Source organism: Delphinapterus leucas, chromosome 13 (genome assembly GCF_059928025.1).
Source record: "Delphinapterus leucas isolate spDelLeu-1000000601 "Yukka" chromosome 13, BTC_Dleu_Yukka2, whole genome shotgun sequence".
In the NCBI taxonomy this organism is placed as follows: Eukaryota; Metazoa; Chordata; class Mammalia; order Artiodactyla; family Monodontidae; genus Delphinapterus; species Delphinapterus leucas.
The window spans coordinates 35,111,790-35,355,582 of NC_143141.1; the positions used below are offsets into that span (position 1 = coordinate 35,111,790).

The following is a 243,793-nucleotide window of genomic DNA, read 5'->3' on the forward strand; positions in this document are numbered from 1 at the left end:
CTGCAAATTTGATAAGCAAAATAGTGTTTCGTTGTTACTGCTTTATTTTTCTTTATTATTATTATTTTATCACTTGGACTTTTATTTTTTTATAGGCCAACTAGTCATTGGTAATTCTCTTGACAAATTGTTTGATTATGTACTTAGTTTTCAATTGGAATAGTCTTTTTTCGTTTTATTTGTGCAGTATTTTATTATTATTATTTAGTGTGGTTTATTCTTTTTGTCTTACTGATTGATAAGAGTACTTGATGAATAGTCAGTCTATTAACTCTTTGTCTTTTTTATATTACAAATATTTTATCCTAGATTGTCATTTGCCATTTAGTTTTGTTCACTATTTAAGCATTTGTAAAAGTGAAATGTCCATGCAATCGAGGTAGTCTGTCTAGGCTTTCCGAACGACTGGGCTGGAGTGGCCATGACTGGGAGCAGGGAGGCCCCATTGGTGGCCCCTGCACTGGTACCAAGGTGGCAAGACGAGGCCCACAGTCAGGGCCAGGCTGGAGAGGATGGAGCTGTGCAGTTCGAGACAGAGTAGAGGTGATCAAGATGTGGTGATCTTGAGTGGGGGAGTGAAGAAGGAGGGAGAGGAGTCTGGGGTGACTCACAGGGTGCTGACCTGTATGGCAGAGTGAGCAGGTGGAGGAAGAACCAGAATCGGGAATACAGGAAGAAAGGGGTTAGGGGTCAGGCGCAGAGACTGTTATAATTCCTCTAGGGATTGTTGTTGGAGTCTCCTGGTAGAGAGAACTCTTTGGTGTTTGAATCTGTAGGCCTGGCCTTGCTTCTGTCTTTGTGTCAAGCTCGGAGAGGCTTTCTCTGCTACAGAATTATAGATTTAAATAAATTCTCTTTTAATACTTTGTTTCATCTGTTTTTTTAGGATTTTTTTTTTTTTTTTTTTTTTTTGCAAACCAACACTGTTTTGTTGTCAACAGAACCTGCCTGGGGAAGTAGGGGGCCCACTCTGCCCCCGGAGGGGCTATGGACCTTGGTTGTCTGGGGCCCGTGGGAGAGATGGGTCTGTGCAGTGAGAAGAGCTCTGGCCACCACTGGCACCTGGGTGGTCAGAGACAGGGTCTGGGGGGCCAGCAGGAGGCATGGGAGCCCCCGGGGAGCTGGGTCTTGGCTCCCCCTGGCTCATCTGCAAGAGGCCAGTGAGGGCTATCAGCTCAGGCCCACTGAGCCAGGCGGTGGAGCAGCCAGAGGATGGGATGGGGAGGACCCAGGGGGACATTACTGGGGGTGGGAGCAGCAGTTTCAGAGAGCCCATCACCTGCTGAGGGGCCTGAGACAGGTGCAGGGGAGCATGCTGCCCACAGGACAGCGGAGGGTCAGAAAGAAAGAGGTCTTCACAGCGTGTCACTGGGAACCCTGCGTCCCTGTGTGCCTGCTCTCCACTCTGATGTCCTGCTAGCTGGGCCTGAGGCCTCTGCCTGAGGCTGCCTTGTACAGAGGCCAGAATGAGGGATGGCATGAGGTCCGGCCTGAGAAGGAGGTGCCTGACCCACAGCTGGGTCCCCACACCAGCCGAGGTCCCGCTTGAGCCTCCTAGTTGGGGTCCCAGGATGCCAGCAGCGTCATCTTTGACGGGGCCACCTCCCAGGTCGTCTGTGGGGAGCGGGGAACCGGGGCTCCCGGGGACCGCTCGGCAGCCAGGCCTGGGGGCGGCCAAGGCAGCAGCTGCTCCTTCCGGTCCAGGAAGGCCTTCGGGACCAGGGCTGGAGGCTGTCCTGTGGGGTGTTCTTGGTTCCCCCAGGGCTTCCTCTCCAGAGTCCCAGGCCTGGCACCTGGTCTTCACCCACACGCCACTGCCGGGAGGTCCAGGGCAACATGCCACATCCAGGGGGAGGGCAGGACAGGGCCCTGCGCCGCCCGGCCCGCCTGCCAGGCCCCTCCCGGCTCCCACTCGGGCCCAGCTTCCCTCAGCGGCCCGTGCTGGCCTGTGCGCCCCTGCGAGCCCAGGTTGCGGCCCACCTCACAGGCTTTACATTTAAATGTGGATGGAATTTGTCATATTTTGGTGATTGTGAGTTAAAGATTTAACTTTTTTTCCCCTAAGTGACTAATGATTAAAACATCTATCCTTGCTCTCGTGAGCTGAAATAACACCTGTGTCTTACAGCATATTTCCATGTATATACCTGAGTCTGCTCTAGAATTCTCTGGTGTGTTCCACTGAATTGTCTGCTCCTGCACCAGCGCCGTTCTGATCACATTTTCTTTAAATATATCTAATAGGTGCCAGGGTAAGGTGTACTTCACACTTTTTTTCCTCAGAATTTCCTTTGTTCTTTTAGGATGGACTGCAAAATCATTGTAAGCCCTGCTCCCTTGGACTGCACAGTGGGAGCTGGAAACACGGGTGACCCCACTGGGACCCTTTGTATTCATAAGCACCAAATATACCAGGAACTAGGTTTGGTGAGCCTGGACTTTCTTCTTGATACAGAAATCACATGGGGCCTCTTTAGGAAGAAGCCCCTCACTGCCATTGACTTGGGGCATTGCCCAGTCTCTGGCCCAAAGACAGTCCTGTGGACCCTCAGAGCCCCTATGTCCTTGCTGCTGTGGCTGTTACAGCACCCAGCCATATGCTCCCCACTGTAGCCAAGCCAGCCTATACTGGGGTTTTATTCTCCATCTTGCAGGGAATCCTGTCTCTAGCCTGTGCCCTCGGTGCGCTCTCCAAGCCTGCTGTCCTCTAATGATTTTCTGTAGGTTAGCTCTGAGGATCTTTTCTTTTCTTTTTTTTTTTTTTTTTCCAATATTTATTTATTTGGCTGCCCAGGGTCTTAGTTGTGGCACACAACTTCATTGTGGCATGCAGGATCTTTAGTTGCAGCCTGCAACTAAAGTTGCAGCATGCATGCGGGATCTAGTTCCCTGACCAGGGATCGAACCCGGGCCCCCTGCATCGGGAGCGCGGAGTCTTAACCACTGGAACACCAGGGAAGTCCCTGGGGATCTTTTCTTAATCTGTTCTTAAATGTGTTTCTTCTAGAGAATTCATAATTGGCAGCATTGTGATGGCTTCTTCCTAGTTTCTTCTGTGCATGTAAGTTTTTCCCTATTTCGCATTTGCTAGGCTTTTTCTTATTTAAGTGACTTTTTCAGGGTCTTTTTTATTGAGGAGTCATGAACATACCATAAAGTCACAAATCGTAAGCATACATCTCAGTGAGTTTTTATATATGTGTACACTGTGGATCCACCACCCTGATCAAGATAGGTGTTTTAGAGTTAAGAAGCTGTTGGTGGGAGGTTGGGTAGAGAGGGAAGTCATGAGTGTGTCCCCAAGTTGCCATCTTTTTCTAGAACTGCCTTTAAAGAGTGTTAAGGAGGGAGCCACATATCAAGTCTATACGGTATGTGGAGAGCAGAATGGTTAGGAGTGATGGGTCATGTTTTGGTCCTCCCCCTTCCTAGCCATGGGACTTTTGTGCCTCAGTTTCAACAGTTGTAAAATGGGAGTAGATGATAGCTCTTACCTCACAAGGTTGTCGTGAAGATTACACAAGGAATTACATGTAAGTGCACAAAAAATGTTAATTGTTGTTTTTGTTGTTATTAATAATGAGGAGGAGGAGGCAGTAGTTCTTAATGAAGGGCACACATAAGAATCACCTGGGGCACTTTTGCAAAATATACATTCTCAACCTGGCCAGATGTACTGAGTCAGAATCTAGATTTTAAACACCTCCCCAAGTCATTGTGTTGCTTATCTTGGTTAAGAACCACTGGGCTGGAGGTGGCCATGACAGGCTGCAGGAAGATCAGTGGGTGGCCCCTGCACTAGTGAGGGCTGGAGAGGATGGAGCTGTGCAGATTCAAGGCAGAGTGGAGAGGTGGCCGAGATGATGACCTTGGGTGGGGAGCAAGGAGGGAGGGGGAGGAGTCTGGGGTGACTCACAGGGCGCTGACCCGAATGGCGGCTTGAGTAGGTGGAGGATGAGCCAGAATTGAGACTATCGGAAGGGGGGGTGGGCAGCGGGCCAGAGACTGTTATAATTGTCCTTGGGACCATTGAGTGGAGGCTTCTGGTGGAAACACCAAGTTAGTATTTGGATCCGTAGGCCTGAGCCTTTGGTGATTTTCAGGGAGTCGTCACTGTGAAGGAGGGGGTAAAGCCATGGGCCTAGTTGTAGAGTGAGTGTAGAAGGCGGGAGAGGGCCAAGTTCACAAGCATGCACCTCTGGGAAGGCCTGCGTCCACTCCTTCCTCCCTCCTTAGAGACAGAGAAGCACTTATTTCTCATGTATTAATAGCCCCCTTGCTGAGGACTGTTGGGGAATAAAATCAGTCTTCTCACTTGAAGATGAATAATAAGTATGGGTCACTTCCTTTCCTCACAGGTCTCAAGGGTTTCCACATCTGCAGACGGAAGAGCTTAATCCTCCATCAGTATCCTCCGACAGCACATTCAGTTGGGGGCAGTGTCTTATCTTCCGACGTCCGTTCACCCTCACGCTTCACACATACTCCGCCGCTGATGGTTTCTTAGACTCTGGCTTTCTTCAGGTCCTTGATATCAACCAGTTACCCTTTGGTAAGAGATTAAGCCATTCCACTACTCTCCCAGAGGCATTTGCATTTAGAACTACAGGTATAATAGAAATAATGGAAGACGTTGCATTCCTGAGGGAAGGCGATCCTGGAATGAATTATTCATTTGCTCATTCTAGAACGTCCCATCCTTCTGCCCTGCCACCCCCTCTCTCTATTCCTGCTCGTGCCTTGGTAAACCCTACTTCCTCCAAGAAGACTTGCCCGACTCCTGTCCCTTCCAGGTGAGGCCAGTTTTAGGGCTCTGAACAGATTCCATTTGGCTTCCCAGTTGAGGGCGGAGGTGGCAGGGATGGATCTCAGGAAGATGTAGCTGCAGGATGGATGTGCATTAGGTCTCTGCATTTCAAACTTCCAGTGAAAAATATATCTTATGTCCCAACTACCGCACACACCTACATACAGATATATAAAACTGAAACAAAAGTTTTGTAAAAATAACACTCACTACGTGTGATGCATTTGGATATTTTCTGTTCTATTTATTTTTTAAAGGAAAATGCTGGTTATAACCCACTGAACTGATTTCACAACCCAGTAATGGGTCACAACCCACAGGGTGAGAAATGCAGAGTGAGATCGTCACCGCTCAGAACAACTCTGAACACAGCCAAGCGGCCCTGTGCAGATGTTGCCCTTCGGGTGCCTCGAAGAGCTTGCAGAGGATGGCACTGGCAGCGGTGTGGTCCGCCTGGTGGTGCTCTGCTTTCTCCGTGGAGTCTCCTTTCAGGGCCCCAGTTGGTTGTGCCGTAAAGTGGCCACAGATGCTTTCTCAGTGCTGTGGAAGGAGGTTGAAGTCTATAAAGCACTCCATACACCCCTCAGAAAGATGCTGGCTCAGTGTGAAGTGTCACAAGGCTGTATACCTCATCCCATTTGATGAGGCTCCTCATGGAGACAAAGCTTCCAGGCCCCATGGGGCTCACGGGTGCTGCTCACCTGGGAGGGCTAATGGATAACAAATAGAATAAAAGCAAAACAGGGAGCCCTTGCATGCAGCATAGCAGTGACAGAAACATCTTCCTGGTTAGAGGATGGATGATAAATATATGTAAGGAACATTCCAGGGGGGCAGTGAGTCTTGGAGCCGCATCTCCCTTTGGAACTGGAAGTTACTGAAAACCGAACCCACAGAAATAGCTACCTCAAAACCCCTGCATTTAAGCCAGGTGTTTTATCCCTCTGAGATCCTCAAAGCCTGTTGACATTTACTTAGTACGCTTTTCTAAGAAAAGTGGCTATCTGATGTCTCAACCCACTGCAGAAGAAAATTGCCTGGAAGGGTGGTGGTAGGTCTTTTCCAGAGAGAGACATGTAGATAACAGGAAAGTAAAAGCCATGGGGAAGGATAGAGAAACAGTAAGAAGGGGACACAATCATGTTATTATCTAGTTCCTTAGGGAATGTTCCTAATGACCACTTATGTGGGGAAAGGACATTTTTTAAAGCATTAGAGAGCAGTGGACCACATTTTAGCAAGATTTCACTTTAAAGTGGTTGGCCATTGAAGTTTCACTTTTCAGGAAAAGTATTCATGAGAACCTCAGTGATTCTGCATAAATTAGGTGCTGTTGAACTGCCCCTGATTAGGGCTAGTCATGGGTTTGAGGCATGCTGTAATCTCAGGTTCACGGGCAAGTCCTCCCCACCCAGCGCTAGTCAGCCTCATAGCCTGAAACCCCTCCATTACTGTTACTGTTGGGTTCCGTTGTTCACCTGTGTGAATTTGTGAATAAATTCTTTCCAATCTGAAAGCTTCTTGATAGTGGCTCCCGGATATTCTGAAGGTAGATGTAGAGAGAGAACTCTGATCTGGACCCCACCTGAGGATGGGGTGGCCTAAATGACCAGAGAGCAGGACAAAACCACTGGGATTTGGACTGTGGTGAGCTTTTAGGGAGCAGTGGGGGGCAGGCTTGGAAGCTGAGCTCCACCCTTTTCACTGCTTTCAGTACTTGAGAACAGCCCACTCACTGAGACAGAGCCAGGTCTCTGTTTCTTCCATAGCCTGTCCCCTCGCGGCTCACTGGCCACCTGATCCCCAGATCTGCTTCTGTGAGTTACCCTGAGTGACTGCAGGGGTGCTCCAATAAGTAAGGGGACCTCAAAGAAAAGCCAGCTGTTTCTGAGGCAAAGATCATTTATTCCATATCATCTGAGAAAGCAACCTTTAAGTAGAAGGCAGTGGGGTTGGTGGTGTGTCACACCACCAGGAGGTTTCTGTCTTAACAATAGATTGCTACATAGTATGCATGCATAATACATTACAATTCTAGTACTGATATTTACAAATGCCCTGTGACTACAAAATGATGAAATTTCTCCCAGTGGGGAGAATAACAACAATAAACTAAAGTAACAATACCAAAAGTCTTTGAAAAGATCTCAGGGGTTTGTGGGACTTCGGTGGTGGCGCAGTGGTTAAGAATCCGCCTGCCAGTGCAGGAGACATGGGTTTGGCCCCTGGTCTGGGAAGATCCCACGTTCCATGGAGCAAGTAAGCTCGTGCGCCACAACTACTGAGCCTGTGCTCTATAGCCCACGAGCCACAACTACTGAGCCTGCGCGCCTAGAGCCCGTGCTCCTCAAGAAGAGAAGCCACCGCAATGAGAAGCCAGTGCACCGCAACGAAGAGCAGCCCCCGCTCGCCACAACTAGAGAAAGCCCGTGCACAGCAACGAAGACCCGATGCATCCAAAAATAAAAATTAATTAATTAAAAAAAAAAGATTTCAGGGGCTTTGGCCAGAAATGAATTGGGGCTTGGTGTGGTGGTTCTGAGAAGCTGCCTAATGGAATTCTTTTTTTTTTTTTGGTAGGAATATAATGTGAAGGGTAGAGAAAAACCACTCAAGCTTAAGCACTCTAACTAGTGGAAATTAGATTCTGGTGATGAAATCACAAATGATTTTAACAGGGAGAAGAAAGGGCATCAGCAAAAGAAGACCAACGAGCTTAAATTTTCAGTGAACCTACTGTTTTCTCACATGTACACGAGATACCTGGTGTGTGATACACCCATGTCAGAACGTCCAGAAGGAGCAAAGTCCAGAAGTAGAAGAGATTGTAAAGGAATCCTAACCAGCACAAAGGTTGCTTGTCTGCTTCCTTATTGAAGTCAAGAGGAGGAACAAGGCAGACAGGCCTTCTGCTGGGGGGAAGCACAGACTATTCATGTCAGAGAGAAAAACAAGGTGCCCAATTCCCATTTGCTTCCAACTCTGCCTCCCTTGAGAATAGTCCCCAAACTGAGGAGAAAAAGTAACATCATATGGAATGAAATGAGGCTCCCGACAGTAGAGGAGATGTTAGTGGAACCCTCTTCCTGGGGGCAAAGACCGCTGTCACATTTCCCATCTAGGTTGACTCACGTCCCTGAATCTGTACTTCCAGGGAGAGGCGGTCTAACTAGAGACAGATCCATTTATTAGTCCTAGATTTCAACATAGATAAGGAAACTGAAACCTGTCCTTTTCAGCAATTTTTAAAATTTAAATCAATAAAGACCCACTAGGTAGGCTTCTCTAAGCTAAAGATGACGTAGCTCTGGGAGGGACAAGTAAAATGGCTTTGGGGTGACAAAGTCAGGATCTGAAACAGTCTTATCAGGGTGGAAAAAGAGGAAATTTTATAAGGGAAAATTTAATATATTTGGGTTCAACAAATTTAATCATCCAAGTGCGTAATGGGGGTGCCTGAGATGGGCTTATGGAGGGGCCTGAAGGGGCTGGTTTTCCACAGGCTCCTTGTGGACCAGGAGTGTGGGGCTCAAGAGAGCCCAGGCACACACCGGAGGTGCCAACCCAGAACAAAGGAGGGGGTGCAGCCCATTTCCACTCCCTGCTCCTTAGGACACGTGGATGTCCAGTGTGGGGTGCAGGCTTCTGGAGACTAACAAAGAAGGAAACATTCAGGGCAGGTCATCAGGTTGGAGAGGGTCTGGGGACAGAGCAGCAAGTGATGTGGCAAGGACCACCAGCTTTGGGAAGAGAGGTGAGTCCAAATACCTGAAGAGTCTCCTGAGAGTGAAAGGGGAAAATTCTGTATGTCCAGAGGGCGGCCCAAGTTAGAGGGAAGTAGGCCTAGGTTCTGCTTGAGGAAGATGCACTGTGTCTTCCCTGTCAATGGAGGGTTTGGATGGCCTTTGGATGGCCTCCCTGCCAGGGACATCTCAGAGGGGATGCCTAGCGAGGTGGCATGAGGATTCTAAAGTTCCTTCCCAAGATGCTCCGTCTGCCATGGACGAGGAGTCCGCAGAGAGCACCTTTGCCCAGGTACTTGGGAGTAAGTAGCTGTACAAGGGCAAACTGAGGCTCCAGGTTCAAGTCCTGCTTTGGTCGCTTTGTGTGTTACCTTTGACTAGTTGCTCTCTGCACCTTGGTCCCTTCATTAAAAATATGGATCATGGCAATAGTACACTCCTACCAGGACTTCTGTGAAGTTTAATTGAGTTAAAGAGAGGCATTTAGAACTATTCCACAACCTTGGTAAGGGCTGTGTACCAGATAGCTTCAGTGATGGTCATCCACTCATTGTCACCAGCACCACCACCTCCGCTGATTCATCACACAGTGCTGGAGGAGTAGAGATGAGCAGGTTGGCTCCCTGCCTTCAACAAGTCAAAGCCCAGTGTGGAAGGTGGAGGAGTGTCGCATGTGGGGATGGGGTTTGGGGGAGCCCAGGGCACGGCCACTTGCGGAAGGCTTGTGGGGCGGGGTGGCAGTCCAGGGCCTCCTTCCTCTGAGACCAGCTCCTGAAACCATGGCTTGGCTCCACAGCATTTCCAGGCATCCCAGGACTGCTGTCTCGTCAGTCCAGTGCTCTCCCTGGCTGTTTGCTCTGGGGGTGGCTATGCACGAGGTGCCCCTTCTGCACCCCATCAAGTGCTAGGACTGGCCAGGCTGGCTTGGCAGGTCCAAGGGTATAGGAGTGCCACAGGGTCCCCCGGCACAGCTGGGGCCCGCAGACCCTATTCCTGAGCTTTAGGGCCCCAAATGCTAAAGCTCCCTGTGTGCCTCCTCTGTGCCCGGCACTGTGCTGGGTGTCCTCCTGCAGAGTCATGGCACATCGTATGCTGGGAGACAGGTGGTATCAGTCATCCCCATTTTACAGCTAAGTAAACAGGCTGCGACATTAAGTGTCTTGTAAAGGGCAGGGCCAGGACTTGGACCGAAGATTTCCAAGGCCAAAATTGGGTGCCATTTGCATACCCCACCAGAGGTGACTCAGCCGAGAACCCAGCCCTCGGGAGGAGTTGGAGCCAGAGGTCTGATAGCTGACTACTCCAGCCCAGGGGAAGGGCCAGAAGGGCTCTGAGAGCCCTACCCTTCCAGGCCTGTCTCCTGCTCCCCGAATCCCTGCCTCCTCGTGAGATCCCCCTCACGAAGCCAACGCCCGCCTGGGAAGTGCTCAGGGGACCCCGTCTTGCAAATTGGTCCCTGCCTGCTCACTCTTCATGCAAACATCTCTCAACCAGTGGTCATTTTGAAAAAGGAAGGCAGTGGTTTAGGGAAAAAACATGTTTTTAAGTAGTGGTGGCCTTTTTTTTCCCCTAAAGACTTTTTTTTTTTGAAGAACGGTTTCAGGTTCACAACAAAATTAAGAGGAAGCGTTCCCATGTACCCCCCGCCTCCACACATACACAGCCTCCCCCAGCGTCAGCATCGCCCGCTGGATCCATGTGTTTGTTACAACTGATGAATCTATGTGGTGGCCTTTTTCCCAGAGTTTTATCTGAACTTGCTTGAAATTGAAAATACATATTCTGTGTGAAGAGAATGTGTGGGAACCTGTGCCGCCCTCCTGCCTCTTGACCCCCTTCTACCACCCCACCCAGATTCTGCAGAACCCGGATGTAGTTTATGACCCCTGCTCTGAGGTGGGGAGAGTTAGCCCTACTCTTTGTTAATGAGCTCTTCCCCAGATTGTGCCTCTAGAACCTAAGTTCCATGTGGCAGGTTTTTAAAAAAATTATGCTAAAAGATACACAACACAAAATTTACCATTTTAACCATTTTTGAGTGTACAATTCAGTGGCATTAAGTACATTCATATTGTTCTGCAACCATCACCACCATCCGTTTCCAGAACTTTTTTTGTTGTTTATTTTTTTTAACATCTTTATTGGAGTATAATTGCTTTACAATGGTGTGCCAGTTTCTGCTTTATAACAAAGTGAATCAGCTATACATATACATATGTTCCCATATCTCTTCCCTCTTGCATCTCCCTCCCTCCCACCCTCCCTATCCCACCCCTCTAGGTGGACACAAAACACCAAACTGATCTCCCTGGGCTATGTGGCTGCTTCCCGCTAGCTATCAATTTTACATTTGGTAGTGTATATATGTCCATGCCACTCTCTCACTTCATCCCAGCTTACCCTTCCCCCTCCCCGTGTCCTCAAGTCCATTCTCTACGTCTGCATCTTTATTCCTGTCCTGCCCCTAGGTTCTTCAGAACCATTTTTTTCCAGAAATTTTTTATTATCCCAAACTGAATCTCTCTACCCATTAAACAATAACTCCCCATCTTCTCTTCCCCCAGATTCTGGTAACCACCATCCTACTCTGTCTCTGTGAATTTGTCTATTCTAGGTAGACCTATTCTGGGTCTGTTCTCATAAGTGGAATCATACAATATTTGTCTTTTTGTCTTTTTGTGTTATTTCACTTAGCATATTGTCTTCAAGGTTCATCCATGTGGTAGCATGTGTCAGAATTTCCTTCCTTTTTAAGGTTGAGTGATATTCCATTGTAGGTATATGCCATGTAATTCTATGTTTAATTTTTTGAGGAACCGTCATACCATTTTCCACAAAGGATGCACGATCTTATATTCCCACCAGCAATGTACAAGGGTTCCAGTTTCTCTATGTTCTTGCCATCGTGGCAGGGGGTTTTTGTTTGTTTTGTTTGTTTGTTCTGTTTTTTCTGGCTGCACCGCCCGGCATGTGGGATCTTAGTTCCCCAACCAAGGATTGAACCCGTGCCCCCTGCATTGGGAGTGCAGAGTCTTAACCACTGGACCGCCAGGGAAGTTCCAGGGCTTTTTAATCTCTTGTTCATGGGACAGAGACTAGAACAATGCCCAGCACATAGTAGGTACTCAATAAATATTTGTTGGGTTAGGTGAATCGGTGGCTTTGGTCTCTAGGCAGCTGTACCAGGGAGCCCTTGTACCTGTCAGCAGAACCTTCCCCTTCTAGTCCCTGCTCGGCTCTAAGAGAATCACCCTTTTGATGGGGTAAGTCATCTACAGGTGCCCACTGGTGTCAAGAGAAATGGTAGTACTGTGGAGGTCAGGGAATCGAACATGCTGGCTAGCATAGGAGTGTTTTTAAACTGTGGGTCTCGACCCATTTGTGGCTCGTGAAACCAGTTTTTAGTGGTTAAAAGCATTTATTAAAAATGAAATCGAATAAAAATATTAGGGCATACTACATGGAAAAAGAGTAAGTATCATTCACCTATATCATTTGTGAAACTTGTTTTTTTGCCTAATGTTTGTGTACATGTGTAATAGATCACCAAGAGTTTGAAAAACACTTTTATTTAAGGTCTGTAGCCTCTGCCTGAAGAATTCTCATAGCAGGCAGCTTACTACCTCACAAGGAAGCCCTCACCATTTGGGGATCTGCTGTAATATTGGAACATTCCTCAATGAACAGAAACCTTTGCTTTGGAGCCCTACTCCGTGCTGGGACCTGTAATGGGCACTGTTAGCTAAACTGCCCCCACTACTACCTATCCCATGTGGGAAGCAGCCCAGCTCTGAGGTCCTACCTGCAGGGCAGAGCCTTCTGCACTGTGTCTTTTGACTGGGACTCATATTAGACACACTGTTTTTCTCCAGTGAAGGCATCTGCACATGGGGACATCTGTGTCCCATTTGACAGGCAGGCAGGCCTCCCTTGGTTCCTAGACAGATCTAGTCTAGGATGACTGCTTCCTTGTCTGAGGTGTCCTCTGGGCTCCCCACATCTAATTTACTGCATGCCCCATAGTCCACATTTTAAGCCTAGCCATCCCACACTTGCCCTCCAAGTCTGATGAAAAATCCACCCACCATTATTGTGCAATGCTGAGGCAGATAAGGAGAAACAAATGTACTTATAGATTTATATTTCTTATTTCTTCATCACTTCTAGGGTTATGTTACGAGCCACACCATGCCCAGGCCTGGGTTCCGTGTTCACCTCTCCTGCATCTCTCCTACCACAGCCTTGTGACACAAGTCTTGTTGCTTAATTTTCTTCTCCTACTAGTGGAGGAGGCTCTTATCTCTCAGAGGGCAGTAACTGTTGCATTCATCTTTCTGTCCTTGGACCTCGCACATGAAGTTTGTGCTCCATATGTATTTGTTGACTAGATGGATGTATGATTTTTACACTTCTTGAGAGTAGAGACTCAGCCATTCCCTTTCTTACTGAGTCCACATCTCAGTCCAGCCCAGGCCTGAGCCCATAATAAGGCTGATAGTTTGGCCAATTGATGGGAGTGCTGGAGAGTCAACAGGAAAAGTTTCCCAGGTCCAACTGGATTTTGATTCTCAAGGAAATAAAGAAACCCAGAGGCTAGATTCTCCCAAATACCTGGAGTGCCTGTCAGTGAGAGGCCAGACCCTATCACTTGCGAACCTTGATCCTGGGCAGTGAGAAGGTGATATGGTGAGGTGGGAAGAACTTGGATAATGAAACAAGAGAGGGGCTTTATGTGGACCAATGGTGATCAAGTGCCAGGAACTGAGGAGTTTGGTTAACTCAGCTCTCTGCCCCAAGGTCCAAGTCTAAAAGAGACAGAGAGGGAAGGAAGGAAGAAAGGAGAGCGAGAGAACAAGAGAGTGTGCCTAGACTTGGAAGCTAGATCAAACTGGACCTGAATCCCCTTTCCATCTCCTTTAATTATGGAACTGTAGACATGGTATTAATCCTCTGAGTCCTGGTTTCTGCTTCTATGGAAAGAGAGTTAGATAATACATGTGACAGGCCCCCTCACTGTTCCTGGCACATGGTAGATAATCAGTAAATAATGGGAATTTTTAGTACCATCGCATCATGTTTGGCATACCTTTTCAGTGTAGGTCCAGCTGATACAAGCCAAAATAGGTCATTTATTAGAAGAATCCTAGCTCACCACCTTGAAGAAAGGGTTGACCTTGAGGCCTCAGGAAGTCCAGGAAAATTGGACCTAGACTTTCAGGAACAGGAAGGCTGCCTTTGGACAGAGGTAGTGCCAGCCTCCTTGTGTGATCTCCAGACAGAGTCTCATTGGCAGGTTTGGATCCTGTGCTGACAGTCCCACTGGGAATTGAGGGAGATGGAGGTCTCCCTCAGAAAAGTGAGACGCTGTATCCAGAAGAAGGGAGGGGGAGATGGCTAGATGGGCAGAACTGTTGACCATGACACATGAGTTTCCCCTCCACTCCCACCTTCTACCCGAAACCTGGTGCTCAGGTAGCCCACTAGGTAAATTTTCAAGTATACTTTTTCGAAACTGAATCTTCTTTTTACTTTATACTTGGCCCCGTCCTGTGTTCTTAGGAAGGCTACCAGAGACCTTGGGTTTCCAACAGAACAAGTGGCTCAACTGAAACAGACTGAGGACACAAGTACTGAGATTGCCGAGCATCCTTAAGTGCCAAGTCCTCCACAGGGCTGTGGGGGGAAGGGTTTGGGGGAGGGACCCATCGCGAGCTTTGCCAGCCCTTTCTGTTCCTCTTCTCTCCCCTTTTCTGCTCCCGCTATTCTAGGCAGCAACATCATCCACTCAGTACATCTAAAAGGCCTCCAAGCCTGAGAGTTCACAGTAAGGGGCCTCAGGCCCGAGTAGGCTGAGAAGTGGACCTACCTCCTCAGGACCGGGAAGTCAGTGTATTTGCCTTGATGCCCTTGTCCTCCCTCCTTCCTCCAAGGTTCCTAGCGCCAGTGCCCTGGCACCCCACCAACACTTGTCCATCCCAGGAGGCACAGCTTGCTGTGAACCTTCCCCTTCCCTTTGCCCTTGGCAAGTTTCCTGTGTGGCCTTCCCTTTCAGCCAGTTGTATGTCGGGAGGCTCAGATCAGTTAATTCCCACACAGGTGTTACATTTAAAATCCCAGAAAACTTGTGTTTTCTATGGGAGATTTAAGAGAGAGTGTCAATTGCAAAGGGTAACTCTAAGGATGAGCTCCTCATTGTGGGGTCCCCTGGGCAGTGTAGCTCTAGTGCCCGAGGGAAGGAGGGAGGGAGGGAGGGATGGAGGGAGGGAAAGAAGGTGAAGGAAGGGAGGGAGGGAGGACTAACCGGTGGGAAGGAAGGAACCAACGAGGAGCGATTTCAGGTCACAGTCACCTTCCATCCACCCCGTAAACAGATGGCCGCCTCCTCTGCCTACAAAGGTCTGGCTTTGTGGCGGCAGCTGGACTCTACCAGCCTAGCATCTTTTAAAAGGAAAGAAAATAGGGCTTCCCTGGCGGCGCTAGTGGTTAAGAGTCCGCCTGTCGATGCAGGGGACATGAGTTCGTGGCCCGGTTCGGGAAGATCCCACATGCCACGGAGCGGCTGGTCTCGTGAGCCATGGCCGCTGAGCCTGTGCGTCCGGAGCCTGTGCTCCGCAACGGCAGAGGCCACAACAGTGAGAGGCCCACATACCACAAATAAATAAATAAATAAAAGTAAAGAAAATAAATTTTTAAAGGGAAATGATGAGAAGCAGTGAAATGTGGCATTTGGGTAGGGGAATTTTTTTCTTTCTCTTTTTTTTTTTTTTTAGATATGATAATCCACAAACCACAAACTTTACCCTTTAAAGTGTATAATTCAGTGGTTTTTAGTATATTCATAAGGTAGCGGAACCATCATTGCTATTTAATTCCAAAACGTTTTCATCACCCCAACCTGTTAGCAGTCACTCCCTACACCCTACTGGCAACCACTGATCTACTTTCTGTCTCTATGGATTTACTTATCCTGGACATTTCGTGTGAATAGAATCATACAATCAGTGTCATTTTGTGTCTGGTGCCTTTCACTTAACATAATGTTTTCAAGGTTCATCCATGTTATAGCACATGTCAGTACCTCATTCCTGATTATCGTTGAAAAATATTCCATTGGATGGATATACCACATTGCATTTGTCCTGGTGGATATGTGGATTGCTTTCATTTTTTTGGCTATTATAAATAATATTGCTGTGAACATTCACGTACAAGTTTTTTTTTTGCGGACATGCTTTCAATTCTCTTGAGTATACACCTCACAGTAGAGTTGTTGGGTCATATGGTAATTCTGTGTTTAAATTTTTGAGGAACTGCCATGGGTTGGGGATTTTTGATAGCTTCTTTCCTGATTCTAAACATCATATACGTTCATTGTAGAAAATTTATAATATGCATAAATGTATTAAGAAGAAACTTAGATTCACTCTAATTATATGACCCATTAATAACTACCTTCAATGTATTGGTGTATTTGCTTATGTACATCATTTAAAGAATTATATTGTGCTTAAAATATATACAGTTTTGTATCCTAATTCTTTCACTTTACCTTTATTGTAAGCATTTTCAGTGCCAATAAATATTATTATAGTGTGATTCTTTCTGACCACATTCTATCATCATTGGATGCACCATAACTTATAACAACTTATATATATATAAGTTATATATACCTTATTATAACGTATAACAACATGCTATTCTTGGACATACTCATTTCCACATTTCTATGATTATCACAAGTGGTTCAATATCTTTGTATGTAAATGTCCATCCATATCTCTGATAAGTTTTGAGATAAAATCTTAGAAGTGAAATTCTGGGTAAAAGAATGTGAGCATTTAAAAAAATAAAGCTTTCATTCTGAAATGATTTTAGATTTGCAGAAAAGTTGCAAAGATAGTACAGCGAGTTCCCATATACCCTTCACCCAGCTTCCTCTAATATCAATATCTTACCCGGCCAGATTATATTTGTCAAAGCTCATTGATTAACATTGGTGTGCTACTATTAACAAAACTCCAGATTTTATTTGGCTTTCACCAGTTTTCTTCCTAATGTTTTTTTTCCATTCCGTGGAAAATTCAAGATACCATGTTGTATTTAGGAAGTGAACACTTTTAAGACTTTTGAGTGTGTGTGTGTGTCAAAAAGGTGCATCAATTTATATTCTCATCAATAGTATAGGAGGAAAAAAACTTTGCCAACCTAATAGACATAACAGCAAAAACAGTAATGTGAATTTAACAGGCTTTTTTTTTTTGGCCATGCCGCACGGCTTGGAATCTTAGTTCCCCAACCAGGGACTGAACCCAGGCCCTCGGCAGTGAAAGCGCGGAGTCCTAACCACTGGACCACCAGGGAATTCCCCTAATAGGCATTTCTTAATTGCTACTGGGTTTACAGATTTTTTCATATTTGGTGGCCAGCTGTACTTTTGTTTTTGGTTTCCCAATCATCTATAGGGGTTTTTGTCCATGTCTAGGCCTTTAGCTTCCATCCAAGCTGACATACTACCAGTGTCAGGTGAGTTTCTAGAAAGCCATCACTGCATCCTGCAAAGTCACCAGGGTAGGGGCCCCGGGGAATGGTTGGCCTGCCCAGATGCTCCCTGCAGGATTTGTTTCTCCTACAGAGGCCTGCCCCAGGTCGTGGAACCCAGGTGACAGTGAGGTGTGTTGTCTGAGAGTGGGCTCAGCTGGCGGCCAGGAAGCCAGCTGTGTACAAAGAGCAGTACAGGGTGGGCGGTGACGTGTTGTCAAGAGCACTGTCTTGGAGTCAGAAGAATTGTGCTTTCGTCCCACTTCTCTTACTACTTATGTGAATTTGAGCAAATCCCTTCCATTTACTGAGCTCTAGTTTTTTCACCTGGTTAATGGGCGAAATCTCAGGGACCGAATGAACGGTTATGAAGGCACTTTGTCAAGCGCTGTACAAATGGGTGATGTGGTCAGAGGGAACCATGTTGTGAAGGGGACTGAGAAGTGCCTTGTGTAGACAGTATGAATCTCAGTCCACCACCCTCCTGAGATCAACTTAGTTCCAACCCTGAGCTCCCACCTGGTCTGACAGGGAGGAAATTCCATCTTGGTCACTATAGGCCCCTTCCCAGTAAGGGTCACCCCAGAATCCAGGAGGCTCATGGTGTTGCCTGGGAAAGGGGCCTTCTATGGGCTGTCCACTCACATGGGCCCTGGTGCCCTGTGAGGCTCTGACTCTGCTCCAGACCACAGTCAGGCTTCTGTGCCCAGGGTCACATTCCGTCTGGTCCTGAAGCTCAAAGAGGACAGATCTAAGACCTTGGAATGGGAAGGGAGAAGAAGAATGCAACCATCTAAACACAAGTTAGTATCTGAGAAAGTAACCTGGCCATGCCTAGAGGACATTGGAAGATATTTCCTCTTTTCCAAATACTGTCACAAACTCGCAGTGTGGCCTCTGGCACGTTACCCATTTTCTCTGAGATGGTTTCCTTAGCTGTGCAATGAGGGGTGGGTTTCATAACCTCTAGAGCAGCCATGGGTGCTCTCCATCCTAGAGTCTGCCAGTCCTGGGTGGGGGGACGAGGTTTTCTTTCATTTTGATGTGCCTGGCCTTTCCCAGTCACAATCACATGACCTGGCCAGGAGCCCTTTAGCAGCGTGACTGACAGAATGTTACCGAGGCCTGCTGCTTGTCTGACCTGTGAGGGGTCTGTAGCTCTGTGTAATCTTCACGGTAAGTATGAGCTAGCTCTGGGTTGCTAGCTCTCAGTGCATTATCTCATTTAATTTGCATTAATGCTTGTCGGGTTGGTCCTATTTTTCATTTTATACGAGAGGAAACAGAGACTAGGTAGCTTTCCCATAGCCAAATGGTGGGGGAGGGGCAGAACTGGCCTGGCCCTGACGCTGAGCTTTCTAGCTCACTGGGTTGTGTCCCCTCTGGGCCAGAGGGAACCTGAAGGCAAACGTCCTGGGATGCGTGTGTGACCATTCTGAGAACCAGTCTGGGAAAACCCTCCCCGAGGAGACTCCCAGGTTCTCACGTCCCCCAGAGTCCTGAGCAGTTGGGGAGAGGGTATTGGGAAGTGCATAGGAACTCCTGGGGATGAGGGTTCTCTGGGGGCAACAGTAAGCATCTCTCAGAGTTCTGGGGTCTCTGCCTGGACAGTAGGCCCAGGACCCTGCCTGCACGCCCATCCTGCAGAGGGCTGTCCTCCTTTCTCCACTCATGTTCCTGCACAGGTGGTCCAAGGTACCTCACCCGCTTCCTCCTTGGGCCGGGGTCGGGGTGACATCTGGGTTTGCATCCAGGCAATGGGTAGCCACATGCCATTATCACCATGCACCCCCCAAAGGCAGGGACCCACATCTGGGCCTTACCACCTAGAGACAGGTATGAGCCAGCCTGCAACGGTGCAGTGACACAAGCAAGCCTCCCCTTAGTGATTCTGTCACATAGGTCCCTCCACTGCCCCCACAGAGTTACTCCTACTAATTTCAACCTCTCTCCCCTTCACCCCATGGGCTGAAAAATTGGTTGTTGAAAAAGAGAGAATCTCTAAGACCTTATGATCCTCCAAAGATGCATTCTATCCAACTTTCCTGATGAACTTGTTGGGAAATGGTACCTTATTTATCCAAATCTTAAGTCAGGTTTGGGATCATATGGATACAAAAATCATGTTGGGCCATTTCTTGCCAGTTGTACTTACTAAGCTCTTCCTAGGCGGTACTGGGCCAGACACTGTGAGTACAAGAAAAGTTCTAAAGGCCAGCCTTCATTTAACAGATGGAAAGAGGACAGCTCAGAGATACTAAGGAGCTCGGCCAAGGTTATAGAGCTACTTAGGGGCCGTCGTGGGTTTGGAACTCAAGTTTCCTGCCTTTTGGCCCTGTGCTCTTTCGACAGCATCTTAGGCAACTTACACTATGGTTGAAGGAGCAGGAATGGCACCTCTGGAACAATTACAGAACTCTTAGAGGGGAGCAGAGTTCCCCTTGTTGGTGATTTCCCACCCACAGTGGGCTTGTTGCCAGTGTCTTTATGTTGTTTACTTATATATGCTTGTCTGGGGGGTTGTAATTTTCTTTTGAGACACTGGGAAATCCCGTAATTAAAAAAAAAAATCAGTGAAATTGAATTCCTATATTTTTGCCCAGTTTGTGCTTCTTCAGTGTGTGTGTGTGTGTGTGTGTGTGTGTGTGTGTGTGTGTGTGTTTCATATTCTAGCACTTTCTATCCTCAGACAATTTCACGTAGGTTGGTCTGGGGGAGGGCTCTCTGTCTATGTGTGTTTTACCTGGGGCACAGTGACAGAGACAGAGCAGAGCGGGAGTGAGGTGTGGGGAAGAGGCAACGGTCGCCCATGCGGAAAGGAGGCATCATGCCATCTTACTCTCTGGGAGCCTCTGAACCTGGAGGAGAAGGGGGTCTACAACGGTCGTGCACTGGTGGGGTGAGATGGTGTCTCTGGGAAAAAGGAAAGAGGCTGGTAAAGGGTTTTCTTAACCCAGAAATGTATAGGTTTTGAAGGTTCCTGACAGTGTCAATGTCATTCATTCATTCACTCAAATAACCCTGGAAAGAATGCAACAAATAATGATCTAAAATCACCTCTGGGGGCTTACCTGGTGGTGCAGTGGTTAAGAATCCGCCTGCCAATGCAGAGGACACGGGTTCGAGCCCTGGTCCGGGAAGATCCCACATGCCGCGGAGCAACTAAGCCTGTGACTACTGAGCCCACGTGCCTAGAGCCCATGCTCCGCAACAAGAGAAGCCACCGCAGTGAGAAGTCTGTGCACCACAATGAAGAGTAGCCCCCGCTCGCCATAACTAGAGAAAGCCCGCGCACAGCAACAAAGACCCAACGCAGCCAAAAAAAAAAAAGAATAAATAAAATCACCTCTGGGCAAAGGCCCTGTGTCAGGTTCCAGAAAAGATGTGTTTTATGTCTAAGGATGTGTCTTGGTTCTGGAGAATCAGCCTCCTCTGGTCCAACGGCCTGACTGAGGGCTTCCACTCAGCCTCCAGGGCCCCGGAGAGACTCCTGGCCGGGCTGGGCCTCCTGGGGCTGGGGTGTGGGAGAAGGCTGCCAGCCACACCGCTGCCTCACCAAGATCAGATGGGAGGGAGCGAGGTGCTGGGGAGCTGGGCCTGGCTTCCAAGGAAAAGTGCCACTGCACCTCCTCTGAGAAGCCATTGGGCCGAGAGCAGGGCTTGGAGGATTGTGGGTTTCCAACCCTCCCTGACTCAACACCCAACTTTTTGTCAGAGAAGATGAAAACAACCAGACCCACTATCAAGAAATGAAACCAGGTTTGGATCTCATGAGAGATCAGAAAAGAGTATAAAAACGGAAACCAGGGGGACCCTGGCACAGGCTGGGGCGCTGGCCTCAGGGGTCGCCGTCCTGGGTCGGGCCTCCCCGGGGCCACATCGTGGGGAGAGACGGGGCTGGGTGGGGCAGAGCCGAGGGTGGGTCACATTTCTCACTCCTTTCTCTTTGGAGCTGTGAGTCAGATTTTATCTTACTTGTTTTGACCTTCCATGAGGCAACAGCTGGAGGCGGGGCAGAGAGACAGAGCCACAAGTGTGCTGGTTCTTCTTTTGGCCCATTTAGCAACTTCCTGTAATCTTTGAGCAAGGACAGGTATAACCCCTTGTGCCCTGAGATGCGTAGTCTCCAGCATATGCTCTGACCGCAAGGTTGTCTGGCTCAGCCCAGTCAAAGGCAAATTCATTGACTGCAGGGAAACTGTGGACGTTAAATAGGCCCCCTTGGCTGGGCCCGACTGGTCGGTTATTCAGCAAATAAATTTGGGCGCCTACTTTGTGCCTCGCACAGCGAGGGGCCTCCAGGCTCACGTCTCCTTCGTGCTCCACTCCTTTCCCCTTTATCACTCAGCAAGACCCACATTTTACCAATGACAACATGGCACCACAGAGAGAAAACCACAGACTTGGCCTCTGTCTTTAAGTGAGTGAAGTGTATGGCAAATTCAAATGTATCTGCTACAGAGTCTTCCTCAAGCAATTCCGGGTGCTTTCCAAACTTAGCAATTCCCTAAAGAATGGGGGAGGAGGCAAGGGAGCTTTCCAGGGAGAGGAGCAGCATGTGCAAAGGCCCTGTGGTGAAAGGCCACAGGGACCTTCCAAAACCTGAGGGAAGGCAGTGTGACAGGGAAGGAAAGGTTGGGCTCCTGCTGGGAGCTGTGACTACTGAGCCCACGTGCCTAGAGCCCATGCTCCGCAACAAGAGAAGCCACCGCAGTGAGAAGTCTGTGCACCACAATGAAGAGTAGCCCCCGCTCGCCATAACTAGAGAAAGCCCGCGCACAGCAACAAAGACCCAACGCAGCCAAAAAAAAAAAAGAATAAATAAAATCACCTCTGGGCAAAGGCCCTGTGTCAGGTTCCAGAAAAGATGTGTTTTATGTCTAAGGATGTGTCTTGGTTCTGGAGAATCAGCCTCCTCTGGTCCAATGGCCTGCCTGAGGGCTTCCACTCAGCCTCTCTGTGAACCCCCTTTTGATCCCCCCACTTCACCTAGGACACCTCCTTTTTTCCTCAGATCTGAAATCTGGAAAGCCTTCCCTGAGTACCTGGAGGCAGTCAGGTCCTCTGTTAAATGCCCTCTTATACTTACCCTCTGGACCCTAGTGTCTCCTCAAAGGGAGCTCTGCCCTTCACCGACTGAGGCTGTTCAGCCTTCTGTGGCCTCTGGCTGGGGTGGACCCTCTTCTTCCCACCTGAGGGTCAAGCCTTAGCCTGGAAGTGTCCCAGAGGGGCATGGCCGGAGCTGCCAGGCGTGTGACCAGGGCCTGCTCTGTGCCCGAGGGTTAGCCCTGCCCCAGGAGCTCTGGGGGCTGTCAGGCTCAGGGTTGCAGGGCCACTGGCTGACAGGAGATGTGACAGGACTTTGCAGTCCTGTCCATGCCATCAGCCCATGACCCCATATCCTGGGAACAGCCTGGCCTCATGGCTCTGTGCCGTCCTCAGCCACCCAACATTGTCATTACCTAGAACTGTTCCACCTCTGCTCTAAAACAATTCTAGAATTCCCACTTTCTGGTCGCAGCCTTCTCCCTTACAGAGTTTTCATCCGTGACTCCCAACACTCCCATCCTCAACCTCACAGAGTTCCCCAGCACCTGCCCCAGCCCATCCTTACCTCCCGCTCCCGAAGGCCCAGACCCTTTCCATCATGTCAGACCCCTTTTCCCCAAACCCGCCACGCCCTGCTCGTCGGTCCTTCCACTGCCCATGGCTGGGCTAGACATCCTGGCTCTGGGTCAGACCAGCCTCCTGCTGCCCTCATCTCCGCCATGGGGGGACTGGGGCCACTAAAAACTGGAGGCCTCCAGCGTTAGTCTTCCTCTCCCCAGGATGGTTCCAAGCCTCCCCCGCAGCCCTCCACCCATCACCTCTCCACTCCACTCCTGGCGAACGGCCCCAATCCCACGTCTCGGAGAAATCTGAGGTCACCGGGTGCGGAGCCCCTGCTGTCGCGGAGGCATGCTGCTCGGTCCTCGGAGGGAAGCCGGGGGAGGGGGCGGTTGGGGGCAGCGGCCCCAGCCGCAGACAGTGCTGATTGTCGCAGGGCTGTGCGGGCCTCGCCACCGCTGCCCCGAGCGAGCGTGAGGTTCTGCGGGCGCATCGCCCCGCCCGCTCTCAGCCTTCTCCCCGGCCCCCCGCCCCCCGCCCCCGGCCCGCTCCTGTTCCAGTTCTCTCACAGTCATTGCTCCCCACTGAATCCCTTCGCTCCTAATGCCATTTTGCACCTGCTTCCCAGGGAATCTGGACGGACACACCACCTGCCTGGCTCGCCGTCTGCATGTTTCCCTGTCATGGCTCCGCCCTGCACACGTCCTGAGCGGCAGCTCCTCGTCCGCCCAAGGCTAACCCTTCCAGCGGGACGGTGGGCCCCCCTCCCTCCTTTGTCCCTCTCAGGCCCCACGTTCCTGGGAGCCAGCATCCCCTCTTCCCAACCTTCTCCTTCCCTCCACTGCCCTGCACTTGTCCTCACCAGCTGGCCTTCCTTCCCGCAAAGCCACCAGGGCCACCAAGTTGCTAAAATCCTCAGCTACATCTCCATCTTTCCCACTCATGGCCTGTGCTAAGCCCTCTCTCCTCCCTCAGCCGCCCCGGCTCTTGTCTCCCGGGACCCCACTCTGCTCTCGGCCTTCTGCCTCTCTCACCTCGTCTCCTGGCCTGCGGCTGAACCTTCAATGCCTGTGTCCCCAGGCCTGGGGTGGGACCCTCTTCTCTTCTCAGTCAGCTCCCCCCCTCCATGGGGAGATGGCTCCCAAATGCTGATTTGCTGACCACTCCCACATTGCATCTTTCAATCAGGACTTCTTCCTGAAGTCCAGATTCCACTATCGAAATGACAAGGGGATTTTTCCACTTGGTTGTACCATGTGTACCTCAAACCCAGCACGTCGCAGGACGAATTCATAGTCACCCCATAAAGCCATTCCTCTGGGATCTCCAGAGAATGCCACCACCATCCTCCAAGTCACCCAGGCCAGGAATCGGGGCAGCCCCGTCAGTCATCCCTTCCATGTAGTCAGCAGGTACTCCCGGTTCTACTCCTACACTCCCTCCCAGCCTGGCCTCTCCTCTCCTCAGCACTGCCACCGAACGCGGCCTTCACCATTTCTAACTGCACTGCCATTTCCATCACTTAACCCTGTACTCTGTATCTCTCCATTAATTTCTCGAAATGATCCTTCTGAAAGGCCTGTAATTCTGGACGGGGAAGACTTCCATGGCTCCCCATTGCCTTCACCACCATTTATCAGCATCACCATTTATCAAACTTTCTCCATGTGCCAATTAAAATCTCTCTGGATCTGGTCTGGCCTTCCTCTCTGGGCTTCTCTTGACCCTCGAGGGTAGCCAAACTGAATCACGTACAGCTCCCAACACATCCTGCATTCTCATGCCTTAGGGCCTTTGTACCTGCCCCCTTTTTTCTGGAGCGCTTTCCCCCGTTCCTCACCTGGCTAACTCCTACCCATCTGTCAAAGCTCAGATCAAGGGCTATAATCCCCAGGAGGCTTAGCAATGGCGTTCCTCTTCTGCTTTTCCCCAGCACCCTCTGTAGAGCTCTGTCTGCCAGCGAGCTGATTGCCGTAGTCCTGTTTCCCCTATAAGACTGAGTGCTTTCGGAGAGTCTGGCTCATTTTTGCGTCCCCAGCACCTAGCACAGAACTGGTACATAGCACTAAAGAAACATTAGTAATGAAGGAATGTGTGAGTGAACAAATGAATGAATTCTGCTTGGAGTAGGGGTGCTCACTACGGAGAAAATATTTGAGGTGTGTCCAAAAGAAGGAATAAGATTTTGTCAAACAGGAATCTGATTGGAGGAAGGCATTCCAGGGACAGGGAATGCATGTGAGGGGCATGGAGGTTTTGGGAGGGTGGGATGCCTTAGGGGAACTGCAGCTGGATGCAGCTGGAGCAGAGGTTGAATGTGCAGGACATGCCAGAGATGGATCTGGAGAGACAGGATGAGAGACGATGACTACTGTGCTCTGGGAAGCCTGACTTTGCCCAGTACAGAATAGGGCAGGACATAATGAGTGGTTTGATGCCATGAGGAAGGTGGGCAGTGCCAGGCCATTGGGGGTTCCGGGGAGGAGGTGATGGGACTGTGATCCCGAGCAAGCCAGAGAACAGAGAGCAGGGCCAGACTTGAGAGGGGTTTAGATGGCAGTGACCTGGTGCCAGAGGAGGTGTGAGGGTTGTGGGATCGTGATGAGGTGGGTTCCTGGGTGGATGGAGAAGCCCTTCACCAAGGTGGTAGCCCTGGAGGGGAGCAGGTTTGAGAGCAGGAAAATGGGCTCAGCTTTGCTTATAAGGTAGGACCTGAAATGTACACATCGGAAGGGGCCATCAGGCTGGGAGAACTTTTTGAAGGTCCCATTCAAGGCAGAGCGGGGTGGGGAGGGGGTCAGATCCAGGTGTGTTCAGATCAGACCAGCTCCTAAGAGCTGATTGTTAAATTTTCAGGAATTATGTGAGACAGAAAACCTAGCTACTATTAAACCTAGCTATTATTAAAAAAATTAGACTATAATAAAATTACAATTAAATAAATTATATTAAAAACAAAGATAAATACTCAAAATTCACCACTTCCTAAGAATTTTACAATGTTTTACTATTTATGCCTTTAAGATTCTTTACATCTCTTACTGTGGAAATACTATATAATGTTGTGTTACTATGTGATGTCTGTGGAAATACTATATAATGTTGTGTTACTACGTGATGTCTGTGGAAATACTATATAATGTTGTGTTACTACGTGATGTCTGTGGAAATACTATATAATGTTGTGTTACTACGTGATGTCTGTGGAAATACTATATAATGTTGTGTTACTACGTGATGTCTGTGGAAATACTATATAATGTTGTGTTACTACGTGATGTCTGTGGAAATACTATATAATGTTGTGTTACTTTTCTTTTCTGTGCTTTTCTTCCCAGCTCTGCATACAGTGACATCACATTGGTAGCTTGAAATCGGCCATGGTGGGAATATTTACACCATGGAAACTGGCAAACACCACAAATCAGGGCTTAGTTTATTGTTTTGTTGACTATCTAGACTTAAGAAATTTATAGAGGAAATGTTAACAAGGCACATTAAATTAAATCTAAATGTATGTTGTGCCAGTGGCCAGTACATTGTGAATGGCACAGAAAAATCGAGCAAATGTTCTTCCAGTATTCAAAAACCATTATCTGATTCAGTAAGGAAGTTGCTTACGCCATGGACAAATGAGTGAAATTCCAACATATATCTTTATTGTTTCACTTTTTCCTTGCTAGTTGGCACAAAAATATCAACCACCATTCATGTTGGAACTACATTCATTTTTCAATTATAATTATAGGTTGGCTATGGAATCAGTGGGTTGGTAAAAATCAATGAAAGCATTCTGTAAGGCTCGATTTGCTATATGCAATTGACAATAAAGAGTACTGTATATATGTTTTTAAATTAATTAATCTATTTATTTTTGGCTGTGTTGGGTCTTCGCTGCTGTGCACAGGCTTTCTCTAGTTGCAGCGCATGGCCTTCTTATTGCTGTGGCTTCTCTTGTTGCAGAGCACGGGCTCTAGGCGCGTGGGCTTCAATAGTTGCGGTGCAGGACCTTCAGTGGTTGTGGCTCACGGGCTCTAGAGCGCAGGCTCAGTAGTTGTGGCGCACGGGCTTAGTTGCTCCGCAACACGTGGGATCTTCCCAGACCAGGGCTTGAACCTGTGTCCCCTGCATTGGCAGGTGGATTCTTAACCACTGTGCCACCAGGGGAGTCCCAAGAGTACTGTATAGTTTATTATTATTTGTAAATTGCTAAACATCCTTTATGTCAATAACATTTATAATAAGCTCACATATATGTATGTATGCATACATTTTTTTCTCCAGCAGGTCTGTTATTTAACATTTGCACACCACAGGGCTGATTTCCTTAGGCTGAGGAGTGACCAGAGGCTTGACTCTTTGAAAGGATTCCCAGAAGAGGGAGGGAATTATCTGTGGAAAGAAGCTCCCATCAATGTAGAGAGGAGGGGTGGGTAAGTGAGACTCAGGTGGAGGGATTAGCCTGGATGGGTGAAGAGTCCCTGAGAAAGGAGTGGAAGTGGACAGAACCTGGGGCTCACTATTTTCTCTGCCATGTAGGATGCGACCCATCTTCTGAGAGCGTGAAGCAGAGACGAAGGGAGGAGCTGGGGCAGTTTGATCACGCTGGTCGCTGAGGGGCAGAGAAGGGACCTGTGAGGATGAGGCTGACTCAGAAAGAAAGGAGACCAGGACAGCAAAATCCTAACCATGAGCGCCAGAAGGGGGTGTGTCAACCAAGTTCCCCTCCTGGGCCCCACCCTGCAGGATGGATTGTTTTATTTATTTATTATTATTATTATTTATTTATTTTTGCTGTACGCGGGCTTCTCACTCCTGTGGCCTCTCCCGTTGCGGAGCACAGGCTCCGGACGCGCAGGCTCAGCGGCCATGGCTCATGGGCCCAGCCGCTCCGCGGCATGTGGGATCCTCCCGGACCGGGGCACGAACCTGCTTGAACCTGTGTCCCCTGCATCAGCAGGCGGACTCTCAACCACTGCGCCACCAGGGAAGCCCGGATGGATTGTTTTATTAATCTCCCAGGATGATCCTAAGAGGAAACGGAAGCTGGGAGAGATTAAGTCCTTTGTCCACGGCACACAGCTGGTTACTGGCTGAGTCAGGATTCGAACACAGGCAGGGCAGCTCCATCGATAAGGAGCCTGCCCAGCACTGCCTTTCCCCTTAGCAAAGCACCTCAGACTGTACAAACCGGAACTCCTCCAGGACAGAGGTTGGCAGTGCGGGTGTCGCACGTGCCAAGGGCTTGAAGGCTTCAAAAGGCCTGGCAAAGCCACCTCACGCCTCTGGCCCCGGTCTGGCGTCCATCTCCCAGCGTGCTCGTGACACCACTCCACAGTGTCTACGGAGGCTCATAATAACAAATACGGGCTTGCATTATTTTTTATATCTTTGTTATTTTCTTTTCTAATAATTCATCTTTATTGTATTTTTAAAAATAAAGCACATGACAGATTGGAAATGTACAAAACTTCAAACATTTGAGAAGCACTGCCTTAACCCACACTTCTTCTTCTTCTTCTTTTTAAAAATATTTATTTATTTAGGCTGTGTCTGGTTTTAGTTGTGGCACGTGGGATCTTCGTTGGGGCATGCAGGATCTTTTAGTTGCAGCGTGCAGACTCTTAGCTGCTGCATGCAAACTCTTAGTTGCGGCATGCATGTGGGATGTAGTTCCCTGACCAGGGATCGAACCCGGGCCCCTTGCATTGGGAGTGCTGGACTACCAAGGAAGTCTCCTAACCCACATTCCTAATCACATTGCTCCCCTGCTGGAAACCCTTAGTGATCCCCACTGGCTACAGCAGAGGTTTCAAATGGCGGGTGGGGACCAATTCATGGGTTGGGAGCTTAATTTACTGTGTCATTACCAGCGTTAAAAAAAGAGAAAAAAGCAGAGTAAAATAGAAAATATGAGTGTTTCACATGTGGTGAATGCACTTTGCTTTATACACACACACACACACACACACACACACACACACACGTATATACATATATACAGTATACACACATATGTATATATATATATATTTCATATAATGCATACGTGTGCTGGAGTATGATGAAAAATGTCTTTCTTCCTATGATCACCTTAAAAAAAAGTTTGAATACAGTGGTCTACCAGATGAAGACAGCACTGCCAGCCTGACGTGCAAAGCCACAGAGGAGAGGCAATTGCTGAGGGAGAGCAGGCTGTGCTTCCTGGGAAAAGGGTGAAGGTGAGCAGGGTTTAGAGGATAGATGAGCAGAGGGAATGACATAAACAAAGACCCCAAAAGACCACGACCTTCATGCCTAGGTTGTTGTGGTGCTCCAACTAGGAATGGGTCTGGTCCTGGCCTCCAGGACCTTGCAGGGGGCATGAGGACTGCAGTCCCTGTGATGTGAGCTTAGAGGAGGGAACCCTTAAGTCTGTCAGGGAAATCAAGGAAGACCTCCTGGAGGTGACAATACCTTAGCTGACTTCTGAGGAAAGAGCTGGAGTTCACCAGGGGAACAGGGGTGTGGGGAAGGCTTGCCTGGCCAAGTGAGTGACTTGTGAAAAGGCATGAAAAGCTCCTCATGCTTGGGGATACCAGTCATCTGATGTAGGTGGAGCGTGAGCTAGGGAGGGGCCTCATGTACCATGTTGAGAGTCAGGATTTTGTTTTGGCCTGAGGAGCCATGGAGGAATTTTGCGCAGAAGAATGCAATGAGTATACTTCCATCTCAGGACTCTGGCAGCCCTAGGAGAGTGGATTACCGGGGAGGGGACAGCAGGGAGGGGACTATTGCAGCGGTTGGGCCTGAGGTAGGGCAGTCGGGGTGCAGAGGGTGGGCAGGATGGGGGGACTCAGGAGGAGCCAGCAGAACAAGGCCACCCATCAGCTGACTGAATGGGCAGCGAGACGAGCAGGGAGGCGAGGATGACTCCAGCGTGGCTGACTTGGGAAACTGGCTGGTTGGTGGTACCTTTTGCTCAGATAACACAGGAGGCAGAGCAGGTCTAGGCAGGAGACAATGCATTTAGTGTGGAAAGTGGCACTTGTAGGTGGGTGTGGCATGTAGCAAGGGGGCTAGGTTAGGCCAGGGGTACAGGCTGGGGAGAGTGAGGGAGAAAGGGCCGTAGAGGGAGCCTCAGGGAGAAAGGTGCCATGAAAGACTGAGGGGAATGGTCTTTGAGGCACAAGGTCAAAAAACTTGGGTCCCAGGAGCCAATGGGGCAGAAAAGACCTAGGAAGAAAAGAAGCAAGGCAAACGCTTAGGAAAATCAGATATCCCCAGGGGGTCCTGCAATGCGGCCATTGGGAAGCCACTGACACCCTTGGCAAGGGCGTAGCTCAGGGTGGAGGGGCAGAAGGCAGCGGCTTGGGGAGTGAGTGGAACGGACACGGAGAGGCAGAGGGAAGCGGGGCTGCTCTAGACCACATGGCGCCTTTGTGCGAGTTGGAAGGGGCCCCTCCTTCCTCCAGGCAGATCTGGAGCACACTGGCTTGGTGGGGGAGGGACGTGGGTGGCCTTCAGCCCCATGTTCCCCGCAGTGGGGCATCTGCATGCCGTGGCCCTGCGAGTGTGGACCAGCCCTGCTAGAAACTGACTGGGCAGGAAGGAGAAAGATAGTCATTGACCAAGGGGAATGCTGGATCACGTGAGGGAGTATTTTTTAGGATGTGAGAGCCTAGCGCACGCTGGCTTGGATGAGGGAGGGGAGCCCATGAAGAAACAGAGTACAGGACCGGGGCCTGCAACAGGAAGCTAGGTGGGAGCCTGGGCAGGAGGAAGCAAGCCTGGTGTCCCTGCCGGGAGTCTGGGGAGCCGGTCGCTGAAGGGGAGCAGGGCTGTGCGCCTGGGGCGCGGTGTGCCGGCGGGTGCTGCAGGCAGCACTGAGCTGAGAACCTCGGCTCTGGGGCTTGGGAGAGGACGCCCAGCAGGGACACTGAGCTTACCTGTCCTGAGTGACCAGCGGCTCCGGTGACCGAGACCGGGCGACATGCAGACTGCCAGACAGCGGGCCTAGGACTGGCCAGGCTGCGGAGGGTCTTGGCACAGAGCTTTTGTATACTTAGTATTTTACTTTCTATGATGGAACATTTTCGAACACACCCAAAAGTTGTGGGAAACTCAGATGAACCCTCTTACACCTACCATTTAGTTTCAACAGTTATTACTATTGTCAGTGTTAGTTTATTACCCCTCCTTTAAGTGCCTTTTTAAAAATTAAAAAAACAAAATTATTAGACTTTATTTTTTAGAGCAGTTTTAGGTTCACAGCCAAATTGATCTGAAGGTACAGCGATTTCCCATCTACCCCTGCTTAAAATCTTTTTTTACTTGAAAATAATTTTAAACTTACAGAACTTGCAAGAAGCTTCTTTATTTTTAAATAGTGTTTTTCTTATTAGAGAATATATTCTCAGAATGGATACAGAAGAAAACTGAGATCTTCATGAGCCTACCACCCAGAAAAAAGTACTGTCATTGTTTTGTTGTCTTTCCTTCCAGTCTTTTTTCTATGCTTATATTTGTATTTTCAGTTGGACGGTTGTATCCAGAGACTAACTGGCTTCCTGTCTGGTGTGTCGATATGAGCTGGCTCAGTCCCAGGGCCTCCCCCCAGAGAGCCTGCTGAGAGCAACAACAAATCAATCTGAGTCTGTGATTTGTGGCTGCCCTCATTCCCCGGACTCCTCTCTGGCGCTCCTTTAATTTTGGTTTTTCTTGGATAATATTGGTTGGTTTCTGGTGGGATGAGGTGCTCATCTCTCTGGAATTGGGACGTCTGTGTCTGAGTCTTTCTCCCCCGCTCACCTGAGAACTCTGTGAGTGGAGGGCTCAGATCTGATTCATCGCTCAATGTGAAGCAGAGTTGGCCTCAAGAAATAAGTCTAGAATTGAATCGACCTGCTTCTTTGGCATGGCCCAAAGAACTGCAGACTCAGAGTGCCTTACACTAATTTACAGCCACCAGCACGGTGTCTGGCACAGAGCAGGTGCTCAATAAATGTGTTACTGCTGCTACCGATAACCTAGAGATTTCCATCCGGGTCAGGGTTCCGCTGCTTTTTCCTCCTTCCCTTTCCCACCTTCCCCTCCTTCCTCCGGATGGTAAAGAGACCATTCTGACATGCCAGAGGGAAGGTGCCACCCTTTGTCCCCCCATCGTCTGTAAGTTAGCAGCAAAGCTGAGCTGGCAATGGATCCAAAAGAAACAGCTCCTGTGCTGAGGCTATTTTATACGTTTGCGTGGCTCAAGATACCAGTTATCATTAGCAGCAATTAGAACTGTTTCAGGATCAGTTCAAAGCTGCCTTGGAGGTATTTTAAGTTGGACAAAAGTCCTCCACGTGTCTAGCTTTGAGCCAAGTTTCCTGGTGTCGTTAGAAGCCCCCTTGTATTTGGAGACTGCAGTCTATATATTTTGAATGCCTGAATATTTCATAAATTTCAAGGGTGTTTGTCCAAAGTGGGTTCACATCTCCAAAGCGGTTTGGATTACATTATGAGTCCCACTCCCAGCCTCAGTTAAGTGGAGGGGACCGTGGAGATGGGAGAGGAGGGGAATCTGCCTGGGGTCTTTCCTTAGAGCCAGTCCCTCTGGCCAGGCAGAACCCCTGGGCTTCTGTGGCCCAGAGGGAGGGTGGCAGAAGGGATAAGGGCATGACCTTCTAGGGTTGGGGCATCAGGAAATGGGAAGAAGGCGGGAACCCAGTTTGGAGGGCTGGGGTGTGAGGAGGGGTGTGGGGAGGCCTTCCGAACACCTTAAGAAGTCTTCGTATTTGACTGAAAGCTAAGAACAGGGTAAGAACCGGTTTTGGCATGTTGAACTTCTAGGGAGTTAGTCAGCAACTTGTTTTGACCAACTGTTGGTTGGCCCTGGTCTTGACCCTGGGCCTGGAGGACTGCAAGTGGCACTGGGGCCTCAGATCACTGTTCTCTAAACATCTCGGGGACCCTCCAGGGTGACGATGGGCACCAGGCATCTTGCTGCCTGCTGACAGAGTGGATTCAGCCGGTGGGCTGAGTGGAGCGGCTTCTGGGTGGAAGGCTTTTAAACCAGGTGGTAAAGGAGTTGGAGGGCGACCCAAATGGGAGGAAGAGGTTCTGGAACAGTGGAGAACTGGAGCAGGGAAGGCCGGGCAGGAATTCCTTGTCCCTGAGCTGTGCCCAGGGCCCAGGAGGGGGACCAGGCAAGGAAAAGCTGTCCTGCCCCGTACCCTCTGGCTACAGTTGGTGTGAGTGCTGGGCACTTCCCACTCAGCAACAGCGGGGCTGGGAGTTGAGGGTTTGTGGTTTGGAAATAAGGAACCCGCTGGTGCCTTGGGTTTCCCCACAGGCTTTGCTTTGGTCAGAGCCCACCCAGACTCCCTTGGGCTCTACTCTGAATCCCTAACTGGATTTTTATGCAGAATTCACCTCTTTGCCCCTCTTTGCTGCTTGAGGACCTGATGCCACGACCCACTGAAGGGAAACACTGGAAGCAGCTGGGGCCCCGCTCCCGGGAGCTGTGCCATCACCCCTCCCCAGCCCCGCACTCACGCCAACCCCGGGATGGGGCCTCGGGGGGGGGGGACGAGCCGGGGCGGGAGCTACTTGGAGTGGGGCAGGCCGAGGGGAGTTTGCTCGTGGTGGCAGAGCCGAGAGGTAGGAAGGATGGAGGGAGTCGTGTCCTTGGCTCCGCACGGTGGAGGAAGGGCAGAAGGCGGGACGACCCACTCTCAAAGTGGCATGGCCGTGACTGGGTCTGCTTCAGGGGGTCAGCCTGCATATACACGTCGGCCTTAAGCTCTTCGAAACTGGGCTGTTAAACATCTGTATGCTGGCTTCATCAGCTTGTAAGCCGTGGTGATGGGACCTGCCTGGTTCTCTGGGCCAGTAAGTGTGCCCAGAGGCTCATAAACATCAGGTGCCTCCAGTAAATACGGTATTAACACTCAGCGTAAATGTGATGCAAAGAAGTCTGTGAAGTGAAAGGTGGGAGCTGAATTCTGTATGCATGTTACGCAATTTTTTTTTTTTTTTTTTTTTTTGCGGTACGTGGGCCTCTCCCGTTGTGGAGCACAGGCTCCGGACGCGCAGGCTCAGCGGCCCTGGCTCACGGGCCCAGTCGCTCCGCGGCATGTGGGATCTTCCCGGACCGGGGCACGAACCCACGTCCCCTGCATTGGCAGGCGGACTCTCAACCACTGCGCCACCAGGGAAGCCTATGCAATTTCTTAGTGGTTTTGAACCGAGAATGGTAGTGTGACTGCGTGTTGGGGGTGGGTTTTACATGTGCAGGATGTGTGCACAGTGTGTGTGGGGAGTGCGTTTCTGTGGACATGTATGTGCGTGTGAGGTGGGGTAAGGAGGGCGTTTGTCTCTGTGTGTGTGTGTGTGTGTGTGTGTGTGTGTGTGTGTGTGTGTGAAGAGAAGTCCCAACAGATTGGATGGAGACAAAACCAGCTACATAATTTACAGGGCCTGGTGCAAAATGAGTGTTCGGCCTCTTGTTCCAAACTATTGGGAATTTCAAGACAGCAACAGCAGAGCCTCTGAACAAGCTCGGGCCTTGCTGAGTGCAGAGGCCCCGTGACTCCCCAGATCGAATGCCCATGAAGCAGTCCCGGTTAGAGCACCTTCTGTGTCCTCTCAGCCTTCTTTTGCTGCCTTGAACAATCCTTAAATCCCCGCCTGCTCACTCCCCATCCAGCTCCCAGGGTGACCTTGATCTTGGGAGTGTGAGGCACCCACCAGAGCCCGCGTGCCCAGCAAGGGCTGGTGGTGCCCTTCTTTTCCTCCTGGTGTTGCAGTCTGGGCCTCACGGGGGGCCCCAGACTCCATAAAGTGTCTCCAGGCTCTTTGCTCAAAATGATCTCCTGAGAACGTGCGGGTGCCCTCCCAGGCCCCCCTTGCACCCCCTGCACCCTGGGGCCCTGCCCACCACCCTGGGGACTTGAGGGCTCAGGCTCCTTCCCGGGCCCTCAGTGTGGCCCCAGCAGTTGTCAGGCAGCAGACACAGGGACGAGAAGGAGGCACGCAGTTTTTGGGGTGTCCTCAGTGCCCACCAAGCGCGTCAGCTGGCAAGCCACCTTGCCTCTTACTTCCCTCTGTCACATGCCAGCCTCTTCACTCCTTCCCACTTCCAGGGGACCAGGTGTTCGGGGTGACGAATACCGGGGAGCCACAGAGCCACTAGGTCAGTTCCCTGGGCCACAGAACAACACCCATCCCAGGGACTGGGAGCCTGTTGACAAACGTCCACTTGCAGAAGGGGCTTCCTGGTCTTGTGGGTGCAGGGCCATTCCTCTGGGTGCAGGTTTTGCGTTATGCAATCTTCTCGGAGACCCACCTGCCCTTGACACCTTCCCACTGACTCCACTTCCCCCTCCTCTGGGCTCCTGGAATGGCATGATGGCCCCACCTCAGCCAGGCAGCTGTGACGAGAGGTGTTGACCCAGCTGCCTCTGTGCTGGTTCACTGTGTCAGGTGGAAGAGACTGACACAGCCGCAGGGACTAAGGGTCTTTTGGCATGGTCAGGGACCCTGGGACCGTCCATAGGCAGGACTGGAGCCCGGGGCCTCTGGAATTCAGCCAGGCACTGGGTGATCGGTGGTACAGGCGGCTGGTGAGAAACAGGCCCTGGGCAAGGAAAAACAGCCCAGAGCCACAGGTGTGCCGCTGCTTCTCGCTCCTCTCCTGTGTTCATCTCTCCTGTTTGGTGATGGCACTCAGCCAGGCCTGGAGTCCAGCAGAGAGCACCTGCTGGCCCCAGAGTAAGTTTCTACGGGGCCTGGAGACAGACGTGCACGCGCATGAGACGGACTTGTGAACGGACCAGCACAGCCAACGCACAGCTCAACGGGGAGCAGGCACACAAGCGAGGGCCAGAGTAGAGGGCTCCATGGAGGGCGACATCTGAACGGGGTCATACATGTGGGCCCCCCAACAGCTCCGGTCACCCTGCACAGGCCCGAGTCAGGCTCCAGCCCTAGGATTCCCAGATCTGCCTTCTGGGCATCCATGGGGTGGCCCGGGGTGGCCCTCCACCTTCCCACCCCCTCCCCCTGCAAGAGGTCCCACAGCCAACCTCCTCCATCCAAAGCCTTCCAGACTCTCACCACTGGCTTTGCCAACATGGTGGACGTTTCCCCCTCTTGGAACACAAAGGAGTGGAATTCCCTGGCTGCTCTTTCCACGAATGACTGGGTGAGGGAATGGACTACAGCACCTGGGGAAGGGGCTCTTGGAAGGTTCCCGGAAGGTGAGAGAGGAGGAGCCCACGGTGGGGCCCACCCAGAGCTAGAGCAGGAGCCCGACTCCGGATTCTGGAACCCACTCCCATAAGTGCAAGATCCGCACCAGCCCACTGCAAGGCCCTAATGTGGGTGCGCGGGCCAAGGCTTAGCCCGCAAACATGCTGACTCTGATTTAGGTGTGATCAACGAGGGAAAGTTACTCTAACAATTGCGTTCATGGAAAATGTGTGTGTCCCCTCATTTGAAAATCGATTTATTTCTGGACATTCTTGATTCTGGGACTCTCTTCCATCTCCCTCTCCAGAGAATCTTACGGGATTCTCTACTTGGTTCAGAACGCACGAGAAACACCTAGCGCTCGCCACACGGAGCAGAAGCGCAATAAATGTAAGCTCCTTTCCCTTAACCACTCAAAGGTGTCACTCGAGGTTGATGCAAAGGGGCTTCTCCAGTATAGAAGCTGATGGGCCTCTGGTCCCTGCCTCCCCCTTCCTTCTCCAGCTGATGACAAACACCTGGATATCATAACATCCCCTGTTGTCCTCATCTGTTATTCTGGGACATAGGCTGGGGAGGGCACTGAGTAGGGCCCCTCTGACCCAGACTGGCCTTCCTTGCAATGTGGGCTGGCAGGTACCCGTCCCGATGACGAATGCAGGAGGGTGAGGTACTGATCCTGCTAGATGGACAGGATGCTGGCAGGAGGGTAGGAGGAGCAGGGCGGAGCTTCCAGAACAAAGGCAAATGGGGAGCCCTGGGGGCTCAGGCTAGGCATCAAAAAGGCTCTGCAGAGTGAGCAGGCTACAGCAGCTCTCCGTCTCTGCACCCAGCAGTCGGTCAGACAATCCTCACCTGGTCCCTTCTGCCTGCCCATGGCGAATACCGAGCAACACTTTGCTTAGAGAGGCCTCGTGTCCAGCGTGATTGCACCAACGCTGCTCTGTGGCTTTCTCTGCCTGGTGTGGGTTGCTGCTGCAGTTCCAGAGGAAAGCAGAGGGATGGCCGGGAGTACAGCCAGGAGCTGGGAGGGCCACCGGGAGCATGCCTTTGTCCTGGAGCCTTTTGATGGAGCCAATGTGGCCCCGCACCTTTGGCTGAACCGCTTTGAGGTCATCAGTGACCTCAGCCATTGGGACCACGCCACCAAGCTGAGGTTCCTGAAAGAGTCCCTCAGGGGAGACGCCCTGGAGGCCTACAGTGGACTCAGTCCTGAGGACCAGGGGGAATACGGGGCTGTGAAAGAGGCCCTCCTGAAGACCACTGGGGGACCCGGGGCGGCCCACAGCTACCAGCCCAAGGAGATCCTCTTTGCCAACAGCATGGGTAAGGGCTACTACCTCAAGGGGAAAATTGGCGACGTGCCCGTGAGTTTCCTGGTGGACTCTGGGGCCCAGGTCTCCGTGGTCCACCCGCGCTTGTGGAAGGAAGTCACCGATGGCGACCTGGATGCCCTGCGACCCTTTGAGAATGTGGTGAAAGTGGCCAACGGGGCTGAAATGAAGATCCTGGGTGTCTGGGATACAGTGATATCCCTGGGCAAGCTGAAGCTGAAGGCGGCTTTCCTAGTGGCCGACGCAAGTGCCGAAGACGCCATCATTGGGACCGACCTGCTCCAGGACCACAACGCCGTCCTGGACTTCGAGCATCGCACGTGCACACTGAAAGGGAAGAAGTTCCGCCTTCTGCCTGTAGGAGGGTCCCTGGAAGACGAGTTCGACCTGGAGTACATAGAGGAGGAGCTCTACTCAGAGGAGGGGCGGCAGCAGCTCTCCTATTGAGAAGCCCCCTTTGCCTCACCCCCCAGATACTGGCAGGAAGACCCACCACGGTGGAGGGGATGGGCACATATCCTCAGTGGTCACTCGGCTTGGCCAGCCCTCTTATACCAACCCTCGCCTTCCTGCTCCTCCTTTGCAGGGCTCTTAATCTGCCCCTGATGGGGGAGGCTTCCATGGGAAAAGGAACAGGTGAGGGAGAGCAGGCTGGCTTTCTTGGGGGGGGGGTGGCAGGTCCTCGTGGTTGTCAAGCTGCTGCTGGTGGCAAAAACTCGGAGGCTAGAAGAAGATTCCAAGAAGGCTAGAAATGATTATCTTTGGGAGAGGACTGGGGGACGCCTTCAGGTTCCCTGAGATGTGGCTCAATCACCTTTGGGCCCAGGTAGCCTGTCTCGGCTGCGCTGGGTCCTGGCTGCAGGGTCCTTACAAGCAAGACCCAGCCCTCATGGTGTGGGTCACAGCTGCCCTGGGGTTCTTCACTGTTGGGTCTTCCCACCTGCACAATGTGTGTTTCTTTCTGTGATTTGCTTCAAAACCCATTGAGCCTTGTGCCAATAATTCATTACTTCAAAAACCAATAAAGTTGGACTCATGGGAAAACCATGTAATGTGCTTATTGGGGATGAATGGAATGGATGTGAGAGGGTGGGGAAAACAGGCAGTGAATGGAGAACGGAAGGAAGGTTCAAGTATTTACGGAGGGTCTCGCTTGGAGATAGAAGAGAATACGTATACAGTGACGATATATCTTGGATTTTCCAAGACAGCCTCAATTTCAAATATCTTGACTTATTCCCTCCATAATTCTTTTCATTTCTAATCTAATCGTGATTCCTCTAATCATTACAAACTACAATATTTTAGTATCCAAACTGACTCTTATAGCCAAGAATGACCCTAAAGTTGTGGTCTTGATTGGGGGTTGGAAAATTATGGTTATTGTAAACAACTGAGAAAGTATCTGCCTGCGAAATAGGTTCTTACAGCCGCCTGGGATCCGGGACTTGGAGGCAGAAAGCAAGGCTGGGGGCCAGGTGTTAACCTGCATGGGGCGCCCAAGGGCATCTGGAGGGTAGAGGAGGCCGGGCGGCGGGAGGACATTCTAGATCCAGAAAATGGGGTCATCCCTCTTAAGGGCCTACCTCGTATTTGCTTCCAAGTTCCTGGCCCTCTCTCTAGAACTCAGCAAGGCTGGGAATCTGAAGACTCCCTGGTCCAAAGGGAGACGAAGTGTGCAAAGCTTCAAGACCTTTTGATGGGAGGCAGGAAGGGCATCTTCCCTTCATGAGGATGGAATGAGCTTCTCCTGGGAGTTTCCACCTGGACATCCCTAAGGGAGAGAGAAACAGCCTGAGTGGGAACCAGAGGTGGGGACGAGCCTTCTAAGAAGTCTCTGGGGACTTGACCTTGAACCTATCTGAGCTGAGAGTGGCTGCTTGTCCCTCAGATTCCAGCTATGATTCTCCTGGGAACTGAGGCAACTGCTCAGCCCCCAACCCCTTTGATTACTGAAGCCCCTTCCCTGGGCAGCCCAACATCTTAACTGGAATTAGCTCCATCAGTCCCAGGGCACGTGGGGCCACAGGCAGTCCTGGATCAGGAAAAAGTCTTTCCCCAGGAACGCGAGGACTGGAGAAGGGGCAGCCCAGCCAGAGGCCTTTGCTTGCAGGGGAGAAGGAGAAATGGAGAAGGGGGTGGTCTCGTGGCATCCAGGTCCCCCATTCCCCTTCTCAAATTTGGTTTTCAACCCCCTAACAAATGTAGCTTCTCTCCTAGGCCAAACCCTCCCCCCAGGGGACAACTTAGGTGGCACCTCCCTGTGACCTGGCTAGGTCCTTCAGATCCTAGCTTCCTGCTGGGCTGAAGGAGGGAGGGGAAAGAGTGGGTGGGGGTTGGACAGGGGAATGGGGAATTGGGTGCCAGGTCAGAGTTTCAGGGCAACACCCAAGTGGTCCCCTCCCTGCAATTCCCCACGCAGACAGGGTGCCGAGCCCTGTCCTGGGTGAACAGGAACAGGGTGACCTCTGTCCCAGCCACAGAGACCCTCCCTGCCCTGCTATGAGCGAGGAGAGTGCCTGATCACCAGGCTCTCAGCCAGCTCTCTCTCCTGGAGGAAAGTGAGCGCCTGGGGTGAGCCCAGCCAGACTGACACATCATGGCACGGGCCCCCGGGGAAGAAGGTACTAAGTGGTGGTTCTTACCTGGAGACCTGCTGCGTGTGTGTGTCGGGGGCCGGTTCCCAACGCAATTGTGTGCAGGGAACCTGAGGTGCAGGATGGGGACACTGCTCTCCTGGGAGCAGAGTGTCAAGGGGGAGGGGGAGGCTGGCAAGCAGCCAGGTAAAGTGGGTTTTGGCCACAAGTCACAGAGGGCTTGACCCTTGGGTGGGGAGTTGGCACCTGACTTGCACACAAGTGTCTGAACAGGGAAGGAGCATCGGAAGATTCACCTGGCTTCTGGGTAGAGGACAGAGTAAGGCAGCAGCGAAGAAGGCAGCTTGGAAGCCAGGGCAGTGTTCAGACTGAGGGTCTGAACTTGAGATGACAGATAGGAGGAGACAGATGCTGGCAAGGTCATCAAGGTCTAATCCTGCTGCCCATTAGAATCACCTGGGAAGATCAATTACCGATGCCTCTTCTGGTGGTCCTGAAGTGCAGCCAGGCTCCAGAACACCTGGTCTTAATCCCAGCTGTATCCACCCCCTTGTGACCCAAAGTGTGATCCCTGGACCAGCAGAAAGGCAGCGACAGCATCACCTGGGAGCTTGTCAGAAATGCAGGATCTCACCCCCACCCAGACACGCAGCAGGGCCTGTACTGAACAAAATCTCCAGGTGATTCTTATGCACACAAATGTTTGGAAATCCCTGGCCTAGAACATTCTGATACCTCTAGTTAAGGGGCAACTCATGGCCCCCACCAGACACACTCTTTAGTAATGACCACCTTACACTAAATGCCTACTAATTCCACCAACGGTGCTAGGTAATACTTCATGCTTTTATCCAGCAAACATTTATTTTATTTTTGAGCTTTTGTTTTGCTGTAACTCCAGACTTACTGAAAAGCTGCAAGAGTAGTACAAAGAATTTCCATATATGGTTCACCTACTTTCTCCAAATATTAACATTTTACCAATTAACTTTATCATTCTCTCTCACATTCTCCGTATCTAGATATGTATGAACTGTTTGAAAATTGCAAATATGATATACATGTACCTCTAAATACTTTAGTGTTTATTTCCTAATAAACAAGGAATTCTCTTATATAACCACAACACAAGGATCAAAATCAGGAAATTAACATTGACATAATATTACTATTATCTAATCTACAGACCTTATTATGTTTTCCCAATTGTATCAATAATGACTTTTATAGTGAAAGAAAACAATTGTTTTCTGATCCAGGATCCCATTCAGTCACATAGCATTTAGTGGTCATGTCTCTTTAGCAACCTCTAATCTGAACAAGTCCTCAGTCTGTCTGTGTTTTTCATAACCTTGACATTTATGAAGAGGCCTGGTCAGTTATTTTGTAGAATGAGAATCTACATTTGGGTGACTCTGATATTTTCTCAGGATTAGATTCAGGTTAAGTAAGCGTTTTGGGCAGGAATACCCAAAAGTGATATTGTGTCCTTCTCAGTGGACCACATCAGGAGGCATGGGATACCTATTTGTTCCCTTACTGGTGATGTTAACTTTAATTAGTTGGTCCAAGTGGTGTCTGCCAGGTTTCCCCCTGTAAACTGCATGTATTTTCCCTGTATAATTTTTTAATTAATTAATTTATTTATTTATTTTTGGCTGTGTTGGGTCTTCGTTGCCAAGCACTGGCTTTCTCTAGCTGTGGCGAGCGGGGGCTGCTCTTTGCTGTGGTACACGGGCTTCTCACTGCGGTGGCTTCTCTTGTTGTGGAGCTCAGGATCTAGGCGCGTGGGTGTCAGTAGTTGTGGTGCGCAGGCTTCAGTAGTTGTGGCGCACGGGCTTCAGTATTTGTGGCATGCGGGCTCAGTAGTTGTGTCTTGCGGGTTCTAGAGCGCAGGCTGGGTAGTCGTGGCGCACGGGCTTAGTTGCTCCGCGGCATGTGAGACCTTCCTGGACCAGGGCTCGAACCCATGTCCCCTGCATTGGCAGGCGGATTCTTAACCAGTGCGCCACCAGGGAAGTCCCCTTCCCTGTGTAATTAATGAGTGTCTTCTGGGTTGATGCTCTGAGACTATACAAGTAGCCTTTCTCATCAGTCACCCGCTAGATCTGTTGATGATCCTTGCCTGCCCGTGGTGATTTTCTAATTCTACCCTTCTACGTTTGTTAGCTGGCACTAAACTCTAAAGAAGAGTTTTCCCTTCCTGTTTGTTTATTATTTATTTATATAATTGTAGACTCACAGACGCTTGTTTTATTCAGTGAGTTATACTCTGTTACTACCACTATTTATTTTGATGCTCAAGTTGTTTTAAATTTGGCCTTGGGGAACTCTTCAAACTGGTTTCTGTCTTCTTGGCACATGTCCCCACCATCATCTGAACGCTTCTTTATTTTCTGTCACAAGATGTTCTAGGTTCATCTTGTACCTTCCCTGTACCACCCCTGAAATTGGCCGTTTCTCCAAGGAGCCCTGGTTCCTTTTGGTGGAGTCTGGTATTTAGAAACCAGGATCTGGGGGTTGGGTGTGCTTATTACTACTAGGGTGTCACTACTCCTAGATCCTCTCAGTGGTCAGAAAAAAATATAGTACATCTATGTATGTTTCTGTGTCTATCTCTCTGTATATATACTCTCTATATATATTTAAAATATGAGTTCATACTGAACCTCCAATTCCAATGCAGCATCACAGGGTTTATTCTAATCTTCCCCCTTTCCATATTTGCAACTTCTTTCTCCAATGAGAAACCTGACTCCAGGTTACTTATTTGCTCTACCCTAAATACCCATAAAGTAGTTTCAGCATTGCTAACCCATAGCCTATGAAAAACAAACCCAGAAGCAACCAGTTATTAATCACCTACTCACTGCCAGGTGTGGGTGGGCCTTGGCAGCAAATAAACTTCATAAACTATGAAATCAGACTGCAGTTATCATAAGGAGAGCTAAGGCTCCCTCCCAGGTATGCTTAGGTGCCAGTCTATGGCTATTACTTTACCTTGAGGACACAGTGTGTCCATCAGGAGGGCAGCTGAGGGAGTGGCCAGCCTCAACGTCCCCAGACAGGTGACCTGGCCTGCCCACCTGGTCCTCAGCCCCCCGAGGAGACACTGTCCTGGCCAGAGTCCCCTGTTGCCAAGCAACCCTGCATAATGAATGTGGCTTCCATGGCTGGGCCACAGAGGGTGAACCCTGGTCCGGCCACTCTAGCCACCCACTCCGCCCAGCTGTTGTTTCTCACTATGGGCTCATAACTCGGTTCTCAAGTTCTGACTGCTCAGATTCTGTGGGCCAGCCTCCCCCAAGCCTGGATGGGGGTGAATTCTCCACCTGTCGCCTGTGGGACTCGCCTGGGGCTGGCCTTGCCCTGCCCCTTCTCTCTGAGCTCCCGTCAGAGCGTCTTCCAGTCCTGGGAAGTGTGTGAAGTGAGCCCTGCCCTCTAGGGATTTACAGTCTGAAGAGGGAGGCCGCCAGGCAAAGGAACCCCGGATCTTAGAGTGGCCTGGTGTCGCGTCCCCTCCTCACTTCCATCCGTGCAGGGGCAGAGGGAGGGTCACGTGGTGGGGCTGAGGGCCAGGAAGCGTTCCACAGAGGAAGTCTTTAAGCTGAGTCTCAAAAGACAAGTGGTTGCTTTCCAAGACGATGCAGGGCAGAGGGAGAAATGTGAGGGGCGAGAGGGAGGCAAGCCGGGCTGGTGCCGGCTAACGAGGTGACTGCGGCAGCGGAGACAGAGGGCCAGGTGGGAGGGGCCTGCACGGCCTTTGAGGAAACTCCAGAAGGCCAGGGATAGCCAACGCCGGATTTCTTCACCTCTAAGAGGCAATCAGTTCAAAAGTGCATTATAAATTTAATACGTTTTGGAGAAAGAAAAAAATCAACCCTGTTAGCATTAATGTACGCACCCACGGTATATCCTGACTTAAAAAGCAGTAAAATGTGTTTGTGGCGGATGGGAGGGGGGTGGCTGTGGGTCCTTAAGTAGAGAAGACACGTGACTTCATCTCAAGTACCAACTCAGACCCATGCAGCTGTCTGATGGGAGGTGCTGCACAGTATCCTGGGACTGTGTTCAGACACGGCCAGAAAGGTGCCGTGATCGATTAGTGCTGTCTGTCCTGGGAGCAAGTATGGAGAATAAGCCCCTGCCTCCTCTGCTGTGTGCAGTCAGGGGCTCTTCAACCTTAGGTAATGGGAAGGCAGGGAAGTGACACGATGACGTCTGTATCTGTAACACACCTGAGCCTCTCCACAGATTCAGAGATGTGTGAGAAATGGGGACATTTCCTGCTCTGGATTGGCGGAAGGTCCCAGGAGCTTATGTGGCACTGAAGCATGGAGGGGCGGGAGGCTGCAAGTCATAGATACCCATGTCTCTGTCCACAGGATCCCTCTAGGCCGCGTGACTGTGCTGCTGTCTGTGCCACGCACGGTCGTACAAGGGGTCTGGGGTCCTGCCTTCCTAGGGACACCAGGCAGCCCCTCCCTGTGATGTCTTATCACTTCTCAGGATGAGGCTGCTGAGTGGAGTGTGGGTGTCTCTTCTCTCTAGGACTGACTACTGTCTGTCCCCTGTCCAGTTCGATCTGTCCTCTTTATCTCCTCTCACTCACCCTGAGGCCACCCCACACCTCCCGTCCTGGGCACTCCAACGAACACATCATCATCGTGGGTTTGGGCAGGTACAGAAGACAGGAGGGGAAAGTATCTTCCGTCTTACAGGCAACACTGGCTTTTGGCCCAGTGACATAAGAGAGCCCTAAAAGCCCTGGCTACTTGACTGAGATGGAAGAATCAGGAGCAAACCACACATTGGTATTTTCCTGTTCCACAGCCCACAGATAGGGCTCAGGGAATACGACAGGGTCAAGGGAGGTCGTCTGGTGGGGATTTTGTGCTGCTCGGGTGCTGGCTGGCGAGGCTAAGCAGGCTCAGTAGGGAAGGGGGCCGATTCCCAAGGTAACAAGGAGGAGGAACCAACAGGACTTGGGGACCTCAGTTATGGGGTGTGAGAGAGGGACAAGTCTAAGGCAGCAGTTCTCAGCTGGAGGCAGTTTTGCCCCCAGGGCACATCTGGCAATGTCTGAAGACCAGTTTGGCTGTTACAGCTTTGGGGGGTGGGGAGGTTGCTAATGGCATCCTCCAGGGATGCTGCAAAGCATCCTGCAGTGCACCTGACACCTCCCACCACACTCCCAACACAGAATTCCTCAGCCCCAGATGTCAGCAGTGCCGAGGCTGAGAGAGTGGGCCTGACGTGACTCATAGGTACTGACGTGACCACTTCTTTCTAAATTTCAGGAAACCCCTGCAGTGTAGGTTTTATCCCCATTTAACCGATGGGGAAGTTGAAATTGGGAAAAGTTAGTCTGCCCAGCGTTGCTGTAATGGTAAGTGATTGAACTGAGGTTGGTGTTGAAGCCTGCCTGACTTTAGAATGTTCAATTCAGTCCACCGGAGCGGTTTGGACAAACAAAGATTTGGCTAAAATGAATTTAGGTTGTTTGCATTTATTATAAATAGAGCAAGGCAAGACAAAGTGGGTGAAAATGAATTTGAACAGCTGAAATGACCAACAAAGAGGTTAACTAAACAAGTGTGTAAGGTATTTGCAAAACTCATGAACATGTTAACTGTGGTTGGAAACATTCATTGTTTTTATCACATTTTTTTATGAAAAAAAATTCACAAAAATCATCAAACAAGTAGAGGAGAAATATTGGCTGAAAATAAATTAGGAGGGGAAAAAAACCCCTAAAACCTTACCAAAATTCCACGACCATTTTTTGATTGTTGCTTATTATTGCTTGATGATTTTTTCATTGTTTAAATTCCTTTTAGTGTTTTTTTCTTCTTTCTTTTACAAAAGCAGTAGTGCTCATTATAGGAAAACCAGAAAATTAGGTCAATCCAAAAATATACAAAGAAACATCATGAAGAACCCTGCACCCACTCACCCTCCCTAGGTCAAATGTGGCATATTTTTCTAGATCTTTCTCTATAGACATTCATATGGATGTATTTTCCTTCATTCTTTTTCTTTCACTCTCTTTTCCTTTTCAAAAAGGAAATCTTCGTTTTTCCTTTTTAGCAAAAATAGGATTATGTGGTAATTTCTGTTTTGTAAATTCCCATACTTTATGTGGCCAATTCCCTATTTTTTCTTCTTCTTTTTTTTTTTTTTTGTTTTTTGTGGTATGCGGGCCTCTCACTGCTGTGGCCTCTGCCGTTGTGGAGCACAGGCTCCAGACGCGCAGGCTCAGCGGCCATGGCTCATGGGCCCAGCCGCTCCGCGGCATGTGGGATCTTCCCAGACCGGGGCACGAACCTGCGTCCCCTGCATCGGCAGGCGGACTCCCAACCACTGCGCCACCAGGGAAGCCCCAATTCCCTATTTTTGTAGATTCAGATTATTTCCAACATTTTGCTGTTACAAACTGCACACTAGAGTAATGAAAAGCAACGTACTGCAACCACACGACACACAAACCTCACAGCCATACTGTCGAGTGAAAGAAGCCAGACACAGACATGTACGCTGTGATTCCATTTATAAAATATTCTAAAACCAACAAGTAAAACTAAACTACAGTGGGTACAGATGTCTCCTCAGGAGGCAAAATTATAAAGACAAGAAAGAATGTGATTAGGGCAGGAACAGGGTTGTCCTGTCCCTTTGGGTTATGAGAGTTCTGTGTCAGGAAGGGCATTTAGGGGCGCCTGGGGGCTGGCAGCGTCCTGGTTCTTGACTGGGTGGTGTTTATAATAATTTACTATGCAGCACATTTATGTTTTATGTACTTTTATCTGTATGAGTGACATTTCACAATAAATTTTTTTTTCATTTTGATATGTTGGATTTTATTACCTTTTAAAATTGTACAAATAGTGCATGTGCGTGAGTTAAAAAAACACAAGGGAAATGTAGGGAGTTAAAAAAGAAAGACAAAAGAAATCCGAGACATGAAACAAAAAAATTCCATTCTGCAAGTCAAAATAAAAAGATATTTTGCATACTAAAAAAGTGTTATTCCAATATATTAAGAAGTCCTTTGATCAGGAACACAGCACAAGACTTTCTGCAACTACTCATTGACAGATCAGACTCAGTCTCACTGAATACAGGATGGATCATGACATTATCTTACCAGCCACAGGCAGGTGACTAAATGTGTGTGGAGATGGTACCGTGTCTGTGAGGTATTACAATCAATAAATTTTTTATTAGCCGTTCAGTAACGTCAGCCGTGGATGTCACCGTTTCAGCCTTCAGTAGGGAGACCCCCAGTTCCAGTCCTTTTTTCCCTCTGGTGACTTTCAGTGAAGGTTTTTCACATTTAACAAAAGTCTTACTCATAGTTCTAAAAGTGGTTTTCCACTGTCCTGCTTTTCTTCAGTTTCATTTTCAGATCCTGCTTCGGATCCAGGAGGAGAATAAAACTGACCATCAGAAAGACCACCAGGTATCAGTGCCGCCCTCTCCGAGGCATCCTGAGCTATCAGGAGTGTTTTCTTCTTCTCCCTCTTGAGGTAACACCTTGAAATCCAGGAACCACGTCTCGATCCAGGCAAAGATGAAGGAAATGATGGGCAGGACGTAGCCGAAAGCCCCTTGACAGAAAAGCTTTGAGAGGATCGCTTTTGCTAGTGAAGGGGCACTGGCCACTGCTGTCATCAACGCTATGGCCCACCAATGGTGCAGTCTGCATGCGGCATATGCAAGTATTAACACTTTAAATCGAAAAACTGCCAAAAGAAATATATCAAAATAAGAAGAGAAGTAGTCATACTGCACCACCTCTTTCTCTAACGTGTTCTCAATACCTCCATTCACATTTAACGCTATTATCCACAGTAACGTTACAAATAAGAGGTCAAAGGTGACAAACAAACAAAAAGTCCTCCTGACGTCAGATATGCCTTTCTTTTCCCTTCCTTCATAGGACTCAATCCTGGCCATGAGTTGCGTGGGGTTGATGGAATGGACGTCGCGCAGGGAAGCGTGCGAGCTCTGACTCCCCATGAGAGCGAGCGTTCTCCATGTCGTCTGGCAGGGGGTTCATCCTGCAGGAGGGTTAAAGGAGCCTCTCTCCAGCTCCACCATTCCTAGAGAGAAGAGATCTCATCAGGTGGTTCCGGGCCGGCCGCCCTAGGCTGCACAACAAATTTTTTTAAATGAACAGAATGAAAAGAAATAGCTAAAATATTAACTAGAAATTTAAAGCAGAGAGTAAAACTATTCTGAAATTTAAGCAAAATACTTGAAAAGGCACAAAAGAATGCACTCCACTTGCGTGCTACATCAAAATTCCAATGTTTGAAAAGTAAGGTGGAGTATATTTTTTTAGACCAAATTGTCCTTCGGGCTGAATTGTTTTCCTCTCACCTTGTTCTCAACCAAATTGTTTTCTTTCAGATTTTGTTTGTTTTTGACCAAGTCATCTGGATTATTCTAAAGCTCAGGCATTTTCCGTGACCCTCATTATGCTGCCTTCATACAACTCTGATGGTGATGAAGCCCTTCCTGTGTAGTAGAAACCTCACTCCCTGTGTCCCACCATCTGTCCTTGGGGCATATGACACTGGAGACTTGTCTGCCTCAGCTCTGAGCCAGAAGTTTGTCTCTTATTCATTTACTCACTCACCCATCCATCCATCCATCCGTGCTTCTATCCATCCAACCATAAATGTGGGTCACTGAGCGCCCACTGCATGCCAGACACTGGCCTTGGTGCTGGGGTAGAGCCACAGTGGAGAGTTCAGCCTCTGCTCTGGCACAGCTGCATTTGAATACCAAACAGACAAAAAGATGATTTGTCCTGTGGTGATAAAGAGAAATGAAGCAGGGTGAGGGGGATAGCGGATTGAAGTGATGGGGGATGTGCAATTTTATGCTGAGGGGGTCAGGGAGGCCTCGTGGATAAGGTGATGTTTGCGCAGAGACCTGAGTGAAGGGAGGTGGCCGGGGTGGCATTCCAGGCAGGAGTAGCGAGTGCAGAGGCCCAGCCCACAGGCCAGGGCGGGCGGAGCAGAGGGAGTGAGGGGTAGGGCGCTGGGACCTGAGCTCGGGCAGGGTAGCCAGGGCCAGATCAGGTGGGGACCCACCACTGACGAGACATAGACGTGCTGCTGAGCTTGATGGAGATCCACAGGAGGATTTGGGCCAGCGAGGAATGCTGAGACCCGATGTCTGTTTTAAAGGGGTCATGGATGGGGGTTTGGGGAGAGCCTGGGGTGGGGTGAGGGCAGCAGAGCCAGGGAGGAAGCTTTGCTGGGCCCAGTGCTGTCTGGGGCCCTGAGCCCCCATCCCGGGGCCCCTCCTTGCTCTGCTTTGCCCTACGGGCCTCTTCATATAACCTAGGGCCTTTGCTCTGTGGTGGCCCCTTCACTCTGGAGACTTGGCATCGAACCTGCCTGGCGACAGCCCCTCTGTGACAGGTGCATTCATGGCCGAGTACTGGAATCTGTACTCTCTTAAAATGCGTCTGTCCAAGATGCCCCTCACTTCAGCCTGTCAAGAACATTTGGATCCTGATTCTGTCAGGTGGTCTGGGTGTCATCCCAGACGTGGAGAACATGCCAGCCACACCTGACTCCAAGTTCCCGGGGTCCTGGTGAATGGGTCAGGGCTGAGGACAGTGTTCCATTCACACCACCTGTCGTTGTCTTGCTGGTCGACCCATGTCCACTCATTTAACCTTGGTGTGGCCACGAGTGATTTGTTAATAAAATACTGAAATTTGCAGGTGATTTACTTTTTAAAAATATGCACTAGAGCACATTCCACGCTAGTCCTGTAAGAACATTATTCTCATTTACTTTCAATCGAAGGAGCTTTCTTGAGTTGGGAAGAAAGGGCGGTGTTCCTTCTGCTTCTGACAGGTGACTCAGACCCACGTCGACTCTGCCGCTGCCTCTGTGGAAACCCCCAGAGGAGCTCCAGTTCCTCTAGACAAGGTGCGGGTTACCTTCTGCCCTGAGGCAACTCCCTTCTATACTTCGGCAAGTTTATTTCCGCTACTTAGAGGAAAACACACTCACCTTCCCTCTCTTCACTCTTGACCCTCATAACCTCACCCTTGCTTAGTCAACCTCACTTCCCCCTGCTTGCAAAAGAAAAGACCGGAACGTTTTTCATTATACACAGGCAGTGCTCTTTTTTTTTTTTTTTTTTTTGCCGTACACAGCCTCTTACTGTTGTGGCCTCTCCCGCTGCGGAGCACAGGCTCCGGATGCGCAGGCTTAGCGGCCATGGCTCATGCGCCCAGCCGCTCCGCGGCATGTGGGATCTTCCTGGACCAGGGCACGAACCTGTGTCCCCTGCATCGGCAGGCAGACTCTCAACCACTGCGCCACCAGGGAAGCCCAGGAAATTTTTAAAATAAAAATCAAGGTCAGAGAAAAGACTAGGGGGAATTTAGGACACCAATCTACAAATCACAGGGTCTCACATAATTTCTAAAGTGAGGTGTGCCTTTGGCTCTGAGCTTCCTGGCAGCCAGAGCAAGAAGAGAAAAATGATCAGTTTCATGATTCACCATTTCCCTGAGGAAACACACACCCTTCCTTCAGGGAAAGCAATGAGATTCTTGCACTGAGTTCTGAAAGTTTGTTTTGCCCAACATTAAAGGATCTAAGTATGGTGAAGAGAGAGCAGTGTCACCCAGGTCCTGCCCTGATCATCTGTTTCCATTGATGCCTCTTCCAGGTCCCATGCTGTTCCATGCCCTGTGCTAGTCTGCACCTGACCGGCAACTACTTTGACCCAAGCTTTGAACTCCAAAGTTGCAGAGAATGTCACCATCCCTGTAGTTGCTCAGAGTTCACACTTGAAGTGTGGCGTCTTCCTTGATTGTCTGGCTAGAGTGCTAGCTACCTTTGGTCTGAATTGGCTGTTAGAAAGATACATGCAAATGCTGGGACTTGAGGATCCTGCACTCTATTTTATTTTTTATTTTTTATTTTTTGGTACGCGGGCCTCTCACTGTTGTGGCCTCTCCCGTTGCGGAGCACAGGCTCCGGACGCGCGGGCTCAGCAGCCATGGCTCACAGGCCCAGCCGCTCCGCAGCATGTGGGATCTTCCCGGACCGGGGCACGAACCCGTGTCCCCTGCATCGGCAGGCGGACTCTCAACCACTGCACCACCAGGGAAGCCCATCCTGCACTCTTTTGATGAGTTCCTTGAAGATGTAGGCATTTTAGCAAGGCCCTCTCTCAGAGCCACCCCTGCACTGCCTGCTTTCTCTTTGAGAGCTACCCTGCAGGGCTGAGGGGCTTAGGGCTAGCTTTGCCCTTCTGAGTAGCAGCAAGGCGAGGGACCACCTGGAAAATGGCCCCTCCTCCACCCTGTCACCTTCAGTCCCTGAGTCATCCTTTCTCTGCTCCTCCTTTCAGTTTAACCACTTCCTGCCCACAATGTGTTGTCTAAATAGCACAGTCAGAATGACATACTTCCTTACCCTCTCATGTAATTTTCCCTTCCAGGCTGATTTCTTTCTGAAGTCAGAATTTTGTTTCCTGAAAATTTAAGTTACGTTCCCAGCACTCCTCCAGCTTCTCTCCTTGCTAGTGAAATAACCATAATTGCTCATAGGCATTAAATGCTTCCTGACCATCAGGCACTGGGCTTTCCATACTTCATCTCCTTTAATTCTCCCAAAGAGACCCAGGAAGTAAATACAGCCCACGACACTTGCCCCAGGTCACCCAGAGAGGAAAGGCTGGAGTTGGCTTTGGCCTGCAGATCCATCCCACCAGAGTGTGTGTGCTTGACATTCACCCTAGGGACACAGTGCTCCCCCTAAGGATCTCTCCTTCCTCCACTTGGCCAGCCCACTCGTCTTTGTTGATCAGAATTAGCTCCAGCGCTTCATGAAAACATCATCTCCTACCTTCCGTGCGATGTGAATATCAGCAAGGCCGGGCAGGAGTCGGTCAGACGCTCTGCTTGTAACTAAATGAACTTTCCAGCAGATGGATGTTGGGTCTCTTATCCCACTGGTCCCTGTGCAGGGCTGGGGACTGCCTCCAGGTGTGACCCAGCCTGGCATCTGGGTGGCCAACAGGGTTGGCTGGGCCGGTGTGTTTCTCGCTTTTCTCTGTCCCCTCGGCCCTCCAGGTGTCTTCTCTCCCGGGTCACGGTTTCCCTGAAGATAGACAGATCCCCGACACAGAGCTCCCTGCCTTGACTGTCCTCGTTCATCTCTGCCCCCGGGTGAGGCCAAGGGCATCCTATAAAAGGCGCCCCCTCCTCCTCCAGAGCCTCAGTGAAGCTCTCCAGCCCCCGAGACCCTCGGCTACCAGCTCTGTCGTGACTCTGGGGCCATACCCTTTGCTCCCGTGCTGGCTCTTGCCTCAGCTGCCCACTAAATCCAGAGCCTGTCTTCACCAGAGACACTGCCTTCACTCCCAAGGAGGGAGGCTCCCAGAAGCTCCAGCCAGGCGGAGCCTGCCCTCCTGTCTGCCTGAAAGGGGCTCCCCCTCTCTCTCCCAACCTGCAGCTTCCTTTGACTCTGGGCAACCTATTCACTCCTGATCAGCGGCCCCACCCACCTTATCTGGGTCCCACATGGGACAGAGGGGGAGCAGAGCTGATTTGACACCCGGCCAGTGCCAAGCCCTGCTTCCCATGGGGCCCTTGACCCCTGGAAGCTGAGTGTCCCAAACTGATGGGAAAGAAGACCTAGTGGGCAATGGGAACAGGGGCTGCTATTCCAGAGTCTCTGGGCAGGGAGCCTCGGTGTGTCCCTCCTTGTCTAGGTCACAGTGACACCTCAGCGGTGGACAAAGGGGCACTCGATGACAGGGACTTGGAGGCTAAGTAGGAGCTGTATTTAATAAATACTGGTTGAATCAATAGAGTGATGTCACGGGGTCTTCAGCCCAAAAAACGTGGTAGTGGAAGATCGCCTTCAACTCCTCTACAGGTCGTGCTCCCCCAGGAGCAGCCTGGGTTGCTGCCACAGGGCCTGCGTCAGGGTCAGGAATGGCTGGGTCAGGGCAGGCTCAGAGGGGAGTAGGGATCCGGCGGTGGGTGGGAGGTGGGAGGGAAATGACTTAGCAATGACAATCCACAATTGTCTTGTGCCTTCCGCGTTTCTGCCCCACTAACAGGAACCGAGGACCCCTCCGTGGAAAATAGGTAGCTGCATTTGAAGCCTTAAAAAAGAAAAGGTGCTCTGCATGGAAAATAGATTAGAATCGGACACAGTTGCAATTTGCAAAAATGGAGGCAAGGGAGTGTTGGGCTCTGGAGTCAGAGCTCACCGGCTCCGTGGACTTGAGGCAAGATGCCTCAGCTCTCTCTCTGCTTCCTCCCCTGTGACATGGGCACGACGAGGGCCTCAACCCCAGAGCCGTGAGAGTTCCCCAGGGCACGGAGCAGAGCGAGTTGACCGTGATTAAGACGTGGGTCCAAACAGCATTACAAAGGGCACTTTTCTTCAGGTTACTGTGAACCAACAAAGTCAGGAAACCTTGGAAATAAGATTTGTCATCTTGTAGGGGAGGCTATCTTTATGTGAGAGCTGTCTTCGTAGTTACCTGTGGTTCAGAGTCTCCTCTCCTCGGCCACAGTAAATGGGGATCCTGAGGCTGGGGCAGAATGTAGCTTTCTTCCATGCTGCTGGCAATGTAGTCTTTGGTGGGTTCAAATTGGAGCCTGACCACAGAGATGGGTTCTAGAATCACATGTCCTAGGAGGGTCCAGATGTGTCCCTCCTTTTTGGAGAAAGCAGAAGAGCTAGGCTACTTTCCCCAAGCAGAAATACCAGAAGGATCCTTTTTTTCGTAAGACCCCCAGGCCATCACAGTTTACATCTAGGGCATAATAAAAACCCTTCAAAAATTTTTGGTGGTATTTACGATAAGAAGTCACCGGTCAAGAAAGAGAAAGACACCTCTTTCCTTCCCCTTAACTCGGAACGAGCGCTCGGCTGAGGGAATGTGCTTCAGGATGATGTTCTTGACTCAGAAAACTTGCCTGGCCGAGGACTTGAACGCCAGTCGGTTGCACTAGAAAGGCAGCTCCAGAGGGCAGGGTTTTGTGTGTTTTGTTCATTGGTTTGTCTTCAGCGCTAAGATAGAGAGACTAGGCACTCAATCCCTGTTTGTCAAATGAATGAATAAATGTGAATTAACCAAGGGGTTAATACGTAAAAAAATGAATCTCCGAAATCAGGTGACTTTTCTCCTCTCAGTAACTTGTGCAACACAGGAGGTCCTTCCCTGTGTGGTGTCTCCACACCAGCTATCACACACCACGGGCTCCCAGCCACTTCCCAGTCCCAGGAGCTCTCCCTTCCCCATCACCTGCCTCGTTGCACTGGCTGTTCTCTTTCCCTGCAAGGCTTCTTTCCATCCAACACCCACACTTTCTCCAGGGCCCAACTCGAATGCCACCACCTCTGTGATTTCTCACAGCCCGTCCCTGTACGACTTTATTCCACCACCGACTATATTGCATCAAACTGTGAATGCATCTCCCTCTTTCCCACCAGACCACAGGCTGCCGGAAAGACGGGGCACTCTCGTTTGCTGTGCGGCCCCGAACGCAGCCTGCATGGTCAGATGGGTCGCAGGGAAGCCTACGGAAAGCTAGGTTTTCTGGGATGTTAACAGAGTGAGCGCATGAGCAGGAGAAACGGGAGGAGAGCAGCTGGGAAGCGCTTCAACCAGAGCCACACAATCAAAGCTCCCATCACAGAATCCAAGGGCTGAAAACTTTTGGCCAGCAAATTTTCCATGAAATCAAAAGGAAAAAGAAACCTGATTAACTCAGCTCTGTAAGTAAAAACCATGGAAGGCTAAACTGGGATACAAAACATCTGGAAGACCAAAATATCTTTAATAATGAAATAATTTATTATTTGTTAACAGTTGAACGATACAGAAGTTTACATATACACAGCAAAGATTCTCTGAAACATGAGTAGTTCTCAAAATGCACGTACTAACTGTAGTAAAAAGCACCATTCTCTATGTCTTGACACAGGATTTACATTGGCATCGTATTTACATAAAGAAATAAACATCTGGAAACAGAATTTCATACTCTCTCGTCTGCTGCTCCCTGTTTAGGCTGTGTTCACCGTTAGGAAGATGGCCCCCAACGCTGACGGTTCACAGCAACATTCCCAGAGCACCAATTCTAAGGACAAGGGGTCAAGGCAAGCTTGGTTCTCTGGTAAAAGCTAAAATGAAGAAAGCCCTCTCAATCCTCCGCACCCCCCCAGACAGAATAAGAAATCAAAATTTAAAATCTGGGTAAATCTTTGAATCTAGTGCTTTACTAATTCTCATTTTACGATTTTGCGAGAAGACAAAGATACTCAACTTCTCCAGCCATTCGACAGCTGACTCTAACGGTGCTGGGCAGATATTTCTCCTTTCAGAAGAACACAGGGTAAGAAAATCATCCATGTAATAAATATTAATGAAAAAATCAGGATAAATCACATATCGTACCCCCCCAGCCCCGGCCTCATCCCCAGGTATTTTTGAAAACAAAACATCCCACAGTCTACAGAGACCTGATAGTGTAGAACGAGAAAATCCACCTCACCTAAAGGGGTCTTTGGGTCGTCTTCTGCCAGGAAGGATTTTTAAAATCAGGAGTAGCCAGCAACCTAAACATACTGCATCCAAGAGTTAAACATAGAAAAATAATAGATTGACTTGTAGGAAATCGCCTTGCAGCCTTTGACTTTCTGGTGTTCAACACGTGGGGCTGGTAAAGGGGAAAGACAAAGAAACTTGGGGAAACAAGAAGAAAGAAAGGAGTGAGATTCGGGGGAATAAAGCACAATGAAAGTGGTATCCTTGCCAATACAGTATGATATAAAAACCTGAATCATGTGTATGTGTATACTTTTCAAAAATAAGTTTTTTCTTTAAAGGATGGGGGAGAGGCAAGAAGCCCACAAAATCCATTATCAAGCCCCAAGATATTGTTAGTTATTTTGAGCATCACAATCTTACCTAGTTTACACACCCCAGGATTTGCTTTTGGCCACTTCAGGGACTGAGAAGAGAGGCTCCTAGGAAACCCAGGTAAGGGCCCTTTGTTTCTTTTGAAAAAAGTAGAGGTTAAAGGAGAATGCCCACCTTCAAAAATAAACCCTCAAACCACTCAAGCGGCCGATTGCAGGGTCAGGGCCTTCTTAGTACTCAATTCTGAATCGACACTGAAATTATTTTCGTTTTGGGTGGACAGGAAGAAAAATGTAGGTCCTGCTCAAAAAGGTGACACTGAATCTCTAGCATTAGATCTGTGACTAGAGAAAGGAGCCACGGTCGCTATCAGCACCTTGAATCCCAGATCTCTGCTTAGCAAAAGAAAACAAATATACCCTGGGTGCCTGCCTGCCATTCTAAGCCAACAGGTATGGAAAGCTAGGTTTTCTGGGATGTTAACAGAAGCACACATGTATTTTCTCACTGCATGAAATTAAACTGCACTACATACTCTTTACTTTCGCATTTGCATTGCAATGGTATCAACAAGAGTGTAGACTTGATTTTAGTTTCTTAAAACCGGTTTTCACATAAAAATATGCATGTGCCTATATTTACACACATCTATATTTACGTACAATAGTCGAAGTCTTAAAGGCTGGGGCTTACATCTTTGCCCGTCCCCTCCCCCCAACAACCCTAATAGAAAGGTTTTTCGTTTTGCTTAAAAAAACAAAATAAAACAAAACAACAACAACAACAAAACAGAACCAAAAAGACTGTATAGCTCTTAACAGTTATGCTGGTGGATCAGTGAATGACACGACAGATTGGCGCATCAGGGCGGCTGATCAGCCACGTAGGGAAGGGGATTAGCTGCCTGGGGCTGAGTTTGCTGGTCCTGAAGGTTACAGTTTTGGTTAGAGAGAGGCCTGTCTAGCATTCGGTCTACCTCAAGATTTGAAAGTCGTGTCTAACCCTGGTGTCAGTTTATCACAAGCGCATTAAAAATATAGAGATCTATTAAGTTCCACATTTATATGCTATCAAATTGAAAAGGACCAGACAAACAGTGCAAAGGTCAAATAATTACTATTTTATATTGGGACAGTACATTTCATATTTCAACCAAAAGACAAAAATGCAGTTTAACTCAAAGGCACAACAATTAAAACACAGAAAATAATGGCATCTCTCAGATGCCTTATTTCTAAATTAAACAAACAAATACACAAGTTTTGTTCCCTTCCCTCCCCCAATGCAAGCCCACAAGCTTTTGCCAAAGTCTTGAGTTTTCGATGCCGTACAGGATCTAGCATCGTGGACTTGTGAGGCGCTTGAATGTAGCAATCAAAATGCTTGCGAGGTCTAGCGAATGGCATTCGAAAGGGACCTCAAAGTGCAGGTATATCTTTTTCAAACATGTTACAGGCTGAGCTGGCTCTTTGAACACTATCACTCTGCTTAAATTCAGGAAGCAGGCTTTAAAAATGCAAAAGGCATACAAGTTGTATTTCAGTGCAAATCTTCAGCTGGTAATTGGAAAAGATTCCAACAATTAAAAAAAAAAAATCCTTTGTGTCACCTGCCCCTCCCCCCACCCAAACCCGAAATGGAGAGAAAAACAGACCAAAACAAAAACAGAAGAATTACAGATGACTTTGGAATCATTTAGGAATCACTACTTCCAATTAAAAAATTTTAATACATTAAGAAATCAATAAAAAGAAAAAATAAACACAAAAGTAATCTTTGTTTCGACTGTTCTTCATGTCCAGAATGAGCTTCTGTGAGGAGTGCGTTTGAACTTTTAGTCGTGGGCAAGGAAGAGGCGCTGAGGAGGTGAGTCTGGGGCCGGGGAGACCACAGGCCAGCGGGGGGCACAGGCGCCGCCGCGACTGGTTCAGCCGGGGAGCCCTGAAGTTGCGGTGCGGCTGTGGATTTAGGAACATTCTCATCACTTTGTGACACACGCTCTGTCTCAGCGTCACAGGTTTTACAAATGGTTCGAATTCAATGAAAAAGATTCACCAGAGGCTGAAAGCATCGAGACCTCAAAACTATGAATGCAAAAGTATTAAGGGGAAGTGAACCAATTCTGTAGATACCTACATACAAAGTTTCTAGAACATCTATAAAAGCACAGTCATAAGAATTTATTTTCCATTACGTTAGTTTATATAAAATGAATAAATAGTATTTATAGATTTAATGTGTCTTATGTACATATACATGTGCTCTGTTTTAGCTTAAATAAAAATGCTACAAAGTGGGAGACCACTTAAGGGAGAAATCATAACCAAAAAGAAAAATCAGCCTTTTAAACTATTAACCCAAAAGCCTCCATAAAGAAGTTTCTGGGTGTGTCCAAAAATAATCAATAAGGAGAGGAATTGTAGTAACACTGTACCATCCCCTCCCGTTCACCTGCAACAGAGAGTAGAAGTGTAGACTTCTCCTTTCACTGATGATGGACGCTAGCTCAGCTAGTGCCAAAGCTCAGTTATTGCTGCAAGTTAAACAGCAAAATAGATTAGAATTGGACCAAGTGTCACTTATTTGGGGAAAAAAACAAAAAACAAAAACAAAACAAGAGAGGCATAATCAGTTTGTGTTAAGTGGGAAATGGAGATCTCATTTATCTCTTGAGGTAGGAAAAAAAAATGTTCCAGAGACAAGGAGCATAACTGACTTGGAGGGGAAATGTGCCTTGGGAGAGCAGGACACAGCACGGTCCCAAGGACAGTGCACAAAAACAGACTGTACCGTTCTGTTCGTGAGAACAAACGATGTTGGAACTTTTATAAGCTGTGCTACCCCAAAGATGTGCTTGCAAGGGGTCCGTTTGAGAGTGAGAAATACTGCGGCCATCCACACGTGGGTCGGGGGTGTTGGCGTGGGACGTGTGGGAAGGGTGTGTTTTCTGGAGGTATTCCTGCCTGCTCACAGGCGGTGAGGGCCATGGTTAAGCGCTCTTAAATCCCACTTTCAAAGCTTACTTTGGAGTTCTGTGATCAGGATCTCAACTTTAAAAGTTTGTTTCCTTCAGTTTCCTAAGCACAAGACACATTCGGACATTTCCGCTAGGCAAGTCACAGAGGAAGCCAGAAAACTTCAAGGAAGGTCTGGTAGACTACACGGGGGCAGTAAATAAGAGGGGAAAATTGCCGAGATGTGAGTAAGTGCTTATTCCGTCTAAGAATTCTTGGGTGCTTCAAAGTGATTGGAATGTACAGTCTGTCAGAGACGAATTTTTATGGAGAGAAAGAGAGAAGCTAGAGGATGCAGTCAGAAACCCACAATCCTGGTTGGCGTCCCCCAACTTCTTAGAGGGACGAGTGGCATTCGGCTACCCCAGACTGAGCAGTAACGGGTCTGTGACGCCCTCAGGTGTCCAGGCTGCACTGACTGGCTCAGCGTGTGCCTACCCTACGCCAGCAGGCACGGGGGCCCGCTCAACCCCATTCAAGATGGGGATCGTGGATAAAAGAAAAAGAAAAAGAAAAAAAAAAGAAACCCACACTCCTAAGCACTTCCTTGACAACTTTTGCACAGCTGCTTTTGGTGACGGTGGAACACGGAAGCTGACGTGCGAGGGAATTGTGGGCAGGTCCGATACGCTACCTAATCGGAGCCGACGGGCGGGACCATCCGGGCGGCAGCCGAAGCGACCACGCTCTCCTAGAGTCCAAGACGCGTCTTGTGACCGTCCTGGAGCTTTCTTCTCTTGATGCTGGAGCTGGAGTAGCCCTCATCACTGCCCAGGCTCTGCATGCTTCCCCGCTCGTCCGAGTCGCTCACGCTGCTGCTGCTCCAGTCCAGGTCGCCCGTGAGATCGTCTGTGCTTTCGACGTCCACGTCGATCTCTTCTGTGGGAAGGACGAGACAGAGCGTGGTGAAGGCCTGCTTCGGAAGGGCCAAGTGACTCGTCAGGGCCCCTCCTTGGCCGCGGTGCCTAACCGCTGCAGGAGAGGACGCCTGTCCCCGCGGGCCACGCCCCTCGACTTCTCCGAGTCACGGGGGTTCTCGGCTTCCCCTCGGCTCCGCCTCTGGCAGGCGGCAGGGGGCTGGGGAGGGGCCTGAGGATGCGGGCTCCGGGGGGGGGGGGGGCTCACCCCTGTCAGAGTCGGAGCGCTCCGAGGAGACCGTGGAGCCGGTGCTGTCCGTCCGTATCCTCTCGATGCCCAGCTGCTCCAGCTGCCTCTTCAGGTGTCGCTGCTCTCGCTGAAGCTGGTCTATTTGGTGAATGGCTTTTCTGTCACAGTCTTCAAGTTTCTGCAGGTCAAAGAGGGTAGTTGTTGAAGGGCACAGGAAGATTTCAAAATTGGTAATGACCCTGCACCTCCCTGCCTTGTGGGGAAATACGGCAGTTTTCCTCAGAAGCCATTTGCTGTGTCCCTTGTCAAGCTTCTTGCAGGGACAGGAAGCTGCCTGGCCGGTGACTCCTGTCTACATCTAACTTTTTCAGCATCGACAACACTTTGGAACCTGCACTGTTGCATGGCTTCCGGGGTGAGCTAACACTCTAGCGTCCAGCACCCCTCAACTGTGATAGTGGAAAGACTGTGGCAGGAACACCCAACCTGTTCTCCCTTGTCTGTTGTGACGCCCCAAACACCTACTCCCTGAGCTAGAGCACTGCGTGTGATGGGTGCTTAAGAAACAGACTTTCCTTTAGAAGTATGTTTATTCAAGTACGTGTCCCAATTACATAGGCGCTCTTTTTTTTGCGTCATGCCAAACCTCGTTTAACTTCTGTCTGTTGGCAGGAATAATATTCCCTTTTGAAGTCCTGATTCTAAATTGTCCAAATAAGAGCTTAGAAAACACATTTCCATAGATCATTTTGTTTTTACAAATCTGTTCTCTAGCTTCTCAGATAATTCTGAAGATTGTGTAACTGTGGTTGTTTTGCTCTAAACAGAGGTTCTTTTCCCTCCTACAACTGCCATGTATGCAAGGCTATCAACCATAATTCAAGTGACACGTGTCCAGCTATGACTCTGACTATAAAAACATGCTAAACAGTGATTTTGGCTGTGGCTCTCAGGAGTTACCCTTTGCTATTACAGCCATATACTGAGTGCTGACTCTGTTTCAGACCCTCCGGGAGGTGCTAGAAATACAAGGTGAACACAAAGATCTGGTCCCCTCCCTTGTACATACTCTAACAGCATGGATAGAGACAACCAAATAGCCACACAAGCCATGGTCAGGTGTCAACTGTGATAGGTGCTAAGAGAGAGAGATCCAGTAATAATAAGGACCATCTGTCACAGGAAGGAGGTGACCTAGTCAGGGAAGGTTTCCCCGCACGGTGATACCTGTGCTGAGGTCTGAAGGATGACAAGAAGTTAACTAGGTGAAGAAGGGAGGGGAAAGAGTACCAAGCAGAGGGAACAGCATGTACAAAGGCCCTGTGATGAGAGAGCCTGACAAGTGCAAGGGACTGAAAGAAGGGCTGAGGCAGAGAGGGGAGCCTCTGGCACAAGCTGCTGCTGCAAAGGCAGGGGAGGGCCGGGTCGGGCAGGCCTGGTCATACAGTGTGTCCTGAGCCACGGAAGACTTTTCTTTGTTTTTGCGGTACGCGGGCCTCTCACTGTTGTGGCCTCTCCCGTTGCGGAGCACAGGCTCCGGACGCGCAGGCTCAGCGGCCATGGCTCACGGGCCCAGCCGCTCCGCGGCATGTGGGATCTTCCCGGACCGGGGCACAAACCCGTGTCCCCTGCATCGGCAGGCGGACTCTCAACCACTGCGCCACCAGGGAAGCCCAACGGAAGACTTTTAAATGTGGTGACATGTTGATTTGAGCTCCGGCAGGATTGCTCTTGGGAAGCCTGGAGATTCGCTTGGAAGAGGCCTCTGAGGAGTTTACTACAGTACATGATGGACTTTATGGAGACACAGCAGCCGTGACATATGTAAGTCCTGGAGACACGTGGCTAAGGAGCAAGATGATCATCAGCAGCAAGGATGACCCTGAGTTTCTGGCCTGTACATGAGATGGACAGTTGGATGGACAATTTAACTTCTGGCGCACAGGGGTGAGAACTACTCAGTTGGGTTCTGGACATGTTGAGTCTGTGAGTCATCCAAGACATTGACTTGGTTGGAGTTGGAGGAGTTCAGAGGAGAGAACTGTCCTGGAGACAGACATCTGCTGTCCCTCATAACAACAAACAAACCCTCCCTGGGCAGGTAAAGACAAAAAGGCATCCCAGGATGCACTTACCTTTATGTGCAATTTGGCTTTTGTTAATAAACTCAGTGTAGTGTGTCGATTTGATTCTGGACCAAGCGGCACCAGCCCCTTCAACTTTTCCAGGCATAAGCGAAGGTGGGCCCGTCTACAAAAACAAGATCATAGTAGCATTGGAGACTTTCAAAGCCAGCCGGAAGTCACCCGGGAGAACAAGCTCAAACAGAATATGAAGTCGCCCAGCCCAGTGATGGCAAATGCCACCAGTGACTTCCAGCCAAGTGGACATCTTTTGAAATTATACAACTCTGGTAAAAACCAAGGAAAAGCAAAATCCATGGTTTTCTAAAGTTAAGTCTATAATATGTATGAAGGGGTAGAGACTCATATCTACTATTATTAAGCACATGAATCAGGTTATCTCCAGGTTTCTGGGTTATGATGTGACCTACAGAACATCCAAGTTCAGAAAGTAATGACATGCCAGTGAGAGAATCCTTTGAACCCATACTGTTCTTTCCCCTTCCAGGACCACTAAATCACTACAACTATATCTTGCTGTATATAATATTTACCCATGTGAATGACAAATGTATATGGTTATTCATTACAACTTTATTTGTAATAGCAAAGATTAAAACAACCCAACTCATCATCAATAGGGAACTGATCAAATCAAGTATGGTATATCCATACAGTGGAGTGCTCTGCAGCTATGAAAGAGGATGAAAATGTACTCTATGTACAATGAGGAAAGAACGTTCAGATATGCTGTTAAGTAAAGAAAAGCCAGATGCCAAACTGTGCATATAACATGCTACATCTTTGGGTAAAAGTGGAGGAAAAATAACTATCTAAAGGCATGTTTTCTTGTATAACATAAAGAAAGCTTGGAATGATACATAAGAAACTAGTAACAGTGGCTGGGCAGAAAGGAGTCAGGGGCTAGTCAAACAGGGACAAGGAAAGGGGGGGAGTTTTTACTGAATAATTTGTTACACTTTTTCGTCCTTCAACCATTCAAAAAGTTAGATGCATTTTTTAGAAACAAGGAAAATGCCCATCAGTGGTATTGCTATACTAACAAGCATGCTGACAGCTGGAGAGAACCACCAACAGGTCTTGCAGTGTGGCAGAATGTGGCAGAAGCACAAGAGTCCCTAAAATTTTGGAAATTAATACTTCACTGAAACCTTGGTTTAGGCTTTATCCTAGAGGCTAGCAGATTCCGTGAATGTGAGAAACAGCCAAGATTCAGAGTTTTTGCTTCAGCCCACCACCTCCTTCAAGTCTTCACAGGCCATTCCAGTCCACAGTGCTTCCTCCATTTTCTGAGTACGTATTAGTTTATCCTATTCATTGGGAAATTCACTGTTCTGCCTGCCTTTTTTGGTATTTGTGACTTAACCATTCATTGCCAGCTCCTTAGAAAGATGGGGCCGCAACTTAACCATTGCTGGGTTGCCTTGGTGCCTTCCCCTCCCATCGGCTTAATGCACGCTTGCCGCGTGGTTGGTGTTGTCTATTCCACTAGACTTCAAGCTTCTCGGGGCAGAGTCCATCTCTGCTATGTCTCTGCGCCTTCAGTAGTGCTCAGGGTCCTGGGGTTTTAGGTACATGTCCACTGCCCGTCCCCACGGCAACCTGAAGAAGAGGTCCTGGGAGCCTGAGAGGCTATCCTCCAGCTGAACTGGAAGACAACTGGAAAGCTCAGTTTGCCCCTTTTTCCCTCTTAAAAATTTCACCGTATTAACAAAGGTTGGGATCGAAAGAAGAAAACTGCTTCAGAAAGCTCAAATACAGTCCAGTATGCCTGATATTGACCAAGGCAGTCAATTCACACCCTTCACATCAAGACTTCAGGAGGTTCCCCCAAGGCAGATCCAACAAGTGGTTCTGAGCTCTCACCTCACCTGCTTCTGAGCCTCCTTCCTCTTCTGGCTCTTGAGGTTGTCCTAGACTCTCCAAGGTCCCCTAAGCCCTGGCAAGCTAGAGAAGTCCAGCATTCACTCCTGAGCTAGGAAGAGGTAGCGGTACAAGAGCCTTACTATTTCACAAGACTTCCGCTTGCTCTGAAAACCTGCCCACATGGAATGGCCACCAGCAAAGAGTCACATTAGAGGTTTGCTCCTCCAACTACTACATGAGGAGAAAAAAACAAAAACAGAATTTGTGTATAAAAGGTACTTGTTCACCTTGGATAATATGCTTCACAAAGAGCCATGAAAATAGATCATGTTATTAGAAACACCATGAGAATGTATGATTAGTCACATATAGTTATTCTCACTACAAAGTTTACAGACTGTCAAGTTTTAAAAAAAGTTCGAAAATTAAAATTAGATTTAGACATTTTTCAGCCTGCTCATTGCAAAGACTACATGATTCAGAACAGTGTCATATTAGTCCTTTTATGATGTGGGTTTATCTACAGATATGAGTATGTAAATTTTTAAGGAAGTTTGTCTACTGATAAAAATAATAAAGTCATCTTTCCATGCGTCGTCATTCCTAGTTACTCAGGGAGTCTAGCCCAGAAAGTACAATTTTCACTACCCAAATGTGGGTTTCCAAAGAACACTCCCAGTTGTGAAACTTGAAATAAGCCATTTGACTACTTCAAGTTTAGGCTAAAACATGTTCATTCAGTGTTTTCGGACCCAGTTTTATGGAAATAGGAGCACAGTGCTTTCTGGATTCTTGTAGAGATTCAAAGCCAACTTGTATCTTTGGCAGTGCCTGCCTCACCGCTCCAGCCTGATGCCTGCCCTGCCCGCCTGCCGCCTACCTGCAGACACATCCCCGGGCTGGTGCCTGGGCCACCCCCAGGGGAGGGATGAGGTATGTGAAGCAGGCTCAGTTCCATGATATGATAGTGAAATTCAATTCCTGAACCAGACAAAAAAGCAAACAGACCCCTCTGTAGCAGCTCCCACTGAGGGGCCTCAAGCCTGAGACACACCCCGCCCCCCTCCACCCCACGCCGGGATCCGGAATCCTTCAGCCAGCCGTGAGCACCCATGGAGTGCCCAGGTCCCAAACAAGTAGAACAAGCTCCTGTCTCAGCTCTCTGTCCTCAGTCCCAACCACGCCCATGCCCAGGGCTCTGGCCTTCTAGAAGGAGCCTGCTGTCCCACTGTGAACCAGGCCTAACCCCTCTTTCAGGAACTAGCAGGGGGTTTTGCTACACTTCCTCAACAGGAAGCCACCTGGTACCCGCATCTGACCCCTACTTGGAGCCCCTCTCATCACATATTCAGACAGAGCTCCCCCTGTTGTCAAGAGCTGCCTCCCAGCTCCCCACTGGCATCAGAGAAGGGTAGTCAAGTCCTGGCTCCCTCCTGCCCCAACTGCCTCGTCTCTTCACGCTGATCCAATGGACTTTGACAAACCTCACCTGCTGATTCTTCAGAAATATCACTCTCCTTACTCTGAATGCGCTGATATACCTTTGGTCTCTGGTAGCACACAGAAACCAATCTTTGAGCTACAGTCAGTGATGCTCAGAATCAAGTGCGGCCTATGATAATTAAACTAGATACAAACTAGAGCTTCTCTTCAGTAAGCTTTTTATTGTTTTTTCTTTTTAGTATCTCAAATTTTATTTATTTTTGTTTTTAATTATTTTTACATTCTGAATCTGTCAGTCACTATACAACAAAATATTAGTGTAGTGATTAAGGGTAAAGGTTTGGGGTCCTGGCCTTGCCACTTATTTCCTGTGTAGCCTTGAGCAAATTACTTAACTCCATGTAGCATCCGTTTCCTTGGCAGTAGAGGGACGATGACAATGCCTCCATGCCAGGGCTGTCATTCAGTATTAACTGAGATAGGGTATGGAAGCCCCTGACCAGGGTCTGACATGAAGTGCTCTGTATGTGGCAGCAGTCATTCTTTCAACTCTAGCTTCCTTTGAGGAAGGATAATTGCTGGGAGCAAACACAGATAATTATAACCCTATCATATTCCTTTCAAAATCAATAGGGAACTCAAGAGTATCTCACAGGGTAAATAGAGGCTATCTGGTAAAATCCAAATTCACTAAACTCTCCCTTAAAGAAAACTGACATCTTTTGTCATTAAAAGATTTAATGGAAAATCTAACCCATTTTCTATGGAAATAAAGATCTTGCTTATGCTAAAGGTATTATTTTTTTACGTTTAAAAATCAGCAAGGACTTTATAATGCTAACCCAGGCTAAAGGAAAGACTCCTTTGGAGCCACCCCCATCGTGTAGAGGCAGGGCTAGAAGGGACTCCAAGGTTGGGAGGGAAGCATCTGAAGCACACCGAGATCTCTGCCTACATCTCTCTACTGTGATGGCCAAAAGAAAATAAAAATTGGGGCAAATATGTATTGACCTTGGAAATCCAAGCACATCTCTGGATGTGTTATCCATACCCAGAGAACCTAAAATATCTCACGTACAATAGCAAGAAGAAAGGAGAGCATGTCTAAGAACAAACTTAAAAGAGTTTGGGGGGCTTCCCTGGTGGCGCAGTGGTTGAGAGTCCGCCTGCCGATGCAGGGGACACGGGTTTGTGCCCCGGTCCGGGAGGATCCCACGTGCCGCGGAGCGGCTGGGCCCGTGAGCCATGGCCGCTGAGCCTGCGCGTCCGGAGCCTGTGCTCCGCAACGGGAGAGGCCACAACAGTGAGAGACCGGCGTACCGCAAAAAAAAAAAAAAAAAAAAAAAGACTTTGGGAAAGATCTCTGGGAAGAAAACTATAAAACTTTGCAGAGAGACATAAGAAAATCTGAATAAATGGAAAAAACCAGCTCTTTCCTAGATATGAACCCTCAAAGTAAAAATGTCAATGCTACCCAAGTTTGTCTACAAATTTAACATAATACCAAGAGAAAAAAATCCCAACCATAATCTTTTTAATGCTGGGAAATTAGTCTAAACCTCACCTGGAAGCATAACTGTGTGAGAGACCTCCAAAATTTTTGAAAAAGAAGAATGAAGAGGATTGTTTGGTACCAGTTATTAAATTGTATTATAAAGCTGCAGTAATTAAAAACAGAATATACTAATACAGGAAAAGATGGAGACAAGTCAAAGGAAGAGAAGAAAAAATTCCCAGGAACAGACTTTAGGAATAGATATGAATTTAGCATATAACGGAGCTAACACTGCAAATCCTTGGAGATAGCCCAGATTACTCAGAAAATGGCAGGGGAGTGGGGAGATTAACATCAAAATAAATTCCAAATATATTAAAGATTTAAAGTATATTTGGATACCTCACAGTTCTGTTGTTAGTTTTCCTTCACTCTTGTCAGCCATGAAGTACGGAAAATTAATATGCAAGTGAAGGAGGTCATCAGTGAAGTGGGCTCTGGGCTGTTGGAGGCGCCACCCCGACCCGAGCTTTGGCACTGATGGACGGCACCAGGGCTCACCAGTGTGCTCTCAGAAAATTCTGAAGGCTGCTCTTTATACCTCTGCCTCCAGACTCAAGATTTTTTTTTTTTTTTTGCCATGCCACGTGGCATGCGGGATCTTAGTTCTCCGACCAGGGATCAAACCCGCACCCCCTGCAGTGGAAGCACTAAGTCTTAACCACTAGACTGCCAGGGAAGTCCCCAGACTCAAGCTTCTTTGATTTTATTCATACCTCTCTCTCTCTCAGGCCAGCAGATTTGTAAATTGGGAGAAAGATGCAACAAAAAAAGTAAGATTACAGGTAGAGATTATGCTACCTGCAGACAGTGCTCCTGAATTTACTCTGTCGTCCCTAAAGTTCTTCCTGACTTGGATGCAGTCAAGACCAGGAATGGTATGAAATCAGGTGTGTGTCTGTCTGTCTTTGTCTGTATTGTGAGGGAGACACTGTTATCAGATATTACTCTTCTTTACTGAAGATGTAACTGAACTCTCTCCGTCAGGCTTTCACAGTGAAGTGTATGACAAAAAAGAATCAGGCTGGGGCACAGTAAACAGTATGGCAGCCAGTTAAGAGGGTAGATAAGTAATTAGGTTCGCAGGTGGAAATCTTGAAATATATGCTTGGCTCTTTCATTCATTTATTCCTCTAGCATTTCTCAAAGGATTACTACATACTGCCACCTTCCTAGGTGCTGGGGATACGATGTTGAGTAAGACCAAGTCCCTGCCTTGAAGGTAAAAGTTTAAAGGTTAAAGTTTAGCTGGAGTGATTAAACACGGAAACAAATTATTGCAGAATTATTTATATGACCTACCTTCAGACCATGACAAATATCAGCTCCTACTGAAAGTTCTAGAATGGGCTCCCCTTTGCCCTCTACCAAACATATTCTTTCTTTTCCCTCATCCACATCTTGTTTGACTTAACTTCTTCATAAAGGTTTTCAAGCTTTCATAGCCTATCAGAAGCTTTTTTTCCTTTCCAAATAGATCACATTCATTCATTCGTTTATTTGCGTGCTGCAGACCTGCTATGTATTTAAATGTTCTGCTTCTTTCATTACCAAATAATGGAAATGACCAAGTCTTCTATTTCGTGTTAACCCACTGGAGCCTAGAAATAATAACGCGCCTGCAGATGCTGACCTAAGAGTAGAATCTGATCTCTTTGGTAATTCATGTCCCTTCTCTTTGAGGAAAGCCCTACTTAATGAACATGATACACTGGACCTCACTGAGTACTAGTTTTCATTAAAATTGGGCCCAAGATTATTTCCAAAGAAGAAAAAAAGAGTTGCATAAACAATATCTATTTCCTCTCCTACCTTTGTGTGGACACAGATTTAGCCCATTAAATAGCTTTGTAAATCCTATAGGATAACTGGAAGTTGAATAAAAATAACTTCAGATATGGGTATGTATGAGCTGTGTAGTGATTTAAAAAAAAAGGATATTTAGTATAGACTAAGAAGAAACAAATCTTAATGGGTCAAAAAATTACTCCCTAAAAGTGATTATAGGTCACAGAGATCATAACCTTCTCCAGATTTTGGGTTGAGAACAAAGCCTTAGTGGGTTAAACAAAAAATCCAGGGGAAGACTACAAGTCACTCTCTGAGGAAGAAAAGTACTCTCCTTTTTCTAAAATGGACCCTTTAGAAATAATTGCCAAATGCATCATTATTACCGACTTAGGCGGAACCTTGGAAGGTTTGAAGATTTCTCCTAACTGTGATCGTAATCTTTGTGAAATATACAAAGATAGTCATATGCTTACTGTATGGGAACACTGGCACTCAGTAAGCAATGTGGAAACAGCAATTCATGGTGGCTACATTTTAAAGTAATAAAGTCACTTCTCTATTAAAGTATTAAATACATAAGTATATATTTAATATTTCCTTTCTAGAGCCCAATTAAAAAAATACAAAATATAGATTATAATTAGTACTTGCTAGCTCTTTCTCACCCCTTGACTATTAGTGTCTATGACAAAAAGTCAGGGAGTGCCTCCAATGTTCCCTGTAGGGGATTGGAAATTGGTTGAATAACCAGCATGTCTCTTCTTCATGTTCTTCCAAGAGGTACCATCCAGGAAAGATGGATTCTAGTAGTAAAAATCAGTGTGCGCCTCCACACCGCCACCATAGACCACACTAATACCTATATTCTTCCTTCGTAATAACCAGGCCATGCCCTTAGCCCCATGTGGCAACAAAGCAATGTGGATTTATTACAACATCCTAGAGTGAAATCTGAATGTGGTCAAGGGCGTTCAGAAGTGGTAAGAATGGTGCAATGCACACTACAACTCAGGACCCCACCCCTTCCGATATAAGGAGTTTGGCCATTTGAAAAACAAGACCCAAGAGAAACCACTCTAGGGAACTGCAATCAATTAGAATATCTTGCCAGAAGAGACCTGACTGGAATGGTTTCTCATGACAGACCAGATGCCACTGAAATACTGTTTGACCAGATGAAAACAACAGCTTAGATCAGGCTGCTGAATCCTCCTCACAGAGCACACAAAAAAATCTTTTGTCATAGAGTCATAAGACTCTGGCAGAGGTAATCTCTCTAGACCAGCTGCCTAATTCCAGAAAGGCCTGCATATGTACCATTCCAGAAAAACGAGTGTCTATAATTAAAGGAGATACTAGAACCTTCTTTTGAAAAGGAGCCCATTCAAGCACCTGACTCCTGACCCACTGGCTGCAGCGTGTATGTGTTCACTCAGCCTCCATTTGCTGAGTGGCTTATTGAAAGACATTCAAACAAGGGGAGTTCCCAGCTAAGGAAAGGGAAGAGCAGAATTATCATCAATAAAGGGCATATAACAACAACCAAAGACTAAAAGGTTTCCCACATCCCAACAATAATTAATCAGTAATTACAATGGGAAACCAGTAGCAATTTTAAAATATATACAAATAAACCCAGGAATACCTTTTACAAGAAATGTGCAAGATCTATATGGGAACATCAAAAAACTTTACTTAGAGACAGAAAAGAGATCTGAATAAATGAACACACACATCAAATCCTGGATGGAGAGCTCTAAGATGTCAACATGAACTTTTAAAGGTTACTTTATACTGGAATTATTTAATTTGGATTTTGAAAATCCCCAAAAGAATTTGGGGTACGGAGAATTGAAGGACTGACTATAAAATTCATAGGAAAAATAAACTGGTGAAAAGAGCTAAGAACATAGTAAAATATAAAAAGGAGGAGGGGGCTTCCCTGGTGGCGCAGTGGTTGAGAGTCCACCTGCCGATGCAGGGGACACGGGTTCGTGCCCCAGTCTGGGAAGATCCCACATGCCGCGGAGCGGCTGGGCCCGTGAGCCATGGCCGCTGAGCCTGCGCGTCCGGAGCCTGTGCTCCGCAACGGGAGAGGCCACAACAGTGAGAGGCCCGCGTACCGCCAAAAAAAAAAAGGAGGAGGAGGGAAGAACAGAGATTTGCTTTACCAGATCCTGAAGTGCATAAAACCACAATGATGAAAACAGTGTACGCTGGCACAGGAAGAGCAGGTGGGTCAGTGGAACAGAAGAACAAGTCTAGAACCAGACTTAGCCATAAACAAGAACTCAGTATACAACAGAGGCGGCAATTTCAGATAGTGAGAGAAGACTGATTCCGTAAGGGTAAATGACAAACTAGACAATTATATGATACATGAAGAGGCAATCTCTTTCATATATATCCTTCATATAGTAGAATCTTTTAAAAATAAAGAAAAATATAAACTCCTCAGTAGAAAATTGGGCAAAGGTTATTTAACAGGCAATTCACAAATACACAAACTGGCAAAGATATGAAAATTATTAAACTGTGCTAGTAATACAAGAAATGCAAATTAAAACAAATTTGTGTGTTTCTGTTTGCTTTTTACTTATTAAATTCATAAAAGTCTTAAGGTAAAATATAAACTTGTAAAGGTACAAGGAAAATATGACCTATAACCCGCCTGGTGGGCAATCCAGCAGTCAACATCAAAAACCGTAACAATGTGGATACCATGAATTCCACAACTATACATTTACCCTAAGGAAAGAATTATGATGTTGGACAGAGAATTACCCATAAGGTAGTTTAAGCAAGCATCACTTATATTAGCAAAATACTGGGAAAGGGCTTCCCTGGTGGCGCAGTGGTTGACAGTCCGCCTGCCAATGCAGGGGACACAGGTTTGAGCCCTAGTCCAGGAAGATCCCACATGCCGCGGAGCAACTAAGCCCGTGCACCACAACTACTGAGCCTGCGCTCTAGAGCTGCAAGCCACAACTACTGAGCCCACGTGCTGCAACTTCTGAAACCCACGCGCCTAGAGCCGGTGCTCCGCAACAAGAGAGGCCACCGCAGTGATAAGCCCGCACACCGTAAGGAAGGGTAGCCGCCGCTCGCCACAACTACAGAAAAGCCTGCGCGCAGCAACAGACCCAACACAGCCAAAAATAAAAATAAATTAAATAAATAAATTTAAAAAAATACTGGGAAGAACCTAAAATAGGGGATTGGTTATATGAGTTATGGCACATCCATATGATGTAATACTGGGCATTCACTAAAAGTAATGTTAGAAAAGGAGATTTAACGGTATTGGAAAATGTTCATAACGTAGCTTGAAAAGAAGCAAATTATTTACTATATAATCCCATATTGATTTTTAAAAAGTATGCACAAAAGTCTAGGTGGATATAGAACTCAGCGGTTGCTACTGCTGCAAGGTCTATTACATGTAATGTTTATTTTCTTTGTGCTTTTCTGAACTTTCCAATTTTCTACACTAAACTATTTTTAAAGTTACTTTCCAAAAAATAATTGGAAAGATACATTTCAAAGTTCCATCGGTTTCCTTGGGCTGCTAGAATTAGGGATGATTTAATTTTTAGTATGATTTTCTATATTTCTCAAAATTTTCTACAAGATTAGTTTTAACAAAAAAGAAAGAATGACGACACACTCACCAAGGGTGTTTCCTTAGGAGGACAGACCCACAAAATTACTTACAATGCAGAGAAGCACAGGCCAAGTGACAGACATATCTACAGTGAGACTAAATGGAGCCCTCTGCCCTGGGGGCTTGGTCTCTGTGGGCTCAGGATCCCCAGCACCTAGCACCCAGCATCTTTGGTGCTCCATGAATGCCTAGTCTATTGAATGAAAAATACTGCTGCTGCCACCAATACCACCTCCCACCTCCACCTTTCTAGAAGTCTTTTCTTCTATCTTCCCACCAATGCCAAGATTATTAAATGGGTGGTGTTCAATATAGTATTCTCATAGTGGAGTCCTGATGCACACCAACTCTCCAGAATCTCTAACGTGCCTCAGAAAAGGTTTCTGCGTGAAAAAACTAACACAGGTATAATGAACTTCGCAATATTAAAGAGAAAAAAAATCCAATTACTGAAAGTTCTTTTCCTCAGTTGCTTTTTTGTTTTTTTGAGAGCCATGCCAATCTTTTTAAAACATGTGATGTTAAGGTAAAAAATGGCAAGGGTGTATTAGCCTTTAGCAAAGTGGTACTGTTTTATAGGATTCAGCTACTGAAACCAAGGGGACTACAAATGCAGCTGTTCAGCGGACCACCAAACCCTAAAATCTTAAGCAGCTACACTATACGGGAGAAGAGCCCAACAATTTTAACCCTCCCTCCCCCCACCCCGGATTGCAGCAACCAGTGCTTGGTTAAATTAAGTAAATTTGAGTCCTGACTTCCTTCTCTTCTGCTCACATGCTCTAGGCTAGAGAAAAAATGCTCAAGACCTTAGAAGACCAAATTCCAAAAAAAAAAGGACAATAAGGAAACTAGATAACTAACCTTTCAATAAGCAAAAGTAGACTGGTCACATGCAAGCAATCTGAATTATAAGCAGCTTGCTCAGTGATGACTTCAAATCCAATTTTCTAGAAACTTTGCCTCCACAGCCTCCTGTGCAGGCTGTTTCTGTGTCCTTCTCGTTAGACAAACTACATTTCTCCAGGATAGAGACCATGCTGATTTAATACCCCAGTATGAACTTACTTAGTACCCAGTACTGAGCACAAGCTCTTAAGACACTGTAGGCAGAAAATAAACATTCTTCAACTGCTAAAATAAATGATAGGGACTAAGAGTCCACATGCTGCAACTAAGACCCGGCGCAGCCAAAACACATAAATAAATAAATAAATAAATATTTTTTAAAAAAATGATAAAATCGACATCCTGTGGTATTCCTGCAGAGGTAAAAGGCTCAAAGCTGTAGTAAGCCTAAGAGCCCTTACCTGAAGGGATGAAATTTTAATAATAAAAATAAATGCCTAAAAAAAAATGCCTAGGGGGAGGAGAACTAGAAGACTTTTCAGCAGAAATAGTCCCAGTTTACCCAGTTCACCCCAGAGGCAGGAAGATGGGAGAGAATCTAAAGATGAGAAAGAGAAGCCACATCTGAAGACCTTTCTGTCTTCAGAAGAGATACTCTGGAGTTTCCAGTTCATGATACGTAAATCCCTAATGCATAAAGACGCTCTGATTTCAAACATGGTCAGTCACGATCACAAAGAAACTGAAAGGGGAGAAGAAGGATGGGGGGAAGCACACGTGCGAGGCACACTCACCTTGCATCCATCTCTCTCACACACGCTCGCGTGCACGCACGCACACACACACACACACAGTGGAGTGATGCTAGATCTTTGCCCTGTTCCAAGATTTTCCTTCCTAGTCAGGGCCTGGTCTGCCCTTTCACTGAGGAAACATGTCATTCACATCCTGACTATCAGAGTCAGGCTCCCTCTTCAAAGAGGGTTTGCATGAAATAACCACATATATTTACAGAACCATCATTACATATCATCTTCTTCATGCAGGCCACCAAGAAAGCCACTCAATCTGGATGGGTAGCCTGTACTTCAAACTGATGGGAGCTCAGAGACCAGAATGAGGCTTGTTAAATGGTTTGGAACCCTGGCTGCATATGAGAATCACCTGGGGAGTTTCTATAAAAAAATACTAGTGCAGACTCTCAACCCAAGCCAGTTAAATCAGAATTGCTAGGGATGAGGTCTGAGCATTGGTGTTTTTTGGGTTTTTTTTCCCCTAAAGCTTCACAAAGAATTATTAATTTTTTTTCAGCATGGTAAAAGCAAGTGGTTATGTCTTTTTTTTTTTTTAATCTTTACTAGAGATAGAAGAAAATGTGCTTTAAAACACTCCACAGAGAGGGGTGGTTTTGACTATACAAGATTGGAAAAATATTGATAATTGTGGAAGCTGGGTGATGGATACATAGGAATTGATTACATTATTCACTTTACTTTTGTATATTTGAAAAGTTCTATAACAAAAAGTTATTTTATAAAATCAGCAGAGGGACTTCCCTGGTGGCGCAGTAGTTAAGAATCCGCCTGCCAATTCAGGGTATGCGGGTTCGATCCCTGGTCTGGGAGGATTCCACATGCCGCGGAGCAACTAAGCCCATGTGCCACAACTACTGAGCCTGTGCTCTAGAGCCTGCAAGCCACAACTACTGAGCCCACATGCCACAACTACTGAAGCCCGCACACCTAGAGCTCGTGCTCTGCAACAAGAGAAGCCACCGCAATGAGAAGCCCATGCACCACAACGAAGAGTAACCCCCACTCGCTGTACTAGAGAAAGCCTGAGCGCAGCAATGAAGACCCAACGCAGCCAAAAAAAAAAAAAAGGCATCCGCAAGAGACAAAAAATAAATACATAAAATAAATCAGTAGAAATAAAAATTTGTTCTCTTACCCCCAAGTATATGAGTGTATGTGTATAATGTATTTCATATAAAAATATTTAAAAACATTAAAATAAAAGCTTTGCAAGTGATTCTAATGTGCAACCAGAGTTGAGAATGACTAGGCTATGTCATTTGAAAAATAAAGATTTAAATAAGCAGCAAGAGGGGACCTAGGTGAGAGACAAACTCCAGCTTGTGGCAAGATGGAGCCCGGTGAGGGTGGCCAGCCTCGTCTGAGTGCCTCACCATCTCCAATTTCTGCTGTGCATACATTTTCCTGACTTTTGAGAATCTTTATTCACAAGTGAACTGTAAATACACATACACACATATGTATGTGTATGTGTATCTATATCTATATAGATCTATATATATACATCTATATCTATATATCTGTGTGTGCATGATGTAAGACAGCGCTACCAATTATATTCAGTAGCATGTAATTTTTAAAAAACACTATTTGTAGAAACACTGCCTCTGACCTAAAACGCTTTGGCCTTAGAACAGTCACACAGAAACACATTGCTCGGGAAGAGGAGGCTGCGGGGGCTGAGGATTGGGGGTGTTGTCTTTGGGTCTATCTAAGTGATGTATGAGCAGTGCTGATTAGAGGACCCTGAGTAAACTCTTGTATCAGGTGCTAAGTGTGGGAAATTAAGAGCCACAACTAAGTCTCAACTTAATGAAAAAAGAATACATCAAAACTCCCCCCATCCCACCCCCAGAACCCGCAACTCACCTATTCTTCTCCATTTCATTGTGAGTCGATCTGAAAGAGGGAACAATAAAAGTAAGATTATTCTTGTCTTAAAGGACTACTCCAACACCAACACGATTATTTAAACTGCTTTCTCTCCCAAGTTGGTAGGAGAGAAGACAGAGAAAGGGCTCTACTAAAGAAATTAGTCCCTTTGGGGAATTAGATAAATGTAAAGATCTAAAACAGAGTTCAAGGAGAAGTGACAAACTAAGAGGCACGCATTCCCTAGTGGAAAAGTAGTCCATTTTAAGAAAGGAAATAAGAGGATTCTATTTACACAAAGAGGAGAACAGCCACACACTGCTATGTGAATTTGGGCTGTATAACACCGCAAAGCTCTCTTCAGGCCGAGTGTGCAGCAGTGGAGATGGGGGACCCCACCCCAGCCCTGCAGCCTCAAGGTGTGCTGTACACCAAAATTGTAGGCTAAGTTGTTTGACTATAGGATACAGTTTAAAATGGATAAAAATAACCCTTCTTTGCTCAATCTTTCTATTTCCTGAAGTTATTTTATCATGTACAACCTCCTGAAAGATGCTACTGTTGAAGAGCTACCAAATTATTTCAGGAAGAGGCTTCCAAGACTCAGCTCAACGGAAAGACGATAGGCTAGTTAAGGCAGCACTTTGGGTGGAATCTCAAGTCCAGCTTTGCCACCGACTGGTACTGTGAAAGAAATAAAATTCCTTACCATCCTGTCCTCGGTTAACCCCTCTGTAAAATGGAAATAAAAATGATTGCCAGTTGTCTACTGAACAAGCGTGGATCAATGAGGTAGCAACTGTAAAAGTGATTAGAGAGTCTTGGATGAAAGCGGAGGTGTATGTGAAATCATACTCTTAGTGTGTTTATAGCTGACCCTGAATATAAGGTCTGGTCTAAGGATTTATGGACAGGTTTCCACAGAAGTCATAAGAAATCAGTCAATGTGGCTATTGTCCTTCTCATACAACTCATGCCTAACTAGTTATAAATAAACTTGAGGAACGTCCCAGCATTATAAAGGAGCTGAATCTTGACTTTACTTATGGAAATTCTCTGGACCCTAATCAGTTCAGGAGAGATGACACCCTGGCTCAGGTCGAGAATTCTGTGGGGCCATAACTGGAAGCTTACTGGGCCTAGGAGATAAATTCTCACAGTAATCATGGAGGAACACTACCTCTGTGAACGCTCAGCCACTCATTTACATCAAGAGGCACCACCACCAAGTTCATTCACACCAGAGACTGGGGGTGGGGTGTGTGTGGGGTAGTCTTGAATGGGAAATTTCCAACCCAGCACTAAACTTCTCTTCCACAAGGCTTCTGGGGTGCCAATTTTTATTCATGAGGAAAAACAAATAATAAGATAATGACAGTATTTTCAATTTTAGAATATTTGTTTTCTAGATAAAGGACATGGGAACCTTAAAACTGGTTGACTTAAAAGCTTTAAATTGATTCACTTGGTTATCCTTCAGTGTTCTTCAGTTATATTTTTCTGATGGTATACTTCCTGCAATGGCCATCAGGATATCACAGTTAACAAGGGTCTGGCCTGCAACTGCAAACGTTTGGCTTTAAAGCACGTGGCATTCTGGTTTTAACAGGGAATAACAAGTTCAAAGCCTGACAGATTTTTTAAATGGATGAAAGTGTATGATGAAAGCTGGTCAAGATTTCCCTGTTTAACTGCAGACAAGGACCATTCTGGGAAGGTGGCGGAGGAGAGAAGGGTGGATATTTGAAAAGAGCATGGTCTCTGATTATAAAAAAATTGTAGCACACAGGGCACCCTTACCCAAAATTTCTGGATTCTTTGAAGATACATATAAAAAAATTCAGAATCCCCAAGATAATCTTTTAAACAAATTCCATAAGCAGCATAACTCCTTCCGAACTTTGAACAGAGCTTTGGAAACTACAGATCTTATCTGATTACTTAAGAGTGTTGAACATATGGTGATTTCTACAAGCGGACTTATACCTAATGGCTAGGGCATTACTGAAGTACATTTGGTTTAGTGAAACTGAATTCTTCTTTAATAAAAAGCAGGCCGTTCAAAAAATGACCAGTTAAGAGACTGCCCGCCAACTCTGTTGATGGGAAAACATTTATATTTTAAATTAAAGCATTATAAGAATATACAGATACTTTGTGTCAAAATCATCTTCCTTGTGTCAAAATCATTTTCCATGGGATTACTGAAAAGATTTGATAACTCTGAAATCACTGATAAAGGTCAAATGTCACCATTTAAAAATATATTCTAACAAAAAGATAACTAAGCCAAACCAGTCCTTGGTTTAAAAAAGACTCACCCTGTCAAGTCAGCTATATGGCCACTGTCTCATAAAAGTTCAACAAGTGCTGAACTTCCTCGTTCACATTAGTGCCAATGCCTGCTTTACCAATTTAACAAAACATACTTTTAAAAACTCTGGATTTCAATTCTAAATATTTAGTAACTGATTTCAAAAATCAGTAGGAAAGAAAAAAAAAAAAAGATTCCATCTCCCTGCAGTTCTCTGGATGATTCCAAGACAATCAATATTCACAATTTCATTTGTTTTTGTTCTTTAAACAAGCAACTAGAGAAACTTAAGATCTGCATTTTCATTTCCCAAGAAGTTTGATATGTAGCTAAATCTTATTTTTTATTGTCCAAGGAAAAGTACACCCCCCAGACACTACAAGCAAAGAGCCCAGCATTTCAACCTGAATTAACAAGAATAAACTGTTACCAATGGTTATGTAAACCAGCAGTAATCTTTCTATAGCCCTTACCTCAGTTCAAAATCCTGACCATATATGGCCTTGGATATAAGTCTAATTCAAATCAAGGGGTCAAACTGCATTCTCTGGGGAGATGTCTCACTGCTCAGGTAAGGGTCATTCTGAACAGGTCATGAAGGAAGTGAGTACATTTAAACAAAACAACCTGCTCTTGCTTCATATGTTTGCTTGGTGCCATCTTCAGGTTTAATCATGGTCTCTCAGAAATCCTTGCACCACTTAAGTTATTGCACAAATTCATTATTAGTCAAGAGTATGGACAACGGTGATAGCCTCCGGTCTCTAACCATGGAAAGCAAACCAAACCCATTGACAGAAATAACAGAGTTTTTCCCCAAATCCGGAGTTGCAGCCATTTCCCCAGAAATAAAGGTGGATATTAAAGAGAAGAGAAAGAAGCTATTTCCTGAATTGAAATTCTCAACTATCATTATTTTTCTTTCCTAATCAACTTTGGGGCCAAGCTACTTCTCTTCAACAACATCCCCTTCTTTTCCTCACCACCGAACATCCCCTCAACAACTTTCCCGTGAAACTTAGAAAAAAATGAAACTCAGAAAAAAACAGAGTGCTAAGGATTAAGCTTAGAAAAAAACAGAGTGAAAACTTTGAAAAAAATAGAGTGAAACTTAGAAAAAAATAGAATGCTAAGGATTAAGCCTTGACTATTAATGTGAGCAATTCCTCTCAAATCATGAGTGGACAAGGATAAAAGTAACAAATGAGCTACACTTATCCAGAAAAATAAACCAAAAGGCTTCAACGTTCTTCCAAAAAAGTTTTTAAAAATACTGTAACAAAAAGCAACACATAAATTGTTGTATACCATTGCATAATACAAGTCAGCATTAACCTTCTTCTTAAAGGCTGTCAGTACTCATGCACAGTTTTACTTGTTGCCACCTTCAGATAATGTTAAAGGTGGGAGGGAAATTTACAAATTTCAAGAACTACCAGGTAACTAATTAACAGATCCATCCTTCATGTGCCTTCCTATTCAAGAGCTCCGCACATATGTGCTGTTCACTCATATCCTGTGGTTCTTCCAGTGCTAAGGACAATGGGGTGAATCAAGGACAGAAGAGGCAGCAAGGACAAGGGAGTTTAAAGTTTAAGTGGGAAACCTCTGGCTTTTAGTAGTCTGTATTATGCCACAGACGCTAACCAAATACAGTTACTCGCAGGGAATTTTCATGAGAATGGGAGACAGATAAGGATTCTAAATCAGTGTTGAAAATGTCAATGTTTTTAATTTACTGGAATAAAAGGTATAATTGAATGAGTCTAATAAAAGCAGATTTCCTAGCTAACATATATTAAGGGCAAAGAGGGGAAAAAAAGGGTGCAATAGCATTAGTGGAGTACTCAGCATGTACCAAGAAGTACATTCAGGGTTTTAGTATGTGATTTCATTGACCATTAACCAGTATTTACTTCCCAGTGAAATTTACAAATTTCAAGAACTACAAGGCTAACATAAAAGGGTTGTGGCATATTAATATTTTAATATTATATGTTCCTGCATCACCAAAAAGGCAGGTTTTAGCCTCAGTCGTTCCTCTTTGCTGTTATAAATAGAGTGACAAATTAGATTATCAGACACATAACTGTATTTAATTTACATGTCAAATATGAAATCCTATCACCTATGCCAAGTCAAATACTTTAACACGCTTATAAAATCTTTACTATGAAAAGTAAAAAGTGGATAATGTCCAGTATTTTCAATTATAGAAAACTTGCCCTGAATCTGCAACTTCTGAAGGCAAAATATTGTCACTGTTGCTAATCTCACTTGAAGTTTCCACAGATTTTTGTTCCAAAAGGGAAGAAAAGCAAAATTAAGTTTTAAAAAAAGTTCATAAAGAAATACAAAACATTTCCATTTCTCTCTTCTTTTCAGTCCCCTCAACCCAAATAGAAGGGCTTCCTCCAACGCCTTAAGACCATGTGTACATTACTGAATCATGATCGCCACTTCATTTACATGATTATAACCCTGTTATAATCACAACAGGCAACGTCCATTCTGCAGTTTGTATCATCTACAGTATAACCTAAAAGAGAAAGGGAAATATTTACCAAATTACCTGCTACTGCTGTTATTCTTCTTGGATTTGCTCCTCCGTTTTAAGGCATCTCTGTCCTTGTTATTGTATGGTAACATGGAGGCATAACCATGTTCAGCTTCTAGAAAACCGGAGGATCCAGTTAATGAATGAGCCCCGAACATTCAACACTCTCTCCCCTCCACAGTACTTCCTTTTTAAGATTGATTTATTTTTCATTAAAAGAAGATTGTGGAAATAATTAAACGGAGCAAGGTGGAATTCTTAGAACAATGATTGGTTTTTTTTTTTAATTGAGTGAATATCCTCGGTGAGGAGCAGGTGTAAGGAGCATTCCAGCTGCTCATTGTTGAGAAAGACAGCAAGTCTCCTGGAGCCTGGGTTTCCCACTGGCAACGTCCAGCAGGTTGGTGTGTATTAAGTGGGACCAGCCTCAGGCGAAGGTGCGGGGCAAACACCGGGAGCCAGAGCCCGGGAGGGACGGTGGGGGGCAGGGGAGGCGCTGCTCCTCCGTCTGCGAGACCCGGCGCCAGGCCCACTTGGGGGCCGGCCGGGACGAGCCCCAGTGAGGTAAACCAAGGGCCTGGCTGAGGGGGCCCCGGGCCCCCCACTCGCGACGGGGTGCGGAGCGGGCGGCGCTCCGGGCCCCGGGGCAGCGGTCCCTTTTCCACCCCCATTCATTGCCTTTGGGGCAGCGGCGGCCTCCCTTCGGACCGCGCGTGGGGAGAGCTGGAGGGGTTGGGAGCGCTCGAGGTCGCGCTCTCAGCTCCTCCAACTACCCCCGAAGCAGCTGGGCACCCGGACCTGCGGCTGGGCCCCTCAGAGCCCCCAGTCCCCGCTCGGGCCGGACTCCTCCCGTCCCCGTGCACCTCTCTCCCGCCGCTCCAGGTAGTCGGCCGCCTCCAGCAGCATCTGGATGTTCATCCGAACCGCCGCCGCCATTCTGCACCGGGGTCCGGAGCCACTGGACCAACCCCCACTGCCCACGGGCTCGCCGCCGCTGCCGCCGGACACCCACGCCCCGCTGTGGACCCCGCAGAGCAGGGCTGAGAGAAGCTCTCTGGCGACCACGCTCGCCGGAACGGGGAGGGACCGGTGAGCCGAGCACCACCGACACCGTGACAGAACCCAAAGAAGAGCAGCAGCCGCCACCGCCGCGGAGTGTTTATCCCCGACTCACCGTCCCCCCGCCCCCAGCCCCATCTCTTGACAGGCCCGCTTCGGCTGCGTTCCTCATTGGGCACCCCAAAGAATGCCCCGCCTCTGGCGCTGTCCGATTGGGGGAAGGCATCACAGCCCCGCCCCTCAGGGTCCGCTCCTCTCGCTGGTTGGTCACGCTTGATAAGGGCCGGGCTCCACCCTCTCTTTCCAATTGGTGATAGGATTCGCAACTCCGCCTCGTGCTCCTTCCCTGTTTTCCATTGGTTCTATACCGACAACCGGGCCCCCTTTTGCTTTGTTAGTATTGGCCAAGAGCTACAGAAAGCAAGCCACTCTGCCTGTCTCCCATTGGTGGAACCTTCCTACACCGCCCAGCTACGATGACGTCACCTTTCCCCAGGCCAGCGAGCCCTGAATGGCTGGTGGTCAGCGGCCCGGCTACTCCTCGCGGGATGTGGCATGGGCCGTCAGGGCTGACCCGGGCGCCGACCGGCGCTGATTCACCGGCTGCCGCCGGGCTCGGCCCCACCCGACCCCACCTCGGACCTGTTGCCGGGACCTGTCTCTGGGGAAAAGTTCCGGGGACCTGCTGGGCGTCCCTCGAGCGGAAGCTGGCACCGCGCGTCACCTGGGCGCTCTGCCCCGCTTGGGTTCGGGGCTGGATCCCTGGGCCTGCCGGCCGAGACCCGGAGGTTACAGGCTTCCCGAGGTCGAGGGCCCAGCCGCGAAATCTCTCCGAAGGGAGAGCGGCAGACAGCCCGACGGTAGGGCGGTGGGCCTGGGGCTCCGCCGAGCGCCACGTGGCTGAGGGGCTCGGGGGAAAAGCCTGTCTCCTGTCCAGTGTTCGCCGCCCAGCGTTTTTTTCTCTCTTCAGAAAGCGCTGGAGTAGGGAGGCTGTATACAGAGCTGAGCTCTCCAAAGGCACTAGGCACTACCCCCGCCCCAAGTGCTGGCTAATTACTCCCTCACGCGACTGGGTTTTAAAAGCTCAGAAACTTCCTGTACCTACAGATTGGCGTTGAATTCTGAGATTCTTTGACATAAATCTCTTTCGGGGTCTTTCCCTCCCTTTTAATTCTAGAGGAGAACACTCAGAAAGAATCCTTCCTTTTCAAGACGGCTATGAATGGTGTTTGTGTGGTACCAATATAAATGTACATAGACAGAACTAAAAACTTTATTTAGGAATTGTTCCCTAAGCTATCTCAAGACCCAAGTTACTCTGTTAATATACTGACATCTTCGTTTTAAGAAACGGAAATAAAACTCTTCGTAAATTGAGAGTCCTGAATATAGAAATGAGTAAAGCATGAACACATTTAACAAAGCTTTTTATTAAAGTTTATTGTTGCCAATATGTGAAAACAATAGCCTGTCAGGTAACTTACCTACATTATTGCTAATCCTCAATATAACCCCATTAGATAGGTTAATTATCTACATTTTGCACATGAGGAAACTGATGCCCAAGAAGCTAAATGACTTTCCTAGACATCCATTCAGCCAGAAATGGAAACTGAACCTAGATCTGTTTCACTCAGAGCCCATGGTGTCAATGCTCCAGTTGGTAGCTGTTCTAAAAACAAGACAACTAAGAGACGGATTTCCATATGAGTCACAAACAATGACACTCAAACACTGGGGAAAAAGAAAGAAACACATTACGATGGTAAGTTTTTAAATGTGTCCTTTTTAATGGTTAACAAATCCATTAAAATTAAATAAACTCAACAGAATTAATACGTAGAATAAATGCAGTAAACGAGGCCTGACATACAGAACACATATTTTCTGGTTTTAATGGTTAATTGGACCTAAAAGGTGATTCTTTATGAAAACTAATAAATATTCACCTTTACCACTGAAGATAAAGGTTTTCAAGAAAGCACAAAAAAGCTAGAAGAATGGGGATATAAGTTTTAAAGAGTATGTTTTAACTGCAAGTTATCTGTAAAACAAATTTGAAAATCATAGTGAAATGAATACAATTCTAAAGTGCCCAAACTGACAGTAAAAACACTTTGATTTCATTACCTTAATTTTGGATTTTGTATACTTCTATATTTTCTCTTTGATTTTATTATGAACACTCAGAATCTCTTTACTCTTTCCCTTACCCTCAACTCTTTTTTTTAAACCCAGTCTTATTTCAAAGTCATGATCCTTCCCCTAGAATTGCCCTGACTGAAAATCTCACTTATACAAAATTAAAAAAGGAAAAAAGTTTGAAATCTGAGATATACCAAGGAACCATTTAAACACCAACAGGTCTATCTTAAACTCCAAACAAAAATACTAAGTTATATGACAATCAGAGAATTAGACTAAAGAATGACCCCTTTCTGTTCCTTGGCAGTGGTGGAAGACAAGATCAGTAAGCCAGCAATACCAACCAGGAATTAGTATCATGAAGAACTCCAAAGGGCATTTGGTGCCATCTACTGGACATCAAGCAGTAAGTATAAAACAAAGGGTTTTTTCTTGTTTTTCTGGAAATTATTTTACACAAATACATTATAATGACCAGTTAAATAAGATAATCTGAAAGTACAGATTTTGAAAAAAGAAATGAAATCCTAAAACAAAGTACAAGTGGTGACTCCCAGCATCGAGCACTTCAAAGGCATTACATAAGCACTGACAGATAGGCACAACCCCCAAAATAAGAATTCGAAATTCCAGAATGTTTGAACCTGAATTTTATGACCAGAATTTTAAATAAAAAGCTATCTGTAATAAGATAAACGTAGGCTGACAATGGTTTATATCTTTGATCAGGCATCAAGCTAAACTAATAGAACTGGGGAGTAAAAGAAAATATTGAAAATGGGAACCACAAAAGATTATACTTGTCAGATAATCTTTACTACATATTTTAGAAAGCCCCAGTTTCCTTCCTCTGAGGGGTTTATAATCCAGGTGGGTATAGGACAGTATGTAAATGCCGGTGCTGAGGGGAAGGTTCATTAAATGCAACAGGAGCTCTGCCAGAGAGGTGCTTTTCAGTGAGTACCTCAGAGTGGCAGGGAAGACAACTGTTGATATTATATAACTGTCTAAAAAGTTCCAAAACTGCTGAATTAAAAAACACTATTTATAACTGAGTTTGACATAGTTAACCACTATGACATTAAAATGAATTCTGTTTTATAAGTTTGTGAGGAACTGATTTTATTCTTCTAAGTGTAAAAATCAGAACTGTAATTTTCTGCTTTAATATCAGTCCCTTTCTTTGTGGCTACTTTGGACACTCAAATATCATGATACCCAATATCAGAAAATTAAAATTTAAAAACCTTTAAAAACACTGCTTTGCAAAAGTTAGTTATTCCACAAATATTTGCTACTTTAAAAATAGAGCAATGGCTAGACAGGGGTACATACATTACACTGAACACTATGTAGCAGTTAAAAAAAAAAGGTAGAGGTACATACGTTGGCATGGAAACATCCCCAAGGTGATGCTGAGTAAATAAGTTGTAAAATGATCCCTAAAGCATATTATTTCTGTTAAAAAAAAAAAAAAAGAAGGCCATACTGTGTATTTTCCTCATTTCCAACACTAACTCTGTTACATACACACATGCATAAGATCTGGAAGTAAACACCACAAAGGATTCACACAGTGAACCAGGGCTGTGCAAAACAGATTTAGCTGTCATAATGTTTTAAAATTTTTATAGGAAAAATGTATTCATTTATGAGTTGGGGAACTAAAGGTTAACTTAGAAACCAAGGGAAGTGGAGTGAAGTAAGTCAGACAGAGAAAGACAAATATCATATGGTATCGCTTATATGTGGAATCAAATGAACCTATTTATAAAACAGAAATAGAGTCACAGATGTAGAAAACACACTTACGGTTACCAAGGGGGAAAGGGGGGAGGGATAAACTGGGAGATTGGGATTGACATATACATACTACTATATATAAAACAGGTAACTAATAAGAACCTACTGTATAGCCCAGGGAACTCTACTCAGTACTCTGTAACGACCTATATGGGAATAGAATCTAAAAGAGTGGATATTTGTATATGTATAACTGATTCACTTTGCTGTATCAGTACAGCAGAAACTAACACAACATTGTAAATCAACTATACTCCAATAAAAATTAATTTTAAAAAAACACCAAGGGAAGTGGTTAAGTGAAAAAAGTTTACTGAACTATATTCATGAATTCAACAGATATTTATTGAGTGCTTTACTGTGTGCCAGGCACTGTGTGGTGCCAGGGCTACAGCAGCAAACAAGACAGAAGCGCTACTCCTGAAAGTTCAAAGCCTAGTGGAAGAACCAGACAGTAACAGGTGAATATAGAGTGTGTCAGGCCGTGATAAGCTATAAGGAAAAGGAAACTTTGCAGAGCATGTGGAGAAACTGGAACCCTCATACATTGCTGGTGGGAATGTAAAATAATGCCGTTGCTTTGGAAAACAGTTTTGACAGTGCCTCAAAAAGTTAAACATAGAGTTACTGTATGACCCAGTAGGGCCTCTCCTAGTTATACACCCAAGAGAGTTGAAAACATATGTTCATACAAAAACTTGTATATGAATGTTCATAGTGGCACTATTCGTAATAGCCAAGAAGTGGAACAACCCAAATGCCCATCAACTGATGACTTATAAATAAAAATGTGGGGACTTCCCTGTGGCGCAGTGGTTAAGAATCCGCCTGCCAATGTAGGGGTCACGGGTTCGAGCCCTGGTCCGGGAAGATCCCACATGCCGCGGAGCAACTAAGCCCATGCGCCACAACTACTGAGCCTGCGCTCTAGAGCGCGCGTGCCACAACTACGGAGCCGGCGCACCTAGAGCCCGTGCTCTGCAACAAGAGAAGCCACCGCAATGAGAAGCCGGTGTACCACAACAAAGAGTAGCACCCGCTCTCCACAACTAGAGAAAGCCCGCACGCAGCAATGAAGACCCAACGCAGCCAAAATAAATAAAATAATTTTTTTAAAAATATGGTATATCCCCAGAACAGAATATTATAAGACATAAAAAGGGATGAAGTACTTATATATGCTACAACATAAATGAACCTTGAAAACATTATGCTATGTAAAAGCAGCACAAGAGGTGCTAGACACAAAAGGTCACGTATTTTGTGATTCCATCCATTTGAAATATCCATTTAAATGAAAACATCCAGAATAGTCACACCTTTAGAGACAGAAAGTACATTTCGTGGTTTCTGGGGTGGAGGGTAGAGGTGGATAGGGAGGGATGAGGAGTGACTTTAATGAGTATGGGGTTTCTTTTTAGGATGATAAAAACATTTTAGAATTAGATAGTGGTAATAAATACTTAACTCTGTAAATATACTAAAACCACTGAAATGGTGTATTTCATTTATTCATCTATTTTTGGCTGTGCCACATGCCGCTTGCAGGATCTTAGTTCCTTGACCAGGGATTGAACCCATGCCCCCTGCAGTGGAAGCACGGAGTCCTAATCACTGGACCGCCAGGGAATTCCCTGAAATGATATACTTTCAAAGGGTGAATTTTATCTCAATTTTTAAAACGCTAAATAAAAAGAGTAAAACAGGGTAAAGGGATAGAGAGGGAAGGGGAAGCTACTATTTTGGACAAGGTGGTTAGGAATGAACTTATTTTGAGCAGTGACCTGAACAACATAACCACGTAAATCTACTAACCATGTAAATCTGAGAGGTGGGGGAGGGGGAGGAGGAACATTCCGGGAAGAAAAGCAAGTTGGAAGACTCTTCAGGTAGATGCATACCTGTTCTCAAGGAACAGCAAGGAGGCTAGCAGCGTGGCTGAGTGCAATAGCAAGGGTGAGGCTGCAGGAAGCCAGGTTCCAAACTATACAGATGTGTAGAGCACAGTAAGGATTGGTCTTCGCTCTAAAAGATAGAAAACCACCAGAGCCAGAAGCAATGTGACCAGATGTACATTTTAAAAGGTTCACTCTGCTGCTAGGTGGAGAATAAACTGAGGCTGAAGAGGGAAGGAAACCTATTAGGGGGTTACTGTAGTAGTCCAGGCAAGAGAGATGGCTTCTGTTAGTACAGATGGTGAATAGTAGTCAGATTCAGTGTACATCAAATCACAACATACACTTTCAATATCTTAAAATTGTGTGTCAATTATATCACAGTAAATCTGGGGAAAATAGTGGTTGGATTCAAAATACACTCTGATGTTAGAGCCAAAAGGATTTCTAATGAATCAGATGTGGGGCACAGGAAAAAGAGCGGAGTCAAGGATGACCCCCTAAGGATTTTGCTCTGAGCAAAGGTGTAAATGGAGAGGCCACTTGCTGAGATGGGGAAGCCTCAGAGAAGAAGACTGGGCAGGGAAATGAGAATTCAATTCATCTTAAATTTGAGCTGCCTAATAATCCAAGTGCATATACAAGCCTGGAATTCAGTAAAATGGTCAGGCTAGAAATATAAATTTGAGAGCCATGGCAGAAGACGTTTGAAGCTATGTGGATGGACGACTCACCAGAGGGAGATTGAAGAGTCCATGGATTGGGCCCTGGAACACTCTTAGCATTTAGATACTTAGAAGATTTGGCAAAACTTATGTCTTCTGAGAGGCAGTAGCCTGTTAGAGGAAGACAAGGATGCTCCATTTTTCTTATTCTTACAGAATCAGATGATCTGATGGATAAAAGTTCCTTCAAACCAAGACTTCTATTAAGATCAGAGGTGTCTTATCTCTGGATCTTTAAAGATTTCCTCCTGTTCCATTTCTTTGGTGTTAGCTTACGGAGAGTGAACCTATTGACCTACCGGGTATTCTCAGATTATTTCTTTACAAAGTATGCTGCCTTGAGGATCTCAAGTCAAATCTCTACTAAAACCACACTGACATGACAACCCAAAAACCTATCATCTGATTTGGGGCATATTATTTCATCCCAGAAGTTTTAGCTTCCCAATAAGACAACAATTGGGTCTCATTTCTTTAGATGTGCAAAAATGTGGTCAGAAAGTCCTTGTCATAGATAATTTACAGATAGACAGCATTTTGGAGGGTGGGGGTATGAGAATCTATTTAGCTTACCTGGCAAAAAGTCTAAGCAGAATAATCCAGCTGCTCGGGGCAGTGACACTTGTGCAATGGGTACTACAAGCTGTGCAGCTGATGCAGCACATTTAAATATTTAAGTACTGAAGCCAGTAGGTAGTGTAAACATTAATCATTTCTGCCTCTAGGTCTGAATAGCCTCAGGTTTCTCATCTGGGAATGGAGATAATAGTACCTGCTCTATCTGATAAGGATTAAATGAACCAAGGTGCTCTGTACACTGTATTATGCAATGCAGTCATACTACTATTATTTTCTTTACAGGGAACTCATTTGCCAGGAAAGCTTTTAGAGACCTACAATAGGTGGTCAAATTTCAGGTGCAGTATGGATTTAAAATCCAGCTAGACACTTGTAAAATCATGGACATATAAGAATAGTAATTACATCATTAAAAAAAAATAAATTTATTTATTCGTTTATTTTTGTCTGCATAGGGTCTTTGTTGCGGTGCGCGGGCTTCTCATTGTGGTGGCTTCTCTTGGCGTGGAGCACAGGCTCTAGGCACACAGGTTTCAGTAGTTGTGGCATGCAGGCTCAGTAGTTGTGGCTCATGGGCTCTAGAGCGCAGGCACAGTAGTTGTGGTGCACGGGCTTAGTTGCTCTGTGGCATGTGGGATCCTCCAGGACCAGGGCTCGAACCCGTGTCCCCTGCACTGGCAGGCAGATTCTTAACCACTGTGCCACCAGGGAAGTCCCCACATTATTATTTTTTTTAATACCAAAAGATAAGAAACAACTTGAATGTCCAATTATAGTCCATCCTACAACGAACTATAATTGCTGCCCTTAAAAAATAAGGGGCAATATAAGAAGCAATCTTAAGATGTAGTAGTAAATGAAAAACCAACAGGTGCAAAATAGTGTGTAGAGTTTGCTCAAATTTGAGTAATAATATACATATATATTACATGCTTGTGTATACATGGAATATCTCTGAAAGGATACACAATTACCTCATCACTATATACCCTTTGTGCTGTCTAAATTGTGTTCCACGTGTTTATATTACTTACTCAAAAAAATACAACACAAAATTTAAAATCTAGCCACAAAGCCTCAAATATCACTGAGATAGAAACAGAATAGGTAATAGTCATTATCTTCAATATAAAAAGAGCTTCCTTCAAATTAGAAAAAGAAAAGCTTGTCAAAAGACAAATGGAGCCAAGGTCTGGAATTAGTATTAAACAAAAGAAATATACATGGCTAACACATTCTTAAAATGTTCACCTTCCTTAGAAATTAAACAAAACCAAATGCCATTATTTTAACCTTCAGAGTGGAAACTTAAGAAAAAACTACACTCAATACTGGTACATGTATATGAAATGGAAATGCTCATACTTCACTGGTGAGGGCCGCGGGGCAACTAAGCCTGCACGCCACGACTACAGAGCCCACATGCTCTGGAGCCGGTGAGCCACAACTAGAGAGAAGCCCACGCGCCAAAACTAGAGAGAAGCCCACGCACCACAACTAGAGACCAGCCTGTGCACTGCAACGAAAGATCCTGCGTGCCACAACTAAGACCAGATGCAGCCAAAATATAAAAATATTAAAAAAAAAGCCTTAAAACATGCACACAAAGGGTAAAACATGCACCCTTTATCTCACCCAGCAATGCCACCTGCAAGAATGAAACACGAGGAAATAAGGCAACAAGTACAAAAAGATACGTGTAACAGGGATACTACTCACAGGTGTTGTGTTTTGTTTTGGTTTGGTTTTTTTTTGGCCACACTGCATGGCATGGGCATGTGGGATCTTAGTTCCCCGACTAGGGATGCAACCTGCGCCTCCTGCATTGGAAGGCAGGGTCTTAACCACTGGACTGCTGGGGATGTCCTGGTGTTGTATTTTGTTTTTTTTTTTAACCCCTAAATAATCTACTCACAGCTTTAATTCTAACAGCAAATCATGGGAGGGAAGGCAATGTTCACCAATAAAGGATTAATTAATAAATTATGGTATCACTATAACCAACTAGCTATTAAAAGGTAAGTTTTCAAAGAATTTATAAGAGCATTTAAAAAAATGTTCACAGTATGGGCTTCCCTGGTGGCGCAGTGGTTAAGAACCCGCCTGCCAATGCAGGGGACACGGGTTTGAGCCCTGGTCTGGGAAGATCCCACATGCCGCGGAGCAGCTAAGCCCGTGCACCACAACTACTGAGCCTGCGCTCTAGAGTCCGCAAGCCACGACTACTGAAGCCTGCATGCCTAGAGCCCATGCTCTGCAACAAGAGAAGCCACCGCAATAAGAAGCCCGCGCGCTGCAACAGAGAGTAGCCCCAGCTCGCCGCAACTGGAGATAGCCCAAGTGCAGCAACAAAAACCCAATGCAGCCAAAATAAAAAGTTCACAGTACACGGGAGTATAAGGATTAGTAAAAGAGAGCGGCATAAACATTCTGATCTCTTTGGGTAGGGGCAAGAAATACATACCCATAGGAGCCTGGAAACACATATACCAAAATATTAATATTCTGGTGGTAGATTATTGGCTGATTTTTGGCTTTTTTCCCCTACTTTCTGATTTCTTCCAAGTTTTTTTAAATTTTTAAAATAATAAGCATGTATTGCTTTTCTACTGAGGAAAAATGGTATTTGGGGGGCAAAAAACACAGAAGATACAAAAATCCAGTTATACTTTTTCATTCTTCTAATTTTTAAACTATAAAGAATCATGATATCTAAATCTATGTATGAAAAAAGAAAACGTGTAGGGAGATTCTTTTACCTAGTAATAAAAGTATCAAATACAAAAGGGTAAAAATATTGCTTTATTTGAGAAACTTACTTCCAAATTACTCTTATGTGTTTTAAAAAGTCATAAAGAGCATTCAAGAAGAAGACATATACAGTTTCCATAGGAATAAGGAAAAAAAAATGGGGTTGATGATTGCCCCAAATGAAATTTCCTAAAGGAAAAAAATGTAATATTTAACCTTTTTTTGAGGCAGGGTAAGTGAACTACACACATCATAAATAAAATTTTCTTACTTTACAAGGAGGAGGGACCGTGATCCTGTTTTTGATGCATATTAAATACAAAATACAAAATCCACTGTTCTCATCTAGATGAGGGGAAAAAAAAATCACTCTTCAATATTTCAATTCTCATGCAATGAAATCCAAAGGTCTGTTGAATCCACCTTTTCGATTCATGTACTGCCTATGATGAGAAAATTTATTGTCATTAAAAAAATTCTGGATTCGTCTTATAAAAGAACTAATCACTTGCTTCAGAAATTAAACCTATAAACCATTTTTAAAATGGCAGAGTCTAGGGCAAGAAGTATTCAAAGTTAAAATCCAAATAGAGGTATGGAAATATACTTTCAATATTATTTGGGAAGATTCTACAGACTTTAAAAAAATCAACTGAAAATCCATATTTATTTTAGGTAACACTAAACACCTAGCTAGTTTAAGGAAATAGAGAAGAGTTTCACAATACATACCCATCAAGCAAATCTGACTTCACACTGTACTAGTTCTCCCCATAAGACCTTAACTGAAGGCAGTTTTACAATGGACTGTTGATGATTCTGGTACTTTAACTCAGAGCAGTCTCAAATCACACTATTCATATTCTAAATTAATTGGAATATTAGTCTTTTATCAGTGATAAATGTAGACAGAAAGGCAATGTTTTAAGATGTCTTGACTTTTCCATTCATTCAGTGAGATTTCAAGTATGGATTGGTTTGTTCTGTGGTATTAATAAAATATACCTATATTTAACAGAAGGATATTTACAGTTGAAATCCTTATACAATCAAGTTAGGTAAATAATTCAAGAGGAATCTATTTTAAAACCTATAATTATAATGAAATTAAAGCCTAAAGACTATGTTATTTTGAAGAAAGAACTACTTAGAGCCCTAAAATATTTAAGCCAACTACCCTTCTTTATAATAGTTACTAGTTCACATGTAAATGGGAAACTATTTTAACATACAAGAATATAAACAAGGAAGATTAAAACAAGGGACAGTATGGAAACTATTAAAGTAAGGGACTGTTTGGAAAACTGCTACATTTCCTACAAACATCATTATCCCATAAAAAATTCTTTCCCAAGCATATAATTTATATTAGTTCAAACACAATAATGGCAGCTATGCATACCTATACTTCCTCTTCTGAGACACATTTATGGCATAGGCATTTACAGAGCCATCCACTTTTTTCCCCTGGAGAAAAGCAAGAAACAAAAAACAAAACACACACACAAACGAGCAAACAACACACCAGAGAAAGAACATATTATATGCCTTGATCAAAGAGCTGCATCCCACAGACCCTCTTAAATGGCAAGATTCATTTAAGCATGAGATAGTCCAATGAGTGAAAGAATTTTCAGATCCTGATGATATCCCATGATCTCCCAAGCGTTATTAACTCTCTGTTCACATTTTTTATAGTCACACTTAAGCAAATAAACCAATATTCAAACCAACAAACACTCATGGTATATGTATTATATGCAAGACATACAGGGAAATTGGGTAGCAGAGCCTCACCTTTTCTGGTCAAAGAATTCTTCAAAACCAAATACAAGTTATGGATATTTTCTCTAGAAAAATCCATTCACAAAAATTTAACTTATGACCTTAACTGATGGCATTCTCAAATCAGTCACCATTCCTATCTAAATCCCATTTCTTACATAGGCCTTGAAGTTTTGATTTTTAAATCAAGAATCAGAATAACAGATTATAATGTTGTATCACTTGTATCTCAGACTTTTTTTTCCCAGTAATTCCTTTATGGGTCTTTTGATTCAACCTGTTCCCCTTTCTGTTCCTCATGCCTGAATTGTCTTCCTGACCCCCATCCAATCTTCAACCATCTGGTTCTTATGCATCCTTCAAGGCCCAATTCAAATGATCCAGCTGCCAGGAAGCACCCTCTTCTCTAACTCCCATAGAATGTTAACTGTGCCTTCGTCACAATACCCTGCATTTTCTACTCTGCATGATCATGATGTATAACATCATATACATGATGTTATTTCCCATCAGACTGCAAGCTCATATGGAGCTTGATGGAGGGATATGGCTGTGAGTGACCTTTGCAACTGTCACATCCTAGGCTACTGCACTTGCAGGTACTCAGAAAATGACTGTTAAATGTATGAACACTGCCAGTTAATGCCACCATGAGTGCATGTGCAGGAACACACACATAACCTCCCTCCCCTATTATTACACATGGGCGTGTACCCTGTTTAGCATACTTATTAGATATCTGTGTTAGGCCAAAAAAAAGGATTCCTATCCACTGGCATGCACAGGTGAGGTATATATTTGAAGTTGAGCTAAAACAAGTATATTTGGTCTTCCTTTTCTACTCCTGTTTTCACTGCATTTTGGGGGCCGGGGGAATACTGAGTAAATTACTTAAGGTGTATTATTTTAACCTCCCAAGAACAGGAGGTAGGCATGACTTGGAAAATAAAGTAAATGATGTTAACCTTTTTACTAAGTTCAATTACTAAAGGCTTTCTGATTTTTGAAAACTATTTGCAGAGTTGTATATTATTAGCTCTCTTCTCATTTACATGCTGGAACAGAAAATTATCAATTAATAAGCATAACCAAACTTTGAAACTTTCTAGAATGCTAAAATGGAAGGGAAAATAAGTGACTATGTTGGCATATGAAGAGGTTCCACCATAGATTAATGATGAAATATCACAAGATACACATTACTGAAAAATACAAATGAGCTGAAAGACTTTGTAACTGATAGTCATGAAGCCAACTGCATATGAATTAAATTAACATCCTTGTAGATGTCATTAAAAAAACAACTGACATCATTTGTTCTTGTGGTACTCCATAATTTTTATGGGATCTATAAATTCTCACTTAATTTCTCCTTTATATACAAACATTTAAAAGACTACATTTAAAAGTAGTGGCTCCATCTTTACATCTGATTCTCAGGAATTTCAAATATCCAGCAACAGTAAAACCAAAAGAGAAAAGAATTCTAATAGTGAAGGTCCTTCACTATTCTAAAAACAATAAAATTTAGTTGTCTCATTTTGGAGATATTTTTATCCATATATTTACCCAATATATGTATTAATAAACCAGTTCACTCATAAGATGTTCTTTTGAATAACAGATAAGGATTTGGTATATTCAGGAAAAAAACCTGAGACATAAACTGCATTAAATTCTAAAATGGGGTTCACATAACCATTTGTGAGAATAAGAGCGCATTCTTAATTTTCTCACCTCATAACAGTCATGCCTCTGGTACTCCTCTTAGGTCATACACTGTCATTTAAAAAAAATACATGGGAGCCCCACATAATCACATCAGTTAGAAAGAAACTCTTATAGCACCTGAGATTACCCCACTCCATTCACAACTCAATGGAACACAAGATTAGGGGAAGTGGATTGTTTTTGACAACTCTCCTCAAAAATTCCAACTTCAATTTGCAAAATTAAAAGGACTTAAAATTATATAAAAGAAAGTTTTAAAAATATATTTTCTCTCTCTCCACACACACTCTCCCTGTCTATCCTTACTAGCTTCCTCTCTCTATCCTCCCTTCTCTCTTCATTCAATTTCCTCTCTCCCTCCATCTCCCCTTTGCCGTACTTCCCTATCTCCCTATCTCTCTCCCACCTCCCTCTCTTCATCTCCCACTCCAAAATCCCTCCCGCTTTTGCCTCCCCTACTTCCTTATTCTCTCCAGGATTATGGTCAGGGCTAGAGAGCATTCAAACTCCTGTCAACCCCTCTTCTGAGCTATGAGATATGCATGCAACTACGCAATGCCATCTTTATCTGGCAGTTGCGCTTCGTTCTGTTTCACAGCATTTCCCCTTCCTATAATCCTTTCTTTGGTTAACCCTATCAGCCTGACACTTCAGAGTCATCACTGACTACTCACCTCCATCCCACCACCACTAACTCTGGTTCCTGAATGGTTCTCCATATTCCAGCCCCTCTTCTCAGTTCAGGCCTTCATCATCTTTCACTGCACGACGGCAGTTCTCTCAGCCTCCCATTTGTCCTCCATGAAGCCCCAGATCATCATTCTAAAACACACGTATGTTACTCCCTTGCTTAAAAACCACTGCTTCCTCTCATCACCTAAAGAATCAACTCTAAGTTCCTCAGCATGGCTAAGGATATCACAAGCCTTCTGCGATTTGCCTCCCACCTCTATTTCTAGCCTCATTCGTAGCCACCAGCCCACCAACATGCTTTCACTAGTCACTGAATTTGAAATTCCCACAATACTCTATGCTCTTTAATGCCTACATGGCATTGTCATGAGCTTTTCCCCCTGCTTCAAATCATCGTCCTCCTCTTCTTTGTCTGATCACCTCTACTGGCCCTTTAAGATCTAACTCAAATATCCCAGGCAAATACTCCCTGAATTCCAATGGCAGCTCACCACTTCCTTCTCTTTGCTTTCAGATCCTTTCACACAGATAGTTACTGTCTTCTAACAAGAAACTTGTATCAATGAAAGAAATTACAAGTGATAGTAAAAGAATATGGAAAAATGGGACAGATCAGTTCAAATAAGAATACTTAACTGGCTACATGTTTTACTTACTTTTGTGGAGTCAAAGGAGGCAAATCCCATTAACTTCATCATTTCTATTTCTTCCTCTGTTTTGCCCTCCAAGTCTTCCTCTACAAAAATAAGTGACAAAATTGTAAACTCTATCATTCTATACATATAAAAAGAGAGGTGGCTTACCAGCAGAGAATACACTAAACAATTAGCTAAAGACTTGAGTTTAATGATAGAAATTCCTCAATTTGGATAGCATATAACTTAAGGGGCAAGGAAGGATTGCGCTCTCCATCCTCCATCGTAAGAGACTGCTTAAAAGGACATGCTTGGGGGCTTCCCTGGTGGCACAGGGGATAGGAATCTGCCTGCCAATGCAGGGGACACAGGTTCGATCCCTGGTCCGGGAGGATCCCACATGCCGCGGAGCAACTAAGCCCGTGCACCACAACTGCTGAGCCGGCCCTCTAGAGCCCGCGAGCCACAACTACTGAAGCCCACGTGCCTGAAGCCCGTGCTCCGCAACAAGGGAGGCCACCATAATGAGAAGCCCACGCACTACGATGAAGCGTGGCCCCCACTCGGCAACGAAGACCCAACGCAGCAAAAAATAAATAAATAAGTGTTTTTAAAAGGACATGCTTGGAGCCTTTAGGAAGGACCACCTTTAGTATCAGACAGAACACTAGTTTTGACGATACTTCCAAAATATAATATTCTCATGTTTTTAACTGTCCTTGTATCTAGAGCACCAGATAACCAGCAACTAAGGTACAACTAAAACAACATCTCAAAACTACATGCAACGAACACTATTAAAAACTTAATAGTTAAATGTGCAAAAATTATACTTTTGTAATTTTATCATAACTGTAGTTATCTAAACATGGCTGTACTTTTCCTACAGCTATTTATCTAATAACATTACCAGTTATCTGACGTTCTTTGCTCTTTGTTTCTTTTGTTTCTTTCTTCTCCTCATCTCTTCTTTCTTTTAGTCGAGAAGGGGAAGGAGATGTGGATCTATGTCGTCTTGGGGATCTAAAATTTAATGAGTAAAAATGTCAGAAGCAGAGACATACCTGGCCACTTGTGCTGATGAGCACAGATACACAGGAGTGCCTGCAAGGTAAAGGCTGAACAAAAGCCAGGCTCTAGAGCACCAGGAATTTGTTCCCCAAAGCAGAATGAGGAAGAAGGTTCTGCCTAGGCCCTGACTGTCAGCAAAAAATTATTTATTGTTTAATCATCAGTTACACTCAGTAGAGCTAGGGCAAAAAAATTTTCTGTAAGGCAGAAAAAAAGCAACGAAACAAACAAATGTGTCTGATGCTTATTAAGAATCAGAGTCCAAGGACTTCCCTGGCGGCACATTGGTTAAGAACCTGCCTGCCAATGCAGGGGACACGGGATCGATCCCTGGGCCAGGAAGATCCCACATGCCATGGAGCAACTAAGCCCGTGCGCCACAACTACTGAGCCTGCGCTCTAGAGTCTGTGAGCCACAACTACTGACACCTGCGTACCTAGAGCCGGGGCTCCGCAACAAGAGAAGCCATCACAATAAGAAGCCTGCATGCAGCAACAAAGACCAAATGCGGCCAAAAATAAATATATAAATTTATTAAAAAAAAAAAAAGAATCAGAGTCCACTTCTAAGATTCTTCCAAGATCTCACATTCTGTTTTTTTTTTTTTTTTTTTTTGCAGTACGCGGGCCTCTCACTGCTGTGGCCTCTCCCGTTGCGGAGCACAGGCTCCGGACGCGCAGGCTCAGCGGCCATGGCCCACGGGCCCAGCCGCTCTGCAGTATGTGGGATCTTCCCGGACCGGGGCACGAACCCGTGTCCCCTGCATCGGCAGGCGGACTCTCAACCACTGTGCCACCAGGGAAGCCCTCACATTCTTGATTATATACTTGAATAAATTATTATCACCAAAAGTAAATAAAAAAGACAAAAATACAAAACACTTATTTCTTACTCTTGCTAAGTGCTTTTCATGTATTATTTCTCATTTACTCCTCACGGCAACTCTACTATGTGGAATGTTATCAACCCCATTTTATCAATGGGAATGTTAGGTTTAGAATAAAGTGGGATAAAGTTCCCCTCATTTCATGAAATCATAAGTGCCTTTGTAAGTATAACAACAGAGTCAAGCGCAGCGACTACAAAGCTGTCGTAAAACTTCTGGTTATTTTCTGCACTTACCTGGAACGTCTTCTGTGCGGGGATCGAGAACGGCTTCTTCTCCGGTCTCGCTCTCGGGACCGGGACCTTTCTCGGCGCCTGCGTTCTCTCTCTCGGGAGGTGGACCGGGACCGCCTACGCTCTAATATAAACACAAAATTGTAGAGCCGAAAATTACCTCCAACATCTACTGGATGCTGCGCCGACCAATAGTAATATAACGCGTGCCATTTCTAGATGTCACATTAAAAAAGTAAAAAAGACGCATGAAATTAATTTTAACAGTATAGATTTAACCCAATATATCCAAACTATTAGCATTTAAACATGTGCTCATTATAAAAAAATGGACACTTCATTCTTTCTTTTTTCCGCATTAAATCAAAGAAATCCGGTGTGTATTCGACTTCAACAGCAGCTCTCAATTCCGATTGAGAACATGTTAAGTGCTCAATAGCCCTTTGTGGCTCGAGGGCTCATTTAACTTTTAAGATCAACCCTGATTAGCTGAAGGTGATAAAAACTAACGAGGGGGCAGAATCGAGGGACTACCTGACATCTCCCGATCCAAGTCCTGGCTTCTCTACCTCTCACTGCCCACTTCATGGGCCAGAAGACATTACGAAGTGAGCTTACGAGGTGAGCTCCCTGCACGCAAACTCCTAACCATCGATTTCCCTACTATAAACTGGGAAGGAAACCCTGAGCATTTAAGAACCTGGCGGTACCACACGCTGAGTGTTACGCAGTGTGGCATCAATTCTCACTTCAGTTTTTAAAGGTAAACAATATTACCCCCAATGTCTAATTACGGGAACTCGGACGCTGGAAGGCTGAATGACTTGCAATCGGTCACCCAGAAATTAAGGGAACCGTGGCCTGACTCTACACTCCCCAGCCACAAGTACAACAAAAATTACTGTATGAGGGTGACAAAGGGTCGGCGAAACCCCAACTTCGGAAAAAAACTGCCTTCAAATCCGAGGGCTGAAACGTGTAGGGCCCAGGTCTTCGTTCCCCATCCACCCCCTCTCTTCTCCTCCTGAGAAAAGTTCCCCCCTCTCCGTGGCCCTTGGACTGGGAACAAAATGGGGGACGGGTCTTCGACCGAGCCCCAGACCCTCAGAACTGCTTCTGGACTCACCCCTTCGCGGGGACCGGCTGCGGCTGCGACCCATTCGGAGTCCTCCCCAACCTCACGCCGCCCCGGAAACGACTGTGCAACAACTTCCGGGAGAGCGGGGAACTGAGCTTTCCCTGCAGCCTGGGAAGCGTCGAAACGACTCGCCAGGGTTCCGGCTTCTAAGGAAGGCGGGCGGTGATGCGCTTGCGCAGAATCACTTGGCCCCGGCCCTATGCCCCCTCTTCCGAGCCCGGAGTTTTCGTTGAGAGCAGAGTTATCCTGTCTGCTCTTTCAACCCTCGGTTCGAGGTGGCTTCCCCATCTTCTTTGTCCACGGTGGGCGTTAAAATGTGTTGCCTGATGTTATTATAGAAATGTCTGGAAAAAGCCATATATAAACCACCCTAACACAGTTCTCTTTCCTTCCCCCCCCCCATTTTTCTTTCCGACTGTCTTGTCCACATACATAAAATATTTCATACCAAACCAATTGTAAACACAGCATACACAAATAGTTTTAAGTCCACCCGGGGAAGAACTAGGGTGGGTCAGGAGGCAGAGGGGGAAAGGGGAAATAAAGTATGGTTGAGAGCTTTTACTGAGTTTTGTGGGAGGGAATAGCAGAGGCTGGGAAGCAGGCTAAGTAGGTTTAAGACTGACTAGTTTGAAAAATTACAGCGGGCCTTGGGATTTAGGGGCTGTCCAGAGCTGTTGTTACCTGGCCCTGGGGTCATTATAGCAGAGGAAAAATGCCTTGGCTTGTGAGCTTGATAAAGGAGGTGGTTGGAGAGTACGGGCTTTCCCCTGGCTGGTTTGCATATGAAAGGCACGCTCAGAAGGGGAGTCATTTGCTATCTCTAGAAATTAGCTAGCCCTGGGAAGGGCAGTCTCAGCAAGGCCCCAGATGTCAAAACAGCAGAAAATGAAAGAAATAAAGGCATGATTAATACAATTATTCACACAAATATTTATTGCACACCTATGTGCCAGAGGACTTAATCAATGAACAAAACAACTCTGCTCTTGAGTAGCTTGCAGTGCAGTGAGGGATAAAGTGTCAAGATGCATTGAGAGGGGCAGAACAAGATATTATGAGTGCACATAAAGTGGGTACCTAACTGGTTTGAGGGGAAAGCTTCTCAAGAAAAGTTTCCAGGAGGAAATGATGTCCAAACGAGACCTTAGGGATGAGTAGAAATTAGCCAGGTCAAATGGGGTGATTTTTGTGGTGTGGACAGGTGGAAGAGATTGTCTGGGCAAAGGAGACTGCATATGCCAGGGCAAGAGGCAAGGGAGCAGACAGGCTAAAAGTAGAGAACTAAAGAAGTATGGCAGCCACCTAGGCAGCAAGGAGTGAAATGTAAAGACAAGACTAGAAAACTTGTAAGCTATGGTGGAGTTATCCTGAGGCAAAAGCAATAGCCTTTGAAGGGCTTTGAGGACCGGAGGGAATCACATTCGCGTTTATTCAGAGAACACTTTGGGTAACTGGAGACTTGACTACAGGGGGAGAACACCTAGGGAGGATGGTACAATAATCTAGATTGGAAACTCCAGTGGCCTGTACTAGAGTGTTACCAGTAGGTAAGGTGAAAAGTGGCTGAATTTGAGAATTGATAAAACTGGAAAAACTTGATTTTTGGAGGCAGAGAATGATAGAATTTTAGATTCAACAATGACATCCAGGTTTCTGGTTTGTGCAACTGGGTAGATGGTAGCATCATTTGCTAAGGTACGTAATGTAAGTTTTGGGTAAAGACCATATGTTCAGATCTTGGACATACTAATCTGAGGTGCCATTCTGAACATCCAAAAGGAGATGCCAACTAGATGTGTTATCTGGAGCTTGGAAGAGAGATCTAGGCTGATTTTTTGATTCCAAAAAAAGGAATCGTCAGAACATAGATGTTCATTTGAAGCCATGAGAGTGCATGAAACCACCCCGGGGAGGCTGAGAGAAAAGGGCCTGGAGACAGCTAGAGGAAGAACCCCAAAATGAGACTAAGGGGGAGCCAGAGAGAGAGAAGGAAAACCCATTGAGTGTGAGGTCAGAGACGTTTTAAGAGAAGGCTGCTGTTTTTAAGGAGAACAAAGAGGTTAATTTTAAATGTTAAAAGGAATGGAAAAAAAACCCCACATCTAACCTAAAGGATTTAGCAATGAAGTCTTTGCTGACTCAGTTTTAGTGGAGTTGGGTTGTGAATAGCTTTTGCAGTGGAGAGAGAACTTGTATAACCTTTTGGTTTTTTTTTGGCTGCACCACACGACTTGTGGGACTTTAGCTCTGCCACCAGGGATCGAACCCAGGTCCATGGCAGTGAAAGGCAGTGAAAGCGGAGTCTTAACCGCTGGACCACCAGGGAATTCCCTGCATAAAACCCTCTTGAGAAGTTTGGCTTATGCAGGGCAAAATATGGCAGTGGGTGGAGGTAAATGTAGAAGGTTTTTCAAAGATGGGAGAAACTTAAGCATGTTTAAAATATTGGTGTGAGTATAGAGGGAAAAAAAGCAAAGTACAGAAGAGAAAGAAAAAAAAACCAAAGGAGTAAGTTTCCTAAAGGGACAGCCCTGAGATTAACCATAGGCAGGAAAAGAAGTGGTATGTCTCTAAGTGGCTCCTCCCCCTTTAAGATGTGGGATAGAAACTGTATTCTGCTAGGGCTTCCTTATTTACTGATCAAGTTGCCCGCTCTCAGAATGCAGATTATCCAGCACTGTATCTGGAAGAAAAATCCTGTTTTCAATACCTGAGTTTCTCTCATTCTAATGGCCATTTTAATGGGTTTTGAGTGGAGTAGGGCTGGGGTACTGTCAACACTTGTAATCACACTTGCTTATAACTTCCCTCCCCAACCAGACAGCAATTTTTCAGTAAAGGCAAGCTGTAAAGTATGTATGTACTTTACATAAGAATCAACATTAACCATCTGTGATTCCGGCAAATGTACTATTTTTAGCCTTGGTTAAACTTTGTTTTACCTCTTCTAGTCCTATTTTATGTAAAATCACCAGCCTTTACAAAAGTATCCTACTTGATCATTACAAATGGATGCATGTTGTTGAGTCAGTAATTTCCCCCCCCTAATTTAGATGCAGTCTGACCACTAGTTAACAGTGATTGATGATGTCTGAGGTTTTTTTGCTTTTGTATCCCTGTACCGTGGACTTTGGGAAGAACTGCAAACTCTGTGGTTGGGATGAAACTGTACAATGACTTTTGTTTTTTAATGTAGTCAAGTGATTTAGGTACACATTGCTTGAAATTATGATTCAACACATCGTTCTAGGTGATTGACAAGTTATCTACCATTTGCACCCCTGGCTCTATTATCCTTTCTATTCTTTACATGGGTTCATCTTTAAGTGAATATAACTCCTGACATAGTTTCAGCGTTAACAGTCCAATATTCTAGATCACCTTTGTTGGACAGAACTTTCTGCAATGATGGAAATATTCTATATCTGCACTGTCCAATACAATAGACACTAGTTACATGTGGTTAACTAAGCACTTACAATGGGTCTAGTGTGATTGAGGAAGTAAATTTTAATAAGTTTTATTTAATTTTAATTAACTTAAATTTAGAAAGCCAAATTGACTCTTGGTAACCCTAATTTTGCATTTGATGTTGAAATCGGCTCATTAATGATGGCAATGAATCCTATTTAAAGACTTGAAATGAGATAAAATGTTGGCTGCTAAACACTCGGTTAAAAAGCTAATGACTACAACATTCATTTAATTTTGCCTACCTTGCTAAGTTTCAAGCCAAATTTATTTAAGAAAAAAAAAAAGGAAAGGTACACTCATATCTCTCTTTAATAATTTAGCATGGAACTCTAGAACATTTTCTCTTAAGGACCTCTTCTTTACTGATAGCCAAGTAAAAATAATTATTAGTGGGTAAATATTGTTTTCTAGCCCTTGCAGCTTAAAAAAAGACTTGGCAAAGATTATAAGGCAAAAGCTGACAAACACCTTCATATATAATAGTTTATATGATACTTCAGCTGACACTTTTAATACTTTATTGAAAATATTCCAATTATAAAGAATGAAAAGTATGCAAACATTAAAGTATTTGGTAAGAAAACAAAAGCAGATCTTTACTATCAATGTGAAGTACTAGCTGACAATTACCAGTTTCTCCAATGAGAACACAACCTACTTATGACTGAACAAATATTTATTTTATCTGTGAATGACATAAGCAATTTGGCCAGGAAACAAAGAATGGACAGGAACCATATGTAATTCCAATTTGATTAATTCATATAAGTGAAATGAAATAATTTTACTCACTAATATACTCAAATTTTAAGTATCTTTACTCCCAAGATTTGGAAAAATTCAATTATTCAAAGAATTCAATTTGTTTGGTATTTATTTATATTTTTTAATATGTAAGGGTGAGGAACCTCTGATATTACCATAGATAGGAAAAAAACAATAGCATCTCATGGAAGAGATATATAGTTATAGCCAAATACAAAAACAAGAAATGAAGCCTCAATACAGCCAAATTATTGGATTTTTTACTACAGTTCTAGGGGTGGAGATAGGGAAGGCATTTAAAAGCTTCCTTTAAATTTACCATGAGGATGAATTTTGAAAGGACAAAAGTGATTTATGAATCGATGGACATATCACTAGGGAAGAAAAACTAGCAATAAATTCTAAAAGTTAAATCTAATTGGAAAAAATCTAACTTGGAAAAAAAATTCTGGTTTCAACTCATTTTTTTATTTTGGTCATTTTATATAATAGCTGATTCTTTTTTCCAAATGAGTATTTATTTGTACAGATACACAAAAGTAATTCCCATTTTTCTTAAAACATACTAAAAATATACATTAACCACAAAAAGTACTCACTTTGACTGGAAAGACAATGAGCATGGCTATTTTCAAAACAGCAGTAAACACAAGAAACCAACATATATAAATCATGACAAATGTACATCTCATTTTTGACAAAAATAAGTTCTATTTGTACATTAATGTTTTATTATCAGCTTCTATATGATATCCTCCGACCTTATTTACATTTACTATGAGATTTCTAATAGCATGTGTAACTCAAAGGCACTCAATTCAGAGGTTATAAAGTCCTGAGCTTAAGTAGGAAATAGGATTCCCAATTTAAAAAATTTGAACATAAATAAAAAGATCACAGAATATGAGAATGTTTAAAGTGTAATATTTGGTACATAAATAATCTGTGACCTAATAATAGAGTTGCACAGAATGTCAAAGAAAAGACCATGTAAGGCAAAGGAATATCCTCAGAATCCAACTGATTTTCTCCCCCATCCAAGTTCATTTGAAAGTCTGAACCTGATTTTTTTGTTGTTAAAATCTTAGTAAAGCTAAATATCAATAAAAAGCAAAATAAAATAGCATGAAAATGTTTAAGTTAAAGAAAAAGTTCCTCAGTTTTCAAAGCCATGAAAAAAAATTTTAATGATTAAAAACATATATAGATTGGAAGAATATTCGACTAGGAGGAGGAATCATAAAGAGCAGTTGAAAAAATTAAAGGACAGCTTTAAACACACCAACTGAAACAGCATTTATAATTGGCCAAATTATTCCTTTAGCATTCTTTTAGCCAAATAAAAATAAAACTTACAGATGGATAATCGAGGTTCACTAACATTAGGTAGGATCAAAGTTCAAGCTAAAAATTAACTCTATATTTGGTTGCAGAGAAATGTGAGATTTACCTACGGCAATTTTCTACTGATGCCAAATTAAAAAGCATGAGTCGACATCTTTATAACAAACGGTTTGACAGATATTTTCTTGGCTTTAAAATGTTTTTTTTATATATGCATAGAAATATAATGAGGATAAGAATAGTCTTCTGTATTATGTGAACAGTTCATAAGGCCTTTGTCACTGTTAGTCACCTTAGATGTGAATATCTGCAGGGCCATTAAATTAAAGCTGGCCAAAAAAGTTTACAAAGTGCTACTGTTTCCAGCTGATGAGATCCTCAGTTTTCTGGATTTTCTGGATGGTGATTATTTTCAGTTCTTTTTTCGGGAGATATATACAGGAAGTTACAGCAGATATATAAAGGGAAGATCAGAAGCCTGCTGTCCAAGTTCATCACTACTTGTTCCTATAAAACAAATTTGTTGCTTTAATAATAATAGTAATATTATAAAAATAAAACAGAGAACCAAACTGTTGAATTGAGTAAACTGAAGGTTAGTATGGTGGTTAAAAGTATGCATCTGGAGTCTGAGAGTCACTGCTCAAATCTCAAAACTCCCACCCACTAGCTGTGTGACCTTGGGCAAGTCACTGACCTTATCAACTACAGCTTCCTTACTGTAAAAGGGGACAATAAGAGTACCTACCTCATATGATTACACTGAGGATTAAATGAGACAATGCACATAGAGGGCTCACAAAGCCAGCTATATATTAAGTAATAAATAACGGTAGTAATTTTCATTACTGAAAAATTTCTAATCAAGTAACTACATATTTTATGAACAGATACAGTGCACAAATACACACACTTCTCATTTGGCTTCAACGTCTGATGGTCTTTATGTATAGCAAATACTTGGGATGAAGGTGGGGAGTCATTATTATCACCAATAAGCATGGTTCCCACTCTTGTCTAAGATTTCCCACTGTCTCTAACGCAAACATGTTATTTGTCTCTTGGAACCTAAAGTACATTATCATGTAAAATCAATTTCAGGTTCAGTTACATGAATACACATGAGAATGACCTGAAATTCCACAGAGACAGGAGTTGATACTACACCTGAGAGTGACGAATGGAACCCTCACTCACTCAATGCTACAGATCTCTGGAACCCTTTACCAGCAGTATTTGGTGAACAGAATAAATCCTCAGAATATAAGCCGTAGCACTGACATGAGAACTCCTACTTTTTAAATACTTGGATACTGAAATAATATGCATTAGTTTCACCTTTATATATTTTGGAGAATATACTATTAAAATACTGTTTAAATCTAGAATTTAAAATTTTTAACTGAAGCATGTGCTCCTGCAATGAAGAGGGACTAAAACTGCAACATTTGAGTGATTGACAAAGGCTCAACTGGACACAGCTTCTGTGTTGGGGGAGCAGCAAGATAAATTTGGATAAAGAAGGTAGGGAATAGAAATGTGACACACACACACAAACACACACAATCTCTATGTTCTCCAAAATGGGCAAAGTGGTGTTTTTTTTTTTTAAGTTAGTGAACAAAATGGATACGATGATAGGTCAGGTGAAGCAATCACCTGGGCTGATGGTGCTAACAGGGTTAAGCAGAGAGCAATTATGTCAAAGCATAGTTGATCTTTAGATGCTTGAGTCACCCTGGACTAGTCAACATTTGTAGCAATAACCTGAGTGAAGGCACATTTACTAAGTTTGTTGAGGACATATGCTTTGACGATATGTGTATCTGATGACAAAAACAAGATTCTCTACCACGACCAAACAAAGACTCCAAGGAAGATTAGCATTCTGGTATCTGAATATAGTTAAGGTTGGTGGGGGAGAGTAGATCAAAGGGCCAACTCTGGGAAAAGAAGGGATCCATGCGGACATCACTTGGGGGCTGAATGGACATACCAATTTCTGAATATTGAACTGTATTAATCCCCATTTCCCCTCCCCAAACTAGACAGATCTAATTCTAGCTTCATCAAACCTTTAACTCCACCTGAGGGCTCAATTTACACCTACATTTGCATTGAAGCATCTTTATAGAAAAGCTCCATTTTCCTTCTTCCACTATGCAGTGGAAGCAGTGAAGTCTACACATCACAGCATCAGAGTGGTGGTATCTTCCTGGGTTTTCATCTCTGTTTCCAGGCCGTTATTTCTATCTTCTCTGCTTTTCTGAGGCTCATGCTACTTACCTGTACTATAGCTCTATTACTGCCCTACATTCTATTTATAGGTCTAAATTCCAGGATCCATACATCTAATTCCCTACTAGAAATCTTCACTTAGACATAAAGCAGCTCAAATTCAAATCATCAGCTACTGAATACTACCTATTCTTTCCTTTCTTTCTGTGCCATCTATACTTTCACCCTTGCAATTGGCTTTGATTCCCCATCCCAGCTCTTACATGTCTCACCAGGTTACTTTTTTTGCCCACCCCTTAAAGACCAGTGTTCCATAGGTTTCCCTCCTGTCATATTCTTGACATATTTTCCTGTAGCTTATCTCATCCAATCATTATTTCTAGCCCAGGCGTTGCTTATAAACTCCAGACCCATTTATCCACTGGTCTATCAAATTCTCACCTCAATGCCTTCAAATTAAATATGCTTTAAACTGAATTCATCATCTCTTCACCCTCACTTTAAGTCATGTTCATTTTCCTTCCTATAATTCAAATATCGGTAATTATAGGACGGATTATTATTACCACTATAATTAAGTTGCCCAAGTCACAAAACCAGGTACTACCTTTGACTTCTTTGTCCTCACCCTCACACATACTTAAGCACCAAATTTTATCAATTGCACCCCTTTATTTCTAGAACCCATCAACATTTCTTCATCTTCATTGCTACCTTCCATAAGGTTCTCACCATTTCTGATCTGGATTATAGCAATAGCTTCTAAATTGTCTTCTGCCACTATCACGTTTCTAGTCCTTCTTACACATTTCTGAGAGATCCTTCTATAGTGCAAGGATTAAAGTTAGCATAGTCCTGTAAGAGGGATAGTTTTAAAATAAATATATAAAAATCACTAGCTTTCCTATAGTCATCAAAAACTATTTATAAAGGATTCATTTCATGTTAGTAATTAAAATAAAAAATACCTAGCGTTATACTTCCAGGAAACATGCAAGAATAAATACGGGGGAAAACTAAATTTTAGAGACGTAAGGGAAGACCTGATTAAATGTAGAAAATACCATATTCCAGAAGGGAAGATATCAATTTCTCACAAATTATATTTAACAGTATATAGCAAAACCCTCATAGGATTTTTTGAGAGGAAACTGGACAAAATGATTGTATACCCCATACAGAAGAATAATCATGCACAAAGAACCCAGGGATTTTTGAAAAGAGAAGGGTGAAGGTGAATTTGCATTACTGGTAATAAAATTCTTTTTAAATTGAGTCTAATTAAAACAAAGCATTATTGTCTCCACAATAAAATCAGTAAAACAGAAATCTCAGAAATGAAACCAAGTATATAAGGACTTACAGTATATGATAAAAATGGCATTTCAAACACATTGACACATCTGATACACTTTAGATGTATCAAAATACTCCAATGAAAAAATAAAAGGAATAGGAAAAAAACCCAGATGACTATATAATCCCAGTTAGAAGGCCTAAATAGCACATCGAAAGAAGAACTCATTAAAGGAAGAGATTGATACTGTTTCATGAAGGGTGAAAGATAAATTACAAAAATGGAAAAAGTATAGCATATCACAAAGTTATTATTCTTAATATATAAAAGGTGTTAAAATTAACAAGAAAACAAACACCTTAATTAAAAAAAACAAACATAAACTGTCAATTTACACAATATGTTCAATAAGTAAAAAAAAAAACCCAACTATATCAGAAACCAAACAAATGAAAACTAAAATAAATGATTTGTTTCCACTTATTATATTGGGAGAAGGACTAGAAAGAATGATACACTTTCTTGCGTATGCTCTCCTGTACTACTGGAGGGAGTGTAAGTTGACAGTAGTTTTGGAGGGCAATTTGGCCATTAGAAAATATATACGCCGGGCTTCCCTGGTGGCGCAGTGGTTGAGAGTCCGCCTGCCGATGCAGGGGACATGGGTTCGTGCCCCGGTCCGGAAAGATCCCACATGCCGCGGAGTGGCTGGGCCCGTGAGCCATGGCCGCTGAGCCTGTGCGTCCGGAGCCTGGGCTCCGCAATGGGAGAGGCCACAACAGTGAGAGGCCCGCGTACCGCAAAAGAAAAAAAGAAAAAAGAAAATATATACACCATTTATTTGACAAGAATTCCACTTTGTGGAATTCATCTTCTAAAAAATCAGAAAAACATATAAAGATACATGTACATTTTTTATTATAGTGAAAAAACAAAAAAATCAACTTTATCCAAAAAAGCATTATTTAAATTATGGTATATCTAAAATAACTCTTATGCAGTAATAAAAATGATGTTGTGGATATATATTTATTGACAAGAAAAGCTATCTATATACAACAAAGTGGAAAAAAAGCAGGCTACAAAATAGTCAACAGTAAGATAAAATTTTGGAAAAAAGATATAGGCAATGAAAAAAGTATCAGTGGTGTCATCTCTCAGTGGACTATGTATGATTTTTTTTCTGCTTATTTTTATTTTCTATTTTTCTATAACAAACGTCTATAAGCTACATAAAACATATATGCAACCCCCCAACTAAAATCCTTCCATAGCTCTCTAACAGAGCTCAGGAAAAAGTCCAAACTCCATCCATAGCCCATCATGCCCTGGCTCTACACCTACTGAACACTTCCTCTTCCAAACCTCTCCATTCCTTGAATGACCCACATGCTGCCTTGCCTCTATCTTTTTAAATTTATTTATTTATTTATTTTTGGCTGCGTTGGGTCTTTGTTGCTGCGTGCGGGCTTTCTCTAGTTGCAGTGAGTGGGAGCTAATCTTCGTTGAGGTGCACGGGCTTCTCATTGAGGTGGCTTCTCTTGTTGCGGAGCACAGGGTCTAGGCGCACGGGCTTCAGTAGTTGTGGCACGTGGGCTTAGTTGCTCCACGGCATGTGGGATCTTCCTGGACCAGGGCTTGAACCCGTGTCCCCTGCATTGGCAGGCAGATTCTTAACCACTGCGCCACTAGGGAAGCCCCCTTGCCTCTATCTTACTCATCATCTGAGGCTTGGTTCAGGTATCCATTCACTTTTCAACTTGCCCAGAAGAGGTTTTCCCTGAACTGTGTCTCTGCCCCTCCCCCAATAACCACACCTGTCCCCAACCCCACAGTAAAGGTTAGAGATGTCTCCCTCAATGTTACACACTCTTTGAGCCCATCCCTCTCCTTCTACTTAGCTATATAAGCTCCTCTTTATCTCCTCCACTCCTAGCATAGAACCTAGCATGAAGTAGGGACACAAATGTTTGCTGAATGAACAAATCAAGGAACACTAGGAATACAACTACTATCTTGGCCTGGTGCTTTTTAATTAAGTCTCTGGCTGCTTTGAGCCATGACAATTTTTTTTTTTTTTCAGTATGTGGGCCTCTCACTGTTGTGGCCTCTCCCGCTGTGGAGCACAGGCTCTGGACGCGCAGGCTCAGTGGCCATGGCTCACGGGCCTAGCCGCTCCACGGCATGTGGGATCTTCCCGGACCGGGGCACGAACCCGTGTCCCCTGCATCAACAGGTGGACTCTCAACCACTGCACCACCAGGGAAGCCCCGACAATGTTTTTTTTTTTTTTTTTGCGGTACACGGGCCTCTCACTGTTGTGGCCTCTCCCGTTGCGGAGCACAGGCTCCGGACGCGCAGGCTCAGCGGCCATGGCTCACGGGCCTAGCCGCTCCGCGGCATGTGGGATCTTCCCAGACCGGGGCACGAACCCATGTCCCCTGCATCGGCAGGCGGACTCTCAACCACTGCGCCACCAGGGAAGCCCCCGACAATGTTTTTGAATGAAGTTCCAAGTTGAAGGTAAACATAGATATTGTCCATGCAGCTCAAGAGGGTGAGAGGGACCAACAGAGAATTCCAATGGAGGCAGATTTGAATCTTCTTATGTACCTACCCTCTCACTTACACCTACCACACGACAGAGTCAGCTCCCTCTCACTAAGAGTTCCAACAATGGTTGAGGAGCCTCCGTAAGAATGCTGTTAAAGGAGTTCTCATACAGGGGAGGTGAGGTCAGAACTATCACTTCAAGGTTCCTTGCAGTGCTAAATTTTGATGTTTTATGAGAGTCTCTTCAGTCTGAGGAAAACTGCTAACTTCTAATAATTTATGTGAACCATAGGCTCCAAACCCTTTATTAAAACAGTATGTCCTTTGGAATGGTGGTTAGCTTTACTAGAAATAAACATCCTTGATTTTTAACAGCTCTCGTTTTACTTTTTGAAACTGGTTTACTTTTTCATCATGACATTTTGAAACTTCTACATGCATGTGATTTATGAAAAAACAAATGGCTTTAGAGATAATTTTGGGAACATTACAGATGTCTGTCATTTTAGAAACCTACTGTGCTAGAGGATAATGTTCACTTAATATCTAGGAGCTATGGAGATATACTGGATTGTCTTTAAGATATGTTATTACTGTATAAATAAATGAACACAATGGAGAAAACAATTAAGATTCATAACTTTGTGAAGATCAATGTTCAGGATGAATAATTATTTCCTTATTGTCAGCTCTGCCCCTCAAATCAAACTGTGTTTTCTTCTTTTTTTTTTTTTTTTCTGGTACGCGGGCCTCTCACTGTTGTGGCCTCTCCCGTTGCGGAGCACAGGCTCCGGACGCACAGGCTCAGCGGCCATGGCTCACGGGCCCAGCTGCTCCGCGGCATGTGGGATCCTCCCAGACCGGGGCACGAACCCGTGTCCCCTACATCGGCAGGCAGACCCTCAACCACTGCGCCACCAGGGAAGCCCTGTTTTCTTTTTATTATTATTGTTTTTGGTCTTAGTTACACTTCTGGTAGAATGGAGTAAATTATGCAAAAGTGAACATGGTACTTCGATACTTACCTTCAAAAAGTTCTCAAACCAATCTTTAAATCAAACATTAAATCTACTTAAGAATTTTCAAAAGAGGAGTCAAAAGGCAAATATTATAATGAAAAAATTAACAGAAAAGTAATCAAACATACCTGGTCCTTTTCAAGTGTAAGTATTTGATAGCCAGTTGTTCTACTACATATTAGTTTTCCACTACTATCGAAAGAAGCCAAACGTAATCTAGAATAAAAACACACACACAAAAAAACTAATGATTTTTTAAAGCACATATCAATTTAAATAAGCCCTACCTTACTTTAATAATTACTTTTTTCTTCCATATTCTTTTATTTTAATTTTTTTAAATTCTCTTTAAGTCTGTTATTTGTTAAGAATTTGAAGTCTTTTCAAACTATAAACTGATTCCATTTAGATTTACAAGCTTGTGCTATTATACATATCTGAGATATAAAAATAATTTATAAGTATGCCTTTAAAAATTAATTAATTAGGTTACAGCAGGTCTTAGTTGCAGCACATGGGCTCCTTAGTTGTGGCATGAGAACTCTCAGTTGCAGCATGCACGTGGGATCTAGTTCCCTGACCGGGGATCGAACCCAGGCCCCTTGCATTGGGAGCATGGAGTCTTAGCCACTGCGCCGCCAGGGAAGTCCCCAAGTATGCCTTTTTTATTGTGATAAAATATACATAAAATTTACCATTTTAACCATTTTTAAATGTATAGTTCTTGGCATTCAACACATTTCACACTGTTCTGTAGTCATCACCACCATCCATCTCTAGAACCTGTTCTTCTTCCCCAGTTGATACTCCGTACCCAGTAAACATGAATTCCCCATTTCCCCTTACCTCAGCCCCCGACAATCACCATCCTACTTTCTGTCTCTATAAACTCGTCTACTCTATGTACCTCATGTAAGTGGAATCATACAGTATTTTTGTTCTTTTGTAACTGGCTTATTTCACTTAGTGTAATGTCTTCAAGCTTCAAGCTGACATGTTATAGCACATGTCAGAATCTCCTCCCATTTTAAGGCTGAATAATATTCCATTGTAGGTATACATCACATTTTGTTTTTCCGTTCATCTGTCAATACCTGGGTTGCTTCCACCTTTTAACTGTTGTGAATAATGTTGCTATGTGTACAAATATGTTTGAGTCCTTGCTTTCAATTCTCTTGGGTAAATAACCAGAAGAGGAATTCCTAGATCATTTGGTAATTCTATTTAATTTTTTGAGGAACTGCCATACCATTTTCCACAAAGTAAGCACCATTTTACATTCCTACTAGCAATGTACAAGGGTCTAATTCCTCCTCATCTGCACCAACACTTTTGTTTTGTTTTTGATATTGGCCGTCCTAACGGGCGTGAGGTGGTATCTCACTGTGGTTTTGATTTGCATTTCCCTTATGATTAGTAATGTTGAACATCTTTTCATGTGCTTATTGGTCATTTGTATATTTTCTTCGGAGAAATGTTTATTTAAGTCCTTTGCCCATTTTTGAATCAGGTTGTTTTTTTGTTGGGGAATATTAGGAGTTCTCTATATAGTCTTATCAGATACACGGTTAGCAAATATTTTTTCCCATTCCATGGGTTGTTTTTTCACTTTGTTAAGTGTCCTTTGACACACAATTTAATTTTGATGAAGTTCAACTTTTGTGGTTGTTGCTGCCTGTGCTTTGGTATCATACTGAAGAAATCACTGTCAAATTCAATGTCATAAAACTTTTCCCCTGTTTTCTTCCAAGACTTATTTTATGGTTTTAGCTCTTATGTTCAGGTCTTTGATCCATTTTGAGTTAATTTTTGTGTATGGTATAAGGTAAATATATGACTTTTAAATAATCCATTCATTAAGCTATTTTCCATTTTGTCAGTATCCTCTCCAGAAAAATATTGCCAGCTCAACTATTAGGCAAAGTTGGACATCTGAAATCCTATAGAAAGTTAAGGAAAATACCAGAGATGTTTTCCTGTAAGAATACCTTGTTGTATTTCCAGTTTAGACCTTTTATTTTCTAGGAATAGCAGCAAGGCAACAGCTTCAAGCCCAGTATCAATCCTACACCATTCATATTCCAGCCCATTCTTTCTTCCTGACATACTAGATCTGGGTCTTATAATTTTGATTATTAATACATTTTGTAGGAATGGAGCTTTATCATTTCCTTGCAGTTTCATATATATTGTATCTTACCAAAGTTCTACTACTGTTGGTGTAAATTATGGTTTTATTTCACTTCTTATAGTTCTTTTAGAGTGAGGAAGAGTGGGGTGGGAAAATCTCATCCTACCTAAATGCTATGCTCCTTCGAGGTTGTAAACTGACAGATCCACTACATGGCTGATTCAATGTATTGCGTTTGAAAATGATGTATCGATTGGTGTAAGTTACAAGCAGGTCAAAGCCGAAGTTAAAACCTGTCCACCGCCAGCAGTACTAAAATACAAAGGAGAAAGATTTACTTCAGTTTATCATATTAGCAAGTCAAAAATAAAAAGTTCAAACTGTCTTTTTTTTTCTAATTCATTTCAAGTATTTCTGTCTTATGGGTCCCTACTTTTTGTCAGTGCCTTAAGGCTTAGCACACACAATATATCTGTGATATATATACAAGGTTTACCACATAGACATAGTATATATCAAAGCCAGCAAAAGCAGCCTTTATGATCATTATTCCTTCAGGTACTTTCCTAATATCGTCTCTTCATGATCTGTTTCATTAACTCTCCACATTTTATCATAACTAATATGTTAAACTAATTAGTTTATCATAACTAATATGGCTTAGTTGATAGTTATAAGCTATACCAACTCTAAGTAGGTATAGTTTAGGGGACTAGGAGTCTAGATAGAGGTAATAGGAATCCGCTAAAATTTTTCCTGCTTTAAAAATACTCTGAAATACCTTAAGTGATACCTTGTGTGATCTCTCTTACATGTAAAATCTAAAAAAAATATGTACTAAAAAAAACCAAACCCTAAGCTTACAGATACAGAGAACAGCTTGGTGGGTGCCAGAGACGAGGGGTGGGGAGTGGGAGAAATGAGTGAACTGTCTTTTTTAGTTTAAATAAATTTTAAAAATACCCTAAAATACCTTAAGTAACTAACCAACAGATACACAACTGAGTTATTTTAAATACCATCATGAGGTTCACAAGTTTGTTTATTCTATCACCTAATAGTTAATGAGAGACTATTAAGTAAAGTGGCGTTGTATAATGAAGTAAAGTTAGGACTTCAAGTGTTTGGTTGACCCTCTGAATTACAACATTAAATCAAGAGTTCACTGATATTTATTGAGCACATATTTTGTGCCAGGTACTGCTCTAGGCATTAAAGAAATGGCAGTAAAGAAGTTTCTGCCCTAGTAAATGTATATTTTAATACGTGTTTGTGTGGAGGAGGAGATGAACAACAAACATGAAATGGGATGGAAGAGGACAGAACAGAATGCCAGGAGAGAGTGACAGGGTAGGGGAGGTGGGCTGGCAGCTGGGGAGCCTGTTGGTTCAGGCAGGTGGTCAGGGAACATCTCTCTATGGAGATGCTATAAGACTAGAGTCCTGAGTCAACTAAGGAGCGGACTGGGTAGCTATCTGGGGAAAAGTGACTTAGACAAAGAGAACAAGTACAAAGTTCTGGAGGTAAAAACATGCTTGGCATATCTGAGGAACAGCAAAAAGGTTACGTGGCTAGGGCAATAACTGAGGGGGATGGAGGCTGGAGATGAGTTCAGAGAGTCAGTCAGGGGCCAGAAAACATATGGCCTAGAGTCCACAGTAGGAAAGAGTTTGGATTTCTTCTAAGTGTGGTAAGAGGCTAACGGAAAACTTTAGGGAAGGATGTAACATGATCTAACTTGCATTTTAAAAAGATGATTTTGGCTGCTGTGTGGAAAACAGAATGTATAAGGACAAGAGTAAAAACAGGGAGAGCAGTTATGAAGCTACAACAGTCCAGGCAAGAGATAATGGTGGCTTGGACTTGGGTCGTAGTGGTAGACGTGGTAAGAATATATTTGGGGGACTTCCCTGGTGGCATAGTGGTTAAGAATCCACCTGCCAATGCAGGGGACATGGGTTTGATCCCTGGTCCGGGAAGATCCCACATGCTGCAGAGCAACTAAGCCCGAGAGCCATAATTACTGAGCCTGTGCTCTAGAGCCCATGTGCCACAACTACTGAGCCCGTGCGCCACGACTACTGAAGCCCATGCACCTATAGCCTGTGCTCCGCAACAAGAGAAGCTACTGCAATGAGAATCCCGTGCACCGCAAGGAAGAGCAGCCCCTGCTCGCCACAACTAGAGAGAGCCCATGCATGGCAATGAAGACCCAATGCAGCCAAAAAAAAAAAAATATATATATATATATATATATATTTGGAAGATATATATTCAAAGGAACTTCTTATGGACAACAGATATGGAACAAAAGAAAGAAGAACCTGAAGTGTGGAGCTTATGCAGTGGATGAACAGAGGGGTTATCTATGGGCTGGAGAATACTTGGGAAGGAGGAGTTTGGGAATGAAAATCAAAGAGTTCAGCTGGAACCATTGTGTTTGAGAGGCTATTAGAATTCTAAGAAAGATGTCAAGTGAGTAGCTGGATACAGGAGTTAGGAATTGGTGTAAACTCATGGGACTATAAGAGATCACTTAAGAGTCAGCATAGAGAGCACAGATATGGAAGAAGTCCAAGTACTGAGCCTCCAGTCACACCAACATTTGTTGAGAAAGAGAAGGATCTAGCAAAGACTTAGAGGGAGCAGCCAACGAAGCAGGAGGAAAACCAGCACAGTATGCTGTCCTGGAAGTCAAACGGAGAAAATCTCCGTGGGGTGAGTGAACAGATGGGTCATGTTGCCAAGAACTTTCGGAAGACTAAAAACTACTCGACTTGGTAATGTAGGAATCACTGGTGACAAGGGCACAGCGTTTCACTTGACTTTACTGGAGTAAATGAATTGGAGTGGATACAGGCAACTTTTTTCAATGAATTTTGCTTAAAAAGGGTGTAGAGGGCTTCCCTGGTGGCGCAGTGGTTGAGAGTCCGCCTGACGATGCAGGGGACGCGGGTTCGTGTCCCGGTCCGGGAAGATCCCACATGCCACGGAGCGGCTAGGCCCCGTGAGCCATGGCCGCTGAGCTTGCGCGTCCGGAGCCTGTGCCCCGCAATGGGAGAGGCCACAACAGTGAGAGGCCCATGTACCGCATAAAAAAAAAAAAAAAAAAAAAAAAAAAAAGGGTGTAGAGAAATGGAGTGGAAGCTAGAGGGGAATGTGAGTCAGGGAATGGTTTAAGATGGGGGATGCTGTAGCATGTTAATATGCTAAATGAGAATGATACAGAAGAGAAAAACTGATGATGCAGGAGAGTGAGGTGATGACTGTAGGAGCAAACTTTTTGAACAAGTGAGAAGGGATGGGGTCCATTATAAGAGGAGGTGGACTAGGATAGAAGCAGACAGTTCATCCATTCTAGTAAAAGGAAAAGCACAGCACACGGCTGCAGATGCAAGGAGACTGGTAGTATTGTTGGTAGGAGGATGCACAGATTCTCTTCCTACTGCTTTTATTTTCTGAATGAAGAAAGAAGCAAGGCCAATGGAAAGAATAAGGGTGGTAGCATTGCCCTTTTGAGAAGGTATGAGAGTTACTCCAGGAGTAGGAGGATAAATTCACTAGGGAAATGTAGGAGGATCACCATTTAGCACCAAAAACCTGCTTGAAGTTTACAGTTACAACATTCAAGTGAAACCTGCTGGGGTTTGTATGGTGTTTTTCTTTAGTCACATTCATTTGTATGGAAGCAGGCATGGAATGCATGGAAAGGTGGGATTTAACAAGAACTGGGGTTTAGCCTGGTGAATTTGACTGAGTGAAAAAGGGAAAAAGGAAGTTAAGAGTATAAGCCAGGGACCAATTTTTTTTTCACCTTGTATATTGTTTTTAATTAATCGTTACCTACAAAAGTTCCCAGCCTTAATTTTGCTCAATAACTTTTTAAAAATAAATTTATGTATTTGTTTGTTATTTATTTATTTATGGCTGCGTTGGGTCTTCGTTGCTGCGCACCAGCTTTCTCTAGTTGTGGCAAGCAGGGGCTACTCTTCGCTGCAGTGCGCGGGCTTCTCACTGCGGTGGCTTCTCTTGTTGCGGAGCACGGGCTTCAGTAGTTGTGGCATGTGCAGGCTCAGTAGTTGTGGTTCGCAGGCTCTAGAGCACAGGCTCAGTAGTTGTGGTGCACGGGCTTAGCTGCACTGTGGCGTGTGGGATCTTCCCAGACCAGGGCTCGAACCCATGTCCCCTGCATTGGTAGGCGGATTCTTAACCACTGTGCCATCAGGGAAGCCCTGGTCAATAACTTTTTAAAGTTAATTTTTATTGGAGTATAGTTGCTTTACAGTGTTGTGTTGGTTTCTACTGCACAGCAAAGTGAGTCAGCTATACGTATACATACATCCCCTCTTTTTTGGATTTCCCTCCCATTTAGGTCAGCACAGAGCATTCAGTAGAGTTCCCTGAGCTATACAGTAGGTTCTCATTAGTTATCTATTTTATACATAGTGTCAATAGTGTATATATGTCAATCCCAATCTCCCAATTCATCCCACCCCAGCCAGGGACCAATTTTAAGATGGAACATAAAATATAAGTCAAGTAAAGAAAGAAGTAGGGATGTGGTGAGAGGGTAATGCGGAAAAGATAGTAAGAACAATGTATTGTACATTCTAGTGGGGTTGAAAAGTTGTTGGGAGTCCAGGTACCAGAGGGAGAGTGCTAGAAAGATAACACGAGGTGGAGTCTGCAAGTGGTATGCTTAAAATGGAGATTTTGAAGAGGGTACATGAATTAGTGATACAAAAATTGAGGATATGCTTATAGGACATTGGTTCCTGAGGTAGGGTAGAGCGCAAGATCACGGAGGGAAGGAAGGTCAGGGAACAGATGCTAAAATCACAAAGACTGATAAGAAGAGTAGGGAGAAAGAAAGCCAGCAAGCCGAGCGAATGATGGCCACAGTCAGAGTAGTGAGTGGTGCAGAAGTATGCACTTCAAAGGAGCTGTGATTCAATGACGATGAGGGTGGAACAAGGTCTGGAAGCGACAATAAGGAGGACTAAGGAATAAATAAGATGCTATTCCTCTTTCATACTCTGAAATTATGAATGCAAACATAAAATAATGAAACTTTCAAAATTAAAGTTAAAATTAGGGAAAATCTGGGAGAAAAATAACCAAATGGTTATCTAAATTAGGCTGAACTGTTTTCAAAGATGAATATTACAATTAGGGTAGAGTTTTTAAAAAAATGTAGTTCATGTCTCTTTAGTGGCTGTAAAATCAATTGAATGAGTCACAATCAGCTTTTTAAAAAAAGTTAAGTAGAAATACATCTATAGGACAAAGTAGCTGTAAGCACTGTTTTGTAATACTTTTGTTTCACTTATATGCATTTGTACTGGGTGTTAATGAAATACATAATTTTTAATGTGGGTAGCAATCAAAGCGTTTGAATGTCTTTGATCTAGGGTAACTGTAAAATAGAAAGAATTACTTTTAAGACTATGTAACAGCTCCCATTTAACGTCTTATTTATCTTTATTTCTGGTTTGCTGAGGGATCTTCTCATATCTAGACCCAGAAAGTTCAACAGTCTCAGGGAAGGCTGAATAATCAATCACCACTGAGTATGTAACTCCTTGCCCAGGAGATCATGCTACAGAAACTAATCCACAAAAAAGCTCTTCTGAGGTATAATATGTATCATGATTGTTATTGAAAGTATATTTTGCACTAATAGTACAACAATTTGTATAAGACTATTAAGAGTCACAACCCATACTTACTTCACCATCTTTGGCAAGCTTTCTACCACACCTCATGCTTTTTCCCTCTAGCTCTTCTTTATTGATTTCTTGAGGCCTAGAAATATATATAAAACATGAAATCTCACGGAAAATAAGCAACTAGTATTTGAAAAATAACTGTGAGTTACAAGAGAAAAACTTTCTACTAGATTTAAAAATAAAATTTTGTAGTACTGATAAAAATCAAAATGCAATGACTAAATCTAGCCCATTACCTCTGCTAAATAAAAAAAATTTAAATCTTTAGTGTTTCATTTATTGCCTTGACTTCTAGAATACTTTTACTAGGGCCCAGTGAAACCAAAGAGGGGGAAATAATCTATGAGAAATTCTGCTTACCGAGAAAATAAAACACTTAAAAGTCTAACTACTAAGTAAAATTAAATTAAAATCTATTATTTAAGACGTGACTTGGTATCACCTACCATTTGATATTATTGTTTCGCACACAAGCCATTTTTTAAAGTAGTACAACTATACAAACTCAGTATTTAATAGAAAACAGCTGTAGAATTTTATCAGTTAATCTTTACTTGGTCCTCTTACTTTAAAAACCTTAATCAACTAAGAGAAACACTGTTATTTCAAGATGTAATAATAAAATGACATTATTATTAGCTTAGAATTCCAAATGATAAACATTCATTCATATACAGCATTTATTAAGTACCTAGATACCGGGGCCATCATCATTATCTAATAAATATATTGAAACAAATACAATACATAAAAAATAATGAAATGTAAATAAAACTAATGAAACATATCCTTGACATCCAAGAGCTCAGTCTAGCAGGGAACTAGACATAAGTAATAAGATAATAACGTGGAGAGAACTGATGTTAAGAGCATGAAGAAGGCACAGATTTATTGCCTGGGATTAAGAGTGGGGATCATAACAGAGGAAGTATTATTTGTGCCTGAGAGGGAGTTTGTTGGGGTAGACGTCAGGGGTGAACTCTATGCAGAGGAAGGGCATTCCAGGTAGAAGGACTAGCGAAAAAAGACGGGAGCATGAAAGGGTACTAAATGTATGAAGAACTTAGTGCAGCTGGAGCCTAAAATGAGCAAGAGAGGAGATAAAGCGAAAGGCATTTGGGACAGACTGTTGAAGGGCCCCACAGGCTACGTTCATAGGAGTTTCAAATTTTCCTGTAGATAAGAGAGAGTTTCCATGTATTTGTTCTGTTACTTTAAAATTTTTTCTTACGAAAACTTTCAAACATATAAAAGTAAACAGGGACTTCCCTGGTGGCACAGTGTTTAAGAATCCACCTGCCAATGCAGGGGACATGGGTTCAAACCCTGGTCCAGGAAGATCCCACATGCTGTGGAACAACTAATCCCGTGCACTGTAACTACTGAGCCTGCACTCTAGAGCCCGTGAGCCACAACCACTGAGCCTACGCGCCACAACTACTGAAGCCCGCGCCACAACTACTGAAGCCCACGCACCTAAAGCTTGTGCTCCGCAACAAGAGAAGCTACCGCAGTGAGAAGCCTGTGCACCCCCACTCGCCGCAACTAGAGAAAGCCCATGCACAGCAATGAAGACCCAACGCAGCCAAAAATAAATACATTTTTAAAATAATAAATAAATAAAAGCTTTGCTTAAAAAAAAAAAGTAAATAGTACAATGAGCCAAATTTTCTCACCATCTAGGTTCAATAATCCTGCTTTAGTTTTACTCCCAACCCACTTCTCCCCATATCCCTCCCAACTGATTATTATTGAGGCTGACCCTCCAGACATCATATCCTTTAATCTGTAAATATATATCACACATAAAGCAATAATCCCTAACTATCATCAAATGTCCCTGGTCTTATTTAAGCAGGGAAGTGAAATTATATTTCTACTTAGGAGGCTAATCCTGTTGGCAATGTGGAAAAGCGTTTGGAAGAGGAGAACCCTGGCGGGAGACTTTACTAGATTATAACCTAGAGTCAATGGAGTACACTGTCTTTCTCACTTTAGCAGCCCTACAGTAGCGAGCAGATACTCAGTATGTGTGGAAGAGAGTGCTTCATTAGGGGCAATACAGTCATATACATAAGAAGAATGCAAGAAAGCCACTTATTCTAACTCAGTCTCTTCGGTGAGACTCTATATTAAACTCAAAAAGGATACAGATGAGAAAAATCTTGAATGATAGAGAACATCCAACATTTAAAAACTGAATATACAAAAGAAGTAGGTAGGATGGTTTATAAAACATTTCATACATTACAAAATGCTTCAAATCTGAATTCCAGTAAATAATTAACTCTCATTTTTTGGAGGGGTCTCCTATTTCAACAATCTTACTGTATTTGTGCAAGATAAGTATGCTATGAATATATTTGGGAAAAGATGGGATATAAGTTACAAGTAAAGTAGAAACTAAGAACCCTGGATAATAATCTTGCAATCATTATCTTAAGTTTATGGAACTCTTTCACACACTCACTGTTTAGCTATAAACACAACTAGGCTATTACTTTAGTAAGTTCTTTAGTATATAAAAATAAATTAAAAGAGATCAGGGCAGAAAAAAATTTAAATGTAAAACCTTTTTATGTACTCACAGGTGGACTGTCTCTTCACACTGCCTATACCAAGGAGCTAGTATAAAGATCAAACAATAAATGTGGAAGTACTTCACTGAACTGCAAAGCACTACACATTTAAAGAACAGATAATATGCTTTCTCTTAAAATGAAGACAGTACATAAATATTTTCTAGAGGGGTCATATGCTTTTGATGAAGGCACCTGTGTAACCAGATGGGTTAATTCACCTTACACTCAAGTCTTCAAAAAAACTATTACAGGGGACTTCCCTGGTGGTCCAGTGTCTAAGACTCCACGCTCCCAATGCAGGGGGACTGGGTTCATCCCTGGTCAGGGAACTAGAGCCCGCATGCCGCAACTAAAAGATCCCACGTGCTGCAACTAAAAGATCCCGTGTGTTGCACCTAAAGATCCCACATGCCGCAACTAAGATCTGGTGCAGTCAAATAAATAAATAAATAAATATTTTTAAAAAAAGAACTTAAAAAAACAAAACAAAAAAACCCCTATTACATTAGTGAGAATTTGACAATACTGCCACAAATAAGAAAATTGGCTTTACCTATACATATATATGAAGATCATGCTTTACGAAAGCATTATTCCAGGTAATATTTCAATAGCTTAAAAGAATATCATAACACTAAGTGAAACAAAGTATATCAATTATTCAATTTTACTAATATAGCAAGTGACAATACAAACATTCTGTTATACTAATTGACCAAAAAGATAAATATTTATAATATTGATAGTTATAGAAATATAAGAATAAAAGCTGATTACATGTTCTTTAACAGCTCTTGACTTTAATACTGTTACTGGTTTTTCAACATAATGAATACATTTAAAAATTCATAGCAAAATCCATATACCTGTGGTCAATTAATTGACAACAATGGAGGCAATAATATATTAATACAGTGGAGAAAAGACAGTCTCTTCAACAAGTGGTGGTGGGAAAGCTGGACAGCTACATGTAAATCAATATGAACACTCCCTCACACTATATACAAAAAAACTTCAAAATACTTTAAATACCTAAGTATAAGACATGACGCCATAAAACTCCTAGAAAAGAACATCGGCAAAACATTCTCAGATATAAACTGTAGCAATATTTTCTTAGATTAGTCTCCCAAGGCAAAAGAAATATAAGCAAAAATGAACAAATGGGACCTGACCTAATCAAACTTAAAAGCTTTTGCACAGCAAAGGAAACCATAAACAAAATGAAAAGACAACCTAGGGAATGGGAGAAAATATTTGCAAATGATGTGACCTACAAGGGGTTAATATCCAAAATATACAAACAGCTCATACAACTCAAAAAAACAAACCACCCAATCAAAAAATGGGCAGAAGACCTAAATAGACATTTCTCCAAAGATGACATACAGATGGCCAACAGGCACATGGAAAGATGCTCAACATCAATAATTATCAGAGAAATGCAAATCAAAACTACGAGATGTCACCTCACACCAGTCAAAATGGGTATCATCAGAAAGTCTACAAATAATAAATCTGGAGAGGGTGTGGGGAAAAGGGAACCCTCCTACACTGTTGGTGGGAATGTAAATTGGTGCGGCTCCTATGGAAAACAGTGTGGAGATCCCTTAAAAAACTAAGATTAGAGCTAACATACCTAGCAATTCCACTCCTTGGCATATATCCTAAAAAGATGAAAACTCTAATTCAAAAAGATACATGCACCACAATGTTCATAGCAGCACTATTTACAAGAGCCAAGACATCGAAGCAGCCCAAGGGCCCATCAACAGATGACTGACTTAGGAAGATGTGGTATATTTATATACAATGGAATATGTATTACTCAGTCATAAAAAAGAATGAAATATTACCATTTGCAGCAACATGGATGGACCTAGAGAATATCATACTAAGTGAAGTAAGTCAAACAGAGAAAGACAATTATAAGATATCACTTATATGTGGAATCTAAAAAAATAATACAAATGAATCTATATAAAAAACAGAAGAACTCACAGATAAAACAAACTTATGGTTACCAAAGGGGAAAGAGAGGGGTGGCAGGGTAAATTAGGAGTATGAGATTAACAGATACAAACTACTATACATAAAATAGATAAGCAACAAGGATTTACTGTATAGCAAAGGGAACTATATTCAGTATCTTATAGTAACCTATAATTGAAAATAATCTGAAAAATATGTATTATACAACTGAATCTCTTAGCTGTATATCTGAAACTAAGACAATATTGTAAATTAACTATATTTCAGTAAAAAAAAAAAAAATTTTTTTTTTTTTTAATGAACAATGCTATGATGTACCATACTTACCCCACCTCACTGTCTTGTTCTGCCCGGAGCATAGCAAACCACTGCTGTTTATACACAGAAGATAGCCATTCTAAAATGTAAAAATACATATAAGAATAATAAGAAATATGGAAAAACATAAAGGATTTAAAAATTTTAAGAAGTTGATAAAATTTTTACCATTTTACAATTCAAGTTTAAAACAGCAATAAGTAAAGCTGGTAATTTATATTTTATAAATATGCTATAACGATACAGCTTAATGATTTTTAAAGTGGTAAATGTTATCTTCCTTCGCTTTAGGACAGACTCTACTTAGATCACATACATTTAAAACTTTAGTTAAATGTATATTCTTGTATTTAATAATTTCCTTTTCATAGCTGACACTATTTTTCATTTGTGAGAAACATACCAAAAGTAATATTTTCAGTTTTAACAAAAGCTTTAATAGAAAACTGAATAATGGATTGTTCCTATATTAAATTATCTAAAAACAATTAATGAGAAATATACCATCTCTAAATTATTAGATGAATTATGCAACTCAAGAAATAATTTTGACACGATTTAGATAACTATTATAATTTAAATTATTGCAAATGGAATATAATAATTATAGATATTCTTCCCTTTAATAATAAGCATATAATTTTTCCACAAAATGAGACTGTGGAAGCTGAAATTTTAATTATTTTACATAAAACATGGATTTATTAAAAATATAAGCAGAACTGGCTTAGCACCATATTTATTTATTTATTTATTTATTTATTTATTTTTTCGGTACGCGGGCCTCTCACTGTTGTGGCCTCTCCCATTGCGGAGCACAGGCGCCGGACGCTCAGGCTCAGCGGCCATGGCTCACGGGCCCAGCCGCTCCGCGGCATGTGGGATCCTCCCGGACCAGGGCACGAACCTGTGTCCCCTGCATTGGCAGGCGGACTCCCAACCACTGCGCCACCAGGGAAGCCCTATTTTTTGCTCTTATTTATTCCCAACTAAAAGGGTAGTTTTTCTAATTTTTAAGTTAAATGATTTCTCTACCTCTACCGAAAGGCAGGGGAAAAACCCTAGTGCAATTAAAATCTGGGTTTTCACTTCATAATTCTCTAACTAACAAAAGGTATCCAGATGACTTGCACTGATTTATTGGTGTCCTTCCTTAAAATTCTCTATAAATACACTTATGAGTGCTTCTTTCCCTAAAATAATATTGTTGCTATTATAAGGAATAACTGCTGAATATCTAGGCCACAAACAATTCATTTTCAGTAGGTAAAGACTAACAGCAAAATTTATGTGACTCTGTATACCTACACACATATTGTTCATCTTATTTGCAAGGTATTTGGATTTTAAAATTCTGTTTTACTGTATTTTATTTAAAAAAAAAGCTGATCCCTTCCCATTAAAATGATTTCTCAACTCACTACAGGTTATGCCTGTAGTTTGAAACTCACGGATCCAGAGATAGAATATGGCTTTTCATGATTCATTTATAAAAATGGAAAGGGTTACACATTCATATTCTCAAATATCATATAAGCTATATCCCATGAAAATGTTTTAAAATTTAGTTTCAACAACTTTGAATAAACTCCTTTAAAACTAAAAGCATTTTTTTTTTTTTGGCTGCGCCACCTGGCTTGCGGGATCTTAGTTTCCTGACCAGAGACTGAACCCAGGCCTCGGTAGTGAAAGCACCGAATCCTAACCATTGGACTGCCAGGGAATTCCTTTCTTGCCTTAAAGAGTAAAAAGTCAAACTAGATATCTTTTTGGTCACAGGTAGTTCATCCAGTAGCAGCAGCCCCAAAATATGTCACTAGAACCACTAGTTCAAATGCAATGTTGACAGTTGATACACAGGGTGAAATCTCTGATAAAATGAGATTGAAAAACATGGGATAAAAATAAGTGAAACAATTTGCCTTATACAGAGTTTTTAATATGATTATATGCAGACATATCTCCCAAAACGCAGATACACTAGGCAGAGTTTCCCAGAATCCTTTTTGGCAGAGTTAGTGTTCGGTGGAAAGATTCTGAAAAAGTGCCTTCAAGAAACTTCCACTCAGTGAAAACAAATTTAAGCACTTTTAAACTTTATCAGACCAAAATACAAAACAAAAACTCAAAACGGGCACGTCAAAGTGGCATTTGACAGTGCTATAAATCAGCAGCTGCAGATCTAATCGACAGCAGTTTTGAACGTAAACACAGTACTTTTCTAACAGAATAAATGAGATGAGTCAGAATGAATTTATTTAGATCATTTCTCTTGTCTTATACAAAGGATATGGCGAAGGGGGTCTCCAAAAGTATACTATTTGAAAATCTAAATGTCTTAGATTTACAAAACTTTAAAACACAAACAGAAGATAAGATACGCCCTGAATTTGCCTGGTTTTATTGTTTAAATGAAAGAAAGAGTGTATATTCAGGTATATACACATACAAAAATCTACTCACAACCAGTAAAGCATATAGCAAAAAACAGCCTACAGGTTGAATGTTATATGAAACACGTTAAGTCAGAATTAGATCATGAAGGTGAAGGACAGTCTACATAATAAAAAATTCCTATCTGGATAAAAGAATATTTTGTACAGAGCATCTACAGGTATATTAGTATAAAATTATGGAGAAGTTCGTCTCAAAGATCTTCATGTATAATAACCTAAAAATCTAGTTCCAAAAGATGACAAATTTACTCTACTGAGTACAGTATTTCTCAATAAAACTAATTACATGAATTTATATACCTTTTCATTTTAAGCAACTTATTTTCATAAAATTCATACTGCTTTAACAATTATCTCTATTGAATTTACGAAAATATTAAGCATTAAGTTTCCCCATTATTCCCACAACAGTAATTCCTGATATAAAAAGTTACAAGAATACCTATCTTCTTGCCCACAATGCAAAGTAAGGGAATAAATCTATTGCATTACTTTGTTATCAAAAGCCAAAAAATTAAACATGCTCAAAAGAATGGTGATTCAAAGTTAAGTTTGAATTCAAAGTTAAGTTTGCTTAAGTTTCTGCAACTGGATATGCAAACTTAAAGAGATTAAACATAGCGGACTTCTTCTAAGTAAGATGTAGCCAAAAGAAATATGGGCTTTAGAACAGGAAAGACTTGGGGTTGCATTTGAGCTCTGCTTCTCACTAGCTGTATGACAGGATAGTAATACTTCATCTATAAAATGGGAACTACCTTGATAATTTCAAAGATTACGTTACATGATAGGTGTTAAATGTATAATCTGGTGTATTACCTGCGACACTGAAGAATCTACACATATTTGTTTACTTTTCCTCCTCCCCTTTAAGGTTCTTAGGTTAGGAGCTAGAACCTAAACTTATCTGATAGAGTAAATACAGTATTAGGCCATATGTAAGTTAGTATGTTTCAGAAAATGATTTTAGTTCACACAAACTGAGTGCCTACTACCTGTCAAGCACTGTACTATGTACCTGAGAGAAAAAGATGAAAAACATACAGTCCAACCAGGACACAGATATATTCTGTACTACAGTAATGTAGCAAGAGATGACGATGTCTTAACAAGGAAGTGGTAGCAGGCAAAAAAAGGAGGTGAGTTTGAGAATTATCTAGGGAAAAAATCTATAGGACATAGTGAATGGATGTGGAGGAAGACAGTTTGAGGAGGACAGGATGACTTGCAGGATTCTGCCATTTTTTGTGAGGCTGGGTGGTTTTTTTGTTTTTTTTTTTTTTTTTTCCGGTATGCGGGCCTCTCACTGTTGTGGCCTCTCCCGTTGCGGAGCACAGGCTCCGGACGCGCAGGCTCAGCGGCCATGGCTCACGGGCCCAGCCGCTCTGCGGCATGCGGGATCCTCCCAGACCAGGGCACGAACCCGTGTCCCCTGCATCGGCAGGCGGACTCTCAACCACTGCGCCACCAGGGAAGCCCGCTGGGTGGGTTTTTAATGTTGATGACTGATAAGCGAACATGGGAAGAAAAAACCAGGGACTAGAGCTGGAGGGGAAAGACATAAGCACTTTTTTTTTAAGAAAATAATTTATGTATTTACTTATTTATTTATTATTTATTTTTGGCTGTGTTGGGTCTTTGTTGCTGCGAGCAGGCTTTCTCTAGTTGCAGCGAGCGGGAGCTACTCTTCGTTGCGGTGTGTGGGCTTCTCATTGCGGTGGTTTCTCTTGCTGCGAAGCACGGGCTCTAGGCACGCAGGCTTCAGTAGTTGTGGCACATGGGCTCTAGAGCTCAGGCTCAGTAGTTGTGGTGCACAGGCTTAGTTGCTCTGCGGCATGCAGGGTTTTCCCGGACCAGGGCTCGATCCCGTGTCTCCTGCATTGGCAGGCGGCCTCTTAACCACTACATTACCAGGCAGGCCCGTAAGTACTGTTTTGAATAGGTGAACTGAAGCAATTTACACATGGCTAGTAACAGCTGGATATTCAAGTATGAAACTCAGAGGAGAGGTCAGAACTAGAATCTTTCAGTGAGTCATATGAATGAAGGAAAGCACTCTGGGACACTATATAGAATGAAAATATCAGTGATGCGCTAAGGGCACCCTCAGGAAGTTAAGAGGTGGGCAGAGTAAGAGAAGCTTACAAAAGAAAAAGAGAAGGAATGGTCAAAGAGACCGGAAAAGAATCAGGAGAGTACAGTATTTCTAAACTAAGGTAGTACTGTAAGAATTTCAAGAAAAAAACTAACAAACCATGATATAAAATGCTAGAGAAGTTAAAGTAAGACTAACGTGAGGCCACTAGATTTTACAAACAGGACAAACCTAACTTTCGCTAGAAAGTTTCAGTGAAATAGCGGGGCCAAAGACAGACTGAAATGGGCTGAGGAATGACTGAAAGGTAAGGAGATGGAGACAGCAACTCTGAAGAAGGTGATTATAAGGACAAGAGCAGTTACCATGAAGCGGACTCAGGGTCAAGACCGGGGGCGGGGGGGGGGAGGGAGGGATTTGTTTTGTTTTTTAATAAGAGATTTGACCACACTTATAAGCTGAGGGAGAACAGGAGGGGGTTGAAGATACAGATTATTAAATGACAGTGCAAAATTCCATAATAAACAGGAAGTGATAGGATTATGAACACAGTAGAAGGTTGGCTTGAACAGGGAGGGAGCACCTCAACCTCTGGGACAAGACAGGAAGGACAGGTGAAGAAGCCCAGGAATCTAAACAAATTTTTGCCTGATTACCTTGCAAAAATTTATATAAAATTTATATAAAAATTTAAAGGAGAATTTATATAAAAAAATAGAAGGAGAGTTCCCATACTCCATACTGACAGCAAGGTTACTGGAGAGGAAGCTTGAACAGAGTGGCAGAGGTTTGATATATAATTGCTGAAGCAAATGAAAATGAGGAATGACCAAGTAAAAGTAGTATATAAGGAGTCCCAAGGTCCAGGCTTAGCACTGAAGTATGAGTTTGCAGTGGCACCAATACAAAAGTTATAGAATGCTCTGGAGCAGTACTCAGCACAGAGTAGAGGGTATAGAAACAAAGAAGGTTTAATTTAGTTTTAGAATTTTGTAAAGTAGAAGGACAAAGAGTTGAAAGCAACTGTGAGAGAGAGTGGTCCAGATGATCTAACATGAAATCCAGGCCTGAAAGGAAGAAAAGGCAGGAGGTTTGAAAGACTGGCAGAAAATGGGGGGCTTAAAACGGATTGGAGGGCTTCCCTGGTAGCGCAGTGGTTAAGAATCCGCCTGCCAACGCAGGGGACACAGCTTTGAGCCCTGGTCTGGGAAGATCCCACATGCAGCGGAGCAACTAAGCCTGTGCGCCACAACTACTGAGCCTGCACTCTAGAGCCCGTGCGACACAACTGCTGAAGACCACGCGCCTAGAGCCTGTGCTCTACAAGAGAAGCCACAGCAATGAGAAGCCCACGCACCGCAACGAAGAGTATCCCCCGCTTACCGCAACTAGAGAAAGCCCGCGCGCAGCAACAAAGACCCAACTCAGCCAAAAATAAATAAATAAATTTATTTATTTATTTTAAAAAACGGATTGGAAAGCAAACAACAGTGTAAAAGGAATGAGGCTATGAACATGCTAGAAGGTTACAGCTTGCAAACTACTGGATTTCTCATGCTGAGAAATTCTGGGTTACAACAAGGTTCATAGGTGGCAAGTGCTTAACGATCAGCAAAGATAAATGTTACAGGAGTTGAGGTCAAATTACTAGGAGGCTAGAGTACTAAATGGAATGATAATATGGACACATTATGTTACTGAGAAGGTGTAGAGAGGCAGACAGAAATTAAGTGCCCAAGTCTTAAATGAATGTGGAAGAATGCCCAGGGATCAGAAGAGAAAGAATAGAGGGTGAGCTGGATCATATGCAACAATGATTTGGAAAGGGCACTGAGGGGACTGGCCCATTACTGTCTGGCCTCCTAACCCTTTATTAGCAGGGTGTCTTAAGAGACAGAATGTCCTCTACAGAGGGAAAATAGTCTCTTCTGGGAGAGCTAAATAAATGGAGAGAAGAGATGGAAGACATGAGAAGACATAAGAGAAAGGTCAGGGAGGAATGGCAACAAGAGAGGTCAGAGGTATCAAAGGGAAGGGAAGTATGACAATGAAAGCATGGAATGAAACACACATAATGATCTGACCTAAGGTAAATCTAATTCCATGATATAATGGAATTCAACTGTGCTTGACACAGTTAAATCCTAAAATACAATGCTTCTATACAAAATCCTGATTTAATTTGGAATTAAACATATTTCTATTAAAATTTAATTTTTTCTATTTTAATTTCTATTTGAATTTAATTCTGACCTAAAGATGATCAAAATGTATGCATTAAAATTCCCCAGATTACTGAATGCATAACTTTGAATAATGTTAACACGTGTTTGGCACTATTTCTGAAAAATGAGCAGTCAATTTTAGCTAATTGAAATTATTTTCATTTATTTCAAATCTAGGATACATTGCTATTGACAGCATTTACCAATGTACCTTAAAAATGTGAGCTATGTGGCCACTTTCTGCCCTCTCGCAAACAGCATGGGATATAATTTTAATTTATACTCTGCTTTTGAAATGATAACTTTTATTTGGATATATAGGAAAAACTATTTGTCCATTTATATTCTAAAAGGAAAAACTAATGCCCTTTACTGTAATTTTAGGTCAGGAAAAAAAATGGCTGAAATCTGGTCAGAAATTTAGGATACAAATTCTTTTTAATTTTGTAATAAATAAAATATTTCAGACTAGAAATACCCGTACCCATTTGCATTCCAAAAATATAAAGCTTATCCACTTGCGTCACAGAAACACCTAAATTAAACTACTTTACGACAGACTTTATCTTTTAACCTCTTTCAAAATTCATTTCTAGAGAGCCTTAAAAGCAAGTATGATTAGAGTGGGAGTATGTAATAGGCCTTGGCATCTAATATTACACCATTGCTAGGGTCTGGTGTATAACACAAACTAAAACTATTACAGAACTGCTGTACTATAAGGGAACATAACCTTCAAGAGAAAGTGTGGCTTAAAAAACGACCCACACAAACGTAATACAAATGATTTATACAAAATTAACCAAAAAAACCACTGTCTATAAACCTGCCTAGAGTGATTTTATAAAAAATGCATTATTTTAAAACTACCAGAAATGTTAACTCTGGGTTTGTTTTCCATTCAATACTTTTATAAATAAATTACAGATTTCAGTTAACAATTTAAATCTATAAACACACAGCTATATTAAAATCCGAGGTGTCAAAAAACTTACAACTTTCAGACAAATCTATACAAATTTACAAGTCAATCTTCAAACAAATTCTATTTTCTGTTTCTTAAATGCAAATATAGTACTAAACTTAATCCTACACAAGCACTAGATACTTAACTTAAAAAACTAAACCAGTAATTGTTTCAAAATTTTAATTGGCAAAGATATTACATTTACTTTGACACAAAGTCTTAATTAGGATAAGAAAAAAACAGAAAATAACAAATTTAAGGAGTGTTAATAGAAAAAGCAGTTGACCTCTAAATAGTACTTCAAAAGTCTTTTTTATTTTATCTAATTAATTTATTTTTTTTTCAAAAGTCTTTTGAAAGTCTAGTCCAAAATAGTGTGCTGGTTAAGCAAATTAAAGAACACACACATTATAGAATACTATATAGCCATTTAAATGTTCTGAAGAGTATTTAATGATATGGGAAAATACTCACAATATATAATGTGAACACAGAAAATTATCTACATGGTATGATTCTGCTTTGGTATAAAAATGTATACCTTATTGGAATTAAGGATAATTTCTATTTTCCTCATTATTTTTTTCTATGATATTACTATTATAATCAGAAAGATATTACTTAAAATCATAATTTCATCATGTTCTTACCTGAAGGTACTAGAGAGTCTTGTTCGATAATTCTCGCGGAGGCCAAATCACTGATAATATACTGTAACCTTAAATGTCTGAATACTGACACAAATGGTTTTCCTTGCTCAGTTTCAAGGAAGGTCATACCTTCAAAATCTGTAAAAGAAAACAAAAAAACAGATTAAATTAAATAGCCATTCTTTTCAAATCAATTTATTTATTCCTACATGTTTTTATGGGCAGACACACACACACACACACACACACACACACACACACACGTCTATTAGAATACAAATAAGCTAGTTTCAAAGTTTTCAAGGATTTTATAAACTTTGGGTGTGTGGATAAAAAACTTGGGGAGATTTAGGAAAAAGCCCCAGGAAATTAACTTTGGTCCTAATTAGACCCTTGGGCTGGGAATTCAATTGACACCTTTCTGGAATTTGGAGCTTACAGTGCAGCAAGGTGGGAAAAGAAGGCTTGAGAATGGTGGTTAGGGTTCAGGTATCTTTCCAGAATCCCACCACTTCAGTGGAACTCTAGAGCCCAGATGCCTCACTCAAGGGTCTTCACAAGATACACAGGACATGGAACATTTCTTGAGATCTTTCTAATTTATGCTTTAGTTACATGTGATGAACACTAGTTAACATATTAATTCTCTATTAAAATACAAAATAAGATACAAAGACATTGTAGCCATGGATCTGCGACACGAGGGTAGTATTTATTGTTAAAATAATTCAAGTTTATCAATTTTTTCTTATAGGGAGAATTTAAGGTTATTTCTAAAAATACTCTCAGTTGCATTCTAATATACTTTCATGAGTGGGAAGGAAAGATCTGGAGTTACTGCTATCAAGCAGAGACTTGTACATAATCCCTAGCCTGTTCTCTATTACAAGGTATACCCATGGCAGTGTACTCAGCCTTGTTGCTATTAAGGACAGTAAATAAAAGAAGCAATCCCTACATATAATTGTGCAGAAAAATGTCTAAATTTCTATTGTTCTGATGGTCCTGACCCATATATATCTGCAAAGTCAAATAATTAAGAAAACCTAAGAGAAATATACTAAAATATAGTGGGTGAGGGGACCATGAGTGATTTTTTTGGTCTTATTTCCTGAGTATTCATCACTTTTATAATTTAAAAACTGTACGAAATAAACCTATAAAGTCCTCACTGATAAACAACTTATAAAGTCCTCACTGAAAAACAAGGGCATCAGACATACATTTTGCCTTATGCAATAAATGTTTCCCTGAAAAGTTATCTTAAAATGTATACTTTTACACTACTGAGGCTGGGATGGAGAGCCTGGAGTGGGAAAACCAGAAGGGGACCACAGCTTCTTATTCTAGTTTCTGCCACTTAGGCTACAGAATAATTTCTCTCTTGATGGACTGCTGCAGTTAATCCAACTGGGGCTCAAATGAGCATAAATTTATGTCAACATTTACCTAACATCTATTGTTTCCATTGAGTCCCTTTGCTCCCCACCCCCACAAATATTTATTTATTTTGGCTTTGCTGGGTCTTAGTTGCGGCATGTGGGATCTTCACTGTGGCATGCATGCGGGATCTAGTTCCCCGACCAGGGATCTAACCCAGGCGCCCCCTGCACTGGGAGCATGGAGTCTTACCCACTAGACCACCAGGGAAGACCCCCTTTGCCTTTTTAGCTTCTCCACGGTCCTCATCTTTTTCAGCTTTTATCTCTGTTTTTTAAGTTAAATTTTCTCCTCTACTTTTTTCCTTTATAATTTCTCAAATCCCTCTTTAAATGCCATAATGTAGCTCTAAAGTGTAATTTAAGATAGAAGTTTAGCATTTTGTTCTTCAAGCAAATCAAGTTAGATTTTATTGATATGGTTATTTACACATTTTTGGTTCATGAGCTTGAAGGAAAAATAATTAGCTAGTAAATCTCACTACATAAAATAATTCCCAAAATTTATTTAAACAAGACAAAAAGAGCACTAAATTTTAATATAAGAACCTCTATTCATCAAAAGACACCTTCAGAAAAGTAAAAAAAGAAAACTACAAACTGAAAGATAAATGCAACACACACTTATGACAAAGAATCAAGAATATATAAAGAATGCCGACAAATCAGTAAGAAAAGACAAATACAATGTTAAAATAGGAAAAAAACCTGAACAGACATTTCACAGAAGAAGAAACATATGGCCAATAAACACACAAACAGGTGTTCAATCTCCTTAGTTTTCAAGGAAATGAAAATCAATACCACAATATGAAATAGTTCAATAACAAAAAAACAGGATGATATATTGTCCAGTGGTGTGCTGGATCTGGCTTGTGCTGGCTCACAGGAGCTGATGGTATGCATTTCTTCCCAACTCCACATTCAGCGGTGTCACGTTAGTAGCCTGAAATTAGCCATGCTGGGAGAATTTGTATCATGAAAATTTAAAAAAATGCTACAAATAAGTGATTATTTTTTCAGAGAGGCAGCTTACCAGCACATCACTATGTAATGCATTCATGTTAAGATGTGCAAAATGCCATAACATTAAACATTTTTTAAAAGCAAAGTCAGAGGGACACAATAGGAAAGAAGCACATGAGCAGACTGAAGTTACTAATGTTCTAGTACTTGAAGATTAGTTCACTGAGGTTCAATACATTATTTAAAAAAATGAAAAAGGTGGCCATGCATGGACCAAAAATGACAGTAAACTATGAAAATCGTGAGCTAAGGATTACGATTTTTATCTACTTCTTTGCATCTGAGGGCCATTAAAATTTTGTTTTTTCTATATCTGTTTTATCCAGTCTCAATTTTCTCAGTGTAAATGCAGAGTTGAATTAGATCATTGCTAAGGTCCTCTCCAGCTCTAAAATCCCCTAGGTTTATCAGGGCCTGATTTTAATTAAATTTCAATTTAAAACAAAAAAGACAAGTTCTCAATAAAAATTTCAGGCATACCTTTTCTCCTGTTAGAAAACCAGACATCTGTTTCAGTCAAAAGCTGTTTTAAAGATCCATTCCAAGAAGGCACAAGTTGAAGGAACATCCACTAGGTTAAAAAAATAAATTAAAAAAATTACAAGACTTTAGTTTATGATTTTACATTTTCAAACTGCTTCCTTAAAACATAATATCTAAAAAATTTAATTTCCATTTTACAAGCAATTGAAAGAAGCAGAACTATCACATGATATGCTCAGAATTCTTAAATTCATCATGGCATTAATCATGGTCCAAAGATAAAAACTAGATGAGCATATGATAAGGAATAAGCTAATCCCTGAAAAGTACTTATGGTCTCAAACACACTGTAATTATAGTATTAAAAAGGTAAATGTTCTATGTGTGTGTGTATATATATATAATATACACACACTATTATGTATATTATATATAATATACTATATATATATAAAATATACTAATTTATTCTACTCACCAATTAATTCAGTTTCACTACATACTATGTGAGATTATAAAAGAAATTAAATATGGGAAAAAGGAGTTTCTTATTGTCTTAATTGCTGTTGAGACAGTATGCAGAGTAATGAAGAGCATTACTGTTTTTTAAATCCTAGCCCTGTCATTTAATAGCTAGGGAAATTACATCATTATGTAATCTGGGCCTTAATTTCTTCATTTGTAAGATGAGCATGATAATATGTCAGTGTCACAGGACATTAAAAGAATTAATATGTGTAACATACTTAGAGCAGTGCCTGGCACATAGTAAGCATTCATCGATAATTACGGGAAAGAATGAATACTACCAGTGGCTCAGAGATAGAAATGGACTCTCTACCCTCCTTTAATGACTGGTTAACACAGTTACTAAACTTCCCTGAGGAAAAATAGTAATAGAGTCTCATCTCTATCATAAGACAAACAATCCCAATGATATAACCTAGAAGGTGACTATTCCCAGATTTCACGACCGCGTTAGTATAGACTCAACTACACTGTGAGTGTAGACTCAACTACATTTTTTTTTTTTTTTTTTTTGGCGGTACGCGGGCCTCTCACTGCTGTGGCCTCTCCCGCTGAGGAACACAGGCTCCGGACGCGCAGGCTCAGCCGCCATGGCTCACGGGCCCAGCCGCTCTACGGCATGTGGGATCTTCCCGGACCGGGGCACGAACCTGCATCCCCTGCATCGGCAGGCGGACTCTCAACCACTGCGCCACCAGGGAAGCCCTCAACTACATTTTTGTCCCATGTTAGCTAGGGACAAAGGCTAAAGGCAAAATTATGCAGTGGGAAAAGCAATGGACTAGAATTCACAGGCCTGGGTTCTGCCTCAAGCCTGCCACTTAATAATTGTAAGAATTCTAAGTTTTACCATCTACAGATCAAGAGTAATAGCCAATTGGTCTCTTCAGAGAGTTGTGAAAACAAAATTATATTAAAAATGTTGAAACCTTTCAAAAGGATGAACTGAAATATATGCCTGAAGTACAAAAGGCCTTTAAAAGAATTTCAACATTCTCTAGAAAAACATGTGAAAACTTCATCATAAAGTTATTAATTCAACTAAAGCTCAATTTTGCAAACATTTCTGAAAAACATATAAAACATTTAACATTTCTGATTATGTAAATAACAACATGTTAACTGTTGAAAAAAAATCTGGGAAAAAACAGAAATGTATTCTTAGGAGAGGAAAGTATAAAGAATACCACTGAAATCAATCATGATATCAACTCCCTAAACACAAAGACTTCTTAACATTTTGGCATATTTCCTTTTACTTTTCTCACATTTATAACCATTCCCTTACCACTGGACACTAGCTGTTTCCAGCTTTTCAATATTATAAGCAATGCAGTGGGGATATCTTTACACACATCATATTATGGCAATACCTTTTTAAGGGCTGTGTATACATCCATCTCCACTTGCATCACAAATAAGTTAGATGAACCAATGAGTTGTTTCATGACATTTATACTAGAAAAGATAAAATAGAAGTAGTGAGCCTCTCCTCATGCACAAGCTAAAAGACCCTGGTGGAACTGAAAACTTTAAGTCTTTTTTATCAAAAGAGACTGTGGAATTAAAAATTACATCAGTCTTTTTGCCCAAGACAAAGAATCTATCTGAACATAAGGATACTTTTAGTTCAGACAGTATGCTGTGAAAGGTCTTTTCTTGCACTGACAAGGAAACCAAGAGCTTTGCTGTGCTAATTAATCAAGTTAAAGCAAGGTCCCAGTAAGATAAGTTTTAGTATGCTCTGATAAAGTGGCAGCCTTCCTCTTTTTTCTTTCCCCCTCATTCAATTTAAAAAAAAAAAAAAAAAAAAGACACTTGTCAAAATTCACTGAAAGAGATATATCTTCAAAGTCTATCTTTCACCTCTAGGCTTAAGAGAATTGCTTAGTCATAAAACATGTTTTTATTACTGTTAAGGAGATTAAAATCAAGAAATATGTGTTAGTTTAAATTTAGAATGGAAATAATATCACTAGCTGTTTTCTTTTCTTTTTTCCTTTTTCTTTCCTTCCTTTAAGCCACAAAAAGCCAGAAGATCATCTGGGGCTTTAAGATGACCACTATGATTTATCTTCCTTTTGAAAAAGCTCAACGAGAAATTATAAAAGAGAAAAAGTGTTTTCTAATGACTTTTTTTTTTTTTTAAATAAATTTATTTATTTATTTATTTTTGGCTGCTTTGGGTCTTTGTTGCTGTGCGTGGGCTTTCTCTAGTTGCAGCGCACGGGCTTCTCATTGTGGTGGCTTCTCTTGTTACAGAGCACGGGCTCCAGGCACGCAGGCTTCAGTAGCTGTGGCTCGTGGGCTCCAGAGCGCAGGCTCAGTAGTTGTGGCACACAGGCCTAGCCGCTCTGCGGCATGTGGGATCTTCCCGGACCAGGGCTCAAACCCGCGTCCCCTGCATTGGCAGGCGGTCTCCCAACCGCTGCAGCACCAGGGAAGTCCCCTAATGACTTTTAAACCAAACATACTGCAGAGCTTTGTTTATGCCTTGATATCATTAGGTGAGGATTTTTTGGTAGAATAATGCTTCTCAAACTTTTCTACCAAAGTACCTCTTAAGGGCAGAGGAAAGGAAAGGACCCAGGAATCCAGGAGTAGGCTAGCCATAAGAATAACATTTCTATTAATTTTTGTATTTCATCTTGTAAATCCAAAGAAACTTAATTCTCTCTATTCCACAATGTACTTAAACATAAAAATGTTTACTTCTCTCCTACTCCTCCCCACACCTCCCCCCAAAAATCATTAAAATTGACATCCCAGTAAGCTACGCAATGTTAAGGCTTTGGTTTTGCATATTTCCATCAGAATGCCACACATTCCTAGGGACATTTGTACCCTTGTCTCAGAAGCACCACTGTCAAGGAACTGCAAGCCTGAAAGTGACTGCACAGTCTACTGGCCTTTAAAAGTTCATTCCCACTCTGAATTTCTCAGACCCAGGGCAGATAAGTCATCTCCATTATTACAAATAAGCTCCTAGAGGGCAGAGACCATGACATAATCACCTCTGCCTCCTTCACAGCCCTTAACATAGTACCTTTACACACAGTAGACATTCAGAAATTATTTGTTGAAAGAAGGAATAATAAGCAAACTTAATTCAAAAGACCAACTTAATTGTGAATTTAATTTCACTAAGCTTAGCAAAAAGTTTAAAGCAATTTCCTCAAATGTAATTTCTCAATGGGAAAAGATAGTTTTTAAAATAAACTTTTAGATTCTCTAAGAGCCCAGCAAAAGTGAGGTAACCCTTTTTCTATAGTTTTATAGCAGCAATGAATTTTTCCATTAAAATTGTTTAAAGGAGTATTCATAATATACATTGTATCATTTACAACAAAGAAATTTGTGTAGCATTTTTTCAATTCATGATGTAGTCAAGATACCTTTCATTAAATTGTTCACTTTTTCATAAGCAATATATTTTCACTTTATACACAAATGTCTTGCATACTTGAACAAATGATAATAAAGTTATTTAAAATTCAAGTACCTGAGTTCTTTAAAAAGTTCAACATTCTGGTGAGTCATCAGATTGTTTAGAAGCCATTCAAGGCACCTGGAATTAAACATGGAATTATTACATTATATATCATGTATCTATGATTTATTAAGTAGTACTTACAGTTAAAATAAAAAAAGAATATTAATCTTTCTAGGACATGCGCAAATTTTTAAATTTAACAATTGGAAAGTTAGTATTGTTTTTGTCAGCAGTTAGTAAGGGAATATTCCCTTTATATTAAAAAGAGCATTTCTAATTAAGAAAACCTCATTTTCAAGTTTGTGTTAAATGGTTTATGAAGGGGTTTACATACTTCTATTACCTTCTTTATAATTTGAAAATGGGTACTGCAATTCTCAAGAATTAAAAACATTGCCAGTAGTTGCACTGATATACAGTCAGCCCTCGGTATCCGCGGGTTCTGTATCCATGGATTCAACCAACCGAGAATTGGAAATATTGGAGAAAAAAAAAAGAATTCCAGAATGTTCCAAAAAGCAAAACTTAAATATGCCGCAAGCCAGCAACTATCTACAAAGCATTTACGTTGTATTTGTAACTATTTACATAGCATTCACATTGTATTAGGTATCTATAAGTAATCCAGAGATGATTTAAAGTATACAGGAGGATGGTTATTTGCAAATACTGCACCATTAAATAAGGGACTTGAGCATCCGCGGATTCTGGTACCCACCCAGGTCCTGGAACCAATCCCCTGCGGATAGTGAGGGACGACTGTAATGACTATTATGCCCACTGCTTAAAAAAAGTTAATAGAGATGTGCTGTAAAGCGTGGCCATGGTTTTTATAAGCATGTATAACCCACCCACAATCACAAAGACCACACTTTTGAGGAATGTACTAAATAGTCCAAATGTAAAAACAGACCTTTTATAACAAATTCTATCCTCCCTTTTTTTCTCTCTTTTTAATACATTCTCTTAAGAAACCAAAGCAGCCAAATTCCCTAAAGCAGGATAAAAGGAAAAACAAGAAAGGTAACTCACTTTTTCTTTACAGAATCCAGTCCATAGGTCCCTGCTGATGTGTAATAGCCACATACGGTTTTCACATTAACTGTTTCCTTCATTGTCTCACCACACTGCTGTATTAAACCATCCTGTAAATATAAATAAGCACTGGAAAGGCCCATTTCACATGGGAAAAATAAGCTCTGAATATGTGCTTTTACATATTAAAAAGTAAAAAAAAAAAAAAAAAAGGAAGAAAGAAAGAAAACTCATAAGTGCAGCAAACCTAAGTCTTTTTATAAGTCCAGTAAAAATACCTAAAAAAATCCAGCAAGTATTAAACTAAATACTTGGAAGTGAGAATGGAAGGGAGGAAGTAAAAGCAGTAAGACAGAGGTGAATATTGCTATTCTCTCTTTTCTGTCCTTCCCCTCTCTGGGACCTTTGCAAATTTAAGCAGCATTCTGTCTGTTTTGCCTGTTCTTTTAAAACTAAGACCTCTTTATATAGTCAGATGACCAGGTGATGGGCTAGGTAAGTAAACAATATGAATCATCAGAAAGTTTTTATTAGTTTAAAACACCTATCAATACCTAAGAAATACACCTAAAACAAATATATTATTGTTTAAAACTTACAATGAATTTTTAATCTAAAATGTTTATATGGAAGATTTCAAATAGCTAACTTTATTTAATATATGGAAAGGACCCCATCATTTTTTACTCAAATTTCTGAGATATATTCATCATGCAAGTGTATTATTGTTAAGTAGTTAAATCATAAAGATAATGCAGAAAGTGAGTTAAGAACAAAACCAAAAAAGGATTAAAAGTTAAAAAATAAAGTATAATTATTGGAAATAAGTATTGAAAGGATCAAAACGTTTATAAAAAATCAAATTACCTCAGCCAAGGATATTTAGCAAGCTATTAACTAATACTTAAAATAAATCAGTATACAAAAGTCACATAAAAAGAAACAACTTTTTAAAATGATCAAAATAAAATGTTGACTCCACTGTGATTTTACACTTACCTGGAAGCCATTCTAGACTCCTTCCCTTTCCTTTTAATATCTCATCTGTCACCAAGTCCAGTGGATTATCCCTGCTTAACCTCTCCAGTAACCAGTTTTCCTCTCCATACTTTTTGCTACTACCCTCATTTAGACCCTCCCGTGGATTACTGCAATTGGTTTTTTTTCATTTTCTTCATATTTAATGGAATGTACAGTAATTTTAATATATCTAGTATAATTCTCCTAGATGTGGCAACAAATTTTTAATGGTAATATACCTTGAGTTTTTTTCTCATCATTATTTTTCTAATTTATTTATTTATTTTATAATTTTTATTGGAGTATAGTTGATTTACAATGTTGTGTTAGTTTCAAGTGTACATCAAAGTGAATCAGCTGTTGGTGGGAATGTAACAGGTTTTATACTCATCTTTCCTTCAGTTCATCCTTCACACTGTTCCCAAAGCATTCTGAAATATAACTTTGTCTTTCCCCTGATTAAAACTTTCCAAAAGTACTTATATGTAAAGTCTCAACTTCTTAAAAGGTATTGATTGAGGGGCTTTCGTGATCTGGTCTCTGCCTCCCTCTCTCCAACCCTTCTTATATTCTGTGCTAGATCTATGTTCCACTCAGATTCTCTAATCCTCCATTGTTTCATATTTCTAGGTCTTAGTTTTCTGTCTGAAATGTTCTTTCTTCCCCTCTCTTCTTACTTCACAAGATAAATACATTTTCAGTTTTTAAGGCTCAACCTCAAACACAACTTCTTTCTTTGACACCAACAGGTTAAACCAACCACTTTGTGCATCCACTAAATCCTACAGAAAGTTTATCATCACATCTATAATATTGGACAGCTCTTACTTTACCTTTGAGTCTGTATATCAACCCTCCCTCCCCCACTCTACACACTCATTATATTGTGAGCTTCTTAAAGGTGGGGATTATATCTTTATTTACCTTTGTATCTCTATGCCTAGCTTGACACACTGCTCAATACACTTCCGATGAATGAACAAATCTGTCATTCTACCAATAGATTATATACATTTAGGTGGTTTACACACAATTATTTCATAATTAAGAAAACATTTACATAGTAAGCACTCAATGTTTTCCAAACCCATGAACTATATGAATTAGTAATAAGCCACCTGCTTAAAACAGTCAAGATAAGTTATTAACGAATAGAAATCTGTAAATGGATTTAAGACAAGTACCTTCCTTCCACATTATAGTCATTCTAAGATATCCACACAGAAATAGCTTGCATTCATTTGACATAGGCATCAAGACCCGTCTCATTTGTAATAAACTGCTTTTCATTAAACATTTTAAATGACTTATCATGAATGGAATATTTATACATTTCATTTAAAAGTTATAAAAAAGCTAAGTTTTATTATGGTTTTTGGAACAGATACCTTGAAACAAAAATACAAGTGTGATCCTTTTTTTCAGTACTATGCATACTTACCAACTGCAGCATACTAGCTGCTGCCAAAATGGCAATAACTCGACTGGGCTTTATTAAGACATCATCTCGATACAATGACCCAAATGCCACCTGCAGTGCTTAAAGCAAAAGTACACAGGTAGAATGAAATAACAGTTATAGCTGTAAGAGCATTACAAAAATAACAATGACAGTCTTCATACACTAAGACATATGTCTAAATCTAGTAGGTACAGAAAAGGATAAGATTAGTATCATTAATTTAACTATTAGTAATGGTTATGGATTGATGGTGCTAATTTAATAACAATGTTATACATTTCCATCTGTTCTACCAAATCATGCTGGATTTTTCTACAACTAATCTTGACATTAGTTAGTGGTCAGAATTAAGACACCCTTGGAAAAAGTTTTATAAAGATATCCCTGAGTAAACCAATCATTAAGTACAACTACACAGACCCAATGATAATCTTAACCCTGGTGCTTTCAGTGCTTTACCACTGGGGAGTGTGGAAAAGCTCCTGGTCCTATGCATGCCACACTCTCACCCAGCTGCCACAGCTATTTAAGTCTGTCCACCCTTTTCTCTACTGCCGTTCTCATGCATGCCCTACATGGTTTGCTTTATAATGTTCCTTTCTGTTTGCCTATGAGGTGACTGCTGGGTACTTCCACTTCAGCTATCAAAGACAGGAGCAGGAGCACTAGGACAGGAGTTAGGAGACCTACAGTCTGATGTAGGCTCACTAAACCGCTCTGAGACCTAAAGTAAGTCTCTTAAATCCTCTGGACCTCAGCTTCCTCATCTAAGGTCCTTACAGCTCTAAAACAATACTGACTACATGATTCATATACTTATTCCCAGAAAAGGTCTTCATATATAGGGAATAATCAGTGAATAATGTTTATTGGCTTATTGTTTATTGGTCATACTTCTCCTTCCTTCACTCTACATCCTCTATATCCCAGGCAGATATATTTACAAACATGAAGTAAACAGATTGATAAGGCTGACATGACTAAATAGATTAAAGATACTAGAACAGAACTGATAAACTCTGGAGTAAATTAATATAAAGTTGTCACCTTAGGGTGTTAAATGGAGCTTTTCTCTAGCCAACAAAGTTAGAAGAAAATATTTATTTTCTGTCAAAAGAATACAAAATTTATGTTTTTATGATTTTTGCATAATAGTAATCATGGTGGCGGTTACCTTCTATATCAATATTCTGGTCTGGAATCTCCAGTTCAATAATATTCATGCTGGACTCCTTCCATGAACCACTGAACATACTAGAAAAGTAGCCAGACTTAAAAACAAAAACAAAAAACACACTTATGCAGTACTTTCTGTGTCTTCCAAATTATTTTCCCATTTCTAACTCTAAGCAACTATTCTATCAAAACTAACGCATCATATTATTTCAAGAGAAAACAAACTGCCAGATAGGAGAAAAGAAATTAAGATAAGGACACTTATTAGGTTTATCAAAATACTTTAATTATTGAAAACCAAACCAAATTCTCGTATTACTATCTGAACTGACTTCCTATGTTACTATTTGAACCAACTAAGCTTTTTACTTAGTTGAACAATTTCTGAGTATATTACATGAATATGTTTTCCTTTTCAATAGCATTCTAAATTCAAGCTTAGAAATTATATCATATATTTAAGTATCTCTCATAAACATATAACAACACACAACGTGGATACAAAATAATGTACTGAGGAAGAGAGAAGAGAAAACTAAAAGCTGTTGAGTCCTTACTCTATCTCAGTGGCTATAAAGGGTCCAGACCAGTCCCAAGTCAACACTAATTGGATGATCCCCAAGGAATTAGGGAAAATCCAAAGTTTAGTTTTATCTTATAAAAAAAATTCCAGAATGAATCTGAATTATTGGAAAGACATCAGAATGGATGAAGTCTTTAGTTACCTTCTAGGTAGCACCTCCCATAACTAGAATTACTTTGGAACGGATCAAATACTAACTACTAATTTTTAAAAATTTACTGAGTGTGTAGTTTAAGGCACTGTGAATATAGCAGAAAACAAAACAGATGTTTCTGTCCTCAGGGGACTTATAATTTAGCATGTGTCTTGCACTATGATCAATCCAGTTTCTCTTGAGAGGGAAAGCCTTAACAGAGGCATTTTCACCCTTGAATTCACAAAACTGCTTTCAGAGATCAAAAAGAAAGATATGGACCATGTCCTCAAGTTAAGACCAGTATTCTGATATAGTCTCTGGGGTATATAATGCAAGCCAAAGTAAACTTGTTCAAAAAAATTAAATAAAAAACATGATTAAAGTGTAAGAGAAAAAATTCCTTTCAAATGCTTCTACTGAAAAATCTTATACTATACCATCTTACCAGTAATTACTGTCATATCGTGAAGAGGAGAGGGAAAATATAAGCTCCATAGGATAAAAAGTGAATTGTTCACTGTTCTATTCCCACTGCCTTGAAAACAGATTTGATGAAGGAATAAATGATTAAAATATTTGAGCCATTAGAACAACATTTTCTTTTATTTTGAAAGTCTTGAATCTTTAAAATGGGGTGGCTGATAATAATATTTTCACAGATATCAAACAGGTATATCAGCTAAATGACTTAGTCCATATACTTTTTTGGTTTTGGTTTTGGCATTTTCCAGGAGAGAGGGAAGAGTAAGTGCCAAGAACTTTCCATTTACATTCAGTCTTAACTACAAAGCAACATTTCAGCTGAATTTATCCAACTGAAATAATCATATACAAAATAAACAAATTCAGCAATCCTAACTTAAACGTTGAATGGTTTTTCCCTTTTTGTCAACAGAAGGCACCAAAATAAGTACCTTATTGGAGTAATGACAAAAAGGCTGGTATGACAATGAAAACTCAAAATCTGTTTTCTAGACCAAACTAAGTTTTCACTAACAATGTTCACCATATCTCTTACAAAACACGACTCTTCATCAGACAGGACTTAAACAACAAATGTTCATGCAAAAGATTACTGTGAAATGCAATGAGAAAGAACAAAACTTATAAAAGTGTGAGTTGTTTTAAGTGACTACCTTGGTTACTCAAATATATAGTAAAATAAAATACTTACTTGACATAAATATATTTTGTGTAAGCTCCACTCCTCTCCTAGAGCACAAATCTTAATGTCACTGTTTTCACCATTTAAAAATAATGTTTGATAAATATATTTGGATGTACTCTTCAATTTTTTCCTGTTAAAAGAAATGCAAACGTTACATATATGTAAAACTGAATGTTTTACTGATTTTGCATGTAACTCAAAATACTCCTTTTGCTCAATTTCTATTAAATAGAACCAATTTGTCCACTGTATAAAAAGATAGAGGGATATTATATATTCAAACGTGCTCATGTATGAAAGGGTACATAAGAAACTAATAATAGTGGTTATCTGTGGGGTACTCTATTCCCAAGAGGGGGAATAGTGGATAGATGGGGGCAGCGTGGAAGAGAGACCTTTCACTATACAGCTTTTAGCAATTTCTGATTTTTGAACTAAGAGAATTACCTATTCAATAAAGAAAAGTCAGCATGGTGATTTTTGCGTATTTCCTTATTTAGTAACCAGCACTATGGATGATGTAATACAGTTGCAATAATACTGCTATGCAACTACAAAATGAAGAACAAGAATAAAAATTTCACCCTACACAAGTAATTTTAAAAACAATTTACATTTTATCTTATTTTAGTATCGAACTATTCTTAAACTCCTTAAAATGTCTTTTTCCCCACATTGGACAAATGGTTTGCAGCCTTAGACCAAAGGTTTTCAAAATTATGCTCAATGGAGAAGTGTCTTAGGGGCCACCAGGGAGAGCCGAGGTGTGAACTCTGGGCATCCCATCTAACTTCAACCAGAGCAGCATCATATATTATATTTGTAAACAACTTGGATTTGTGCATAAGATTTAATTTAAAGGAAGAATTGTTATTTTTGTTTTGACAGTCATTGCTCAAGATGGTTCAGTAAGTAAGCAAAGCCCTAGGCAGAGACTGATCAATATCTTTTATATTCCTGGCCAATCCTGATAGCTTTCCTAGTAAAATTTTTAAATCTTTTTAAAAAATGAAGTAATTGTTTCAGATGGTGTCTTAAATCAGTGTATTGAACACCCCTTCCCAGCAGACGGTAAAAAATGTACATGCTTCAGTGCAGACAGACTTGGGTTTGAGTCCCAGCTCTACTACCACAGCTCAGTTACCTTAGATGTGAAAAGAGGATATTACTATCCACTTCATTGGGTTACTGTAAGAAATAAATGAGACAATGTAGTTTTCAGTTCCTGACAGCACTCTCCCCAAATTATATGAAAAGATTAAAAGTACAGAAAGGAATAAACCCACAACGGGAAAAAGGTGAGGGTGGGCTTATCACATGATGAGAGAATTCCATGGATCTGGAAGTTAGAAAATAAACTGGAATGGAAAAGAGCAGTGACAACCACAGCCCAAAAGATATCACGGTCTAGGATGGACGTTGAAGCCCATCTGCCCTTCAGAACCGTGGGCGTAGGGATGGGGCTGGGAGGATGAGGTCTCAAGGGAAACAGAAGGCAGAAGTGAGGAGTGAGGCAAAAAATGGGGAAACTTGTTCCCCTAATGGCCTCCCCCACTCTCTATGAACACAGAGTACAGATAACTTATACAAACAGATTCCAAGGTTTTTCTAGAAAGAAACAGAACAAATCTATCAGGAAGATCTAAGACTTTGGTGTAGGTGTTGGTGCCCCAGACAAAGCAATCCTCACTCTGGCATTTGAGGAATCTGTAGCCTGTTAGCTCCCAACCTATTCACCCTAAATCATGGTTCCCAAACTGTGTGCCAAAGCACCTGGAGCACCACAGCAAATTCAGGGATGCATGTGGAATATTCCAAAATTAAAGGAAATCACAGCAACATCTTTCAGATACCATGCAATCTACGCTATTAAGTTGTTTGGACCTAACTATGAGATATTTCTTTAGGACCAGAGGTGCCATGAAAAAAATTACTGAGACACTAAGGGCACTGTGAACCAATAAGGCTTGCGAATCTCTGCTCTAAAACAAAGCATGCCCCACCCATATCCAACTTAGTAGTCAGTCTTCCTACTCAAAGGGAAGGCCCAGCAGAAACAGATCTATTTACTCAAAACACACACACACACACACACACACACACACACACACACACACGTGACTCATTCTGAAGCAGACAATCAAGGATCTCTCAACATGAGGAAAATTAACAGCATTAAAGACTATTTTAAAAAAGAGAAAAATTGGCATCAGGGGAAACATATAATTCAGGGAAAACAGAACTTAGAAAAAAAACTCTAACACTCTAATTATAACTAGTACATCTAGAGAGTTAAGATTACTACATTTATAAAATAATAGGATGCTAAGCTAAAGTATTACTCAGAACAAGGGGGAAAAAAAAAGAGATCTTTGGGACCAAAACCACAGTTGCTGAAATTCAAAAAAACAAAAGGGAAAGTTAAGGAAATTTCCCAGAACACAAAGCAAAAAAGACCTAGAAAGGAAAAAAAGAAAAGAGAAAAGAGGTACAATCCAAGAAATCCAAAATCCAGTTAAGAGGGGTCCAAGAAAGAGAAAACAAAGATAACAGGAGAAAGAGAATTGCAGAAGAAAGTTTCCCCAAACTAGTCTCCAGATTGCAAGGATCCACCAACTACCAAGGCCATTAAAAGACCTACAGTTAAGCACCTTCTAGTTAAATCCCAAAATACTAAAGAAAAAATTCCAAAAGTTCCAGAGAGAAAAAGTCACCTAAAAAGAAAAGAGAATTAGACCAGCATCACATTTTCTCATCAGTATGGTAGGCTAGAAGACAATGAATTAATACCATCAAAGACATCAAAAGTTATTTTAGATTTCTGCACCCAATCAAAAGATGACTAAAGTGAGAGATTAAATTTACAACTAGATAAGCACAAATTACCTTCTTTTGCACCTTTCTTAGGAAAATATTTGAGGATGTAGTTCCCTCAAATGAGTTCAGAAACAAAAAGACACAGGCTACAGAAAACAGTGGATCCGATCCTAGAGACAGAGTCAAAGTAAGTCCCAGGATAAGTGTAGACCTAGAGAGCAATGGATCCAGATTGGAACAAGAAGATGCAGGGACCCAGGAGGGAGGTCTTGGGTTTAGAGAAGAAGGACTCCATGCAAGTGTGTTAGGAAAGAGAAAAATCTGAAGATATGATGAAGGAATATTATTATTTTGTCAATGGCGGGGGTGGGAGGGAAGGCAGTCAGAAAGTCTAAGAAAATAAAAAAGCAATACAAAAAAGTATTGTTCTAATAAGCTACAAATGAAAATAGGGCCCAACATGATGGAATGTAAAAAAAAAAATTCCATTTAATTATGAGGTTAGAAAATTTATCCCAAGAGAAAAACAAGGGGTTGTGACATTGGACCCAAGATGTATGATTTATAATCCTAGCACACTACTTGACTCTGCAGTGAACAATATTTACATAGCTATAACAACAACTAACTGTTTACTAGATTTCAATGTTTAGAGACAACCTATGAACGAAAAACTAAAGATCTGGTTGCCGAACAGTTGAGTTTTAAGTCTTGTTAACGTAAAAGTAAAACATGCACTTGACAAAAGGTATAAGGTAGAGAAGGTGGGCCTGGAGGCCAAGGCTTTTCATGGAGTTGTTAGTTGAGGTGGAAGCGCACGAGACAACCTCAGGAAGCATATTAGTGCCAACATACAAGATTTTCTTACACCCTTCATCCATGCTGAGCTGAATAAACTAGGCATCTTGTACTGATACAACACATACTAGACTCGGACATGCATTTTCCAACAAAAATTTGCTTTAGAAGCTTTCCATTCCACTCATGTAGTTCAGCGGTTGGCAAACTTTTTCTGTAAAGGTCTAGACAGTTAATATTTTCAGCTTCGTGGACCAGACAGCCTCCAAGCTAGTTTTGTTGGCACGCCAGCGGGCAGTTTCTCGCTTGCCAGTCTCAGCCTTCCACATCTTAGCAAACTCCATTACCATCCAGTGGGCCACAACTCCTCCAACATCTGAATCTCAGCTTGGGAAAGGTGGTCCTAGCCCAAATTTGTTCCTTCCTTGGGCATTCTGTCTCAGTCCTAGAAGTAGTGACAGCTCCCTATGTCCTCTATTCCTGTATTTTTTAGAGATCTCTTTACCTTAGTAACTTACCTTTAGTAGTTAATCGCTTATTACTTCCTAATAATAGTTATATTAAACTTTCCCTGTTCAAATTACTGTGTGATTTCTTTGAAATGGACCCCTAACATATATATTTCTATAGTGACACTGAATGCAAGTGGTCTAAATACTAATTAAAAGACAGAGATTATCCTATTGGATTTTTAAAAAATCAAGACCCCACTAAATGCTGTCTACAAGATACTTAAAGACACAGGTTTAAAGGGAAAGAGTGGGAAAGGATGTAACATTTAAACACTTATCAAAAGAAAGTGCCAGTGGCTATAGTATCAGGAATGTAAATGTCTTTACATTTTGTAAAGATAAGGGGAGCCAATTCATCAAGGAGTCCTAATATTTACTGAGTGCTTCCATACCTGGCACTGTGCATCGCATGCATTCTAATATTTGTCAAGTCCTATAAGGCAAGTATTAGTATCTCCATTTTACATATGAGGAAATAAGGCTATTAAGTGCAAAGTACAGACTAGAACTCAGAATCTGAGCTCTTAAAATACTAATTCTCCAAAAAGGTAACTGAACAGTTTGGAAGTGGGGGTCCACTTTTGTAAATATAAACATTCATACATAAAACTGTATGAAGGGATTTATAAATCAAACTACTAACAGAGAATGTTTATGATACTCTTATTTGACAATAAATATGTAACACGTGTAGCATAAAATTTTAGAATCTTTCAAAGTTTCGTTTAAAAAATTACATCTATGTGACCCACTGATGGCCTTTAAAAAAAGAGCAACCGGATTTTTTATGTGAAAATTTATTCCACTTATAAACTACATTTTAGTTCACAAGTAAATATTCCGTTTTTCACTTCTTCTAAAAAAGGTTAAGCAAGCTGCCTTACATATCCACGGTCAACGACTTCGAGTACTAGAGACGTTGAAAGACTCTGTTCCTAGTGAGGAACAAATGTACACAGTACTGATAAATTTCACCTGTACAGCGAGAGCTCCTGTTTGTAATCACTTCCCTTCCACTGTGGACCGACAACAGGGGTGCCCACTTCAGAGCCTAAATTTACGTGTCTTGGACCATAGAAGGCAGCCGGATGCAAAACAACTTATTCTACTGCCACCCACTCAGAGAGGACCAAGGTGTACTCCGAAGGGCCAGCCGGCCGGCCCTGTCTAAGGTTTAATGAGGCGCAAGCTCTAGCTTGGCGTTTCTCAGTCTCGTCTTGGGGCTGTAGCACCACCCTGGCGGCTCTGTGGTTTACAAACCAGAATACCGGGCGTCTCCCCAGGTGCTTCCCATCCGCCCTGCATCGGACCGGCTCCCAGGTCTGCCCCATCAAGGGCACATCCGCTCTTCACAGGCTGGGGAGCGCCGCAGCCCCCGAAGCCCCCCGGGCACCGGGCTCATCCCCAGGCCGGACCGCGGGAGCCGCCCAACAGGTGCGGGCGCGTCCCCCCACGTACCTTCGAGGGGTGTTGAGGAGTCGCTGCTGCTCGTCCCCTTCCTCCTCATCCTCGTCTGTCTCGGAATCGGGGTGACAGGAGCAGAAGGCCTCTCCGCTCCGCTTGCGCTTACGGCTGCCCGGACAGTAACAGAAGACGTGGGCGGCCGCGTCGCCACCACTCTCCAGCCTCCGGGCCGAGCCCCCAGCTCCAGAACCCGGCTCCTGCTGGCCTCGGGCTCGCCCCGGCTGGCGCAGCACTCGGCTGCTCAACGAGCCCATGGGTCACGGCTCGCCGACAGTTCAGGGAGCGCACCTCAGGGAGCCCAACGAAAACGGTCTCCCGCCATGGCCCGACCACCACCGCCGGCCTCCACGTAGCGCGCGTGCCTACACCGCCACCTTCTCACGCGCAACCCCGACCGTTGCGTTGGACGCTACCGCCTCCATCCTCCGCCACGCCCACCGCGTCTCGCCGCGCCTCGCGCGCGGACCTCAGGACCTTGCCCCCAGACTTTCGCAATAAAGCGCGGACCGTAGAGCGCATGCGCACGGCGAGCCTCCGGAAGGGGCGGGGGGAGGCGCGTATACGTCACGGATAGAGCCTGCGCAGAATGGGATGAGGGCGGGAGCGCGGACGTGCGTGTGCAGATTGGCGCTTTCTGCCGTGAGGTCAGCTAGGCCCACCTGCAATCCTGAATTGGGGGCCGGGCTAGCTTTTAGAATTACTTTATACATCCCTTTGTGTTAGCAAGACCGGCAATTCCACCTCGTTTGTTCTTTCTGCGAAGGTTCCTTAAGCTCCAGATGTCTACCGGGCCCTGTGTTAGGCAAGGAGCAAAAAAGACATTGCTGTTTGGGGTCATCTTTGGAGGAGTTCACCAAAGATGAAAGTTCACGCCCTGCGCAGGCTTTCCAACAGAGGAGGACCTAGAATGTGGAACTTTGCTATGCCCTCGGGTTTCTTAAGCAGCACCTCTCCGCTGCCCTTAACTGATTATGGCAACCGTTCCATTCTCTCTTTTCCTTCCCTCCCAGCGGCAGTGGGATGTCTGAATAGGGTCTGAACCGGGACTGTCAGGTTTTAAAGTGCCTTCTGGAGACCCAAGCAAAATTTACAGGTGTCTGAGCAAAAATTACAGGTGTATGCCTGGAGTTTGCAGCCATTGCTATGGACCCTGGACAGTCAGCTTTCATTCCCTGATTCCCTTCGGCTACTTTTTTTTTTTTTTTTTTTAGCATTTTTATTGCAGTGTAATTGTTTGACAACGTTGTGTTAGTTTCTGCTGTATAACAAAGTGAATCAGCTATATGTATACATATATCCCCATATCCCCTCTCTCTTGCGTCTCCCTCCCACCCTCCCACACTTCTAGGTGGTCACAAAGCACCGAGCTGATCTCCCCGGGTGATGCAGCTGCTTCCCACGAGCTATCTATTTTACTTTTGGTAGTGTATGTATGTCAATGCTACTCTCTCACTTGGTCCCAGCTTACCCTTCCCCCCTCCCTGCGTCCTCAAGTCCATTCTCTACATCTTTATTCCTGTCTTTATTCCTGTCCTGCCCCTAGGTTCATCACCCTTTGGCTACTTTCTAAATAAAATGTTTATAATGAAAATATTTATAATGAAATACCATAAATGAAATATTTATAGTGAATTACTCAAATCGAGTAATATGATAAATACCTATCACCACAAGTATGATAACTCAAATTTTAATAAAAACTTCAATGTATTATACTTGTTTTGATTAATTCTTTTAAGTAGAACAATACAGATAGGCAGAAGCTCCCTCTCCATCTCAGTCTGTTTCTCTCCCTCCACTCTAGTGACCACTATCCTCAGAATGGTGTATATCATTATTCCCATGCACGTTCTTATACGTGTACCCATAGCAATACGTTTTCTTTTGCACGTTTAGACATGTAAATTAAATGGAATCATTCATACCTATCATTTTGCACCTTTCTTCTCTCTCAAAATTATACTGTTGAGACTTATTCAATTAACAAATCTATAGTTAATTTTCACTGCTCTTGTGTGACACCCAAAATTTATCCTTTCCCTCACTGAGGGAGTTAGGTTGTTTCTACTTTACTGCTCTTATAGAGAAGCATTAAACACCATGTGCAAGAGAGTCCCCACATAGGTCCCCAGAAGTGAATTTGCTGGGAACGTTTCAACTTTATTATCTGTTGCCAAATTGCTCTCTGAAATGACTGCACCAGTTTATACTCCCATCAGCGGTGTATGTAATTTGGACATCACAGTGTACTCTCTCTGCGAACTGAACTGAGAGAGGCTAGCAGAGGCAGCTTGGTGGAGGTAGAGGGTAGGGGAGAAGCAGAAAATGATTGCTGCTAGGGGATCAGCCTGCATGCCCAGAATTTGTCAGCACAAAGGATACGCATGGAACAAATGTGGGCCCCCTATAAGACAGCCAGCATGGAATCATCTTAGATCCTGTCTAAAAGGCCTGGGTGGAAAGACAAACAGACTTCAGCACAAACAGCTTGAATTCCTAGGGACTGAAAAAGGAGAACTGCATTTGCTTTGCCAAAGGAACTAAAGATGAGTATTTTACTGGTGATGGAGTTGTAAAGGAACTCAGGAGAACGCCAACAAGAATCAGCTTTAAACATCTGACAGAACTAAAAAACAAAAAACATCTGACAGGGTCACACAGCATTGATCATCTACCACCACAGCACTAACAGATAAGAACTTTCCTGCTCCCATTTACTCTCCTCCCTTCTGCTAGGTAGGGGAGGGGAAGGTAGGGTCTAGAAAGAAGACTAGGTGAAGAAAGAAAAGAAGCCCACCATATCACCCTCCCCAAACTCCAGCTTCCTGCTGGCAATAAGCCAGATCTGAATGAGGGGAGAAGCCTCAACTGTAAATGAAGTTTGGAATTTTGACTGAAAACATTAATTGCTGAAATGACACAGTTCTATAGTAGGAATTTTTAAAGCCTAAGAATGACCAGAAAAGTCACGACCCTATCCTCTATCTGAATTTTCATATAAAGACAGGAGAAGAACTGGACCCAATGAATAAATGTAAATAGACAGTGGGAGAAAAATAACAAAGTTGCTTCCTAGTTATATTACAAAGTCATGCTTGTTCAGTACATCAATCATTCCTCCAGGGTGGCTTTAACCTACTCTGTAGAAAGCTTCCCATCAACATATGTAATTTGTTTTAAAATTCTGGCTAAGCCCTATATAATTTAAAGATAACCCTCCCCCCAAATTTGTAATGCTTCCAAAGCCAAATAACGTTAATTTGGAAATTCCATGCTCTTCTGGGTAGGTATTGAAGCAGCAGTACTATTTCCTATAATTAACTGGAATGACTAAGTATTCATGTAAATAGCTTTCACCAGTAGTCAAGCACTTGTAATAGGCAAGTAGAAACAAATCCTTATATTTCACCCATCAAAATACAACAAATAACTATAGAATGAAGAAGACAAATATTCTTATTTAATATGAATGTTCTACTTAGAACCAAGAGCATCACTCATTTCCAGAGATAACTTAAATATACTATTTTATATCATTAAGTAGTGTTTGGTATATATGAACATTAGTTTTACAGCAGTAGAGGTACATCAGATTAAATACGTTATTTTTCCTAATGTTGTACTTTCTAATAGAAATTGAGTAACACAAATCCTTCAAAAATATCTACTTTCAGAGTCCAGGATGAAAAAACTCACAAGCAGAAAAGTCAGTCAGAGAAAGCATACACCTCATTTGAAAGGCACTGTGTTTTATTGAAATTATTTTTCCATGTTGTATACAAAGTGAACTTTTAAATTAAATCCAAGTACACCTTTACAGTAATTCTAGAGTTGAAAGGCACAGTGCAAGTATAAATTACTACAAATCAACAAAATTGAAAATGATTTTAAAAATTTTGGGCACAAAAATTTTTCTTTAAGTAAAAATAAATTCAGAGCACTACACCATCACCAGAATACACAGTTTGACACAATTCTTTCACATTCATCTTCAAGCTGGATCAATACCATTATTATTATTTTATTATATTGTTATTATTAACCATAATATTGTGGAATGTTCAGCATTTATGTTTGGTAACCAGACATATATGATCTGTATAACCACACTTAGAATTGAATTCGTTCAGAAGATTTGGTGAGTTTGGTATACTTTAACCTGGAGAGACTGAGATGGTAACATAAGATGTGATGGAGGAAGTCTCTAATGCCAAACTTAGTAAAGATCAACTAACACTTTAGACAAAAATCTAAACAAAGGAGATCTGTGGATGCTTTCAAACTATGACATGTAAAATAGCAAATTGGATAGATTTTCTTACTAACTAGATGCTCACAATTTCAAATCAAGAAATTACTAGCCACTCTAAAAATAGAATTAGGGAAGAAATGTGATTTTAGAACAGTCTTCCAGTCTTCCATTTCAACAGTTTTCACCAAAAAGAAAATATGAAATAATTTAATATATTCCAATTTCTGTGAAACACAAACAAGGAAGAAATCTGTTGAAAACATGGAGCACATTCTTATTTCTAATTTAAAATCTCCTTTTAGGTTTTATAAGCTTTGAAAAGCAAGTACAGCTTTAAAGCATCATAGTGAGTAATTATAGATGAATAATAATGCAGTCTATATCTTAGGAGGCATCTGTAGGCATTTTAATTGGAAATAACCATTCTGAGATAATGCTAGTAGCAGTGTAGAAAAATGAAGTTAAAAAAAATTCAAAGTGTAGGGAATCCTCCTATCCTTTCTGGATTTTATTTTAATCATCTCCTCCACAGAGAATGAGCAATACCTTCCTGTAGTCTCCAGATGTATCACCCTGGGGACAAGGAAAGCACAGTTACAATCAGATAAATGGGTTTTAAAATAGAATACACAGCTCAAAGTCATCTAGGTTAACTTTTTCAGTCTTGCCGGGATCTTTCTTAGAGAGGTTTTTTTTTTTTAAATGACATTTGTTATTTTTTATTATAAAAAGAACACCTGTTCAATGTAGAAAATAGACATAAAAGAATATAAAAACATCATCTATAATTCTAACATCTAGAGGTTACTCTGCCTAACATTTTGGTTTTTGCATATCCTTCCAGACTTTTTTCTATGGATATAGATTCCTACATGATGGGATTGTAGTATTCTTCCATATTCTACTTTTTTAAACTTCTATGCCTATTTCCCTATTTTAATTTATTAAGTACTCTTCCACAACATCATTCCTTAATGGTTACAGAGTATTCTATTGTACATAGGTAAAATAATTTATTTGATTACCCCCCATTGGATATTTATGTTTTTTTCCAATTTTTCACTATTATAAACACTGCTGCAATAAACATACTATAAATTTTTGTGCATTTTTAAATGATGTATTCAGGATAAATTTTCATAAAATGGGAATTATCAGATTAATGATCATGTATTTTCTTTGAATATGGGTTGCAATATAGCCTTCCAGAAATGTGCTATAATTTTTACATAGAATTTCTCATGGCCTAAATAATAGATCAATTTTTGCTAGTGCTTCATGGGCACTAGAAAAGATGGGATGGGATTCAAAGTTTAATGTATATCCATTAAAATCAATCTTAATACACCCTTGTTTATACTTTGTCTCATTGATCTGCCAAAAGAGAAGGATGTGTTAAAGTCTATCTAGCATAGTATTTCCATCAGTGTCTTCTTTTGGAGCCTCAAGTTTCTTATTTATATATTTGAATGCAATACTATTTGGCAACTAACGTTTTATGGTAATTTAATCTTTGTTGTAAATTGTTGCTTTTATCAATATAAAGTGATCTATTACTTTGTCCTATTTAATGCTTTTTCCCCTTAAATTCTTCTTTTTACTTATAGTATAATCCCTGCTTTCTTTTAGTCAAATGTTCTTTTCCCTGGCCTTTTCTTTTTAAAGCTTCTTACATATCACTGTATTTCAATTGTTCCTTATAAACAGCATGGAGTAGGATTTTATATTTTTACCTAACCTGAGAGTTTATTTATTATTATAACTTACATTTGTAACCTTACTCCTGTCTTTTTTCTATTATTTACATATTTTCTATTTCTATTCTGTTTCTTTTGACAATTTTTATTGAATGGGCAATGTATTCTTTATTTTAAATTTTTTCCAGTGTTGTGTGAGTGTGTGTATACACATATTAACGTATTTATATATATACAAACATATAATGTAAATGTATTTATTGTGCTGTTTCCCCAGTCAATCAATATTTTTTACCCCATCATTTTAGTGTCTGTATAGTATTCCACTGGATAGATTTCCCATAATTTGAGTCATTCCCTATTGGTTAATAAAAATTAAAATAATGTGTAATAAACTCTGTAACTTAAGCAAGAACTTCCTATTCCCCTTATACTCCAGCCCCTGGTAAACTCTAATCTACCTTCTGTCTCTATGAATTTACCTAGTCTAAATATTTCATGTAAGTAGAATCATATACAGTATTTGTCCTTTTGTGTCTGGTTTATGTCACTTAGCATGTTTCCAAAGTTCATCCATGTATCGGAAACTTCATTCACATTATGTGTGTATATATCACGTTTTGTTTATCCATTCACCTGTTCATGGACCCTTAGGTTGTTGCCACCTTTTGGCTATTATAAATAATGTTTACATTGGTGTCCAAATACCTGTTTAAGTCCCCTTTTTCATTTCTTTTGAGTATATACCTGGAAGTGGAATTGCGGGGTAACATGGTAATTCTATGTTTAAATTTTTGAGGAAGCGCCAAACTGTTTTCCACAACAGCTGCACCATTTTACATTCACACCAGCAATACACAAGGTTCTAATTTCTCCACATCCTCTCCTACGTTTGTTATTTTCCATGTTTTAAAAATTATAGCCATCTTAGTAGGTACGACGTGGTATTTCACTGTGGTTTTCATAATGATGTTGAACAGCTTTTCACGTGCTTATTGCCCATTTGTATATCTCCCTTGGAGAAATGACGATATTTAAATCCCTTGTCATTTTTTAATTGGGTTGTTTGTCTTTTTGTTATTGAGTTTTAGGAGTTCTTTATATATTCTGGATAGTAAACCCTTACTAGATATTATTTTCTCCCATTCTGTGGATTAGCGCACTTTTATCTTATTATTTTGCCTAAAGATATTCTTAAATATATAATAACTAAGTAAGAGGTATAGTTTATTTTTTAAACATTTATTGGCAAGTTGCCTCCCCGGAAAGTTAGACTAGTTTATAGTGCTTCCATAAGAGACGGTGAGATTTTCCCAAGCCTTTCTCAATGCTGGTTATGACCTCTTTAAACTTTGTTAAGGTATTAGGTGAAAAATGATGATTTGCTTTTATTTGCAATCCCTTGTATATTAGTGAGATTAAACATTGTACATATTTATTGTCCATTTGTGTCTCATCTTTCATGAAGCTCATGTTTTCTTTCTGTCCAGTTTTCTTTTTGGATTTTTCTCCTTGTTCTTAGTAATTTGTACAAGTTCCTCATATAGGGATATTAACCCTACATTATAAGTATATGTTACAAATATATTTTCCCATAGCTTCATTTATGGTCATCCTTGAATCTTAAAATTGTTTTGCTTACAGCTAGCTATATTTCAGCTCTGCAAAACACAGTGACCTCACAGGCTGTACAGAAATAGAAACAAGTTCCTAAATGCCTTGTAGACATAGCCATAAACTGCAGCTCAAATCACCTAGTAGTTAAACCTCTCCAAGCTATGAGTAGGATCAGAATATTTAATTCACAGATCAAATCCTGATCTGTGCTGGCAACACCAGCTTCTAGGGAAATGGGTTTGGCTTCATATTCCTGAGGCCCTTCTGGCTTCCTCAAGAAGCAAAGTCCCAGTAATGAGGGGTTTTGAGAGACGTGAATCATTTCGCATCACTCCCATGCCATGTTAGGACTCCTAGAAGTCTGGTGCCAGGTAAAGAATAGCAATCCAGGATGACTATCATGTTTTCCCATACTTTCAGCAGACCTCAGCTGGCCCTGGATGTGGTTCTGGATGACTGATTCAGTTGCTTCTCTTTTATTGTAAGCAGGTAGAAATGGAAATTGTGCTCTTAAAACCATTCATTAAAATATATTCTTTCTTGAGAGGTGGAGGGTGGCTCTGTCTCACCGTGAGGACAAGGACACTGGCAGCAGAAGTTCTAGGAAGTACTCCTTGGCATAAGCCCTCGCAGAGTCCACCATTACCCCCACCAAAGAGCCCAGGTAGGTTCTTGTGTTGGGTGGCCTCAGGCCAAACAAGGAGGGAACCCAGCCCCACCCACCAACCGTCAAGCAGATTAAAGTTTTACTGAGCTCTGCCTACCAGAGCAACATCCAGCTCTACCCACCACCAGTCCTTCCCATCAGGAAACTTGCACAAAACTCTTAGACAGCCTCATCCACCAGAGGGCAGACGGCAGAAGCAAGAAGAAATACAATCCTGCAGCCTGTGGAAGAAAAACCACATTCACAGAAAGATAGACAAGATGAAAAGGCAGAGGGCTATGTACCAGATGAAGGAACAAGATAAAACCCCAGAAAAACAACTAAATGAAGTGGAGATAGGCAACCTTCCAGAAAAAGAATTCAGAATAATGATAGGGAAGATGATCCAGGACCTCAGAAAAAGAATGGAGGCAAAGATTGAAAAGATGCAAGAAATGTTTAACAGAGATCTAGAAGAATTAAAGAACAAACAAACAGAGATGAACAATACAATAGCTGAAATGATAAATACACTAGAAGGAATAAATAGCAGAATAACTGAGGCAGAGGAACGGATAAGTGACCTGGAAGACAGAATGGTGGAATTCACTGCCATGGAACAGAATAAAGAAAAAAGAATGAAAAGAAATGAAGACAGCCGAAGAGACCTCTGGGACAACATTAAACGCAACACATTCGCATTATAGTGGTCCCAGAAGAAGAGAGAGAGAAAGGACCAGAGAAAATATTTGAAGAGATTATAGTCGAACACTTCCCTAACATGGGAAAGGAAACAGCCACCCAAGTCTAGGAAGCGCAGAGAGCCCCATACAGGATAAACCTAAGGAGAGGCACATAGTAATCAAATTGGCAAAAATTAAAGACAAAGAAAAATTATTGAAAGCAGCAAGGGAAAAATGACAAATAACATACAAGGGAACTCCCAAAAGGTTAATAGCTGATTTCTCAGCAAAAACCCTACAAGCTAGAAGGGAGTGGCATGGTATAATTAAAGTGATGAAAGGGAAGAACCTACAACCAAGATCACTCTACTCAGCAAGGATCTCATTCAGATTCGATGGAGAAATCAAAAACTTTAAAGACAAGCAAAAGCTAAGAGAATTCAGCACCACCAAACCAGCTCTACAACAAATGCTAAAGGAACTTCTCTAAGTGGGAAACACAAGAGAAGAAAAGGACCTACAAAAACATACCCAAAACAATTAAGAAAATGGTCATAGGAACATACATATCAATAATTACCTTAAACGTAAATGGAATCAATGCTCCAACCAAAAGACACAGGCTTGCTGAATGGATACAAAAACAAGACCCATCTATATGCTGTCTACAAGAGACCCACTTCAGACCTAGGGACACATACAGACTGAAAGTGAGGGGATGGGAAAATATATTCCATGCAAATGGAAATCAAAGAAAGCTGGAGGAGCTATACACATATCAGATAAAATAGGCTTTAAAATAAAGAATGTTACAAGAGACAAGGAAGGACACTATAATGATCAAGGGATCAATCCAAGAAGAAGATATAACAATTATAAATACATATGCACCCAACATAGGAGCGCATCAATACATAAGGCAACTGCTAACAGCTATAAAAGAGGAGATCGACATTAACACAATAATAGTGGGGGACTTTAACACCTCACTTACACCAATGGACAGATCATCCAAAATGAAAATAAATAAGGAAACAGAAGCTTTAAATGACACAATAGACCAGATAGATTTAATTGATATTTATAGGACATTCCATCCCAAAACAGCAGATTACACTTTCTTCTCAAGTGCGCACGGAACATTCTCCAGGATAGATCACATCTTGGGTCACAAATCAAGCCTCAGTAAATTTAAGAAAATTGAAATCATATCAAACATCTTTTCTGACCACAACGCTATGAGATTAGAAATCAATTACATGGAAAAAAACATAAAAAACACAAACACATGGAAGCTAAACAATACGTTACTAAATAACCAAGAAATCACTGAAGAAATCAAAGAAGAAATCAAAAAATACCTAGAGACAAATGACAATGAAAACATGACAATCCAAAACCTATGGGATGCAGCAAAAGCAGTTCTAAGAGGGAAGTTTATAGCTATACAAGCCTACCTCAAGAAACAAGAAAAATCTCAAATAAACAATCTAACTTTACACCTAAAGGAACTAGAGAAAGAAGAAGAAACAAAACCCAAAGTTAGCAGAAGGAAAGAAATCATATAGATCAGAGCAGAAATAAATGAAATAGAAACAAAGAAAACAATAGCAAAGATCAATAAAACTAAAAGCTGGTTCTTTGAGAAGATAAATAAAATTGATAAACCATTAGCCAGACTCATCAAGAAAAAGAGGGAGAGGACTCAAATCAATAAACTTAGAAATGAAAAAGAAGAAGTTACAATAAACACCGCAGAAATACAAAGCATCCTAAGAGACTACTATAAGCAACTCTATGCCAATAAAATGGACAACCTGGAAGAAATGGACAAATTCTTAGAAAGGTATAACCTTCCAAGACTGAACCAGGAAGAAATAGAAAACATGAACAGACCAATCACATGTAATGAAGTTGAAACTGTGATTGAAAATCTTCCAACAAACAAAAGTCCAGGACCAGATGGCTTCACAGGTGAATTCTATCAAACATTTAGAGAAGAGCTAACACGCATCCTTTTCAAACTCTTCCAAAAAATTGCAGAGGAAGGAACACTCCCAAACTCATTCTATGAGGCCACCATCACCCTGATACCAAAATCAGACAAAGATACTACAAAAAAAGAAAATTACAGACCAATATCACTGATGAATATAGACACAAAAATCCTCAACAAAATACTAGCAAACAGAATCCAACAACACATTAAAAGGATCATACACCATGATCAAGTGGGATTTATCCAAAGGATGCAAGGATTCCTCAATATATGCAAATCAATCAATGTGATACACCATATTAACAAATTGAAGAATAAAAACCATATGATCATCTCAATAGATGCAGAAAAAGCTTTTGACAAAATTCAACACCCATTTCTGATAAAATCTCTCCAGAAAGTGGGCATAGAGGGAACCTACCTCTACATTATAAAGGCCAGATATGACAAACCACAGCAAACATCATTCTCAATGGTGAAAAACTGAAACCATTTCCTCTGAGGAAAAAGACAAGGATGTCCACTCTCATCACTGTTATTTAACACAGTTTTGGAAGTCCTAGCCACAGCAATCAGAGAAAAAAAGAAATAAAAGGAATACAAATTGGAAAAGAAGAAGTAAAACAGTCACTGTTTGCAGATGACATGATACTATACATAGAGAATCCTAAAGATGCCACCAGAAAACTACTAGAGCTAAACAATGAACTTGGTAAAGTTGCAGGGTACAATATTAATGCACAGAAATCTCTTGCATTCCTATACACCAATGGTGAAAAATCTGAAGGAGAAATTAAGGAAACACTCCCATTTAGCACTGCAAAAAGAATAAAATACCTAGGAATAAACCTACCTAGGGAGACAAAAGACCTGTATGCAGAAAACTATAAGACGCTGATGAAAGAAATTAAAGATGATACCAACAGATGGAGAGATATACCATGTCCTTGGATTGGAAGAATCCGTATTGTGAAAATGACTGTGCTACCCAAAGCAATGTACAGATTCAATGCAATCTCTATCAAATTACCAATGGCATTTTTTACAGAAGTAGAACAAAGAATCTTAAAATTTGTATGGGGACCCAAAAGACCCCAAGTAACCAAAGTAGTCTCGGGGGAAAAAAACGGAGCTGGAGGTATCAGACTCCCTGACTTCAGACTATACTACAAACCTACAGTAATCAAGACAATATGGTACTGGCACAAAAACAGAAACATAGATCAGTGGAACAAGATAGAAAGCCCAGAGATAAATCCAGACACCTATGGTCAACTAATCTATGACAAAGGAGGCAAGGATATACAATGGAGAAAAGACAGTCTCTTCAATAAGTGGTGCTGGGAAAACTGGACAGGTACATGTAAAAGCATGAAATTAGAACACTCCTTAACACCATACACAAAAATAAACTCAAAATGGATTACAGACCTCAATGTAAGACCGGACACTATAAAACTCTTAAAGGAAAACATAGGAAGAACACTCTTTGACATAAATCACAGCAAGATCTTTTTTCATCCACCTCCTAGAGTAATGGAAATAAAAACAAAAATAAACAAATGGGACCAAATGAAACGTCAAAGCTTTTGCACAGCAAAGGAAACCATAAACAAGACCAAAAGACAACCCTCAGAATGGGAGAAAATATTTGCAAACGAATCAACAGACAAAGGATTAATCTCCAAAATATATAAACAGCTCATGCAGCTCAATATTAAAAAAACAGACAACCCAATCCAAAAATGGGCAGAAGACCTAAATAGACATTTCTCCAAAGAAGACATACAGATGGCTAAGAAGTACATGAAAAGCTGCTCAACATCACTAATTATTAGAGAAATGCAAATCAAAACTACAATGAGGTATCACCTGACACCAGTTAGAATGGGCATCACCAGAAAATCTACAAACAAGAAATGCTGGAGAGGGTGTGGAGAAAAGGGAACCCTCCTACACTGCTGGTGGGAATGTAAATTGATACAGCCACTATAGAGAATAGTATGGAGATTCCTTAAAAAACTAAAAATAGAATTACCATATGACCCAGCAATCCCACTACTGGGCATATACCCAAAGAAAATCATGATTCAAAAAGACACATGCACCCCAATGTTCATTGCAGCACTATTTACAATAGCCAGGTCATGGAAGCAACCTAAGTGCCCATCGACAGATGAATGGATAATGAAGATGTGGTACATATATACAATGGAATATTACTCGGCCATTAAAAGGAACGAAATTGGGTCATTTGTAGAGACGTGGATGGATCTAGAGGCTGTCATACAGAGTGAAGTAAGTCAGAAAGAGAAAAACAAATATCGTATATTAACGCATATATGTGGAACCTAGAAAAATGGTACAGATGAACCGGTTTGCAGCGCAGAAATTGAGACACGGGTGTAGAGAACAAACGTATGGACCCCAAGGGGGAAAGCGGTGGGGGGTGTGGGGGTGGGGGTGGGATGAATTGGGAGATTGGGATTGACATGTATACACTAATGTGTATAAAACTGATGACTAATAAGAACCGCTGTATAAAAAAATAAATAAAATAAAATTCAAAAATTAAAAAAAATATGGACACTCCAAAAAATATATATATATATAATCTTTCTTTGTCTGGGGTCAACATGAAATAATTAACTCTATTTAGAAAGCAAACATTTCCAGCTTCTAACCAGGCAGAGATTTAAACATCTGTGGGAAAGGAGAGAGACTGGAAATATCTGAATTAGAGTACCATCCTTAAATGGAATGATGTCTGCCAAGGAGAGGATAAGAAGTGTCTAAAAACCTAGGTCAGAACCCCCTCCTTTCATCAGCACTTTCCTCTGGGCCAAGGCAAGGCTGCTGTGACCCACCTTGATGAAGGAGTACAGAGACTTTCCGTAGAGCCTCTTGAAGTTTGCCCGGATGTCCAACATGTCAATCTCCACTCGAGAAACCATCACTCTGATAAGGGTGTTGTCATCAGTGCCCAAGCCCTAAGGAAGAAACAAGATCCCTGCATGCAAAGCTGAGCTAGTTTTCAGACAGTGCTCTTTGTTAGTCTATCAAGGTAAACTATGTATCAGTCTCCCGATGACATCCCTTGTACTCTAACCTTAGAGGCCTGTGGAGTCTGGTTCCTCACCACGGAGCTCAAGCGTTTCCCCAACTTGTCTTTTCAACACTCAGTGTTCTGACCAGAGGAGACAGCTCTCTGCCCTTCTAGAGACATACCCTGTGTTCTCCAGCCCTCCTGCCTCACATACAGTGATCCACCCACCATGTCATCCTCCCTTCCCAGCTTTACCATCCTTCCTACCACGTAAAACCCTCTGATGTAAAATTTCCTTTAAGGTCCTGCTCAAATATACCAATTTCTTTATATGTCCTTTTCTGATCCTCACCCCCAAACAAATATTTTTTTAAACACCCTTTCCTCTGTGTTCCTATAATATTTGGATCCTCAACTACCGTCTTACATTCTATTTTGTTCTTACTGGTGTTTTGCACATAGCTGCCTTCCTCTCAGAGCTAGAAGTTCTTTGAGACCAGGGATTGCATTTTGATCTCTCTTGCCCCTCCCATGGTTCTCAGCAAGGGTGCTTGCACGGAGTACAATGCATGGTTAGGAGCTGGGGCTCTGAAGTTGTACTGCCAGTGTTTGCATCCCTGCTCCATTCCTTTCCTCACTGAGGACCCTGGGCAAATTGCCTATCCTCTTTATGCCTCAGTTTTCTCATCTGTAAAATGGAAGCTGATAACAGTACCTGCCCCACAGAGCTGTTGTGGGGATAAAATTATACATATAAAGTATTAGGAAGAGTGATCACACATTATAAGTACTCAGTAAATATTACCTAGCATTATTCTTAGCAAGCACTCAGTGAAGTATTTGAAGAATTGAACTGAATAGCTCAAGCTGATTTTGCCTAATTTGCATGGGGGATATAAGTAAGCATATGAAGGTGGACACAAGACCCTCAGAGCCATTCAGATGCTAACAATGAGGCCACTTACCTTCATAGATTTATAAAGCCTTTCAGCAAAATATGCAGATTTGTTCCTCATGCACTTTACTGTCAAGAGATAAAAAGAGAAATGAAAAGATTACAGATAAAATCTGCAAAACAAGCAGTGACAGTTGTTCCCATTGTTTCTACAAGGTGTGAAGTAGTATCTTTTGATTGCTTTGTGGAAAAATTTAGCCAAACAATGTTTTATGAGCATAGGCTATGCTAAAAGCATTTTCACAGATGGAAAGTACCCTCAATTTATTGTCAAGTTCCTGGACAAATAATTAATAAAGGCCATTAAAGCAAAAGGCAGCATAAAATTTCAAAAAGATTATTGCTATCTGTACCATATGAAACAGTTATTAGTTCTAACCATTCACAGACTTGCAAGATGCAGCTAGTATAGGATTAACCTTTCCACGTGCTAAGACATAAAGGCACAGAGGATATAAAATAGATAAAGCCACATGGTACAATAACAATCAGGTTATATATAATATTTCTCGCTTAAAATTCTGGGTCACACGGGACTTCCCTGGTGGCACAGTGGTTAAGAATCCACCTGCCAACGCAGGAGACACAGATTCAAGCCCTGGTCCAGGAAGATCCCACATGCTGTGGAGCAACTAAGCCTGTGTGCCACAACTACTGAGCCTGTGCTCTACAGCCTGCAAGCCACAACTAGTGAGCCCGCATTCCACAATTACTGAAGCCCACACACCTAGAGCCCATGCTCTGCAACAAGAGAAGCCACCGCAATGAGAAGCCCGCACACCGCAACCAAGAGTAGCCCCTGCTCGACTCAAGTAGAGAAAGCCCGTGCACAGCAACGAAGACCCAGTGCAACCCAAAATAAACTAATTTTAAAAAAAATTTCTGGATCACACGTCATGAATGATTTAAACAATTTTTTTTATCCCTGAAAAAAAATTTCTACAACCCATGACAACAAATTGATAATAAGGAGGAAAGTCTATAAATATTTGTTTCTCCACTCCCCACCCCCTACCAGCTTACCTATGGCCAGCAGAGCATCTTCGAAGCTACCAGATGTTTCAGATTGAATACTCTGTTCAATATCCTTCTGTGATATCCTTTTATATTCATCGAACACTACAAACAATAACAAAATGAAATTATAAATAATAAAAAAAGAATAGAGGAAACTAAACTGTACAGAGAGAATGAGCATCTTTTAACTAGACTATACTATTATTCTTTGGCATATTTCAAGAGGAAACTAATTAGCAATGTGGGTGAGAACCAGGATGCATATGGCAAGTGGAATGGAACAGAGGAGAGGAGGAAGGAATATTGTGAATCTTGGAGGACATCAGGCAAGTCATTTCCCTTATGTGGGACCCTGTTTTCACTACATAAAGTGGAGATAACCTCTGGAGAGATTTGCTTTTTTTTCTCCTTGTTTCCTTAATAAGCTTGGCAATCACCTGTATGTTCATCTTCCTTTCAGCACATCAAAACTAGAGCAATTCCTGTTTACAAGAGCCAAGACATGGAAGCGACCTAAATGTCCATCGACAGGTGAATGGATAAAGAAGATGTGGTGTGCGTACACACACACACACACACACACACACACAATGGAATATTACTCAGCCACAAAAAAGAATGAAATAATGCCATTTGCAGCAACATGGATGGACCTAGAGGTTATCATACTAAGTGAAGTAAGTCAGACAGAGAATGACAAATTTTACATGATATCACTTATATGTGGAATCTAAAAAATGATAAGAATGAACTTACACAACAGATACAGACTCAAAGACATAGAAAACAAACTTAGAGTTACCAAAGGGGAAAGGTGGGGGAGGGAAAAATTAGGAGTTTGGGATTAGCAGATACAAACTATTATATATATGATAGATAAACAACAAGGTCCTACTCTATAACACAGGGAACTATATTCAATATCTTGTAATAACCTATAATGGAAAAGAACCTGAAAAAGAATATATATATGTATATACATATACATATAACTGAATCACTTTGCTGTACACCAGAAACAAACACAACATTGTAAATCAGCTATACGTCAATTTAAAAAATAACTAGAGCAATTCCACCTTTTCAAAACTTGGTCACATTTGGTAACAGTTGCTTGCATCTTTTAATAGACTTTAACATAATTAAAATTTCTCCCCTTTTCTACCAAGTATTTTTGAATATTATGAACATATTTTTCTCTCTTGCTGCCTCCTTCTGGAGGCTTCTTAGAGTGGATATCTGCTGTTTATCTTCTTAACACTGCCTTCTTTGGGATGCTACTCCACCCCCATCAGAGTGATTCTCACAGGGCTGTCAATCCAGGAACACCCCTACCCCCCAACATACATGACAAGCTCTAACAAATGAGTGAGCAGTTCATCCAACCAGGGCCAATCAGTCTTACTCTCTTGGGAATTTTTTAACTGAGTAGATATGATGAGGATGGCCAAAAGCACTGAGTCATCTTTAACTTCAGAGAACATAAGAATCACCGGGGAAACCTGTTAAACCCCTTGCGTGTCACTGTCAGAAATCCTAAGTTAGCCAGTCTGAAGTAGGGGGTCCAAGAATCAGCATTTTTAATGGAGACGAGATTTTAGGAAACTCTGCCTTAGAAATAAATCCATGACTCCCTTCTACTGAGATCCTCAGAACTGCCTTGATTTCTAGTCTTTCTGGAGCTGTTCAGCTCGCCCTTCAATTCAATGGACCTCTAGTATTTTCCATTTTCCCTCTTGTGCCCTTCTATATGATTTTCTCTTTTCCTATGTAATTATTCAGTGCCTATTTCTTGGAATCAAAAAATCTAATTGACACATTTTCTAAGACTCAGTGTTCTCCACTGTAAAATGGGGAAAATAATGGCTGCTTCACTGGGATGCTGCAATGAACAATGCTTATAATATGCTTAGCACTGCACCTAGAAGATAATTAACAAAATCTTAGTTATTATGAATCCTCACTATTATTGTTGGTTGGTAAGAAAATTATGATGTTTTCTTTATTCAAATAATGATGAAAAGATTTTCTTCCAGTGGCTTACAAGCAAATGTTTCATAACTGCCCAACTATTGACTCATGCCTGCAAGCGAAAATTGTTACAAATATATTTGCATTAAATCGGCTTCTGAGGACCTGCAGTTCTTGGAAAATAACACCAGGGAGAGATTTGCCTTACTAGTAATCAGGCAAGGGAAGGCAAAAAAAATAAGGATCTGAGTCAGAAGTTGGTGCATCTGCTGACTGTCCATGACATTTATTAACTGGAGTAATCACCTACTGTCACTGTGGAATATCTGAAATAACTGCAACTTCCAAATGTGTCGTAATTTTCAATTTTTTTCACGTTTTCAATTTAGCAAACTCATTCTTCTCAAATTTCCCACAGGTTTTATAAATTGTGAGTGATTATAAGGGCATGATGAGTTTATAAAATTAGGATATAGCATAAAGACCTCAAAAGCTTATATAAAAGATGAAATATTTTATTAAACCTTTATTGCTGTTTACAAGAAGAAAATAAACCTGACAATAAATATTCTACAATCGTATAGTACCTTTTTCCCAAAGAAGTTAAAATCACATTACAAAGACTAGCATTATCAGAAGCAAATTAGAAACTTTACACATAGGAAATAAAATCTGAAATCATCCACTATTCATCTTATGCAACATACCCCCTAAAAAAAATCACTTCTATTAGTTTTTTTTTTTCGATACGCGGGCGTCTCACTGTTGCGGCCTCTCCCGTTGCAGAGCACAGGCTCCGGACGCGCAGACTCAGCGGCCATGGCTCACGGGCCCAGCCGCTCCGCGGCATGTGGGATCTCCCCAGACCGGGGCATGAACCCGTGTCCCCTAGCATCGGCAGGCGGACTCCCAACCACTGCGCCACCAGGGAAACCCTCTATTAGCTTTTACAACTTGGATGTTAAATAGGAATAAATGTCAACCAACATTTCTATTTTATTGCTTGCTGATGTACTGAAGATTTTGTCTTATGTAACTAAATTTAAATGGAGCTGCTTTAGAAAAAGGACTGACTATGGAGGTCAGTTTCCTACCAACAGGAATTCCAAACTTCTATGAATATATCTGCTAATTATTCATAATTAATCTTTCAGCAATTGGCCCTCATGCACATTGTTGCACCCATAAATTTCCAAGGTAAGACATCTAAGACAGTTCAGTAAAATTAGATCTTTGTACCAAGTAAAGGGAAAAAGGTTATCAATTACAGGTGATATAGTTTTCACTATCTTTCAAATGGTTTCTTTAGACAATGAGGCAAGTGCCTTACCATGCAACAGATGATTTTGATTCCGGGAACAGAGAACAGTTAGAAATTTCACCTCATCTGTCCCCCATTTCTTCTCTCCAGCCTCATACAGGTCCTGAAGCCAAACAAAGTACAAGTTTAAAACACAGTGGAGCAGGTGCCAGGACATATGTAAATATTTCCAGAACTTCAGAGAGCAGAGTTAGCTTAGTTTTATTTTGTTGATGATGGCGGTGGAAGTGGTGTTGGCAGTGAGTGGAAATGACTCAGGATTTTTCCTTAGGTATAAAACTAATGGGACTCTATAATATCTCCCTGAGAGTCAGGGCAAACACCAGCAGCTCCCTACATGCAGACTACATGTTTCTGTCTTAAGGCTCGAAAGGAATGCCCTAGACTTGGGCTGTCCTATACAGTAGCCACTAACTACATGTGGCTATTTGAATTTTAATTAATTAAATAAAATTAAAAATTCAACTCCCCAGTCATACTGGCCACATTTCAAGTGCTCAGTGGCTACTTGTGGCTAGTGGCTACCCATACTAGACAGTGCAGATGTAGAACATTTTCAACATCACAGAAAAGTCTATTGGACAACACCACTCTGGAATGATCTGTGATTTGCTTGAGACTACAGAAGGTCTCACAGTAGAACCAGGACCCCATTAGTAATTGCTTATATTCCAACCTGGTAGAAATATAAGAAATTGATTCTGGTTACTTTAACTATATTATTACTTTTTTTTTTTTTTTTTTTGGTTGTGCTGTGAAGCTTGCGGGGTCTTAGTTCACCGACAAGGGATTAAACCCACTCCCTAAGCAGTGAAAGCGTGGAGTCCTAACCACTGGACCGCCAGGGAATTCCCTTTAACTATACAGTATTATCGATAAATCAAAACTACTGTTCATAACACCTCACACCCGTTACAATGGCTGCTATTTAAAAGAAACAAACAGAAAATAACAAGTGTTAATGAGTATGTGGAGAAATTGGAACCCTTGTGCTATGTTGGTGAGAATGTAAAATGATGCAGCTACTATAGAAGACAGCATGGCTTTTCCTCAAAAAAAGTAAAATGAAATTGCCATATGATCTGGCAATACTACTTCTTGGTATATCTCCAAAAGAACTGAAGTTAGGATTTTAAAGAGTTATTTGTATACCCATATTCAAAGCAGCATTATTCACCATAGCCAAAAGGTGGAAGCAACCCAAATGTCCATCGACACATGAATGGATTAATAAAATGTGGTATATACACACACAATAGAATACAAGGCAGCCTCACAAAGGAAGGAAATTCTGACACATGCTACAGCAGAGATGAGGCTTGAGGACATTATGCTAAGTGAAATAAATCAGTCACAAGAAGACAAATACTGCATAATTCTACTTATATGAGGTACCTAGATGCATCAAAATCATGGAGCCCAAAAGTAGAATGATGGTTGCCAGTGACTGGGGCGAGGGGGAAATGAGTTGTTTAACAGGCATAGCATTTCAGTTGTGCAAGTTCAGAAAACGTTCTGAAGATTGGCTGCACAGCAATGTACATATATTTAACACTACTGAACTGTATGCTTAAAAATGGTTAAGATGGTAAATTTTATATGCATTTTATTAAAAAAATTTTTTTAAACCCTACTGTTCATTTATAATCAGCAGCTGGCTTGTTCATTTTCTCAAAATTCCCTACCTTGATACATTGTGTCATTCCTTGGGCTTACCTCCATCTACTCAGCTGTTTCTTCACTTCCTTCTCTAATTCCCACACTATGAAAGAGTCAGTTCATAGGACCGTGGAATTTTAAAGCTGGGAGGGCACAAAAGGTTCATCTAATTCAGTGTTTTTCAAACTTGAATCTCAGCAGGCTTGTGACTGCTTCAATCACTAAAGCGTGGTGGCAGTGACACTGATTTCTGAGGCTAGGTCATAAAGGTCAGGCAGCTTTGGTTCTCGTGGAGTGCTGCCTTTCCAGATGGTCCCTCTTGAAATGCAGCCACCATGCTCTGGGAAGCCCACGCTACCTGGAAAGGCCAGGTAAGAGATCCTTTCGAAGCCCCAGATGAGCCCAGCCTTTGAGTCACTGCAACCCAGACACCAGACACATGAGTGATGGAGCCTCCAACCCCAGCCATTTGAGTCCCCTCCAGCTACTCAAGTCTTCCCAGCTAAGACCTCTGACATTGCAGAGTGGAGACAAGCCATCTCGCCCGTGCCTTGTGTGGATTATTGACCCACAGAATCCATGGTCATACTAAAATGGTAGCTGTTTTATGTCACTGAGTTTGAGGTGGTTTGTTATACAGCAATAGTAACTAGAACATGTGGGCAAGGAACGAACTTTCAATCTGTCACAGAATGATACTTTTGTAAAATACCATAAAAATGAACTTGAGTAAAGTTTTAGTAATGGGTAGAAGATGGTATATTTTTGTGTTAATTAAAAAAAAATAACTAGTGAGGTTGGTCATCTTTTGGTGTATTTGCCATTTCTATTTTTCCTTTTTTTGAGTTGCCTGTTAATACACATGAACCATTTTTTTTGAGAAATGGGGCATTCTTATTCATAGTATCAAAACTGCAGTTTACTTATGTACTTTATATATTAAGCTTATTATACATAAGGTGAAATTTCTTCCCATTCTATCATTTGATCTTGTAATTTTGTTTGTGGTATTGTTTGCTAAGACAGTGCATTTTTCTTTTTAATCCAAACTATCAACCCTTTTCCTTATGGTTTCTGCCTTAAAAGAAAATGCATACAAAATCCTTTCCCAGCTCCAGATTTAAAAAAGAATATTTAACTATACTTTTTTATAGTACCTTTATGGCTTGCTTTATTTATGTTAAAAATTTCAATCTATTTGGAGTTTATTACGATGTCAGGTGAAAGCTGGGATCTAACTTTATTGTTTCCCAAATGGTTAGCCAATTGTCCCAACTCCACTAAGTAATCTGTGTTTTCTTCACTGACTTGAAATGCATCTATTCTGTATGTATTCCTGAATATTCTCACATAGGCTTGGTTCTGCTCTTAGACTTTCTAATCATTCCATTGACTTCTCCCTATTCTTACACCAGGACCAGATGCTTTAATTTATTTGTACATTTATTATATAGTTAAATATATTTTAAGGCAAATTTGTCCACACCCTTCTTGTTGAGATTCTAATCTCCACAGTGTTTCCTCTATATTCTTCCTCTTCTCTGATTGCTTTGTCCTTTTCTTCTGAACTCTGGAGATTTTTTAGTACTGCCTTCCACAATGATTGTTTTCTGCAATGTCATTTCTGCTTCTAATAAACATTTAGATTCTGTCTTTCCTTGTTCCTAAGAACACCTCTCCTTCACTCATGTAGCTCTCTATCTCTGCTTGCCCTTCATCCAGCTCCATTTTCATCTCCATTATTTTCTCATTGCATCTTTTTTTTTTTTGGCTCTTGTTTAATTAAAATTTGTCATTCTCTCATTTGTGTCAGGATCCAAAGCGATCTGAAATCTGTCTCTTCCATACAGTGAGCCCATGTTTGCCTCCCTTTGTGGCCCAGTTTGTTCACAGACCACAAAGTGTTTGAGTTCGGATTTGTTGACGTTCATGCTCTTTGATCTTGAAATGATGAACAGTATATCCAGACCTGGTTTTTCCCCCAGAACAAGGTGAAGTGGATTCTTCTTTGAGCTCCTCACTTTTCATTTGGATGAATTTCAAACAGGAGGACATGCTGCTGGTCCAGTGGAGGCACCTGAGACACAGCCCAAGTCTTCCCTGAGGAGTTTCCCCATTTGCAGGAAGCCACTGTGTCTATTTCTAGCGGGGGCAGGGCGTGTGTATGTGTATGTGTATGTGTGTGTGTGTGTGTGTGTGTGTGTGTGTGTGTGTTAGCATCTTTTCTGGGGCAGGAATGGCTCTCCTGCATCCCTGGCCCAGCTTTGCTGCCCATCTGGCATTTTAATGGCCCTCCTCCACAGTTTCCAGTGTTGATGCAGATTTTTCTCTATTTTTGTATTTCCTCGTTTGTTTGTTTTTCAGAAGGGAATCAAACATGTGCCATCTTCTAACAAAAGCTCCAAGGGGCATTTTAATGTGGCATTAATATCCTACAAATTTCTTTTTAAAGTAGGAATTCTGAATACTGCCTGCTATTTCCTTCAATGCAGTTTTCATACCAAGAACAGATAAAATTGGACTTTTAGATGATAGCCTCTCTATACTTTAAAATTTCTGCCTTTGATAATAAATTACTAGCTAATTCCACTTGTTCTGATAATTCTTTTCATCTCAAACTCATTTACTTTCCTACATCAAAATTCAGCTATAACACCCAAAGTTTGCATATATCCGTTACTGCTGACGTATGTTAAAGAGTGAAGGTTGACCAGGTTTTCCTACTGTCTTATCTTGGAAGAAGAGCTGAAGCCTTTACTGGAGTTGTTCTTAAATTCCTTGCCTCTTTGTAAGACTTGGAGGATCCAGAAAAAACCTATCCTGAGTTCTACTGCTTCTACTCCTTCCAACTTCTCCCAGCCCAAATTTGTTTGGAAGCACCTTTTCATCTGGTCACTTCCAAGGAGAACTGTGCTCCTTGAAGAACTCTCAAGTATCTGTTGAATTGCATGGTTTTCGTTGTGTGTATTTTTTTTAAATTTAGGTATAACTGACATATAACATTATTTTAGTTTCAAGTGTAAAACATAATGATTTGATATTTGTATGTATTGAGAAATGATCATCACAATGAGTCTAGTTATCATCTGGCACCATACACAGTTACGAAATTTTTTTTCTTATGATGAGGACTTTTAAGATCTTTTTCTCTTTGGAACTTTCAAGTATGCAATACAGTGTTATTAACTGCAGTCGCTGTGGTGTACATTATATCCTTATGACTTACTTATTTTATAACTAAGTCTGTACCTTTTGACCCCCTTCACCCATTTTGCCCACCTCCACCCCTGCCTCTGGCAACCACCAATCTGTTCTCTGTATCTATGAGGTTGCTTTTTTTGGTTGTTGTTTGTCTGTTTAGATTCCACATATAGGTGAGATCATACAGTATTTGTCTTTCTCTTTCTGACTTATTTCACTTAGCATAATGCCCTCCATTCACATTGTTGCAAATAGTAAGATTTCATCTTTTTTTTATGGCTGACTAGCATTATTCCATTGTACATATACACCACAATTTCTTTATCCATTCATCTATTGATGGGCACTTGGGTTGCTTCCATATCTTGGCTATTGTAAATAATACTGCAATGAACAAGGGAGTGCGTATATCTTTTTGAGTGTTTTCATTTTTGAGGGGCAAATACCAGAAGTGAAATTGCTGGATCATGAGGTAGTTCTATTTTTATATATTTTTTGAGGAAACTCCATACTGTTTTCCATAGTGGCTGCACCAATTTACATTCCCACCAACAGTGCATGAGGGTTCCCTTTTCTTCACATCTTCGCCAACACTCATTACATGTTGTCTTTTTGATGACAACCATTCTGACAGGAGTGAGGTGATATCTCACTGTGGTTTTGATTTGCATTTCCCTGATGTCTAGTGATGTTGAGCATCTTTTCATGTGTCTGTTGGCCATCTGTATGTCTTTGGAAAAATGTCTATTCAGATCTTCTGCCCATTTTAAAATTGCATTGTTTGGGTTTTTCCTATTGAGTTGTACGAATTCTTTACGTATTTTAGATATTAACCCTTTATTAGATATATGATTTGCAAGTATTTTCTCTCATTTAGTATGTTGCTTTTTCATTTTGTTGATGGTTTCTTTTGCTGTGCAGAAGCTTTTAAGTTTGATGTAGTCCTACTTGTTTATTTTTGCTTCTGTTGCTTTTGCTTTGGTGTCAGATTAAAATAATTATTGCTAAGACCCATATCAAGTAGCTTATCACCTATGTTTTCTTCTAGAAGCTTTATGGTTTCAGGTCTTACTTCCAAGTCTTTAATTCATCTTGAGTGAATTTTTGTGTATGGTGTAAGGTAGTGGTCCAGTTTCATTCTTTTGTTTATGGCTGTTCAGTTTTCCCAACAAAATTTATCGAAGAGACTATCTTTTGCCCATTGTATATTCTTGGTTCCTTTGTCATAAATTAATGCATGGGTTTATTTCTCAGCTTTGTATTCTGTTCCATTGATCTGTATGTCTGTTTTAATGCCAATACCGTACTGCTTTGATTACTATAGCTTTATAATATGAATTGCATGGTTTTAAAAAAATCAAACAGACCTGGATTCAAAGAGCACAATTCCACCAGCTATGTGATGTTATACAAGTTACTTAAATCTGTGCATCTGTCTCCTAATCTATAAAACAGAAGTAATAACATCTACTTCACAGATTTGTTGTAAGGAAGAAATGTAAAGTAGTTAACACAATGCCTAGCACCTAGTAAACCCACAAAAAGGTGAGAGTGGGTATATATATATATATATGTGTGTGTGTGTGTGTGTGTGTGTCCACCAACTAGGACACAACTAGTGTCCACCAACTAGGGTCTGTCTTATTGGCAAAAGAGAAGAAAGAAGCTGCAGTTCTACTGACCTGGGCATCCTGTCTCACGAGAGCATCATCCAGATAATTTCCTTCATCCCTGCCACCCTGAGGATGAGAAAAACAAACCCTGAGCATGAGAAAAACAAACCAAAGAGACTGAGAGAGGATCCATGAAGATTTGGGAGGTCTGATAAGACAGAATGTGTGGGAACCCAAGGACATGGTAATTAGACAGAAGGGGTCCTGAGTCCAGCTTAGGGAGAGAGGAAGATGTCTTTGAACGTGCTTGCGATATTCCCACAGTTCTGAGCCGACCAATCAGAAGGCAAGCTCGGTGTGGCTCCCTGATGTTGTGTGGGCGTCTCTGCCAGCTGAAGGGGCAGGAGGACACATATGGCCTGGTGACTGCTCCCTCTGGGACAGTCCTCTCCTCCTTCCTCCCCTCCCCCCACTCCTGTGTCTTCCCTGCTGACTTATGCCTTCCTAGCTCGCAAATGTACACTGATCAATTCTGCCAAACAGGAGCTGGAAAGACAGGAGAATCAAGAGACTCTGGGGCCAACGGTGGGGGCTTGAGGAGCACCTGAAAGTGCCCCATCCCTCACCAACACCAGCTCACCGGGAAGGCCTTGCAAATCCATCTCTCTTTTCTGGCACCCCTGCTCCCACACTAGCCCAGACCTGCTTTTTTCGCGGTATCTGGAATACCGAGGTAACCTTCCTGCCTGGGCTCCCCGCCTCTGGTTCAATTCATCTAACAGATTGCTATAACATTACTCTTCCTGGGACTTCCGGGGCAGTCCAGTGCTTAAGACTTCGCCTTCCAATGCAGGTGCGATTCCTGGTCAGAGCTAAGATCCCACATGCGCAAAAAAAGACCGAAACATAAAACAGAAGCAATATTGTAACAAATTCAATAAAGACTTTAAAAATGGTCCACATCAAAAAACAAAAAACAACTTTAAAACAAACAAAAAAAGAGCACCTGGCATGTATCCGGTGCTTGTATGTATAAATGAGAACAAATGGGCCTACATGACTAGCCAGAGTCTTTAAAGGAGAGAGGATAAAATAACAGAGACCCAAGAAAAACACAGGGGAATATGCCCATTTGGGAGGGTGAAAAGATGAGAAAGGCTGGAAAAGTGGGTAGAGAGTAAGTGTCTCAATAACACCCAACCCTCCCCCGCAAAAGGAGGGAGCGACTCACAGCGGACAGAGACACCAGCACGCGCTGGAACATAAGCGATGTGTCAGAGCGAATGTCATCTTCAAGGCTCCGCCCATATTCTAGCAAGAGAGTAAAATCAGCGACATCAGAGTAAAGAACCCTGCCCGGCACCGCGTCACACCCCAGAGCCTTCCACCCTCTTCAGGACCTGTCTACTGAAGCAGCTCCTCGTGAGGTTTTTCAGCCCACACACAGTTTTCCAAAAACTAAACTCTGGTAAAATGGTCAAGATAAGTTTAGCTTGTCATTAGAGGGGAAATGAGATGCTCTTTTTTCTTGAATTGGGCAGTTGAGAAGGCCGGGCTGTGATCCCCACTCTGTGGTTCCTACCATCCAGGGGTTTGTCCTGAACATGGTTTGCAGTGACGCAGAGAAACAGCTAAGCGGCCCGTGGAAAGGCAAACAGAGTGGGGTTTCTGAACCTGTGTTTGGGGACAATCAGGGGACTGTCCATAGGGAGAAGTCCTGTATTCGGCAGACGTGGGGAGCCAGCGCTAGAACCAGACTCCCGAAGTTTAGAATCTCCAGATCTGAACACTTACCAAAAAACTCTTATTGTTTTGTTTTCTTTCTACCGAAGTGTACGTGTTTATTACAGAAAACTTAGGAAAAAACAACTAAGTAAAATGAAGGGAGGAAAAGAAAACCTCATCATGAATCTAATCACCCAGAAATAATAATCATTGATAACATTTTGGTGAATATCCTTCCTCATTTCCCCCCATATACACATAATCTTTTTCTTTCTTTGAAAAACGGGATCATAGCATCCCATTTTATGATTTGTCTTTTTCACTTATCCATACACCATACCACTTATTGTAATTTAATAATATCCTTCAATATACGTTTTGATGACTACATTGTGTGTGTGTACCATATTTTGTTTAGCCAACCTGTTGGACGTTTTAAGCTAATATAAGCAATACTGTGTGATCTAAACCTTTGTGCATTTTTATTATATTCTTAGGGTAAAAAGGTAGGCATCTTTTAAAGGCATGTATTGATGTATTATTCTCTGGAGATTTTTTTTTTTTTTTTTTTTTTTTGCGGTACGCGGGTCTCTCACTGTTGTGGCCTCTCCCGTTGCAGAGCACAGGCTCCGGACGCGCAGGCTCAGCGGCCATGGCTCACGGGCCCAGCCGCTCTGCGGCATGTGGGATCTTCCCGGACCGGGGCGCGAACCTGTGTCCCCTGCATTGGCAGGCGGACTCTCAACCACTGCGCCACCAAGGAGGCCCTCTGGAGATTTTTAAGAGGGGAGTAAGTGGCTATCCCTCTGAGGTGGCTGCAGGACCTATAGTCCAGTCTGAAGGTAAGAAGTTGGGCAAGACTGCTCCTCCAGGCCATTCCCTGGAATGCTAAGATTCAATGGCACCACCACTTTTGAACAAGCACCTTTGATTCTCTGCTTGATAATAAGGAACCCCTTTCCAGCTTTCAGGGTAATAAAACCCTGGGTAGCCTAAGTAGAGTGGCAGGTGCACCTGAGAAGTCTTGAAAAGCCAACAGTCATTTGTGTAGACAGGGATCTGCCTGAAGGCAGAGCTTGGAACTGAGGATCCCTCATGGTCAGTGTTTCAGTGGGTAACCACCTGCTGTTACTCTAGGTCTCAGAGAACAGGGCCTCAGCCAGGGCCACTGAGGATGCTACATACGCAGCTGGTAGGTCTGGTTTATGCGCCGGATCTCCTCGGGCATCCGGGAGGCCAGGATCTCAATCAGGCAGCCCTCATCCGTGCCTGCGCCCTAAATGCAAAACCCAGAGGAGAGGGCTATGAGTCAGTTTACCAAGTTGAGTCCCAGACACAGGAGGAAAACAACCAGGAATCTGCAGAGAATAAAAACAACTCACCAAGTTCTAGCAACAGGATTTGCTCCTTTTTAACTGGCCGACCCAAATTCCAACATGTTTACTATAATCATTATTAGTCATAACATACATTTATAGGCTGTTTCTATGTGTTGGTTAGGGACAGTTTCTGCCCTCTGGGGGCTGTCTTTCCTTGCCCTCCCCTGTACTTTTCCTTTGCAGGGCAGAATCTTCTGGCAAAGGCTGTTATCTCTTTGTTTTTCCAGAGTCTAGCCCAGAACCTTCCACGAGGCTGAGTATTTATTGACATGGTGGAGGAGGGTAGTTGTATTTGAATTTCGCACTTGGTCATTAACAATCGGCAGACCCTGGGGTAGGGCACGGTGGATCCAGCATCCAGCTGAGAACGCTTTACCAGTTCTGAGCAGACCGAGAGGCCCCCAAGATGTCAGTCAGAAGTTTCATACCTCAAAAGTAGCTAATACAGCAAGAAAGCTTCTGGAGCTGCACCAAAAGCACAAGTTTAATCAGTCCCCAGTGAGCCACAGGAAAGAACAAATGATTCCTTAACTTCTGGAGAGACAACTTTTAAATTACAGTGGCTAGAATGCAATGTCATGTTTTCAAGTTGTCGTAAATGCAGGAAAATCTTTCTCCTATATCTCCTCCTCCCCACTCTCAGGAGGCCTCTATCACTGTTTCTTGAGAAAGCCCGCCAGCAGCCAGCATTTACACAAACAGCACCGAGAGCAGGAGGGGAGGACCACGAACCTTCAAGGCCTTTCGCAGCTCCTGCACATCATACAGCACCGTGGGCGTCATCATCCCCAAGATCACCTGCTCGAAGTTGCCACTCAGTTCTGACTTCAAGTCGTCCATCAGGTCCTGGGACACAAGAAAGCACGCTGCTTAACTGCTACAGTAACGGAAACCAGCCACCCTCAGTGGGGTCCAGGGACGGCTGGGGGCTCCAAGACCCTTTCAGGGGCTGGTGTGCACAAAACCATCTTCGTAATAACACTAAGACGCTGGGATCTGACTTTACACTCTCATCCTCTCACAGTTGTCCAGGGAAGCTTTCCAAAGGCTACTCGGTACGTCTACAGATCTACAGTTATGCGAAAAGGCTATTAAAATACTCCTCCCGGGCTTCCCTAGTGGCGCAGTGGTTGAGAGTCCGCCTGCCGATGCAGGGGATACGGGTTCGTGCCCCGGTCCGGGAGGATCCCACATGCCGCGGAGCAGCTGGGTCCGTGAGCCATGGCCGCTGGGCCTGTGCGTCCGGAGCCTGTGCTCCGCGACGGGAGAGGCCACAACAGTGAGAGGCCCGCATACTGCAAAAAAATAATAATAATAATAAAATAAAATATTCCTCCCTTTCCCAACTACCTATCTGTACAAGACCAGATTTCCTTCCTACTTCAAACAAAACCACATATCGCAACAAGTTGAAAGCAGAAGCAGATATGAGAATCCAGGGTATTCCATTAAGCAGACATTAAAGAGATTTGCAAAATATTAAAAGAATGCCCATCTTCTCACTAATTTTTTCTCTTTTGGAATATAAAGCTATTTTTTCCTAAAATCGTTATTTATGTTAACATGTAATATGTTTTTATAGTTTTTTAAATAAGTTAACAAATACCTATTTTTAAATGTCCTTAATTTAAATTAAGTTTTAATTTTTAAAATGGTTAACATCAATAGATGTAACCCACAAAAACAGAAAGGTCCTCAATAATTTAAGAGTGTAAAGGGGTTCCAACATCAATGTATTCGCTCACTTAACAATATAACCTGAATGTATTTCCAAGTCAATATTTACCTACAACATTTTTAACAGCTGCAGAAATTTCCATATGTAGAGGCAATATAATTTCTTTAATAAGACCCCCGTTCTATTTTTCTACTATTCTTCTAAACAGGCATTTAGCTGCATCCTTGTGATCATTCATGATTATTTCTTACCGCTCAATGATTAGAAAGAAATGCAATTATTTGGACAAAGGACCAATTCCTTTTTTTGTGTGTGTGTAAACAGCTCCATGAGTTTTTACTAGACATTTTTTTAACCCACAAAAATGGAATTATATCAACCGCATTTTTCTTTTTTTATACAGCAGGTTATTAGTCATCAATTTTATACACATCAGTGTATACATGTCAATCCCAATCGCCCAATCAGCACACCACCATCCCCAACCCCCCACGGTTTTCCCCCATTGGTGTCCATACGTTTCTTCTCTACATCTGTGTCTCAAATTCTACTCTGCAAACCGGTTCATCTGTACCATTTTTCTAGGTTCCACATACATGCGTTAATATACAATATTTTTTTTTCTTTCTGACTTACTTCACTCTGTACGACAGTCTCTAGATCCATCCACGTCTCTACAAATGACCCAGTTTCGTTCCTTTTAATGGCTGATTAACATTCCATTGGATATATGTACCACATCTTCTTTAACCATTCATCTGTCGATGGGCATTTAGGTTGCTTCCATGACCTGGCTATTGTAAATAGTGCTGCAATGAACATTGGGGTGCATGTGTCTTTCTGAATCATGGTTTTCTCTGGGTATATGCCCAGTAGTGGGATTGCTGGGTCATATGGTAATTCTATTTTTAGTCTTTTAAGGAACCTCCATACTGTTCTCTATAGGGGCTGTATCAATTTACATTCCAACTAACAGTACAAGAGGGTTCCCTTTTCTCCACACCCTCTCCAGCATTTCTTGTTTGTAGATTTTCTGATAATGCCCATTCTAACTGGTGTCAGGTGATACCTCATTGTAGTTTTGATTTGCATTTCTCTAATAATTAGTGATGTTGAACAGCTTTTCATGTGCTTCTTAGCCATCTGTATGTCTTCTTTGGAGAAATGTCTATTTAGATCTACTGCCCATTTTTGGATTGGGTTGTTTGTTTCTTTAATATTGAGCTGCATGAGCTGTTTGTATATTTTGGAGATTAATCCTTTGTTGATTCGTTTGCAAATATTTTCTCCCATTCTGAGGGTTGTCTTTTGGTCTTGTTTATGGTTTCCTTTGCTGTGCAAAAGCTTTGACGTTTCATTTGGTCCCATTTGTTTATTTTTGTTTTTATTTCCATTACTCTAGGAGGTGGATGAAAAAAGATCTTGCTGTGATTTATGTCAAAGAGTGTTCTTCCTATGTTTTCCTCTAAGAGGTTTACCGTGTCCGGTCTTACATTTAGGTCTGTAATCCATTTTGAGTTTATTTTTGTGTATGGTGAGAGGGAGTGTTCTAATTTCATTCTTTTACATGTAGCTGTCCAGTTTTCCCAGCACCACTTATTGAAGAGACTGTCTTTTCTCCATTGTATATCTTTGCCTCCTTTGTTATAGATTAGTTGACCATAGGTGTCTGGGTTTATCTCTGGGCATTCTATCTTGTTCCATTGATCTGTGTTTCTGTTTTTGTGCCAGTACCGTATTGTCTTGATTACTGTAGCTTTGTACTATAGTCTGAGGTCAGGGAGTCTGATTCCTCCAGTTCCGTTTTTTTCCCTCAAGACTGCTTTGGCTATTTGGGGTCTTTTGTGTCTACAAACAAATTTTAAGATTATTTGTTCTAGTTCCGTAAAAAATCCCATTGGTAATTTGATAGGGATTGCACTGAATCTGTAGATTGCTTTGGATAGTATAGTCATTTTAACAACATGATTTCTTCCAATCCAAGAACATGGTATATCTCTCTATCTGTTGGTATCAACTTTAATTTCTTTCATCAGCATCTTATAGTTTTCTGCATACAGGTCTTTTGTCTCCCTAGGTAGGTTTATTCCTAGGTATTTTATTCTTTTTGTTGCAATGGTAAATGGGAGTGTTTCCTTAATTTCTCCTTCAGATTTTTCACCATTAGTGTATAGGAATGCAAGAGATTTCTGTGCATTAATATTGTATCCTGCAACTTTACCAAATCATTGATTAGCTCTAGTAGCTTTCTGGTGGCATTTTTAGGATTCTCTATGTACAGTATGCTGTCATCTGCAAACAGTGACTTTTTTACTTCTTCTTTTCCAATTGGTATTCCTTTTATTTCTTTTTCTTCTCTGATTGCCATGGCTAGGACTTCCAATACTATGTTGAATAATAGTGGGGAGAGTGGACATCCTTGTCTCATTCCTGATCTTAGTGGAAATGCTTTCAGTTTTTCACCATTGAGAATGATGTTTGCTGTGGGTTTGTCATATATGGCTTTTATTATGTTGAGGTAGGTTCCCTCTATGCCCACTTTGTGGAGAGATTTTATCAGAAATGGGTGTTGAATTTTGTCAAAAGCTTTTTCTGCATCTACTGAGATGATCATATGGTTTTTATTCTTCAATTTGTTAATATGGTGTATCACATTGATCTGCATATATTGAAGAATCCTTGCATCCGTGGGATAAATCTCACTTGATCATGGTGTATGAGCCTTTTAATGTGTTGTTGGATCCTGTTTGCTAGTATTTTGTTGAGGTTTTTGCATCTATGTTCATCAGTGATATTGGCCTGTAGTTTTCTTTTTTTGTAGTATCTTTGTCTGGTTTTGGTATCAGGGAGATGGTGGCCTCATAGAATGAGTTTGGGAGTGTTCCTTCCTCTGCAATTTTTTGGAAGAGTTTGAGAAGGATGGGTGTTAGCTCTTCTCTAAATGTTTGATAGAATTCACCTGTGAAGCCATCGGGTCCTGGACTTTGGTTTGTTGGAAGATTTTTAATCACAGTTTCAGTTTCAGTGTTTGTGATTGGTCTGTTCATATTTTCTATTTCTTCCTGGTTCAGTCTTGGAAGCCTATACATTTCTAAGAATTTGTCCATTTCTTCCAGGTTGTCCATTTTATTGGCATAGAGTTGCTTATAGTAGTCTCTTAGGATGCGTTGTATTTCTGCGGTGTTTGTTGTAACTTTTCCTTTTTAATTTCTAATTTAATTGATTTGAGTCTTCTCCCTTTCTTTCTTGATGAGTCTGGCTAATGGTTTATCAGTTTTGTTTATCTTCTCAAAGAACCAGCGTTTACTTTTATTGATCTTTGCTATTGTTTTCTTTGTTTCTGTATCATTTTTTTCTGCTCTGATCTTTATGACTTCTTTCCTTCTGCTAACTTTGGGTTTTGTTTGTTCTTCTTTCTCTAGTTCCCTTAGGTGTAAGGTTAGATTGTTTATTTGAGATTCTTCTTGTTTCTTGAGGTAGGATTGTATTGCTATAAACTTCCCTCTTAGAACTGCTTTTGCTGCATCCCATAGGTTTTGGATCGTCGTGTGTTCATGGTCATTTTTCTCTAGGTATTTTTTTTTTTTTAAAGAACTGATTTTTGAGTGTTGATGTTGCACTCTGAAAATCTGCCAAATTTCTTTATTAGTGCTAATACTTGTGTGTGGTGTGCATGTGTGTGTTCTTTAAGGTTTCTTTTTTTTGTTTTGTTTTGCGGTACATGGGCCTCTCACTGTTGCGGCCTCTCCCATTGCGGAGCACAGGCTCCAGACGCGCAGGCTCAGTGGCTGTGGCTCAAGGGGCCAGCCGCTCTGTGGCATGTGGGATCCTCCCGGACCGGGGCACGAACCCATGTCCCCTGCACCAGCAGGTGGACTCTCAACCACTGCGCCACCAGGGAAGCCCTGTCTCTAGGTATTTTTTGATTGCCTCTTTGATTTCTTCAGTGATTTCTTGGTTATTTAGTATTGTATTGTTTAGCCTCCATGTGTTTGTGTTTTTTACGTTTTTTTCCATGTAATTCATTTCTAATCTCATAGCATTGTGGTCAGAAAAGATGCTTGATATGATTTCAATTTTCTTAAATTTACTGAGGCTTGATTTGTGACCCAAGATGTGATCTACTCTGGAGAATGTTCCGTGCGCACTTGAGAAGAAAGTGTAATCTGCTGTTTTGAGATGGAATGTCCTATAAATATCAATTAAATCTATCTGGTCTATTGTGTAATTTAAAGCTTCTGTTTCCTTATTTATTTTCATTTTGGATGATCTGTCCATTGGTGTAAGTGAGGTGTTAAAGTCCCCCACTATTATTGTGTTACTGTCGATTTCCTCTTTTATAGCTGTTAGCAGTTGCCTTATGTATTGAGGTGCTCCTATGTTGGGTGCATATGTATTTATAATTGTTATATCTTCTTCTTGGATTGATCCCTTGATCATTATGTACTGTCCTTCCTTGTCTCTTGTAACATTCTTTATTTTAAAGTCTATTTTATCTGATATGAGTATAGCTCCTCCAGCTTTCTTTGATTTCCATTTGCGTGGAATATCTTTTCCCATCCCCTCACTTTCAGTCTGTATGTGTCCCTAGGTCTGAAGTGGGTCTCTTGTAGACAGCATATAGATGGGTCTTGTTTTTGTATCCATTCAGCAAGCCTGTGTCTTTTAGTTGGAGCATTGAATCCATTCACGTTTAAGGTAGTTATCGACATGTATGTTCCTATGACCATTTTCTTAATTATTTTGGGTTTGGTTTTGTAGGTCCTTTTCTTCTCTTGTGTTTCCCACTTAGAGAAGTTCCTTTAGCATTTATTGTAGAGCTGGTTTGGTGGTGCTGAATTCTCTTAGCTTTTGCTTGTGTGTAAAGCTTTTGATTTCTCCATCAAATCTGAATGAGATCTTTGCTGGGTAGAGTGATTTTGGTTGTAGGTTCTTCCCTTTCATCACTTTAAGTATATCATGCCACTCCCTTCTGGCTTGTAGGGTTTTTGCTGAGAAATCAGCTGTTAATCTTATGGGAGTTCCCTTGTACGTTATTTGTCATTTTTCCCTTGCTGCTTTCAATAATTTTTCTTTGTCTTTAATTTTTGCAAGTTGATTACTATGTGTCTCAGCGTGTTTCTCCTTAGGTTTATCCTGTATGGGACTTGCTGCGCTTCCTGGACTTGGGTGGCTACTTCCTTTCCCATGTTAGGGAAGTTTTCGACTATAATCTCTTCAAATATTTTCTCTGGTCCTTTCCCTCTCTCTTCTCCTTCTGGGACCCCTATAATGCGAATGTTGTTACATTTAATGTCCCAGAGGTCTCTTAGGCTGTCTTCATTCCTTTTCATTCTGTTTTCTTTATTCTGTTCCACAGCAGTGAATTCCACCATTCTGTCTTCCAGGTCACTTATCCATTCTTCTGCCTCAGTTATTCTGCTATTGATTCCTTCTAGTGTATTTTTCATTTCAGTTATTGTATTGTTCATCTCTGTTTGTTTGTTCTTTAATTCTTCTAGATCTCTGTTAAACATTTCTTGCATCTTCTTGATCTTTGCCTCCATTCTTTTTCTGAGGTCCTGGGATCATCTTCCCTATCATTATTCTGAATTCTTTTTCTGGAAGGTTGCCTATCTCCACTTCATTTAGTTGTTTTTCTGGGGTTTTATCTTGTTCCTTCATCTGGTACATAGCCCTCTGCCTTTTCATCCTGTCTATCTTTCTGTGAATGTGGTTTTTCTTCCACAGGCTGCAGGATTGTATTTCTTCTTGCTTCTGCTGTCTGCCCTCTGGTGGATGAGGCTATCGAAGAGGCTTGTTCAAGTTTCCTGATGGGAGGGACTGGTGGTGGGTATAGCTGACTGTTGCTCTGGTGGGCAGAGCTCAGTAAAACTTTAATCCGCTTGACTGTTGGTGGGTGGGGCTGGGTTCCCTCCCTGTTGGTTGTTTGGCCTGAGGCGACCCAACACTGGAGCCTACCTGGGCTCTTTGGGGGTAATGGTGGACTCTGGGAGGGCTCATGCCAGGGAGTACTTCCAAGAACTTCTGCTGCCAGTGTCCTTGTCCGCACGGTGAGCCACAGCCACCCCCGGCCTCTGCAGGAGACCCTCCAACACTAGCTGGTAGTTCTGGTTCAGTCTCCCCTTGGGTCACTGCTCCTTCCCCTGGGTCCTGATGTGCACACTACTTTGTGTGTGCCTTCCAAGAGTTGAGACTGTTTCCCCCAGTCGTGCTGAAGTCCTGCAATGAATTCCCACTAGGCTTCAAAGTCTGATTCTCTAGGAATTCCTCCTCCCGTTGCCAGACCCCCAGGTTGGGAAGCGTGACGTGGGGCTCAGAACCTTCACTCCAGTGGGTGGACTTCTGTGGTATAAGTGTTCTCCAGTCGGTGAGTCACCCCCAGCAGTTATGGGCTTTGATTTTACTGTGATTGCGCCCCTCCTACCGTTTCATTGTGACTTCTCCTTTGTCTTTGGATGTGCGGTATTTCTTTTGGTGAGTTCCAGTGTCTTCCTGTCAATGACTGTCCAGCAGCTAATTGTGATTCTGGTGTCCTCGCAAGAGGGAGTCCAAAGGACTAATTCCTAAAGACAGTTAGTCACATTTCCTCCTAGTACAGGTCAGAGAATTTAAGAACCTGCTTAAGATCAACCGATAGGGAGTTGATTTGGTTTCAAGTTCCGATCTCAGATTCTCACAAACCTGAGTCTGCAACACTATATTTCAATCTATTGTGCATATTTTTATGTTACATCCACATGTATCAAATAGATGAATGAACAAATAAATTAGCGTTCAGTCACTCCATTAAGGTTGGTCATCTAAACAAACTGCTGTCAGATCAGCTTAGTTCTGAAGCTGAATAATCAACCCCAAATGTGTGGCAACACTTTGTCTCTAGCTCACACATCTCATGCATGTTCATTAAATTTCTTTGGGGATGGAGAAGAGCTTAAAATGCCCAGAAGGTACTCTGAGCAATCTGAGGGAGGAATCCCATTGGCGCCCAGCCAAGGTTTGCATGTAGATGCTCCCGGGAAGAGCTGAGCCAGCCATGCCCCACCCAGCAGCTTAATGCCTGCCTTTGAGAGGCAGCCTGTCTGACTAGCTTTTATAAAAATATCCAAGAATAGAAATACTTATCATGGAGTTAACAGCACTCTGAGACCTGGAAGCACTCACTGAGAACATTACCTCAATAAAAAGATTCTCTAATCACACAGATGGGCTTCCAGTGATGTGGAAAGATTGGGTGAATGACCCTGGTAAGTGAGCTGTTGAAAACGAGACTGAGACAGGGTTGCTCAGGGGTGTAGAATTCAAAGAATAAGGGGAAAACATGGTGAGTGAACTGCCTTTGAATGCATAAGCCACTAAAATACATACACACACACACACACACACACACACACACACACACAGAGCCCCATTCTAGAACTGGAGGGGGTGGCTCTCAATTGAGGATCATTCAAAGGAATGAATATATACTACAAATGGGTTTATGTAGAGGAGTTGGATAGACCCTAAATCCTCGGAGAGCCTATTTAGAACAAACTGGATTTAAACATTTTAGTCAGTTTGGAGGATCTTCATTCGCAAGTGGCCTAAAGGAAAGGCCAAGGGAAGCAACACTGAAATCTGTGCCCTGCCCAGTGCTCCAAAGGGTAGGGGGCTGAGTCCATTCCGCAACCAAGTCCCCGAAAGGACTTGTGGGGGAAGAGACTAAACTTAGCCTTGAATTTTGTGAATCAAGAGCTCCCTGAAATCACTTCTGGCTATGGACAGTGGAGGAACTCTTGAACGTGTTGAAAGTGTTTTTTGTTTGTTTTTTTGTTTTTTCCAAGAACATCTTTACACAAGGCAAAGAATCCATCTTTTAAAAACCAAGGGCCACTACTTCAGGATTCAAGAAGGAAGGGGCCCCTGCTCCCTTACTGCTGACAGGTCCCTTGTCAAGCCAGAGAGCTGCCACCTACCCTGCCGATGGTGGTCTTGTAGGCCGTCCTGATTTCCTGGCGCTGGGCTGTGTTGCGATAGGCCAGGACGTTGATGATGGCATCTTCATCCGTGCCTGGTGAGGAGCAGAGACAGGGAGTGAGTGTGATTTGAGAGAGGAATGAGACAATGGGTTCCTCTGTGGACACTGGTGTAACCCAAACACACACAGAGAGCTTTCTAAGAAAAGAAGTTCTTGTTCAGAGGGTTTCTCTATTTTGGTGGGAAAACAGACACTAGATTAGAGTCTCGGTCTCTCCTTTCATTAGCTATTTTTTTTTAACATCTTTATTGGAGTATAGTTGCTTTACAATGGTGTGTTAGTTTCTGCTGTATAACAAAGTGAATCAGCTATACATATACATACATCCCCATATCTCCTCCCTCTTGAGCCTCCCTCCCACCCTCCCTATCCCACCCCTCTAGGTGGTCACAAAGCACCGAGCTGATCTCCCTGTGCTATGCGGCTGCTTCCCACTAGCTATCTATTTTACATTTGGTAGTGTATATATGTCCATGCCACTCTCTCACTTCATCCCAGCTTACCCTTCCCTCTCCCCATGTCCTCAAGTCTATTCTCTATATCTGCGTCTTCATTTCTGTCCTGCCCCTAGGTTCTTCAGAACCATTTTTTTTTCTTTTTTAGATTCCATATATATGTGTTAGCATACGGTATTTGTTTTTCTCTTTCTGACTTACTTCACTCTGTATGACAGACTCTAGGTCCATCCACCTCACTACAAATAACCCAATTTCGTTTCTTTTTATGGGTGAGTAATATTCCATTGTATATATGTGCCACTAAACGAAAGAGTTAACTTCTCTGAGCATTAGTTTCCTTATCTATGAATGTGAGTGATCATAGTACTTTCCCTCTTTTGATCGCCCATATTTATCTTCCATGTTCTTGCCTTTCTCTCCTCACTTTTATTTCTTTATCGTCTCCTCTGAGTTTCAAAACAGTTCAAACCTGTCTTTTAATTCATGATTTGGCACTTCACAGGGTTTAAACTGGCTGCTCATTGTATCCACTGCGTTTTAAGATCTGTATTTGTGTTTTTCTTTTCTAAGCTCTCTTTCCTGATCTCTGATCAGGAAACTTTTTATAACTGCCCATGAATTCCCATGATGCAATATCCTACCAAAACTTTTCACTATGAATTACAGTTTTTAAAAAAATATTTTTAAAAGATTTATCTTTGCTCTTTTAAAAAAATTTATTTGGCTGTGTCGGGTCTTAGCTGTGGCATGCAGGATCTTTGTTGAGGCATGTGGGATCTACTGTTGTGGTGCGAGGGCTCTTCATTGTGGTGCACAGGCTTCTCTCTAGTTGTGGTGTGCGGGCTCTAGAGCGCATGGGCTCAGTAGTTGCGGCACGCGGGCTAATTTGTCCAGCAGCATGTGGGATCTTAGTTCCCCGACCAGGGATCGAACCCGCATCCCCTGAATTGGAAGGCAGATTCTTAACCACTGGACCAAGAGGGAAGTCCCTGAATTACAAATTTAAAATGTCTTAAATTTTGTTTGCCTGTTTCTTGCAGCAGCTTTTACAGGCGACTTTCACAGCTGGATGTTCATGTATGCTGGGTGAGTTTTCCATATTCCCATATACTGTATGGGAAGATGTGATGAGTTACAGGAGAGTCTACTGAAATATTTCAGGAAGAAATCAAAAAATGTATAGATTTACGAGTTATTCTTTGCAAAATTAGAGATCTAGAAAAATGTGAGGTGTACGGAGGAAGCTATATAGGTTTTTTTTGTTTTTTGGGGTATTTTTATTTATGGCTGCATTGGGTCTTTGTTGCTGTGTACGGGCTTTCTCTAGTTGTGGCAAGCAGGGGCTACTCTTTGTTGCGGTGCACGGGCTTCTCACTGCAGTGGCTTCTCTTGTTACGGAGCATGGGCTCTAGGTGCACGGGCTTCAGCAGTTATGGCACGTGGGCTCGGTAGTTGTGGCTTGCCGGCTTAGTTGCTCTGCGGCATGTGGGATCTTCCCAGACCAGGGCTCAAACCCGTGTCCCCCACATTGGCAGGCGGACTCCCAGCCGCTGCGCCATCAGGGAAGCCCACTATAGAGTTTTAAGTTTACATAACTTAGTGACCTACTCTGTTCTATCGGGGGGGAAAAAAAAAAAAGAGGGTAATAGATACAACCATCCTTTTTCCAGGAGAACTCTCAGCTGGTGGGAGAAGGTTCATTGCCTTTTGCTTTTTTAACCAGTTTCTGTGAAAGGCACCACCACTCTTCTGGTCTGTCAGGCTTGAACCCTCAAAACAGCTTTGATTATTTTACCCGCTCTCTTCCTTCACATTCAGATTTCCTGTCAAGTCATGCAAAATCTAGCTCTAAAACCCTTTTTGTATCTGTCCCCTCTTTTTAATTCCTATGACAACCACTCCAGTTCAGGGTTTCTTCTTAGACAACTTAAAGTCTGCTAAGTAGTAGTCTCACTTCCTAATTGGTCTTTCCAACGTCTTGCTAGATTCATTTTCCTAAAACGACAAACTCTCACAGTGTCCCTCCCCTGCTCAGGATACACATTGGCTCCCCACCACTTGCTGGATTTACCATCTGCACTGCTGTCTGGCATTTGGGACTCTCCACCATACCCCATTCACTATTGTAAATATCCACATAAAAAGTTACAGGCAGCCAGATCCAGAGACTTAGCTCCTGAATTCCTGTACTTGACCCAACTACACCGCACTCCTTTCTCCTGACCTCCTTCATTACCAGTCTATGGGCTTATGTCTCCCTAACCCCCTCCATCTAGCATCCTGATTCTGGCATTTGTTGTTTCCTGGACAATGCCTCTGGGTCATCCTCCCATGTCAGTAGCATCCTCAGGACCCACCCCATGGTTACCTGCCTTCCCAGAAGTCACCTAAAAAGTCAACTCCTGCTTTGTAAGTACATCCTGCTGCAAGCCATGTATTTCCGTGGCCTGCAGCTAAGTGCCTCCGCTAAAATGCAAAACAGGGCGATGCTCACACTCATCCCATGCCTTTGCTCATGCTGTTCCGTTCACCTGAAACCCATTCTCTCTTATCTATTATTTATTTACTTACTGAATAAATTTAACTCATCTCCCAAGGCCCATCTCAATTTCTACATCCTCCAAGAAGTTTTGCCTGATGCTCTCAAATGACATGTGACCTCTCTGACTCCTAATGGGATCTTACTTGTGCCCCTCCCGTCGCTATCATATTATGAACCGATCATGTTTCTGCGCATGCCTTGGCTGCCTAGCATCCATGGACGATTGAACCACAGGACTAGGTTTATAGTCCTTGTCTCCTCTAACCTTCACTGGCCCACACAGCGAGCACTGAAAATGGTTTGTTGTATCCAATGCCTCCCGACTCTGAGAATCCCGAATGCCATAGGGTCTACGTTCTGAATTATGGTGTTCTTGCTAGCCACCAAAGAATTAGGATACACCTGAAAAAAAGGGTGGGCCGAGTACCTTTTCCATTTTATTTATAAAAAGGGAAAATGATAGGTTCAGGGTAACGTCCTGTTCAGAGGTGGGCAGCAGCACAGCATAGTGGCTTAAGCTCCGGCTCTGGAGTCGGACTGCCTGGAATTGCCTAGAATCCTGACACGTACAACCCCAGACACCTCGGGCAAGTTAGCTCATCTCCCTAAACCTCAACTTTCTCATGAGTTAAACAAGTTGCTGTCAGAATTAAAACATAATCTATGTAACACATTGTGCCTGACACACAGTAGAGCTTAATAAATGCTCACTAATATTGTTATTGTTCCTGTTAGTAGCATTGGGGCTAAGATGAATTCTTCTTGGATAGAAAACCTGGGAAATAACGCCTTATGGTCAAACGTTTTTATCCAAATCTTGAGGAGATTCTAAATAGCAGCTATGAAACAGAGAGCACTTCTCTGGCCAAATGTCCACTCAGGCAAGTTTGGAGGCAGGGTCTAGGTCAGCATAGCCTGCAGTGCCCGGGCATGGCTGTGCCCACCCAGTGGGAGGCCTTTGCCCACGGGAGCTACCAGAGGGTGGTGCACTGGAAGACAAGCCCTTCTGGTCACGTACGCACAGGCTTCTCACCTAAAATCCCACACGCTACACGGGGGTACTGGCCTAGCTGTGCGTATTACAGCAGCAACAGGCGGGGGGCTGACTCAAGGGAAAGAACATGGACTTAGAGCTGGCAGGCTCTGCTGAGTGTGACTCATGACTCAGTTCCACTTACTCTGTGCCCTCCTATGTTACTTCTCTGAGTCTCAGTTTCACATCTGTAAAATGGGGCGAAGATAACAATAGGACCAGCTGCTTTCACTACATCACAGGATTATCGCACGTATTCGTTCCGATAATGTTGGTCAAAGTGCTTTGTAAACCTTCTGGCACGACATGCATACATGGGTTAACTGGAAAACAAATACATTTCTCAAATTTGATATATAGATGCATAATACCGGAATGTAAAACAGATTTAAATTATCAGGGAAGTCCAGAATGAGTTCATAACATTTAAAACTCTTAGTAAAAAACCCTCCTGTCTAGTTTGCCTTGAAAAGTCAACTTGTTCCCATTGTGTTTTCTTAGCCTGAGACGTACTCACAGTTGCCTGTGGACACAACACCCTCTGGGTGACTCTGTCATGCACAGCACATGAGGGGTGTTTACCTCCAGTGGGACACTTACCGAGACCTTTCATGGCCTTCCTCAGGGTCTGGGCATCTTCAGTGGCACTGAAGCCTGAAGCAGCTTTGACGGTGCCTCCCTTGGCTGCCTGAGTACACACAGAAAGATGGTGACTGAGAGGCACTTCTCACCAGCATGGCGCCATCTCACACAGCAAGTTTGCTGAGCACCCACCATGGGCCAGACACTCTTCCAGGTGCTGGGACACGGCAGTGACTGTGGGAGATGAGGCTCTTGCTCCCCTGGAGCTGATGTTCAAGTTCAGCAGGAAGCAGACAGTAAACGAGCCAACAAACAAATATTCCACCAGGCGGCCAGTGGTGAGAAGGGCTACAGGGCAGACAGAGAGGTCCTGGAGGGGCTGCTCTGAGGAGTGACATTCAGGCTGAGGTCTGAGTGACAGGAAACAGCTGACTGTGCAAAGATCAGGGGCAAGTGTTATAGGTAGAGGAAACAGCTGAGACAAAGGCACTGAGGCTGGAGCTGCCTTCTGGGGGAGGAGTGGGACAGAGGCCAGTGTGGCTTGAGTTGGTGGGCAAGCTGGGGAGTGGTAAGATAAGTTACACCATTACCTACAAAGTAATCTTGTCTCCCCTGAAAGGGGAAAATCAAACCTGAATTCAATCAAGCCTCTAAGGCCAAATACCAGTTTATGGTAAATAGGAGAAAGAGGAAAGAGGAAAATGTTAACCCACCCCACAGGGTTGTAATCAGCACAATCCAGACTGTGAGAAACACTACCTGATGAACGATCTAGTTTCTTCAACAAATAAACTGCAAGGAGAATTAGAAAAGAGAGAGATGGACGGACTTCCCTGGTGGCGCAGTGGTTAAGAATCCGCCTGCCAATGCAGGGGACACGGGTTCGAGTCCTGGTCCGGGAAGATCCTACATGCCGCGGAGCAACTAAGCCCGTGCGCCACAACTACTAAGCCTGCGCCCTGGAGCCCACGAGCCACAACTACTGAGCGCACGTGCCACAACTACTGAAGCCCACGCGCCTAGAGCCCGTGCTCTGCAACAAGAGAAGCTACTGCAATAAGAAGCCCGCGCACCGCAACGAAGAGTAGCCCCCGCTCGCCGCAACTAGAGAAAGCCCGCGCGCAGCAATGAAGACCCAACGCAGCCAAAAATAAATAAATTAAATTAAATAATTTCTTTTAAAAAAGAGAGGGAGAGAGAGAGATGGAGGGGAAATATAGCTTAAAAGAGATTAAAAATGCACATCAATAATCATAATGGATGAACTTATTGGGATCCTGAATCAAACACTAAAAAAAAATGACATTTATGAGACAGTTGGACATTGAACACTAACTTGATATTTGATGCCATTAAGCAACTAGTGTTAACGGTTTTAGGTATGATAATGGTATTGTGGTTATATTTTACTTTTTTAAGAGTTTGAATCTTATACACACTGAAAGAGTTTATAGATGAGAGGATAAGATGTCTAGAATTTGCTTCAAAATAACGGGTTGGGGGAAGTAAGTGGAGGTAAAGAAGAAACAAGGCTGACCATGAGTTAATAATTACTGAGTTATTATTATGTCATATAATAGTTACTGACCATGAGTTAATAATAATTATAGGTACAAAGGGGTTCTTTTTAATATTTGGTCTACTTTTGTATGTGTTTACCTTTTTCCATAATAAAAACTTTAAAAATGAAAAAGAAAGAAAATCAGAGAGGTTTCAAGGGCAGAACAAGAACCTTCACAAGCCAGTGAGGAGTTTCTGTTTTATTCTAAATGCAGTAGGAGGCACTGGCAGGTTTTCAGCAAAGGGATGGACGAGATGATCTGATTTACATGTTAAAAAGATCACTTGGGCTGCTGTAGGGAGATACAGAGACCAGTTGAGAATCTGGGCCATGATCCAGGGATATGATGGTAGACGAGGGTGAAACAGTAAAAATGGAAAGAGACAGACAGACTCAGCACATGTTTTGGAGCAAAGGCGGCAGAACTTGCCAATGGACTGACGTGGGAGGTGAGGAAAGAAAAGAAGCAAGTGTAACTCTAAATCTTTTTCCCTGAGCAGCCAAGCAGAGAGTGGCATCCTCTACCCAGATGGGGAATGCTGGAGGACTACCAGATTTGGGATGGCAGTGGGGAGTGGGATTTAGAAGTTCTATTTTCAAAGTGTTAAGTTTGGGATGTCCATTAAACATCCAAGTGGAGTTGTCAAAAGGATGGTTGGTTATACAACGTAAATCTAGAGGGCAAGTCTAGAGTAATAAATTCAGGACACATCAGCGTTTGGATGGTATTGGACGAAATGACCTAGGGAGAAAGTGAAGAACAGGGGTCCTAGGACAAGCCTGGGCCTCTCCAGCAGAGAAGGACCGGAATGGATAACCAAGAAGGACTGGTCCTTGATGTATAAAGAAAACCAGGACTGTGTGTTGTCCAGAGGCTGAGGAAGGAGGAAGATGTCAGTGCCTGCTAAGGTAGGTGTGAGTCGAGGACACAGAAGGGATGGTCAGATTGGGCAACACGGAAGGTCCTGGTGATCCTGACAAAGGCTTCTGCAGTGGAATGGAGGGTACAGAAGCCTGACCAAGTGGCAGAGGGAAGGATGGGAAGTCACGAGGAGGAGACGGCAGTCTAGACACTGGAGATGGGGATTAGCATCACCGGAAACGACCAGCATGCCTTAAAGTGAGAAATACTCTGATGCATACAAGGGACAAAAAGTTAGTGAATCTGGGCTTCCCTGGTGGCGCAGTGGTTGAGAGTCCGCCTGCCGATGCAGGGGACACGGGTTCGTGCCCCGGTGCGGGAAGATCCCACATGCCGCGAAGCGGCTGGGCCCGTGAGCCATGGCCGCTGAGCCTGCGCGTCCGGAGCCTGTGCTCTGCAGCGGGAGAGGCCACAACAGTGAGAGGCCCGTGTAACGCAAAAAAACAAAAAACCAAACCAACCAAACAAAGAAAAAGTTAGTGAATCAGACCCTCTGCATATACAGACTACAAATTAAAAACATCAACAAGCAAAACATGGGTTAGTAACCAGTAGGTACCATTCAGTTGACTTATGACTTAGAGATAATGTACTGATTAAGATCGAGGTGCCCTGAGTATTTCTAATCTATTTACTAATTTATTAATGTTATTTATGTACGTGAGGCAGCAAAGAGAAACATAATTCAATACAAAAGATAAATAAATAGATGAAGAAGTTCAGTGACAGGACACAAAGCATAGAAAATTACAGTAAAGAAGGGGGTAGGAAGGAAACGGAAACGGAGACCTTAAGGGCCTGTGTAATTATTCGACATGAGCCACAGATTTCTCTGTCTAGAAGCCAAACAAGAGGAAACTGTAATCAATAATGAGATTCACAGTGTCCATAAAAGGCAAAGAGATCAATTGCACCGAATTGCATCCCCAAAGAAAGATATGTTGAAGTCCTAACCCCCAGTACCACAGAATGTGCCCTTGTTTGGAAATACTGTCATTACAATGAATTAATTAATTGTAATTAATTAAAGCAAGATGAGGAAGCCGCTAATTCAACATGACTGGTGTCCTTCTTAGAAAACAGCACGTGAAGACAAAGACACTCAGGGAGAACACCACATGATAATGTGTTGTTGACTCCAATGTCTGCCAAAAAACGCCTAAGATGGCTAGCAAACCACCAGAAGCTAGAAAGAGACAAGGAAGAATTCCCCTACGGATTTCAGAGGGACCATGGCCCTGCCAACATCTTGATTTTGGATTTCTAGCCTCCAGAAATACAAGACAACATATTTCTGTTATTCTAAACCACCCAGTTTGCAGTGCTTTGTTACGGCAGCCTCAGGAAATTCATGCAGGCATTCTACTTGTTTTCTTCTACTGTATATCTGTAGTAATAAGCAAGCTGTGATTTGCTGTCAGAATTTCAAATGGCCTAGCTCAGCTCTTGACCCCACCAAGACAGCTTTCTGAGTCAAATGTCTCCCAATGTTCTTCTGGAACTCCAGTGTTGAAAAAATTTTGGATGGTACTTAAACACTGCATTTGACTTTTAAAGCAAATTGCATTGCTGAGGGACACTAGTATGGGATTAAAATTAATATCTAACAAGATGAATCGATAGGGAAATGTGCAAAGATAATACAGCTTATCTATCAGCATCTTTTTTCCAGAACAAGATAAGCCCGGAAAGTTGGTTCCTGTTAGCTCTAAAGTATCCATATCGACTAAATTCCAGGGAATAATGTGTCATTATCTGTTCCAGGAAGGCAGGGTATTCCACCCCAGGAAGGCTTCTTGTGGCAGCAGGCAAAGGAAACAGGCAGAGGATGTAGGGAAGAATGATGAAAACAAATAGCTAGAAATCAGTGATACATCACAATCCATGAAATGTCATTCAGTTATTAAAATAATAAATAATGATGAAGATAAATGTCAAAAGATGGGAATACGATACGATGAAATATTTAGCAATAAAAAGGAACAGAGGAACAAACTGCTGATACAGCATCAGGGATGGATTGCAAAAAATATAATACTGACAATAAAAGAACACACGCTCTATGATTCCATTTATAGGATGTTCTCGAACAGGCAAAACTAATCTATGGTGAAAACAATCAGAACAATGGTTCCATTTCTGGAGTGGAGTGGAGAGCAGGGTGGGGACTGATCTGGAAGGGGCATAGAGGAACTTCCTGGAGCGATGAAATGTTCTATCTTGATAAGAGGGGTAGGTCACACGATACATACCTTTGTCAAAACTCATCTACCAGTAACCTTAAGAGCTGTGCATTTCATTGTATGTAAATTATACCTCTAAAAATTTTTGGTAAATATTTGAATACAATGGCTTTTAAAACATATTTTCCTTTTAGAAATGTGTCATATGGTCATTGTAGAGATTTGGAAAAAAAATTTTTTTAAGAATTAAGAAGAAAATCTCGGGGGTAGGGGGAGGGATAAATTAGGAGGCTGGGCTTACCATATACAAACTACTATGTATAAAATAGATAACCAACAAGGACCTAATGTATAGCACAGGGAACTATACTCAATATTATGTAATAACCTATAAGGGAAAAGAACCTGAAAAAGAATATATACATAATATATATATAACTGAATTGCTATGCTGTACACCTGAAATTTACATATTGTAAATCAACTATACTTCAATAAAAAATTTTTAAATAATTAAGAAGAAAAATACAACACCCATAACTCCACCATCGAGAGTAAATAATTTTAATATGCTATGAGATGTAAAATAAACGTGTTAGCATAGCAAAGGCTAGAGTGAATACATTAACTGTTCTTTACGTTCTTATTACTATTTCAAAACCACTGTCATACAAGGAGGGTCTAAAATAAAGTGATGGAAAATAATTGGGAATTACAATATTGTGATTATACTGTATGGTTTTCCTTTCCTTTAAAGAAGCCCTTTATCTGTCCAATAAATAACAGTCATAATGGAAAAACAGGTTCTAGGAGGAAAGATGAGAGCAACTGAGGTAATTTTCCTCAGTGGAAAGCTCACTAAAGGGTCACTTGGTTACTGTCTTCACATGTAGAAAGGCTGCGAGCTTGTTCAGAACAGGAAGAGTGTCCCATTAATTATGGGTCCCCAGAGCCAAAAACCATGCACAAAGTAGGGGCACTGTAAACATCTCTGAATAAATGTTGTACATGTCCAGGGAGAATCCATCAAGAACAAATGGATTTTAAAGGACAGCATAAGAGATTTGGTGCAGACACGAGTAAGCCCTTGACTGTCAGAGATGATGAAGAAAAGTCTAGAATGTCTAATGTTAAAAAAAGATGTTAAGAGTATATTACTCTTTGTTCAGGATAGTTTACACATCCATCTTCCTAAAGGGAAGTGTGTAGAGTTGGCGGAATGTCTAGTTCCTCTCCAAGTATGAGATTCTACTTCTATTATTTCTTCCTAGAAGACCAGGGATCAAGCATCACCTGCCTATTGAGAAACTTTATTTGGGCAGGAGAAGGAGAGCAGGGGGCCAGCCTCAGGTACAGCCATGTTTGTAGCTGAAAGGCTCAGCTTCCACAGCAGCAGTGAGCTTTATGGAACCCTCAAAGGGATCCAATTCCCTGCCTGTCCCTGAGATCAGGTAACCAAGCTCCGAGGAGTCCTGTCACAGCCAACAGCGGGAGGCAGATGACAAGTGTTTCTTAGCTGATGAGCCTGAAATGATGGGGTTACACAAAGTGCGGACAGCGGTCATCTCCTAGTGGAGGAGGCTGCGGGATTTTGAGTTTTCCCTTTTTATTTGCCTACAATTTCTCAAATGAACATGTAGTGTTTCTGCAGAGAGAAAACTACAACTTGTTTCTGTATCTCAGGATATTAGAAGGATTCAAAGGAGTCCCTCTTTGAATTAATTTTCAGGGTCAGGTTACTCACCACCCCTGAAAGAAGTTAAAATGGTGTTTTCGAAAAAAGAAACTGCCTTTCCATTTCCTCGTCCCTCTCCTCTGATGAGCAAACAACCCTTTGTATAAGGCAACGGTCCCTGAGTACACATCCTGTACCTGTCTGCAGCTGGCACCAGGGAGGGTGAGGCACGTCTCCAACTTACCATGACTTTGACTCTATGTCAGGATCAGAGTTCAGTCAGCCAAGCAGAAGTTTCTCTGTGATAAAAGCAGAAGGGACATTACTGTGATAAGAGAAGTGTCATTAAAATCATTAATCAGGATAACGTACAATTTGCACAAAGTTAAGGCACAGGGAAATAACACCCAATTTCATCAAAAGGCCAGCTATTGATTAGCCAAAGAGACAAGGGCCAGGCTAATCATTAGAGAGAAACTGTTCTAAGGGGCGAGTTAATTACGCCAACAAAATACTGTCCTACCTGCTCTTCTGTTTGGAGATAACACATTACAGAAATGATTCCTCTTGCTTAGTTAGGGTGAGGTACATTGCTTGTACTCAAGCCAAACCTAGATTCTGAACTGGAAGCTCTAGTGGATCAGAAGAGGTGCCTCTCGGAGAGAAAAGAGAATCCGACTGCAACAGGGAAAGCACTGCACTCCAGCCTTTACCCTAAATGAGGGAGTGTGTGTGTGTGCGCGCACGCATTTGTGTATAATGGCAGGCCACTGGCCCAACCAACATTAGACTTTTCACTTCCCAATGACCACTTTCACTGCCACCATCTCAGGACTGAAAGGTGCTTCTTCCCTTTAAGCTGCAGCCTTACACGCTCAGCTTGGCCCTTAGTTCTCTTCAACACCCCCTCCTTCAGCAAGAAGACTGGAGCCATCACTCATTTATTCAGTCGTTTAGAATGCAAGAAATGTCTTTATTGAAGGCAGGCCTCTGAGGAGCAGGCCAACTGGCTTCCTGTTTCCATATCCAGGTCTTATGGAAAAGGCTCCTTTCCTGAGCATTTAGTTAGATGCTTGATACTCAAAGAATCATCCCAGAACCAGAAGCATGGGCATCACGTGGGAGCTTCTTAAAAGTGCAGAATCCCAGGGCTTCCCTGATGGCGCAGTGGTTGAGAATCTGCCTGCTAATGCAGGGGACACAGGTTCGAGCCCTGGTGTGGGAGGATCCCACATGCCGCGGAGCAACTAGGCCCGTGAGCCACAACTACTGAGCCTGCGCGTCTGGGGCCTGTGCTCCGCAACAAGAGAGGCCGTGATAGCGAGAGGCCCGCGCACCGCGATGAAGAGTGGCCCCCGCTCGCCGCAACTAGAGAAAGTCCTCGCACAGAAACGAAGACCCAACACAGCCAAAAATAAATAAATAAAAAAGATTTTAAAAATAAATTAAAAAAAATTTTTACACAGTGCGGAATCCCAGGCCGCCACTCCAGACCTACTGCCAGAGTATGTGTTTTAACAAGATTCCCTGAATATCTGTCCACACAGTGGTTTGAAAAGCACTGGCCTAGATAACCCTGCCAGGCAGCCCTTTTCAATCGTTCTCCCAGAATAACTACATCCTTCTTGCCCCACTTTATCACCAACTGAGTTACGTTTGGCCACGTTCATTCTTCATCTTCCACTTTCTGAGGCTTAGCTCATTCTTCCTTGTTTCCCATCACTCGCTACAGACTTATCTCCTATGACCTAGGGGTCAATCCCTTCCTACGGGGAATGTCCACTGGCTCTGGGGCACAGCCGGAGCAAAGGTGCAGAGGTGGGAATGAGCAGTGGCTTCAGGGACAAGAAGGTGACAAGGCTGCTGGAGCAGAGGGCTCCTTACAGGGAAGGCTCAGAGATACGGATGGAAAAGCAGGTGGGGAACTGATTACCAAGGGCCCTGTACGTGCACCTGAGGAGTCTGACTTATACTGTAGGAATGGGAAAACAGTGAAAAGGTTTGGGTTTTGCAGAGAAATGATGTAAGACAAAATATACTTCAGCAAGTTACTATACTAGAGGGTAGACTAGAGTCAGAGACAAGGGGTCAGGAAGGCTCGAGGTATTAGTACAGGAGCAAAGATCTGCACTAAAACAGAGGCAAAGATCTGGGTAGGATGTGGCCCCTGGAATAGGATATACACATGAGATATTTGGAAGGAAGACTTTATTGGATTTAGTGGCTCCTAAACTATATGGATTTATTCATTCAATCACTAAATATTCATAACACACCTCTATATCCCAGACACTGTTCTAGTTGATAGAGATAATACAGTGAATAAGACAAAGAACCTGCCTTCATGGAGCTTACAATGTACCAGGAAAGACAGACAACAAACAAACAAATGAATACGTAAAACAATTTCAGATACCAGTAAGATGAAGATATAACAGGATAATGGTATAGAAGAGGGATTGGCAAACTTCAGCTCAGGGGCCAAATTCTACTTTTCTACAGTCTACAAGCTAAGAATGGTTTTTTACATTTTCAACAGTTGATGGAGAATCAAAAGAATAATATTTTATGACACATTAACATTATATAAAATTCAAATTTCAGTGGTGGCTTGAGCAAAGCTTTCTGGAAATACTGAGAGTCATTATTCGATGAGCTAGAAATGTTTTACTAAAGGAAAAAACCGTATCACACTTGAACACAGGGTGCTTTTAGCCAGACGATTTATTTTAAAACTTGGACAGCACACAGCATAAGTCCATTTATATAAAGACAGCTGTTGTATATTTATTATTTACTAGTACCAACTGAGTTTCTAAATCGATTTTAGAAATGAATGCAGTAAATGGCACCCTTTGATTCTTTCATTAGATGTCAGGTAACACGTGTAAAGTGAACCCACACACATGCTTACTAGCACAGTATCTGGCACCTCAATAACTCTTGGCAAGAATGGGGGAAGGAATCGAACCCCCCCCCTCCCAATAGAGAATTGCTGTAGGCCTCTTATAATTGCGCAGAATAATCAGCCTGCAGAGGATGAAAGGCCCTTCTACCTGAAACTCCATCCCTAAAAGGCCACCCACATGTCCGCAGGCCTGCAGAGCCAAGGATTCTTTATAGGAACCCTCTTCTGGCTCAGCCTCCTTGATTCATTTGCTCTTTCTCTCGGAAGGCCAGCCTACAGTCACATAAACGGACCAGTGTGACCAAGTTCACAACGACTCAGACTTTGTATTGGGGTTGTACAAGCTCCTTTGTGGCTCACAAGGGGGCAAATAATTAGCAACTTGCCTCAGTCTTTACATCTGTGAAATGCAGACACACTCAGTCTTGGGTGTCGCTCAAATGACCATAAAAGCATCAGGACACTTCAAGATGGAAAGATGAAGGCTGAAGGGACCATATGTTTGCGATGCCTTTAAAAAAAAAAACTATGGGTTATGCAGTGGGTGGGAAACTGCATCTTCTTTATAATATGGGAACTCCTCACCTAGGGCTCAGGATAGGATTCCTGAAGATTTTAGGACATAGTTTTAGAGCAACTGAAAGAAAGCTGGGAACTAAATGTGAGGGACCTATCCCAATGGCAGTTACATAAGGGAATAATAAGTTATAAATAAGTTCAATCTATTTCAAGTAAGATTACATACACTTTCAGAAATAATTTATGATGAATCCATAAAGAAAAATTAGGTATGTCGAGAACACATCCCTACTGTTTTCCTCTAGTATGTCCAGAAGGATAATTATTACACTACCCTGCATTCTGCCCTATTGTATCACTGCCCGAAATTGGCAAGCCAGGTACTGACTCAAGCATAAAGTTTCTCCTGTCCTTACGGCAGACTGCAGGTATGTGAACAAGGCCCTGACTCCTGGTAATATTTCAGTAGGCCATATAGGCAGCAGTGTGGTGCATTCCTCCCCACTCACCCAGAATTTGGAAAGCAGGCAAATTAGACTCACTAGTAAAATCAGTAAATAATCATCAAAAACAAAGATATGCAAACTCGTCTCAAGGAGAAAGAATGGCTTCCGAGATGAAGCTAGCTTGCTGAAGGGTATTAACACATATTTAAAGAAAAATTGTGTCCATCAACAATGCAAGCTCAACCCAAAACCATCAGAGAAGAGTACTTTGAAATATTTATCAAAACCCTGGCCTCAAGAAAGGGTGGCTTGGCCCCACGATCAATGGTTCAGGCACCAGACATTTCCCCACTATGAAGATGAATTTTATCCATTTAAAACTCTTTGTTTTCATTCCTTGGGTGCCAAGCAACCTCTGGACTAGAGTTTGGCTTCCCATGTGGACCTGTCTACAAAGCACTGGAGTATGAGGATTTTTGTCTAAGTAACAGTTATATTTCTCAACATAAATAAATTAGCGTGCGCAAGCATGTGAGTGCATATGTGTGATAAGCCTATAAATATGAACCCGTCCCTGAGAGGTGAACCCCTTCCTGATGTGCTAACAAATACAATTTCTCTGGTACTGCTGGATGTGGCACCATGATGAATTCACCCCAGTACCAGATGCTCTCCTTGAGACCCCGACATAACTTGGCAGCCTCCATTCAGATTCATAACATTGACTCACATGCCAGGACAGGCAACCTCAACCTTCATTGTGAAGGGATCTGATGTCCTTGTGACACATTCTTACTGAATCCTTCTCCTCCCTGGAAGATCACATGTGAGTGAGTCATTCACCATTTTTCTTTGGTACATGGTTTCATTTTACATCCCACAGGATGACAAATTTAAACATTTAGTCTGTGGATCTGTGGAGTGCGAGTGGGCCCCACCCAGGCACTAAAGGTTTTTAAAACTGTCTATGAAACGGGAACATGAAAGCAACTCTTTTTCCTTGGAACTCAGATTCTCCTAAAGGTAAAGGATGGACTTCCCTGGTGGCACAGTGGGTAAGAAGACTCTGCGCTCCCAATGCAGGGGGCCTGGGTTTGATCCCTGGTCAGAGAACTAGATCTCACATGCATGCCGCAACTAAGAGTTCTCATGCCACAACTAAGGAGCACACGTGCCGCAACGAAGGAGCCTGCCTGCCACAACTAAGACCTGGCGCAACCAAATAAATAATAAAAACAAAGGAAATTTTGTTGCCGGGATGGCGTTTTCATTTTCAAACATTTAATCCAAGGCAAAGTGTGCAAGCTAAATGAATGGAAAGTTGGAAACCTATTTGTTAAGCAATTACAGGGAAGAATCTATTCCAACCCATCATCTGGCAAGTAACTTATTAACAGTCTTTTGTCCAAATTTTAGCCACTTATTCATAGCATTGTTGGAAACAGTAATAATAATTTCAATCCACAAGTAATTAAAAAACACAGGTTTTACATATAATTTAAAACATCCCCACTCCTTCTCTACCATCCCTACATCATGCCAAAGTCTATTAAAGTTTTCTACTCTGATTCCTTTGTCCAAAAGGTAGGGAGAAGGAGGGAAGGAACATTTATTAAACACTCCTCTACATGATCTTAATCTACCCAGTAACCTTTGGAATCATAATATTATCTCCACTTTACAAACCAACTGGGTGATATAATAATGAAAGCTGGCTATGGTGAGTTCTATATTGTATCAAGAGATAAGATTAGAAAAATAAAGAGAGCAATGAGGTGGCCTTAATGATTGCTGGAGAGCTGGTTGGGCCCTGCACTCTTAGTTCAATGCTTGCTTTGCTACATGTCCTTTCTACTTCACATAATACCTCAGTGTCCCCTCCCCAGGCACAAGCTTCAAGCAGGGCACAAATCAACGCATATTCTAATAAATTTTATAAGTGTTTCTCTGGGTACTGTATTCAGCTTCCATAACATAAGGCTTCAAATTTTCCTAAGTAATTTTCTTTCATTATCTGAGTGACTCCAAATGCTACCTGTGGACTGGAGACCTTTGGAATTCTGGTTGGCTGTTTTTTTTGGTGGTGGTGGTGTTTTTAAATTATTCTGCCTTTTAACTGCAGACAAACTTCCCCTCGTCCTCTCAGGCTAGTGACCGTAGAAACAAGGAGCTGATGCACTGGTAACACCAATTATTGCTCTCAATCATGGAACTGATAGGACAGTTTCACTGATGTTTCCCGCTCATTCATTCAACAAATATGATCTGAATGCCTGCCCCAGGCTAGGTACCATTCTAGGTGCTAAAAGGCACACCTTCATCACCCCGGCTATTCCCTTCATACAGAAAATTATCCCCTGTGCTTTGTCTGTTCAAGAGTAGCCTACGAGTAAAAAAAATCCTGCAGGTGGTTGGCGAGAACTCTGCTGAACTTCCTTCCCATTGCAAGGACTCTACAACCTTTCTGAAGGCTCATCTCCTAGCCTTTAATCTCCTCCTTCTGGTCCTGGGGCTCACTCCGCCGTGCGACAGCCTCTGCCACTGCTCAGCATCAGGAATGCTGGCCTTGTATTCCTTGTCACGTGTGCTGGAGCTGGAGGGACTTTATTTTTAAATAAATATTTATTGACCATTTAGTTATACTGTGCGCCTGGGTCCTTTATCAATACTCTTATCTTTTCGCCTTCTCATTGTACAGTGAACTGGGCATGATAACTTAAATTTTAGAAAAGTTAAGCATGATGCCCAAAGTCACTCATGTAGCGGGTGGTAGGAGCTGTGTTTTCAGTCACAGCCGTGACCCTAGAGACCTTTATACTATACCACGTTAAATGCAGGCATGTGTACACACGTGTACCATTATGCATTAGGGCAGGCGTAATGCTAGAAGCTTTTAGAGTAATAATGGAATCAAAACTTTAAATTGTCACTTCTTTTGCTGAACTAAATACTTTCTTCTTCTTCATGTCTTTAACAAGCTGGATGCAAAACAAAACAACAACAAAAACATTCCTCTCCCAGACTTATCCATTGGGAACTAGACCACACTTTGACTGGCAGACAGCTCCCAGTCAACAGTGTTGATTACAAGACTGTTGGCTCTTTGAAGAGACCATATTTCTAACCCCACACGCCCCTGCCCTAGTTCAGCCGTCCAGCCTTTCCAGTGGGAGAACAAGGCAACATGGCTCTGTGACAGTGTCTCTTGGAGCTGACACGTGGCCAGAGTTGTGCCATTTCCAGCTGAGAGGGACATAAGGAGTCCATCCAGGCGCATTCTGTGCTTCTCCCCCCATAACAGGGCCCAGAACCCTGTACTCAGTGCAGGGGTTCCAACCACAATATGCAAGTACCCCAAGTGCAGCCTGCTTCAGACTGACTGATGCATCACACCCTTGGGACAGTTTGAGTCCAGTGTCAAAGGTTTAAAATAATGGACCCATTTGGTTATGTTTATCCTAATGTCAGCAATATTTAGACTCTCCAGTGTACACGAGTAGGGAGAGAAAGAAGGGATGCTAGAAATAGCTCTTCCGGCTTATGCTACGAACCGAAAACAGCACGGGCTTTCATTCAAAGTCTAACATGGGTTTGGCGCAGCTCTGACATGTTTTCTCCAGCCCCAGATGGCAGTTTACTTACGCTATTAGAGGCAGTGCCCCTCCAGAATTAAATCACAACTATTCTTTTGATCTCCCAGAGTTGATTTTTCCCCCATTTCAGATCAAAACGTCTAGCAAACCACAGGTGAGAGAGCAATCCAAGGCCATGAGAGAGCAATCCAAGGCCATGATGTAAGTACACAAAGAAAGAGGGAGTAGAAATGGAGCGGAAAGGCCTGCCCCAGAAAGAGCTCATTTCCACCAGTGCTGGATTTTAAGGGTAGAGAAGGCTACAGAGAGCGCCCAGCCCACCCCTTCATGTAGACATGAGATAGCCCTGTCTACAGGTAAGTGGTGGGTTTGCCTCTGGGTAACATGCGTGGTAATAACGTGTTGGATTCATTCACTGACCCAAGGTCTGGCAGGTGCTGGCAGCATGGGTGGGACAGGTTCACACTAGTACAGGAGAATCCGTGCCGTCCTTCTGATGGGAAACACCCATGGGAAGGTCCAAATCTGAGGGTGGTGCAGCCAATGCCACAGTCCAACTGGGGTTTGTTTCTCACCCACATAGGAGAATATATTCTCCACCCTGAAGTAGGCAGAGATTTCTTAGATAGGACACAAAAAAGTACTAGCCATAAAAGCCAATATTGACAAGATTCATCAAAATAAAAAAGGTTTGCTCAATAAAAGACACTATTAAGAAAATTAACAGAAGAGCCATAGATTGGGGAAAAATATTCACTGCACATACATCTGACAAAGGACTTGAATCAAGAGTATATAAAGAACTAAAAATCATAACACAAGGATGAATAAGGCAATTTTTTAAATGGGCAAAAGACTTGAACAGACACTTCACATAAGATATATGAATGATCAGTAAGTATATGAAAACATGCTTGTTATTGGTTATGCAGAAAATACAAATTAAAACCACAATGAGATACCATTTCACATCCCATAAAATGGTGAAAAAAAAAGGGGGAGCGGCTTCCCTGGTGGCGCGGTGGTTGGGAGTCCGCCTGCCGGTGCAGGGGACACGGGTTCATGCCCCGGTCTGGGAAGATCCCACATGCCGCGGAGCGGCTGGTCCCGTGAGCCATGGCCGCTGAGCCTGCGCGTCCGGAGCCTGTGCTCCGCAACAGGAGAGGCCACAGCAGTGGGAGGCCTGCGTACCGCAAAAAAAAAAAAAAAAAAAAAAAAACCGAAAACAAAAACCGGACATCATTAAATGTTAGAGAAGATATAGAGCAACTGAAACTTTCAAACACTGTGAACTTGAGAGAACTATTCGGCAGTTTCAAATAAGGTTAAAGATGAATCTACCCTTTGACTCAGGATTCCATCTCTTATTTACCCAAGATAAGTGAAAACCCATATCCACAAAAACACTTGGGCAAGAGTGTTCACATGAGCCCTATTCACAACTGCTCCAAACTGGAGACAGCTCAAACTGGAGACAGCTCAATATTCAACAAATTGCAGAATATTCATGCAATGGAATACTATTCAGTAAACTACTGATATAGTGATAACATGGATGAATCTAAAATATTATTCTCAGTGAATGAAGCCAAATAAAGTGTTTATATGAAATTTATATGAAATTCTAGAAAAAACAAACCTAATGTATAATGCCAGAAAGCAAAAAATGGTTGCCTAGGGTCAGGGGTTGGTGGGTGGTGGTGAGGCAGAGGGGATATACCTGCCCAGGAGCACGAGGAAAGGAACTTTAGGGGGTGACTGAAATGTCCCTTATCTTGACTGGGGCAGTGGTACCCAGCTGTATACATTTGTCAAAACTCATTGAACTCACCTCACACCCATTAGGATGGCTACTACTAAAACAAAACAAAATGGGACTTCCCTGGCAGTCCAATGGTTAAGACTCTGCGCTTCCACTGCAGGGGGCGCAGGTTCGATCCCTGTCAGGGAACTAAGATCCCACATGGTGAGGCCAAAAAACAGAAACAAAAACAAAAACAAAACAAAACAGAAAATAACAAGTGTCAGTGAAGATGTGGAGAAACCGGATCCCTTGTGTACTGCTAGCAGGAGTGTAAAATAGTACAGCCACTTTGGAAAACAGCATGGTGGTTCCTTGAAAAGTTAAAAATAGAGTAATTACCATGTGATCCAGCAATTCCACTTATGGGTATATGTATTCTAGGTATATACAATCTGGAGATATATATATATATATGTACGTATGTATCTTTCAAAAACGTTGAAAGCAGGGACTGAAAGAGATATTTGTATATCCATGTTCACAGCAGCACTATTCAAAATAGCCAAAAGATGGAAGCAACCCATGTGTCAACTGACAGATGAATGGATAAACACAATGTGGTACATACACACAATTCAGCCTTAAAAAGAAAGGAAATTTGACATGTGCCACAACATGGATGGACCTTGAGGACATTACGCTAAGTGAAATAAGCCAGACACATAAAGATCAATACTGTATGATTCCACTTATATTAGGTACTTAGTCAAACTCATAAAACAGAAGGTAGAATGGTAGTGCCAGGGGGTGAGAGAAAGGGAGGAAAAGGAGTTACAGTTTAGCAGGTACAGAGTTGCAGTTCCGCAAGATGAAAAGAGTGGTGGTGATAGTCGCAAAACAATGTAAATGCATTGAACGCCACTAAACTGAACCCCTAAAAATAGTTAGGATGGTAAATTTTACCTTACGTGTATTTTACCACAATTTTTTAAAAATAATTTTTTCCAATAAAAATTGAATTTTTTAATTTTTTTATACAGCAGGTTCTTATTAGTTATCTATTTTATACATATTAGTGTATATAGGTCAATCCCCATCTCCCAATTCATCCCACCGCCGCCCCACCCCGCTTTCCCCGCTTGGTGTCCATAGGTTTATTCTCTGCGTCTGTGTCTCTATTTCTGTCCTGCAAACCGGTTCATCTGTACCACTTTTCTAGGTTCCACACATATGCATTAATATACGATATTTGTTTTTCTCTTTCTGTCTTACTTCACTCTGTATGACAGTCTCTAGATCCATCCACGTCTCTACAAATGACCCAATTTTGTTTCTTTTTATGGCTGAGTAATATTCCATTGTATATATGTACCACATCTTCTTTATCTTACGTGCATTTTACCACAATTTTTAAAAAATAATTTTTAAAAAGTGAACTCCTTAAAAAAAAAAAAAACCTCCTTGAACTAAGCACTTAAGATCTGTGCATTTTTTGGTATGTAAATTACACTTCAATAAGATAATGAACATGTCTACAGCCAAAAGTATATGATTAAGATAACACACACCTATACAGCTTTGTAGGCTGACAGTGGCCTCTCAGGGGAAGCCTGCTGCTGTTCTCTTTCATTTAGCAATACCCCCTCAAAGGCAAAGTCCAACTCAGTGGAATCCAAAAATCCATACAGCTTTTGCACAGCATCACGGGTAAAACCATGGCTCCTCAGGGATAACAACTATTCAAAGAGAAAAATCTGTTCGGCATAGTTAAGCTTTGCCCCAGGTTACACTGTTTTCCCGATCCATTTTCCGAGTTATTTTATAATTAGAGGCCCTCAAGGTAATGTGAAAGGTCACTTAATTCCATGTTCCCCTTCAGAAATACCGTAAGTAAACTATTCCAGGCAAGTAAGACTCTAAGACAGGAACCCCACTAGCTGTTCACCTAGGATGATCACAAAGCTACTGGTGCTGATCTCCAGTTCTTGTCTCTTCTATCACCAGAGCTTCTGTATGTCCATCTGCACCTGGGTTACCCGGACCCCTCCTTATGAATCACAAACAACAGGCCGCATATTTTGAGACCCAAATTTCAAGGTTGACCAGTACTCTTGATCTCCTGTCTTGTCTCAGCCATCATAAGTCTTAGGGGTAAACAAGGGGAGCGCCTCATCAGAAAAAAGGACCCTGAATCTAACATCTGGCCTTTCTCTTATAATCTTTCCCAGAGAAACTAAAATCCACTCCATCGTTCTTTACAAAATCCTTGTGATGCAGGAAGGGAGGAGACAGACGGGGCCGAATGAGAAACTATAGTACTGGAGGGGAGTGATCAGTAAAGAGGCGGTGAGAAAGTCTGACGCGGCCAGGCGTCCTCCTGTCCTGCTAGGGTTTGTTTGCCTGTAGGTAGGAAAACAGGTATTATGCAGCCCAGGCCTTTCCTTACCAATACCACCACTTCTGTTCGCCACGAGGGAAGAAAACACTCTTCCTAAACAAACGGGAAAAGCAACTAGGTTTTCCTTCACAGATTTACACTGCTTCAACCTTGGAGATCTGGAAGCGAGCAGAGAATGAACACTGCTCTCTTCAATGTCACATATTCTTCTGGCACCTCCACGCCCTGCAAATATGCAAGATCTAGCTCTGTGGGCAGTTCCACTCCCCCCTGGATCAGACACTCCCTCAGTGGGCCAGCGCAGGGTTCTATTTCCAAATCTTTCCAGAGTTCAAGCTGACTCTGAAAGAAGAATACAAAAACAGAACTGTTAAAATTCTCCCACAGTGGATGTCTGATTCACACAGGGAACTTGCTATTTCTGATGCCGCCTCTCCCAGTTTTTTCATTAAAAACCTCACGAAGCGGGGGCGGTGGTGGGATGAATTGGGAGATTGGGATTGACATATATACACTAATATGTATAAAATAGGTAACTAATAAGAACGTGCTGTATTAAAAAAATTAAATTAAATTTAAAAAAAAAACTCATGAAGGCACGGGGAGGCAATGGAAGAAACTCCGTGACAAAACCCAAAGCTCTAGGACTGACAGACAATGTCAGAAGCTGAGAGGAACTGAAACTAACTTGAGGCAGATCGAGTGAGTGTGTGTGTGTGTGTGTGTGTGTGTGTGTGAGAGAGAGAGAGAGACAGAGAGAGAGAGAGAGAGAGAGAGGGAGATAGTGGGGAGACGGGTTACACACCTCCATCAGCTGTCTGATGTGGGGATCCCTCCAGAAAACCCCAGCCCAGCCCAGCCCAGCCACCTGAGTTGAGAAGCTGTGAGGTGGAACCTTAACTCACCCTACTCATCCCCAAACCAGACAAGAGGCAGAGTAGAGGCAGGGAAAGGTGACCAGTGAAAAAAACCCTGGCGGAAATGCATCATTTATATATCAGAGAACCGGGCACTGGGGGTAGGAAAAGATGCTACCTCGGAGAGGCAGAAAAGAAACAAAGAGAAAACCAGCTAGAGGTGGGAATTCGATCAGGCACTGTACAAACAACCTTCTCTCCTGCTTAAAGCCGATGCCGGGCTTCCCTGGTGGCACAGTGGTTAAGAAGCCACCTGCCAATGCAGGGGACACAGGTTCGAGCCCTGGTCCGGGAAGATCCTACATGCCGCGGAGCAACTAAGCCCGTGCGCCACAACTACTGAGCCTGAGCTCTAGACCCTGCGAGCCCCAACTAATGAAGCCTGTGTGCCACAACTATTGAAGCCCGCGCGCCTAGAGCCTGTGCTCTGCAACAAGAGAAGCCACCGCAATGAGAAGCCTGAGCACTGCAACAAAGAGTAGCCCCCGCTCTCAGCAACTAGAGAAAACCTGGGTGCAAGCAAAGACACAATGCAGCCAAAAAAAATAAAAAATTAAATTAAATAAAATGAATTAAAAAAAAAAAGCTGATGCAAACACAAAAAGGGGCACAGGATGGGACCAAAGTGTCCCATCCACCCTATCCTTGACAGACAGTCTATACCTGTGCCGTGCAATGCCATAGCCACAAGCCACAAGTGGTTATGAGTAACTGAAATGCAGCTAGTGAGACAAAATAACTTTGAATTTTGTTTAATTTTAATTAAGTTTAAAGTTTTAAATTGAGGCAGTATAAGATATTTTTCCATAACACACAGCTGCAATGTTTTGGTGGGGTCACATTTCACTTTAACCATTGCACTGTGCAGTGCGCATGTCAGGCACGTTGCATCTGTTCTAGTTTTACATCTAATCACACCGCCAATCCACTTGGCGTCAACGGATTGATTCACTTTGACTGATACTATCTATGGATTGATGCAACATTTTTAATGTGTTTATTTGACTATGTCTTGCAGACAGTATGAATTACAGTGATATCTATGTAAACTGTAATTTGTAATCACGTTTAAATACTTATTTTAATTATAACATTTTCTAGTGTGAAAAAAAGCTATGGACACATTTAAAAATTTTAAATGAAGGCAGCTTACTGATGTGGAATTGAGTGGAGAGGCAGAAGCATTATGACTGGCACAGTAAGGAAAAAGAGATTCAATTGGCATAAGAGTTAGTGAATTAACTGGGACAGGTGCAGTTTTAAAAGTGATATGCTGGGACTTCCCTAATGGTCCAGTGGGGAAGACTCTGCACTCCCAACGCAGGGGGCCTGGGTTCCATCCCTGGTCGGGGAATTAGATCCCACATGCCGTAACTGAAAAGATCCTGCATGCCACAACTGAAACCCAGCGCGGCCAAAATAAGTAAGTAAATAAATAAATAAATATTTTTTAAAATAAAAAATAAATAAAATAAAAGTGATGTGCTTTTCAGTTTAAAGTCAAATCAATTCTAAAAAAGATGAACCAGGTTTTTCAATGTGGATGCAAATATTAAAGGACAATTATTTTTTGGTACTTAAGTTTTTTGGAAACCTTTTATGTATGGTTGAAATAATGTGCGTATGTGAATCTACATGAAAACTAAATTTTATTAAATCTAAATGCAGATCAAGTATTTCTGATGAAACTTCAGCAACAGAATTCAGATGTTCTGTCAGTGTAAAATACACACCGGTTTGTTAAGACTTAGTATGAAAAGAATACTGTAAAATACCTCATTAATCATTTCTTACACTGATTATACATTGAAATGATAATACTTTGAATCTGTTGGGTAAGGTAATTGATATTATTAATTTCACCTGTATCTTTTTATTTTTTTTAAAATTTGACTACTAGATAATTCAAACTTACATTTGTGGCTCACTTTATATCTCTATTACATACCTTGTGTAATAATTGTGGGAGCTATTTTTGAGCACTTATAACGTGTCAGACACTGTTCTAAACACTTAGCGTGAATGATTATCTCAGATTACCTCTTTTAGATCTCACCGAGAAAATTATTTATCTTCTTGGTGCCTTAATTTCCCCATTTGTTAAAAAAAGAAAGAAAAACACATAACGGGTCTATGACAAAAGAACAAAAGCCTCAGAATATTTAAAGGCAAAGCTTATCCCTGAAAATAACTCACTTAATTATTCATAAGAAACATTCAGGGAACCATTGGCAGAAGAACACATTCTAAATAGGAGGAGAAAATGATGAGCATGGTAACATCAAGAAATCCTTTGAGACGAAAGAGTTTGGCTTAAATATTCTGTATTCAGCACATCAAGGCCGAGATTAATTTTCTATGATCACCCTTTTCCTCCCTCCCGAGTGGCAAGAGATTTTTTTTTTTTTTGGTTTAATTTTTATAAGAAATTTACTATTGAAAAACAGTGACTTTTTTTTTTTTTTGGCTGCGTTTGGTCTTCGTTGCTGCGCGCCGGCTTTCTCTAGTTGTGGCGAGCGGGGGCTACTCGTCGTTGCGGTGCGTGGGCTTCTCATTGCAGTGGCTTCTCTTGTTGCAGAGCAAGGGCTCTAGGCACGCGGGCTTCAGTAGTTGCGGCTCGCAGGCTCAGTAGTTGTGGCGCACGGGCTTAGTTGCTCTGTGGCACGTAGGATCTTCCTGGACCAGGGCTCGAACCCGTGTCCCCTGCATTGGCAGGCAGATTCTTAACCACTGCTCCACCTGGGAAGTCCCGTGGCAAGAGATTTTATTTTTAAAACACTCGTGTATTTAAGAGGGCTTACCAAATCACATCTAAATAATAGTCTTTTCACTACTGTTTGGATTCAACTATTTTTTCCCCCATAAAAATAAATCCTCCAGGGCTTCCCTGGTGGCGCAGTGGTTGGGAGTCTGCCTGCCGATGCAGGGGACACGGGTTCGTGCCCCGGTCCGGGAGGATCCCACATGCCGCGGAGCGGCTGGGCCCGTGAGCCATGGCTGCTGAGCCTGCGCGTCCGGAGCCTGTGCTCCGCAGCGAGACAGGCCACAGCGGTGAGAGGCCCGTGTACCGCAAAAAAATAATAATAATAAATAAATAAATAAATCCTCCAGCAGGAGTCCTTCTAAAAGACATGGAGACTATCTGCAGAGATCATAAAAAATCTAATATTAACACCTTAAGAGGGACTTCCCTGGTGGTCCAGTGGTAAAGAATCCACCTTACAATGAAGGGGACACGGGTTTGATCCCTGGTCAGGGAACTAAGATCTCGCATGCCGCGGGGATAGTGGCCCATGCGCCACAACTACTGAGCTCACAGCGCCTCAACTAAAGAGCCCGCGAGCTGCAAACTACAGAGCCCACGCACTCTGTAGCCTACGCGCCACAATTTGAGAAGAGAAAACCCCCACACCTCAACTAGAGAGAAGCCCAGGAGCTGCAATGAAAGATCCCGCGTGCATTAACAACAACCCCAGCACATGCTGCAACTAAGACCCAACGAAGCCAAAAATAATAATAATAATAATAAATAAATTTTAAAAACACCTTAAGAGATCACAGAAAAGATAAAACAGAAAATACTGGGTAGCTTTTAAAAAATAACCTTTATTTATTATAAAATGTACGTGGCAGACAATTTATTATTTGGTTTTATTTCTGTTTTAGCAACCTCAGGATTTTGTAATTGTAACAATGACGTATGGATCCAGGATAGTTAGCATTAATTTTATTTGTCACCTCTCTTTCCCTCCAGTTGTTATTATTTAAGTTGCCTGCATGGTCTGATAAACTTGTTTCCCAAACCCAGTGAGAACGTGGGCAGAGGTAGAATTTTCCAGTGCAGTGCTAATAATTATGGATCTTTCCTACAAATGGAAAAGATCAACTTTCATAGAATTTTAGAGACTATAAGCTCTTAAGTAATCACATCTATTTCCCCCTTTGATTTTATTTTGTAAATTATTACGTCAACTTTAAGCACTGAAAAGGTCATTTTAAAAAAATGTAAACTTACCATCAACTTTCACTTACTGTTTGTTCCAATCTTTTAGCACAGTTGTAATCACAGTATGTATATCATTTTATGTTCTACTCTCTGCTCTTAATTTTCCTAATTCTACACAATCATCATATTTATTATTTTACTAAATTTACATTCTTCCACTGTATTGATATAATTTATTCAACGTCCCTCTACTATTGGTTGTTCAGGTTTTTTTATGCTATGACTACAATCTTTAGAGTTAGCATTGTAGATTTTATTCTTCTTTTGACCTATTCCTTGTGATATCTGATAATTATATTTCCAGTTGTCCTCCAAAGTTAAAAGGATATCCAAATCCCAGCCAGCCATAAGCTTGTTTGCTTGCTTTATTTATTTATTTACTATTTATTTATAATTTAATATTTAGGAGGTGTAGTACTGAACCTTACCGTTGGTTTAACTTGCTTTTTTGAATGCGTAGCAGGAACACTCTCTTCTCTTTTTCCACTTGTACCCTTCTTTGTGAATTATCTGTTTGCATTTTTTGCCCATTTTTGGGATCTTGGTGCTTCACTAACACATTTCTAGAAATTATGAATATATTATAAAATTTAATATTTTATATCAAGAATTTATTATGTATCTTTCCAATTTCATATCCTCCTTTTAGTACAGTCAAAATTCGTGAGAAAAATTGTAAATCATACCTTTGTACTTTGTACTCTTCCCGTCTTTTCCTTCGTACTCTTCCCTCTTATTATTACTTCAATGGTTAGAAAAGTCTCTTTTTTGGTGAAATGTTGATAATTGTTGAGTTGGGTGAGGAACAGGTATATGGGGCTTCATTTTAGTGTTCTCCCACTTTGGGTATATGTGGGGAAAAGTCCATAATGAAAACTTTTTTTAAAAAAGTATCTCTTCCCCATTGCTAGAACAAGTGCTTTATTTTATTTCTACTAGTTTTTCTCCCACCCCTTTCATGTTCCAGTTGAGAAAACTCTTGCCCAGGAGGTTAAAGTCACTCACTTACTATATGACTCATCCAGTTTCCTACCCACTAAACTTAGCCATCACGTCTTCTTTTTCAGGCATGGGGAAAACACCCAATGACATGGCTATCTGGAAACAGCTAGAATTCAATTCAAGAAAGTCTGGCTGGAAGATCCCAAGTAGCTGGTGCTTTATCCCTACAAGCTTACTCCAACCCTGCTCCACCAGTGAGACATGAGGAGACCAGGGGTGTGCTAATAATCTAACAGCCAGCTCTCCAGGGAAAGAAAACCCTGGTTTGTCTCCATTTCTTTGGTGTAAATATTTCCAACATGACCAATTTCAACTTACTTATGTGGTGTCACTGAACTTGGAGCTGGGAATAAGTAGGCAGTAGTACACCATTATATAGTATTTCCACCACACAGGTATAAGAGACCATATATAATAGTAAAATGTAGTAAAATAATTGGAAAGTGATGGGTTGTTTTAAATAAAACATTTAAAAATAAATACATAAAACTTATTTATAAATATGCCTATTTTAATGTAATGTATTTACGCCTAAGTTCATTTAACTGAATTTTTAAAAATTGATTTATTTTATTTATTTATTTTTGGCTGTGTTGGGTCTTCGTTGCTGCACGTGGGCTTTCTCTAGTTGCGGCGAGCGGGGGCTACTCTTCCTTGCGGTGCGTGGGCTTCTCATTGCAGTGGCTTCTCTTCTTGCAGAGCAAGGGCTCTAGGAGTGCAGGCTTCAGTAGCTGTGGCACGCGGGCTCAGTAGTTGTGGATTGCGGGCTCTGGAGCACAGACTCAGTAGTTGTGGCCCACGGGCTTAGTTGCTCCATGGCTTGTGGGATCTTCCCGGACCAGGACTTGAACCCGTGTCCCCTGCATTGGCAGGTGGATTCTTAACCACTGCGCCACCAGGGAAGCCCTAACTGAATTTTAAATAGTGGCTATATTTAACAATCAGCTTGCAAAACCCCTGAACATTTAACAACCACCTCTGATGGACTGATACAAGAACGCTCCAGCACACCACTGGGAGAACAGAGATGAAGGATGATTTTCTTTTTAATTGTGGTAAAATAAGCATAACAAAACTTACCATTTTAACAATTTTTAAATGTACAATTCAGTGGCATTAATTACATTCCCAATATCATGCAACCATCACCACATCCCAAACAGAAACCCCGTACCCATTAAATAATAACTCGATATTCCCCCCTCACCCCAGCCTCGGCTAACCATCATTCTACTTCCTGTCTCTACGAATTTGAATTTGGCTTTTCTAGGCATCCCCTATATGTGGAATCATATTTGTTCTTTTGTGTCTGGATTATTTCACCTGGCATAATGTTCTCAAAGTTCTTCTATCAATATGTTTGAGCACATATCAGAAATTCATTCCTTCTTAAGGTAAAAGCAGGAGTTTAAGACCAATATTTAAGGCCACCTTTAGTGCCCAGACAACCATGCTTGGCCTGCAGGGAGGGCGTGTGGATGCCATTTCATCTTCTCACTTCTGAGGAATAAGCCTTCCCCAGATTCACTGAAGTACAGAAAACCCTGGGAATCCAGTCCACCCAAAGCATGGCTCTGGTGGGGAGGTCACAGGCAGCTTTAATAGGGAGCACAAAAGAACCTGAAAAAGGTAGAAGGCGCCATGTGCATGACTAAAATCCCACTATGTTTATCTTTTCAATAAATCCAGACCAGTATTTCAACCTAAAAGAAGTTCACACAACCTAGTGGCTGTGAAAGTGTGGTTCCCAGACCAAGAATGTCACCATCAACTGAGAATTTGTTAAAAGTGTAAATTCTCAGGCCCAACCTCAGACCTACAGAATCCAAAACTCTGGGGCTGGGGTCCAGCAATTTAGTTTTTAAGAAGCCCACCAGGTGATTCTGATGCATTCTCAAATTTGAGAACCACTGCTTTAGAGTAATGATTCTAGATTCCAACTACTGATGCCTAAAATGGTCCCCAAACCATCCCATGGGCATTTTATAAGTGCAGATTCCCACTCATGATCTTACACCAAGAATAAGGTAATGGGGGGAAAAACAGGCAAAATTTTATTAATGGAAGGGGGGGTATCATAACATTAACACCATTTAATATATACAAGCATAGCTAGGCCTAAATATGACTCAGGAAATATGTTTGCCAAAGATTATTTAAACAGTAGAGTTCTCAAAACCACCCACTGCAAACATGCTTTACTTCTGGCAGGCCTGAGCTGTTAATTTATAAAATCTGTGAAACTCCAAATTCAAGTCTCCTCCTACATGTGAGTGCTGGTCTAGGCTATAAAGGAGGACATGCGGCGCTGGAGGTAGGAGGCTGGGAACCCAGAACAAGGGCGGAGCTCCAGTCCCTGCTCCAAGATTCACCCCCACTGTGAGAGCCAGTTTATTCTGGCATAAATCTGAGATAGTTGTGTCTATTGTGCAGGACTTCTGCCAGGATTAGCAATAATGTCAATCCCCATCATACCCTCCTTCCTCATTAAGAGAACCTTCATGAGTTGACAGACTGGGTTTGGTAAACCAGGAAGGTGGGACTCCCCAGGAAGAAATAATGACTGGTCCAAGGCAAGCCCATTCCAACCACCACAATGGTCTATGAGTGGCCATGTGACACACTCTGGCCAATGAGAAATAAAGGCAAGCCTGCCAAGGGGCTTGGAGACAGAGTGTCCCCCAGGCTAAAACAGATAGAGTCAGCCTACCAACTTCCTCCTTCCTTGGGGCCTTGGATGATGTCAGGACTTGGCGTCTGGAGCTATGGCTTGAAAAAGATTCTAATTAGTACAGAGGGTAAAGCACCTAGCACGGTACCTGGGAAAAGTCCTCAAACTTTAGTGTGCCCAAAAATCACTCAGAGAGTGTTTAGAAAAATGGATTTGGGGGATGCTAGACTCTAGAGCTTGAGTCAGTAAATCTTGGGTGGGGCTCAAAGACCTTATGTAATCAAGTTCCAATAAGCACCCCTGCTTATTCTCCTCACACCCAGTTCCAGGCCCTAATTCTCATTTAGGTGGTCCCTGCATGAGACCCCCCCATTCCAAAACTGCCACTTGCTGTGTGGGCAGGCACTCATCGTCTTTACTTAAATAGTTATTTTGCCCCAATCAGGTACTAGGCATTGTGAGAGAAACAGAGACGAAGAAGATCTTGCTAACCAATCCAATGACAAAGCAGCGCTCGGCAACTATTATAAAACCTTCAGGGTAGCGAGAGACTACAGACTAAGTCGTCCCACCACCACCCAAGAGAGTCAAAAAGCTCTCATTTGATAAAAGCTTAGAAAGACAGACAGGATTTAAACAGCAAAGAGGTCTGCAGGCAAAGACAGTAAAAATGAAGCCTCAGCTCTGATTATGAATGGTAAGACTTATTTGGAAAAGAGTATAGTTGACCCTTGAACAATACAGGTTTGAACTTCCCCAGAGCCACTTATACCTGAGCTTTTTTCACTAAATTCTACTGCACCAGTATGCCATCCACACATGGTTGAATCCGCGGATGTAGAACCAAGGATACTGAGGAACCAAGGATAAGCGGATGGACTGTAAAGTGATACGTGGATTTTCAACCGTGCAGGAAGTGAACAACCCCCGAGTTGTTCAAGGGTCAAATGCATTAAGTGTGGAGTTGGGCTGGTTTAAGGACATGAAGAGAGTAGAGATAAAGGCTGGAACAGTCATTTTCAAAAATGGGTCATTCTGTGGGGCTTGGAGGTTGGACTGAATTTTCCAGGCCATGAAAAATAGCACATTCATTCAGCATCCCTTTGGTGAGCACCTACTGTGCACTGGGCCAGAGGACGGGGGGCACATGGCCCTGCCCTCAGAGGAGCTCAAAGCTGAGGGGAGGGCACAGGCCTGTAATCAGGCACAAAAGTGTAAGCATTCCTGTGGTAGGGGAATCACAGGGAGACAGGAGCACCCAGGGGTGACCCCTCACCCAGATTAAGCCAATCAGGGGTGAAGACTATATGTAAGCCAAACCTTAAAGAGTTGGCCTAGTGTAGGGCAGGGAAGCAGGGAGCCTTTTTTTTTCCAAGGCTGAATCTCTTCCTTCCTGGTACCCAGAGCTTCCTTTTTATTTAAAAACATTTATCACATAACTGTGCTAAGCATTGGAGCAGATGCAAAAGAAAACAGGGATTTATAACCTAGGCCAGCAGTTTGTACTATGGGATGCCTGGACTCTCTAAGACCTATCCCCCAATAATTGGTCCTGTCTCCCATGGGCCTACAGAATGGCCTTAATTTCCCTGCTGCTCTGGCCGCTGGGACTAGTCCTGCTCTGGCTGACATGCCACTCCTCCACTGTGCCTGGTCTTGCTTTCTCATCCCCATGCCTGTGCATAAGCCCTTCTTCTCCTAGCCCATCTCCAGGATGGTTTCTCCTCCAGGAAGCCTCCTCTGACCACCCAGGATGGAGTTAGGTATACCCGCTCAGTTCTATGGCAGTCTGTGCATAGTGTATCAAATCATTTATCATGCAATGATAAATGCAGTGAGGCAATGGAGTGAACCTCTGCAGACTGCCCTGTGCCCCAGCCTCAGGGCCCACTTGTCGGGACAGGACACTCTGGGAGGCAGCAGCATCTTCTGTACTTCTCAAACTGGATGACTGCTGACCAGAGGCCAAGTGACCAGCTCAAAATGGACTTATGTGCTTAAAACTAATCGAAGTCACCTTTACCCAGCATTGCCTGGTTAAGTGGTTCTGGAGGTTGTGAAGCCCCTGTAGTTATAGACATCTTTGTATCTAACTGCCTGGCTGAGAGCAGGTTTAATAAACGTATTTGGCTTCTGTTAAAAAAAAAAAATTGCATGCAATCGTATGATTTTTTAATTGTTGATTTGCTTGTTTGTCTCCCTAAGGATGGGGTCTTGGTATTTTATCCTTGAATAGCTAGCATATGTATAATAAATGAATGAACTTTTTGCCATTTGGCGGGGGCCACTGACATCCCGCCTACCACCTGAAGACCCTTCTCTGAGGTGCTGAGCTGCCTCTCTTGCCCCTAGATGCTGCCCCAAGTCTTGCTCCCATAGGGATGCACCACCAGCATCATGACACAGCACATCATCCTCATTTGATGTTTGCTCCACTCCCCACCTAACAGCTGGGACTCCCTGCCTACTTAGAATGACCCAGATGACATCAAATCCATCTTGGACCAGTGGTGTGGACATAGCCTCTACCTCTTTACCTCTGAAAAAGTCCAACCCCGTAGTCAGCTTAATCTACCAGCCCTGCCTTCTCACGCTGATTCCCCGCTTTTAACCCATTATATAGTATAACAGAGTAGTAAGCACAGGAGATAGAATCAGACTGCCAAGTTCAAATCTTGGCTCTACCAATTGATAGTATGTGATGTCGAGCAACTTCCTCAATCCCTTTGTGCCTCAGTTTCTGCATCAGTATAATGGAGACGACATTAGCAGGACCCACCTAACATAGGTGAAAATTTTTTAAAAAGTAACATGCCATAAATTTGGCACAGGGTCAGGTTCATAGGGGACACTAGGTTTCAGCCTACAGAGAGGCAGAGACCTCACAGACTAAGCCGCAGAAGGAGGTCCAGGCTCTGAAGCCAGAGCCAGGTCTCTGAGTGCCCATGACCTGATATCACTGAGGACTTTCTCTGACAAAGCGACCTGCCCCAGCAGGTCTATCTAGTCTACAAGCTGTGCCTTATCCCATCTACCTCCTCTCTCTGCTTCTGCAGCTAAAAACACATGGAACCATCGGACCATTTAAATGCAGAACTTTCCCCACCATGCAAGTCAAGGCACCTTACAATATTTTTGCAACCAGTTAAAGTATAGCCAGATGAAATGTATGGAAACCAAAGCACATTCCATGCTAGCTCTTTGTATACAAATAAGAAAGTATATGACCATATATTAATTTTAAGGTTGGAAAACTTGATAATTGTACATTCTTCATTTCTGTTTCATTCTCCCTCTTCACAAGCAGTGTTAAATGGACAGGTGCTATCTGTAACTCTCTGTTTTAAAATGCTGACAATACATGAACATGATAAAAAAAAAAACAACTCAAATAGTACCAAAAAGTATATGTTGATAAGTCTGTAAGAACTTCACCTCCCTCCAACTACAGTGGCAGTCATAATTTTCCTGTGTATCCTTTCAGAAGTATTTATGCATTAACAAGTACCTAAGAATATAAATAGCCTCCACGATTCTTATATACAGAAATGTTAGCATATCTTGTAAAACTGTATTTTGCTTTAAATATACGTATATACATCTTCAATATCATTCTATATCTGTTCCTATCAACCTGCACCACTTTTTTTTTTTTTTTTGCGGTACGCAGGCCTCTCACTGTTGTGGCCTCTCCCGGTGCGGAGCACAGGCTCCAGACGCGCAGGTTCAGCGGCCATGGCTCACAGGTCCAGCCGCTCCGCGGCATGTGGGATCTTCCCAGACCGGGGCACGAACCCGTGTCCCCTGCATCGGCAGGCGGACTCTCAACCACTGCGCCACCAGGGAAGCCCCTGCACCACTTTTTAACAGCTGCACTGTATTGTGTTGCATGGATGTTCCATAACTTAACCAGTCCCTTACTGATATTTAGATCGTCTCCAAACTTTTGGTGCTACAGACAATGCTGCAATGTATATATCCCTGTACACATGTCTCCACACACATGTCCAAGTATATCTTTAAGATAAATTCCTAGTATTCAAATTGATGGAACAAAAGTAAATGGATTTAAAAATTTTGAGAAACATTGCCAAATTTTAGGGCAATTCTTAACACAATGTCTAGGCGTCCATGGTTGGGATTAGAAGGGTGTCCGTAAACCCCTTGAGACTGTATGGGAAAATGTCAAATGCATGTTTATTCTTCTCAAGAGAAGATTCGTGGCTTTAATCAGATTCTCAGGGACTTCCCTGGCGGTCCAGTGGTTAAGACTCTGCGTTTCCACTGCAGGGGGCACAGGTTCAGTTCCTGGTTGGGGAACTAAGATCCCACATGCTGTGTGGCACGGCCAAAAAATAAAAATAAATAAATAAAACAAGAAAAAATTTTCAAAGGGGTCTGTGACTCTAACAAGGATGAAAACCAGTGAGTCATTGGGTCCTTGTACAGCATCAAAAAGCGGCAATAACAGAAGCTGAAGCTAAGCAGGATCCAGAAAATGCCTTCCTGAGCCCCTTGGAGAGGAGTGAGAAGGCAGGTGCTGGGGGCTGTTGATATCACTGGGCTTGTGTCCACAAAGGACCTCCTCCAGAGGAGATGGCTCCACTACACAGGAATCAGGAGAACTTGTTCCCATTCACCACAGGGGCCCTCTACACTAGCTCCTGGTAATAATTTAATGTTACCTGTTGGGTGGTGGGGGGAGGTGAGTGCCTTAACCCAGAGGATTGAATCCACAGTGACTGGGCAGGGAGGTCTTTCTGATGACTTGACAAAAGTCCACTCATGGGGCCTCCTGATCTGTTTCAAGTCAGGCTGTTCATGCTGTGTTATGTCCAGGCCTTAAAGGGTTAATGATGTTGAGGGGGAAAAGGCAAAGGTCTTTTCCAGAGTAATTTACAGTCTGGCCTTTGGCTGCAATTTATCCTTGCTGCTGATTGCAGATAAAATGTTCCACATGAGTTTTATGTCTAGCAGTCCGGACCAAGAAGCAGAATGGCAATTTACTGACTCAAGCATCTTGAACCTTTAAAATAAATTCTTCAAAGGTGGTGGTACAGGTTCCCACAGCAAAGCTCTCCGTCCAGTTCAAACATAACTGAACACTAACAAGTTATTCCCAATAAAACCAATGACAGGCAGATTCCTGGGTCCCACCCTGTCATACTGATCAGAACTTTTGGGGCAAGAATCTGTGTGCTGTGCAAGCTTCCGGAGGGATGTACCTGAAGTTTGGAAACTATGGCTTTAGAAGTCATCTTAGTTTAACCTTGTCCCCTTCCCAGCTCCATCAGAAAGGGGCTGTTCGGCCTCTGCCCAGATATCTCTGGGGAGAGACTCCCGCCAGCTCCAAAGTCACCCAGCCTATGGGTTTCAAAAGCCACTTCCTTAAGTCCAACCAGAACCTGCCATCCAAAAATTCCTGCCCAGCTCTGCCCAGTGCCACAAAGAGTGAGTCTATTCCCTCATCCACAAGCCAAGCCCTTCCCGAATTTAGGGCCATTCACCTGTATCCCCACACTACTGCCAGGTCCAGTTCTTCCCACCATGGTTTACATATCAGCTTGACCAGAAGAAAGTTGAAAAGGCAAAGAAAAACATTGGTCAAGATTTAGTTAATAAGCCAGGAAGCCACAAATCCAAATGCCAAATCACTCTGAACCAAGCACTCTGACAGAGCCACAGTAGGACAGAGAGGATAACAGAACAGGCTTTAGTATCCAGCAGCTGGATTTAAATGTTTGCAAAGGGTCTGACCTTGACTGGGGACCACCACTTGGAGCCTCAGGATCCTCTTCTGTAAAACAAGCTTAATAACACCGCCTCAGGTTGAAATAAAGATTAAACAAGTAACCTAGCACGGCTGTTACTCAAAGTCCCTCCATGGAGGATACTACAGCATCCACCAAACTGCCTCCATAAGTAGCCCTAAGTGCAGTAAAAGCAAACTCCCAAAGGTTAGGTTTGGGTCAAACTGCAGCCCAAAGCCCAGGCAAAAAGTCTAGAAGTGTCTGTTTTATACGAAGAAGGTATCTAAATTCTGAATCCTACTACAAAGTATATCTGTAATTGTTTTTGTATGAAAAGTGTTTTTATCCTCAAATACCTGGATAAAATTGACACCCAAGGAAAATTCCCCCTCTGGTTTATTCTGGAGCTACAAGTACTCCCTGGCACAAGGTCTGTTATCCCGGTGCCTGCCCCTCACCTCCATCTCTCTTGGAGAAGAGCAGGCTTAGTTTCCAAGCAGATGAGCAAGGTTGGGAAACAAATGAGCGGCTAGACATAAGCAAAGAAATGGGCCGCAAGATACAGTCTGAGGATGACCAAGCGGCTTCTCACCCTACAGATACTGAGGGCTGGTGTGCTCGGACTTGACTGCAATGTTACCCTCTAAATAGCTTTCAGAGAAAAATTATCCCTAACCAAATGCAAGAACATCTAGGTGGGAAATTCACAGACACCTTTGATCCAGTAGTTGTGTGTACGTCTGTGCCCGCACGTGTACCCCCAAAGCGATAGAAATCTGATCTAAGCTGATGTAGGGGATCCGGCCTTAGCCAGAAAGGGCTCTGGGAAGTCAGCCGGTCCTGGGCGGCTATGGTTACCCATTTCCTCATCCCTGTCCCCTTCCTCTGCTGCTTGCTCTTCCACCTCTGTCATCTGAGAATTCCCTGGCAACTAAAGAGCGAGGGCTTCCCTATCAAGAGAGTTACTTGCAATGTAAGGAGGAGGTGGAGGGTTCTAGAACTGATGGACAATGGGATGGATCATTTAGAGGGGGGGAACCCTATTCATTCTTCCCACTGTCAGCTGGAGAGAGCAGGTGCCCAGTTTTCATGAAAGCTGTGGGTTACTCAGGACCCACATGCTCCCAACAGCTTACAGAAGACTTGCATCAATTTGGGAAGCACTTAAAATTGGGCAGATTGTTGAAAAGCAATAACCTCTTTGGTCCCAAAGTCTCCAGCTGGTTAAAACCATGACTGAAGAGCGAGGCTGTGCCATCGGCAGACTCTGGTCATGGATCTCATAATAATATCAGATTCCCATGTGCCAGGCATTGTGCTGAGCACGTTAGGTGCACACAGAGAGAAAGGGTAAGAGACTAGGAGAAAGGAGTACGTTTCTTAAACGGAGTAAAGAAAGAATTAAAAAAGCAAAACTTGGGTGTTGGACTGAGTCAGCTCCAGGGAATATTACTCAGTCCTTTGTTTGTAATGCCTAAATCCAGCACCGTGCTTGGCACATGAACTCAATAAATAGCTGCGGTGCTCTCTAACTGGTGTACATCCTGAGCTGCATAAACCGCTCTGGAGGTCCTCCTGGAAGGTGCCGGTGGATAAGGGCGGTGTTTACCTCTCCCTTGCCCACCCGGAGCGAGTCCGGCTCGCTCCACCCTGTGCCTGCCCGGGCGGGCCCGCAGGCCGGCCGCGGGCACCCCCTCCTGGGAGCGGTGCGGCGCCAGACCCGCCACCCCCGCGAGGCTTTCCCGGGCTGTTGCACCCCTTCCGGAGCCCGGGACCCCCTTACCTCTGGGGCCGAGACTGGACGGCGCTCCTTCTCTGCGGTCACCGAGATCACACCCTGGCGGGGCCGGGCAGCGGGTCTTATCCCAGGCGGACCCGCCCCGCTTCGGGGTGGAGACTGAGCCCGAGTTCCTGGTTGTCCCTCTCTGCCCACGAGACCGGAAAAGCCTACGCGGGCGAAGCGCACCTGGACGCCGGGGCCGGGACCGCCGCGCCTGGCGCCCGCGGAGGGACTGCACCGGCCTCGAGCCCGCGCGTCGCGCTCTCGGCTTTGTCCCCAGCCTGGATCCCAGCCTGCCCGGCCCCGCCCAGGCCTGCTCGAGCTCCCTCGAGTCGAAGCAGTCGGACTCTCAGGTCTCCGGTGCTCGGGCGCCCCTACACCCTCGGAGGGCCGCGCCCCGGGACCTCTCTCGCACACACCCTGCGCCCACCGCGGCCGGAATTCCGGCAGAGAGTCAAAGCTTCCTCCCCGCGACATTGCACTTTCTCACGCCGGAAAAGTGGAAAGTGAAATCAGAACGGCACATTTCGTTTCCCTGTCAGCACTATACATACCCCAAAGTTACCCGTAGTTCCACTTATACCTTGAGAAAAGCCAAGTTCCCTTTCCTTGGGGAAACCTTTGGAAATGGGAGTTCGGAGCAGTCCCAGATCTTTCTCTCTACCATTACCTGGGTTCGCTGCTGGTCAAGTAGCTCCCGGGTTCGGCATTGAAGCAGCGCTCTCCCCTTATTATACAGTCTTTGTTCGTATCTGCCTCCCCGATTGGACTCAAACAAGGCACTGACTGGGTCTAAGTGGTCTTTGCACTCACACCCAGTACCGTTCTGGCACTCGGTGAATGTCGCATAATGAACCTATTGGGTATATCGGCAAATCCGGATTTCATTTAACAGAGGGTAGGTAGCTTTGGGGAGGGTGTGTTTGTTTGTGTGTGTGTGTGTGTGTGTGTGTTTTAAGAATCGATTTTATTTTTGGTTGCGTTGGGTCTTCGTTGCAGCGCACTGGCTTTCTCTAGTTGCAGCAAAGGGGGACTACTCTGCATTGCGGTGCGCAGGCTTCGCAGTGCGGTGGCTTCTCTTGTTGCGGAGCACCGGCTTTAGGAGCGTGGGCTTCAGGAGTTGTGGCTAGCGGACTCCAGAGTGCAGGCTCAGTAGTTGTGGCACAGGGGCTTAGTTGCTCTGCAGCCTGTGGGATCTTCCCGGACCAGGGATCGATCCCCTGCATTGGCAGGCGGATTCTTAACCACTGCGTCACCAGGGAAGTACCTGGGGAGTGTGCTTTATATCCAACAGATCAAAATGCAAGTGACTGTTAGCACCCTTAAAGCTGGAGAGGTGAGCCTCCCTGGTGGCTCAGTGGTTAAGAATCCGCCTGCCAATGCATGGGACACAGGTTTGAGCCCTGGTCCGGGAAGATCCCACATGCCACGGAGCGACTAAGCCGGTGCGCCACAACTACTGAGCCTGTGCTCTAGAGCCGTGAGCCACAACTACTGAAGCCCACAGGCCTAGAGCCTGTGCTCCGCAACAAGAGAAGCCACTGCGGTGAGAAGCATGCTCATGGCAATGAAGAGTAGCCCCCGCTCACAGCAACGAAGACCCAACGCAGCCAGAAATAAATGAATAAATAAATTTATATTAAAAACAAAAAGCTGGAGAGGTAACATTAAATTATTTCCTTAAGATGCAACTAAAGGAGGTGGTTTAATATGGTTGAGAGCATGGGTTTGGGGATCAGACTGATCTGGATTCTACACCTGGTCAGCCCCTTTTCTCTGCTTGATACCTTTAAGTTTCTGAGCTTCAGTTTATGAACTAACGTGGAGTAAACTGAAGAAGACAAACAGTGGGGAAAAAAATGAAATAAGGATAATTCATTTCCTCAGAGGGATTAGACCCACTACTTAATCCTTAAAAAATTAATAAAATAAAAAAGGAAAGGTTAGAAATGGAGCAGATGCACCCTGCCAAGATCACCTTTACTAGGCGGGTGTACCCAGCTCACAGCGCCCCCTTTTCTCCCCATAACTGCCCTCATGCCAGGTTGGGAAGCCACAGTCAATGCTAACCTTACAGGGTACAAAAGGCCAAGAATTAATCTATGATATCCTTCCTATTCCAGAGCTCCCATGGGCTTAGGCTGAGGCTAAATTTCAGCAGAAACCCCTTCTGTGCTTTGCTTCTTCCTCTGTGATGTCCTGCTTGACTCACAGGTTCTCCTGAGAATACCTCCTCACTAAGACACTTACACAAGAATCTCTGTCTCGGGCTTTGCTTCTAGGCAACCTGATCCGTGAGTATTTTATTTCATTTAATGTTTTAAGGTTTTTTTAGGAGTATTAAAAAAATTAATATAGGGACTTCCCTAGCTGCCCAGTGGTTAAGACTTTGCCTTCCAGTGCAGGGGGTGAGGGTTCAATCCCTGGTCAGGGAACTAAGTTCCCACATGACTCTCGGCCAAAAATCCAAAACATAAAACAGAAGCAATATTGTAACAAATTCAATAAAGACTTTAAAAAAATGTACCCCATCCAAAAGAAAATCTTTAAAAAAAAGAAAGTAAACAAATCAACAGCCTCTGAGCAGTTTAAAAAAATAAATAAAAAATTAATGTAACAGTTGAAATTAAAGATTCAAAGGAGACTTTAAATTAAAGATAGCAGAATGAACACATGCATTTGCCTTGCTCCCTCTTGAAATCTCACTAAAGCAATAGTAGATTTTTTTAAAGAATGAAATAGGGCAAATTTGTAGCAACATGATGGACCTAGAGATTATCGTACAAAGCGAAGTAAGTCAGAAAGTGAAAGATCAAATACCATATAATATCACTTATATGCAGAATCTAAAATATGATGCAAATGAATATATCTACAAAACAGAAACACTCACAGACAGAGAACAGACTTGTGAACTTGTGGTTGCCAAGGGGGAGGGGGGTGGGAGAGGGAAGGATTGGGAGTTTGGGATTAGCAGATGCAAACTATTATATATAAATATGATGGATAAACAACAAGGTCCTACTGTCTAGCACAAGGAACTATATTCAATATCCTGTGATAAACCATAATGAAAAAAATATGAAAAAGAATATACCTATGTGTAACTGAATCACTTTGCTTTACATCAGAAATTAATATAACATTGTAAATCAACTATACTTCAGTAAAAAAAAAATTTTAAATAGTAGATTAAAAAAAACTCTCAAGAGGGACTTCCTGGGTGGTCCAGCAGTTAAGACTTCACGCTCCCAATGCAGGGGGCCAGGGGTCAGGGAACTAGATCCTGCATGCCTCAGCTAAGAGCCTGCATGCCACAACTAAAAGATTCTGCATGCCGCAACTGAAGATCCTACATGCTGCAGATCCCGTATGCCTCAACAAAAATCCCGCATGCCGCAACTAATACCTGACACAGCCAAAAAACAAACAAACAACAACAAGAAACTAACCCCCTCTCCCCAAGAAAACCTCACAAGAACAAGAGAGGAAAAATAACAAAATTTTGGAAACCCGAAAGCAGATAGGTGATAATTGACATAGCAGACATGAGAAAACTGACTCCTAAGCCAGGAGTAGGGAAAGCCAAGAAGCAACATGATATTGTAGAATTTCCCAGGGTAATGCAGGTATTGTGTGCTGCACCAAGTGCTTCTAAGAGTGGGTATATAATTAAAACTAAAAACAGGAGGATTTTTTGTAGGTCTGTACTGGAAGCAGCCAATCTCCTCCATCTCCTTCCCAACAGTACACAGCTGCCACTGCCCTCTCCCACTTGGGCAGCAAATCAGAAACATAGTCTCTGAAGGGGATAAAGCAGAGGATCTCTGGAATGGGGCATACCAAGTGTAGTCAAGATGTTCTGGTTATCTAAGGCTGACTAACAAACTAGCCCAGAACTTGGTGAATAAAAACAATGACCATTTTATTATATCTCCTGATTTTTTAGGTCTGAATTTGGACAGGGCTTGGCTGGGCATTTCTTCTGTTCCACGTGACATCAACAGAAATCACTTGGTCTCACACAGGTCAGGATATCTATTATCAGAAAGACAACCGATAACAAGTTTTTGGTGAAGGTGTGGAGAAAAGGGACCCCTCGTGCACCGTGGGAGGGAATGTAAATTGGTGCGGCCACTATGGAGAGCAGTATGGAGATTCCTCAAAAAATTAAAAATAGAACTACCATACAATCCAGCAATTCCACTTCTGGCTATTTATCCAAAGAAAACGAAAGCACTAATTAGAAAAGATATATGCACCCCTATGTTCATTGAAGTGTTATTTACAATAGCCAAGATTTGGAAGCAACCCAAGTGCCCATCAATAGATGAATGGACAAATAAGATATATATATATACATATATCACTCAGCCATAGTAAAGAATGAAATTTTGCCATTTGGGACAACATGGATGGACCTAGAGTATATTCTGCCAAGTAAAATAAGTCAGACAGAGAAAGACAAATACTGTATGATTTCACTCACATGTAGAATCTAAATGACAAAACAAATGAAAAAACATAACCAAACAGAAACAGAGCCATAGATACAGAGAACAAACAGGTGGTTGCCTGAGGGGAGGGAGGGGAGGGAAGGAGAGAAATAGGTGAAGGAGATTAAAAGGTAGAACTTCCAGTTACAAAATAAATAAGTCACAGGTATGAAATGTGCAGTGTGTGGAATATAGTCAATAATATGTAATAATATGTAATAATGTGTAATATGTATGGTGACAGAGGACAACTAGACTTATGGTGATTATTTTGAAATGTATAGAAATATCAAATCACTATGTTGTATACCAGGAACTAATATACATATACATATATATATACACATATATATGTATCTATATACACATATATATATACACACACATATATATGTATATATATACATATATATGTGTGTGTGTGTGTATATATATATGTATGTATGTTAAAAATATACACCAGACAAAACTTTTTTAAACAAGTCACTTGATGGTATTCAGCTGGCAGATGGGCCAGTCTGGAGGATTCACTCACATGTCTGCCACCATGATAAGGTGAGCTGGAAGGCTGATCTCAGCAGGCACTGTCCACAGGAGCACCTACACATGCCCTCTCCACATGGCAGTTTCAGGGCAGTCAGATTTCCTGTGGAGGCTCAGGGCATGCAAAAAGGATACTCCAAGAGATCCAAGCAAAAGTTACTAGGTTTCTTATTATCTAGGCTTGGCAGCCCCTGGACGTTATTTCTGTTGCATTCTATAGGTCATGGAAGTCACTAAGGCCAGCCCAGACTCAAGGAAGGGGCATTAGGCTCCATCCCTCAACTGGGAGACTAGCAAAAAATTTGCAGCCACCTTTAATCTACCCCACAAGGCTGGGGGAGTGGCTCTGAAATTGAAGATCTATATGAAACTTAATATAATGAATGTTGAGCTGCTCAGTATTCCTCCTTCCCTTGACTCCCACAACCCTGGCAACCAAGATGAGGAGTTTGGAATACTCTCCTCTGGGGAAGAGAAAAGACCTAAAGAGACTGTCATCGGTTACTCAATGAAAGCGGAGCAATCCTTTAGTGACTTCACCACAGTCAAGCCCCACCCCTTACCCAGGCATACAGAGCTTCCAGGCAGCATTTTATTTATTTTTAAATGTTTGTATTTTATTTTATTTTTTCTTCCAGTTTTATTAAGATATAATTGACACACAACACTGTATAAGTGTAAGGTGTACAGCATAATGATTTGACTCACATGCATCATGAAATGATTATCACAATAAGTTTAGTGAGCCTCCATCATCTCATATAGATACAAAAGTAAAGAGATAGAAAAAAATTTTGCGCGTGATGAGACCACTTAGGATTTACTCTCTTAACAACTTTCCTGTATGACATACAGCAGTGTCAATTATATTTATCACGCTGTACATTACATCCTTACTATTTATTTAATCTTATAACTGGAAGTTTGTAGTACCTTTTTTTTTTTTTTTTTTTTTTCCCGGTACGCGGGCCTCTCACTGTTGCGGCCTCTCCCGTTGCCGAGCACAGGCTCCGGACGCGCAGGCTCAGCGGCCATGGCTCACGGGCCCAGCCGCTCCGCGGCATGTGGGATCTTCCCGGACCGGGGCACGAACCCGCGTCCCCTACATCGGCAGGCGGACTCTCAACCACTGCGCCAACAGGGAAGCCCTGTAGTACCTTTTGACTGCCTTCATCCAATTACCCCTCCCGGCCCACTGCCCAACCTCTGGTAACCACAAATCTGATCTTTTTTCTTATGAATTTGTTTGTATGTTTGTTGGTTTGTTTTTGAAGTATAATTGACCTACAACACTATGTTAGTTCCTGTTACTCAACACTGATTTTTTCCATACGTTTCAAAATGATCACCATGATAAATCTAGTTACATGTTGCTATACAAAGCTATTACTTAGTTATTGACTATATTCCCCAAGCCTTCATACCCATGACTCATTTATTTTGCAACTGGAAGTTTGTACCTTTTAATCTCCCTCATCTATTTCTTTCTTCTCCCCAGCCCCCTTCCTTCTGGTAACCACCTGTTTGTTCTCTATATCTATAACTGTGTTTCCATTTTGTTATGTTTGTTCATTTGTTGTTTTTTAGATTCCACATATAAGTGAAATCATACAGTATTTGTCTTTCTCTGTCTGACTTATTTCACTTAGCATAATATCTTCTAGGTCCATCCATGTTGTCCCAAATGGCAAGATTTCATTCTTTTTTTTTAATTTTATTTTTTTAACACAGCAAGTTCTTATTAGTTATCTATTTTATACATATTAGCGTATATAAATTAATCCCAATCTCCCAATTCATCCCACTCTTTTTTAGTCCAGGCAGCATTTTAGACCTCAGTCTTAGGGCTGCTAGAAAAAATACAAGACACTTAAAGTGGAATTTCAAATAAATAACAAATAATTTTTTACTAAATTATAAAATTCTTATATACAGTATGTCCTAAATATTGCATGAGTATATTTATACTAAAAATTATTTATTGTTTATCTACAATGAAAAGTTAACTAAGTGTCCTGTTTTGTTTGTTTTACTAAGTTTGACACTACTAAGTAAGAACAAACATCCAAAGGTCATCAGAATTTAAGGGAAGGATCTGATATGAAACAGAGCAGAAAAAAAGAAACTTGGAAGAAACAGACTATATGGAGAGTTGAAAACTTTGAAAAATCTTTCATTGATCTCCTTTGAGAAACAAAAATAGAATAAAATAGAATAGAAATACAATAGATTCTCTAAAAAATGAACACTCAGAGAACCAAACAGAGCTCTTTTAAATTAAAGCTATGATAGCAAAAATGAAAAACTCAGTAGAATGGTAGGAAGATAAAGTGAGGAAATATCCTAGAATGTGTAGATAAGAGACCAAAAAAAGAGAAGGATGTAAGAAAGGATAAGAAAATTCAAAAGTCAGCCCAGGATATCTGGGAAACAGAGTGCAAGAAATCAATTAAATAATTCAATCATATACTTTTAGAACTAAAGGACATGAGTTTCCACATTGAAAGGGCTCACTGAGCCCAACAAAATGGACAAAAACAGAACCACACCAAGGCACATCATGATAAAATTTCAGAACACTGGGGACATAGAGTAGACCGTAAGCACTCAGAGGGAAAAATGAGGTTTCACACAAAGGATCAGGAAGGATCAGAGTGGCATCACTTCTCCATAGCAACACATGAAGCTGGAAGACAATGGAATAATGTCTTTACAATTCTGGGAGAAAATTATTTCCAATACAGGTTCTTATACCCAGCCAAACTATCAGTCAAGTGTGGGGGTAAATAAAGATATTTTCAGACATGCAAGATTAAAAATATTTTTTTATCTTCCAAGAATCTTTTCTTAAGAAGCTTTCAGATGGTATGTTCCACCAAAACAAGGAAGTAAACCAAGAATGTTTAAAAAAAAAAGTGAATAGTGGAATGGACAACTGAAAATTGAATGGCAGGGAAGGGTGGTTAGTTAACACTATAGTTATTGAGTCTAATTTACTTAACTGTAGAGTATAGCTAACATTTATATAAGCACTTATCATGCGCCAGTCACTATTCTAAGTACTTTAGATATGCTGTTTTAATCAGTTAATCCTCACAACAGTTCTATGAGTTAGATACTTGCATGGAGTATGTGTCAGTAAGTATTACTATTGATGGTATACAATCACTTGCTAATTGAACAAAATTGTATTAAACTTCCTGTGGCAGATTGTATTTTTCAGAATTGGTTGTAATAATATATTCAGTCTCTCATGCTGTTCCAACACCACCCTCCCCACCCCAGTCAAGAGATAGCATCTCTGTCCCTACTCTTTGGACCTGAGTGGACTTCTTGGGTGAGCTTCCGTGATTGCATAACAATAGTAATGCTTTTGAAGCTGGGTCTTAAAAGATGATATAGCTTCTGTCTAGTTCTCTCACTCAGAGCATATGCCTGTGGAGACCTGAAGTACAGCTTCCCTGAAGCCACCATGCTGTGGAGACTACGCGGACAGACCACATGAAGACAAAGAGAGTCGGAGGAGTCCCAGCTGTTTCAGCCCCAGCCGTTTGAACTTTCCCAGACCCAGTGGTAGACAAGCTAATGAAGAAGCCAGATGACCCCAGCATCATCCCTGTCGCACAGCAGCCAGATGAGAGACACTGAGTGAGGACCACTTAGCTGAGCTCAGCCAATCCCCAGACTCCTGAGAGATGACAATAGTAAATGATTATCATTGTTTCATACCATGAACTTTGGGATGTTATTTTATGGCACAACAGATTACCAGAACACTTCTAGATAGGAGTGGGGGTGTCTAACCGAGACTTCTGAATCTCCCTTCCCAGTACTCACTGAAATGGCCCAGAGCCTTTGGGGGGGCGGAATTTTTACCCTGAGTGGCAAGCTCCTCTCTGATATTCATTCTGGCTGCTGGCCGAGAAGGAGGTGAGGACAAAGGCCAGATAACCTTCAGCCCTTTGGGACAGTGGCTTTGCAAAAACATTGAGAAGAAGCCTTACAGGGGTGACTTTCCTTGCCAGATGGCTCTCTTCACAATCCTTACAGGCTGCTGGAAGGTAATCAATCCTTCAGCCTAAGATATGAGAAGATTCTAACAGCATCCAAATAGACAGGCAGGGAGCCAAGAAGCATTAGCTCATCCTGTTTGGGAACAAGTGCAAAGCATGGTTAAATTCAAGGATGAGTAAGCATAAAAAAGGTTATAAAACCATGAAAAAATTCTGGAACAAAGAAAAGAAAACAGCATCTAAGAGGCAGAAGAAGAAACTAGTTTTCCAGGTTTTACAATATGAAACAGAAGTAAGTTTTAAACTGTCTCTGCTATGACTTTGATAGACCAAACACCAAAAAACATACAAGTGATTGGAATAATATTATTTATGAGGTAGAATGAATAGTTATGAACTGGACTGGACTCCATGTTCTACAGAGAAAGCAGCTTCCTTTCAATCATCTACTGAATATTCACAAAAACTGACAAAATATTTATTGCAAAGAAAACCTCATAAAATTCCAAAATAAAAACAGAGTTTGAATCCCAGCTATACCATTTCTTAGTTGATGACCTTAAGAGAGTCACTTATCTTTTCTGTGCCTTAGTTTTCTCATTTGTAGAATGGGAATAATGATAGTACCTACATTATAGGTGCTATGTTATAATAATTAAATGGCATATTTTTTGAAGAGTTTTTTGTAACTCTATGTTAGTGTTAGCTATTTTTCTGATCACAGTTAATAAAATTAAAATTCAATAACAAAACTATTAACCAATCTTTCCCTTTTAAAATCAATAGTATTTGCTACCACCTAATTATATTAAATGCCATGTTTGGGGGCTCATAAGGAAACTAAATTTGACACCGTCCTTCAAGATATCTCTCCATTGTCTCCTAGAATCCACTGGTATCAAAGAAAAATTTGATACCCAACTGGTTCTTGTTCCTTAGTTGATAATCTAGTTTTTCTCACAAGAAAAACTTAAGATTTCCTCTTTCCCTTGAAGAATGTGTTTAGGAGTGGACCTGTTTTGCTTGTCCTGGTTGGCACTCTTAGGTTGTTCACTAAGACTGAAATATTTTCCAAACTCAGAAAAGTTCACCTATATTGTATCTCTCTTCCATTATTTCCATTCTTTTGTTCTGGAATTTCTATTTGATGCTGTGGGAACTTTTGACTTTATCCTCCATGTCACTTAACCTTTCTTTCATTGGTTGTTTTTGTTTTATTTTGGCTTTGTTTTCATCCTTTAGCTCTGAGTTTGAGAGAATTCTTAGGATTAATCTTAACTCAGTTCATTAATTCTATTTTTAGTTGTGTCCATTTTATTCAGCCCATCTACCAACTTTTTTTAATATACAGCTTTGATTTTTATCATAGTTGCAAATGCACATAGTTTTTTGTTTTTTGTTTTGTGGTACACAGGCCTCTCACTGTTGTGGCCCCTCCCGTTGCAGAGCACAGGCTCCAGACGTGCAGGCTCAGCGGCCATGGCTCACGGGCTCAGCCACTCCACGGCATGTGGGATCTTCCCGGACCGGGGCACGAACCCGTGTCCCCTGCATTGGCAGGTGGACTCTCAACCACTGCACCACCAGGGAAGCCCAATGCACATAGTTTTAAAAGACAAATAGTTCTACAAGATTTGTTACAAAAAGAACAGCAGTTTTCCATCTCCTCTCTCTCTCCATCTTTCTGCCAGGGAACTAGTGCTGCTTTAGGCACAAACCCATCTGGGGCCATAGAATCCATTGATTCCTGAGATTATATAATAGGTATCCCAATCACAAGTCACAGCAGTGTATAAGGCTTGCTAAAATAAAGTCTGTGAAAGGTTTGCAAGAGGGATTCTCATGAAGAAAACCTGTGTTTCCCAATTTGAAAAGATACATTCACCACCACATTCCTTGTAGCATTATTTACAATTGCCAAGATATGGAAACAACCTAAGTGTTCATTAGTGGATGAAGAGATAAAGAAGATGTATATATACACAATGGAATATTACTCCGCCATAAAAAAGAATGAAATCTTGCCATTTGCTACAACATAGATGGACCTCAAAGGCATTAAGCTAAGTGAAATAAATCAGACAAAGATAAATACCATATGATCTCACTTGTAGGTGGAATCTGAAAAACAAAACAAACAAACAACAGCAACAAAAACCAAGCTCATAGATACAGAGAACAGATTGGTGGTTGCCAGAGGGAAGTGTGTGTGTGTCGGGCGGGTCAAAATGGGCGAAGGGTGTCAAAAGCTACAAATATCCAGCTATAAAATAAAATCATGGGCATGTAATGTACAGCATGGCAATTGTAGTTAATAATACTACAGTACATATTGGATAGCTGCTAAGAGAGTAGGTCTTAAAAGTCCTCATCACAAGAAAAAAAGAAAAGAAAAGAAAATTTCTGTAACTGTGTGGTGATGGATGTTAACTAGACTTATTGTGGTGATTATGTCACAATGTATATAAATACTGAATCATTATGCTGTATGCCTGAAAGTATTGATAATATAATGTCATATGTCAATTATACCTCACTTTAAAAACAAAATAAAATTTAAAAAATTAAGAAGATCTCTGTTTCCAACCTGCTAAATTGAAAGTAAGGGAAAGAACAGTGATAAGAAAACAGACAGGAAAACAAGTCTGCTTGGCGACACCCCTGCCCAATGGTAGTGACAGTTCTACCTTCAGTGATTAGCATTGGACTTCCCTTTTCCCCACCTCCTCAAACCTGAGCCAGCAGATCACTGCCTCCATGGAGAAGGTGACACTGCAACTTGCTTCACTTCCAGCCTGGGCTCCTTCAAGAAATTTAAGGCATAACATGGCAGCAGGTGAGCAACATGCCTACATTAGTACAAACTTTGGATTAGGTCCTCTTTGGGTACTGTAATAATATTTATTCAATGAATTGGCGTTTGGAAAGAGGTATTGCCCAACTTATCTCATTTTTAGATATTAGGATCTCAGAAATTTATGTTTGCCTAACAGACAGACATCGTAAGCAGTGGTGATGAATCCTCTATGAACCCCATTCCCCATCAGGAGATAGTCTAATTCTACCAGAAATGTATCAAAGAAAAATGTGCAGCACTTGCTCTTTTCCTTTTTCAATGACCCAAAAGAGGAACGTCTTTTTTCTCTTCTTCTCCAAAACCTGTTTTGGCTACCATAAGATGCTGCAGCTCAACCAAAAGAGAAAGCTGATTTGACCTCAGAGAGGTTGATCACTTGCATTACAACAGCATAAACTTTAGCAAAGTTTGACAAGCAAATAACAATGCATTTGTAGACCATTGGCTCCAGGGAAGTGCCCATTTCCACGTTTCACCCCACTCAGAAGCCTGGCAGCTGATGAGGAAGGTAATTTTCTTTCAAGATTGTTGACCTTTTTTTTTTTAAAGCATCTGCTCTTCTAGCTTGTACTTTTCCTGCTGCTGTCCTGCAGCTCACATATATGCCTCATAAAATCAAACCATCATTATGAAAATTAGCTCTGATCATAGGAGTCATGGTCTCATTTGTTTTTGCAAATACCCCAGATGAACGTGGACAGCCCTGAAGTGATTGCAGGTAAGTCAGCTATCACAAAAACACAGCAGCTGCAAATAGTATAGGGTGAGAGCTAGCATGATAATCCATTTTTCTATACAGCTGTCCCTTGGTATCCATGGGGAATTGGTACCAAGACCCCCCCCCACCGACACCAAAATCCCTGGGTGCTTAAGTTCCTTACATAAAATGGCATAGTACAACATACAAGACTCAGAGTGGCCAAGATGGCAGAGTAGGAAGACCCTGAGCTCACTTCCTCCTATGGGCACACCAAAATTATTATTTACAGAGCACCTGTTGATGAGAAAGACTGGAATCTACCAGAAAAGATCTTCTACAACTAAAGATATAAAGAAGGAACCACAACAAGATGAGTAGGAGGGGTGGAAACACGGTATAGTCAAGCCCCACACCCCCGGGTGGGCAACCCACAAATGGGAAGATAATTACAATTGCAGAGGTTCTCCCCAAGAAGTGAGTGGTCTGAGCTCCACATAGGGCTCCTCAGCCTGGGGGTCCTGCACCAGCAAGATGAGCCCCCAGAACATTTGGCTTTGAAGGCCAGCGGGGCTCACTTTCAGGAGAGACAGAGGGCTGTGGGAAATAAAGTCCATTCTTAAAGGATGCACACAAAATCTCACATGCTCTGGGACCCAGGGCAGAAGCAGTAATTCAAAACGAGCCTGGGTCAGGCTTACCTACTGATCTTGGAGAGCCTCCCAGAGAGGCAGGAGGCAACTGGGGCTCACCCTGGGGTCATAGACATTGGTGACAGCCATTTTTGAGAACTCCTTCTACCAGGTGGACACTGGTGTTAGTAAGCACCATTTTAGAATCCTCATTGTTAATTAGCACCAGGACCAGGCCTCACCCACTAGCCTGCTGGCACAAGTACTGGGACACCTAGGGCCAAGCAACTAGCAGTGTGGAGAGACAGCCCCATCCACCAGCAAGCCTGCTGCCTTAAGACTCCATGAGCCCACAGTACCACCTGGCCCTGGCCATGAACGCCAGTGCACCAGCACTACCCCCTGGACCCATAGGGACTTGTAGCCAGGGACCCTGGGACAGGCTCTGACCACCAGTGAGCGGACACTAGCCCCAGGACCCAGCCCTGACCATCAGCAGGCAGACACCAGCTC

The 243,793-nt window shown here is 42.5% G+C and overlaps 6 protein-coding genes and 1 pseudogene across 16 annotated transcripts; 1 reads left to right on the forward strand and 6 right to left on the reverse strand.

Annotated features, from left to right (window-relative positions):
• Window positions 1–773: 773 nt before the first annotated feature.
• On the reverse strand, window positions 774–1,680 carry LOC111167916 (histone deacetylase complex subunit SAP25-like). The gene is given in 2 exon segments (XM_022561284.3): window positions 774–1,422; window positions 1,425–1,680. Coding segments are annotated over 2 exon segments (600 nt in total). The 5' UTR covers window positions 1,588–1,680; the 3' UTR covers window positions 774–985.
• Window positions 1,681–36,705: 35,025 nt separating this feature from the next.
• Window positions 36,706–38,293, forward strand: ASPRV1 (aspartic peptidase retroviral like 1). Its single transcript, XM_022561293.2, has one exon. The coding sequence runs from the start codon at window positions 36,915–36,917 to the stop codon at window positions 37,692–37,694; it is 780 nt and encodes a 259-aa protein (XP_022417001.2). The 5' UTR covers window positions 36,706–36,914; the 3' UTR covers window positions 37,695–38,293.
• Window positions 38,294–45,334: 7,041 nt separating this feature from the next.
• Window positions 45,335–54,594, reverse strand: LOC149747725 (STARD3 N-terminal-like protein pseudogene; annotated as a pseudogene).
• Window positions 54,595–54,683: 89 nt separating this feature from the next.
• Window positions 54,684–81,885, reverse strand: MXD1 (MAX dimerization protein 1). Of its 5 annotated transcripts, none has more exons than XR_016395405.1 (7): window positions 81,629–81,879; window positions 80,781–80,880; window positions 75,892–75,921; window positions 62,031–62,145; window positions 59,914–60,073; window positions 59,423–59,667; window positions 54,684–57,858 (listed from the first exon to the last, which is right to left on the reverse strand). XR_016395405.1 is itself a non-coding variant. In XM_089923051.1 (6 exons), the coding sequence occupies exons 1-6, from the start codon at window positions 81,699–81,701 to the stop codon at window positions 59,553–59,555; spliced, it is 627 nt and encodes a 208-aa protein (XP_089779177.1). In that variant the 5' UTR covers window positions 81,702–81,885; the 3' UTR covers window positions 54,684–59,552. The 5 variants fall into 5 exon arrangements, 3 of the variants coding, with proteins under 3 accessions (XP_089779177.1, XP_022417051.1, XP_089779176.1); XR_016395406.1 differs by having other exon boundaries at window positions 54,684–57,732; window positions 81,629–81,878; XM_089923051.1 differs by having other exon boundaries at window positions 54,684–59,701; window positions 81,629–81,885.
• Window positions 81,886–81,984: 99 nt separating this feature from the next.
• Window positions 81,985–100,001, reverse strand: SNRNP27 (small nuclear ribonucleoprotein U4/U6.U5 subunit 27). Of its 5 annotated transcripts, XR_016395407.1 has the most exons (7): window positions 99,884–100,001; window positions 98,761–98,881; window positions 97,477–97,589; window positions 96,588–96,667; window positions 93,125–93,189; window positions 91,994–92,165; window positions 91,755–91,911 (listed from the first exon to the last, which is right to left on the reverse strand). XR_016395407.1 is itself a non-coding variant. In XM_022561287.2 (6 exons), the coding sequence occupies exons 1-6, from the start codon at window positions 99,915–99,917 to the stop codon at window positions 92,111–92,113; spliced, it is 468 nt and encodes a 155-aa protein (XP_022416995.1). In that variant the 5' UTR covers window positions 99,918–100,001; the 3' UTR covers window positions 91,755–92,110. The 5 variants fall into 5 exon arrangements, 2 of the variants coding, with proteins under 2 accessions (XP_022416995.1, XP_089779178.1); XR_016395409.1 differs by lacking the exons at window positions 91,755–91,911; window positions 93,125–93,189 and adding an exon at window positions 81,985–85,427; XR_016395408.1 differs by lacking the exon at window positions 93,125–93,189.
• Window positions 100,002–103,898: 3,897 nt separating this feature from the next.
• GMCL1 (germ cell-less 1, spermatogenesis associated) lies at window positions 103,899–153,618 on the reverse strand. Its single transcript, XM_022561244.2, has 14 exons — window positions 152,868–153,618; window positions 147,289–147,412; window positions 145,394–145,490; window positions 144,199–144,296; window positions 141,735–141,847; window positions 140,712–140,777; window positions 138,583–138,667; window positions 136,679–136,769; window positions 133,734–133,871; window positions 125,350–125,419; window positions 120,449–120,524; window positions 114,886–115,031; window positions 112,717–112,804; window positions 103,899–105,988 (listed from the first exon to the last, which is right to left on the reverse strand). The coding sequence occupies exons 1-14, from the start codon at window positions 153,125–153,127 to the stop codon at window positions 105,860–105,862; spliced, it is 1,581 nt and encodes a 526-aa protein (XP_022416952.1). The 5' UTR covers window positions 153,128–153,618; the 3' UTR covers window positions 103,899–105,859.
• A 2,984-nt stretch (window positions 153,619–156,602) lies between these two features.
• Window positions 156,603–230,391, reverse strand: ANXA4 (annexin A4). 3 transcript variants are annotated; one of them, XM_022561236.3, is made up of 13 exons: window positions 230,046–230,391; window positions 202,553–202,607; window positions 195,986–196,073; window positions 191,291–191,385; window positions 182,387–182,500; window positions 181,461–181,551; window positions 179,782–179,861; window positions 178,620–178,676; window positions 172,087–172,180; window positions 168,792–168,887; window positions 167,779–167,837; window positions 166,635–166,757; window positions 156,603–157,698 (listed from the first exon to the last, which is right to left on the reverse strand). In XM_022561236.3, exons 2-13 carry the CDS (start codon window positions 202,553–202,555, stop codon window positions 157,639–157,641), a joined length of 960 nt encoding a protein of 319 aa, XP_022416944.1. In that variant the 5' UTR covers window positions 202,556–202,607; window positions 230,046–230,391; the 3' UTR covers window positions 156,603–157,638. The 3 variants fall into 3 exon arrangements, with proteins under 3 accessions (XP_022416944.1, XP_089779179.1, XP_089779180.1); XM_089923053.1 differs by lacking the exon at window positions 195,986–196,073 and adding an exon at window positions 195,531–195,708 and having other exon boundaries at window positions 230,046–230,388; XM_089923054.1 differs by lacking the exons at window positions 202,553–202,607; window positions 230,046–230,391 and adding an exon at window positions 195,531–195,708 and having other exon boundaries at window positions 195,986–196,069.
• Window positions 230,392–243,793: the final 13,402 nt, after the last annotated feature.

Coding starts and splice junctions, on each gene's coding strand:
- MXD1 (XM_022561343.2), bottom strand. CDS start 81,701: ATGGCGGCGGCGGTTCGGATGAACATCCAGATGCTGCTGGAGGCGGCC. Junction 75,922..80,780: donor AAGAATAACAGCAGTAGCAG/GTAATTTGGTAA, acceptor TCCCTCTTTCAG/ATCGACTCACAATGAAATGG. Junction 62,146..75,891: donor AATGAAATGGAGAAGAATAG/GTGAGTTGCGGG, acceptor TTGTTTTTGTAG/ACGGGCCCACCTTCGCTTAT.
- SNRNP27 (XM_022561287.2), bottom strand. CDS start 99,917: ATGGGTCGCAGCCGCAGCCGGTCCCCGCGAAGGG. Junction 97,590..98,760: donor CCGCACAGAAGACGTTCCAG/GTAAGTGCAGAA, acceptor ATTAAATTTTAG/ATCCCCAAGACGACATAGAT. Junction 96,668..97,476: donor CAAAGAACGTCAGATAACTG/GTAATGTTATTA, acceptor TTATTTTTGTAG/AGGAAGACTTGGAGGGCAAA.
- GMCL1 (XM_022561244.2), bottom strand. CDS start 153,127: ATGGGCTCGTTGAGCAGCCGAGTGCTGCGCCAGCCGGGGCGAGCCCGA. Junction 138,668..140,711: donor GAACTTTTTAAAGAACTCAG/GTACTTGAATTT, acceptor TATCTTTTCTAG/TATAAATGTCATGAAACAAC. Junction 112,805..114,885: donor CGAAGGAGCATAGCATTTAG/GTAGGATGAGAT, acceptor TTTTTATTCTAG/ATTACGTTTGGCTTCTTTCG.
- ASPRV1 (XM_022561293.2), top strand. CDS start 36,915: ATGGCCGGGAGTACAGCCAGGAGCTGGGAGGGCCACCGGGAGCATGCC.
- ANXA4 (XM_022561236.3), bottom strand. Junction 182,501..191,290: donor ACAAGACCACCATCGGCAGG/GTAGGTGGCAGC, acceptor CTTGTGTCCCAG/GACCTGATGGACGACTTGAA. Junction 178,677..179,781: donor TGCTGGTGTCTCTGTCCGCT/GTGAGTCGCTCC, acceptor TCTCATCCTCAG/GGTGGCAGGGATGAAGGAAA.